Source organism: Podarcis cretensis, assembly GCF_951804945.1.
Source record: "Podarcis cretensis genome assembly, chromosome: 10".
Lineage (NCBI taxonomy): Eukaryota > Metazoa > Chordata > Lepidosauria > Squamata > Lacertidae > Podarcis > Podarcis cretensis.
The window spans coordinates 25266295-25483414 of record NC_137179.1 but is presented as its reverse complement, the minus strand read 5'-3'; the positions used below and the strand labels follow the sequence as shown (position 1 = coordinate 25483414).

The 217120-nt window shown below is 43.3% G+C and overlaps 1 protein-coding gene and 1 long non-coding RNA gene across 8 annotated transcripts; one reads left to right on the top strand and one right to left on the bottom strand.

Annotated features, from left to right (window-relative positions):
- Positions 1-395: 395 nt before the first annotated feature.
- Positions 396-200694, bottom strand: CHST11 (carbohydrate sulfotransferase 11). Of its 7 annotated transcripts, none has more exons than XM_079992955.1 (4): positions 200674-200694; positions 198344-198488; positions 117628-117713; positions 396-1837 (listed from the first exon to the last, which is right to left on the bottom strand). In XM_079992955.1, exons 3-4 carry the CDS (start codon positions 117688-117690, stop codon positions 983-985), a joined length of 918 nt encoding a protein of 305 aa, XP_079849081.1. In that variant the 5' UTR covers positions 117691-117713; positions 198344-198488; positions 200674-200694; the 3' UTR covers positions 396-982. The 7 variants fall into 7 exon arrangements, with proteins under 7 accessions (XP_079849081.1, XP_079849075.1, XP_079849076.1 ...); XM_079992949.1 differs by lacking the exons at positions 198344-198488; positions 200674-200694 and adding exons at positions 144787-144825; positions 190462-190867; XM_079992950.1 differs by lacking the exons at positions 198344-198488; positions 200674-200694 and adding exons at positions 144787-144825; positions 190477-190867.
- LOC307225393 lies at positions 86581-91821 on the top strand. The gene is made up of 2 exons (XR_013842966.1): positions 86581-86774; positions 91669-91821. It is a non-coding gene; the product is annotated as an uncharacterized lncRNA (long non-coding RNA).
- Positions 200695-217120: the final 16426 nt, after the last annotated feature.

Below are 217120 nucleotides of genomic sequence, written 5' to 3'. Positions count from 1 at the left end.
GGGGGTCCCTGCAGAAAGAACAAAATATGAGCACTGTGGGGGTCAAATTAGACATTGTGTTTGCCAATCAGCTGTCATATCATCTCTGAAGGACTTGGTTTCCCCATCCGAAGCATTGCATGCATCACTCATTTCATTGCAGGGAGGTTGGGAGGTGGTTGAAGTGTCTGGCTTAATATTGGACTGGCCCTTTTAAGGGTGGAGAGACTGAGTAAGGCAGTCCACTTCTCCTCCTTCCCCTCACCCCTCATTTTGGAAGTGCACATGTGTGATGTTTTAATACATTCTCGAAGGTGAGAGCCTCACCGACCTTGCGTCCCTGTGGACAAACGTTGGGCCTTCATCTGTGTGTGATCATCGGCAGAAAAGTGTGTCTTACAGATCAGAGAACCATGAGGTTTTGACATATATATTTCAAGGGAGGGTCCCCCTGAGCCCCTTAAACCCATTCCTGTTCCAATGTTTCCAATTATTTGCACACATTCTTCACTAGTGGAACATTCAGTAATGACATTAGGGACAGAGAGACAAACTCCTGCAAGGAATGCACAGGAAACATCTTCTTTGTCCACACAGTGTTGCATCTTGGCTCCTAACAAGGAATCTATTGTGTTCTTAAATAAGCATAAATAACATAAAAGGCTGAGATTTATGAAGAATGCAAAAGGAAAAGAATTCATCAGGACACAAATAATACCCCCCCACGCGCCCCGCACCAAACAGTGTCGCAGTTACTAGTCACATCTAGAGCTACAGCCGCCGCAGTTTTCTTACCCTGCAAACAGAGCTGTCCCTTCTTACCGACAATTTAAATAATAGATTTCCAACTATGCTGCTCGCAGCATCATTCAAAAAAAGAAGAAATTATTAACTTACAAAATAACCCATTCTTCATATGTAATTGTGACAAATAAAAATCTTAAATAAAACAGGTTTCATATTCTTTCCCCCTCTTTTTCTCCCTTTTCTCTGGCTCTCCACCTCATTCCAATTTCAGGTAGCTTGGCATTGAGTAATTGAACATTAAAAAATCAAGTTTGTAGACTTCATACAGCTGTGTTTGGTGCTCTGAACTGATGTTCTGGAAGAACTCTGTAGTCATTTCGTCAGTAGTTCTTGTAGACTTTGCATAGGTGGGGAACTTGAGATAGTTTCCTACTCCTGCAAGTTGAAGAATGTAGTTGGAATCCTCTTCGAGTGTCTCGTATTTCCCTATGAGATCATAATGGATGTGGCAGGGATGGCACAGAGAGTATACAGTCTGCCAGTGTTCATTGAATGGCTCTTCTCTTTGGGTGTGAGGGTCTATGAGATAAGCCACAAACTCCTCAAATTTCACATCATCGCCTTTATGTAGGGCTTCCTGGGTCGCATTTTTCCTTTGGCGCTTGACAATTTTGGTTCCATATCTCTTATGAAAGGAGGTGTTGTACTTCTGGGTGAATTTGTTTCTGTAGGCTGACACCAGTCTCTCGAAAGGCTCGCGGACAAACAGGAACTTCATGTAGTTTTTCAAGCGGTGGTTGATCTCTGGGATGCTGTATTGGTTGAGTGTCTTCAAGTTTGACGAGACATGGGCTTCGTTAGCTGGTATCTCCATCGGGTCACTGTATTTGCCCCTCCCGTTCAAAACCATCATGACTCTCTTCCAATTGGTACAGGCCACTTTGGGGACGTAGCAGTAGATCAACTCATGATCCTCGTCAACCACCAAATGCTTGAGGTCGTTGGGTGTCAGCACACGACGTTTCCTGCTAGACATGCTGTTGGCTCGGCATGTATCCGTGACTTGATCCCTCCGGATCTGATGAAGGATGGCCGTGCTGGATAATTCCAACTGCGTAAAGAAAGAACAAAAGTGGATAACTCAGTACAGTTTGCAAACACTTGCTGCCATCTTGGGCAGAAACCCAAAACCTACTTCTATACACAAATTCCTCTGACGTATTAACAACATAGCAACACACAAGGCTGCAGAGCCTTTGCTGGTCTTTGTTAGTACTGTGGTCTGGCAAGGGACCAACCCTGGGCTAAAACATCCTGCATATAAGAATTGCCTTCCTGGGTAAGATTAAAAGTCAATCCTGTCCAACATTCCAACAGTGACCAGCTGGATGCTCACAAAATAGTAATGAAGAAGGCAGACAACCCCTGATGCCTCAGAATCTGGAGGTCCCATCCCTAGCTATCATAATCTTGGCTATTATCATAGGCGTGATCTGCAGGGACAGTGGTTAGTCACACAGAATCACCAAGGTTGAAGAATTTGGATGCAAGCAGACATACTTTACAAGGTTTCCATTCCGCTCAAGCATTGAAGAACGATACACATATATCCTAATATCAAATGTATTTTCAGTGTACTTGTCTGAAACATCTTAACTCTCGTAGTTATATATAGAAAATGAAGTTCTTTCTGCTCCTGCAGTCAAACTCATTTCTACGGAAGAGCAGAACTCAGGCTGACCTTTGCTGCTGAGACGCAGCAGGAGGCCGAGAGTTTCAAAAAGCCTTCGAAAATGAACACAGTATGTACTCTTGCTGCTGATGTCTGTCTCACTCTAGGATTAATTGTCTTGGCTTCCTCATTGGCTGTGACCTTGGCAAGTGAAATAAAATGTGTGGACACCTCGGCTATTCTCAGAGGAGGACAGGCAGTCAAAAGTGCTTTCTTGAAGCTTTCTTTCTTTCTTTGCTATTGATGCTGGCCTCTTATTGCCAGCCAAATCAATCAGAGGTCAAGGGCAGGCAGACTTTTAACAGGTAGTTTTTGTTGTACAGCACTCAAAAGAATGCTTCCTTGCAGTGACGTCCTTTGTTGTGGCTATACATTTATTAAGGATTCAGGAATGCAAAGAGTCATCCACTTTCAAAGAACGGGGAAGAATTGTAGGAGAATTAAGAGCTGCAGGGCTCAAACCAGGACATAGGAATGTAAGATGAACCTGTTGGATCAGGCAAATGGTCCATCTGGTCCAGTGTCCTGTTCACACAGTGGCCAACCAGATGCCCGTGGGAAGCCCCAAAACAGGACACAAGTGCCCTGCCCACCTGTGATTCCCAGCGACTGGTATTCAGAGGCACAATGCCTCTGACAGTGGAGGTACAACATAGCCATTGTAGCTACTGATAGCCTTGAAGTAACCTTGAGAATCAGGCACCCAATCCTTACGCCCTACCAAGGGCTAGTGAGAGAGGGGAATCACAGCCTACTGCCTGTTTGTACTCATTCCTGCTGTACCTGGCCTGCCTTGGCACTAGTACCTGACTGGGCAGTTGTGATGGGGGGGGCTACTACCCTACCCTACCCTGAAGACCTCTTTTCTCATGGGCCAATGAGCTTCACATGGCTTGGAGCCACCATTTAAACTTTTCACAATGCCCTGGAGCAAGACTAAATCAGGAATGCTCCAGGGCATTGTGGGAAACTACTCAATGGAACATCCTTCCACTGCTCACTAGAGCCTGCAACCCGCCACATGGTAAGTCCACCAAGTCTCATGATCTTCTCGTGAGGCTCCCTCCCCCTCAATCCTAGAGCCATTTGTCCATTGTTAGAAAGCTATGATTAGTGGTGTTCTGAGTATTTTTATTCCTAGACACCTTTGTGGAGGAGAAATTGAAAATGTGAAGCTGCTCTAAGACAAAGACAGATGAGTCATTTGTTTACTCTTCTTATCCTCAGCTCAGGGGCAAGCAGGCTGACAGGGGGAGGGAGGCAGCAAGACATCACAGTATAATTGAAAGTGCTGGTGGGGTAGAGAGAAAGCTTAAAGCAGGGTAGCTAATGTGGTGCTTTCCAGCTGTTGTTGGACTACAAGACCCATCGGCCCTAGCTAGTATGGTCCATTGCCAGGAATGATGGGAGCTGTAGTCCAACAATATCTGGAAGGGACCATGTTGCCTACCTGTCATATAATTTATCCATATTTATCTTCAAGAAGGTCAATATAAGGCATAGTGCAGATTAAGAGAAATATGAAGATGATGATGATGATGATGATGATGATGATGATGATGATTAGTAGTAGTAGTAGTAGTAGTAGTTGTATACTATCCTTCATCCAAAGATCCACTAGCTGGATATAAACACTCTGGACTGGCTACACACTATTCCCTCTGGGTAGGTAATCTCTCTCCCTCTGAACATTCAACAAGCCATCTGAATAATTTTAGGTCAGAAATCGAGCCCATTCTGTATGAGGCCTTTAAACACAGTCATCAAGGGCTGCACCTCAGCCACCAAGGATGCCACACCTTTTTCTTCATGCAGCGTCTAGATCCAAGCCCGTCTCCTGAATTAACCCAAACTGCAATAGAAACTAAGTTTACTCGTATCACTGAACCTTGTGAATGAAAATGCTCTACGCCCCAAGATTGGTTCAGATGCCAAGCCAACTAACAGGTTTACAGGCTGCAACCTTGAATGCCTTAGGCCTCAATCCCCTTAGACCTCAAAAGACAGGGCAGCTACAGTTTCTCCTGCCTTCTCTCTTTCCTGGTCCTCCTTTCATCTGCCTTCCACCCTTCCCCTGCACAAAATGAGCAAACACATAACATTCTGTCACATATTAATTGATTAACTAGTCAATGAGTTTTATTGCCTTAGCTGTAAATGGTCGGCATCTTCAAACACTGCTAAATGGTATCCACCAATAATCTGATGGCTAAAGCAATTTTAGGACACTTTGCAATTATTGGAAGTCCTCAGAGGAAGAAACTTCCATAATGGTGGATTGTCAGGAACACATCTCTGCAAGCTTTTAGCTATTTGAACTTGCAACTCTGTAGTTGAGCCCAGGCTATTAACAGGATTTTACTCAGCTCTCTAGCAGGGTTCCTAACACAGGTTCGCATGAGAGTTTATTCTAGACCAAGTGAAGAAAGGGAAAGATTCTGGCTTAAGGGAAAGTTGCATAGTTCAACTTAATGCAATATGTGAATGTTTTAGGCAGGGATACGAGATGAACAGGATTAATCTGCAAGACGGTTGGAAGGCTATCATAAACACGTGAATATTCCAAAATCTGTATGAATTACCATGAGAGGAAAATACAAAGGACACTTTGTCTATGATAAACTGAAATATCTGGAATGACTAAAGATCATATAATAGAGGAAGCTTTCCTATGCCAGATGTTGATACTGACCACTAAAAATTGCCAGTCATGTGGAAAATATGCCCTGTTATCTCTACCATCTGTAGTGGAACTTGAAACTAATAACATTTCCAATCTCTAAGTCAATAAACTTATAATCACAGAGTTCTCCTCCCAGCCCTAATGACATGCTTTCATTCAGAAGAAAAGAGCAAAACATTAAATTTAATGTAGCTCTTATTTTTAAATTATTGGCTGCATATGTTGAATGCAACTCAGATGCCGCTTTAAGAGAAGCAAAATGTTATTTGCCAGGAGATAACTGAATACAGATATCAGAATATGTAAAAATTGCTCAGCAGTCAATAGGTAAACCGCTTAGAGGTTTTCTACTGAGTGAGTGGTTTACAAATATGAAAAGGAGAATGTGGTTTTTTCCCCCTTAAATCTCTTGATATTCTAAATTCACCGAATGAGTGTTGGAAAGGACCTGGTATGGGGTTATCTAAAATGGGTTCTATTCATGTTACGTTTACAGCACATTTAAATCACATGACTTCCCTCAAATAATCCTAGGCATTGTGGTTTACCACTCACAGAGCAACACTTCCCAGCATCCTTCACAAATGACAGCTCCCAGGATTCTTTGAGGGAAGCTATGTGCTTTAAATCTATCATGTGGGTGTTACCTTAGAGTTGAGAGAAGCGTTGGAGGCCATCTACAGTCTCTTCCCCACCCCCACCCCTTGCAGGATCTACAGCATAGAATGCAGCTACAACATCCCTGATACAGGCAGCTTTGAGTCTCTTCTTAAATAACCTTAAGTGAAGAAATGCCTACCAGCTCCTGAACCTACCTTGTCTATTGCCAAGCAGCTCTTACCATTGAGCTGAAACGTTCAGCTGAAACTCGCTTCCCTGAAATTTCCACCCATTGCTTTTTATCCTGCCATCTGGAGCAACAGGGAACAAGTTGCTCCATCTTCAGTGTGACAGCTCTTCAAATATTTAAAGACAGCTATCATGTCTCACCTTAATATTCACTTCTTGGCAAAACTACCCAGCTCTTTTAACTGCTTCTCATAGGACTTTTTTACCAGACACCCCACAAACCTGGTTGCCCTTCTCTGAATATGCTCCAGTTTGTCAATGTCATTTCTTAAAATAGGTAGCAGTGGGATTCAGACTCATTGACTCAAGAAGCAATAGTGAACAGCAAGCAAGTAAACACATATTCTTGCCAGGGGCCATGCTGTGGGTGACCTAAATCAGAACGTGCCTGTGTCTGGTTTCTACAAGCTAATGTCAATTTGGGAGTGCTGAAATCATCAGCGCTGCCACCATCATGACATTTATTACTCACCCTTTAACAGCAGGTCTCAGGGCACGTTACAACAATTTAGAATTAAAAAGTTAAAACAGATTACAACTCCAGGAATAGGATGGGCCCTGAAAACACCCTGAAATGCATTCTGGGGAGTGGGGAGAAGACATCGCTCTCACATCACCAAGACTTGCTTCAACCCAGCATTGGTATATTTTTCAGTGCATGGCAAGCAGCAACATGGATGTTTGCCGAAAGACACACAAAGGTGGTTTAATAAGCTTGAAGCACCTACAAAGTATACAATAATGCAATTTTTAAAATTGAGAATAAAAACCAAAACTAAACTTAAGCAACAACAGTCCTGAAAGAGCTCTGTGTCTGTGAAGGACTTTGGCCTAGGTGAATCAATCTACTTAAAGAATAAATTTCTCAACTTCTTCAGACAAAAATGGTGAAGTTGGGGCTGAGGAGAAGTGGCACAGAATGTATTCCACTTCAGCTATGAATGTATTATCCTACTCCCTTTTAAAAACATTGCTAGCCTGATGAACAGCCTTTATCCATCAAAATTCCTTAGATGTTTTGTCTGGGGGCTGGGGGACGCCCACCCCCACATTCACTTTGAATTTTTGCCTGGGCAGAATTTTGATAGTGACTCTAAATTCAATCTTTTCATTTCTTCCTATGTAAATGTACACTGGAAGTCCAAAGTTTGCATGCTTGCATTGGTACATGTTGGCTAGCTGCAAAACAACAACAACAACAAAACACCCTATTTTATAATCTCTTCTTTATGAAGATCAACTTAGCAACAATTTCTTCATGTGACTCACAGAAGGCAGGATGCCTAATTAATCACCCAACTCAGCCCCATTTATTAAGTAGATGTATAGGAAGCTGTTGTTTTTTTCAAGTCTCTTGACATTTACAAATGCCTCTCAAAGTTGAAAAATAATATCTAGTTATGTTTCCCACAGTGTTGGAGGACATCATGGACTTTGGGTGTCAATTGCAATATGTAGCCTATTTAACTGTGTTAGCGCACAAAAGACCACACCAAAAGTTATTTGTAGGACTTTTCTTTCTCTCTGTGTGGTTCTCTAACAATATTTTTCATTAAAAATGAGTGTTTTAAACAGTTGGACATGTTTTGTGATGCAAATGTCCAAGAAACCTTTTCACTATTCATCCAGTTTTCCCCACATTTGCAAAGAAATTTAGTTTGCATGCTTGGGAGGTGGTTTTCTGTAGAAACTCTCCATGCTCATGTGGCTCCTTCTCATAGTCTGAAGGGTTTCACCACCTACACCAATTGTCCATGAGGCCATCCAGCACTGGTCTAGGAATTCCCCAAAGGACGGTACAGATGCAGCAGTCAAATCTCTTTAAAAAATCAGAAGCCAGATAAGGGAATGTGACCAGCTTCTCTAGCTCCCATCACCCCAGCTAGCATGAGCAAAGGTCAGGGATGATGGGATCTTCTAGAGTCTAAACAACATCTGGAGGGCCACAGGTTAGTCATCCCAGACTTAGCTTATTTTACTCTAATTGTCTTGCAAACTTACCCGTGGGCTACAATCAGTGAGTTTCCTTTCCAGCTTAATTAGTAATCTTGTTGTATTGTTATGCTGCATTTTGTTGCCTGTATTTTTAATTCGATTTCAAATAGAATCCTGTGCAATTTCCATGCAGCTGCTGGAATCTAATTTATTTACAGCCGCCCTCTGAGAACTTGTTCTTTGCTCCTGCTGAGGTTTCAGTTAACCTTGATCTTGGAAGAGCAAGACTCTTCTATTCCCATTTGTAACTGCCACTCACTAATGTGCATGGGAGGTAATTGACCTAGGATACCCTTTATTCATAGGCTTAATGGCAGAAAATTGGGAGCCATACAGCAACATCTTGCTTTTTGCACCTCCCTACAGATATATCTAGAGACCCTCACTAACACCCCCCACATTAGACACTAGTAGTCACGTTAAAATTTAATTACAATATGGCTTGCCAGCAAATCCTTTTAGGCTAAAACAGTGTTGCAATAAGGCTAATGTATTATGCTATGAATGAGCAGATTGCATCAGTGTGCTCAATAAACATTTTTGTAAGCATCAGAGACCAATCTTCAGAAAACCAGAGCATCTGCAGAAGTTATGGCCCACTGCCACCGCTCAGCACATTTCCAGCAAGCCCCCACAAAGCGACACCAATAACAAGGTCCAGGCAGATGAGATGAACGCGCAGAGGCTTATTGCTTTCGTTTGTTAAAACGACAACCAATGTTATCCTCAAAGTCATCAAAGACTACAGTTCTGAAGTGACTTGCAAGCCCCTAAATCAAGGTGATGCATGAAGCTGAAAACATATGCATGGCTGAGGCATCAGGGACAGTTCACAAGGCTATTTTTATGGGATAGTTATGGGGTAAAGTCATCACTAGGTTACAGTTAAGTTGTGGGGATGGCAACCAGTCCTGGAAATGCTTGTTACCCACCTCCAACAAAGCTCAAGATGGCACAGTAATCATCACCACCAGGCTGAATCTACATTTTGGAGCTTCTTCCACTTGCACCCTCAATACAACTGGAGTATGAGCTACGATCAGTCTCTGTGCTATAAACGTCACTTGCAGTGGCTTCATTACATCACCACCCAAGTTAAAACAATGGTCATGCAAATCATATTTTGTCAGCAAGCCCATAGTTACACAGCTACCAATAGATGATTTGGCTTTCCTGATTTTCTGTGTCACAGTTGAGAAATCTTTGTTACTCTGAAGGCCTAATAGGCAAACTTCTAGGAGCTGCAAGCCAATTGTGGGTTGATTCAGAGCCAAAAGTGGGTGGAGCAATGGGCGTGACTCTTAATGTACAGTAGAGTACACTGAATCCACACATTGTGGTATCTATTCTTCCCCCACCCCTGACGATACACTCAATTCGGCTTCCTCCATCCAGACTAGCAAGTGGCATTAGCAGAGTCCAAGGACACATTACAGATAAGTCAAAACACTCAAGGACAATATGAAGCTAAGCTGGTGAGAGGCATGGCCTGGTAAGGGGTGCAGCCTGAGGCCAGAGTCCTACCAGAACTCTGGACCTGAGAATGAATGCTCAAAACAGGAATGAAATGACACAATGATCTCCTACTTATTGGGAAACCTCCCTGGTTTGCCTAATCTAATTTGAAGGGAGAGCTCTACATCAAAATTTGCTGTAAGGCATTGGTGGGCCTCTTTCTTGAAACTGCAAGAAAGTTCTCTTTCTACCTTCAAGGAGAGTCTCCTTCGAGTGCTGATTTTATTCAACAAGCTTCTTGTTAGCTCCCCTCCCCCTTTTGTATTTGCTCATTAGTCTATTTCCAGTTGCAGACAGTCGCTGTCTGCCTTGCATTACAACCCTTTCATCAGTTCTGAACACTTGCCAGGCCCTAATTGTTTCACTCTCTTGATCTGCTCAAAGATGCCAGTTCTGCTTTCTGTTGCTTCTGCAAACTTGTCAGATCTCCTGTCCCAGCTGGTACACAAAAGATTCCCAACAAGAAAGGGAAAGCCAGGAAGCTTCATGTCTCCAGGTATCTCCAAGTATCTGCTGGCAGGTATCTGCCAACAAGAACACCCATCTTTGGCTGCCCAACATGCGAACCTTGGAGCAGTCTTGGAGCTAGTCTTATGAGATTAAATTGTAGGGCAAATCAGTCAACTCCTTGACATACAGCCCACAGGCCTGATGTTATACCAGCACTAAGGTCTGAGTTATAAGGTCCACAGCCAAAGCAGCATAAGAATCAAGGAGATCAGTAGGGTGTGGGGGAGGTATAAGGGCAATGGGAAGGGAGTAAGAAAAGGCAAGATAGTAAGGACTCTGGGGGCAAGATGCATCACATGAACTAATCTCTTGAATGGCAGGACACTGTGCTGCTGCTTCTTCTGTGGCACAATGGCTCAGTGTGTCTGACTGTTAATCAGAAGGTTGGTGGTTTGAGCCCACCCAGGGATGGCTATGGCAGCATTGCTGCCTTGATTCTCCTCCTCCTCCTCCTCCTCCTCCTCCATCTTCACTGTACATGTGTGTTTGTATGTCATCTGAGAGAGGTGCAAGAACCATCTCTAATTTTATGTCTGTCTTCCCTCAAAGGCTTAGGAGGGAAGGCAGAGGTAACATTTAAAAAAGGTTAACAGAGCAAAGGTTTCATAATGGTTGCTTCCTAGTTTCACAAACAAACTGAAAGATGACCACACTGGCAAAGTGGATTCTGGTTCAAGCTACCATTCTTGTGTACTGCTGCTTCTGCCTGATTCAGACTCTGAGGAAGGTGGATGAAATACTCAGCTTCTGTAGGACTGAGACTCATCCTGTCTCAGGCACCCAGCTAAAGTGTGCTTTGTTAACTTTCCCCAGGTGGAGCAATGAGTGAGGGAGCACTTGTGCAGAGTGGTCCACCGCTGAAAGCTTTAACCAGTGTGCACCATGCTGGGATGCTCACCCGCTAGTTCAGTTGTGAAGCCAGACACACGGTGCAGGAGATGAAAGCACTGCAAATCCTCTTTTTATCCCAAACTGTTTTTTTTTAAAAAAGCACTGGTCTCACAACATTGAGCTCTGTCCTGATTCCAGGTTTTTGCTGCCATACCTTCTTTTCTGAAATGAGGGATGAAAGCTAGGTTGGTCAGTGTTTTATCAATCTCATGGGATCCAGTATCACAGATAACCAAAACTCATTATCACACTCACCCACATACTCAGTCATCTCCCCCTGTCCCCAGCAATTAGGCTTGAAGATTGCTCACTCGCACAAACCATGCAGCAGTTAGGCCAATGAGAGGCTGTTTTCAAGTTGAATTGCCACAGGAGGTGGACAGGACAGGACAAGAAGGATGCATATCCAGTGGGAAGGACCCTGCAGACACCTACTTCTGTCATAGCTTCTGTAGTTTAACCTGGACCCTATGCAGGGAATCTAGAGCTGAAGCATCTCAAGGAGATGGCTGTCAAGCTCTGCTTGAAGTCCTCCAGGGAGCCCACGACCCCTCTAGGCAATTGGCTCTATTGTCAAGCCGCTCTTACCTGTAAGGCATTTCTCCCTAGTTTTCCCTTGAAATGGACCCACCTGCAGCTAAATCCTGACAGATCTATTCCTGTCCTCTGAGGCAGCAGAGAACAAGTCTTTGCCTTCCTTGGTCACATGATGTGGAATGTGTTCTGCTTGGAAAGAGTGGCATCTGCATCTGTTCTTTCCATGCAACTGAAATGATCATCTTGGGGTCAAAACCTCCCCCGTGCTGCTTTTCAATTATTATGACCTCCGAAAGGTACGACTTAGGAGATTCGGCTCACATGTAATTTACACACATCTAGAAGAGGGTTCCATTCTGCATCTCTCTCCTCACCGCCGCCCCCCCCCCCGCTTTCTTCTTTTGACATGGTTTTGTTTTCCACAGGGGAAGGTGCTTATTTTCTCCCTTCAACTAGCAATGATGATAATAGGAAACTGAAATGTAAAATGAAAACCATGTGCATGTAATAGGTAATGTATGAGCCTTCAGCTACCAGGAAGTCATATTTCAAATGACATGAAAGGGAGAAATTGATAGTCGGATGTCTTCTCATTAGAGTCAGTTGCTCATTTTCATCCTCAAGGTTTTCCTATTTTTTTTAAAAAAAATTATAGGCGACACCCTTGTCAGTCCTTTGTCCGTTTAATTAAAATGTTCCTTTTCCCATACACAAAACAAAATCTCAGACTCAAAACCATTATTTTGAACTGAAACTGTTCTGAGGCATCATTTAAATGCCAGTATTTAGCATTTTCTGTAAAACTCATTAGAATTACTTTATACTGAAATGTCCTGCTTTATGTGGTTTTAGTTATGACCACCTAATCTATAGCAGCCTTGCTAAAAGCAGTTTTCCAGGAAAATTAAATCTTTACAACAAAAACAGAGAAATCTAAGAACCAGCGGAGCTGAAATTCAGGAACTGTGGTCTATTCAGACAGCAGGTGTTTGGCTAAAGCTGTAGTGCTAACTCTGGGGCAATTTTCAGATTTCACATATTAATGTGTGTAACAGTACCCCAGCGTTTCACCCTATTTTTTTTTTAAGGCAAAGACAGGGGGAAATTAAGGGGGCATCTAGACTGTTGCTATATTTTGGCGGGATTCAGTCACATACCTGCAAATTGCACCATTGTAATTGGTCTTGCAGAACAAATCCAAATAAAGGCTTAAAAATATTGTTTGGGGGAAGAGCAGAAAGTATAGGGTATGGTAATATTGGAAGGGGGGGGATATGAACAACAGTTACCCAAATCAAATAGGAACCAATGTATTTGAGTATTGCGTGAAGCAGGCTGTGTTGCATTTTGAGACACGCACCCCTGTGAAATATTCATGCTACCCCTAATTATGGCTGTTTCTTCACCAAAGCAATTGGCTTTTGGCCACATCAAAATCCCCGTGTGCTGCTTCTCAAAAAAAAAAAAAAAGTTAGAAAGATCTACATCACAGCAAACTAATTTCAAAGTACGTGATCCATTGTTTTTGTTTTATTTCAAACTCCTTATTTCAGTCCCCCAGGGGAAGCATGAACTCAGTAACATTTGACTTCCATCTGAGCTTTGAGCCGACGAAAAGCAAAAAAAGGAAGCAAACATTTGTATACAGCGGCAAGGCCAGAATGTTAAACACAAATCATAGGAACATGCCCCAGAGCACATATCCTACTTGGAGGATTAAGATAATGTAGCTACTGCAGTCCTGTTTTAAACCTGATGCGGAACATCTGCTCCTGCTTTGCTTTTAATCATTTGTGTTTTTCTTGCCTGAATCTGCCATGGGGAGATGGGCGGAGAGGCATGAGTGGACAGAAATGGCAGGCGAGATTGCCCCATTGCTGGGAGCACAGAATCCCTGCCATGCTCAGCTGAACATTCAGAAAGACAGCCAGCTGACGGCAAGTTCAAGCACGGAAAAAGTAGATGCTTGCTTCCCATTTGGTATTAACCCTTCCTTCGGCTACCACTGCATTTTACGAGCTGCAAGTCACCAGTTTTGTTCCCTGTCGTTTGTTTAGAGTCTCCATCTGGACCAGATGCCCCACAACGCTCAGGGAGAAAAGGGGGGAAGAAGGGAAAGTGCAGGTGCTGTAGCAAGGACAGCTAAATATGAATATTTTGTGGTCGCAATTCCTGCGCGAAACAAGAACAAAATATTATGACACGTTAAAGGCTAACAAACAGGGATGTTGGAGAATTGCATTGGAAATGGAAATGGGAGCGGAATGGGAACCTGCCACAATTCACATGTTTGCCCAAGGTCAGGAATGGAAATCACACAAGCAAATATGGGGTTCTTTTAGTCAGCAAACATTACATAAATCATTACATTATTTTCAGCGCTACTTTTGATGTTTCCCTTTCACTAAAATACATTTAAATTAATTATGTAATAAATTACATGATTGAGTTCGTTTAGGTCACAGCAGATAGCAAGATCAATAACACAGGTTTTAGCTGAAGCTGAACTGTAGTGCAACAGAAACAGCACTGACTGTGGTAGCGTCAGGGTGGGATGGAAACTGTTGCTTCCTTCCATTCGTACTAACAAACATAGCAATGCATTGGCTTTTGTAGAGTCCACTTCTTCCATTGCAGTGCCAGACTAAACATTCACTTAATATGCAGTATATAGCCACACATATTGTTTTTTCTTTAAATGATTACAGGTGCTAGGAAGCCTGATTCCCGCTGAGAAGCCCGTGCTTCTGTGAGGGAGGCTTAGCTCTTCACTCTCCCCATCATGACCAGCAGATCTGTAATTATCTAAAGAAAAACAAGAAATGTAGCAGCATGCTATGTAATTAAGCAAACACAAGCAATTTTCTAGTTGGCAGGTATATATACATGGGAATGCAGAGAGAGAAAAGTCCCAGGTTCAAGCCCCAGCATCTCCAGATGGGCCTGGGAATGTTCAGAAACCTTGGAGAGCCGCTGCCAGTCTGTGTTGGCCATCATGAGTGACATGGACCAATGCTTTGATTCAGTACAAGGCAGCTTTCTATGTCCCAACAGTCTAAATTCAATTAACGCGTAAATGTACGCAAAATAAGCACAGTGACTATTCGTAAGAGCAGTGATGGGTGGTAATCGCCCTAGATGTGCTTAAGCTACTAGTCCTTAGTGTTCCCTCTTGCCAGGAACCAGCAATGAAAGCTAGATTCTGACCCTGAAAATCTGTGGCTCCTTACCGAATGTAAGGGGAGGGCAGAAGCCTCTGTGCCAACCCATTTCTGTTCGCTCATATTGTGACGTTAACATATGAGAGTGCTGGAGGTGAAATAGTTAAAGAGGTTACCCAATCAGAACGCAGGGGGGTGGAGTCAGAGGGACTATAAAACCAGCTCTGGGAGGGGCGAAGGGAGGAGTTCGTTGGGAGGTTGGTTGGAGTGGGAGTGAATGGGGATAGAGTCTGTGGGTAGGTTGAGTTAGTGTAGCAAAATAAGCTGAGTCAGGAACAGTTAGGAGCTAGGAAGATAAGAAAATATCTGAGAGGTGGTTTAGTGAGTGAGAGCCAGTAGCAGAAGTTATAGGTCTGGATAGGCACCCCGTGACTGTAATTGACCAATACCGTTGATGAAACCACATGATTGTTAAACTGCAATAAATAAACAGAAGTTTATGTTCCAATTTAACCCTGACTGGACTCAGTATTGTACCAGGTAGGGCCTGGGTGGTGGCAGCGAGAAATAAAGTGGTGGCACAAGGATCAATAGACGGTGAAACGTCCGGGGACCCTGTGTGATCGCCACACATATCTTGCTCACACACCTTCAAATGCAAAGGGGCCTCTCCACATGATTGGAAACCCTGATAGGCCAGCTTCTAAAGTTCAAATTGATGCAGATGGATCAGGAAGCCAAACCTTCCACCACAATGCCACCCCCGCCAGGTCTTTAGACTGCCTGAACTGACCTCTGTAAAGGGTTATATGATGACACTACTCTACGAACTTTGAAAACATCCTCTAGAGCACCGCTAAGGCAGGTGAAGGGGGAAAGGGTATAGTGACCAAACCTCTCATGTTTCAAACTTCATATTATTTATCAGGAAGAATCCAGTGGCAGCTGGTGCCCTTTGGGATTGGCAGGGCAAAAGGCAGGGAGCTCAGCAGTAGGTGGTGCCAGTCAATTATACGTGGAGTCAGATCCAATGGAAGGCAGAACAGACGAATTCTAGTTTTGTGCCCACCTCCCTCTATGCTCAGCTCTGCAAGGGAACACTGGGGTTAAGGAGGGGGAAGCTTGCAGGCAGTGCCACCCCCAGGACTGGCTATAAGAAGGAAGGCAGGTGGGAAAAGCAGAGGTTGATGGGGCAGCACCCCATTTGCCCTACAGGATTAGGCTCTACTGGTCAAGCAAAAGAAGATAAGAAAACAAGAACAGTCCTGCTGGATCAGATCTAGTCCATTGCCCATCTCACAGTGGCCAACCAGATGCATGTGGGAAACCAGGAAGCAGGACTTGGGCAGAATTGCACTCTTCCGTCCTGTGGTTTTAAGCAACGCATATGTAGAAGCATTACTTTCTCCAGCTGTGGAGACAGAGTCTTTCGTGCTAGCAGCCACTGACAGCCCTCTCCTCTGTGGACTTGTCTGTATGAATCTGAGTGTCTATATCTGCAGCCAGGTCACCGGATCTGCACAAGCCGCTTTTGTTATAAACAAGCAGGTTTATGTTTGATGCATGCCTAGAAGCACGAATCCCTTTTCCAAGCGCCGTGTTTGCTTACTCTGAAACAGCCTCCCCCAATCTAAATGTTCTGGATTGCATCTCCCACGATTGTATCAGCAGGGGCAGATGGGAGCTGCAGTCTAAAACGGCTGGTGGGTACCAAGTTGGGGGAGGCTGCTCCAAAGCGAAGACTGCAAGTTCCCCAATGAAACAGACTTCTAGAGGGATGGTGGGAGAACATCCCAGGCCGAGTTGACCACATGCCAATTTAATGCAAGACTCCCAGGTTGTTTCTCTGGAAAAATACTGCAGAGGAGAGACAAGGAGGGTTCAGTTGCTGTTGGTCAGTAGGACCAAAATGCGGCCAAAGCAGCCAGTTATAATTGCAAAGAAAACTGTGTTTCAGTGGCTGACTGAGGAATGAGTTACTAACCAAATTGGCATGTACAGCTGACCAGTGCAAATACCTGCCCCTTCATCTGAGGACACAACACCTACTATACAGGATCAAACCAACAATCCTACCAGCAGACTTTAGGGGCAGCACATTGTCTTGGCCTGTCTCTGGCATCAAATATCCCCAACCCTCCCCAGTGCTGAGTGCTACAGTTTTACATCCATGCTATACAACAACCACATGGCTTCCCCCAAATAATTCTGCGAAGTGTAGTTTGTTAAGGATTGCTGAGTATTATAACCCTATGAGGTATAAACAAATTCTTAGGGAAATCCACGTTCTTTAGATGTATGGTGTGGATGTTACCACAGAAAGCGGCGGGGTGTGTGTGTGTGTGTGTGTGTGTGAACGACTTCATTAGTTATCAGTGCCCAGTTCCTTGTTATTAAGATTTGATCAGAGTTAGAAAACTACAGAGCTACCTAATCTGAGCATTACCCAGGCAGGTTTAATCAGGACCAAACCAATTAATTACATGCAAAAGTTCAAGGTTCTTGTAGGAATTTACATGGCCCCTATACATTAAGGACCACCTGATTCCTTATACAGTATTCTTGTCCCATCACTGGGATCTTTTGGGGAGCCTCTGTTGGTGGTCCCCCATGATTCAAATGCATGGCTCATATTCACTGTGAGCTGTGCATCCAGCATTGCAGAACTCCCTCCCAGCTGAGATCAGACAGGCCCCCTCCCTGTTGAACTTTTCAATTATTATGACCTCCGAAAGGTACTACTTAGGAGATTCGGCTCACATGTAATTTACACACATCTGGAAGAGGGTTCCATTCTGCATCTCTCTCCTCACCGCCCCTGCCCCCCCCCCCCCCCCGCTTTCTTCTTTTGACATGGTTTTGTTTTACACAGGGGAAGGTGCTTATTTTCTCCCTTCAACTAGCAATGATGATAATAGGAAACTGAAATGTAAAATGAAAACCATGTGCATGTAATAGGTAATGTAACCATGTGTAATGTAATAGGTAACTTCAGGCACCTAATGAAGACCTTTCTACTTCAGTAGGCATTTTAAGTAAGTTTCTGTTTTTATTATTAATTTTAATTGATGTTAACCTGCATGTGTGGTTGGTTTGTTTTTTGTTATCTTAATGTGTATCACTTAGAAACTTTGGTGTCAAGCAGTATATAAACGACTGGAATACATTGAAAATAAAATCCTTGTTACCAATGTTCTCTAGGTAAAGGTAAAGGTAAAGGTACCCCTGCCCGTACGGGCCAGTCTTGACAGACTCTGGGGTTGTGCGCCCATCTCACTTAAGAGGCCAGGGGCCAGCGCTGTCCGGAGACACTTCCGGGTCACGTGGCCAGCGTGACATCGCTGCTCTGGCAAGCCAGAGCCGCACACGGAAACGCCGTTTACCTTCCCGCTGGTAAGCGGTCCCTATTTATCTACTTGCACCCGGAGGTGCTTTCGAACTGCTAGGTTGGCAGGCGCTGGGACCGAGTAGCGGGAGCGCACCCCGCCGCAGGGATTCGAACCGCTGACCTTTCGATCGGCAAGTCCTAGGCGCTGAGGCTTTAACCCACAGCGCCACCTGCGTCCCGTTCTCTAGGTATACCTCTCTTTTATGCAATTGCCAGAATTGCTCCCTCTGATATTGAACCAAAATCTACCCAAAGATTTTTCATGGGGGGAGGGAGGGAGGTGAGAAGGCTGCGGGCTAGATGAGAAGGTGCCACAAGCTACAACTGATCCGCAGGTCAGCGTTTTCCCATTCCTGCAATACATGTTTACTCAGAAGAAAGCCCCACTATGTTCTAATAAGTGTGCTTAGGGTTGCACCTTAAGTCTCTTCATCTATCCTTTGTATTCCTCTCTAGTTTATCTCCAGCCTTCTCAAAATGAAGCAACATGAAATGGACACGTTAGCCAGAGGAGCACAGCAACACGACCACCACACATTTATTCTATGCACTTGTTGTTGTTGTTTAGTCGTTTAGTCGTGTCCGACTCTTCGTGACCCCATGGACCAGAGAACGCCAGGCACTCCTGTCCTCCACTGCCCCCCGCAGCTTGGTCAGACTCATGCTGGTAACCTCGAAAACACTATCCAACCATCTCGTCCTCTGTCGCCCCCTTCTCCTTGTGCCCTCCATCTTTCCCAACATCAGGGTCTTCTCCAGGGAGTCTTCTCTTCTCATGAGGTGGCCAAAGTACTGGAGCCTCAGCTTCACAATCTGTCCTTCCAGTGAGCACTCAGGGCTGATTTCCTTCAGAATGGAGAGGTTTGATCTTCTTGCAGTCCATGGGACTCTCAAGAGTTCTATGCACTACACCTCTGCATATGCAAAATTTGGCAAAAGGTCCAGACAGTTAACAAAGCATATTTATCATGAACTAGGAGGCTGCAATTAATTTGCACATTAATATTGCACATATATGTAAAATAATGTTGCTTGTACACCATTTCAATTAACATAATACAGTTGGGCACATTGCACTTATTAAAACATAAGTTACGCCACATGAGGAAATGCTGAGCCATCTTTATTTTTTTCTGTAACCCCTGCTCCCCTTGATATATAGATGGAGTCATTCTGATAATTGATAAATGTATCATGGAGTTGAACTATTAAAGAAAATTATCTGTGTCTGATCCCTTTGAATTTTTTACCGCCCTGTGTCTAAAACATTTCTCAGAAACCATAACAGCAAAATCCAGTTTTCTATATTGTTTTCCAAGCATTTTTAAAACCAACCAACCAACAAACAAACAAACTCAGAGATCACAGTTGCTAACATTGGTATTAATGCATCTCAAAGTAGCATTTATTTCCCAATTTTATTTTTTGGCCACAGATTGTAATACCAGATTCCTCTCTGTGGTGCTCCAGGCTTAGCCAGTTACTCCCTGAAGTGTTTAAATATGCACTTAACCCAAGGATATAAAAATCTCAGCCAATGACAGAACACTATAGCATGGAACATCTCGTGCACGTTGCACATTAAAAATAGGCAAATGCAGGGCGATAATACTTCAAGCTGCAGATAAATGGTGAAATAATAACAATAAGTTGCCAGAGAGTGAGTTTAATGGCAGTTTATAAAGTGACTTCCACAGCATTCTGATAACATATGTTCATTAAAAAAGAAGAAGATGAAGAATCCATTGATGCACAGAAACAGATTGAAAGGCTTGGCTTAGCTAATAATGAAGCCCCCAGAGTAGTCTCTGAAGCAGCAAGTGCATAAAGTACCTTCAAGGGAAGGCTGGAGCATGATAACATGAAAGGGATGGATCACTAAGAGGCCAACAGATGATATACATAGAAAGCAAGTTAAATATTGAAAGTGAATTCTGGAGTTGAGCAGGCTTTAGCTTTCAAAAGCACACAAGCTTTTGACGGCACTGAGCGACATCTGGTATTAGGTGGTAGGGAGAGGGAGGGAAGTTGAAAATTCTGTGGGGAGCATGAACCACGGAGTGACAGGTCGGGATATTTGGGGGAATTAATATTTGTGACATGCAAAAAACAACAACCACCCTCAAAAGACTTGTTTAAAGTAACAAATGACACAAATATCTCAGAGTGAAAATCGCTTGGGTGAAGGCAGACAGGCAAACCTGCCGCTCAATGTTGTTCTAGCATGGAACTAGTTCTTCTCTGAGGAGTGTCTGTGTCAAAATACAGAATGGAGAAGAGATTGTTCGTACACCTGCTGAAATCAATAGCAAGATTCCCGTGGAGCTCAGTAGGTTAAGAAGCCCTGGGTGAGCTTTCTTCCTCGACATGAAAAGTCAACTATCTTCGGTCCCCGTGAAGCCTGAACTCATATGCACTCTCTCTGCCACTCGTAGACGCATTCTCAGAAACAGCAAAGTGGTAAACCTCTCCTTGGACTATATGACCTTTGACTTCAGGTGAGGGAAAACAGTGACCAAGCACCTTTAGAGCAGGAATGGGGAATCTCAGGCCGGGTGTGTGTGTGTCCATGTGGCCCTCCAGGCCTCTTCAATTGGACTGTACCCTCTAGGCCACACCTCTCACTGGTATATGGCCCTCAAAAGCTTGCCCATGTTTGTGGCCACACCCACCGCTGGTATACAGCCCTTGGAACCTTGCCATTGGTAGCTGCTGGCAAGGATGGCAGTCAAGGAAGGCAGCTCATTAAGACCTGGAGATACCTAGGGCTGTCCTCATACAAGTCAGATGCTCTTCCACCGAGTTATGGTCCTTCTCCCTAATTTGGCCTAGGAGAGACCACCTGTGGGGCCAATGGGGTTGTGAAGAGGAAGGGGAACATAGGAATATGGCTTCAACCAGATCTGGCTATGTCCCCATCTAAGATCATAAGAAGGTCCCTACTGGATAAGGTCAATTTGGGTCCCCATCCTCTTCTCACTGTGGCCAACCAACTGCCTATGGGATGCCTATAGGAAGAACCCAAGTGCAATGACACTCTCCCTTCTTGTACTGTCTACTGTGATTGACAGCAGCTCTTCATGGTCTCAGGCTGCAGACCCACCTTTCCCATCACCTCCTGCCTGACCCTTTTGGTTGTCAGGCATTAGCCCCGAGACCTTCTGGATGCAAAGTTTGTGTTCCACCACAGAGCTATGGTCCTGCCCATGGGGGAAGCAGCACAATGCTCAGGGGAAAGCCTCACTGAGGTGGAAGCATTGGTTCAGTTCACCCAAGAGCACTTTGCGGTCTGTGTTGGGACACAAGTGAGTTCTATGCAGCCGGAAAGAAAAAAGTAATGCAATGCCACTAAAAGAGCAAAATTAGGTGTTAAGCGCGTGAAGGTATGCCATGGAAACACACTGCATTAAAAACCAGAGCAGATTTTCCTTTTATCTCAGACGTGGAATGAATCGTTTCCAGAAGAGAGAAGACAAAAATGAATCTGGCACTTAATGATAAAGTTAATAATTAGTTTGCTAGCAAGTCCACAACCTGAGCTCCTGAGGAGGCACCCCCCACAACCACATTTTTTTTTTTTGAATTATACATTATTCCATATCTTAACCAGCCCAAAGGAGCACTTGGGTTTAAAATGGTTCCTGTTCATTGCCTATTCCATTAATTGGATCCAACTATACACTGAAATCTGTTTCATTGATCACAGTTGCCCGTGACTTGCTCCACAGACAGAAGGCAATTTCAACAGTACTGCCCTGGATTTACCTGAATGGTTTAAACCTGCCAATGCTTCCCTATGCTGCTTAGAGAGGGTGAGTACAGGTAGAGACATAGCTTAAACCAACATAGTCTGGTGGAGGTTGATTTCTTTTTTTCTTTTTTAATGCTTTTTCTTAGTTTTCCTACATTTTACAAATTGTTTCTTACTAACAAATAACAGACACACACCCAAAATTTAAAAAAAGAAACTAATAAAAAGGAAGAATATACATATGTCCATAAATCCATAAGTTATTAAAAGAAAACTTATGCCACCATATTCTTAATTTCCAAATACTTAGCTTTCCTGATAGATACAGTCTGTTCGCTCTTCAGAGCTCTAGGGAGGCAGCCAGCACTCCAAACATCTATTCGCTTACAGCAAGGGTGAGGAACCTTGTACAGCCCAAGGGCCACTTTCCTTTCTACGCAACATTCCAGGGGCCACATGGCAGTGGCAGGAGTGGCAGGAAGTGCAAGTGGGTGAAGCAGTGAATGCTAATTTAGCCTTTGTTTGGGGGGGGGCTTGTTACTACCCACACTCACCCTGGCTCCTTATGGCAAAGGATGGATAAGAAATCTTATAAATGAATGAATGAATGAGGTCCATAGTTGTTCCACCCTTTTAATTTGGGCTACTGAAGGCCTTTCCAGACAATCTTTGCCCAGTACATGTCTTCCATGCTTATGATATGGGAAAGATGACTGTATTCGGACATTTCCTCATGGCAGCTTATGCCAAACTCAACGCTGCTCATGCATGCAAGCCCCCCCCCCCCAAGTCTACATGACACCATCCTCCCCAAAATACCACCCCATTTCTGCCACCGCTGCCACCGTGAGCAGCATCAAGCCCACAAGCCCACTTGGAAGCACCAGTGGAGGGGCTGGTCCATTTTGGAAGATGGGACACTGCCCCCCGCCCAAATTCCGTATCTCTCCGGCTAGCTCCCACCTGCCTGCCTGCCTGCCTTCTTACCAGTCCTAGAGGTGGCAGTCCCCTCAAGTCCCCACCTTAATCTTAGGGCTGCCCTTGTAGAACTCAGCAGGAAGGAGGACAGGAAAGTAGAATTAGGTGGCTCTGACATCTCCTACTGTAGTTCTCCCTGCCTTCCACCCTACCAGTCCCAAGGGGCATCAGCAGCCACTATGGACTTTAGTCTCATGGGCTCCTATTGGAAATTGCCTCTAAATGCAGTGGAAAGTAGGTAAATGTACCCCTGACTGCCTCCCACAGCAACATGGCTACCATCAGGCAGCCATTGGGTCCTCTGAAGCTTCCAACACAAACAATATTACTGCAGATGACTAGCAGAAGCTGGTGCGAAGGGCACTCCCCTCAAGTCTCCACATAAAACCAAGGCATAAACTTCCTCAATACCTCTCCTCTCCCAAATACACAAGGATGTATAAACCTGTTAGAATTCAGATGCATCAATCGTGTTTGAGTTTTATGGAGGCTTTTAAAATCTTGGCAGCTAAGGGCAGACAAGGTGGCTGGATAGAGAATGCAAAGATGTAGAGGCTCAGAAGTAACATCATGTACAAGGATGGTAAGAAACAAAAGGGTTTGTAGCAGCCCCATGAGTTGATACTAGAATAATTCCACAAGCAATTAGCAGTTTTGGCAGCTCAGGAAATGTAGGGTGGTTGAGTGCCATTTTGTGAAAGGGACCTTATTTTCTAAAAAAAACACCCAACTCTTTTGGCAAGTTCTTTCAAACTGACTGGTAAAAGCCATCACTAATACATACAAACATAACACAGAGAGGGACACTGCTTGCATGCCGGGGTTCTCCTTTGAGGGCCAACAAATTACACATGCCACAAAGCTGTTCTGAGCCCTGATACTCCAATATATATGCAAAATCTGAACAACTGTCCTCTACACAATATGATACGCCAACATCAGAAGTCCTCTCCAGGCATTCCAATCCCAGTTAATATGAACGTGTAAGGAAGGAGGATGCTGTTTCTAACCCAATACTGTTCTTATCACCTTCCAGTTTATGGAAGCTGAAAGTCTGAAGTGGGGAGCCTCCTGTACCTGTGAATGCTTCTCAAGCATTTTAGCACTCTGATTTTTTGGTGCATTTATTATTATTATTATTATTATTATTATTATTATTATTAATCAGGAACCACGCTTCCTGAGGAATGTGTGGCTACATGCTGCCCATTAGATGGCCACAGAAGGCTTGGCGGTTGGGCTGGAAGAAAGATAGCCTAGCCAAAGCAGTCAACTGAGAAACAAGGCTATATATGCAAGGGAAGGAGCCAATGCAAGATCACTCACTAAACATCAGCCAAAGGCAGCACTTGACATCTTTGATGGAAGATAACTTGGATCGTAGTCCCATGGCAAATGCAAGTACCTGCATTACCTTGCTAGTGTTGGCCTATTGCAACGTCATCCAAAGAGAAACCAACCCTCCTGGACTCCAAACCTTTTGCCTACCTAAACTCCTAACATGACTCCTGATGAGTTGTGGTTCCGCTGCCACTGAACTGAACCAGTCTTGAAAATAAGAGCTAGGCGGATGTAACCCCAGCTCCATGATGTCTATGTTGCCATAACAATAAGAACCACACCGAGCGATTCACGGTTTTCATTCACTTCACTGAGCACCGGCAAGTGTGCGGCTCGGTAAATATGCTTAGCCCTTGGCGTGGAAAGGATTTTTGCGCATTTATTTTTTCGTTTGCATTTTGAAGCCCTTACCATTTAGTCTTTGAATTTAAATCAAATATCACGGCAGTCAAGTCCCCAACACTCTGAATGCATATTTAGTGAATAAATGTACTGAATAAATAACAGCAATAATAACACTCCCCGGAAAGGAAAACCCAGAAGGTAGGTCACATTACACAGGAAATGTGGTTATTATCCACAGTGCTTACATCGCAAAGGAGTAATTTATCTGGGCTGAAAAGCTTCCTACTCTACCCCTTTTTAAAAACAGGAAATGTCAGTGTTTCTTTTATAACTCCCAGGAGCCAAAAAGCTTCAATGATGATGTAAACTATAAGAGATAATGCCAGGCACTCTTGCTTCGATTTTAATCTCCTGGCCTTTGCACTCTATTCACAGGCATACAGGAAAGATAATTTTGACTATTTCATACCAAATCATTTTAGCGTCCACTTTCTAAAATGCAGGCAGTGTTATCAAATGAACAGGTAGCTACAGTCATTATTATCATATTCCCCGAATAAAGTGAAAGGGAACATAGAAAAGTCTGATCAGAAGCTGTGTGAACCTAATTGGACTTTGCTGACACTGTTCTCAAAAAGTTATTTCAGCCTCTTGCACTGCAAATCACTTGCTTCAGCAATTTCATGGCAATTTCCACGAGACCATTTGATAGAAAATGGCCTGCGCAGTTAGCTTCAGTTACAAAATAAACTACAGTTCCTGGTAGATTTCAAGGTTCAGTCATTAGAAAGATTGAGAGTTTTAGCGTTCAAACCATTTGCTGGCCTGCTTCACACACCACGTTAAACCATAGTTTAAAACAAACTATGTTTTCATATGACCAAGCAGTGCCCCTGCAACTTTTGTACACAGGCGCGCTGCTCATTTGCATTAAGCCATAGTTTGTTTTAAACTATGGTTTAATGTAACCTGAAAATTGGGCCGCTATAAGGATCAATCTAGACATAGCACCAAACGTGACCTGTCTAGTAAGAATGGACAGATTGCACGTATTTTATCTAACTTAAAGAAATGCTACTGTGGTTTAGTGTCTACTGATTGCTTTATTTCTACTTTCATAGAATTATAGAATTGTAGAAGGACCATGAACTTCATCTAGTCCAACTCCCTGCAATGCAGGAATCTTTTGCTTGAACCCATGGCCCTGAGATTAAGATCCTCATCCTCTATCAACTGAGCTATTGCTGTAACCTACCCTGGGGTCCCATGACACAGAAATATAAATTTTATAAATAAACAGCAATGGTGATGCGGAGGTAGACTCACTGAAGGAGGGGAGCGCAGGGAGGGTGTCTCACCCATGAACCCAACAAAACTTGGATCCAGCACTGTTTGGTAGCAGTTGGCAGGGTGGCAGACTGGCATTGCTCACCTGGCATTCCAACTTCAAGCACCACTGTTGGGAGATGGGATGAAGAGCTCAGTGTGGCAGGGGAGCCAATCTAAAGCTCCTGCACCTGAACAGTGCCAAGTTCTGCACCATCTCATCCCTCACACTGTTGGGAAGCCAAGTGAGCAATTTTCTGGAGGATTTTTTTTTAAAAAAAATTGCCAACATATATACAAATGTGATTTGAACCCAGGTCCTCCTGGCCCTAAATCTGACAGTCTCTAGCCAATACACCACTCTGGTTCACTTCTATAAATAAAGGTAAAGGTACCCCTTCTGCAACCTCAAAACCCACTGCAGGCAACCAGTCTGTATGGAAGTGTCTATATCCACAGAGCACATTATATACTTGAAACCTCACAGATAAAAACACTAGAAGAAAACACACAGCCCTATATAACTGGAAGGATGAACCTGTGCCCCACCTGTGCTGCCCCATTGGCTGCTATTGGCACTGCTTAGTCCACAGGTAGATGAGCTCCTCCAGAGTCCTTCTGGCAGGAGGTTCCCAGGAGTTTATTCATTCAGCCCGTATGAGCCACCAGGGAAAGCCTCATCCCTTCACTTCTTTTCTAGGGAAATCAGGACATGACTTTGCGAATCAGGGCTGCTAGAGCCTTCTTGTGGAGTTTGTATTAGCTGTCTCACACGCTTGCGGGGATGTGACACATACTGCCGCAATCTTGTTTCTCAACTGGACAACCTGTCCTTGATAGGCAAGAGGAAAAAACAGCGTTGGACGTCTAAGTGCACAGCCTGAGGCTCTACATGATATAATGATCCACACCTCTCTTCCTCCCTCTTGTGTTGCCCTCAGTCCTTGTTTTAGTTTAAAAGCTGTCAGAAGCCTTTCTAGTGGAACTCTATCAGTCTGTGACAGTGACATAACGCTTGCCGACAGAGTCCTCGCTGCTCAGAAATGTTCCTCTCAGTTTCGTTTTGACATCGTCTTGAATGCCTCACTGCATCCTCCTTGAGCTAGATGGAGGCATCAGCTGCCAAGTTATTCTGCCAGGAGGGACTTTACAGTTTGCTGGTCCAGCGGCTTACATCTTCCACCAAGGCCCTGACAAAAAAAGACCCAAGTTGACAAGAGCCAGTGTGGTATTGTGGTTGGGAGTGTCGGACTAGGACCTGGAAGGCCAGGGTTCAAATCCCTAATCAGTCACATGAAGCTCACTGGGAAACCTTGGGTCAGTGGCTGCCTCTCTGCCTAACCTACCTCACAAGGTTGTCGTGGGGATTAAATGAGGAGCGGGGAGAACCATGTGCATCAGCTTGAGCTCCTTGTAAGGGAGCTGTTTGTCCAGTTTGTAGTTTAATGCAGAACTACCAAATGTGGACTTCTCAAAGCAAAACATAAACTGAAATGCAGCTCCCCTTGGACATTTTCACTCCTGTGGATTTTGCACTCATGCATACAGAAGTTCATAAATTAGTGAAAAGTACACACAAAAACGCATGTACTAGTGAAAATAATGCAGAAAAATGCATTCTGTTGTGGGAAAATTGCTTGTGAAAGTGCTTGCACTAAGAAAAATGGCAGAAAACATGCATGTGTTTTAAAAAAAAAATGCTCACCAAAATTATTACAAATTTTCTGGAGGATTTTTTTTTTTAAAAAATTGCCAACATATATACAAATGTGATTTGAACCCAGGTCCTCCTGGCCCTAAACCTGACAGTCTCTAGCCAATACACCACTCTGGTTCACTTCTATAAATAAACCCCTTTAAATTCTGCAACCTCAAAACCCACTGCAGGCAACCAGTCTGTATGGAAGTGTCTATATCCACAGAGCACATTATATACTTGAAACCACACAAATAAAAACACTATAAGAAAACACACAGCCCTATATAACTGGAAGGATGAACATTGCAGACTTCCAGTTTATTGTTCCAGTTACACAGGTAACAACAAGGATGGCTTTTATTTTAAGAATAAAAGTCAGCTCCCAAGATAGCCACAGCTTTAAAATCTAGTTTGTTGGTGGGTAGTCCTTTACAGTTTTTTAACTGTAACCAAGGAAGTGCTGCAGAATGAAATGTTACATCTTTTAAGGAAAATTACAGTGAAGGGCTTTAGAAAGCAGTTGCTGCCTACACAGTCTTCCTGTGGCTTGGTCTGTGTCTTAAAAGCTACTTTGCCAATCATAAAGAATCCTTCTCCCATTACCTTTTTAGCACTAACACTGCAGCACATTTAAAAAACGTTCTGTGCAAACATATGAAACTGCCTCAGCATACAAAGATGCTCTTTTGCTGCAGGAACTGTATGACGGGCAAAGGTGGCTCCGAAAATATAATTTTACTTAATTTATTTATTTTACCACTGTTACTATTTTTGGTCTGTGCTACTCTGTGTAAGATGCTATGCTTGGAGTTCATGCAAAAGGCCAGGTCTTTAAAATTTTTTACTAGAATGTCAACACCAACAAGCACTCTGGTGTATTCCTGACCCAACAAAAGAATGCACAGACTGATGCTGAATGGAATTTATCATTGATGGAGGCAAATTGCATATGTTTAATGGCTCACTTAGCCCTTAAGTGGGACCAAAATGGTGCATATCCTCAATGCTGAACCACTGGATGATTGTAAATTATTTTAACTTGCAGCAGAAGACAGTGGGATTTAGTTTCCTGAACTCGGTAGTAAGAACAATTAACACCAGCCTTTACCAATCACATATCTTGCAGTCCAACTCCCATCAGCGTCAGCCTGCATGGCCAATGGTCAGGAATGATGGGAGCTGTATTCCAATGACATATGGAGGACACCAGATTGGAGAAGGCAATAATTTAGAGGAAGAAAAAGCAGAGCAGGAAGAGTTAAATTGGTTAGTGTAGGGCTCACTTTTCACAGCCAGCCCTGGCGCTTCCTTTGGAGTTCTACCTGAGAGGCCCATGAGACCTCCTTAAAGCAGCTCAATATTATTTGTCCATATATACCAGGGTTGTGTGCTCCGACAGGCAGTGGCACTTGGAACTTCCTTAGGAACTGCTACCTGGAGAGAACTGCAACCTTCTGAGAGTAACATGGCGGCGATGGGCATAGTTAGATGGAAAATGGGTGGAGCAATGAATGCAAATGCTACTTTTGCATCATGTTCCACCCACCCCTCTATTCCAACAAACCAGTGGCACCTTCAGAGTTCAAGGACACATTCCAGCCAGGCAAAAACCATCAAGGATCAAAGTGCAGTCAGTGAAAGGGGTGGCCTTGGGGGACTTCAAGAGCCAGACAGAGAGGCCTGGAGGGCCGCATTTGCTCCCCAAGCCTGAGAGGAGGGTGATGGTGACAACGGCATTTGTCTCAAAGGGGATGAGGATGGCTCTTATCCAGGTCAAGCTTAATTTGAGGCTACATTGAACGTTTCTGCTCTTCAGACTCCTTAACCTCCATTAACCTCAACATATGAGCATTCCAGATGTTGTGGATGAATTTCTACAATGTGGAATCTGTCTATTATAATTAGACAAGGACAGTGATAAACAGAGGACAATGATGGGGGTGGGGATATCTTCTTTGTCCTCTGCGAGATGCTATTTTAGTTTCTTAAAGCAGCACCTGATCTACTAGAATGTCCACTCTTTAAAAACCCTTTAAAAACAAAGCACTGCTCAGAAATGGCTGAAGCTTTTTTTCTGACTCATCAGTGTGGGTACCCTACAGTTAATGGACCAGAGTTCTGTACCAGACAACCATATTCTTCATTACTGGTGCATGGACTACATTTAGAGGTCACTAGTTATGCATACTTAGATAACTTGGTAACAATATGGGGGCAGTTGTTGTTGTTTTTGTTTTGTGGTTGTTTTTGTGCTTGTTGTTGCATGAGCTTGTAGATGGAAGGAAAGAATAAGTGATGCATGTGTGAAAAGCAATGAAAATGAGAATCCATTAAAAAAAGAAGAGAGAGAATGCATTCAGGGATCTGTGTCAGCACCGAAAGCTATGAAAAGCTGTAGTCAGTGGCTACTTCATTCTGTGCCTGGAGCAGACACCACTGACCTATTCTCAATTTTTGCTCTCTTCAGTGATGAGGGTTAGAAAATTTCCTCCAGCCAAAAAGTAGTACTTTTAATCCTGGTTGATTTTAATATGAGACAGGTATGCATGTGTTTCACTTTCCCATTTAAATAAATGCAACTTAACATGTGCTCAGTTCTGCTTAGATCAGCTCTCTCTCTGGAAGCTGGAATTCTCAGGAAACCAAAATATAACATTCCACAGAGCATGACAAGCACACACATTGTCCTGACTAAGCATGCCTCATACAGAAGCCCTCTTTCAGGCCTTCACAATTAGGCAAATAACTGTGTGTGAATATCACAGCCATGAGACCCCCCCCCCCGTTGTGATAAAGAAATTTAATAAAAATGTATGGGGGGGGAGAGAGACCCCCACACTGAATAGAAGTCTGGGCTCTGACTCTGAGGCAAAAGCTGGCTAGACCCATCAAACCCGTGGCACTGGAAGTAGCATCATATATTTGGGTTTCTTGAGAATCCCAGCAACATGACCAGGACTAGACAGAGCCCACCAGATTGGGGCTCTTCAGTCTGAGGCTCTTGAACTGTGGGACCTCCAGAGTCCACATCCTTAGAGTCTACACCAACTGGGGAACCAACCCCCTCCATGCCAGTGCTTACAGCCCCATGATAACCCATCAGCACCAGCAATAAGCCTGGAAGGAATTGTTCAAGAGAAGGAAAAGGAGTAGTAGGCCCCAAGCCAGAGGCCTGTGCCTTTAAAGCCTTCCTCTCCTCAAGGAAGGGGTGGTACTTGAGAGGCGTGATCTGTTCCTGAAGACATAAAAATATCCAGGTCAGTCCTAAGCTCCATTATCTGGAGCTGTCCATGGTTCTGTAGCTATTGGCCTGCCTCTCTACCTTGTCCTATGGCAGTGGTTTTCAACCAGTGTGCCATGGAACCCTAGGGTGCCTTGAATGATGGTCAGGGGTGCCACGGGCAACATGGTCTCTGTCCTTTCCTTCCTTCCCTCCCTCCTCTGATGCCCTCTTGCATCTCTGCCTCCCAAAGTCTTGCACAGCTGTTGGTTGCAGCACCCCTGGCTGCAAGTTCTCCAGGCAAATGCTACCTCTGGGGATGGTCAGGGAGTAAGCAAGTGAGTGGACAAGGGAGCCCAGCCAGCCAGTCTGCCAGCCCTTGCTGTTGGGAATGGACAGACAAGTCGCTTCTATAGAGACAGTTGTACATCTTGATACTAATGAACTTCCAAGGGGGTCAGTCACAAGAAATACCCTTATACCAGGTCAAACTGTTTTGTCCAGCTAGCATGGTACTGTCTACTCTGACCACCAGGTGGCACCCAGAATTTCTGCCATATACCCAATCCTTTGAAGTGGAGATGTGGAAAATTTGGTGTGCAAAGCTTACACTCCACCACTAGGTATAGTCCCTCACCTATCTGATATTAGATATCCCAATATTCTTTACACGCCAAGGCAGATACTGCAGGGAAATTGCATATTCAGTAACGCATAACATGGTGGAACAGAGGTGCTTTGCGGACCTCCCAGCAGGTGAGTTACTGTTGCTTATTGCCACTACTTGGCATGTTAACCCTGCTGGAGAAGAAACATACAAATAGCTGCATGTTGACTGTATTTTTCTACTCCAAATGGGGCTAACAGGAGCTTTGACAAGGGAGACAAATTTGATCTGGGAAACAGTGTGGGAAGAAAGAGATGAACACCCCTTCTCCTCCCCACTCCCTGAAGCTGCTGTTCCAAACATAGCAGAATTCACACTATTTACTTTTAAGGTTTAAAAAGAAAAAAGAAAAAGAAAAAGCCACAAGATCAGATTCTGGAACTCCTATGTCATGCCTGCTTTGACCACGAGAGACTAAGAATCCAAACATTTCAGGTTGGCCCCTAACTCTAACTTCACACTTGAGGTCTCCAATTGGAAGGCCAGACCTGGCCACCGGCACGAAAGTGGGCTCCAACAGATTGTCCATCACTGCCTTAAATGACTCCTCATATAAAACCCACTGCTGTCTTGAGATGGCTGCATGTCAGAGTCCATCATTCGTACTTCAAGAAACGAAGCCAGGTGACCTGTGCTGAAAACACAGGATCTTCTTAGAAGAGGCAGATACACATAGAAGCAGACTTGTTGCACTTTAAATGGCTCTTGCCCAAAACCAACAGGGAGCGAGTGAAAGACAAGGACTCTATATCCAGTTATAAACTGACCTTAAGTTTGAGGATATGTTTTTTTCCCCTTTCCCCCCCTTCAAACCATATTGCCTAAGCTCTGATTGACAGCCTTTCTGCTTTTTGGAAAAGGATCACAGTGTACAGTATGCCTACTGTAATTGCCAGAACTTACTGGCTCACAGACGGCACCCACAGACTCGCTGTGCTTTAGGGGTGTGCTTAAGATCGTGTTTCCATTCCAGGCTGATAGTATAAAAAGTAGAATGTCCATCACAGCTTCTCTTCCTACAAGGGCTACGGTGAAAGAGAATATCACAATCTTCCTTCAAATCCTGACTTAGCTTAACTGTTCCATGGAAGCTTTGGCATAACCATTTATTTCTAGAACCATTTTTGGGGGTGGGGCAAGGATTGCATCACCCTGGGGAAAAGCTGGTGTGGTCTGCATTCCAGCAGTAGTAGTTGCTAGGGTTGGGTGGCATTGCTTATCTGGCTTCCCAATGTGGCGGTTGCTGCTGATATCCAAGAGGTAACTGCCACTATGCTTGTACCACAGCAACCACCTGTGTGGTTGGGAAGCCAGATGAGCAATGTCACCTCACCCAACCCTTTTGCATTCCAGTACTGGGAGGGGACAGATCCTCACACCACCTCATACTTAACACATACTGTTTCTCATGGAAAGCCACATATTTAATTCTTAATAGCATCACTCATGCTTCACCTTCCATTTTCTCCACAGGCTTGTAGCAAGCCCTCCAATACTTTTTATCTGTCCTGACTCTGCAAAAGGCAGAAAGAATGCCAATGCAGAGCTGAATAGCAAGTCTTGGCTGACACCGGTTAAAAGCTCAACTGTCAAAACGCAATTGCACCCTGAAAGCTGCATGCTTGCATGCGATTGCAAAATACTCAGTCTCTCTCTCTCTCTCTCTCTCTCTGAACACAAAGAATACTATTTGCTGAGACATTTTGCCATTTGCATTGATCTTCTTGCAGCAGATTTTCTTACAGATCAAGGAGCTGCAATTTCACACTTTGCACAACATAAAAAACCCCATTTCATTTCAGCTGCATGAGTTACAGGCCTGAAAATTTGTGCATCTGCAACCCAAGACCACCACAATTACTTGCAAAGTCTGAAAATGGTTTTTGTACCTCTTCTTCAAAACTGGAGAAATAAAAGGTTGTGTTTAGGCATTTGCCTGAGCACACAAATGCTGAAAGTGTGGACGGGGGCAGGGTGTGCATACAAGCCCCACCCCCCAGCATTGTGGCATGCGTGATTCCCCCAACCAATCCCCAACCTTCCCTGTCTTGTGCGGTGAAGATCTGCAGGGGTCTAAATTGATCTATCAATTAGCCATGATGGTTTAACAAAAATCCCATGTACAGGGGGCAGTATACTTTTAAATACCAGGCACTGGGGGCAAACAAGAAGAGATGGTCAATGCATTAATGTTTCTGAGTGTGGAGAGGCATTTAGATTATCACTGTCAAACACAATATTGACTAGATGGATCCTGGTCTGCTTCAACTAGGCAATCCCTATTAATCCCTCTATTTCTGCTGATCTGGCTGTGAGTGTTGTTGCTTATGAGTTCAAAACAGCACCTAGGGAGGTATTAGCAAGCTTGAGGGGGGCGGCAGCAAGATTTGCAGGAATAGAAATAAATATATAATGTAAGAAAGACTCTAAAGAGGGGACCATCCCTTAAAACAGACCAACGTAGACTGAGTGTTTTTTTGGAGGTGGGGATGGGGTGGGTGATGGGAAGTGGAGCAGCTGGAATCCTGAATACTGCATACTGCAAGATTTCTCCCTATGCGCCTACATTCTTTATAATCCCTCTGCAATGCTGGCATAAGATCACATTGCATGGCATTGACTGGCACCTAGAAGCTGTTGCAGCAGCAGGTTATAGGTATTCCGTGCCTGGCGCCAGAAGTCTTAGGAACAGAATTTGTCATAGTGTAACTTCCTTTCTCTCAAGTTAAATAAATATCATCCATCTCTCAAGCCACTTGCCTATTTCCAAAAGCATTAACAATTTTGCTGTTACATTAAAAAAAACCCAACTAAGTTGTGTTCTTAAAAGCATCTGAAACAGATGACAAAGGGCTGGTTCAAAAGGCCATTTTTTTGCTGCTCTCTTCGAGTATGCCTATGGGGGCAGTGTCAAATGTTAGGGGACATTATCCAGTTTTCAGACATCCTTCTTTTAATCCCAAATTATCCCAGTTTTTTTATAGTGGTCAAGTCTTGAACATCTTCTTGAAAAGCTGGCGGAATAGAAAAATGATGCCAGCCTAGTTTTACAAGGGCTAAGGTTGGGGGAGGGGCATCTTGAAGAAAAAAAATATTAGTTAAGATAAATAAAGCAAGATTTATTTCTAAGCACATGAGAACATAGGAAGCTGTTTTGTCCCATTTCAGATTATTGGTCCATCTAACTCAGGATTGACAACACAAGGTATGTTGTAGGACTCGAACTCCTACACCATTGACAGGTAGGCCAATGGTGTAGTCTGGAGGGCCAAAGGTTCTTCACCCCTGGACTACACTAACTGGTATTGACTTTCCAGGATTTCAGAAAAGGGCCTTTCCCAACTTCTTAGTGGATTGGACCTCATGGGTCTGATAACGTTCATTCTGCCATTATTAATGGTACCACCACTTCACCATCTGAGGAGGCACCACTTTGGCTGGCTGTCTATGGCTTTTGCTTCTTCCACCATAGCTAGGAAAGATCAAATTCCAATCTTAAGAGTCCCAACACTTTGCATAAAACAATGGCAGGATGAGGGAAGAAGTACTCTCCTGTTCTGTAGTTTCCAGCAACATGACCACAAGTGCTATAAGCCACTGGTAGTCTTGTCTTCCACACATTTGCCTAATCCTCTTTTCAGGCCATTCAGATTGGCGACTATTACTGCCTCTCTCTCTCTTGAATTCCATAGTTACATACGCACTGTGTGAAGAAGTACCATATTTTTTGCTCTATAAGACTTACTTTTTCCCTCCTAAAAAGTAAGGGGAAATATGTGTGTGTCTTATGGAGCGAATGCAGGCTGTGCAGCTATCCCAGAAGCCAGAACAGCAAGAGGGATTGCTGCTTTCACTGTGCAGCGATCCCTCTTGCTGTTCTGGCTTCCGAGATTCAGAATATTTTTTTTCTTGTTTTCCTCCTCCAAAAACTAGGTGCGTCTTGTGGTCTGGTGCGTCTTATAGAGCAAAAAATACGGTACTTTCTTTTGTCTGCCCTGAATCTTCCAACATTAAGCTTCATTGGATGCCCAAAAGTTACAGCATTATGAGAGGAGGAGAAAAATGTTCCCCCGTCTGCCTTCTCCATACCACCTCCAATCCATTTAAAACAATGACACCCCTGAACTTTCTGATGTCTAAACCTAAAATGGAACTGTTTCGATTTAACCGATGTTTTCTGCCTGAAGATGAATTTGTTTGTGGGAAACATTGATATCCTGTAAGGTCAAAAGAGTTTCTATCTTGCTATTGTGAATCAGCTTCCGGCCAGTCAGGAGTTCACAGATCTCAAGCTTAAACCAGCCTGAGGACTGAAAAAGAACAAGTTTCAGAATGTCTCTTAGAAGTGAGCTAACAGAGAAGAAGTGATCAGTTCACAAGGCAGCCTTGCAACTTCATTTGTCCTCCCTGTGACAAAAAGTGAGTAATGATTCAGGGGACAAGAGTAAAAGGGGAAATGGTGGGGGTGTCACGAAGTTACACAATGCTAAAATGCTACTACAGTGGTACCTCAGGTTAATAACTTAATTCATTCTGGAGGTCTGTTCTTAACCTGAAACTGTTCTTAACCTGAGGTACCACTTTAGCTAATGGGGCCTCCTGCTGCCACCGCCGCGCAATTTCTGTTCTCATCCTGAAGCAAAGTTCTTAACCCGAGGTACTATTTCTGGGTTAGCGGAGTCTGTAACCTGAAGCATCTGTAACCTGAAGTGTCTATAACCCGAGGTAATTGATTTATCCCTGGGATAGCTCAGTTGGTAGCGCATGAGGCTCTTAATCTCAGTGTTGTGGGTTCAAGGCCCATGTTGGGCAAAGGATTCCTGCATTGCAGGGGATTGGATGACCCTCACTGTCCCTTCCAACTCAACCGTTCTATGATCCCACAGAAAACATCTGGACACTACAGAGTACTGAATATCAATGCACATCAGATTTTAACATCACTGTAGCAACACTGTACTAGCACTTTCTCTCTCTTTGGCACTATTGTTACACCATTTTACACTCCCCTCCAGCAATTACCTTCTGCACTGTAAACTACTGAGCTTGCTCCTCTGTCTGTGGGCAAGCTTCATGTGGTGAGATGGGGATGCACGACTGGGAGTGCCGAATTTGCAAAGGCAGTGCTCCTGTCAGTACATCCTTGTGGCCCTGTTCTCAGCACTGTCTCGCTTCTGGATTTATCATTTGCATTTAGTACAAAAGACCACAGGGACCTAGGGAGCTGCCTTACACTGTCAGGCCACTGGCCCATCTAACTCAGCACTCACCCTTTTTCATTTTTAACTGTTTATATGAAACGTAATTTCACTGATATTTTGCAAAGCCCTGGAGGACATGTGGGTGCAGGGTAGCAGGGGGGCAGGAATCTCATTTGCTGAACCAGCAGGGCACCTCTCAGGCCAAGGAAGCTAATGGGCTGATGTTTGCTGTGCTGTGGCTCCTGCCTCTCCAGGTAAGAGCCAGAAAGAAAAATGGTATCTCTTCATCCCAGTTAGATCAGGTGACTTGAAAAAACAATGGGGGCATGGTTAGTAGCATGGGAAGATGCTTTTGGAAGAATTAGATCTTTGGTCCTTGAAATATACGTACTGGGAGTCGAGAGTGGATTTCATGCTCTTTATTCAGCTCATAGTGGTGAGGAGGAATGAAAGTTCCCCCAAAATATCTGCTTTATATACATTATTTACACAATGGGCTGCACATGATTGGCTAATTCCGGGATTCTCCTGTAGGCCAATCAGATTGTGGATTCACTTCCACCTGGAGCTGGATTGGGTGGCTCCTGCAGACCAATCATACTGCTGCATTGTTCTAGGACCAATCAGACTGTTGCATTCTGAATTCTATTGTTCTCGGACCAATCAGACTGCTGCATTTTGGATCCTATTGTTCTAGGACCAGTCAGACTGCTGCATTTGGGATCCTATTCAACTCAGTACATAACAGTCCTGTATTGTTCGCACAGACATGCAGAGGTTCTCCAGGGTTTCAGGCAAGACTCTTTCCTAGCCATACCTGAGACTGAACCTGTGACCTTCTTTGTGCAAAACATGGGTTCTGCCACTGAGCTACAGACCTTCATGTATTCAGAGCTAGTGTACTTTTTTGCTATGTTTTTTTAGGGGGTGTTGAATTAACAAGCAGAGGAAGACATGCTCTGTGCTCTGTTAACCCCACACAGACTTTGCTCAAAAGTATGTGCTGAAGGGACCACACAGTTAATATTCTGGCATAACTCAGCCTGCAAATCATAAAATCCCTGCAACGGAGAGGCTCGCTACGAAACCTTAACCAAGTAGTGAAAAGGTTAAGCATTAACTGCTTGACCAAGTATCAGTCATTCTGCCACGCTCCAAGGAGTGTTACAGGGGGCACTGATCTAAATAAATGCAGAAACAATCTCCTATTCAGGTTACTGAATTATATTATTGTCCACAGCTGTCGCCTGCCTTTGGGCCTGGAGTCACGTCCCTTGTTTTGCTTAAGCTGCCCTCCCGTCATTCTCATATGACTCCCAAAGCCACGTAAAATGCAAGCTTCTGGGGAAAAGAACATGGGTCTTGTGTTGCTCAGAACAGTCGCCTTCCCTCCAGGCATTGGTGCTTTTCTCTGAACTCATAGACTGAGGGTATTCAGAAGGAGCCCTTTACTCATGAGCAGCACGGTGATCTAGGCCTCTCAGGCGGGTGCTCCTTTGCCAGCCAACTAGTGCCAATGCTCCCAAGGACTGGGTGGGTAGGTGCTTCAGCCTCCCCGCTCCAGGTACTGTTGAGAGTGCATTAACTTATGGTCTGTGTGTGTGGTTTGGGAGCTGCACGGTCAGGGGGGGAAACAATGCTGTCCAGGGTTGTAAAGACTGCAGAGAGAATAATTGGGTACACTCTTCCCACCTTGGATCAAATCTATGCTTCCAGGTGTCATAAGAAAGCTGCAGAGATAGTGCAGGATAGTGCACACCCTGGAAATGATCTCTTTCAGCTTCTGCCTTCTGGAAGAAGGTACAGGGTTATAAAGACTAGGACTAGCCGCCTGAGAAACAGTTTCTATCCAAATGAGATTTTGGTTTTAAACGCAGTGTAAGGTAGTCTCTATGGGAGTATATTGTATTTAATTATGGGGTATCAGAGTTTTTAGGGGGTCAACCAGGCTGGGATAGCTGGGATAGCAGGCTTGTTGGTTTTTGAATGTCTGATGTAGATTTTTTTCAATTTCGTTGTTCTGTATGGGACAATGACAATAAAGATTATCGTTTCGTATCAGGCAGGGGCTTCAAAGGTCGTTCCAGAACATCCCCTGGGGGGGGGGCCTGGTGAAGGGTCCCTGGATAGCAGGGCTTTCTACACCAGTGTTGTGGTGGGGGGACTCTCTCAGCTTCCCCAAGTCTCCTGGCTCTGGGAGTTCTTGGTCCTCATAGGTGGATGAGTCATCTAAGGTCAGATTAGAGCTCATTATGACAGCACAACCCAGAAAAGGTAAGAAACAATGGAGTGTGGTGTGGAATAATGGCTAAGAGCCTCATCTGGAAATGTAGTGTAATCTTGTGGCAGTTTAGCATTCATCCCCATGTTAATTGTTTCCAGAAAAAAATATCAATTTGCAACCCTGTTAACTCATGGGAGTTTTGCATTGCAGTGTCCCATGGTTTTCATGATCACTGCTCACACAATGAAATTAGGGGCTGTGTGCACTACATAGTGTCATACAAGTGTGGACTTCTTTCCTGCCATTTACAATTCTGAATGACATGGCGATATATATTGGTCAAAAAGTAATAGTTCCCTAATACAACAGTGTGCTGTAGTGTAAAAGGAACATGAGAAATTGGGGCAGAAGCCCAAGAATTTTAACCAGTAATGGTAATGCAATAAACTCTACATCTGAATGCAGCCCCTTTGTCAACAATCCCCCACCTACATATGGATTGCACTCTTTTCAGTTTTGAATGCCAGTTAAAGAATTGTTTGTTGCAGGCTATGCAAAGCCTGCTTTTATCAAACTGAAGGGATTGATGGCCAATTCCTAGTGGAAACATCACATTACCTACAAAAAGCTGATTAAACAGTGTTGTGCCTTATGCCCTGCCTTTGCTGATAGGTGCAGCAATATATCCTGGATACATACTTCTTTCCCAATAAACAAGCTTAATCCAGGGTGTTTAAAATGAAATACTGTTTGACAGGCCAGCTTCTACCACATACCATTTGCCATTTGTCGCAATCACCTGGTCAACAGAATAGCTCTTTGTTTTAAATGCCCCCCCCCACTTCTCCTCTCTCTTTTTTTAAAAGGCAATTCATTCTATTCTCTGGTTTGCTTTCCTTACCTCTATATTTACTCCCCTGGTTCAAGACACACATCGTTATTAAACACCAACTCTCCTTGAAAACAAAACATCGTTCTTTCCCCATCGCTCCCTTGCTATATTTTAACAAAAATCAGCCCGATTACTGACTGCTGGCAAGTCTGGTGTGTACATGCTTTATTCATAAAAGGAGGCTTGGGGGCTGGAAGGAGAAATCACTGGAGCTACAATTTGTTGCCCAGGAGAGGCTCAGTTATGGAATGGGAGAGATGCCGCAGGGAAAAGCCAGAGGGGCTTTGGTAGAAGGAAATTTGCACAGAGCTTGCCAATACTGCCCCTTGCTCTACACACTGCTACCCAATACCTCCTTTCATGAGTGCTAAGATCTTCTCTGTAAACAAAAGCAAAGGGAGGCTAAATCCTTCCTGCCTGGATGGTGCATTTGTTTATATGCAAAGGCTTTCATTAGAGTTGTGCAGAACTTGTCCCTTTGTTTTCAACAAAGTTGGTCAGCCTCCATGATGTCAGATATCCAAGGAAACTTCACAGAAGCCTCCTGACTGTCCTCAGAATTTCCAGACAACTCTACCAGTAACTGAAAACAGCCCACTGATAAATCCCCATCCTCACACCAAAGGATATCAAATCAGAAAGACTTGGGCATGAAGAAGGACAGTGAAGCTTCATTCTGAGACAGACATAGGATGTTGCTACCTGGCAGTTTATTGTGGACCTGGTGCTGCTCATGTTTTTGTGGCACCCGCACAATGTTGCCATCACCCAAATGCTACCCTGTACTTTTTTCTTCGTTTAATATTGATTTCTCTGTCCTGTGGAAAATCCAGTAAGTAAAACAAACAAACAAACAAAACCGTTACTGCTGGTGTAGGAGCTCCTCAACACATATTTGGTGTTGGGTAAGGATGTAGGGAGGCAGTGATTTCCGTTTTGTCTTGTGTTTGTTGCAACCGGTGCTGTTTCCGTTTTCCTACAGTTCAGCTTCTGCTGAAACCAACACTATTTATCTCTCTATCTGCTATGGCCAAAACTAACATAATTTTCAATACATTTCAATAGAAGAGAAATGCCAAAAATAATGTAATTATTTATGCAACATATGCAAACTAAAAAACCAACAATAGCGACAGCCATTCATTTTTATTTCTATAATTTCTGTTCCTGGCCTCGGACAGGCATCTGAACTGTGATAATTTCCACCCCCAATTCCCTTGAAAATGTGGGGTTTGTTACATGTGTGGTGACATTTCAGTGTGTGGTCTCTAATGTCACATCCCTGTTTCCATTTGCTCCTCTTACAAGCAGCTTTGTGCAAGACCTGTCATATTAAAAATAATGAATGTTTTGGGCTGCTTAATGATCTGAGTTGATGGGGAATGGTATGTGTGTTTTCAACCTTTCTGCGAAATAAGATAATTCCTCTCTCCCAGCCTTTTCCAGCTAATGTTCAGCATAAAGCACCCAGGTATCCAATCATGTTTCTGAGAGGGAAATGAAATCAGCTCTGCGTCTGTTCTCACTTGGGTGTGAATTGTATGTCTGCAAGGGGAAACACCACTTAGGCAAATTTGGATCAGGTAAAGAAAAAGCATAACCCCCCCCCAACTCAATCTCATCTTCCCAAAGCAGTGGGCTTAAACCATGGGTAGGCAAACTAAGGCCTGGGGCCTGGATCTGGCCCAATCGGCTTCTAAATCCGGCCCACGGATGGTCCAGGAATCAGAAGAAGAAGAAGAAGAGTTTGGATTTGATATCCTGCTTTATCACTACCTGAAGGAGTCTCAAAGAGGCTAACATTCTCCTTTCCCTTCCTGGCCCACAACAAACACTCTGTGAGGTGAGTGAGGCTGAGAGACTTCAGAGAAGTGTGACTGGCCCAAGGTCACCCAGCAGCTGCATGTGGAGGAGCGGGGAAGCGAACCCAGTTCACCAGATTACGAGTCCACCGCTCTTAACCACTACAGCACACTACAAACACACAGTGTGTTTTTACATGAGTAGAATGTGTGCTTTTATTTAAAATGCATCTCTGGGTTATTTGTGGGGCACAGGAATTAATTTTTTCCCTCTTTCAAAATATAGTCCGGCCCCCTGCTGAAAAAGTTTGCTGACCCCTGGCTTAATCTAAAGAGAAGGCCCATTGGGAGGCAGTTCCTTGTGTTGGTGTGCGGTATTTAATTTGGGCCTTAGTATTTTGTTATCCTTTGAAATCCAGCCACACTGGTTCTTGGCCCCATAGAGTTCCTTGAGATTCCCAGTCTCCTTCCACCTAACTCCTCCTTGGCCCTGAAGTCTGCATGTGGGTTTGTTTTGTTATGTTAATCAATCGCTGACTGTTGGCTTTAACTCTGGGGAAAGTTGGGCTGTCACAAAGCGCCAACACTGCTTTGCAACTGTGGAGTGGCACAAATTCCCTTGCTCATTACTATACAGATAATGGTAAGTAAGCTCCTGACAACTACAGCTTTAAGGATTTTAATGAAAACAGGCGTCTTGTGACAGATTCTAGAGTTCTTTTCTTTTCTAAAAAAAACAACAACAACCCAGGAATAGCAGGAGAATAAACTTTAAGGATGCTACTGATGATCAAAAGCCAAGAAAGCAGAGAAGTTTGTCAAAACGTTAAGCCCCTTTTAGCGTTCAGCCAAACTGCAGGTATCACTGCTTGCTGCCAACAGCAGCAGTTTAGATACTGCGTTCACCAAAGCATTGACTGAGTGGGATAAATTGTGCATCAGATCCTTTTAGAATTTGACACTGCCTTGCCTGGTATCTCTGGAATGCAAATTTGTGGGGGGAACTTGGGAGTGGAAAAGCAGCTGGGGGAGTTGTGCTTGACTTTCCCCCTGAATGCTACCCACATTTTCACTACTCCAAATAAACCTGCCTTAGCTTTTATTCCTGCAGGAGGTAGAACTAACTAGTGAGGGATATGGAGAGGAGAAGCTGCAGGAGGAGAAAGGATTATGTACTTCGCTGCTGCTGCTGCTTTTCCTCTCCCAAATGCTCCGTTCCCAAATCTGCTTTTACCTAAGAAAAGGGGGGGGGGGGAGGAGGGGTGTTGGGGTACTTGCCCATAAGATACATTTATTGCCTGATGCAACACACACATAAAAATTCAGATAGAAAACTGACAGCATAGGCTGATGGTGACAACTCAAGATCAGGTTATTTCAAAGACTGCCTGCCCCATACAGACCTGTAATATCAGATAATCTGGGGAAATTTCTACTCAGGGTACCAAACCCTATAGAATGCCATAGGATGATGACTTGAAAGCAGGCCTTTGTCGCTACTGCCTTTCTGCTAGGGAATGTCTTTGTGCTTCAAATGTCTTGTAAAGAAATATCTTTTTGCCCAAGCCTTCTCTGACTCATAAAAGAGGGACCAGCTTTAATCTATATGAATTCCCTGTTTTTATTGGGTTTTATATACTTTTATACTACTGGTCTATGTTGTATTGTTGTTTTCAGGATACAGTTTACTGTTTTCTAAGTTGTACACTGCTCAGAGATTGATTTATTTTCTAAATCAAGTGGTTTATAGATGTTTTAAAGAAATAAACTCAAATGAAAATGCATGATTCAAAGTGCAAGAAGGTGTATCATTGTTTCAGGTGGTGTGCTTTAAAACATATTTTCCCTTTCAATATCCTTGTAAAATGGCAAATAACAGTTGAAGCTGTTGCAGGACTCTCTAGCCGGTAAGCAAACTGCTGCCACGTCCCTTGCTGGGGTGACTGCCATATATCTATGCTTTGATCCATGTGTGCAAAACTTACGCTTCAGGAACTGCACTATGAAATATTACATTAAGCAGAACAAATTAAGAGGCAGTAACAAATTATTATTCCAGAATTCCAGAAGGAGAACCCATTCCCAATACCACAAGCTTTGTAAGACAGAGATGAAATATGGAACAGTTCCATCCTTTCATCTTTGCATAGCTACAGATCTACAAAGTCATAAGAAGTTGCTGCAGAATTCAGTTATCAGGACTTTAGCCTCCGGGAACATTCTGCTTTCTACCATTTATTTTCAGTACACTTTTAACTATAAGTGCTTTGCACTCTGCATTGCAGTTTGCCTTCAAAATGAAGGTGCCGTGAGGTAGTCACAGTTATTCCCACTGTACAGACTGGAACCGAGCCCAGCAGGCACTGACTTGGTTAAAGTCACATATTAAGTCCATGGCAGAAATGAAGTTTGTTTTGCAGATCCAAGTCCAGTTCTGTGTCTCCCCACAATGCTCTGTTTGTTGATGGCCAATTTCAATCTGGCACTCGCAAGAAAACCCCGTTTACCACATTGCGGAAAGCATTGGGAGGAGATAGAACAGGGGTCAGCAACCTTTTTCAGCCATGTGGGGAGCCGGACTATATTTTTTGTGGGGGGAAATGAACGAATTCCTATGCCCCACAAATGACCGAGAGATGCATTTTAAATAAAAGCACACATTCTACTCATGTAAAAACACCAGGCAGGCCCCACAAATAACCCAGAGATGCATTTTAAATAAAAGGACACATTCTACTCATGTAAAAACACGCTGATTCCCGGACGGTCTGTGGGCCGGATTGAGAAGGCAATTGGGCCGCACCCGGCCCACAAGCCTTAGGTTACCTACTCCTGAGATAGAATGTGGCAAGCTGCAATCTCAGCTACTCTTGGATTCTTCACAAGACCACCCACAACATCAAAGAAATCACATTTTTTGGAGCCTTAGCAACCTGCCAAACTGGCTGTATGAAATGACGCTATCCTGCCATGCCACCCCTTCCCTTGCAAACACATGGTTGTGATAGGAGAATAAGAGCAAGTGTTACAAAATAGGTATGGTTGTTGTATATCAGCAGTTGGTGACCTGGGAGCGAAAACACGTAAGTTTTGTTTTTACATGTGCTTCCTCTTGGAACATGCGAGTGGGTTTTCCCCTCTTCATTTTGCTAGATAGGTGTTTTGAAGTTGGGTGGAGTTGATGGGAGATGGAGTCCAGCAACATTTAGAGGCTGCAAGTTCCCCATCGCTGATGCAATGCTGGCTTTTACATTGCCTCTATAATGGAACACTTTCCAGTAGATCATGGAAGAACATAACATCCATGTAGCAGTAGCCACTCTTCCCATGACTATCTATGGTTGGCGGAACAAAACCCTGCAGATTTGCAGTGGCAGAACATGCACCTTTTATATCCACAGGGGAGTTGCAAGGTGGAAGCCAGGATGATTGGTATAGTGGTCAGAGCATCAGATTAGGCCCCAGGAGACCAGGGTTCAAATCCCCACTCAGCCATGAGGCTTGCTGGGTGAACTTGGGCCTCTCAGCCAAACCTACCTCACAGGGTTGTTGTGGGAATTAAATGAGGAGTAGAGAAACCATGTATGCTACACCTTGAGCTCCTTGGAGAAAAGCTGGGATATAAATGTGATAAATAAAGATTACAGCTCATGTAGATTTAACCACTGTTGAGCCCAGGGCTTCTTTTTCAGCTGGAACTCGCCAGAACTCAGTTCCAGCACCTCTCAGGTGGGCACCATTGCCATTCTAAGAGAATGAGGGAGGTTCTGATAGTGAGTTCCAGCACCTTTTTATCTCTCTAGAAAAAGAGCACTGGTTGTGTTCAACTGAATATGGAATATACCAAAGATACATAATTCTACACAGTTTCGGAATGCAGTATCTAGGAGTATAATCAATAGGTTATAGACCAACTGCAGGTTTCACAAAGTTTTAAGTTACGCTCTTTTAATGGTTGGACACAACTGCAGGGAGACCAGAAAGAATGGCAGAAACACCTCCCCCCCTTTCCATAGCTCTTCATTACAGGCCCAAAGGGCTGTGAAATCTTAAACCTGTCAAGGGTCCAAGGCCAAACAAATCATGATTAAAAAGGCATTTCACAGAAGAAAGTTTGCTGAAGCACAGCAGGGTAGAGGAAAGGAAGACAAATCCCCCAAATATGTGCTGCCAGATCTGCTAATCCATCTAATTGACCAGTAGCCAATTATGGAAAAATCTGGGGACTGAAGGGAATCACTGTGGATACAACCTGCTACTTTCTTCCAGTGTACAACCTAGCCTTTGAGAAATCGCTTCCTTCATGAAATTGTGCTCCGATTCCAAAAAACGCCTGTTACCATCCTTCTAAATTGCTATGATTCACTTGTGGCCTCCAGAGCAGCACTGAGATTACTGGACCTCAGCAATTATAAAGACTCTCCACCAAACTCTGTAACCCCTGCCTGGGCAGGGCTTAGCAGGAACTCATTTTTCCCCATTTAAAACCCAAGGTTCAGCAATGGAAAGAACTGTCTGCATGTTGTTTGTAACAAACTGTTCCACACACACACACACACACACACACACGAGATGTCAGAGAATTCCAACAAAACCAGAAATGTGAGTGGAAATTGCTGGTGTTTATTTATTTATCCCATTTCCAGAATGGAAATCAATTCAGCGAATACAATCAATACCCACTGTTGCTTTTAGTCCACAAACGACATATAATTGATTGCACTATTTGTATTGCATTATTTCTGTCTCAAGTCATTCTTTTGTTGTAACATCTAATTTCATGTGTAGTCTCTTGAAAATGTACTTTATTTTATGAGGTAATGGCTGTGAACCTTGGTGTTTTCAGCTTTGATCTCTCTTGGTTTTTCATTTATTTTATCACATATTTCTCACTGGAGAGTTATTTTAATTTCTTGATAAAGTCTTGAAACATTTATTTATTTTTTAAATTACTGAAGTACATCACACACAGAATCAGGTGCAGAATGCAGCCTACAGATTGCTAATGGAGAGTTGGCAGTATTAACATAAAATATGTGTTCGAGCACAATTGCATTGACAACCATTACATGCCTGTACCCAGTTCCAAGTGCTAGTCTTAACCTATAAAGCCATGTAGATCCCAGGGTCAAAATGGAACGTCTATGCTGACAGGAACCTAGTGAGCAATAAGATGGTTATCCTGGTCCTTTCTCTGAGTGGTTCCTCAGAGAGAGGTCTGGAGAGTGGTGCCAGTGGAATCAATCTTTTTGGTTGCATGATCTCTCTACCAAGTAGGATTGTGGTGTGGTGATGACCTCAGTTAAGACAACCACTACCCCACACTTCTCTATCGTGCTCCTAATCACCCCACACCCATCCATCCATTCAGAAACACACAAGTCATTCATACACCCAACCTATTACAAACACACACCACATCCCAGGGTGTCAAATTGCAGAACTTACTGCAGTATTGACACCATTTGCTCATTTAATCTATGGCTTTAAAAAAGCATTAGACAAATTCATGGAGGGCAAGGCTGTCACTGGCTACTAGCCATGATGACTATGTTCTGCCTTCACTGTCTCAGGCATTGTGCCTCTGAATACCAGTTGGTTGGAATCACAGGTGGGCAGAGTGCTGCTGCATTCATGTCCAGCTTCCAGGGTTTCCACAGGTATCTGGTCGGCCACTGCGAGAACATGATGCTCAGCTAGATGGGTCCTTGGCCTGATTTGGCAGGCTGCTTTTATGTTCTTATGTCCGTTCAATCTCAGAATCCAGAGGTCATTCCCAATTCTCACATCCCCACATTCTGCAATCTCATTCCACCCCACCCCCCATATCAGCAGTTTCTTAAGATTTCCCCCCCCCATCACCCGTAATACAAAACAGTCATAGAAATGAAGGAGAAAAACCTAAAATTAGAACAAGAAGTGCTAAAGGGGGGGAGAGAGAGGTTGGGAGAACATCATCACTTCGGGTTGAGCAAAACTAATTGGGAAGAAAAGAGGCTTCTAATAATTAAGTCATGTCCTTGTGACAGTCTTGTGCCTCTGTGGGATAACAGAAAATCTAGATTCCATTTTTCAATCAGATAAAATAGGAAGCTAAGGAACAAAGCAGAAGATAAAAGGGCAACATTTCATCCACCTCTGTCCACCCCCCGTTGGCTTGTAGTCATTTTTAAAGTCTTTTTTTTTTAAATCTCAAGTACTGTACATATTTTCAGGGGCAAACTGGCAGAACATGATGGTCACACATGATGGTGGGATGGTGTGTAATCCTAGCATTCCTCATTACTGCCCCCCTTGCCTTCTGCCATATTTTACAGAAGATGGTCTTCTATTTGGATGATGGCCAGAGGCCAGTTCTCTAATTGAAGGCACCCTCTTTTTCAAGGTGGGGAACAGGATGTGACCGACAAATCAGATTCATTTTATTTATTTAAATGATTAATATGCTGCTTAACAGCAATAATCTCTAAGAAATACAATACAGAAAACAAGAAATACAATACAGAAAAGTTAAAAATCGATGACAACGATGAAATAAGATTCCAGGTAAAATGCCTGCTGAATTTTTTTTAAGAAGTATTCAGTAGGTACCAGATGTTTAACAAAGAGAGGGCCTTTCTGAACTCAAACTGAAGCCAGTTCCAAAAAACTGGGGTCATAGTTCTGAACACACAGTTCCTGGTGGATATGAGCCATGGATACAAGACATGGGGGACCACTACCAGTGACTCCCCAAAGACCTCAGTGATTGATTAGGGATATAAGGGATTAGGGAGACCTCAAGGTAACCTGGACCCAAGCTGTTAAAGGCTTTGTAAATTGCAACAATAACCTTGAACCTGGCCCAGCAGTGTACGGGCAGCCAGTGCAAGCTTTTCAGCACCAGAATTATGTACTGCCAATAGTCTGCCCCCAGAAACAGTCTAGCCACAGTGTTCTTCACCAGCCAGAGCCGCCGGACCAGGCCTAAGGATAGCCCCACAGGCAGATCCTCAGCAGTGATGGGGTTTGAAAAGGCTGCCATCCACAGGAACATAGGATGGTGCCTTATTCCAAGTCAAGACCATTGGCTCACCTAGCTCAGGATTGTCTTCACTGATAGGAAGTACCACTCCAGGGTGTCAGATGGGGATCTTTCCCAGCCTCCCCTGGGGATGCCAGAGATTGAAAAGGGAAATTGCATGCAAAGCAGATGAGCTACCACCCTACCCATAAATCCCCTCCCACCAAAACTGGAGTTCAAAAAACCCAAATGGACCAGCGGAATTTCCTCAGTGGCCACTGAATAAAGCCAGCACCATTATGCAGTGCTAGTATACCACTACATAGTACAATGCTAGCATGACACATTTTTGTTGTCACCTGGAATCACCTCGTTCCTTCTTGCCCAATCCTGATGACTGCTATTTTACACAGAGATTACATTTTCATTGTGTTTCAAAAGTCCAGGCTGTTTTATGAAGTCTCTGCTATAACGAGTGTGGGTTGTTCTTGTTTTGTGCTGTTTTTTGCTGTATTCTACTGTGTGTTTTTGTTGTTGATGATTTTTAATTATGATGTATTGTTTTTCTGGGTGGTTGCATTGTTTTCCTCATAAGGGAATATTTATTGATGGGCAGAGATATAAATTTCTAAAATTAATAATAAAAAAGCTGTCCAAAGAAAACCAGGCAGCTTGCCAGCTCCAGAACTCCAGAAGCTGCACTGTGAGCCAATTGTGTTTTACAAACACACACACACACACACACACACACACACACACACACACTGCATGCTCAGAGGGCTTCCAGAACTCCATGACGCTGCTCTCCATCAAAAAATTATAGTCATCATGAATTCTGAACTCATACTGCAAGCAGGAAGAAATGACTTTGAAAACTTCCAGCTGTAAAATTTAGGGCTGAGTGTAAAAAGTAAGAGCAGAGTGCCATGGAAAAAAATTATAGAATATCTCTTTCTGTGTAAGATTTGTAAACAATAGGTAGAAATGATTCAGAGATCTAATCCAAATTATGCCACATGGAAGTGAGCCTCACTGAATCAACAATACTTTCAGGCAATTCAGACCCTATTAATTTACAGCTCATTCGTGGCACATGTAATGTAATAAGGAAGAAAGTGCTCTTGAACATGTACAGAGTATCGGGCCTCCTGAAGGAAGCACAGCCTGTTCCCTGGGATTAGAAGTCAAGGTTTTCAGTACAGATGATGAGATTTACAAGCAGGTTTCAACTGTAGTATCTTTTAAGCGCTTGTGTGAAGTGATTAACAGCAGGGTGTTAGCCAAATGGACCTCTCTACAATGCTAGGAAATTTATTTTGAGACACTCCAAAATAACTCCCTGAAAGACCTGTAGAACTCTCTTCTGAAATTTTCAGAGGAAAAGTAGAAATAAGTGCTTGTACAAAATGAGAAATGGAACAAGGTGGCCAAGCGCCAAGCACAGTGGTAGCAGAAGGGCAGCATGTGGTTTTGGCAACTCATCACAATCCTGAGTTCTTCTGCACATGTTGGGTCACTCCTCTCCAGAGGAGTCCTAGAGCAGAAAACTGCAGACCAAGCCAAATTTACCCATTACAGTGGTGATGCATGCAAAAGCAGTGACAAATCTCAGAACATCTCCCTCATTTTCTCATGAAATGCATGCTGAATGTTTCAGCTGAGCTGCCAGAGGCAAAAGGTTAACTAACCATCCAAGTAGCTGCAATTTTGCATGTCTCTGTTTCGTGCAACCATTTGCTAAAAATCACCACTACTTGTCAGCTGAAACCTAAACTAAAGCTAAGTTCATCACTATGCGGATGATACCCAGCTCTACCTCTCTTTTAATCAGAACCAGTGAGGGCAGTGAAGGTCTTGTGTGAGTGTCTGGAGGTGGTTGGAGGATGGATGGCAGCTAACAGATTGAGGTTGAATCCTGACAAGACAGAAGTACTGTTCTTGGGGGACAGGGGGTGGGCTGCTGTGGAGGACTCCCTGGTCCTGAATGGAGAAACTGTGCCCCTGAAGGAGCAGGTGTGCAGTCTGGGAGTCATTGTGGACTCACAGCTGTCCATGGAGGCGCAGGTCAATTCTGTGTCCAGGGCAGCTGTCTACCAGCTCCATCTGGTACGCAGGCTGAGACCCTATCTGCCCACGGACTGTCTCGCCAGAGTGGTGCATGCTCTGGTTATCTCCCGCTTGGACTACTGTAATGCACTCTACGTGGGGCTACCTTTTGAAGGTGACTTGGAAACTGCAATTAATCCAGAATGCGGCAGCTAGACTAGCGACTGGGAGCAGCTGCCAAGACCCTATAACACCGGTCTTGGAAGACCTACATTGGCTCCCAGTACATTTCCGAAAACAATTCAAAGTGTTGGTGCTGACCTTTAAAGCCCTAAAGGGCCCTGGCCCTGTATACCTGAAGGAGCATCTCCACCTCCACTGTTCAGCCTGGACACTGAGGTCCAGCGCCAAGGGCCTTCTGGCGGTTCCCTCATTGCGAGAAGTGAGGTTACAGGGAACCAGGCAGAGGGCCTTCTCGGTAGTGGCGCCTGCCCTGTGGAACACACTCCCATCAGATGTCAAGGAAATAAGCAATTATCATACTTTTAGAAGACATCTGAAGGCAGCCCTGTTTAGGGAAGTTTTTAATGTTTAATGCTGCATCATGTTTTTAATATTCGGTTGGAAGTCGCCCTGGGTGGCTGGGGAAACCCAGCCAGATGGGCAGGGTATTAATAATAATAATAATAATAATAATAATAATAATTACTAAGTTTCCCTGCATCCTGGTTAACCAATCTAGCTTCAGACTGGAAAGTATAAAACTCACACAACTTCCTATTTTCCTATCCATTTCTGATGTCAAGATCCCTGACTTCAAATCTTGATGAGTTTTCCTTTTCTGATGGTTGTTTCTGACCTGGATAGAAGATCAAGCCAGGAGCATGTGGAGGACACTGCCGTAACAGGCAGAGTACACTTATTGAAAGATGACAGCTTTAGATGCCTTGAGGTCACAGGCTTTGACTGTGATCTTTAAAGTGCTCTTAATGGGCAAATGTCGTAAGGTCCACTTCACAGATAAGAAAACCCAGATTTGCCCAGGTGTGTTCACTGGGAGAGCTGTGCCCAAATCTGGTTCCATGATGTCTGTACTGCACTGTAAATAATGCACATGTTACTGCATTCATACTTTATATTTTAAGTGTATCTGTGAAACACATTTTCACTGGTATTTTGTAAAGCACCAGGGGACTTGAACCAGAGGAAGCTGGATCCAAGGCAGCAGGATGCAGAAGCATTATTTCCTGTTGTTCTCAGGCCAGGAAAAGTTAACTGAGTTGTATTTGCTGTGAAATAGGGACACGGGTGGTGCTGTGGGTTAAACCACTTGCCAATCAGAAGGTCGGAGGTCTCGAATCCCTGCGACGGGGTGAGCTCCCGTTGCTCGGTCCCTGCTCCTGCCAACCTAGCAGTTTGAAAGCACGTCAAAGTGCAAGTAGATAAATAGGTATCGCTCTGGCGGGAAGGTAAATGGCATTTCCGTGGCATTTCCGTGAGCTGCTCTGGTTCGCCAGAAGCGGCTTGGTCATGCTGGCCACATGACCTGGAAGCTGTACGCTGGCTCCCTTGGCCAATAAAGCGAGATGAGCGCCGCAACCCCAGAGTCGGTCATGACTGGACCTAATGGTCAGGGATCCCTTTACCTTTACTAGTGCCACCCATGCAATGGCCATGGTGGGTACTGTGTCTCTTCATTCCAGTTGGAAGAGGTGGCTTGCAGAACCAACAGGGGCCTGGTTTGGAGCATCAGAAGCTGCCTTTGACTGAATCAGACCATTGGGCCATCTAGCTCAGCATTGTCTACAAGGACTGGCAGCAGCTTTCCAGACTTTCAGACAAAAGTCATTCCCAAGCCTAGCAGGAGAAACCTCAGCATGCAAGCAAATGCTCCTTCCCATGCTTGTCACTATATAACTGCTGCTCTGGGCTTGGCTTCTCAGTCTGAGCCTTTTGCCTTTGGGAAAGGCTGCTGAACAGCCTAACTGAACCTAGCTTTGCTTCTTACTTAGCTGTTTTCAGACCATGGTCCATTTTGGACCAGGTCCTTGGACCCTAAGGTCCTTGTTTGTTTGCTCTGACCTCTGACCGCAGTCTGTCCTTGCTGCTTGCCTGTGTCTCACTGGCTCCTGATAGTTTAGCAAGATGTAAATGTGTTTAATGTGTAAAATTAATAACAAGTGGTATCTTTAATTAGTATACAGGTGCAATCTTCACATCTCGCCGTCTGCAGGAATAATTAGTTTCATGGAACAAAGTTGTTACGTTAGAACTTCTCTCAATTCCCCCCCCCCCTTTCTGGATGTTCGCACACAAATCATTTCATGTGAAGAAATTAACCTCCAAATGCCTTTTTCTATTTGCCATTGTTAGTGGGAACTGAATTCAAGAATAAGAAAACTCTTGCAAATAACGCTGACTGTTTTAAAATTATCTCATTAATGTTCAAGGCTGCATACTCATCTTTTTCTAACTGTAAAAACAAGTTCCTGATTGTAGAGTTTTAATATCTGTCTAAAAAAAACAGGAAAAATGTGTCAGCAGCAAAGGAGCAGTGAATGCAGCTGGCCTAATATACAAAGTATATGATTGTGTGTGATTAACAAAATTGTGTCTTCATGACTGGCTAATTTATTTAAGGCTTTCATCTCAGCAAATGCTCAGAGGCTTGAAGATTTTTCTCCAGCCAGAAGAGTCTGAATGTGGGGTTGTCCTGTCATCTTCCACAACCAAATACTGTGGGGTAACTCTTTAACTGCCTATTTCCTGTTAGTTGCTGTCTTCCCTTTATTCCACTTTAATGCTACATGCTCCCTCCAGGAACAGGTAGAAAAGCATGGAGTAGCTGGAAGATGTGCAAAGGAGGGTGGCCAGGATGATAAATGGTCTGAAAACCAAGCCTTATGAGGAACAGTTGAAGAAGTTGGGTATATTCAGCTTGGAGAACAGAAAATTGAGAGGAGATTTGATTGGCAGCCATCTTCAAATAGCTGAAGGACTGTCACATGGAAGATGGAGCAAGCTCATTTTCTGCTGCTCCAGAGGGTAGGATCTGAACCAATGTATTCAAATTACAAGAAAGGAGATTCTGAAGTTTCTGATGGGAAGAGCTGTTCAACAGTGGGGTGGACTACCTCAGAAGGTGGTGGACTCCTCTGTTGGAGGTTTTTTAATGACAAATTGGATGGGCCTCTATCAGGGATGATTTAGCTGGGATTCCTGCATTGTAGGATGTTGGACGGAATGGTTCCTTCCAACTTTACAGTTCTATGATTCTATAAGACTTCTGTCGAAACATGGTACATCATATTATCCTCCCCCCCCCCGCCCCCAAGATGGAACCATGACAGAAGAAAACCAAAAGGAAGGTGCCCATAAAAGTACTTTATAACAAACAAGCTCCCTGAAGCAGAATATTGTCATCATCCTACGCTGCTGAAAACAAAAAATGAACTGGCTGCCAATTAGCTACTGGGCATAGGAACCAACTCCTAGGGGCCATAGGGGTTTCGGCCCCCCACAATAAAATATCTGAGAGGGTCGGGCCCCCACAAAGTTGATGGGCATTCCCATTCAAATGGTGTGTGTGCATGTGCCATGCGATTACGTAGGGCAGGGCTTACCTTGGCTCCCACAATATTTTATTCAAGTTGGCACCCTTGCTACTTGGCTAGGTTTAAGGTAGAATCAGAGAATTGCAAAGTTGGAAGGGACCCATGAGAGTATCTGGTCTCCAGCTCCCTGCTATACAGGAATCTTTTGCTCCACATGAGGCTTGAACCCACGGCCTTGGGATTAAGAGTCTCATGTTCTACTGATTGAGCTACCCAGGTGTTGTTATTGGTGCACAAAACTGTCATACAAAATGCTACACAGCTTGGGACCAGCATGTCTAAAAGGGTGTCTCATCCGCTGCATCCCCAACCAATCACAGTGTTCTGCAAGACAGGGCATCCTGAAGATTCCATCCTATCAAGAGGACCAGCAACTACCCTCTGGAACTGCCTGCCACTTCATAACAGACAGGCACCTTCTCTATTGTGTCTATTGCACCTCCCAATACTCTAACCACTATGCCACACTGGCTCCCCTTATATCTTTTTTTTAATGCCATGCTTCATCATATTTAACGATATTAGACAACAAAACGCATATCTTTATGATTGCTATAGAAACTCAGTCCGTCATTAGCAATTCTTGTGTCATTAAAAAAAAAAAAAAGAAACAAAATAATCCTGATAGAACAGTAGACATTTGTGGCTTGCTGCTGCTACTGCAGCAGCAGCTATATAGTAAGCATCACATTAAATATGCTTAGGGGGTCCTATGCAGCCATTCTGGCACCATTTGTGTTTTGCACAATGCCTCCAGTTTTTCTATTTAACTCAAATCATTTATCAATCATTCCCCAACACCAATAAATCTCCACACCTGGGGACCCTTAAATATAAAAATAAGAAGCTGTTTAAAAAAAAAAAAAATTAGTGCAGCAATTAAAGAGGAAAGGGGCAATAAACCCAACTCGCAGTGTACATTTAGAAAGCTCTCCCGAAATGAAGTAAACATTGAGGAGCAAGAATATGAAAAGGGCTTTCAGAATTTCCAACAGCTACTATCCCGTGCAAAATAATAATAATAATAAAATCATTGTAACCATTTTGTGTGTGTAGACAGTTCTGAGTAAATGGACAATATGAAAATGAAAGCAAAGAGGAAGAAAGAGAGGCTTAAAATTAAATTCAACGCTAACCCCTTTCCATAGTGTTACAATAAATTATTGGTAAATGTTTGCCATTAAAGAAGTGCAAATCTCTAGTGTTTAAGATTAATTTAAACAGAGTGCAATCCAAGCATAATACTCAGTGCATAAAATTCCCCTCTCATGAGTCTTGTCTCTGATGTGTTTATGGTCTCTGGAGCAGCAGTAATTAACGATTTAAAAAAAACACCAAAAACCGCAGGAGCAGAGTTTGGTGCGTTGCAGAATTCCAAAATAAAAGTCACTGGCGCTTCCTGCAAAAACTTGGGACTGGAGTCTAATGTGCAGAGGGCAGGTGGCAGTGCTTTAGGCCAATCCCAAGGCTTCATGCTGTCTGCCAATCACAGGCACTGATGTTGCACATCACTGTCCCCATCTGTGCCTGGAAAAGAAGCCTGAGCACTCACCGAGGACAGCTCCCTAGGCTAAGAATAGGCTCAGCCTTGAAGCCATGGAGTCTCTAACATCAATCAATGTCAACGGAAGGGCATGAACAGAGCATGTACTTGGCAAGCAGAAGGCTCTATATCCCAAACTTGTCATCTCCATGTAAAATAGGTGATGGGAAATACATCTTACATGAGACCCTGAAAAGCTGCTGCCCATCAAAAGAGACAAGGGGAGAAACAGTCCAAGCTGATACAAGGCAGCTCCCTATGTTCCTAATATAGGATTTAACTTCCTTCTGCAGGGCCTGTAAGACAGAGCTATTCCACCTGGCTTTCAATTTGAACTTAGCCTGATCTTTTATTCCCCTTCCTTCCTTCCCTCTCCCTTCCCTTTTTATGAAGATTACCTGCTTTGGGATCCCACAGCTAATTCTCCCCTGGTCTCCTCGCTGGCACAAATAGGACTAATTTAGCCAGCTAGCCCTGGTGATCATCTAATGTTTATTAGATGGATTTCACCCCTAAATTGATTTTTGAATTCTGAATTTATTGTTATTCACGTTTTATACTGTATTTTATGCTGTTTTTTGTTGCATCAATTAAGTGTTTTAAATTTGTTGTTAGCCACCCTGAGCCTGGTTTTCTGAACAGGGAAGGGTGGGGTATAAATAAAATTATTATTATTATTATTATTATTATTATTATTATTATTTCCACAGCAGCACAGATTAAATGAGGTAGGTGGGTGAGGGAATAAAACCATTCATTTAGAGCAGTGGTTCCCAAATAGCTAAGTACTGAAGACCCCCAGTTCTTCATGGACTTCCTACTTTTGAAATTTGGAAATCTCTATTGCAGTTTTTGCTCTGTGAATGGTGCCACAGACCACCTCCACCCCCCAAGTAGATTATGTAGGGTCCACAGACCATGAATTGGGAACCACTGGCTTAAAGTATTGGGAGAAGCAACACACCCATTGTCACCAGTGGCCATAACACATGGTTTAAACCATTTTAAACCAAATTCACATATTTGTCCATCCTTAGACCAGAAGATGATGAATTGTCTGTGACGGAGAAGTGGTGGTGGCAATGAGGTTGGATGTGAATATAGAAGATGTGCACAGGCCTCCAATAGCTTCATGAAAGCTCCATAGAGAGGAGGAAAAACAGGGCTCTGTTATACTCCATGGGTATTTCCTACAGGCAAGGGCACAGCACTCACACAGGGAAGAATTGCACCTAAAGAAAAATGGATAATTGGCTTATTGGGGATGCTACTGCACTGTTGTTAAAGAAAAATCTCCACAAAAAATGGTATTATTTGTAATATTACTATTTAATTATTAAAATGGGTCAGTGGATCCTCTGGAAATTCCCTTCCTATTAATTTTTTGACATGCGAAATGTTAGTAGTTGCGTTCTCACTATGAAGCATTCCAATGGCGCACCTAAAATAGAAGAAAAAACGCACTCCACTGGTTTCTAATGGCAAAGCAGCAAAGCTCTGCTGTCTGAGGCAGGAGGCTCATCAAAGCCCTCCATTCAGCAAAGCATTCGCCTGTGCCAAATGCAGGTAGGGCCAATATTACCAAGAAACAGGGCCAATAAACCTTATGTGTTGTGCACTTTGGAAACAGTAGAGATATGCAGAGGTCTCTTTCTGCAACCCTGTTGCTGTTTATGATCCGCAGAATCACTGAAATCGTAGCAAGACCACATCCCCATGGGAATCACGAACATCTCATGTGAAACGACAGGTTGCACAGACTTTTCTAAGCAGAATTTATAGGATCAGATCTTTTGCCAAACCGAACAAACCATTGCAAACCACCACTAATGGTGTCAGAATGCCACTCACGGAAATTGTGCATTAAGAACCCCCACAAAGCATTATGAGGATATTCTCCTAGGGCACGTTTTATGGCTGATATTCGGAACTAGGATCTGGCCTTGGGTTTCCATCCATATGTAATTCATAAACATGTACCAGAGCGATACTCAAATATTTGAGTGGCCAATCTCACCTTGGGAAAAATCGCAACAGTTGCCACTAAACTTCTACTGTGTAATTCTTTGCAAAATATAAGGCTCAAAAGCAAAACTACACCTGGGCTGGGTTAGGCTCGGCCCAATTTTATATTTGCAAAAATAACATTAAACCGGGGTGAGTAACTAATTCAACACAGGGGGCTATATTGGAATTATTTGCCATGAACATTTCATCTGGAATAAAGCTTGAAAATAAATGAAGAGAACTAATATCCTCAGGATTCAAACAAGGCATTGAAAGCAGTAGTTTTCACTCCAGCACCTGGTGAAGGTGTTTTACCCCAAGGTGGCAAATGCACCTGTTTACACAGGCAGTTCCTTGACCTCCTTATCCATCTATCCCATTTTAATTGTTTTAGTGAATATTTTAATTATGGGTGCTTATACCTGAATGCATTTTATACTTGTAAACCACTTAGAACAACATGGAGACAAATGCTACATCTGAAGCCCCTTAATATTGAGGATGTTGAGACTAGAAACATCGGGGGAAATCTTGTTGAGCAGAAGGCCATTTCTAGTAAAGGAATAGCAAAGGAAAGAGCGGTCTTGCTATGTTCTTCCTCTGCTCCAGTATTGGCTGCCACAGCATGATCACTGCCCATTAAGGATGGAGGAAAATTAGACTCAGTTCACATTTAAAGGTGAATTTACCTAATTTGCACTTTCCAAAACGATATGCAAATCAAAATGCAGCCAACCTCCAAGATTCACACTTCTCTGAATGTTGCAGTGCTGCTCTGAAGCGAGGTAATGTGTACGAAAATGCACCCATGAGGTTAAAGGGTGCCTAGAAATATACTGGTGAATACAACATACAAAAAAAAAAAAAAAAAAAACCAGTTGGCAAAAAAGAAGAAGCCATGTACATTCGGCAAATTTTTAAAAGTTTATAAAAATGCATATAAAAAGGTGTATATTAGGAGCTACAGTTCCAATGGATTTCCACAGTGAATTTTTTATTTTTTACAAAAAAATGCGGAGAACTGAACTTAAGGACGGGCGGTGGACGTGTTGGAGAGAAACGAGAAAGCAAGAGAAACCCAAACTGACATGTTCAGTCATCCCTCCTGCCCACTCCCTTTGCCTATTTTCTTTCAGCCTGTGTTTTATTTATTTATTTATTTATTTATTTATTGAAATGAGGCCTTCAGCCACCCGCTGCAGATTACACAGCTATTTTCTGCTACTGTGGAAAACTACCCAAAAGAGGCCGTCTGGTGTCAAGCAACAGTGTTGACTTTGTTTTCCCGCTCCTGCTCACCCTACTACCTTCCAACTCAGACGCTCGGAAACCCACGGAGGGAAGAATGAATGTTTTTATTCTATTCGGGGCTACTCTTGGATGTTGAACATTCCCTCCCCCCTTCACCTTAAGCCAAAGCAGTCATAGATAGCTTATTGAACAAGCTTCTTGCCCACGTCCTGCACACTCCAGCAGAACCCTCTGAAAACACCCACAGGGAATGAATACCTTTTTTAAAAAAAGAAGAAGAAGAAGAAGTCTAAAACAGCTGTTGAAATATAATAGGCTTACTCAATTACACAGCATTCCGATTAACACTGTGCACTTGAAATTTTATTTAGTCCTCTCCTTTCATGCAACTCAGCGGTTTGGAGACAGTTATCCCCAATTTAACAAGCGGTGCAATTTAATATCTATTGTATCTCATTGTGCCAACAGTATCACATTCTGCCGGGGAGCCTGTTACATGCCAGTAGGACGTCCAATCTCCTTTTAATGCTATGTACAGTAAGTTGTCATCCTTTGAGGCTGCCCAAAGATGCCCCAGTAAGGATTTGATCTGCTCCGTTTCAAAACAGATCTCTTTCATTCTTAAGCATTTGGAAAAAAGCAAACCGCTGGGGAGTGCAGGTGAGTTTGTGAACAGCCCCCCTTCTTTGCTTTGTGTTGCTTGAGCAGTTCTTTTTACGTCACTCTAATCAATCTCATCATTCACACGGGAAGAATTAGCTAAAAGGCTCTTTAACAATGCATGGCTTCTGAAATCACAACACATCCTCTTCCCTTTTTTCAAGGTCCTGAAAAGATTTGCCCGTGCAAATAAATAATTAAAAGCAAATCCAGAAAGGTAAACCAGACAGAAGAGAAGAAGCTCCCCCACATAGCGTCAGAGTGGCTCAGTTTTCACCCCAGGGGGTGGGGAAGAGATGGGAGAGGCAAGTCTGTGCCAAAAGTGGTGAGCTATATAAAGCCCTACATTTATCGATCACATTTGCATCCCACACCAAGAAGCTCAAGGCAGCTTACATTGGTGCTTTTCTTCCCTTCAACCACCCTCTTAATGCAGGCCATTCCTTATGCTCTGCAGATGCTTCGGAGTGCAACTTCCATCAGCCCCAGATGGCACAGCCAGGCTGTCTTAGTGGCACCAGGTTGGGGGAGGCTGGCATAGGCCATAGCCTTGATAGATTAGGCCAAAAGCCGAAGGACATGTGATGCAGGAGACACAGAATGGCAGCTCACAACATTTCTCTGTTTTAAAGTTTTCTATACTCTCTTGTTTCTCCAAAGAGGCTCGAGGCAGCTAATGAACAGTGATAAAAACAGAATCGAACAAACATGATCCTGATAAAACAAAAAGAAAAAAGAAAACACCCAATATACACCTAAAGCAATAAACTAACAATCCAGCCTGTTTAACAACTTCCAGAGCCACAAAGCGTAACACAGAACTGACTCAGAAAATCACTCTGTGAACTCAAGCCCCTATGAAAAAGCTAGGTCTTTACCAGCTGCCTGAAGCAGTATAGTGATGAGGTATAACAGACCTCTCTCAGCGAGGCATTCCGTAGGAAAGGTGCCACCACAGAAAAGGCCCTACCATCTGTTCCAGGGAGGTGGGTACGAGGTGTTGGCTTTGGTGTGTAAGCTTTCCCCCCTGTTGTTTTTCCAGCTGAACTCACCCTCTGAAAGTGTTATTATATTGACACCCATCTTTTCTCTATCTCTCTCCCAACCAAACAAACAATGTGCATATAAATGCATACGTTAGGGGAAAGTGTGCATAAAAATCATGAAAATAAATGTGCATATCAGGCAAAATGGCATTAAAAAATGTGGAGAAATTTGCACTAAAATGCAAGTGAATTTTCATGAGGTCACACACACACACACACACAAAATGATGCTGAAACACAGATAACTGAATTCAAGACTGGGGAAGTGAGAAATAGAGAGAAACCCAAAATGGCATATATTTCCATCTCTAGCTCAGCGTGCAAAACAGTGCAGTGTGTGTATTAGAGTACATGTGCAGTCTTGAGTACCTTGAGGTGATTTTGACCCCAGGCAACTGAGTGATGAAGCAGGTGGCAGTACAGTACTGGGAGAGGATGGATGAAGTTCAGGTCTGCTCTATACAATACATAGCCAAATGCAGAAGCTCTCCTGCTCTGTAAGCAAGAGTCCCACAAATGCCCACTGCACATGCCAGTTGTGGTAACTGAGCCACTGTTTGGCCATTTTGTCCCTGTATCAACCGTGCAAGACTAGGCCAATAATATCAGCCACAACAGCTGGATAGCTCAGTTGGTTAGAGAATAGTGCAGATAATGCCAATCTGGCATAGGCCATCATCTATCAGCAATGCTTTCTACATAGGAAAACAGGTCCGCCTCCATGTAAAATAATACATGGACACAATTCTAACATCAGAATGGCAATATTCAGTAATCAGAAGGAGATTATTTTTAGACTGTATATACAATATACAATTGTATACAATTATACAACTGGATATATTGTAACCAGCTTAAAGGGAAACTCCAGCATTAAATTGTTCAATTGCAATGCAGTATATCAGGCCATTCAATCCTGATACCTGTGGCTTGAATTGAACTCACTGATGTTTACTTGTTTTTGTGATACTACATCTGTTAATTGGCTTAGCGACGCCAGGATACTAAGCTGAAGAACGTAATTATTTTGCTGTTAAATGATCATCACTGTCTGCTCTCTTTTACATTTCATTTGACCTCATTCACATACAGCACACACAGAACGACATTTAAATATGCTTGTCAAGTTATGTTAAACTTTGTGCAACTGATGAAGGGGGCCATGGCCTACAAAAGCTTGTGCCAAAATTAAAAGATTCCTGCTCTGGACAAGATGACCCTCGTGGTCCCTTCCAACTCTACAGTTCTAAGATTCAATGAAATGTGTTGTTTTCTTGGGAGACAGAGTGGGAAAGAAATGTTACTCAACTAAAACAAGACATCAAAAACATCTAATGCTCACCTTACGTGACTCTTTACAAGTGAGTACAAATGAGAAGAGATGCTACGTTGGCTGCTAAACTCATTAATTTCCAGGATATTTTTGGCTATCAAAGTGGTCCAGGTGAATTGTGAGCTGCCTTCAAGCTACAAAAATTCTTTGATTCTATTCCAATAGTTGGGACAAAGCAGGAGCAGGGGGAGGAAGGCAAGCTGTAATTTACTCAAGACTTCCTATATCATATTGGTTTTCGACATCTTCCTAGCAACCCTTGCTCGAGCAAGACTGCAGCATTCAGCAACAAATATTTCCCGCAGTCCCGGATGAGTTTAAAAATATCAGGAGTTTCAGCTGCTTTTTTTTTTTTCATTGCAGCAAATGTATGGCGGAGAGAAACCGATAAATTATTGGCATTAGGAATCACAGAATGATAGAATCTTAGAGTTGCAAAGAACCGCAAGGGTTCATCTCGTCTAAACCCCCCCCCCCCAATGCAGGAATCTCAGCTAAAGCATCCATGACAGATGGCCACCCAACCTCTGCTTAAAAACCTCCAAGGAAGAACAACAACAGAGCAGCACAGATGAGTTGTATGCTTGCTGATTTCATTTTCTTTCCAGTGGGGTTGGGAAGATCCCCGCCAGTTCTGATAACAAGAGACTGAACGGAAAAGCCACACGAGATTTCAGAAGCAGAGCTGCTCTTAAGAGTTAAGACACAAATCACTTTGCAGGTGATTAAATATAAAAAAAAATATCCGCCTGCACGTACTGTTGCTGGGAATGTTTATTTGTCATATCAAATCTGCTCACATTCTGCATTTCACTCAATGAAACAGGCACCCACACTGTGTGCTTCTAACAGCACAATCCAGTTACTCGTAAACGAGTCCTACCAAGTTCAGAAGGGCTTATTTCCAGGCAAGAAACTGGATTCTTTGCTGGCTTTATTACTTGGCTGGGTTTGAGGCTACTCTTCTGCATTAAACAAGCCAAAATGGTGGCAGCATTATGAGGACTTCTTAGACTGAATCCAGGGAAACTCAGGTTGAAATTCTCACTCAATCATTTATCTCCCACTGGGTGACTTTGGGCCATTCAGTCTCTGTGCCCCAGATGGATCAACCTCACAGGGCTGTTGTAAAAAAAAAAAAAGACAGGGGCAAGGAAGAGAAAAATATGAACCACTCTGAACTCCTTGGAGGAAGTGCAGGATAAAAATACAATCAATACATTTTGGATTGTTATTATTAATAATACCTATTTTATTAATCTAATTTTTGATTAATAAGACATCCAGTCTCTATCGTGTGGCAAGTCATTTTGATGTTAAGTACTGTGGGACTATGAGACTGTGAAGGCTTTCACAATTATAAAGTGCTGCTTCACACATTTCTTTTCCCCTCCTAGGTGTACAACTAAGGATGATGATGATGTTGTTGTTGTTGTTGTTGTTGTTGTTGTTGTTTTAAAAAGTGTACTCCCTAAAAATGTAAAGTGAGAACATATCTAGGATGTGACCAAAAAAAGCTTACCAAAACTCATCTAGCCCACTGGCCAGGATCCTTTCCTCCTAAACAAATGATACTGCCAGATACAGTTTTGAATGTTAAGGGCCTTGGGCCACAGGGGAAGTTTCTGTCAATTCTTTATGTGGAAGGATGTGGCCTAGAAAGAGGAGAAAGGAATACTGGAAGTAAATGCTATGCAGATGGCCATCGCACAAGGTGTCAAGCTCACAGGGAGAGCCTACGTGTGCTTGACAAGACATCCCCTCCGTACGCATTCCTCCAAGATGTTGAGTTGCATGGAGACTAATGACTCCAGAAGCTGCTTGCCAAGGAAGGCAGAGAAGCAACACTAGCTTTCCGGCCCCTTAGGTTGCATTCACACAGCAGTGTATTCCACATCCCCAATGTTTCCCTAACTGCTTATTTCTGCATGATATTTGAGTTTTCACATGAAGCAAAAGCCACTTCCAGAAAAGTAATACTGTGTATTCTGAGTGCTCATTTTTGTGTTATTTAATTCTGGAGGTGGGGGGGGGGGATCAATTTGCAGGCCCCTTAACCTGGAAACACACAAAAGTAAAGTGATAAAATTTGGGGGGGCAGTATAACAGAATACAAGCCTTCTCTGATGCTTTTGTGGAGAAATCACGGGAGAAGTGGTGTGAATGAAGTTTAGTGTATTATTCCCCATGTCTGAATGCACCCTTACTGAGAGCAGCGAGGCAGTAGGAAGGTCACTACAGTTCTCGTACACTGATGGGAGCATGGAGGGGCTCCACCTGTGTATCTACAAGGTGTAGATACACCTTGCCACCTCCTCCTTCCCCTCTTCTTTCAAATAAGTGGAAGCAATGCAGCCGCTAGGAAGATAGTCTTGATAGTCAAACACCCCACCCCACACTTCTGAATGACTGAGGTGGGTTTGTGCTCCTGTCACCTCCGTGGGATTTCAGTTCACGTTAACTAGTTGTGGCTGATCAGATTAATCACCAACAGTTTCTCAGATATTCTGAAATGAAAGTGACAGCAACACACACACACACCATCTGCAATATCCAGCCACCCTGTCAAATTGGTATGTTATGCGCTTACATGCTAATGTGAGCACTCAGCTGCAGGAAATCAAATGTCCTTTTAAACTGTGCATATGGGGGGAAATTGACAACAAAGGCTGCAAGTATAAAAATACTAGCTGTAGAGGCTATTATAGCACAATATGGTGTGTAGGTGCTGTAAAGGCTAGTGCCCTGGTTTGGGTATACGATTCAAGCAATAAATAAAACTTTGTCCGCCCATCCCCACCGCCCATAGCTCCTGGCCACCCATATAAGTTCCTAAACCCTCAGCCTCCAGACTTTCCCTTGTGAGCTCATTCTACTCCACTGATACCAACACTATATAGCTCTTCCTGCCTCTGAGTGCTGTGGGACATTTTCTTTCATCCCCATTTCAACATGGACTCCCTCTTTCCTTCAAGGCTGATGCTCTCCTTAAACCCCAACCTATAGTTTTAGGGCTCAGCTCATCATACAAATGTTTTCCTCACCAGAGCTGAATCCCAGAACTAAGTGATGGATCTGTCAATTTCAGCTCTCTCACTTCCTCACTTTTCCCCATCTTCAATCCGCTTGTTCACATTTCTGTGGCCATTTGCAAATTATCTTTTTTTAAAAAAATCATGAAAATTCTTCAGCAACTAAGGGCAGATTTCTCCTCACAAACACATTTTTGTATGCAGTTTTGACTAACTCTAACATTTTTAAAAGCAATTTTCCCTAATACAAGGCATCTCAGTGATATACAGTGGTACCTCGGGTTACATATGCTTCAGGTTACATACGCTTCAGGTTACAGACTCTGCTAACCCAGAAATAGTGCTTCAGGTTAAGAACTTTGCTTCAGGATGAGAACAGAAATCGTGCTCCGGTGGCATGGCAGCAGTGGAGGCCCCATTAGCTAAAGTGGTGCTTCAGGTTAAGAACAGTTTCAGGTTAAGTACGGACCTCCGGAACAAATTAAGTACTTAACCCAAGGTACCACTGTAATGCATTTTGAATGTTAGTTTCGCTAATATATCCAATTTCACACACACTTTCACCTAAGCTATGCATTTTTAGAACATGATTGGTTGGAGAACTACATTGCAACTACAAGTATAAGGGCAACTTCTGATGGCTGTTCTCTGATCTCCTGTGGCTTTGGAAAGTATACTGTACATTTGACGAATTTGAATTTAAATGTGAACTGAATCTGATTTGTTCCCTACCCGGAACCTATCAAGCGAAGTCCCCCTGAGCATGTGGAGACTGCATCTCCTCTCTTTTCCCCCTCCCACACAATTATAATTGAAGACCCAGGCTCACAGGGAATAGGACATGTAGTGGTTCACAATAGCTTGACCCCTGATAAGCGTGGCCCACTCTCCTTTGCTAACATAATGTGTATTCAGAGAGCAGAGTCCATCTCCACAGTAATGTATTTAGCATTAATCAATTCATTAATTTTTCGATAATCCCAGCCACCAATAAGATTTTCTAAGTGCCTTGCAAAAAAAGCAAAACAAAACACATAGCATCATGCCATATTTAAAAATACAAAAAGTAAACCAAATCAATAAAAATAACAATATTAAACATTCCATAGAGGGGGCAGACTAAGCAATTTGCAGCTCATCTTCAAAGAATGTGATCATACATTTTTGTTTCTAAGGTTTTAAGGTACCAAAGGTATCTGTTTTAAGGTATCTGTTCTGAAATATATATTTACTCTGGCTTCCCCTAACCCCAATAATACCTTTTCTGGTCTTTTCTCACTGAAATGCCTGTCCACAGTTTTTATCTCTTACTGTGTGTGCTCTTCATTGTGCCAGGATTTAGTCTGGGAATCTGTTTTTAATTCTTTGAAGGAATGCAGTTTCCCACTACAAAAAAATCCACTCTAGGTTCCCCTTACCTCCTTTCTCCTCCTCCACCACTTGCCTCCCACTCCCACACACCTCTGATTCTTGCACTGTTCTTGCAGATAAGACACAACAAATCTAAGTACATTAATACTGCCATTTGTATATGTGCATTTCCAACTGAATGGCTCGTTCTGACAGCATGGCTGACAATTTCTTACTAACTGTGTCTAACTTGGATGACAAGGTATAAGGCTGCAATTCATTAACAATCAGCAAAGTTGTGTTTTTGTTGAGATAACAGTAATATATTTTTTTAAGGTTGATGTACACAGCAGGAACTGAATGACGCATCCCATCAGAGAACAGGAAACAATGGGTTTACTCGTACTGCATTTACCGTATACTCCACCTTTCCTCCATGAAGCAAAAGGCAACATGTGCTATTCCTTCCCCTTCTATTTCATTAGAACAACAACCCAGTGAGGTAGGATGGGCTGAGAGAAAATGATTAATCCAAGGTCAGCTTCATGGCTGAGTAGGGATTTCAGCCAAGCTCTCCCCACCCATTTTTGTGTCTTGTATCCACCAATATATGTTTTTAAAGCACATTTTATCCTAGCTTATGCATTTTGTACTCGTTACTTGGCTGGAGAACTGCACGGTAAAATTAGAAGTGAGAATTTCAAAGGATGACTGTGTTTCAGTTTATGTATTGTTTTGGAAGGTGTGAATTAGGTAGGTTAACTTTTAACTGCAAACTGAGATTGATTGCATATCCCTACTCATAGTCCAACACAGTCTAATCAAAGTACTAGGGAGATCTGTGTGTGTTCGTTTCAAAGGCAAATATGTACAGTGCATCAGGTCAAAAAGGCACTTCCAATACAGCAAACGCTTTCATCCATTTCAGGAACAGATGGGAGGGAGAACAATCAAAGTGACTTTGTGTCAGCTAAACTGACTCATTTGGTTGCTTCCCAGAATATCGCTTGTGCATGCTGCTACAGCAATATTTATTCATCACCACCACCGCTGCCCCTTTTCGGAGACGCAAGCTTTTAAAACCAGGAGATGATGCTATAATGTTTGAGAGGCAACGTAAGTCAGCACAGCATAATATACTATACATCTGGGTGTCTAACCGATATCCTGCCAAAGCCATTGTCTGCCTTCCTGCTGTTGCTTTGAAATGCAGGTGGATGAAGGGTTTAGGAAAGATGGAGCAGGGCAGGTAAATTATATGTCTTCAAAACGAAGCAAAGAGAGAGAGGCAGAATCCAAGGTGCAAGTTTCCCCAGCACCCTCCAGCTGTAAAAAACATTCCAAACCTTTCAGAACTCACTCTTTGCTCAATTGTCAGCGCTGTGGCAGCCTGAGACAGCGAGAGAGGAAGGAAAGTTATTTCACAGGCCATGTGGGGAATTCAGATTTCCCTCAGAGCGCACTTTAGAATGTAAAGCCAGACTTCTCCCAAGAAAGCCTTGCTCTTAAGGCTCCACAATAGCTGAAGAGAAAAAGGTAGGCTCCCTTCTGCCCTAAACCCCAGGGTTTTCCATTCAGCACCTCAGATGTTTAGCAGTGAAAGGAAATCCCTAGAGTTTTGCCTAATACTGCAGGCCAGAGAAACGAGCACAGCAGAACACTGTTTTCTTAGGCTATATACAGAACAAAGAGACAAGACACCTCACTTTTGTAAGCTTCTACTTGCTGGGTGGAGCATTTTTTCCTACTAAAAATATTAATGCCAATAAGTTCTTAGCAGGAACTTTGACTAGAATTTGGGGTAGGAGAATTTCTCTTAAAACATCCCCCACTTCACCACTGCTGTAAGTTTTACAAAGACAGAGGCACTTCTCTGGACAGCTGTCAGCTGCTATTTTCATTTCTGACAAGTCCTGACAGAATATTCCTATGCCAGCATGTTCCATCGTTCCTTGGAAACTTTTGGGAGAAATACTAGTGACGGCTGCCATTTTCCTCCTGAAGCATCCCAGGAATTAAGCTACATGATAACTCCTGTCTTGTCTTCCCATTATAGTAATTGCGGGAAATAAAAATAGTGGTCACTAGCCAGGCTGAGTGCCACTGCTCCTCCTTTGTCTTCCCTTCTATTACTTAGGAGTTGGTGAGACCAGCCCCATCTACGCAGGGTGGTGGGCAGTGCAAAAATAATCTATCAGCCTATGGTGTGTGTGGCATTTATGTGTGTGACAAAGCAATACTACTGTTGTGAGAAAAAATAAAACACAGAAGAAACTTCCTGTCCTTATTGCACTGCTGCACAAGGCATTCAATTTTTTTAAAAAACCTTTCTCCTCACCTTGTCCTCACTCCAGATGCTTCAAGTACTTTGGTCACGTAAAATGTGGTAGCTTTTAAACTGGCTATTGCAGTAAAGTGTTTTGTTTTTTTCCAGGGCAGGGATGCAAGGTACGCTTCTACCTCTTTTTGAAGTCTCAGAATGAGGTAGAAATTTTGGGGCTAGCCATTTCATGTCAGTACTAATGAATACTGGTATTACGAAGTTTACTGTTACAAGGATTACTGAGGCTACTGCAAGCAGCTCCTGCCTGATAGGTCGGGGAACCTATAGCTGTCTGAAACCCTGGAGAGCCACGGCCAATCAGGGTAGACAATGCTAAGCTAGAAGGGCCAATGATATGACTTGGTGTAAGGTTCAAAATGGAAGACATATTCACCTTTAAGAGTAAACATCAAAAGCTCTATTCAGGTGTTCTGTAACTGTCATTGTGCAAGGGAGAATGGGGGAGCATTGGCAAGCCCCACTCCTCTGAGGCACCACTTCCTCCCTTTTTACAGATCTCCATGAGTTGGAGAGCACAGTTCTGAGCCAGGTGTTAGCAAAGCCACTTAAACAATGCAAATGGGAGTCCAGAAAGAAAAGTCCTGATAACAATTTCCTGAGCAAACAGAACAAAAACAGTGTATAATTTAAGGAGAAAAGAATTGAAGAGGCTTTGTGTTTCTTAGTTCAGACTTTGTATATAGCAGAAAAATACCCGGAGGAAACCTCCCTCCAAGCTACACACCTAAGTCAGAGCACTTGTTACCTCACTGAAGATCGTACCACTCTACCTCATTGCTAAACAACATATCCACCTGTACCCTTCTTGGAACGTTGATGTTATAACATTAACTGGGGGTGGGATTCATTCGTTACATGTGGTTTTTTGTGGTTCTGTAATTTTGAAATTTATAGAGATTTTAAAACCCCACTAACATAATTATAACCCTTGAGTTACGGAAAGATCCCTGCCGTTGCCATTCCAACACTGGGGAGTTTCATTCACTTGCGGGGGTTGCTTCTATGATTTAGAACTTTGTTTATGCCAGTGTGCCCTCACACTCCCTCACACAGTGACAATCCCAAGAGTGAACATAAGGCCCAAATGGGCCTAGAGACATAAAGGAGTTTGTGAGGAAGTCGGAGCACTGACCCTCATCAGTCCCACCTGAAAGACCATTGTTCCTATTTTTTCTGCAAGCCACTTGAGTCCCTGTCAGGGAAAAAGGGCAGACCATAAATAAATATATAATAATAATTGTTTCACTGGTACAAATGCCATATTTAAATTCATTTCACTTTTTACTCTCCTCTTTTTTTGGTAGTACACAAAGAGAAATGTTGTCGTAAAAATATCTGCAAACCTCACAAAGCAGCCACCTGCTGGAATCCATCCATCAGCCACGGTGAAAAAGAAGGGCTTTATTCTATTAGCAGCAGACATTATAGATGATTACATTTTATTACAGTGACGTTAACTACCTTTTTATTTGCCTTCTGGTAGAATATCAGCAAATCTTGCTCCTCTGTGGTGCTATGGCAGGAATACTCTGAAGATAAAACTGTTAAAGGAGACCCAGTAACCTACTAATAAAGTTATTAATGCATGTCAGAAAAACCTTGGTCACCTGTGGTTTTTATTAAATGCCAAATTGAGGCATCATCTGGTAATGGGAGTGCTTTTAATATTATCCTCATCCAGAGCAGGGATAAGCCCTCTTTAGGCATTAGAAATCTAGAAAAGTAGACACATGATGGGAGGCGGAGGGTGACTCCCCCCGTCTGCTTTTTCAGTTGCCTTCCAATCCACGAAAGCTGACTGTCTGAAGTGGGAAATGTATTGTATGCATGGAGGCTCCCCGAACATTTTAGAACCCAGATTATTCCTGAGAACCAGTGGTCCTCCAGTTGTCTTTGGACTCCAGCTCCCATCATCCCCAACCAGCATGGCCAATGATCAAGAATGGTGGGACTTGGAGTCCATGTCCAGATGTTTCCTTTTCTCTTTACTTTCCAAAGGTTGAAAGAAAGAAAGAAAAAAACAGATCTGAAGTGTAATAATGAAGAATAATTTGATTTCAAATTAGGAAGAAATACCCAGCAGTCTTAGGTAGAGGTCAGGCTCTTCAACATCTTCAGTAATAAATTGGATGAATGTGTGGTTTATTGCTAGTATAAACCTGAGGGGATTAGAGAGTAGACTAATTTAAAGTCAAAATTGTCTTAGAGAACCTGAGAGCAGGAGGCACTGCAATAAAATGAAATTTGCAAGGGACGGATGCAAAGATACACATATGAGCAATGTCCCCTAGGAGGTCCTACTTTACATCACATATCTGGAAATGTGGTGACAATGCAAATGCCTTCCTGTGCTGGCTCCCAGCCTAGGATAGTATCTGCATGCATTTGAACCGACCTGTCCTTTTGCTTTGATGGCGCAGTAGTACTTGCCTTGTTCTCCATCTTGCAGTGAATTAAAAATAACAAAATCCTCATTAAAAGGATCCCAAAAGGGCAGCTGTGAACATGCTCTTTACATGAAGGTAAAGGTAAAGGGTAAAGGGACCCCTGACCATTAGGTCCAGTCATGACCGACTCTGGGGTTGGGGAGCTCATCTCGCTTTATTGGCCGAAGGAGCCGGTGTACAGCTTCCGGGTCATGTGGCCAGCATGACTAAGCCGCTTCTGATGAAACCAGAGCAGTGCACAGGAACGCCGTTTACCTTCCCGCTGGAGCAGTACCTATTTATCTACTTGCATTTTGATGTGCTTTCAAACTGCTAGGTTGGCAGGAGCACCGACCTTCTGGTCGGCAAGCCCTAGGCTCTGTGGTTTAACCCACAGCGCCACCCACTCCCTTGCATGAACGTACCAGTCCATAAAATGGCATATCAGGAAAAGATGACCATGTGCAGCATAACCAATGCCACATTAGGATAGAATGAATGAAACACTTTAGTCCTATGGCTTAGAACTCAAAAGGGTGAGTGACTCACAGAGAGCTTGTCCCTCCCCCAAATGATTTCAGATCACTTTTGCACACATCAGAGGTCCAGGTCCAGGGCTGCCTTCACCCAATACACAGTACCTGTTTGGTTTCCCCAACCCTGCCACACCTCCTTGAAAATTCCTATTCTTGCAGCTGTCACCTGTGCATGTGCTGTCATCTACACATGCACAATGTCTCAAATGTACACACCTTAGCTTAACTGCAAAGTGAATGTAGCTTAAGTTTTTCTTCTGGGCTGAAGCTAGTTGGAGGGGAAACACATCCAACAGAGGTATTTCTCAAGAGAGGACAGAATGCCGTGGATAAACTTGTGTGTACACAGATTTGAAAACCAGGGGTGGGAGTGCACTGGAGCCAGAGCAAATGGTAATGTGTACACAGCTTCAGTTTCTATCAACACAGAACCAGCGCCAGAAGTGAAAACAGACTCCATCTCTAACAAAGACAGAAGCCATAAAAGATTAGCCTATGGCAGTGCAGAGCCACCTAACAGCTTAGGCGACTCTGATTATCAAATACCTTCCACTTGTTGGACATGCCATCCAAAATGGCAGATGTGTGGCAATTTCTGTCCTCCATTGCACTAATGTCTAAGGTGTAGGTAGCCAATGCGATGCTCTCCATATGTTGGGGACTGCAACTCCTATCACCCCTGCCCATTGGCTATGGCGTTTGGGGATGATGGGAGGTGTACCCCAAAAATATCTGGAGGACATGACAGATGTAAGACTCCTTTCCACCTGCTGTTGTGTCATCTTGTGAATTTCTCCCCATCCCTAGCAACATGCCATTGGCTGCCAGATCAGCATGGGTAACCAACAGCCCTCCAGGTGTTGTTGGACCACAGATCCTATCATCACTGACCTATGGCCATGCTGGCTGGGGTGGATGGATGTTAGGAGTCCAGCAGCATGAGGAGGGCCACAGGGAATAAAAAAACCTGACCATCTAGATACCCCTTTCAGTGGGCTCTCCATCTCTTCTATAACCAAAACCTGGCAATGATCAGAATAGAATCATAATGCATTTACTGCTGCTCCCCATGTGAGATGTGAGAGAAAACCCAACATTTTATTGGACATAATTCTTCTCGATTATCCCACTTCTTAAAAAAAGAAAGAAGAAAAGACACAAACCCAGCTGAGAATCCTTTTGTTTCTATTTGCATTTTCCCCTTTCATTGTCTGATGCTTTATCATTAATACTTGGCACTCCTGGTTACCTATGTTGATTGCTTTTTGTCTCCCTATTATTGGAAATTTTAATTTCCAGTTTTATTTATGGTTTTTAATTTAGTCCTCCATTGTCTGTTTCTGTGCTTGGTGGCTCATGCATATACATGAATTATGCCACAGATTCTATCTAACTTGCCACATTCAGATTTCTTCAGCATTTTTAGAAGAATTATCTACTCTGCATTGTCCGGACAGCAGCCCTTCTCCCTTGTTCCTCATTTATTTTCCATGAATAGGAGTTTCAGAAAGCTTTTCATGATAATGAATATACAAGCAAGTAATTATGCATATTCTTCATCAAGAACAAAGGATGGCAGATCCTTATAGCTGCTAAAGAGGTTCCTGGAGAGGAGCTGTAATGGTGAACAAAGTTCCTTGAAAGGCAATGCCCTGTCTTGGGACTAGGGAACCTGTGGTCCTCCAGGAGTTGCTGGACTCCAACTCCTACCATTCCTAGCCATTGGCCATGCTGGCTGGGGATGATGGGATAAAAAACATCTGGAGGACCGCAAGTTCACCACCACTGCTCTATAACAGGAGGCCACAGCAGAGTCTTAGGGCAACTCTCGTTTTCTTTGAACCCATCTGCTAATCAACATGCCTACATGGATCATGTTGGAAGATCATGTTATCACCTATCACTATAGTTGTGAAAGATTTCTATGCATATATTGGACATGTTTAAGCTTGACACTGAATTGTCACAGCTGTAAACCCCTTCATGAGTTGAAAGGGATCCTTTCCTTCTCACTGCCTCCTTGTCCTCTGCTTCAAGGTAAAGCTTTTCCCCCCCTGAGTAAAGAGGGAGTGGGATTAAAAGGGTAATGACAGTAACGACAACAGTGGGGTATGAATCAGAGTAAGGACCTGCCTATCTCATATTAAGACTGCTGTATTCAGGCTGGTAGGTAGCTTGCATTTTTTAGCATTCTGCTTTGGAATACTTGTCCCAAATCAAGTGGACAGGTCTACTTTGCAAAACCACCAATGGAGATGATAACTCTTTCCAGAATGAAAAAGAGATCAATCAGAAACAGCTTCCCAGAGGTTCACTCACTGGCTATGGACCATCCTTTCTTTTCCTTTCCTATTGTTTTGTTGATACTCTTCCCTTCCTTTCCCTCTCTCTCTTTTCTACTTTCATTCCTACCTTCCTTTCAAACAGCAGCCATGAGGGTGGGGGGATCACTGCAGCAAGGGGTTAATCCTAGCATTAAAAAAGCACATTTCCAAGCACTCAAAGTGCTTTGTGTACATTATCTCAGTAACATTTACACCATTCCTATAAGCCACACCAGCATTTTCCTATGTTGCAAGCAAACAGGGCTGTCCCAAGATATTTAGCTGCCTGAGGCAAAGGAAGATGGCACCTCTCCAATTCTATGTACAAAGGTCAGTTAGACTGACAGATAAATGCTAGTGACCGGAACGCATCCTATGCTGCACCTGAGTGCAGAATTAGGTGGCTGAGAGCACATTACAGAGAACATATAGATCTTCCTGCAGCTTGTCCTCCCAAAACTTGCCAGAGTTCCTCCTCCTCTAGCATCTGCTGCCTGAGGCAGTTGCTTCACTCTGCCTAATGGTAGGACCAGCCCTAGGGGCAAATGACTGAAGCTGACAGAACCGCAGCAGACCTAAGGCCACCTAGTGAGTTCAAAGCTGAGATTTCAATCAGGAATTTCCTGGCTTAACAGTTTATACACTTAATCCCTGCACTATTTACATAGGCAGACCCTCTACCTAATGCTCAGCCTGAAAATCTATCTCTCAAACACAGTTTTTAAAATGAAGCCACAGGAGCTCTTTACTCAAAGGAGGCTGTTTGTTTACTAACACAAGAAGAAGAAGAGAAGAGTTCGGATTTGATATCCCGCTTTATCACTACCCGAAGGAGTCTCAAAGCGGCTAACGTTCTCCTTTCCCTTCCTCCCCCACAACAAACACTCTGTGAGGTGAGTGGGGCTGAGAGACTTCAAAGAAGTGTGACTAGCCCAAGGTCACCCAGCAGCTGTATGTGGAGGAGCGGAGATGTGAACGCGGTTCACCAGATTACGAGTCTACCTCTCTTAACCACTACACCACACTGGCTCTCACAAGTAAAACCTGATTCAACCCCACCCACCCACTTCAAAAAACAAAAAGCCAGTCAGAATCACATGGTGTATATGATGCCACGACAACACATAACCAATCAAATATTACTATGTGATTATGTCCAAGTCTATTTAGAGAGAGGGCAATGCTTCCAGTATGACACTACCTTCTCTCTGAATGGGTGTTATGGAGAAGGGATAGACACCTTGCCCATGCTTCCTTGCCTGCCTTGTTCCAATTCATGAACCTTTGCTACTATAAGCTAAAGAGCCAGACCTTTATTCCTGTTCCTTTTGTGTGGCCACCACAGAAATCACCCTCACCTATTTTCAAGCCTCACCTCTGGGGGGGAAACGGCCAAAAAGAGTGCAGCTTTTGTGTGGCAGTCTCTCATGCAATCTCAGCCCTAACTGCAATCTTTTTGTCCATGTCCTTTGATTGTGACTCCCTTCCTTTCTTTGATTTTGTTTAGAAATCAGAGTTAAAAACTTCAAACTGCCTGCTATGGAGCAATAGCTTTTTCCGAGCAAGGCTGAGCACGTCCCTGGAACGGTTCCCATGCAACGTGATTTCCTTCCAGAAAACTGAGAAAAACAGTTGCTTGAAGTGGGTGACCACATACGCACCTGCTTCACCTTTTGCCCACATGACTGGAATTTTAAGCACAGCATCTGTTGCCTCCTCCACTTTCCCCAAAGCACCTACTTGTGTATTCCTGGCTGCCTGGTTTTTATTATTATTATTTGTTAGACTAGGAGCGAAATCACACGGTAGTGTTAGCCGAGTCTGAATTTCAATTCTCATTTTCACTCTCCCAATACCTTAAATGCATCAGCTGGTATCCTAGAAGCACTGCATAATTCAGCCTCTCCAGAGTCTCACCTGCTCAGGGGCATCACATTTTGGTCACATCTTACTTGTTTCTTAGGTGTGAACATCTTGACAGACTGAAAGGCCTTGGAAGTCTGTTCAAGCTTGCAAGATAACACCTCTTGCTCAGTCTCTGATACAGCTGTGAATCGGCATCAATGGACCGAGAAACCATGGCTTGCAACAAGTCCACTTGATCACTGTGCTAGTCCTCTGTTCAGGTAGCACTCTTACAGGGTCTAATAGCTGCAATGTTAAGGGGTGTTTTTCGAAATAGTGTACATCCAGGGTACTCAAAATAACTAAGTTAAGAATCTTAGACCAAAAGAATGGTGAGACTTGCACTACCAACATTTCTTCCCACCCCAACAACCAGCGTTTTAGTGTTCTACCTGAAGGTACATTTCACTCAATGGCCATCATGTTCTTTGTTCTAGTATTTCCCTACATTGCGCAACCTAATTACTCCTTCCTTCCTTCCTTCCTTATTTATCCGCACAGAAGTGTAACAGGCTCACCAAGATATGCAGCTATGGCCTATGCCTTCTCCTTCAACATCACTCCTTAGCCCTAGGTCTACACCTTGGTGACAGAATCCTGCAGTTGGATGAGTTCCATTTGGAGATAAATGAGCAGTCCATCACTCACCTTATAAGGGTCCAGCTTTTGCAAGCACTCAGTTCTTTTATGCTGTGGTTCTTTTTGTTAATGTTGGCGGTACAGAAAAAAATGTAAATAGGAAATACATCCCTGGTGCACATTCCTAATGTGTATTTGTATTTTTATCACTGACTTCAAAAAGGCACTTCAAGTACACGTCTTTAAAAAAAACGGGCCAGAGTCCAGAATTACTATAATGTGATAGAAAGGGAACTGTGGACACATATGACAGAAAACCTTGCACATTATTTGTTTTCCCTGAAAACGCCCAGAGGTTTTTGTCATAAGTAGCAGTGTTTATTTGGAGCTCCTTTTGCTAGTAGAACAAAAGCTAAATGACAAAAAAAGGAAAGAACAGAAAGAGTATCACTTTGCTTTCAGGAACTGGGATGACTGACAGGCACATTTAAATTGGTGACTGCATCTACAGTTGCAACTTCTGTTCACTCAGAAGAATTCTAGGACTCCTTAGTGGCACATTTGCCCTGCACCTGTTGCAGAGATGTGTGAAAACGCACACACAGCACAAGTGATCTTTGACCCATGATGCTTCCTGACCACCCCCTGAATATAGACCAATGTGGGCATTTTAGCATGCAAAAAGAGATTTCATGCTATTGGCATGAAAGGAAAAGGGTATTTGTTTTTGCACAAGATGCAGTCTGTGCTCCCACTCTATTCAAGAGGAAGGGCAGAACTTAATTCAATAAATAAGTATGAATAATTCTGCTGGATTCTGTTCCCACATAGACCAACCTGATGCTTATAGGATGCCTGCACAGCAGCCCTCTCCTACTCATGGTAACTACTGTCTAGAGTGCTGCCTCTGATCTTGAAGATAATATATAGCCATCATGAATAGCAACCATTAGTAACTTTATCCATGAATTTGTCTAGTGCTCTTTTAAAGCCATCCACATTGCTGGGGTGTGCATTAGGCTGAACATGCTTTAGTCTAATGCTTCATTTTATTAAAGAAACCTGTGCACAAAGAGACTTATACAAACAGGCAATAAAAACTCTCTGAAAGGACAGTGATTGATATCTTGAAATAAAGGTAGCTGACATTTTCACCACACCTTTTCTGCCGCTCTTTTAAAGAAGCTGGAATAGATTGAGCCGCCAATCCTTTACAGAATGCATCACCTCGCAAATTGACTGTGGTCAATATTCAAGAGTGCAGCACCGTGTCTCAAGGAGTGAGGCGTGGAGAATCTATAATTTGATTAAAGGGAGTGCTAGGTTTGCAGCAGCACAAAGTGTAAATGTGTTGTGTACCATAAGGGCAACACACAAAAGGAAAGAACATGGGGGGAAAGGAAGGACGAAAAGGCAGCAAAAGCACAAAAGCAACAGGGCAAATATTGAGTAAGAACATCAAATAGGCATAATGTGTTAGGGCACAGCACAATAAAGCAAACACATCACAGACTCCTAGTGCAGAAGAATGAGTTAAAATGATTGACTTGCAAATATTGGACTTATGTCCAAATTCTATCACAGCGGGGGGGGGGGGTGTTAATCTACCAGGACCACAACACCATAGAGATGCATGAAGATGTTGTCTGTGGGTACAAATCTGTCAACAAATAGCAATATCTCACTGGTATTCTAACAGTTCTGTGAGGACATCCACTGTTAGTGTAGAAATATAGTCCCAAAGGAATAAATTCTGAAAACCCTACTAGGTCATAAAGCATCACGAAGGATATTTAATTACACGTCAGTAAATAATTCCCTATCATCATATTCAACATGTACTCTAATGAGATGCCAGCCAATCACATTTCAACATATGTTTTAGTATAAGGGGCTAACTACACAGAACATGAAACTGCAAGGAATGGAGCCTTAATCCTACAGTTTTGTTGCTTTGGTTTTTTTAAATAAAGAAAAGCGTCCAGGAGGATTTTATGCAGAGAAATGGTGATGAAGAGAGGTACTTTGTTTTCAGTTTGTCTACTCTAAATCTCTCTCTCTCTCTCTCTCTCTCTCTCACACACACACACACACACACACACACGCTTGGACCTTTGTATTTGTGGCTTGTCTCTCTACAAAAGGGTTCAAAACGTGTGTTTAAAATATGTTCTGACCCTCCAGAGGTGGGTGTCACTTGTGAAGAAGTAGAGATATGGTAAGTGAGGAAAATGTTACATACCCCTCTCCTTAAACCACTTACTGACAGTTGTGGAGAAAGAGGTGTGCGGGGGGGGGGGGGGTGTGCACCGCCCCTGGCAGTACAATCCCAGTGTGGTGCCATCGCGGCTGCATCCTCGCCTGCGCTGGGCGCCACGCCCCCAGGGCACGCACCACACTCCCGTGGGTGGTGTGCCCCGCCCTGGGATGAATGCCAGTCCCAGCTCCGCCTGCTCTCTGCCCCCCGGTGCCAGAACATGAAGCTCTGCCACTGCTCACTGAACCACCCCAAGCGATAATATTAAGTACAGTGGTACCTCAGGTTAAGTACTTATTTCTTTCCGGAGGTCCGTTCTTAACCTGAAACTGTTCTTAACCTGAAGCACCACCTTAGCTAATGGGGCCTCCTGCTGCCACTGCGCAGCCACTGCACAATTTCTGTTCTCATCCTGAAGCAAAGTTCTTACCCCGAGGTACTATTTCTGGGTTAGCAGAGTCTGTAACCTGAAGTGTATGTAACCTGAAGCGTATGTAACCCGAGGTACCACTGTATTAAATATTAAGGATCCATTTCAGTATGTAGGTAGCCTCTTAAGTCTCTTTCACGTGGAGGCACAGCAAGCTGAAAGTCCCTTTCCTGTGGCATATACAGCAGGAGAAAGCATTCACATGAGCAGAACCAATCACAGGGCTTTCCCATATGATTGGTCCAACCCACATGACATGTGTCATTCACATGCAGCATGTAAGGAAGCAGGTCTTATGCAACTTGGGCCTCATTTAGAGCACAATCCCATTCAGGCTCTGAATGTTCTACCATGGGTATTGCATATTGTTTGCCCCAAGTAAAGGTGGAGTACTCTTTATTCTTTCAGAACCTGCCCCCCTCCAAACAAACTTCTTAGAAAACATGGAGCTGTGCTCTCATTGACATATTATGCTCAATAATATATAGGCATATTTCTCAAGTTAAAGAACTCCGAGTTCCAAACCCAAGAGCTGCTTGACACTGGAATGCACTACTTTGAAGTGTGATGGACTCTCGTTCATTGGAAGCTTTTGAACAGAGGTTGGAGGGTCATCTGTGGGGGATTCTTTAGCTGTGATTCCTGTATGGCAGGATGTTGAACTAGATGACCCCGGGTGTCTCTTCCAACTCTACAATGCTATAATTCTATTATTCTGAACCATTCTCAATGAGTGTGGCCTTGATACAGAATCAAGCAACACTCTCTGCCTTTGTTCTTATCTGTAGAATAAGAAGAGTGTGTCCCACGTCTCTGGACCACTGCAGTGATGAATGCAATGGCTTCCAAGCACTTTTCACATAATAGTAGGTAGATGCTACAATATACAGTGGTACCTCAGGTTACATACGCTTCAGGTTACATACGCTTCAGGTTACACACTCCACTAACCCAGAAATAGTGCTTCAGGTTAAGAACTTTGCTTCAGGATAAGAAGAGAAATCAGGCTCTGGCGGCGCGGCGGCAGCAGGAGGCCCCATTGGCTAAAGTGGTGCTTCAGGTTAAGAACAGTTTCAGGTTAAGAATGGACCTCCGGAACGAATTAAGTACTTAACCCGAGGTGCCACTGTACAAAGCTTCTGGCCAACATCTGTCACTTGGAAGGCTAAAAAGAAGCTTGGGCCAAAGTTTCCATTCATCTGTATACCAGATTTTGCATTCCAACCACGCCGTATGCAATGCTCCCTTTTACAGCTACAGGACGCTAAAACTATTAGTGCAAATCGACTCCTTCCTTCGGCTACAAACTGGATTGATTCTTCCCATCTCTAGTTGAGATTTGCAGGGCTGGATTTAAGTTCTCATCCATTTCAAATCCCATCAACCGAATGTTAGCATTGCGCTATATATAAACATTTATCAACAGAAACGCAGGGATTATTAAATAGCTGGAATTGTTTCAGCAGTTTCCTTTTAGTCATAGATTCCTTTGCAAGACAGTCAAGCTGGTCACAGGACTTCATATGGCAGGTGGGCGGGTAGCAGCTACAATGATTAAACCAGGAGTCTAGGATAAATTTAACCGCAAATCTCTCATTCTGCAGCCATGTTACTGATGGCAATTACTTATGGCTACTGAAATGGTTGTGGTGGAAAATTACCATATTTTTCTGTGTATAAGACGCCCCCTATTTTGGGGGTCTCCAAATTAAGAATACACCCCTCAGCACTACCCGTGTATAGTCTTATACTCGGAAAAATACAGTAACTGTGCTCCCTGTGCCAGGTTTTAAGGACACTGGAGTGCCCCCCCCCAGCCTCTTTCAGACCTCTGCCCTTTGTCCTTGTGCTTTACTGCTGTAGTTTTCTTTTATTTCCCCCCCTGTAATATCACCACAGCTTCTTGTGTAACATGCAGAAATTAACTTTCAATTTTGTTCATGTTGAAGGTCTCATGAAGCAGCTAAGAAGGTAAGGAGGGAGAGCCATCAAAATGTGAAAACGTGGAGAAGAGACCTCAAATATCTAAAACAGGAGTGTGCTCTTTTGGGGTGATGCTTGTCCCCTTTTGGAGCACTGTGTGCATGGACATCCTATATATAGGCAGCAAGTCTCTTCTGCTCTTCTGCTCTTGCTCCCAGGATCTGATATCGAGTTACACACAGCCTCTCTGAAACTGGAGGTTGCATACAGAGATGGGCAAATGCTTTCAATCCATATCACTTCTACATGTGAGGAAACACCCCAGAAAGCCTGTGGAGAGCAAATTCTGATCCGGACATTAGTCTGGAATGTGTCAGATGGTATTAGAATTTGCTAATTTTGACATACATGCAGCAAGGATGCTCAGCTAAGCTGAAGTCTGGATGCTGAAAAGAATGATCGTTAGTTGAATGTATGCATGTAGTGCACGAAAAGCTATCATTTTGTAAAGGGATCACAAAATGATGTACCCCATATTTATAGAATATAACACTTTGTATGTAGAAATTACAAAACTGCAATTCACAATAACTCTGCTGTATAGGTGCAGCTAATAATATAGTAGTACATCTCCAGGCCTTCTAATCTGTTAATATGCACCCAGTCTCTTGAAAGAACAGTAATTGCCAGTTGTCTTACAAGCAATCATCTCATCAAGAGAAGGGTCAAAAAAATTTTTTTTATAATGGCCCAGGAAGCTGACTGCAGAACACCACCTGCTGCAAATCTAGTCCAATCTCTATAATATGAAGGAACAAGACAGAAAATTGCTACATTGCATGATCAGAGCTGCCTTGACATTTGGTGGAAAGACATAACTATAAAGCTTATTTACAACACCAGGTGCCACAAGGAACACTTTTCTGCTTCTTTTTTCTGGAGGGATTTTTTTAAAAAAAAATAAATAAAAATAAATGATTATTAATTGCTTTCTAGCCTTGCTCCTAATGGGCAAGAAGTAGCTCATCATGGATAGTTTAGTTCAAAGTGATTTGGGAGAAGCACTTTATTGCAAACTCGTCAACTTTAGGGGTTTAGTATGGCAATCATTGCTTAACAGGAGCAGCTGCCGAGAGCAGGAGAAACAAAAATGGCTATTATCCTCCTGGGACGTGGAAAGCCAACAGCATAACAATCTCAGAAAATTTTTAAAGAACCCAGCTTTTAAAAAAAAAAAAAAAGCACAGCAGCAGCAACTCAGTGACATTGCAATGGGTGCCAAGTCACTTAAAAAAGAATAGAAAAATACTTAACAAGATTAGCTTTTATGACATTCTTTGCAAATACTAAAAATGATGATGATGTTTGCTTCAACTAATTTCTGTATCCTCCAACTCTACACATTTTTTTTAAGGTGAGGGCTAGGTAAAGGTAAAGTGACCCCTGACCATTAGGTCCAGTCATGACCGACTCTGGGATTGTGGCACTCATCTCGATTTATTGGCCGAGGGAGCCGGCGTACAGCTTCCAGGTCATGTGGCCAGCATGACTAAGCCACTTCTGGCGAACCAGAGCAGCGCATGGAAAAGCCGTTTACCTTCCCACCGGAGCGGTACCTATTTATCTACTTGCACTTTGACGTGCTTTTGAACTGCTAGGTTGGCAGGAGCAGGGACTGAGCAACGGGAGCTCACCCCATTGTGGGGATTCGAACCGCTGACCTTCCGATCGGCAAGTCCTAGGCTCAGTGGTTTAGACCACAGCGCCACACGCGTCCCTTCAACTAATTTCTGTATCCTCCAACTCTACACATTTTTTATTTTAAGGTGAGGGCTACTGTTACCTAATGGCAGTAGGGACTGGTCTACTAGTCCAAATGGAGCTCTGCCCCACCAACCTCGTTCTGCCTTCAGCCAGGCTCAACCTACCTGCTTCTGCATTTCTAACCAGCCCAGGTTATAAGTAGCCTGCCCAGTGCTGGATTTATGTATAAGCTAAACAAGTTATTGCTTAGGGTCCCACTCTCTTTAAAAAATAAAAGGGGGAAAAACTGGATGTACATTTCCAAAATATAAGAGAAAAAAACCCAAATAAAATAAAACCTACATACATCAACAGTGTTTTGTGTTGTGTTAGGTCCATAAATTACCATGTAGCATATATTCAACACAAAAAACAGTGACATTGTTGTTGACAAAGGACAGCTGGACATTACCTTCAGTAGCTTAGGACCTCATCAAACCTAAATCCAGCCCTGAGCCTGCCTATCAGCTTTCTCACTGTTGTACGGGTGATGGAATACCAGAATGAGTTGGCTCTGCCTGTCATTGGCTCTGATTCCACCTCTGGATGGTCTCCATGCGTTCTGCTCTCTGAGTCCCAATGGGCACCAGCCAGAACTGGCTAATGGTCAAGAGACACTGAGCTGTAAAGGAAGCACCTGCTTCAAATCAGCCCTAAGCTCACCAAGTGCCCCCTGCCCTCAGCCCAAGCCCTCAGGTGCAATATAGGAACAACAATAATCCCAAAATAATGGAGTTGGAAAGGACCTCGAAGTTCACCTAGCCTAGCTCCTAGTTGATGCAGGAAATCCACAACTATAGCATCCTTGATAGGTTGGCCATCCAAGTCACTTCCTTAAAACCTCTAATGAACCACCACTTTCCAAGGCTGTCAGTACCACTACTGAACAGCTTGTATCATCAGGTCTGTGCCACATTTCATAGAAGCATAAAACTGTAGAGTTGGATGACCTGCAGAGGGTCATCTAGTCCAATCCCCTGCAATGGCAGGAATCTCAGCTAAAGCATTCATGACAGGTGACCATCAGAATTAGGGTGGTGCAGGAAGTTCCCCTGCACAGGGTGCTGAGCCGAAGAGGTGCAAAATGGAAATGGTTCATAATTAAGAAGATCCATTTGGGGACGCCAGATTTTTGCCTTGCATGCAGCGCCATATTTCTAAAGATTACCAAAGTCCATTCCTGATCAGATCATTCTTCTTAATGCTTAGTTGAAATTGTCTTTCTTGCATTTTGAACAGACTGGTTCTGAAGCAACAGAAATGTGCACATCATCTATGTGGCACCCCTTAAAATATTTGAATACAGCTATCATTATGCTAAATCATCTCTTCCCCAGGATAAACATGCCTGTTGTAATGCATACTAAGAGTTTCAACATTTTAAAGCACTATATAAATTGTGACATTAAGAGCCTGTGTGATATAGTGTCTTGGGTTTTGTTTGTTTTTAAGCAAGCAAACTAGGGGACACTGTTTGTTAAAGGGCACTGAATTTAACTTTTATAACTTAACATGCATCTCAAGGGCCTTTAGGGGTAGTCAGATGTTGTTCAGCCCCAGCCAGCATGACTACTGGTCAGGGATGGTGGGCAGTGGCGTAGCGTGGGTTGTCAGCACCCGGGGCAAGGCAAGTAATTTGCGCCCGCTAACCCATGGATTTGCGCCCCCTAACCCTAACCCCCAGATGTTGCGCCCGGTGCGGCCGGCCCCCCCTGCACCCCCCACCCTACGCCACTGATGGTGGGTGCCGTACTTCAACAACATCTAGAGAGCACCACGTTAGCTACTACTGCATTAGATTCAATCCTGCCTCCAATTTCAAAATTCAGTCACAAAGCAAAAAACCCCAAAAACACTCCCAGAAGACCAATGGTGCAGCCTGATTTATATTTTAAAATCACTCTTCACTTTGACAAGGGTGTGTGTGTGTGTGTGTAAAAGTAGCGAGAGAAAAGCAGATGTCCACAAAAGGCATAGAGAAGAGCCCACAGGAGACAAGATTTTAAAAAGCTGAAACAAAATAATATTAGTGTTTGACGCAGTTATATAATTCAACTGAACACACACACACACACACCTCATTACAACTTTCCCCACCCAGTCTGACCCTTCCAAATCTCCTCAGGCTGAGGGAAAGTCCTGCCAAAATCATTCATTGCTAGTACAAGTGAATCACAATTTCCCTATGATGAGGCAGGACCTGGGGACGAAAACAGGTAAATGCTGCAAGCTGTAGAGTTTGATAATACAGGCGTCGAGAAGAGGGGGGTAGATTTGATGGAATTATAGAATTAAAAATAGTACTTCCAAGATCCAGAAATAGCAATAATTGATTGCTTGATAAGTAGCCAGTCTTAAAGGGGTGCAAGTTTTATTTCCAAATTACTGCCAAACTCTCTTACTTTGCAGAGCAGGATTCTCAATCAGCCTGAGGCACTCACGTGGGGACGGGAAAATTAGATAGAGAATAGGGAATATATCTTATTCCAAAAAAAAGAAAAGAAATATGTTGCCAGATAATCAGCATATCATTAAAGCATGTAAGAAAAATGAATATTTATGCAGTCTCGTTGACATACTGTACACCATGCGAATAGAACTCGGGATTCTTTCATTTGGTATGGTGCAGGATTCTCGTACCTTTAATAGCTTCAGAAGGAGGGGAAACTCAACAACTATATCCTCACCTGTGCCATTGATGCACTGATGGGGAATGCTGCATGAGTCAGAACTCACCCCTATAAAAATAACTTAATAGTACAGAAATCCAGGCCTGAGGTCAGCAGGACGCACCATCTTTTGGCTGCTGCCATGGCCGAGCAGGTCCGCCGATGTCGCTTGCTTGGTGTTCTTCATTAAAAGACTGCCTAAGTACAGGCTCTGCCATTTTAATTACCCATAATGCCATTTTATTTTTCCACGATGTCCCAGAGCGAAGCAACATATCAGTGGCATTGTGGGAAATTGAAATGGTTGCTCTTGTATGTCACTTCCAACAGGTAAGCTATAGAACAGGCTTCCTCAACCTCGGCCCTCCAGATGTTTTGAGACTACAATTCCCATCATCCCTGCCCACTGGTCCTGCTGGCTAGGGATCATGGGAGTTGTAGGCCAAAAACATTTGGCGAGCCGAGGTTGAGGAAGCCTGCTGTAGAAGGTTCACTGATGTTGGATGGAGCCCATCGGAGGACACTTTGCCCAAAGCCACATCAGCTTTGGAGCTAAAGCCTTTTCTAACTCTAGATGGACATTAATTATAGCATGATATTAGTTTAAATGCTGCTTATATGACAAAACAGCTTCTGAATGGTCACAGAATGCTGAATGACTCAGGAGTGGGGGCTGGAAATCTGAGGTAAGGGGAAGAAATAGAGCTGGGGTAGCCAACGTGGTGATTCTAGATGCGGTTGGACTCCAACCCCCATCAGCGCCAGTAAGCATGTAGAGTTATCAGAGATGAAGGAAGTTGTAGTCCACTTGTATCTGGAAGGAACCCAGTTGCCTGTCCCTGGGACACAATGCCTTAAAAAAGGCATAGCTCACTGGCTGGAACACTGAACAGGAGCATTCCACTCTATGACATTTAGCCGCAGGTCCCACTCAGAGGATCTTTCCAGCTTCACAGCTCTCTTACTGTGGAGAACTGTGGCTTAAGTATATTTTAATTGCATAGAGGGCTAAACATCTGTCAAAGAAGCCATGTGTCGTAGTCCTGTTGCCAAGCAATAGCGTGCAGAGCTTGGTGGAATGTGAGGACAGACTAACAGAAGATAAGAGTCTCTGAGATACACTTGGTGGAATCAGCATACAAAGTCAAGTCCATTCCGAGGGTCAGGCATATAGCAATCCACGTAGTCGGATAATCCAGAGGTCAGGGAATCCAATGGTCATGAAGCCAAAGGTCCAGATGGAGACCAGGAAGCAACAAGGTAGGACCGGGAACCAGAGGTGTTGTTTCCAGTATCTGACTGCTGCTAAGAGCTTTGTTGAAGAAGGCTGAAGCCACCTGGTTCTCATCAGTGCCTTCTCCCCCATGTCCTCAAAGGCTGATCAGCTGCAGCCTTCAGGCTGTTCAGCAGGCGAAACTAACTCCTGGCCCATGACAACATGTGGGTAGAAGCTTTTACATTGATCCCAACTGGTATGGGAGGAACCTTAGAGGAGGTGGCAATCACACCAAGCAAGGTCTTGAGATAGTACAGTCCTTGCATAAGGGCTATGCTACTTCAAAAAAGACGTGTATGAAGCCGTCCAGAGAAATCAATATCAAGGTGAATGAAAGAGATCCCCTCCCCCTTTCTTTGAGCAACACTTCAAGCATTGGAAGACATTTCCCTACGATTTAACATTATTTTTAGCACCAACTGTTAATACGCTTACGGGTCTTACATTTTTGCTACAGTTACTGCTACAGAGTTCTCGTTACTATAACTGACAGTTTGCTGGCTAAGCCCCATAATTAGGTGGTGAAGTTGTTTTCTTTGCCATCTGGATTTCAACCACTTTCAGAAATGCCATCCTTTGAATAACTACCCTGCATTGCTCTGAAGCAGGGAGGAAAGCCACGGGAAGAATGGAGATATCTTATGAACAGACCATTAGGGTTGCAAACTCTCAATCCACCCAACTGAAATACGAAAAAATAAAACAAACCAGAATTATTATAAAGGTAGCCTTCCTAGAAGAATGCTGCCATGGGGGAACCATGAGAATCTTCCTGATGCTTGGAAGCAGTACATGGAGAAGAATACAAGACCTGCATGGTACTACCATTACAAATGATAATTTGAGTTCCAACAATATGGTAAGCAATTGCACCAAATACATGACTCTCATTCCCATTTTCATATGTATCATGCCAGAATGGGGAACCTGTGCTACCCGTGGGTCAGACTTGGCCTGCCAAGGGTCTAAATTTGGCCCACAGGGCCATTTTGCCCAACAACATAGTTGATGTCTTTTGGTGGGGTGGGCTCTGATGTGGCTTCAAAGGAATGACTGGGAACCTGAAGTGACATCCTGAGAGTTCCTCTGCTTGAGAAAAAGGGGTGCTCATATCTCTTGTCAAGTTTTTCCATTGCTTCTATGTAAACCACATAGAGCTTTTTATTATATCAAGTGGCAATTCTTCCATAAATAAATATACAGCATACAAGTGGAGGCATAGATTGGGCTAGGATTCAAGCCCAGATCCATATCTAATGTGCTACCCATCAGATCTCTTTAGTTCACTGGCTAACTCCAGCTACTTAGATCTTTTGTGTAAAATCTTTGGTATCTAGGTAATGACAAGGATACCACCAGCAAATGTTCTGGTAGCACCTGATGCTATAAAACTGCTGAAGCTGTTGCAGTAGATGTGATCAGTCCTTTAACTGTGAGCCTCCTGGGAGAATGTTCATATATAATAAATGTTTATTTTTAAGTCAGTTATGAAAAATGATGAATGGTTAAAAAAACAAAAACCAAGCAACTCAGTTTTGTTTTTCTTCTTGTAATCTATACCTCAGAAGACAAATGTGTTCATTTCCAGTAATGGTTCTTGTGAATCCCCTGCTATGCTCAGAGCCTGTCAACACACTCAAAGTTAATGAGCAAAGCAAAAACAAACAAACACAGGAGTAGTAATACTACTGGAGCCAAGTTAAAAGGATGAATTAGCACTGGTTTTTTATTCAGTCCTTTATTTTGTGCTCCTGAGTTGTGGAGATAGCTATAGGCTTTTCTGCTCATAGACTCAGGGAAAAGAGCTTCAGTACTAAAAAGCTAGATTTGTACACCATTAGCAACAGACAAGAATATGGCTTCCAGAGGCCTCTTTCTGTTTGCTTATTTCTTCCTTTGATTATCCCACCTCCTTTTCTCCAAGGCTTGCTGTCCAGGCAACTAGGTGAACATTCTAGGCCTCCTGGAAGACATACCTTGTGATGTAGGAAGATCCTTGAGGTGGTGGCATTGTGACATGGAGATGGGAGACCTCCGTATCACCAGCAAATGTGGATTTATCCAGCAGTGACACGTGGGGTGCGGTGGCGCCACCCTCCTGACACCAGCATTGCTGTTGATTTACTGGAGAGGGCTGGACTGTGGAAAGGTCAGGGCAGCTTGGGTGCACCATCAGGAGTGCCAAGTCTGTAGCAGCAGCAGTCCCACTGGGACATTTGTGCAGCCCCAACGTTGTTGCTGCCCCATCACAGTCCATAATATAGCAAGGATGTTGGTGTTGGGATGGTGGAATTGCCAGGGCTTGAACCCAGGATCTTCCACATACAAGACGTGTGCTGTACCACTGAGCTAAGGCTCTCCCCATACTGGTCATGTAAAAGAGCCCCAGTTCCCACTTTGTCAGAAGATGATGAGCTGGTGTCGTAGCCCCGGAGCAGGGTATTCCTGGCACTAAACAGTGAGGCTGTGGAACGCTTGCAGTGGCAAGTGATTAAAATCTGACAAAGTGGAGGAGAAATTCAATTTAGTCCACATTTAAAGCCGAGCCCTTTCCAAAACAATATGCAAACCAAAACACAGCTAGAAGAATCAAAATTTGCACATTTTTGCGATACAGTTCTCCAACCAAGAAAGGTGTACAAAAAATGCATACATTTGTGTGAATAAAAATATCCACAAAAAGATATTCATGAAAATATTATTAAAAAAATGCATATGAAGGGAAATTGCTTGCAAAAATGTGTACATGACTCAAAACTGCATATAAAAATGTGTTTATTAGGAGAAAGTCACACTATAAAATGCTGGTGAATTTTCATAAGGATAAAAAATTGCAAATTGCTGCAAAATGTGGTGAACTGAATTTAAGATTGGAAAAATGAAGAGAATCAAAATTGGCATGTCCTTCTGTAATAAGAAGGGAAAGGAACCTATATTCTCCCAATGCAATGTCTAAGGTGTCATTGCCATTCTTCAGTGTGTTTTGATGTTTGCTCCTCATACACTTGTGGTTACATTATCATACAACCTCAGTGTCCTACAGCCTAAGTGTTTATCTTCTAGCCATATAGAGTGATCCACAGTACAGACAGATCCACTGCAGCTACTAAAACATGGAAAATTCCACCAGGGTTGTGTGCTGTTTCTTGGTTCTCATGTTGACAGGTGCATGAAAAACTAGATTTTAACTGTTGCCACTTGTCTCTGCTCTGTAGGCTCTTCAATGAAGACCCCCCCCAAAAAAAACCCCACGTTTTTACATTTTGTTTAATAGCACATCAGAACACATGATGAGAGCATCCTTAACCCCTTTCAAATAGTACAGCATAAATTAATTAGGAAATTCTGAGAGTCCCATTACATTCACATTAGTGTCATTTTAGTTCATCTCGATTAATGGCCTGGCACTTGGTACTCAATGAATAAATTAATGATGGGCCACTTCAGCTTAAGTAGAGATGGTTGCCCTTTGTTGAAAACTAAATGCTTCTCCAGGTCATAGCTGGATTGCTGGAACTAGCCAACCCGCCAGCCTTAATACTACAAGACTGGTGTGGGGCTGTTTCCGTGACTTCCTTTTTGATAGGGAGGTTGTCTTCTTGTCCACCACAGGAAATGGGCTTCCTTTGACAAAAGGTTCTTGTATTAATTTACAAGGTATTTAATAACTTGGGTCCAGGACACCTCAAGGACCACCTAATCCCTTATATTACTGATTACTGAGCTCTTTGCTGGAGTCACTGTTAGTGGTTAGCTCAGTACTGTGGGCCCAGCTTTATGGAACTTCCTTCCAGTTGAGGTCAGACTTCCTGTTGAACTTCCAGGGTCTACTGAAGCCTATTTATTATTATTATTATTATTATTATTATTATTATTATTCCCAGCAGGCATTTTAACCAAAGTTAGATTTTATCATTTTTATCCATTTTTACTTTTTCAGTATTGTACAGTGGTGCCTCGCAAGACGAAATTAATTCGTTCCGCAAGTTTTTTCTTCTTGCGAGTTTTTCGTCTTGCGAAGCACGGTTTCCCATAGGAATGCATTGAAAATCAATCAATGCGTTCCTATGGAGACCGTCTGGGGACAGAGGGGAAGCGCCGCGCGCCTTCCCCTCTGTCCCCAGACCTGTTTAAAGCAAGGGGCAGCAGGGAGAAGATTGCTTCTCCCCGTTGCCTGCCCCGCAATCTCCGGGGACAGAGGGGGAGGCGTGCGCACCTGTTTTAAAGCAAGGGAAGGGGCGCGCACGCCTTCCCCTCTGTCCCCTCTTTTGAAGCAAGGGGCGGAGGGGAGAAGATCGCTTCTCCCCGTTGCCGCCCCTTGGTTCAAAAGGGGTCCGGGGACAGAGGGGAAGGCGCGTGCGCCTTCCCCTCTGTCCCCGGAGATTGCAGGGCTGGCAACGGGGAGAAGCGATCTTCTCCCCGCCGCCCCTTGCTTCAAAAGAGGTCCGGGGACAGCGGAGCTTGCGGGGCAAGCTTCGTTTTGCGAAGCAAGCCCATAGGGAGATGCGTCTTGCAAAGCGGCTAAGAAAACGAAAAACTCCTTCGTCTAGCGAGTTTTTCGTCTTCCGAGGCGTTCGTCTTGCGGGGCACCACTGTATTTCTTGTTCAGTTCACTATTGCAGTTAAGTGTTACATAAATTGTTTAAATAAAATAATACAAAACTGGATGTTTCAGCATCCCAATTTATTAATCTGATTCTTTAGAATCAGAGCATTCCAACTCAAAACATCTACTATAAGGCCACTTTGAAAGTGTCAGTTCTAGAATGCAATGCTCACCCCGTATGAAGTAGCAGAAGAAAACTATTTCCTGTGTCAAATATTTAAGGGCATATTATTTGTGTGATACTCATACATCATTCTATTCTTCTCCAACAGCTGTGACAGACACAAGTTGCTTCCACTTCAGAAGAAAACGAAAATGCATTCCAGATTGCTGTTAAGTGGCACATACTTATTTTGCACACATTCTGGCTATGGTGTAAAGCAGTATATAAATGCTATGAATTAAATATAAGTAACTAGCTCTAACTGAGATGTTACACATTACAACCATGTGCAAATTAGCATACCCTGCAAATTAGGATTACACTTCATTTTTCTGATGAAGCGCCCTTTCCCAACAGCACTTGTGCTATTATTAGAGAGAATCTGCCAACTTTGGTTTCTCATTTTTCCCATCTTAAGTTCAGTCCTCCACATCAGTTTGCCATTTATTTTTTTTAAAAAAGTTGCAAATTCAACCTTTTGTGCCACAACACTTTATGTTGCTTTTGCTGAACATACCACTGCAGCTACCTCTCTGGAAATTGAACAGGACTTTTCTAAATTATTTTAACTGCCTGGTCATTTGATTCATAGCAGAGATGACAAACATCCCTGAGGAATGTCCAGATTATTCACACACAGACAGATAGTCAGAACCCTGGGTGGAGGTTCCACTCTTTTCCTGTCCCACCCACTTCCTTGGTCATTTCTGTAAGAAAAACAAGCCAGTCCATTGACGTACTTCATCATACTTGGAATGTCACTGGGCAGCAACACATCATCGTTACATATGCAATACAATTTCTGAAGTCTGAAATAAAGTAGGCAGCTATTCGTGGCCTCAGTACATACATACTGCCAATATCAAAGATGTGAGACTAGATAGGATTTTAGAGTGTGAGGAGGCAAAGAACCTTTTCAATATCACTCTAGGCAACAGCACTGGTAGGGAACAGGAAGAATTCAAAGGAGGTGCTTCCAATCACTTTCTTTCTTTCCTTGCTCGTTCACAATCTGTGTAATCCATCTTTCCCTTGCTTTCCTCCCTCAGGTAGTCCATGAATATTGTTTAGCAATCTAAATCAGAGCATGCACCATATTCAGGGCACGAATCCACACATTCCATAGTTTAACAGGCTCAGTATGGGTGGTAGCAGAAGTTGCTCCAACACAGGGATAGGGAGCTCTCCAGATATTGTTGAACTACAACTCCTCTCAACCCCGGCCCCAGGCTGCCTGGGGCTGCCGGTGTCCAGAAACATATGGAGGGCAACAGGATAGCCAGCCCCTACAGAATACAGCACTGTGTCTGAAAGCATCCTAAGATTATCAAGAAATAAAAATATTTTCAGTGGTGGGAAATATAAAAAGGCCCGACAAGCCAATGAAAAAATTGCTCAGACCCACAAGAAACCCAGGAAAGAGTTGAGACCCACTCAAAATTATTTTCTGCTTTTGAAACAGAAGCAGGGAGGACATTATTATGCAATAAAAAAATGACATTTAGTGATAGAAGTTGCAGAAACTTTCTGCTGGAACAGCTGAAGAACTCAGACAGAAAGTATATTATTATCATTATCATTTCCTATTAAATTTTCTAGACTCTTTTTTGCCATGGCAACTCAAGGAGACCTACAATATTTTATGTGATAACAATAACACATTAAAACCAGCAATAAAAATATATATGCGCCAATTCTATTTTAAAAAATCATTAAAACATCCCGCCTATGCAGAAAGGTCATAGATAGTTAAAAGCTAGAGGTCTGATTAATTGGGGTTTTTTGACTCCTGGCATCTAAATATATGCTCTTTCTAAGCACACCAACAGTTCAATGTTTCATAGCATTATAGAGTTTGGAGGGATCCTGAGGATCATCTAGCCCAACCCCAGGAATAGGTAGCTGTCCTTTATGGGAATCGAATCTGCAACCTTGGTGCTATCAGCAAAGATCTATCCAGCAGAGTCAGAAACATTCCCCCTGCTATTTATCACTAAAAAAAAAAAAATACTCTTCATTTCTTGAGGCATTTGATGAGAGGGAGAGTTAAGGCACAGAGGGACTTGATTCAGTTTGCATTTAAAGGTGAACTTACCTAATTTACACTTTTGGGAACAATATACAAACGGAAACGCAGCCATCCTTCAGAATTCACACTTCTCTGAAAATTAATGTGTACAAAAATGCATATACTAGGGTAAAGTGTGCATTAAAGTGCATATATGAGTGAAAATAACATACAGATGTATTATATCTAGGAAAACTGCTTTGCAAGAATTTGAACCTTAGGAAAATTTTCAAAGAGAAAAATGTATATTGGGAGAAATCATCACTTAAATGCTGGTGAATTTTCATGAGGGCTTTTTTAAAAAATGCTAACTAGTGTGGAAATGTGGAGAGCGGAATTTAAGATTGGAAAACAGAGAAACTGAGAAAAATGGCATCCTAATATGTGTACGTGTTGCATCTCAGAGGACACAGAAGTGGCAATGTTGAGAACCTACTATTCAGTACTGACAAAAACAAGAAAACAGTGGTACCTCAGGTTATAAACGCTTCAGGTTACAAATGCTTCAGGTGACAGACTCCGCTAACCTGAAGTAATACCTCAGGTTAAGAACTTTACCTCAGGATGAGAAGAGAAATTGCATGGGGGCAGCGCAACGGCAGCAGGAGGCCCCATTAGCTAAAGTGGTACCTCAGGTTAAGAACAGTTTCAGGTTAAGAACAGACCTCTGGAATGAATAAGGTTCTTAACCAGAGGTACCACTGTGTCAAAGACACCACTGTTTTCAGTGAAACATGACAAAATTGGCATCACTACCAAGTCGGATGTGCCATTCAGAAATCCTTACATCCCAGCATCGAGAAGGCTTATAAGGCACTCTTGAGCTCTCCCAAATGAGGTCACAACCATGCTGTTTCCCTTCAGTTATTTATTTTAAAGGGGGTGGGGGAGATCTCTTTCTCAAAATAGCAGCCATGACGACTAAGGCACAGGCCATGTTCTGGGGATTAAATGACTTCCCAGGGTTAATGGCTTTGAGCAATTTATTCCTCTAAGGCAGTCATTAATCCCTCAGAAATGCCACACACCTTCAGTTGTTTTGCTTGCATACTGACTGGTGTAAATACGGAACCATACGCCATGCCCTGCAGGGACCCAAATGTACACATTAAAGCAACCAGAGCGTATATCGAAACTTGTTCAGAAAAGATACATGGTCCCCACCAATCCAATCCACAAGAGCTGGTTAACTTTCCCTCGGGTTACTTTTAAACTTTCCCTCGGAAGCGTGTAACATTTCAGAATGCCTTATTAATTGGGCAGTACCCGCATCTTATTTTAAAAGAACAGTGCTGGCAAATGGAAATATTTGAGCAGCCGCTATTTAGAAAGAGTCAATATCCCAAGAAGAGATACCTTGGTTCACAGATTTAATTACACTGATAACGGCAGGAAGAGCAAGAATCAATTATTTATTGAAACGGATTAAAGGTTCATTCTTTTGCCCCATGTATTTTCTTTCAAGATCATTTACACTTTGTTTCAAGATCATTACACTCTGCCATGGTTTTTTTCCCAAATGCCTACGATAGACTACAGCCTACCAAAGTAAGCCAAAAACTCTGTGAATTAAGGAAACCCAAAGATTATTATTCACCATAGGGCTGGAAACACACTGCCTAGCCCATGGGTAGGCAAACTAAGGCCCCAGGGACTGGATCCAGCCCAATCGCCTTCTAAATCCAGCCCATGGACGGTCCGGGAATCAGTGTGTTTCAACATGAGTAGAATGTGCCCTTTTATTTTAAATGCATCTCTGGGTTATTTGTGGGGCCTGCCTGGTGCTTTTACATGAGCAGAATGTGTGCTTTTATTTAGAATGAATCTCTGGGTTATTTGTGGGGCATAGGAATTTGTTCTTTTTTTTTTTTTTTTTTACAAAATATAGTCCGCCGCCCCCCCCCCCAAGGTCTGAGGGACAGTGGACCAGCCCCCTGCTGAAAAAGTTTGCTGACACCTGGCCTAGCCAAAGCGAAAAAAGGGGCCATGCTTCAGAGGGTTGGTGGCACAACCCAGGGACTTTGTTGGGCATATGGGTTAAGCTCAGAACAGATGTCAGTTTCAATCTCTGTTTCTCAGTTTCTGACCTGACATTCATTTCCCCACATCCAGTCTGCAATTAAAAACCAGCATTTCAGCATGAATTTCTCCCAATAGACATATTTTTTGCAAAGCAAGCTTTGCTACTATAGTGCGTTCTGTATGTTATTTTCATTGTTAAATGCATTTACATGCACCCTTTCCTCTAGTCTTTGCACTGTTGGGCAGATGACTTGGCTGGAGAGCTGCACTGCAAAATTTGGAGAAGTGCGAATTTTGGAGGCTGGCTGTTTGCGTTCACATATCATTTTGGAAAGTGCAAATTTGGTATGCTCTCCTTTTAACGCTAACTCATACACTCATACACTCCCCCCCCCCCCATCCCTAGTTCAGAGTCCCTGACATCTGCCTCTAGAACTTTGGAGAGCTCTTGCCAGTCAGAGCAAGCAATACTAGATAAGAGGTCAATGCCAGCTTTCTGCTCTCGGTTCAGCAAGATCACTGGAACAGAATTTGTTTTAGTGAAAGAGGTTTCTCATTATTTCCTGTGCATCTTGATCATTTATGTATTTTGGATTTTCCAACATAGTTAAAATGGCCAATTGCAGGGGGGGGGGATATGTAGCTCGCATGGGTGAAATTGACCAGGGCAAAGGATATTTCTTATAACATGGACAGCTCACAGCTATAAAAGGTAAAAGGTAAAGGTACCCCTGCCCGTACGGGCCAGTCTTGACAGACTCTGGGGTTGTGCGCCCATCTCACTTAAGAGGCCGGGGGCCAGCACTGTCCGGAGACACTTCCGGGTCACGTGGCCAGCGTGACATCGCTGCTCTGGCCAGAGCCAGAGCCAGAGCCAGAGCCGCACACGGAAACGCCGTTTACCTTCCCGCTGGTAAGCGGTCCCTATTTATCTACTTGCACCCGGAGGTGCTTTCGAACTGCTAGGTTGGCAAGCGCTGGGACCGAGCAGCGGGAGCGCACCCCGCCGCAGGGATTCAAACCGCCGACCTTTCGATCGGCAAGCCCTAGGCGCTGAGGCTTTAACCCACAGCGCCACCTGCGTCCCTTCTCACAGCTATAGCTTTCTTCTATTTTGTCCTGCAGCATTTAGACTGGTGCTTCAACAATCACAAGATGAGCATTTTGATAGCAAAAGCAGATCTGACCACACTTAATATTAGCTATTTAAGGTCTGTTCCTTTTATCTGGATAACGAGATGGTAGTAGACTATGGTTTTTTTTAAAAAAAGCACCAACTCTTGAGTGTGCATGTTTTCATCATTTCTAATGTTGACAACTACAAAAATAATGTTAGGTGGCACCTAGGAGCTGCTCAGAATGGCACTACTTTAAATATTGCTTTTAAAACATGACACTCGGGTAGTGCAATCTGCAGAAAGCCAAGCAACATTTGTCCTAATGCTAGGACCTTCACCCTGGGGGACCTCCGTTCCATTTACATTTAGAAAGACCATTATGCTCTGGAGATGTTGCTCCAAGGATTTCAGCTTCCAATGGGCCCTTGAGGCAATGTCTCTCTTCTCCAGCTGCTCAGCTAATTGTAAATACCGTATTTTTTGCTGTATAAGACTCACTTTTTCCCTCCTAAAAAGTAAGGGGAAATGTGTGTGCGTCTTATGGAGTGAATGCAGGCTGTGCAGCTATCCCAGAAGCCAGAACAGCAAGAGGGATTGCTGCTTTCACTGCGCAGCGATCCCTCTTTCACTTCTGGCTTCTGAAATTCAGAATATTTTTTTTCTTGTTTTCCTCCTCCAAAAACTTGTGGTCTGGTGCGTCTTATAGAGCGAAAAAATACGGTATTTAATGCATTCAAATGACCTGAAAGCTCCCACTGTGTGTCTCTTCTGGCATCCTAACCTCCACACTGACATCAAGGTTCTGATCCCAAAATATATTGCTATCTAAATAGAAGCCTCTCTGAAGCGATGTTTCATAAGCAAAAGCACATTTGTGGCAAAGGCTAAGGTCAGCTTGGACAGAAGAGACAGAGAAGCTTCTTCATCTCCCCACTATGCATGTCCCTCGGCCCATTCTTCATCTGTCGCTGTCATCTCCCAATGGCAGACTGTACGTTTTGCCCTTCATCCTCTAATTGAATTAATAATTACTTCCTTTTACTAGTCCCCTTATGGCTGATCACAGGAGAATAACACATTTATAGGAAGGATGGGGAAATATTATTACTTTGTTAGCATTTGCATTATTCACAACAGCAGCTTAGCACTTGGATAATACTAGTAGGAGCTGCAACAAAATGTTGCAGCACAGAGTGCTCCCTGTTCAGGATTCCAGTTACTCCATTCCATTTCCTCAGGGTTTTGTGGTGGGGGTGGGTGTAGCACCCAACTGTCAGCTCTCCATGGCCATTCAACCATTCATTATAGTCTCTTCCCCCTCCCATAGACTTTTGGTACACTTGCAATTTCCCCAAAGCCTCCATATTCTTCCCTTTAGTGTGCAAACAGCGCAATCTTGGCTAACATAAGTAATAGCACTGAGAATCCAAGCACCAGAAATAGAAAGAATGATATGTAAAGCCTATAACATATTCCATCTTCATCAGCCTCACAACAACCCTGGAAGGTAGGCAAATCTTGCCTCCATGTTGCAAATGAAGGGAGCAGGGGTGAGGTTAAGGAGCCAGTGCTTGCCAAAGACTATCAAGTGGCCAAGATGACAATTCACATCCTTACAAACTCTGTTAATTCAGAAATAAGTCCCTTGAATTGTTTCCAAGGAAATATGCCTAGGACCAGTCAGGTTGCAGGCCTCTGCCCTACCCCAGTTGAGTCTACTTTTGTATACCAGGTTAGCACTAGGATGCACTTTTGTATACCAGGTTAGCTGCTAGGATGGCTAAGCAATGGCTTTGATAACAGTTTCATTGGAAAAGAAATGTGATTTTCTCGAGAGGGGTGGGTGGGTAAGAAAGGGGGTCTTTAATTTGTGTGTGATGTTTTGCTTCATGTTCCGCAATATACTTTTAGTACTTTGTGGTCTGAACACTGAGCAGATGTGATTTAAGAGTGGAAAATTAGGAACACCCTTCTCTGAGTTTTTCCAGGCTGCAGAAATGCAAAGCTGGCTTTTAGTATATTATAGAAGTGCCAGCTGGTTTGGTGGGAATCCTCAAGGCATGGGACTAGGACAGGGGGGAGAAGAACAATTTATTCTGGCATCAGAATTATATCACCGAGATTCTGCTGGCACAACTGGTTCTCATGAGCTTCCTTGAGGTACAGCAGGCCTGGCACTAGCAACTGGCCAGAAATCAATCTTGCTTAGAGAAATGGTGGGCACCTCAGGCACTTTCCCCACAACTTTACTTACAAAATGAATTTGTCCAATCCTCTTTTAAAGCCACCCAAGCTGGCAGCCATTACTTCCTTGCATCTCAGGGCCAAACCTCACTTTAAAGGCAATTGCACGCCATTAGGATGTTAACAGGGACGCAGGTGGCGCTGTGGGTTAAACCACAGAGCCTAGGACTTGCCAATCAGAAGGTCGGCGGTTCGAATCCCTGTGACGGAGTGAGCTCCCGTTGCTCGGTCCCTGCTCCTGCCAACCTAACAGTTCGAAAGCACCTCAAAGTGCAAGTAGATAAATAGGTACCGCTCCGGCGGGAAGGTAAACGGCGTTTCCGTGCACTGCTCTGGTTCGCCAGAAGCGGCTTAGTCATGCTGGCCACATGACCCGGAAGCTGTACTCTGGCTCCCTCGGCCAATAAAGCGAGATGAGCGCCTCAACCCCAGAGTTGGTCACGACTGGGCCTAATGGTCACCTTTACCTTTAGGATGTTAACCTTTAGTCTACAGCAGGGATGCCCAACAGGTTGATCGCGATCTACTGGTAGATTGTGGGGTGTCCATGGTAGATTGTGATAGATCATCGGTCCTGCCACAAAAAAGCTCAACAACTTTTGTAGATCACTGCCAGTTTTTTTATAGTCAGAGTAGATCTCAGTCTCTTGAAAGTTGGACACACCTGTTCTATTGGTTGTGTCATATTTTAAACAGAGAAATAGTAAGGAGCTGCAAGGTGCTGCAGTCTTGAGAGGGGGGTGGCAGGGCAAGATTAACCTCAAGATATCTGCATCAACTACTTTTACCCTTGCAGCAGGGAGAGAAACAATCTAAGGCTAAGCACTCCCTTCCCATCCATCCCCAAAACTGCAACTCCCGGTAGCTATTTTTTGCTAATACACACACCAAATTATACATGATTGCATTGTAGTGTAGCCCTCAAGGAAATTCTCAGTCAAGACTCCCAAAAGTCTCAACAAACTAAGCTTTCAGTTCAACTGGGAACAGGCGTTTTGTAAAAGCTAATGGGTTGTGATTGCCACACAGCAAGACCCAGAAAACTCAGCAGGCATGGCTAGCAACAACACGGTTTTCTTAGTATCAAATCAATCCTTTCCTCTTCACTAATTTGATCCTTGGAGAAAGATAGAGAGACGAACAACACCAGGGATAGCAATTAATGACCTCAGTCACATTTCCTCAGCAGGGGCATTTTTAAAAGTTTCCAAAGGTTGTGTATTGAACTGCTGTCAATGTCCAAAAAGAAACTCTGCCCAGATCCTTAGCTGCCTCTATTACTCAATGATTAGGGTTGTGCAGAAGATGCCTAGTTGCTTTGTCAGACTTTAAAGGTCAGGACTTGACATTAGAAGTTGCACATTAAACATACCCAGACTGTTAAAAAGGACTGGAAATGCAACATTTTGGATTTTGACTAATGGAACCTAGGGGTGTAGTCATCACTTAACAACCCTTCCTTGACCAAAATAAAAAATTGTGGCAAAGTACCTCTGGTGTTCTGTTTAAAAGAAGCTCTTTGGCTCTCTGTGTGTGAAACATAATATATAGTCAGGTTGTGAGAAACAAAGACATACACAACTGCACACAGAACTCCACACATGACAATCTGAACAAGGGATGGAAGAGAAATTTATTTGGTTCTGACCTAATTCAACACTCCCAGATTTACATGTGAATTGGAACACAACTATCAATCAGATCATTTTGCAATGAAGGGTCACTTCAAAGAAAATGCACATTTGTTAGGTGAAATACACTGAAAAGGTTTACAAAGGGGAGGAATGCATATGATGCATATTAAATGCAATTTAAAGGACAATCTAAATGCAAATCTTTCATGCATTTTATTCAATCTACCAAAAAAAGGGGGGTAGATTGGGCAGTTGCAAAAGTGACAGAGAACAGAACATCTGCCCCTAATCTAAACTGAGACAAGCTCGTGGTACAGCTATCTGTCAGGTGCTTGGAAGTCTTGCTACAGAGAGCAAGAGAGGCTGTGTGTCACCAGAGAAAAAGAGGCCACAGTCTCAGACACTCATCTCATAAATTTGTAGCTGCTGCATGTGGATTATCTACAGTAGCGCTAAAGATAATATCCCATTAGCCCTTGCTCCAGACTGCCAGTTTTCCCACTCAGATACATGATAATCTGAAGTGGCACAGATTTTCCCAGTGGAAGAAAATGTGAAAAATAATTCCAGAGCTTGCTCAAACAACGTACCATTTATTTCACTTAGTTCTACACTCTTCCTGAAGGGGGGATAGAGCACTCAAGAGCAGACTAATTGAGGTTAATAGACATGACTAATTGAGACTCATTAATTTTAGTGGGTCTACTCTGAGTAGAATTTCGCTGGGTATTACCCATTATTTCAACAGATATTAATGAATATTCAAATATACCGGACTTTAAAAAATAAATCACAAACTGATGTTGAAATGTGTAGAACTGAATCTTAGAATGGGAGAGAAAAAGGAAACAGAGAGAAACTCAAAGTGGACAGATTTGTGCACCCACATTCAAAGTTGGGGAAACCCTCATCGCTACCTGGCCCCTAGAATAACTGATCTTTTGCACTGCGACAGTTACAAAATAAACATATTTGACTAATTTGCCTCAGCTCACAATGTGTCCAAGTATGTGATACATGGTCTACAGCTACAGGAAAACAGTTAATTTCCCTAACGTCTAAAATATCCTGTTTCATTTACAAATAATAATTAATGACACTGTAGTGTGACTAAGGTAATAATATATCCTCACAGGGACTGCGGCTTTCTTCTCCAGTCTGCATGCATTACAGACAATAATGCTGAACTGGGGCATCTCCTGAGGGCTTCCCCCCACCTCCTATGACATGAAAAAGTGATTTATTTATTTTTAAAGCACTACATTAGCAGCGGCTGCACTGAAGATGAGGCAGGAGGCTTATTGCATAGGGAGCATAGGAAGTTGCCTTATATCCAGTCACACCATTGGTCCATCCAGCTCAGTACTGTCTACAGTGGTGCCCCGCAAGACGAACGCCTCGCAAGACGGAAAACCCGCTAGACGAAAGGGTTTTCCGTTTTGGAGGCGCTTCGCAAAACGAATTTCCCTATGGGCTTGCTTCGCAAGACGAAAATGTCTTGCGAGTTCCTGCGGGTTTTTTTCCCTTCCCCCCCCCTTTTCCTAAGCTGCTAAGCTGCTTATCAGCTGATCCGCTGATAAGCCGCTTAACAGCTGATCGCTAAAAGCCACTAAACCGCTAATAGCGCTAATCCGCTAAGCTGTCAATGGGCTTGCTTCGCAAGACGAAAAAATCGCTATACGAAGAGCCTCACGGAACGGATTAATTTCGTCTTGCGAGGCACCACTGTACATTGATTGGCAGCAGCTCTGCAGGGTTTCAGATGTGGTGCACTGGAGGTTCCAGGGATTGAATCTGCGGCCTTCTGCATAGGAAGCAGGTGCCCTACCACTGAGGTATGGCTCTTCCCCTGGAGGAGTGGGAAGCCACCCTGGGGTGGGGAGAATTGCTGGTTTGCTCTGGTATAGGATAATCCAAGTTTATGCACCAACTACTGGTGCTGAAGAAACTGAAATTGACCAATTCTATGAAGACTTACAAGACCTTATAGAAGTGACACCAAAGAAGGATGTTCTTCTCATTATAGGGGACTGGAATGCTAAAGTAGGGAATCAAGAGATAAAAGGAACAACTGGCAAGTTTGGCCTTGGAGATCAAAACGAAGCAGGGCAAAGGCTAATAGAGTTCTGACAAGAGAACAAGCTGGTCATCACAAACACTCTTTTCCAACAACACAGGAGATGACGCTACACATGGACATCACCAGATGGGCAGCATCGAAATCAGATTGATTATATTCTCTGCAGCCAAAGATGGAGAAGCTCTATACAGTCAGCAAAAACAAGACCTGGAGCTGACTGTGGCTCAGATCATTAGCTTCTTATAGCAAAATTCAAGCTCAAACTGAAGAAAGTAGGAAAACCCACTGGGCCGGTAAGATACAATCTAAACCAAATCCCTTATGAATACACAGTAGAAGTGAGGAACAGGTTTAAGGATTTAGATTTGCTGGACAGAGTGCCTGAAGAACTATGGATGGAGGCTCGCAACATTATACAGGAGGCAGCAACGAAAACCATTCCAATGAAAAAGAAATGCAAGAAAGCAAAGTGGCTGTCCAATGAGGCCTTACAAATAGCGGGAGAGAGAAGGCAAGCAAAATGCAAGGGAGATAGTGAAAGATACAGGAAATTGAATGCAGACTTCCAAAAAATAGCAAGGAGAGACAAGAAGGCCTTCTTAAACGAGCAATGCAAAGAAATAGAGGAAAACAACAGAATGGGAAGAACCAGAGATCTGTTCAAGAAAATTGGAGATATGAAAGGAACATTTCGTACAAAGATTACCATAATAAAGGACAGAAATGGTAAGGACCTAACAGAAGCAGAAGACATCAAGAAGAGGTGGCAACAATACACAGAGGAATTATACCAGAAAGATATGGATGTCTCGTATACCCCAGGTAGTGTGGTTGCTGACCTTGAGCCAGACATCCTGGAGAGTGAAGTCAAACGGGCCTTAGAAAGCACTGCAAATAACAAGGCCAGTGGAAGTGATGCTATTCCAGCTGAACTATTTAAAATTTTAAAAGATGGTGCTGTTAGGGTGCTACACTCAATATGCCAGCAAGTTTGGAAAACTCAGCAGTGGCCAGAGAATTGGAGAAGATCAGTCTACATACCAATCCCAAAGAAGGGCAGTGCCAAAGAATGCTCCAACTACCGCACAATTGCACTCATTTCACACACTAGCAAGGTTATGCTTAAAATTCTACAAGACAGGCTTAAGCAGTATGTGGACTGAGAACTCCCAGAAGTGCAAGCTGGATTTCGAAAGGGCAGAGGAACCAGAGACCAAATTGCAAACATGCGCTGGATTATGGAGAAAGCTAAAGAGTTCCAGAAAGACATCTACTTCTGCTTCATTGACTATGCAAAAGCCTTTGACTGTGTCGACCACAGCAAACTATGGCAAGTTCTTAAAGAAATGGGAGTGCCTGATCACCTCATCTGTCTCCTGAGAAATCTCTATGTGGGACAAGAAGCTACAGTTAGAACTGGATATGGGACAACTGATTGGTTCAAAATTGGGAAAGGAGTACAACAAGGCTGTATATTGTCTCCCTGCTTATTTAACTTATATGCAGAATTCATCATGCGAAAGGCTGGGCTGGATGAATCCCAAACTGGAATTAAGATTGCCGGAAGAAATATCAACAACCTCAGATATGCAGATGACACAACCTTGATGGCAGAAAGTGAGGAGGAATTAAAGAACCTTTTAATGAGGGTGAAAGAGGAGAGTGCAAAATATGGCCTGAACCTCAACATCAAAAAAACCGAAGATCATGGCCACTGGTCCCATCACCTCCTGGCAAATAGAAGGGGAAGAAATTGAGGCAGTGAGAAATTTTACTTTCTTGGGCTCCATGATCACTGCAGATGGTGACAGCAGCCACGAAATTGAAAGACGCCTGCTTCTTGGGAGGAAGGCGATGGCAAACCTAGACAGCGTCTTAAAAAGCAGAGACATCACCTTGCCAACAAAGGTCCATATAGTAAAAGCTATGGTTTTCCCAGTAGTGATGTATGGAAGTGAAAGCTGGATCATAAAGAAGGCTGATCGCCGAAGAATTGATGCTTTTGAATTATGGTGCTGGAGGAGACTCTTGAGAGTCCCATGGACTGCAAGAAGATCAAACCTCTCCATTCTTAAGGAAATCAGCCCTGAGTGCTCACTGGAAGGACAGATCCTGAAGCTGAGACTCCAATACTTTGGCCACCTCATGAGAAGAGAAGACTCCCTGGAAAAGACCCTGATGTTGGGAAAGATGGAGGGCACAAGGAGAAGGGAACGACAGAGGACAAGATGGTTGGATAATGTTCTCGAAACTACCAGCATGAGTTTGACTAAACTGCGGGAGGCAGTGGAAGACAGAAGTGCCTGGCGTGCTCTGGTTCGTGGGGTCACAAAGAGTCAGACACGACTAAACAACTAAACAACAACAACAGCAGGATGGTGGTGATGATGATAATGCGATTCCATTTTTATTTTGCCCTTCCTCCAAGTCACAGGAGTGAGGGAAGCATGTGTATGAATTCAGCAGGGTTTAGTCCCCGTCCCCGTCCCCCCGGCTGCTATTTTGTTAATGTCACTAATGCTGTTTTATAGATTATGAACAAATTATAGTATCGTGAATCCTATATGACTTCTGTTGTAATTGTGCTGTTTAGCTTATTTTTAGGGGTTTGGGGTTTTTTGGTTTTTTGTTAATAGTATTTGACAGATTGTACAGTCATACCTCGGGTTACAGACGCTTCAGGTTGTGTGATTTCGGGTGGCGCACCGCGCTGAACCCAGAAGTACCGGAGCGGGTTACTTATGGGTTTCAGCGCATGTGCCGAAGCACCGAATCGCAACCCGCGAGTGCGCAGATGCGGCACTGTAGGTTGCAGATGCTGTGGGTTGCAGACGTGCTTCCCGCACGGATCACGTTCGCAACCCGAGTGTCCACTGTAATTGTTTTACTGACAATTTGCAATTGTTTCACTGATGATTTGTTAATTATGCTATATAATTTACGTTGCATTTGTGATGCTCTATTATGTTGTGGTTATTTATTGTTTGCAAGCCGCTTTGCAAATCTTGTGAGTGAAAAGCAGAATAGTAATACAATAAATCAAATCAATCGAATCCTAGGAGCTGAGAGTAGTACACATGGCACATTTCCCCAACAAAACTAGGCATTGTGACTGAGCGGGGATAAAACCTAAGGAGTCCCATTTGAAGTCCAGCACAGTTTACATCACACTGGCTCTGTTACACAGGAGATATATGCTGCACAACTGGAACATAAGGGTGCATCATATGGCTTGGCCAAAGTTCAGCACTCTTAACTCCCATTGATTTCAATGGAACATTTAAGCCTATGATTCACTTTTTCCAAATGAGCTCAACTGAGGCAGGAGGAGTAGTTTATTCAATGATGGAAGGGGAGAGCTTTGTTGGTATTTCCCAAGCTTCATGTAATTTTTGAAATAGAATTAAGGGCTTAGTTCAAAGTTCAGTTGAATATCCTTCTTTCTGCTGGTTCTATATGTTCAAGACTAAACCCAGAAAACCTATGTCTGGCCACATTTGTCCATGCCTTAGTAACCTCCAGAACAGATCATTTTCCTGCACTTTATGTGGGGCTTTCCCTGAAGGCAGTCAAAGAACAATAGCTGAGTGATGACCTCAAAAGCAGCTTTTCCCATGACAGCACCCCAGCAACGCAACTCCCTCCTTTCTGAAGTATGACTGGCATCATCTGCCCATTTTTTGATGCCAAAACATTTTTATTCTGCCAGGACTTTAGTAGAGACCATTAAGAGATATTCTGTTGGACATACCTGCTTCCGTTTTGATAACTTCTGCTGTAATTTTGTTAGAGCATACCTGCATCTTGATAATTGCTGTCACCTCTTGTTTTAGACTGTGTTTGATTGTAAATTGTTCTACTTTTAAAACTTTAGTTTTTAAATTGTTGTTACCCGAGAGAAAGATATAAATTTAAGCTAACAACAATACCAGCAGCAACAACATCGTCAACATAAATACTGCCAGTACCATTCAAACTGTGCAGTGGCAGTATGGAACGCAATTTATTCTTTTGACAGCTGAGGTGCAATTATTTCAGAATAATTCTAGTCCTGACAATTTACTTAATTACCCTACTCTCTCTCTCTCTGTGTGTGTATAAATTCTACAGCTGAACAAACAAATAGGCCTTGGATTTGTGTTGTTGATTCTGTTGTCAGTGGCCATTTCCTACCACCAGGTAGCTCTAGTTTTGAGCCCCATCATTTCCACACCCACCTTTCAAAAAGAAAGAAAAAAGAATCAGTATTCAGCTTGAAGAGGTTCCACAGAGAATGAATGGAAACCATGACACTATAGTATCTTCCTTTAAAAATATATATTTGGATTCCCTTTTATTGCACTTCCTGAATAAGTTTGTACAAAACCAGAGCATCCCAAATTCTAAATCCACTGTTATTTAGGAGGTTGTGTGGGAGAATCCCAGCTACATGTTGTACACAACTTTGATGCTGTATACAGTCGTATATGAAGTTCTTTATGCCAGAAGGCAAGGTCCTTAGGTTCAAACTGAAGTCATTTCTTACAGGTTCACATTTATTTTCTCTAAAAGATGCAGGAATGTTTCCTTGCCAAAATGTATGTCTGTATGTGCTCAGATAAGAGGTCAGCAAACTTTTTCAGCAGGGGGCTGGTCCACTGTCCCTCAGACCTTGTGGGGGGCCAGACTATATTTTTTGGGGGGGAGGGAATGAATGAATTCCTATGCCCCACAAATAACCCAGAGATGCATTTTAAATAAAAGGACACATTCTACTCATGTAAAAACACACTGATTCCCAGACCATCCGCGGACCGGATTTAGAAGGCGATTGGGCCAGATCCAGTCCCCGGGCCTTAGTTTGCCTACCCATGGTTCAGATTATAGACTGCATAAAACCATTAAAAAAAAACAAACTACCCCCTTTTAAAATTAGTTCATAAAGTGGCATAGAAGGAAGAGTCATCACTATGTCACTAGCCAATAGATGTTTGGGACACTCATGAAGCGAGGAACATAGATACATACAACCTGTGGTCCTCCATGTGTTGCCGTATTTCAGCTCCCATCCACCCCAGTCAACTTGGCCAACAGTCAAGGCTGATGGGAGATGTAGTTCAGCAACATTTGAATGGCCACAAGTTCCTAATCACTTGTCTACATTGGTTGGCAGTAGTCCTCCATGGTGTAAAACTGAGCCTTACCTGGAAATGCCAGAGATTTAACCTGGGACTTTATTATGACTTTATCATGTGCTCTTACACTGAGCTACAGCTCTTCTTCCAGCACCCCACCCTCTGCATGCATTTAGGTTGACATCCCATTCTCCCCCTAATAAAGGCACACTGTTTGGTAATGCCGTTTCTCCACAGAAGTCGTACTACACACGGAAAGACATCTGGATCCCCCCACAACTGAACAACTGTGCATTTATTGCACAATAAAAAAACATCGTCTGGAAAATCCCTTAGAGTAATATCAATTAATTCCTCTCCTGTTGGACGCCTGCTGCTCTGACAGGCAGTAATTAGACATACTGCTATAATTTTGCAGGTTGCTTCTGGAAGCAGAATGAAATAACTAGGAGTTGGCATTGTACATCAGGCTGTTTCTATTAACTCTCTGTTCTGTTTCTTTACGCTTGATGAGCTTTTACACATGAGCAATCAGTGCCTTCAACTATACTGATTAAGATTATGAGCTGCTTGTGTTTACTGTTTGTAGTTTCATCAGGCTCCAGAGATGGGCACAGTAGGTAGGCCTCTTTTTATCTGTTTTTATAGAGTCACACACTGCAGTTTCACTCATTAATAATCACATTCTGGATGGAAAAGAGAAAGCATTTAAGGTGGATTATCATAAATATGAACACTGTTCAATATGAGTTAAGTAACTGCATTCTAATATACACACAGAGAGAGAGAATATTCATGCATTACAGCTGTTGTTAAACAGGAGTCATTTGATTACTGCAGTGCAGGGTTCCTCAGCACAGTACATGTGGGCACCAATATGCCTGCTAGCGCTTACTATGGCACCCACAACAAGCTCTCAGTAAATATTCCCTCAAAAATCAACTATGTATGAGAGACTGCTGTTCCTGCTCAGTTCTTGTTTTCACTGTCTCGGATTCTCATACACTTCCCCATGGCAGCCATTTTGCTTTATACCCCCCACACACACACACACACCCTAACAGCAGCCATTTTGCTACTAGCACCCATGGCACCTCTTCAACATTCCAAGTATGCCCATTGGCCCCAAAAGGTTGGTGGTCCCAGCTGTATATCATGGTATTTACATGGCCAGAAGAAAAGGGAAGAGTCATAAGAGAAGGACACCAAATATAAAACCAGTTGCTACTTACATTACTCCATTTCTGGTTTCATATTTTTCTTAGCAAACATAGTAAGCTTCTGATACTCATTCTTTTACTGTGGTGTTCTTCTACAGAGGGTCAGGTAGAGTATAACTCTGCTAATTCAAGTGCATCTAGCCTTTTCAGTGTCATGAACTATCTTTACAATATGAGCAATCTGGGTAGGCAAGAACTACCCAGATCTTGCCACCAACCTATCCTGTCCCGTCCCAATGAACGAAGCCCTACTATAGGGCATGAATTGCTGCTTCGTTTTTAGCTCTTAGCTCAATTCCCAGTCTAATTCTGGTCCTCCATATCCAAATCCCTAGGCTCTGTCACTTTTTGAAGCCCACACAGAAGCAAAAGTGGTGACCATTGATACTGGTATGTGACACTTAATCTTAGGTAAGTCCCACTGGACATTATAGGATTTGCTTCTAAGTAGAATTACACAGAATTGTACTGTAGGTCTTCCATCTTCTGATTACTCAGTACTCTCAGTTGAACAGGTGTACAGTTTCCATCTCACAACTTCCATTTAGAAGTATTATGTATAAGTTTATGTCATTCAGCATGGAAGTCCCATTTGCACTGGCTGACTCTCCCATGCAAACTACAAATGCAATTCTACATTGATTAACGATGAACATGCTTTGTGTAAAACCGTCCAAAGCTCCAAGTCCCTTAGTCAATTTTATCATGGAATTAAAGAGCTATTATTCTTGAAAGCTGGAGCCCTGATTTTTTTTCTATCACAGATCTATGAAGCAGAGCTCTCTGTCTCACTAAGCACTAGGTTTAGCAGCCAGCAGTTGGAGGGTGAACAACTGGGATTTAAGACAGCTGAGGCAAAGCAAGCATGTGTGATTGCTAGTTGTAACTGAATGTGGTTAAACTTTGTTGAAATCAATACATCTCAGCACATCAACCCTGAAATAACAAAGCATCAAACGGCTTCAGTTACGACCCACAATTCTTGGATCTATTTATCAATTCCGTCAGATGGATGGACAGACAATGTCTTTAAGCAAGGCAGCCTCCCAGCAATTTGGCTCCTTAATGAGCAGAAAGACACATTTTGAAAAAGAAGGTTGAAAAAGTGAAATCACAATGAACCAGGAAAAGAATGAGAGTGCAGGCCATTGAGATTAGCAAAGTCACAACACAAAAACATTTAGAGGAGAGGTGAATAATCTTTGGCCCTCCAGATGTCATTGGATTCGAACTCCCACTGGCCCCAACAAACATGGCCCATGGACAAGGATGACAGTTTCTATAGTTCCCATTATCCCTGTCTTTCAGTGAACATGTACAAGTCAAGGACACAACCTGTTCCTGTAATGCTACACCTCTAATGGATGTTCACTGAATGTAAAAAGAACATATGAAAAGTGCTCCTCTCTGAACTGTTATGCCAACTCTCTGTACTAGCACTTGATCCAATGATGCCATTTATGTGAAGACTTTCTCTTTGACTTCAATGCTGGGGATAGTTCAACAGGCACAAAGGGAAGAGTTGCACTGAAGTCGCTGTTGGAGCCATTGTGTGGGTAGAAGCTCCATGCGTATATCAAGTTAACTGTGTGACATGAAGCAGGAAAGCAGGAGAAGATACACTCCCTGGACCAACCTTAGCTATGGCTTAGCTGTGGTTAGCAGAAACCAACCAACTTCAAACCATTGTTTCTTATGAAGCCTGTTTCCACTAAGTATACTTAAGTTAACCAGATTTTAGTAACACTAAACTGTGTTTAATGTAAAATGGAAGTTTTTCTTAGCCTTACCAGATGACCAAGGAGGGAGGACTCTGTTAAGCCTCAAACTCATCCCAGTAACACTAAACCATGGACTTAGGTTATGAATGAACTGGGCCAATAACTCAGCAACAAACCTAAGAGAATCATTTTTTAAAAAAATAAAAAATACAAATACAGTGGTACCTCGGGTTACAGACACTTCAGGTTACAGACTCCGCTAACCCAGAAATAGTACCTCAGATTAAGAACTTTGCTTCAGGATGAGAACAGAAATAGCGCGGCGGCGGCATGGGAGGCCCCATTAGCTAAAGTGGTACCTCAGGTTAAGAACAGTTTCAGGTTAAGAACGGACCTCCAGAACGAATTAAGTTCTTAACCCAAGATAAGTAAAGGTAAAGGTACCCCTGCCCGTACGGGCCAGTCTTGACAGACTCTAGGGTTGTGTGCTCATCTCACTCTAGAGGCCGGGAGCCAGCACTGTCTGCAGACACTTCTGGGTCACGTGGCCAGCGTGACGAAGCTGCTCTGGCGAACCAGCACCAGAGCAGCACACGGAAACGCCGTTTACCTTCCCACTATAAAGCAGTACCTATTTATCTACTTGCACTTAAGGGTGCTTTTGAACTGCTAGGTGGGCAGGAGCTGGGACCGAACGACAGGAGCTCACCCCGCCGTGGGGATTTGAACCGCCGACCATGCAATCGGCAAGTCCTAGGCACTGAGGTTTTACCCACAGCACCACCCGCATCCCCTAAACGCCCAAGGTACCATTGTACATAAAAAGGATGTTTAAATTGGTATGCAAAGGTAGCATCCATACTATCCAATTAGGATCCTTCCTGCATAGGAAAACAGGATCAAGACCCTTCTTGGAGAAGGGTAGTAATTTTCTTTCCTATTACCCTGCCAAATCTTGTCACTAATTGCTTATGATTTGGTTCTGTTTTCAACTGCAATGAAAGGATCAGTGACACCCACAGATGTGCTCAAGCCTCAAATATGTTGTTGGCAAATTTTGAACCTTGGTTGACTTAAGCTCTGTGGGCTGGTTGGTAATTAACTTATTTTTAGCCCACTGCATCCCTACAAGGCCACACAAATTACAAGATGCTGCAGTGTGTTGCTTTTCTAAGAATACACTTTGCAAATACAAGGAGAAGTTTGGTTCTTTCATCCAGTTAATCATGACTTCTGTCTAAAGCTACCAGACATATATTCATTGACCCTTCCTCCTGCCAGCCACAGCTGGGAGGGAGATGGAATACAGTAGCTGTCTCGGTGTTGCATTCTGCTGTGGGTCACTTTCCCCATACACCATGTGAGTGTGTTCAGCCTATAAAAAGATTTTAAATACTTAATTCCATTCATGACAAATCTAACTACTGTTGTCTATGCTCTGGTAACCTCAAGGTTAGATTACTGCAATGCATTATACGTAGGGCTGCCTCTGAAGACGGTTCAGAAACTTCAGGTGGTCAGAACTCAGCGGCCAGGTTGCTCACCAGAACTAGACAGTTTGAGCATATCACACTGACCCTGGTCCAACTGCACTGGCTACCAATTAGTTTCTGGGCCCAAATCAAAGTGCTGGTTTTGACCTGTAAAGCCTTAAACGTCTCAGGACTGCAATACCTTAAGGACCGCCTCTTCCCATATGAACCTACCTGGACCCTGAGATCACCTTCTGAGGCCCTCCTTCGTGTGCCTCCTCCTCGAGAGGTCAGGAGGGTGGCAACACGAGAACGGGTCTTCTCAGCAGTGGCTCCCCGTCTGTGGAATGCTCTCCCCAGGGAAGTTTGCCTGGCGCCTTCATTATACATCTTTAGGCGCCAGGCAAATACATTCCTCTTCAACCAGGCCTTTGCCTGACCTGACATCATACACCCTTTTTAAAATGCTGGCTCTCTTTTTTTTGGGGGGGGGGGCATAATCTGGTTTTTGTTTTGATGGTGGCGCTATGGGTTAAACCACAGAGCCTAGGACTTGCCGATCAGAAGGTCGGCGGTTCGAATCCCCGCAACGGGGTGAGCTCCCGTTGCTCGGTCCCTGCTCCTGTGAACCTAGCAGTTCGAAAGCACGTCAAAGTGCAAGTAGATAAATAGGTACCGCTCCGGCGGGAAGGTAAACGGCATTTCCGTGCGCTGCTCTGGTTCGCCAGAAGCAGCTTAGTCATGCTGGTCACACGACCCGGAAGCTGTACGCCGGCTCCCTCGGCCAATAAAGCGAGATGAGCGCCTCAACCCCAGAGTCGGCCACGACTGGACCTAATGGTCAGGGGTCCTTAAGTGATTTTTAATGTGAACCGCCCTGAGACCTTCGGGTATAGGGTATAGAAATAAAATAAATCATAATAAGGGCATTCAAACCCTATTTGGGCGTTCTGCTCACACATAAAGGGAATGGACATGTTAAGCTCTTCCCCCTGTGTTGCTATCTCCATCTGCTCTTGGAAGGTGATCGAGATAAGATCCTAAGAACAGCTCTGCAGCAGGATCAAGTCAATGCTCCACCTAGTCCAGTACCCTGTTCTCAGAGTGGCCAACCAGATGCCTGTGGAAGTCCACAAGGAAGACTTGAGTGCAACATTGCACCCCCCACTTGCGGTTTCCAGCAACTGGTATTCAGAGGAGCAATGCCTCCGACAGTGGAGGGAGAACAAAGCTATCATAGTGATGCAGGGCCTAAAGCTTCACACCCTTGTCACAACTCGTGGGTAGGATTTACATGTGAGCAGGCATGTCCAAATGGGGTTCAATGTAAATGAAGCGATTTCCCGCCCCCTCCACCCGAGCTTTAAAATGAAGGAAAGCAATAAACTATTTTTACACATTCTTCCCAGGGGCAAAATATTGCCGGGAAAACACAATGCCCTGGCAGACACAACTTTGAGGAATGATTTCTGGATGCCACACAACAAATGATTTGGTGCCCCAAAGAACCCATCTGTTAACATGGAAGAAGTCATACTTTCAATAACCACCAGGGATACTGTAAAGGTTTTCAAGATGCAAGGCACTTTCAGAGTTTTTAAGGCCCCTTTGCAGGACCAACAGAACCAAGGGAGAAAGTCCTGACCCATAAGGCTTCAGACTGCAGGGGCTCAATCCTTGGTAGTTTCCCCCTATGGAAATAACTTCCTGCACATAGAGAAGTGTTCAATAAACACACAAGACATAACCGGCTGTACGTTTGAAAAAATAATATATACTATTCATTGTATTGAATTGTAGATTTCAACAGAAGTAGCTCATAAAGTTCAATGAAAAACGTAGAAGACCCAGTGGATCAGTTCATTCTCTAATCAGTTTATGCATGAGGTCCATATATGTGAAAGTGTCTATTCCACGTGTCTGTTCATAGAGTTCACCCCCTGATGACACACTAATTTTCTACATGCAGGGATTGTGCTTTGTTTTAAATTTTGTGGGACATTATTCAAACAGCTTTACCGTTTGCTCCTGTTAATCATATAAAGAAGACTTTGGGGTGGAGTGGGGGAGATTTTCCAAATGATCTTTCATGCCATAAATTGCATGACTTCACATGCAATTAATGCATAGTTCTTCTTAACAATACCTGATATCTATACAGACAGTTTTTCTTGTTTCCCAAAACTTCATACTCATGAGAGGGGGCAAGGAGTTGTTGCTACTGCTTGCCCTTCTCCAGCTTTTAAAAAATGCATCTTCTTGGCCATGTCAAGGCTAGAAAGAGGAGACATTCTAGATAATTGGAAGGGAAGCAGCTGCAGTTCATTGGTATGCTGATCTGTCCCCAAATCCTACTTCCCATTGCTGAAGCCTCTTTCCTTCCTCTCGCTGTACCCTTGGCTAAAAATAATGGTGAAAGAGGAGAGGCAGAGATAGGGCAAAGGAGTGGATTCAGTTAGGTAGCTGCCCAATGCATTGCAACCACTCTTCCTCTTCCGAGCTCAGCTGCTCATGTGGCAACAGTAAACTGGAAAGTACAGCTCGCATGAGAGGGTCTAGCTGAGCAGGAAGATCTGCATGGTGCTCCCCAGATGATGCCAGACTCAAACATCAACTAAGTTTTTCTGCAAATTGTGGAAGAACTGTATTAAACCGCACAACTAAGGCAACAACAGGGCCATTCAAGACGGCAGCCTATGATCACCTCACTTCACCTCTCTCCTCCACCCAGTAGCTCTCTTGCTATTTTCACTCCTCTGAAGTGATCTGTGAATGTCAACAGGACAGTGTCTGCCAGAATATTGCTCTGCCATGCCCTTCATGCATAGACATATACTGTGCAAACGCTATCCAAAAAGGCGGATGGATGTTAGGCTGAGTCAATCTCTCTTCTTCTTCTTCCTCTCCCCCCGCCCCGCTCCTTCTCCAACTCTCACCCCTTCCTTTAATGCACTATGAACAGAAGATGCCAGTGTACTGATGGAAATTCTTGATGTGTGAAAAACGTCATCTGCTTAGTTCAACAGTGGCTGTGAGAAATTCTGGCCTTATTCAAACATTGACTCTGTGCTTGGCTCCCTCAAAGAGGAAGACGCTGAAGGAATTCTAATGCAGGGGGCTTGGTAAAGATGAGGGATGAGGAATGAATTTGATTCAGTTCACACCTAAGTGTGAACCTACCCAATTTGCACTTTCCGGAACAAGACGTGAACCAAAGCACAGGCATCCTCCTCCAAAATTTTCACTTTTCCGAATTGTGCAATGCAGTTCCTCAGACAAATAGTGAGTGCATAAGTGCATGTACTTAGGGTGTACATTTCATTACGAAAAAATGCTTTGCAAACAATGCATATAATAGGCATAATTGCATACCAAAAAAAAGTGTCTATTGGGAGAAATTAAAACAAAACTGCTGATGAATTTTCACGAGGTCTTTTTTTAAAAATGCAAACTGACGAGGAAACATTAAGAACCAAACTTAAGATTAGAAAAATGAGAAACTGGGAGAAATTGAAATTGACATACAGTAGTCACCTGTCCCTGGTCAAGATATACCTGGAAAGGAGGAAAAGAAGGAAGCCATATAGCAGAGAACTGTGTTCCCTACTTGTAGCAGGCCAGGAAGCCTTTGCATCTACCCAGCTTGCAAAGAGACTGGAATCAAGGCCTTTTTAATGTGTTTGTATGTTCTTATCTTCCTTCATGATCTTTGGCAATGGGAACAGAAAAGTCACAAGCACATATTGAATGTTTCCCAGCAAACCCCAGAGGCGCTAAGTCAGAGCGGTTAAAGCTTACTTTCCTCACCAGTCATTCCCTGAAAGCGTTCTAAGGTTTTATTATTTCCCCTTTTGGCAGGGTTACTTTCTTCCTGTTGAAAGTTTTATGTACACTTTCCAGTTAGCAACACAGAGCCCAACTTGCTCGTGTCAATAAATGCTGTTGCCCTAACTTCCTCAGACTCAGAGTAAAAATGGAAACTAACCTGAGTTCATTTTAGAAGCAGAAAGCAAGGCAAAGGCATATTGAGAACAATTTTGACATTCTCATGTCACAGCCAACACGTATCTCTCAAATGTCACCAGCCCCCTCTAAAAATTCCTGCTTAATCAGTGGGAACCCATTTTGCAAGCCCCACAGTGATTCCTTCCATCACCAAGTAGCATTTGAAATATTTAGTGGCTTGTTAAATCTAATGAGTGAGATTTATTAAGAGTCACTTCCCTTAATAGCTGCCCGCGTTTCACAAAATGTTATTCATTAAGGTATAAATATGAAATAGGCAGCTGTTAAACCTTAATAACTATGTTTAATAGCTGGGCTGGCATTTCCCACCCTCTGCAATGGCAATACTTCCTCTCCACTGCTAGCAGGAAATGCTACTCTCCAAGGTATCATTAACTTATTTAAGATATTTTTACCCCCTGCTTAATCTGAAGATATCAGGGAGGTAACAATAGTTCGATAAAATAACAAAATACATCACTAAATATCAAATCACAGAATGGACCTCTTTCTCAGCAGGGTATGATCAACAATATCAGAAAAACCATGTTTTGTCCCCTAAATCACAACTGATGGCTACATGTCAGCAAACAAAGGCTTCAGACATACTTTAAAAATGGATTCCTGTACTAACATTTCAAAACATACTGGAAACAGGAATCAACCTCGTGTTGAAACAAAGCCAGTCATGGTGTTTTCTGGGTTCCCTCTCCATTTGAACAGAGATCATTATTCATGAGAGCCAGTGTGATGTAATGGCTAGAGGGCTGGATTAAGATCAGAGTTCAAATGCCCATTCAGCCACGAAAGCTCACTGGGTGACCTCGGGCCAGTCACTGCCTCTCAGTCTAACCTACCTTACAAGGGTAGTGGTCAAACATTGCTGGGGTGGGGGGAGCTGTTAAACTGACTTCTGACTCACAAGTAACCCAACCAAAATTAGCCAGCATGGGATGAATGGGTGAAAGGCTGGAGCTGTTAAGAGGCTGCAAATTTCCAGAATAATAATTATTATTATTATTATTATTATTATTATTATTATTATTATTATTATTTTCTTTGGGCCACACTTATCTGCAACATTTTGGCTACCTGCAATTGCTTCCAAACAATATCTGGAAAGGGGAAAAGAAAAGCAACATTAAAAGTCTTAAGGTGTTCCACAGTGTGTGCTCCTATGCGTTATCTCTTCTCTATTTCCCTATCCACAGGAGCTCTCAGATAAGCGAAATAACTTTGCAAGGAAAGTGCGCAGCTTCTCTGCCGCCTTAATGCACTCCACCAGGAAGCCAGACTATTCATCAGGAAAATAACGGAACAGCGTGTGTGGGATGTGTGAAGAACTGAAGCTACTGCACTAGGGTGCTTACCTGGGTTGGATTGTACAGTTCCTGCAGTGGGCTCCTCGACCCCTTCCGGCAGCAGATGTCCATTCCAAATGGATTCCTACGTATTACTGGCAGGAAATAAAGGGAAATTAGTCAGGTTTCCCAAATATTAAATGATTCTTAAAGCATAAATTAAAACAATTAGCATATTTCAGAAATGAGGCTGGATTTCTTTAAAAATAGTGATGAAAGAATTAACCATAAGGGTGGGTCTGATGGAGTGGGTAGGGTTCAGCTAACTAAACATAGCATTATTATGATTTGTTGTTATTGTTGTTGTTGATTAAAACACCTTCTTGTTCCAAAATGGAGCAGGCAGATTACTGGATAGGGTTCCGTTTATAACCCCCCATTTTAAAACAACAGTATTGGTTGCAGTTCCATTCACAGTGCTAAAGTCCTAGACAACTTTGCTCCCCCAAATCTGAAAGATCACCTCTTTTCCTACAGACTGCAGCGGGTGCTAAGATAAGCTTTTGGTAGTCTCACCACTCTCAGAAGATTTGGCACAGGTGGCAAGGAAGAGGGCTTTCTCTGTGGCACCCTAAATTGCGGAACTCCCACCCTACAGAGATGTGCCTGTCATCTTCACTATCCAGCTTTCATCACTGAAGGCCCACCCCCTTACCCTGGCCTTTGACAAGTGAAATACATACTTTTAGAACCCTATACTTGTGATTGTAATTTTTTTTAAGAAACTGTTTTAATGTTGTATTTTAAATGGTAACCCACCTGGGGACCTTGGGGTGAAAAGGAGGTAATAAATCAGAACAAAGTAAAATAATTATAATATATTTAATACACCACCAATAGTTTTTTGTTTTTTAAAGCAGGCTCCGTGTTGATATATACATCTTTCCCAAAGAGAAACAATGAACAACATAATTGCATAGGTATTGGGATCAGCTGACTGTCACATAAGTGATTCTTATAGAATAGATTCAATTTGTAAAACACACTGAATTTTACCTAAGAATCTTCAATCAGTTGAAACGCAAGTTTCAGCTTTTAAATACCGACCATCTTACAAGGAAGTGTTACCAGCGAAACTGCTAGTGTGAAGTAGGAAAACAGTAACCAGCTTCTATTTGATTATTTTTCACATTCTCAGACATTTTTATCTAGGCTAACTTGTCACAAACAACTGGAAACTGCGAACACCTTCTTATCACCTCATTCACTTGCCAGAGCAAGAAGAATCCATCAATCACTCTGGTGCTCTGGAAGATGACATCATCACTCCTACCCTTTAAAAAGTCCCAGAGACACTGCACCGTGAATCAAAACCAAAGGACCTACTCAACACAACAAGAGCTGGTGCATTTCTTTCTTTGTTTTTATAGGGCTTTTAGTGCAGTTTTACCATCTTTAGCTTCTTATATCTTCTAAAGAACACTTGCAAATTGTTCCCACTTGTCACCTAAAAGTAAATATCCCATCAGGCTGCAGCACTGGGAGGGATGAGAAGCAGGGCAACTGTCTCAGCAATATTGCGAAACCAGCTCCACTCCCTCAACTGTTTCCACCTCAGATGGTTATAGTTGGGTCAACTCTGCCGTCACGCCCACCCTGTGATGAGCTCCCTGGGCCTCCCCTCTCAGAAACGGGCAACAACACTCAGTGTTTGGAAGGAGGAGAGCAATGCCACGCCTCCGACTGCTACTGCTTTAAAGCCTTGATGGTGAACATAATAACTGGGCAGGCTCACGTAGCAGGAGAAGACGGTCCTTGAGACATTCAGATCCTGACCTTTAAAGGGCTTTAAAGGTTAGTGCCGGCTGCAGAAGCAATTACTTAAACAAATTGTGTCCTATCTAATGCTTATCATATTAAAATCTGTAAGAAAACTGCAAAACATCTCTGCAGAAGCGAAACAGCACATACATTTTTTTTGTCTTGAAAGAAAAATAAATGTCTCTCTTTCTCTCCTAATCTAAATTGAAACATTAAAAAGGTAATTATCTACTGAAGGGACCTGCTGCTTTCCCCTCAAAGCAATGAGAAACTCCACAGTCTTCGTGGTATCTTGAATAGTTCTAGTAAACAAACACACTAAATGATTTGATTTTCCTTCACCATTTAAAGTACTGGAGATTACCGTGGGCTGCAATTTTAATTAACTTCTGAGGATTTTTAGTCAAACAGCTCAATAGAGCAATTGCTTAAAATATTGAATGTTAAACACATGTAGGATACCAATTGATCTTCTGCATGCACAGATACAGGTATTTGGAAGAAGAAGAAGAAGAAGAAGAAGAAGAAGAAGAAGAAGAAGAAGAAGAAGAAAGTTTTCCTCAAGAAAACATTGCATAACATCTTCAGGCTATGCCAGACTTGAGCTCCTAAACAAGTGTTAATTTGGAGGCTAAGACAGGGCTGAGTTTAAATGTCTTCCCTGATAGCACCACACTTTCTGCCTGGTGCAAAGCTGGATGGGGAATGTTCTGGTGGCAGCAGGACAAACAGAGGAGACAGCAATTATGCTTCCCCTACCAGCAGGCTCCACGGTGAGCGCATGGAGCACTGGGCTTCAGCATAACCCCATGTCATCATTGCCATTAAGCTCATCAGCATGGGGGTCAGTAAGCAATAATCAAGCCAAAGCAAAAGAAAAGGTGAGCCAGGAGGCAGTTTGACAAAAACTTTCATTCCCTTCCCTTGTGCACAGCCATTCCACGCTAGAGTTGGCCAGTACAGATGGAGCAATAAAAATGGTTTCCTATCCTGACTTGCAGAGCAGACACAAACCATACTTCGCCTGCTCCGATGAAGCAGCAAACTATGATATGCCTCCACTCAGGACCAGATGAATGGGACGCATGAGTCTATGGCTTCTCCACTTATTCACAAAACACCAAACCATCGTTTGGTATTATGCCTGAATTGTCTCACATAAACCAAGGCAAGAAATAAGCAGAGCTTGAGCGTCACTCTTGGCAACATCACAAGAATGTAGTAACAGGGAGCTTACACGTTTTGAGGCAGGGCATCAAATAAAGGAATGGATGTTCCCGGGTTTTGTATTAAGTGGGGAAGGGGAATTCTCTCTATCCACTTTCTGCATAACGTGCATAATTCCATGCACTCATATTGCCTCTTACTTGCCTTTACTGTAAACTAGAAAGATAAAAAATGTAATAACCTTTCCTTATAGGGGATTTGCTCTTGTGGGGAACGATGGGGATGGCAACTGGGGAGGGCCAAGCCCATCCTCACTCCCTGCTCATGTGTTAAATCAGCAGGCCTGAATAGAGCTGTTTGCACATTAGGCAAGGACAGATGCTTAGAGATGCCAAGAAATGTGCTTCTTAGCAACAGCAAGTTTTTTATGTAGGGCTAGTTTGTGAATGCTATATAGCACAGTATACTGTTGAACAGTTGTTTATTTGGCTGACAAATGCACCTGCGCCAATGGCAAAGCAGTTTCTAAAAGAGCTTCTTGTCCTTTTCAGCTGCTCAAGATAAGATAACACCCTGTGGTGTTATATTGACACACCAGCTCACTAAAGGCCAAGGCTGATTTGCCCTTGTAGTGCTTGGCAGTCTGATCTACCTGTGGTTTTCTTCAAACGTTTCCAATGAAAACTTTTTAATAAAGTTGAACTATAACTATAGTATAAGTTCCAAGCACACCTTGCATGCAAGAGATCAAGTCTTTGGCAGCTTGGCTAAGTCAAGACTGGAATTTGCTCTCTAGCTTTAAAAATATATAGAAGAGATGAGGGAACCTGTGGCCTATCAGATGTTGCTGAACTGCAGCTCCCACCATTCCTGACTATTGGCTATGCTGGTTGGGGCAGGTGGGAGTTGAAGTCCAACAACCTCTTGAATGCCACAAGGTCCCCATGCTCAGTACATAGGCTCAATTGGTACATTATGGGTAAGGAAGGTTAGCTACAGTGATTGGCCAGCAAACTAGAATTCGAAATTATGGTTTAAAGCAGGTTTGCAAGCCATGGTTTGTGGCATGATTTTGATTTCCAAGCTGACAAAACTGTTTGTTTTGTCCATCACACTGCACCTCAGAGATGGGAGTAAAGTTATTAAGCTGAATACTAAGAGAACAGAAGCAGAAAAGCACATCTAAACACTGTTTAGCCAACTGTACATTTGGAAACTCCAATAGATGTTTGGGTTACAATAATGGACGGCATGTACCGTATTTTTTGCTCTATAAGACACACCTAGTTTTTGGAGGAAGAAAACAAGAAAAAAAAATATTCTGAATCCCAGAAGCAGCCAGAACAGCAAGAGGGATTGCTGTGCAGCGAAAGCAGTGATCCCTCTTGCTGTTCTGGCTTCTGGGATAGCTGCGCAGCCTGCATTCTCTCCATAAGACGCACACACATTTCCCCTTACTTTTTAGGAGGGAAAAGGTGCTTCATATAGAGCGAAAAATACAGTAGTTTGTTGTGAAGTTTTAAATGAGTCATAAAGTCTTGCTCTTTTATTGTACCCCTAAGAAATGATATGAAATTAAACCTAAACCTACAATACATGACCCATTCTGTTAGACAGATTTACTTTCAATGTGATGCTTATGAGGATTTCAGTACATTGATATTCCTTCCTTGAACCTGAAATCTGTGTCCAACCCTCAACTGAGCCAAAAATTGCACAGTCACAATGCCCAGCTGTGTTGTGCGAGCTGAAAGCCTATGCTTTACTTTGCTCACCCTACCCCTCCCCACACCTCTTGCCAGTCACAACTACCTTTCATCTGCCACACTCATAATCCTTCCCCATAACCACTTCCTTCCATTCAATGTGAATGGGAAGTGTGATATCTGGGGCCAACAAGCAACTAAAGGAGAAAGAAACTTAATCTTCATCTTCACCAAACAAAGTCACATTTGAAAACCAAGGGCCTAGAATAGGGATGGGGAACCCGTGGCCCTCCAAATGTTGTTGGACTCTAGTTCCCATACTCTCTGTCCACTGAGAATGCTGGCTGGGACTGATGGGAGTTGGAGTCCAACAGCGCCTGGAAGGCCACAGGTTCCCCATCCCTGACCTAGTGAAATATAGAGCTCTGAAGAACAGCAAAAGGACAAAGCTGCTTTTCATCATGTTAAATTTCAAAGGGATAGGTACATTTAAGTGATGAGTTCCTCAACAGCCTTTCAGCAGACTGGTCAACAGGAGAATACCATGAAAAAAATCCCAGTGTAAATTGTGGTTTTTACCAACATGGGTGCAGAAACAACAGCTTGACCTTTAGAATGCCAGAGTCTCAAACTCCCCATCAGTATTTCCATTGAAGCAGAGCACATGTTCACATTTCCCAAATCTTTATGTGAATAGCAGCATCCGCTAGCTACTGGCTTTTTAATCTCCTCGGTAATGCTTTATTTACATTGTTTATGCTGTCCTAATTACTCCTTGTTTGTATCATAAACATAAACAAATATTGGTAATTTGCTTAAATTAACTGCATCTCATCTTACTTTTCTAAGGATATGTTAATATTTAATTTTTCATTACACAGATGCAAAACAAAGTGACAAAGGATCCTAATACAGTGGTGCCCCGCAAGACGAACGCCTCGGAAGACGAAAAACTCGCTAGACGAAGGAGTTTTTCGTTTTCTTAGCCGCTTCGCAAGACGCATCTCCCTATGGGCTTGCTTCGCAAAACGAAGCTTGCCCCGCAAGCTCCAGGGATAGCGGGGAAGCGCAGCGCTGCTCCCCGTTGCCAGCCCCGCAATATCCTTTTGAACCAAGGGGCGGCAACGGGGAGAAGCGATTCTCCCCGCTGCCCCTTCCCTTGCTTTAAAACAGGTCCGGGGACCGGTCCGCCGCGCACCTTCCCCTCTGTCCCCGGAGACTGCGGGGCAGGCAACGGGGAGAAGCAATCTTCTCCCCGCCGCCCCTTGCTTTAAACAGGTCCGGGGACCGAGGGGAAGGCGTGCGGCGCTTCCCCTCTGTCCCCGGACGGTCTCCATAGGAACGCATTGATTGATTTTCAGTGCATTCCTATGGGAAACCGTGCTTCGCAAGATGAAAAACTCGCAAGAAGAAAAAACTTGCGGAACGAATTAATTTCGTCTTGCAAGGCACCACTATATCTGGTTGCTTAAAACTCATATACATGTCAGTTGCTGATTGTATCTGTGCTGAAGATGCCCATTTACACCTTGTTTGGGAGATGGCATATATCCTGCAGTACAGCATTAAGAACATGGAAAGAATAGGACACAATCAACACAATCAATTGGCGGGACGGGGCTGTAAATGGTAACAAAAAAATTAAGCCATTCAAGTCAATGATGCTCTTAGCAGTGATTTCAATGCAAGTAACACGCAGTAGGTATTGGATCTGAAATCTTGTGACAGTAGTTAAATAGATTTAAGAGAACTGGATATAGTTCCTTTTGCTTACCATTGTGTCCACATGCCATTTCTTTTGCCTCAATGTTCCCTCTGCCGAAACACTTTTCACAGGCTTTTGAAACAATAAAAAACCTGCAAAACCTATTCATCTGAGGCAAATCACTGTAGCCACAAGCAAATCCCTTTTTAAAGCCACATTTGACACTCACCAGCTGTGTGCTGCGGCGCCACCACTGCAGATGGCCAGAGGACAGTACTGCAGCCGCCATTTCAGCAGGGATCATGTGACCCAAGTGGCCAATGGGGTTCTACTTTCTGGCTGCAGCCCAGATCGTCAGTTTGAACGATTCATCTCTCAGACACGGACTGAATTCCCCCTCCCTTTCCTCCCTGCTTGACTGCCTGCTTGCCTCAAAACAAACCACCAGCCCTGACACACAGCTTTCTTCCACAAAGCAACTTCATTTCCCCCTATGATTCATTAAGCTCTATTATTCTGGGACTCGCCAGACTTTGAGGTTTGTTACATGCAGTCTAAGACTTCAGTCTTCCTATTTATCCCCAGTCTGGAAACTAAGCATGCTAGGAATTTATTACTAAATATCTGTCTAGCAGATTGTAGTTTGTTTTCATTTCAAGTCAAGAACAAGATAGGAAGATCGAAATCTGAAGTGTGTTTTCATTACAGTTTTTCTACAGGTGATATCTCTTGCTGGGCTCACATCTACTGTGATAAAGAGCATACAATCTTCTTTGAGATGCCCGTTCAAATTTCTAGCATGTCCTTGTACCTAAAAAATAAATAAATGTGTATGTGCACACTATTTACTCCATTGCCTTAAATGAAAAAAGAAAGGAAGTGGGATTGAATAATTGGTCTCTTCTGGTTCTTAGGAATCAAGAAACAGAAACTGTATCTGCTATGTATGCTAAAGTTACCTTTAAAAATCCATTGCTGGTACTGTATATTGGTTGGTACAATGCACAGAGAGCATTCTCTCTCCCCACCATTCACTTCAGGCTCGTTCCATATTGCTTCTTACCAGTACCAAGTTATTTCTTAGCCAGAGGGAACCACAAAAATATAAGAAAGTACAGAAGTCATAACTTTGAAGGTGGGTTTCTTTCTGAATTATTATCTGGGTATTACAGTACTCAGAAGTGGTGGGGAGGTTTGTATGAAGATTTATTTTATTTTTATTTTACAGGAGTAGCCGTGGGCAAGTCACCACCTCTGAAGCTAAGCTTTCCCTCCAGGGAGCTGTTAGGATATGTGATATGAGGAAGCCTAGAACACGGGAAATGCTTGAGGAGATATTTAAGTGGAGGCTGAATGGGCAGCTGTCCAGGATGCTGTCACTGAAGATTCCTGTATGGAGCGGGAGCCTTGAAAGGACCCTAAGGTCCCTTCCATCTCTTAATATTCTATGATTCTATGGATGGTGCACTAAAACTAAGCGTGAGATTTCTCTTTGCTGCGTGTGCTGATCAGAAAGCTCCAGGTTATTTTTGTAATGCATTTTATCACACCAAGAGCTGGTTATCCCTACCTCTCCCAATTTTATCCTAACAACAGCCTTGGGAGGAAGATCAGGCAGAGAGAGAGAGAGAGAGAGAGAGAGAGAGAGGATGACTGACCTAAGCTTCTCCCCCTCATTTAATCCCCACAACAAGCCTGTGAGGTAGGTTAGGCTGAAAGGCATCATGACCAAGTAAGGATTATGAACCCTGGTCTCCCAGGTCCTAGCCCAGGGGTAGCCAAACTAAGGCCCATGGGCCAGATGTGGCCCAATTGCCTTCTCAATCCAGCCCATGGACGGTCCGGGAATCAGTGTGCTTTTACATGAGTAGAATGTGTCCTTTTATTTAAAATGCATCTCTGGGAACCTGCACAAGCGACACTGACACAAAACCCCACATATATTAAGTATAATAGAAACATCGCCACCCCACCCATCTTCCCACCCCCTTTCCCCTTCTTCTTCCTAATTTCTCAACAAATGAAACTGATCTGTAAAAAATGTTACTGGGGGGGGGGGGAGAGAGAGACATTGCACATACTTCTGTAAACTAAGAAAATCTTTAATAAAAATACATTTTTAAAAATGCATCTCTGGGTTATTTGTAGGGCCTGCCTAGTGTTTTTACATGAGTAGAATGTGTGTTTTTATTTAAAATGCATCTCTGGGTTATTTGTGGGGCATAGGAATTCGTTCATCCCCCCCCCCAAAAAAGATATATAGTCCAGCCCACCACATGGTCTGAGAGATGGTGGACCAGCCCTTGGCTGAAAAAAGGTTGCTGACCCCTGTCCTAGCCCAACACTCAAACCTCCACACCACACTAGTTATACTGGAGAATTGTGTAGATAGTGTTTTAATATACCTTATTTTTCGCCCGATAGGACGCACTTTTTCCCCTCCAGAAATGAAGGGAAAATGTGTGTGCGTCCTATGGGTCGAATGCAGGCTTTCGCTGAAGCCTGGAGAGCGAGAGGGGTCGGTGCGCACGACCCCTCTCGTTCTCCAGGCTTTGCGCAGCTCTCCGCAAGCATGGGAGCCCGGCGCCGGGCTCCCACGGCTTGCGGAGAGATGTCTGCATGCCGAAGCCTGGGGCGCACTGAGCTCAGCGCGCCACAGGCTTCGAGCTTCCCGCAGCTCTCCACAAGCGGTGGGAGTCCAGCACTGGGCTCCTACGGCTTGTGGAGAGCTGCCTGTTCTGGGGGCTGGGGTCGGGGGAAGCTTGGGCTTCCCCCACCCCAGCCCCACGCCTGGGGGGGAAATAATTTTTTTCCCTTTATTTCCCCCCCAAAAAACTAGGTGCGCCTTATGGGCCGGTGTGTCCTATGGGGCGAAAAATACAGTAAGTCCTTGGTGACCATTTGCTTTTTAAGGATCCCATCTCAGCCTCTGAAATTTGGTGGAAAACCAGGTCTTTGCTGTAATCATCCTTAACAAAATAAATAAATCAGTTTGTCTGCTCTGGCATGGAGCTTGCTCAAAAAGAGAAGAGAAGGAGGGCTTTAAAGAGAATAGCTGCTTTGGTGACCTATAATTTTAAAGGCATCAATCCTGAAGTGTGGTTAGAATGTGAAAAGGTCACTTGCTGCTGCAGCAGCTGCATCCTGGATCACAACATTTCAGGATCCCAAACACATACGCAGCCTGAATCAAACTGCAAGTCACTCCTGACAGTTTTACTAGAACAAAATTAAAGCAGCACAGTGTCAGGCATTCTCAGGAATTAAAAACTGGAATTGGCAAGGCAGGGCCGGCCCACCTATTAGGTGTGGCAAAGCAGCCATCTCAGGCAGCAGAAGCCCCATAGCTGCCCCCGCCCCCAGAGACAATGTCAGAGAAACAGTGTAGGCACCATCACAGATTTCCAGCAAGATCTTATCAAAATCTTGTGAGATACTGCCAAAAACCGGCACCAATGCCAGCACTGATTCTCTGCCAGTAGGTGTTGTGGCGCTAGTTCTGGCAGAGGCAGAGGTGATGGGATGGGCAGCATGGCAGAGCAGAGTGGCACTTCCTGTTTGGCTTGGGAAAGGGCATAGCTCAGGGATAGAAAGCACATCCTTTGCATGCAAAAGGACTATATGGTCACTTCAAACTACTCTCAGCCTTCAGAGGAAGCATTAGCAGCCAAGCACTCACACGAGGCAAGGAAAGCTGCATTCAGGATCCTCTTTTCAGAATGAATAAATTCAGCTTTGCATTTGTCAACAGCCTGTGAACAGACTCGGATTGTTACTTGCATGCAAAGGGGATGCATCTGAGCTCCCCGCCTCCAGCACAAACAGGTACAGGCTCTGCTCTCCCTACCACTTGTAATCAGGGACTGGTGCATCATACCATGCTCTAGAGATTACCTGCTCAGTGTAGCTATTTCACTGCCTGCTGTACTTGAGAACTAATCTCGATTTTGCTACTATGTGACCTGAGTTTAGAAATGCTTTACATATATAAAAAACACACTAGTGGTTTGGGAGATGCAATTCAATAGCAATGAAACTGTACAACCCTTTGACACGTAATCATGTATCAATGATTTGGGGGGTGGTTGTGGGGAAATGAATATTCCAAAGTTAGTATTTCATAGGTTCTTTGACAGGGCACACCATTGGAATTGGAAGCAGCTTGCTTCCCTTCGTGGAGTGTTATTTGCCATTTTACCACTAGACTGCAAGCAACAGGTATTTGCTGTTTCTTTGTGTGTGTGTTTTAAGGTTGTCTTCACAATGAAAACTTGTGAAAACACAAAAGCTGCCTGTTATGGTCTGGGATTGCCAGACATCCAGGAGGCTTTTGTTTTCAGCTCAGACTCCAGTGTGTTGTTGTTGTTGTTGTTTAGTCGTGTCCGACTCTTCGTGACCCCATGGACCACAGCACACCAGGCACTTCCACTGCCTCCCGCAGTTTGGTCAAACTCAGCTTCATAGCTTCGCGAACACTGTCCAACTATCTTGTCCTCTGTCGTCCCCTTCTCCTTCTGCCCTCAATCTTTCTCAACATCAGGGTCTTTTCCAGGGAGGGTTCTCTTCTCATGAGGTGGCCAAAGTATTGGAGCCTCAGCTTCAGGATCTGTCCTTTCAAATGACCATTTCCCCATGTGAAAAAAGCACTCAGTGATCCCCTTTACCATGTCAATCATGAACAGGTCTATAGATGTGTGTGTACGTGTATGTGTTGTCAAATTTAAAGAGAGGAGGCAGAGATAGACAGACAGACAGACAGACAGACAGACAGACAGACAGATAGATTGTTTTTTAAAGAAAATAAAGAACCTCCTTTCCAAAAAAATTAACTTTAGTAGGATATTTCTGAATAAAAGTAAATCCCTAACTCCTAATTACCATGGAAGAAGATTCACACTGAAACATTCTGGGCTTTTGGATCAAATTTCATACTGTCCCATACAGAACTATTTCAGATTTATTTTGTTTATGTGGGGTGCCCTATTGTTTCCCACCCCATTATGAGAGACCTTGTTACAACACTATATAAAATAAACAACATTTTTTATTGATTTATCATAAACATGTGGACAAGCTAACACATAACCATACAAACAATAACATGGAACATATTCAGAATAAAAAACAAATTACAGAGATGCAGTTCTATATAGTCATGATTTTAAGATGAGTCTGTATTGCCCACCACAACAAGTAGTGAACCTTCAAACTTAGACCCTGTTAAAAACAAATCAAGCACCAATTAATATTATGTGCTCATCAATTAATCAACCACAAGCTGACTTGACTAGCCTGATTAAATATAATAAAGCTCAGAGCCTACAGGCTCACAGAGGGTAATTTTAAAATGACCCTGTAATGAAAATAGGCTGCTTTATGTGTGAAATTAGTTGCTTAAAAAGGAAAAGAATGCATTCAATTCAACTGCCTCCAAAAAAAATTTAATAGCCTATACAATTACAGTAAAAGCAGTGGATACTAAAATATATAAAAAAGAAGCTTATCTAGATTAGCAAATTTATTGGAGTATGGTTTTAATATGAATCTTAGCAGAAAGAAGCATGGGAAGACTGATGAAGAATTCAACTAAATCTAAATGGATTTTTAAAATGAAACTTAGCTATCAAAGACCAGCGATTATTCTTACTTGCTCCATTTTCGTTAAATGACTGGAGCTGAAAAATCACAGGCAAAAGTAGATGAGACAAACCTAATGTATCTTTGCCTTTAAATGCAAGGTTTTACCACGGTTCTATTTTTTTAAAAAACAAAAATTGCCAGTGTGAGATAAAAGCAAAAGAAGCCAAGGACGTGGGGGAGATTTACCCTTCCAGCACCACTGTGCTTCTGATCAAGATTGGAACCAAACGCCTGCAATCCTCATTGGGTGGTGGGGGGGGCACACACATGCTCACATTCAATAGGAGTTCTCCCCATTCAAAGCAAATTTCAGGCACAGGGCCCTTCTAATGTGGATCAGGACCAGAACAGCTGAAAAATATTTAACCCCACTGCACAGGCTAGGAAGCAGATCTAGATTGCCCCTCCCCTTAAAAAACACACAGGGGGGGGGGTGCAAAGGTATGTAGCTACCATATTATCTTGCCTAATGTTCAAACTTAAGCATCAGAGAGGTGCATGTAGAAAATACATAGACTATTCCCATCACCCTAATGGTAATTACAGGTGGCACATTGCTTGCATTTTTACTGTACGGTGGTACCTCGGGTTAAGTACTTAATTCGTTCCAGAGGTCCATTCTTAACCTGAAGCACCACTTTAGCTAATGGGGCCTCCTGCTGCTGCTGCGCTGCCGGAGCACGATTTCTGTTCTCATCCTGAAGCAAAGTTCTTAACCTGAAGCACTATTTCTGGGTTAGCGGAGTCTGTAACCTGAAGCGTATGTAAGCCGAGGTACCGCTGTATATCAAAGGCCTACGAAAGCTATGTCTAGGCTCTGCTCAAAATACCTCAAAATACATGAAACCTTAAAATACATGAAAATGAATTGGGTCTGGGCTACATTCACAAAGCCATCTACATGCAGCAGACAGCAAAAATATGGAAGTGGGCCATAGCTCTGAGGCAGCAGAGCACATGCTCTGCAACACAGAGGAAGTGGTCTCATTAGGGCAGGACTTCGCGGCAGGTGTCCAGAGCCCCATCCATGGAATGGGGAGGGGGCACAAGCACAGCGAGAGTGACATCACATTTTCAAGTAGTAGTAGTGAGTTTTCTTATCTGCCCTTCACCCTAAGGCCCAAGGGTGGGTTACGCCAGTGTGGTGTAGTGGTTAAGAGCGGTAGACTCGTAATCTGGTGAACTGGGTTCGTATCTCCGCTCCTCCACATGCAGCTGCTGGGTGACCTTGGGCCAGTCACACTTCTCTGAAGTCTCTCAGCCCCACTCACCTCACAGAGTGTTTGTTGTGGGGGAGGAAGGGAAAGGAGAATGTTAGCCGCTTTGAGACTCCTTAGGGTAGTGATAAAGTGGGATATCAAATCCAAACTCTTCTTACGATGACTTAAAATTCAATATTAAAAACAGATTAAAACAACTTGCTATGCCATCCTGGTTCTCTATAGAAAACAGGAACTATTCACAAATCTGGTGCTTACACCCACAATCTCAAGTCTCCCTGGCGACATACTTTACCCCCTTTGAGATCTAGAAGGAGGGGTGGGGGGGTCCTGTGGTCCTCCAGGTGTCATTGGACTGCACCTCCCATCAGCCCCACCTAGCATGACCAAGGTAAGAGGTGATGGAAGTTGGCATTCCCACCCCAATTCTGGAGTGAAAGCATAGCTCTGTGTCTCCAGAGCACCTGTGATTCAATGGCACCTTCACTTCCAATACAAGCAAAAGCAAACATACTCTACCCGTAATAGCTGCATTTGTTAGGGCAAAAGCTGCCAGTGTAATGTAGCTGTTAGAGTGCCGGACTAGGACCTGGGAGACCAGGGTGCAATTCCTCAGTCAACCATAAAGCTAACTGGTTGACCTTGGGCCAGTCACTGCCTCTCAGCCTAACCTAACAGTGTTGAAGGGGATTAAATGAGGAAGGGGGAGAACCATGTACACCACATGGAGCTCCTTGGAGAAACAATGAGATATGAATGTGATAGATAAATAGGATCAGGGGTTAAAGAGTAAACCACAACCTTCTAACAAACTCTTGTGGTCATCTGGCTGGCTCTGCAATGGCAGCACAAGTCACCACAAGTGTCTGGGAAGCCTTTACTTTCATTTTTATTATCATTCTTCTTTTTAAAGAGAGTTTGCAGCAGGCTTTCTTGGCTCAGCCTCACAAAAGGTAGAGAATTGCAAGCTTAATTTGGTTTTAGGCAAGGTTAGATGCCTGAAAAACGGGAGCTTCAAAATCACTGCCCCCACCCCCTTGCTTGGGCAGCCATCCAAGGCAAAATTTTGCACAGTCAGGACAGGATGGAGCCAAAAGCCTTCACGCAACTGCTCTCACTATTCTCTTTAGAGAGCATTGAGAAGATCACTAAGCACAGACACCTTGCCAGGGCTGTGCTGAGACAAGCAGTTGGGAAGATTGAAAGAACGTTGGCTGCTAGAAAATGATCTGCTGCAGAGGATTAATGGTTCTTCTGTGAGTCCGAGAGACTCGGGGACAGAAATGGACAAAGGGCAGAGAAGCATCTCTAGGTAAGTGGCAAAGATGGGAACACAAACATTTCAACTTCCAGCTTGTGGATGGTGCAACAAGCAGAGGCTGCCCCATCAGGCAGTAGCCATTTTGTGGCACGTGCTTTTTAAAGGAAGTACATGAGAAAATACCCCAGCGGGGTCAACCTGATTTGGGCTACAGTCTGAAAATTTTGGAAGTCCCAAATAGGCAACTACACAACTCTTTGAGCCAGTGTTCCCACATCACAGAAACATAGGAAGTGGCCTTGTAAGACTATTTGCCCATCCAGCTCAATACAATCCTACTTACTGTGGCTAGGAAAACCTCTCCAAGGTCTCTGGTAGAGATCTTTCCCCTGAGCTGCCAAGTGGTCCTTTTTGCTGAAGATGTCAGGCTGAACCTAAGACCTTCTGCTTGCAAAGCATGGACTCCACGACTCTGTAGCTCAGGGATAGGGCAATCTATCAATCTACACACACAATGGATGTGCAAATGTGTCCATTTCAGTTTCTCACTGTTCCATTCTTGCATTCAGTGCTCCACATTCCCATATCAGTTTGTGATTTTTATTTATTTTTAAAGAAGCCCTCATGAAAATTCATCAGCACATTAGTGTAGATTTCTCATAACTTACATATTTTTCTATGCAATTCTGCCTATCGTACACATTTTTGCATGCAAATTATGCAAAAAAACTATGTTATTTTCACCAACATATGGGACATTACCCTAATGCGTGCATTTTCATATAGATTACGTACTCAACTGAAGAACCACAAAATTCGGAGAAATGCAAATGTTCAAAGGATGGCTGTTTTTTCAGTTTACATATTGTTTTGGAAAGTGTGAATTAGGCAGGTTTGCCATTAAATATGAACTGAATCCAATTTGTCCCCAATCTCTAACACAAGCACACTTTTCCGCCTTGCAAAGTTCTTAAATGCTGGTCCACTGAAGGTCATAGCCTAGGAGTCTCAAGTAAGATGCAAACTGTTTCATAGTTTGCTCTCTTATCATATTTGCTTAAACAGATGTCTTTCCAGCACTACTGATTAGCATTCTGAACAGCAGGATCACTCTCCTTCTATCTACCTTATAGTATATGAAAGGGAATCTCATTAGCAAAACATCAGCAGGTTTACAAACAGCATTAACAATTCCTTCTGCTCATCTAACACCTTCCTTTAAGAATTTCAAGGCACTCTGATGACAAGTAATTAAGTTATGGCATACCCCCAGTGAAAGGGAGAACTCTGATTTTTTACCCATTTATATTACCATTCTGATTAAGAAAAACAAAACAAAACACTGAGCACCATATGTCCGGACCATACTTTCCATTCACCTGCCTTGCAGCAGCAGCAGCAGCTCTCACATCCTGATTAGTACTAGAATACATATTAATCCCATGCAGGTACTGTATGAGCATGTTGCACTTACTTATTATATCCTTTGCTCACAGCAAAAAAAAAAAAAAAAAAACAGCAAGAGAAACCCACAAGTCCCCTTTTGTACAGCAGAGCTAAAGAGCAAGAAGAAGAAGAAGAAGAGTTTGGATTTGATATCCCGCCTTTCACTCCCTTTCAGGAGTCTCAAAGCGGCTAACATTCTCCTTTCCCTTCCTCCCCCACGACAAACACTCTGTGAGGTGAGTGGGGCTGAGAGACTTCAAAGAAGTGTGACTGGCCCAAAGTCACCCAGCAGCTGCATGTGGAGGAGCGGAGACGCGAACCCGGTTCCCCAGATTACGAGACTACCGCTCTTAACCACTCCTAGAATGCCACCCTGAGAAGTTTCTGTACCCAGATTGCATTATCTACTTTGGGGGTTCCGCCATTGAGTTTAAAGATGCAATCCCATTCACAATTACTTGCTTATTCATAATTTGGTTGTACTGTAGGACAGTCCACAAACTTGCCTAACATTAATGGATTTTCCCCTGTGAAGTCTTTTTATTTTAAAAAATCTACTCCAGATTCAGAGACCAAATAACCTCCCCTTCTTCTCTCCATTTTCCCTTTAAAAAAAGGAGAGATGATTTAATTAAACTTTAATCCTGTAAATTTGTGGACTATGTAAAGACATCTTATTCAGTAACTGGTGCCAGGATGGAACAAAGATGTAACATGTACCATGAGTCCTTTTGAGTTTATTTCCCCACCATTCTGCCAAGGAGCTCAAGATGGTATTGTAAAGTTCTTCCCCACCCACTTTTATCATCACAATGACACTGCCTGGTAGGTTAGACTTAGACACAGCAATTGGTCCAAGATCATACCACAGACTTCATGGCCATGTGGGGATTAGAACCCAAGTCATCCCAGTCCCAGTCTAATACTCTGAACACTGCAACAACAAAAAACCTGGTGGTACTTTACAGACTTAACACACATGGGCTTTTGTGGAAGGACCTTCCTCCTCAGAGGAAGGAGGAGGAGTGCCAGTGCTTCTGCTGCATTAGCTGTGGCTGTCATGACCCTGGAGCCATATCCCTCATTTTTGAGGAGTGAGGGGAAGGACATGCAGGTCCAGTCCCACAAATGCTTTCAGAATAACCTGTGAGGCCCACTCAGCAGTCTGAAGATGCAGCACCACAATCTCTGATTCAGAGGACTTGACAGCTAAAAGCCCAGGAAGACCTGAGGCTCCTCCTCAGTAGGAGATGACTGAAGGAGGCTGGGTCCTTTAAGTAGAGCAGTCTTTTGCTGCTCAGGCGGTGCTAACTATTTGGCTGCACAAGCCCCTGCTGCTGTAGAAAGACTCCGCTCCAGCTTATTTCTTCCTGGAGTAATGACATAAGAAGAGCCCGGTGGAAGAGGCTCGTCTTGTCCAGCATCCTGTTCTCTCAGTGACCAACCGGATGCCTGTCGGAAACCCGCAAACAGGACTCTCCTCTCCTGTGTTTTCCAGAAACTGGTGTTCAGAAGCATTACTGCCTCCCAATTGTTTCTCAGACCACGACAATGGCAGAGCGCTGCGTTTCCCAGAGTACAGCATGAGCCTTGCCTCTTTCCTGAACCTTGCCCCTCTTTGCCTCATGAACCTTGCTAGGCCTCACTTGCCACCACAGAGCCCAACTGTGGCAAAACTGCAGGTGAGGGTGGGGAGGCAAGGAAGCAGCAGCCCTGCTTGCATATGAGGATACAAGCAACATTAGTGCTGACCTAGTAGGGTAGAGAGACAGAGTTCCCTTGGGTGGGGGGATATCAAAAAAAGGAAGCACCACTACACTTTGTTTTGATGTATGGCGAGCAGCAATTTTTCCTGGTCTCCATGCCCTTTGAAGAAAGCATATAATAGGATCTTGTAAGGAAAGGAGAGTCCTAAAATATATATCTTTTCCCCTGTATAACTCTCCATCACAAATATAGTTTATCTGTGAGGGAAAGCCAGTGACTGCATAATTTCATGGTTGACTCATGTTTTAAGTGGTTTCCAAATTAGAGGGAGTTACACAGAAGCATGGAGGTGAAGGTAAAGAAGAAGCTAAAGTGCTCTTAATTATAAGACAAGCAAACAATGAATACAAAGCAAAGACTTTATTTATATGCTCTTCCATGCATGGGGTCAATACCACACGCCTCAGATGCATTTGCTGAATTCTGCCCATACTACAGGAAAATCATCAGGCTCTATCATTTCCAACTCCAGTGCATGATGATCATGTTTCCTGCTCACATTTGGATATTTCCACCTTAGAAAAAACAGCACATCCTTTAAAACAGGTTTGGGGAGCCTTCAATCTGCAGCCAGATTAGGCCCACCAATACTATATCCCCACACCAAATGCCATATATATTTATTTAAACAATTTATATACTGAATAACTACAATAGCCTCTAAGTGGTTTATAAGGATACAACACAAAAAGTAAACAATCAGTTAAGCTACGAAATCAAACATCAATTAAAAATCCTGCTGTAAAAAAATATTCAGTAGGTGCTGGAAGTTCAACAGGGAGAGGGCCTGTTTGACCTCAGCTGGAAAGGAGCTCCACAAAATTGGGCCCACAATACTGAGGGATAGGAGTCATGCATTCAAGCCATGAGGGAACACTAACAGTGACTCTACAAAGATATTCAGGATCATGCAGAGATATAAGGAATGAGGCAGCCCTTAAGGCAATGTTTTTTCAAACTTGGGTCTCTAGCTTTACTACAGCTCCCATCATCCCTAGCTAACAGGACCAGTGGTCAGGGATGATGGGAGTTGTACTCCTACAACAGCTGGAGACCCAAGTTTGAGAAACACTGCCTTAAGGAATCGTGGAGCAAAGTTGTTAAGCAAAGCTGCAAAATAGTGCAGTAACCTTGAGCTTGGCCCTGGTGTGGGGGAAGGCATTGAAAACTTTTGAGCACCCGAGTTATGTACTGATGAGAGCCTGTCTCCGTCAACAGTCTAGCTGCAGCATTTTGCTCCAACTAGAGCCTCCAGACCAGGTCCAAGGGCAACCCCACACAGAGTGTGTTAAGGTAACCTCAAGTCTTGAGGTTATCAATGCATAGGTCACAAGAGCCAGACTATCCCTGACCAAAATTGCTGTACCATGTCACAAGTGGAACAGGTAAAGTTGGGGTTGCACAGGTTCCCTGGCAAGCTGGGGTTGCATTCAGTGCCTTTTAAATGTTATGCCAAATGCAAGCCCTGGTGGTATTTGTTCCACTATTTCTGGTTCATGAATAGGACTCAAGAGGCAGCTCTTATGTAAAACACTTGGGTTTATAATTGGTTCAGCAGCAGACCTCCAAATGGCAAAACACAAATAAGTACAGCATAACTAAAAGAAACAAAGCTTAAATGTGTTACGTCCATGGAACTATTCAAGCATGTGAATTTTCAAATTAGCATATAAGGATTTGCAGGACCTACTTTTGATAACTACGCCTTCTAATCCTGCAGAATAACTTAACACATTTTTGTGTTTCAGAGAAATAAAAAGGTGGAATAAGATCTACAAAACTTTGAATGTTCCTGGGATTATGAAAATAAAAGCATTGTTAATACACTTGAAGTGTTTTCTCGCCATAGTCAAATTAATAACTGTACTTTCCTTTGACTACTTTAACAAAAGAGAAGGGGAAATAGTCAGATACACTTTTTGGCAGCAAGTTCATGGCCAAAGCAATGCTCCCAAGCCCACACAACAATTTAACAACCTACTGTGAAAGCAAATAAGGAGTTCTAAAATGGAAACAGCTAAGCACCAGATTCCCACGGCCCTGGAATCTCTCTCTTCCCTCTACTAGACTATTTTAAAAAGAATCAGTGTCATCCCTAGAAGGACCAGAACATGGTAGAAACGCAGACATACAATAGTTTTTTGAATTACCATCCAATATACGGATTTCGCTCTTGGGGAGCCAATAGGGTCCTGGCTGGCCTTACCTAATGGATGCTTCAAGCTTGCTCCTCCATTGTGCGCAATATATTGTAAAGAGAAGCCATGCAAACACAGGTAATGTGATTTCTAGGACCCAACCACCCAACTGACCTTGGCTACATTGCTGCCTCTGGCCTCTCAAATCATCATTTGCTAATGTAGCTCTTGACTTCAGCCTGACCTGGGCTACATAATCACAACTGTCAAGAGACTGAATTCCCCATTCAGTTTAATAAAACAAGTACTTAATATATATAAAGTATATTTCTGAACAGGAACACCACAGGATTCTCTCCAAGACAGCACTGTAAAGATGCAACAAAATGAGTTAGCCACTCAACTTGTTTGTTTTTAAAAACCCAAGACTTCCTTCCTTCAGACTATCTTGAGGTAAACTAACCTTGTTTTTGCTTTAGTGTGATCCTTTTAAAAAATGGTTACTACTTGCCCCTTTAGCACAGTGATAGGGAACCTGTTGCCCTTCGGATGTTGTTGGGTTCCAACTCACAGAATGGCCAGCCAGAATGGCAAAGGGTCAGGGATGATGGGAACTGTAGTTCAGCACCTTTACGCTGTTCTTCTACTGGCAAATGCACCACCACCCATCCTCCTCTGCCTGCTGTGTAAAAAAAGTGGTCTAATGGGTAGGGAATGAAACAGAGTGCAGTAGGTATGCCTTGGAGTTGTTAAAGGAGGATACAATATCCAACGTGGTAGCCCCATTTATAAATTGCTATCCTCTACTGCTACCATAGGGACGCGGGTGGCGCTGTAGGTTAAACCACAGAGCCTAGGACTTGCCAATCAGAAGGTCGGCGGTTCGAATCCCCACAACGGGGTGAGCTCCCATTGCTCGATCCCTGCTCCTGCCAACCTAGCAGTTCGAAAGCACGACAAAGTGCAAGTAGATAAATACCGTATTTTTCGCTCTATAACACGCACCTGACCATAACACGCACGTAGTTTTTAGAGGAGGAAAATCCGTAGGCATGCCACCCGTAGGCATTTCCTCCATAACACGCACAGACATTTCCCCTTACTTTCTAGGAGGAAAAAAGTGAGTGTTATGGTGCAAAAAATACGGTAGGTACCGCTGCGGCAGGAAGGTAAACGACGCTTCTGTGCGCTGCTCTGGTTCGCCAGAAGCAGCTTAATCATGCTGGCCACATGACCCGGAAGCTGTACGCCAGCTCCCCTGGCCAATAAAGTGAGATGAGCGCCGCAACCCCAGAGTCGGTCACGACTGGACCTAATGGTCAGGGGTCCCTTTACTGTTACCATAATTAAAGCTCTAACCATGTTCTCAACACTCCCCACCTCCTAGCAGCCACACAAAATGTCTCGCTGAAAACGAGTGACTACACATATGCAATAAAATGAGATTACAGTCAAATCTCGGTTCTCGAACAGCTCTGTTCCCGATTGTTTCAGCTCCCAAACGCTGAAAACCCCGAAGTAAATGCTCCAGTTTTCTAACGTTTTTCGAAACCCAAACATCCAATGCAGCTTCCACTTGAGTGCAAGAAGGTCTTCAACCAATTAGAAGCCACCCCTCGGTTGTCGAATATTTCGGAAGTCGAACGGTCTTCCGGAACAACCGAGGTTTGACTGTATTTAATTGCTTTGTATGCAAACCTGGCTTCCGAATAAACATTGTGGATGAAAGAACCAAAATGGTGCTAGTGAGGGTTTTTTTGGTTTTTTAAGTAGCGTCTGACAAATGCTCAGCTGTAGGATATGATGGTTTTATGAAGCAAGGAGAAATTCCCTGTCCATAAATCACCCTTTTTCATTTTTTCATTTAGTTTTTTTTAATGTTGCTTCAGCCTTGGTAGAAATAAATTTTTAATACCTGAGCTCCTGTAACCCGACAAAGCATTTGTTAGATGCACTGTGCTCAGTCAGCCTTATTTCGCTCCCTCCTGAATGAAGGTATGAGAAAATGGATGTGTACTGGCTGGGATCAGACAAGCCATTTGATTCCAGCCAAAGGGCTTTGGTGAGCTACCTGTCAAGCAGTAAATCATCTGCCTGCGGAGGGAGGGGAGCACACTCCTCCGCTCGAAGGTGACTCTTGAGAACAGCGGTCAGCTATGAATCAAATCCCCATTACATCACCAACTTCTGCGTTTTAGGGATTTTCTTCCTTTCCTGTCGCTGCGTCTGTCTGCGTTGCAGCTTTTCGCGGTGAAGCAATTACGAGTTCGTTGGAAGGGTGCCAGGAATTTCCCCAAAGAGGCGTGCTGCCTACATCCCTAATCATTCTCTCCTATTCTGCATATATGGCATTAGCCATGAATCTCAAACATCCCTTGCACCACGGACCCAAAAGGTCATAGGCACTCTCTATAAAAGGAAAGTGTGAAGGATCTTCTGCTGTCCTAATACCTACACCATATGTTGGATTCACCATATACAGTGAGTTTCAACACATTTACACGTTGGTTTCTTTTCATTTACTTGACAAGATTTATATGCTGTTTAATTGACAGAAACCTCTGATTGGTTTACAAGAGGCGACGTAAGATCTTCATTAGAAAAATAGCAACCAAATTGAAAGCTAAAAATACAATTGACATAAAATGTAGCAAAATATTAAAAAGGCCAGGAGTTTCAAAGCAAATATGCATAATAAACTGCATGTTAAAATTACTTGTGTGGATAGACTTGGGGAGGGGGGATCAGTTAGCAGGTGCCAAAAACAATAAAACAGAGATATATGAATGGGCAAAAGAGGCAGGTTCCAGGGAGTAGGTGCTACCACAACAGAGGATCAACTCCTTGCAGATGCAGAACTGCCAGTTCCTTGTACTCAGTGATATTTTTCTAGAAAAAATATGTGTCGGAACTCACCATGAACACCTCCCTCGTTCCCTTAGAATGGCAATAACACCCACCTGAGAGGTGCTGGAACTGAGCTCTGGTGAGTTCTGGCTGAAAAAAAGCCCTGCTTATACTCTAAATTAATTTCGAGTGTGTGTGCATGCATTATGGTATGTTGTCTACCTGTGGAGATAAATTTAGCTGTTTGCCAAAGAACCCTGGAAATCGTGATTTGGTGATAGCAAAATTAGGCGTTCAGCAGCAGATCCAAGTATGGTCCAACAGGTACAGAGGGGCATGAAGAGGATTTAATCTCAAGCTAAGGGGGAAGAAGCACATAAACCCTTCTGCCTGTGGTTTTTCCTCACAATTCTTCCCCTAGCTTCTTCCTGCCCCCTGCTACAAGGAGTTCTGGGTATGTTTTCCAACATTGTGACGAGTAATGACTCCAGGAAGGGAGTGGCAAGGGACAGGCAGTGGGTGCACAGAGGCAAAGTACAGTCTCTCCCACCCTAAATTCCTGCATCTTGCCTCTATTTTGTAGCTATTCAGTGGCAACCAGGATTCCCAGACCTGGCACTGAATGTCTAATTCCAGCCATCCTGCTGCCTGCTTAAATATATTGCAGACTCTGAGTTCCCATGAGACCCAATAACCATTCTTTTTTGTGATTTGCTTTAAGGAGAAGGTTGAGGGTTGTATTTGGAACCTGTCATAAATTTCTTACGCAGAGGAAGGTTAAATGTGGCAGGTTAAATGTGTGACTAGGATACCCTTAAGGTTTATGACCGTTTCAAAACATTATGGCAAAGCTTATGAAGCTTACATATTAGATTCAAGTCAGTCACCAACTGTCAGGCAAATTTAGTGAGGACCGGCCATTTTTCATCTGCTGCTAAATGGGTAAGTATGTTAAGAATATCTATCCATCCATTTTTAAAACAATGTATTCTACTAATCAAAATAAAATGACAACAAAAAAAGCAGTGTAGAGTTTTGTCCCTTTCCTTTTTTTCTGTAATCAATCACTGCAGTTTAAGGTAAAGACAAACATTTATTCAAAGTGAAGAAGTGGTTAGGCTGAACATATGCTCACTTCATGCCAAAGTGAGCATTTCTTTTCAGGGCAAAGGAAATGTGCTCAGACCAGGTCCACCGTACTACATCAACATATATTTTTTTTAAATCAAAGTGTCCAATATATACTAGGCACTGCATCACAAGTAGTAAAAGGTTCACCGGCTCACCCCTCTTAAGACTACCTTCTACACAAAGTGATCTAGTACAACAGTGCTAGCAAACATGGTGCCCTCCATGTTCATTAACTTCAATGGGTCTACTCTCGAGCAAAACATTGCTGCATACTATCCAGTATGAGACCTGCATCTGATTTACATCTGATTTGCCAAAGTTAAATCCATAACTGAGCCTATTTCTCCACTCCACGCACATGCTATATGGCCTTGTAAACAAAACACTCATTACTGAAGCCTTCCCCTGTGCCTGTACGTACCTTGCTTATCTTATCTCACACCTAGAGACCCTTGGAGCAACTTGAACAGAAAAGTTGAAAGACGGGGGACTTGAAAATGCATTACGTAATCATATTGCTAGAAACTGCTTTCCCTATTCTATTAATATGTTGGTGGTTCTGGTAGTGTTTTTGTTATCCAAAAATGACGGGTGTCAAGCAAAGAAGTGAAGAGGACTGAGGGTAATAAAACTTATTTACGGAAGGGCAGAGCAAAATGATAAATGAAGTAGTCAAGTCCATTCATATGACCTTCTTAGGGCATGCACAGCTGTGTTTTCAACCCACGGTGACTGTTAGACATTCTGCATGGCCCAGACTGCATGCAGCAGGTTTTTAATCCATTGCAGCTGGTGTTTTCTTAGTGGTTCTGGTTGTGCTAAAACACAACCCACCCAAGGTCAGCAGTCACACATGGACCTCAACCTACAACAATATAGCTAACTCAGTATGGGCCTACGAAGGCCAGAGCTGATACACCTGTGTGTAAGGTAAAGGTAAAGGGACCCCTAACCATTAGGTCCAGTCGTGACTGACTCTGGGGTTGCGACGCTCATCTCGCTTTATTGGCCGAGGGAGCCGGCATACAGCTTCCGGGTCATGTGGCCAGCATGACTAAGCCGCTTCTAGCGAACCAGAGCAGCGCATGGAAACGCCGTTTACCTTCCCGCCAGAGCGGTACCTATTTATCTACTTGCACCTTTACGTGCTTTCGAACTGCTAGGGTGGCAGGAGCAGGGACCGAGCAACGGGAGCTCACTCCGTCACGGGGATTCAAACTGCCGACCTTCTGATTGGCAAGTCCTAGGCTCTGTGGTTTAACCCACAGCACCACCCATGTCCCTGCACCTGTGTGTACGTTCCTTTAAATAAGACTTTTGATTGGTCTTATTACTGCTGCTTAGGCTACTGAGCAAGTAAGTGAAGAATTGTTAGCAAACAATCAAGTTTCCCAACAAACCTGGTAGCTGCCTCTCAGGTTCTGTGGAAGAAGATTAGCTTGGATCCTAAAATAAGAACCTTTTTCCTACAACTACCTGCCCCACAAAAAAGCCTCTATGAAAAATCAAGGTCCTCTCTGAAGCAATGTGGGATGGAGCATTAAGAGAGGAAGAAGTGGACTCTGACAGCAGTTCCCTCCTGAGGAGCAAACTTCTCTGCTTCCCCTTCGCTCATTTGGCAGGGAAGCCAAGGGAAATCCTTCCCTTGCCACGGGCTCTGTTTCTTATCCTGAACTGAACCGCCTCTCCTCCCACTTTCATCCATAAAGGAACTCAGAGCACAGAGGTTTCCTTTTTTGTGCTCGTGTTCATTCGCTCCATTTAAAGCAGATGTTATTCCTAAAGACAGCTGCTAAATTATACCAAGATCAACTGCTAACCGGCTACTGCCATAGATAGTCATGACTAAGGCTACTGTTTGTGCCACATTTTTCTTATATGGAACAAACTGAGTTGGCACCAGTGGACACTCTGAGAAAAGACTATGCTGCATATGCTGTATGCATTTCCTGAAGTTGCCCAAGATGTCAAAAGTTAGTATAACCATAATCTGCTGTGCAAACTTGAGAAATGAGAGAAATCTGTAATCACTGTAAAGAGAAGAGCAAGTAAATACAACACAGCCAATTCTACTTTTCTTACATTTACATCCCACTTTTCTGCTATCATAGACCCCCAAGGCAGTGTAAACATAGTTTCCAAGTGGCCATACATCCAAGCACTGACCAGACTCTGATCTGCTGTCAGGGACTGGCTGGTCAAAGAGGAATGAGAGACACCAGCTGGGGAATCCCCAAGCAAAACCCCAGAGGTGTAAGGCTCAGAGCCAGGGGATTGATTGTGGGACACAGAGGAGCTGTCAGAGGGAGAAGATTGGTGGGAGGTGGTGTCGGAAGCTGAAAGAGCAACAGGGTTTAGTGAGCAGGCAGAGCCTGTGACAGGGAACAGTTCAGACTCTGAGGCTGAAGCAGAGATGGAGCATCATGCTGAAGAATCCAGGGAGTCTCTCCCTCCTGCTGTGACAAGCTCCCCTTCCCGCTGGTCTCCAAGAACATGCAGAGTAATGAGAAAAGCAGAGCAGAGGTCAGAGGTGGACAGACACAGTTTGAGACTGCTTGGGGAACATCCTGAAGGTTTTAAGGGTGGTAGAAGGCCTTCAATCCTGGGAACTGCTCCATAGGGGCAAGACCTATTGGAAAGGGTTGCTGAGACCACCAGGCTGAGTTGTATTTTGTTTCCTTAAATAAAGACTTAACTTCACCAGCATCATATTTCTTCCTTTCTTGCTGACCTGGGTCTGACCCCTGCTTAGCTTCAACAAGGGCCTTATATGCCTTCAGCCTATATGCTGGGGCCTTGTTTGGCCAGTTTCTTTGGTTTTGAATTATCTTTACCTCCTCTGGGAATACAATATATTATTGCACTGCGCTGCAATTACCTAAATATTCCACACTCAACATCTGCATAAAGCAGACAGGTTTTGTTCATGCCAGCCACATGGATGCCAGGGGTCTCTGCCCCTACTCACCACAATTCTTCATCCAGGCAAGCACGGGACCTCCACACAGTTCAAGTCCTTAAGTGCTTTTGCCTAGCTAGAATCAGGAAAGCAAAGAGAAGAGGTCTGGCTTAGGTGAGAGGTCTGGTTTAAGGAGAGGTATGTAGCTTGGATGGGGTACTGAGGGTCATATATTGAAACCTGGAGGGCCACACTTGGCCCTCAGTCCTGAGGTCCTCCTTACTTCAGGCATTTAGCCAAAACCTGATTGTTTTGGAAGGCCTTCAGCCGAAGAAAACTGAAGGTTGTTTTCTTCTGTAACTTCACTTTAGGGTTTTTTTAGAGTTTTATGAGTTCCCCATTTTTGCTGATTTTCCTTTTTTAAGCAGATTCCATTTTTTTATGGTTGCTTAATACATTTTGTGAAGTTGATTTTCTTACATGTCTGTTTGATTGTTGTAAGACGCTTCAATTTTCTTTCTGGGGAGAAAGCAGGATATAAGTTTTATAAATAAGTAAAAGAACTGCAAGTATTTTGTATGATTCACTTTGCTAATATGTGTATAATTACAGCACAGAAAAAAATATGAATGGGGGAATTCTAACTCAGATAACAGATTAAGCTAGGGGCAGCCAACAGAAGTTGGCTAACTCTGGCTCCCATCGACCTAAGCCAGCATGGTCAATGGGTGTGGGATGATGGGAGTTGTAGTCCAACAAAAGCTAGAAGACAGGAAGTTCTCAATCTGTGGGTTAAGCTCTAGTGCAAGCAACATGCAACACATTTCAAACTAGCTGAAAAGAGATACATTGCTTTTCTTAGAGCCTAAACATCTATCTAGCCCTTCCAGATACATTTCTGTATTTGGGGCTGCCACAGAAAGTAATAATAATGCAGAATATGCCCTCAGATTGACACTGGGCCTATAAAATGCCATGGAAAAACAGCAGATTACTATCCAGAGAGCTGCAACTGTTGCTGTACCTCGAGCACACTTACATGGTGCATAGGCTATATAAATCATGCCTTTTTATTAGAACTAGCCAGAGAGTTCATACAAAGCAGGAATCTCAAATACCAAAAACAAATGTCTTACTCTCAGGCTTTATGCAAAGCTTTCTATTAAAATCACCAGGGCTGCACATGCATAATAGAGGGAGACATAAAAACACCACTTCAAATGATCAATAGTAGAATAAAAAGCAGGTCTCACTTCTGAGAAGTGAACTATGATATGAGTTGAAAGGAATGGGATGCTGGAAATGATCCCGAGCCAATGGGATGTGGAGGGGCAAGAGTGCTAGACTATGATAAAGGGAGGAAGGCCTGGGTTCAGGTCTCCACTCAGCCGTAAATCTCACTTGGGTGGCTTTGAGCCAATTGCTCCTGCTAAAGCCCAACCTGTCTCACAGATGAAACTTGCAGGGTCGGCAAAGCCATGTGGTTCCCCTAACCTCCTTGGAAGTTGGGCAGGATGAAAAAACACACACACTATATATGTACAGTATATACAGTATATGCAGGTTACACCAAGAGTTTTCTCCCTCTGGTCCCAGAGGGGTCCCTGTACTTCAACGTCCTTGCTGAAGGATGTCAACACGCAAGTTCTAAGTTATAGAATCATAGAATTGTAGAGTTTGAAAGGACACCAAGGCAGTTCCAAGCCCCTGCAATGCAGGAAAGTCAACATGCACAGAGTCCTGCAGCAGCTTAGAGTTCTCGGAGTGTAAAGATAAGGCAATTCTCCAAGTCTTCTTCTCAGATGAGCTCTTTTCAAGGTGTTCCAGTAACTCCACCATTGCACAACTATCCACTCTTTTCTAATAAGAAACAATGACCCACAACCCACGCTGTAATTTGAGTTACGTGCCTAATCTGTCCAGTAGCACTGATAAGGAAGTCACCAGATTCGGGCCAGGTGCATTTTAGGAATGAGCCAGCTCTTTCCTCACTAATGGAATTAACACATTATTCCTTAACAACTTCTGTGTCATAACTGTAGAAAAACTGGGTCTATAGCACATTTGCTGTAAAAGTGCTATTACATGTTCATTCTTTGTCACAACAATCCTGTGAGAATTTACACAGAAAAGGATGATACTGGAGCCCACCTTAGGTATGACTGAACTCCCTGGGGACTCAAAGGCGTGTCACTATTTTGTGACAATTAGGTTGGTCTTAATAAAGGTATTTTCCAACTGTGAATTGGATGAAGGGAAGGTTCTACTTGACATACCTTTGCTTTTTTTGTTTATTAAATTCATGTTAAACTGTATCAAACACACATTTAATTCACTGATTGAATCCTTACGAGGCTTATTACTAAAAACAGTCTTGAGACAATATGAAAGTACAATGTTATCTTCTACACTGCACTTGCGATATTTAATTACATATCTCAACACAAAATATCTAATTTAAATGTGTATTTTATCTGAATATGCACATTTCTAAACACATCTTACTCTAAAATATGCATTTTAAACAACGTTTTGGCACCTTTTTGTAGCTGAGAGCTATGTTGCAAAATTCAGGTAAGTGTGAAATCTAAAGAATAATTAGTTTCCAACCTGAGTATTAGTTCAGGGGTTGCAGATCAGGTCAGTCTGCATCAGAATTCACAGAAACTGAATTCCTTAAGCATCTCTAGCTGTGACACAATGGAAAAATCAGCAGGGAAAGGAACTGTTGAAAGCACAAGAGTCCTTCCCAAAACACTTGTCAGCTGCAGAACTTACAACCGCTCTCTTAGGACAGAATGCAAGGGAAATCCACAACAACGAGGCAACAGGAGATCAAGGACACAGGAAATAAAGAGATAAAAGATGAAGAGGCTAATCTTATAAAACACACACTGGCCTACAGAACACGAACAAGAATTTATTCAGGTGGGTGAAGCAAGTTAAGTAGCAAAGAGAATAAATATCAGGTGAAATTGTATTTTTTTTTTTTTCAGAAGTGCGAGCTCTGACCAGCAAACAGAGATTAAAACAGGGGTCCAAATGCTTTCAAGGCAGTCTGAATCATACAGGAACAAAGATAACAATCCACAGAGGAACAGAGACCATGGGAATAGGGCTGCTTTCATTATTCTGGAATTTCACATCATGATGCCGTAGCATTCTGAAGGCCACAGAAACTCAGCATACTGACATAAAGTGTATTGGCTGGCAGCAGACAGGTTTTTTTTTTAAAAAAAAAAGGAAAAGGAAAACGAAAAAGCACTATGTCACACAGTTCAAAGCCCCAAAGGTCTAAGAGAAGCTGATATCATGAGAAATTGTGCACAACATATAGAATCACAGACTTGTAGAGGTTCAACAAGTCCTACATGCTGCATGCAGGAATCCTGCACACAGCTGTCCCTGGGTGGGCTCAAACCACCAACCTTCTTGGCAATATAGATAACTTTATGTTGCAGAAGAAAAATGCAACCCACCAGAGGACTAAGGAGGAATCTAAACAGGTCGTGATCTTCCCAATGGCAGCTTCTGAGGGAGAAAACCAGGCACAGATTCAAAAAGAACTGGGAGACCAAACACAGCTCAATAAATCACCTATTAGAAGTTCTCAGCTGCCTTGTGTTCTACAGTGGCTAATGCTCAGAGACATAACTGAAGGGAGCAACCACTCCTCAATCAGTTACCAAGCCAGCTGTGCATTGTTGAATGCAAGAGACAGAAACACTGTCTCTTATGAATTATTAAAATAGACAAATGTAGCAAGATTGGTATTAAGATGTCAACATTTACATCTTATATGGAAAAAGTAAGAAAGATTCAACCAGGATTCTTATATGTGCAAGTCTATGCAAGATCCAAAGCAGATGTATTTCAAAGCCACCATTTATAATGTTAAAGCCACTGGTATCTAATGAATGGAGCCACCACTGTTTTTTCTTTATTTCCTTTTTTATTGAAATGGATTTTGCTCAATTTGAACAAAGTGTGCTAGTTTGGGCACTTTCCGAATACTGCACAGTTTGAACCTATTCTGTAATTGATAAGATCGGTGCAACCCTTTAAATGTTACTCAGGCAACTTTTCAGTGTGTAGCTCCTGTGGAGGGAAGCTGTTCAAAATGACTCAACCACATGAGTGGGACTCAATTGTGCAGGATCTGAATAGGACCACAGAACTGTCACCTTGCTTGAAAAAATGGGGGTCATTCTATGTTGCATATGGCTGGGTCATTTTAAAAGGTGTCCAAACTTTGCAAGAGAAGCTCACAACAAAATGGAAAAGTGACTCCCACACAGCTAAAAACTGACATTTAAAAGGGGGTCTGGAAGGATTTAGTTTTGAAGCATTTATCTTTGTGGATGACATGGTTTCAATAAATTGGTAGCAGTTTTACTAAGTTTTACTCAGAACAGACCCACTGAAATTGATGGACATGACTAAGGCCCTATCTGCAGTATGCACCTAAACTAGTATCATAACACTCTAAACAGCCATGGCTTCCCCCAAAGGATGCTGGGAGCTGTAGTTTGTTAAGGGTGCCGAGTGTTGTTTGGAGGTCCATATTCCCTTCACAGAGCTACCATTCTCAAAATTATCTGTGAAGAGGAATAGGTTGTTAAACCACTCTGAGAATTTCAGCCCTGTGAGGGGAGCACATGTCTCCTATCAACTCTCAACACTCTTAACACACTACATTTCCCAGGATTCTTTGGGGGAAACCATGACTGTTTAAAGTCATGTTCATCAATTTCAATAGGTCTGTTCTGAGTAAAACTTACCTGGCTACCATCCAATTTGTTCTTAGGTGATCTCTGATTTTACCACAGATTGAAATGTTGGGTAAGGTTTTGAGAATGTAATTCCATAGAGTAGCACAATCAAAAATCTTGATCGTGACTCTTGTTCTGTCGTCTTGCTAAGAGTTCTTGCAAAGTTCTTGCAAAGTGAAATAAAACCACACTATTTATCTTCTGAGAAGGAGAAAGCATGAGCTATTCTTATTACATGTTTTCAGAGACTACTTACACCCTTGGGAAGCGGAAAGAAGCAACCGAGTAGGATTTAATTTCTCAAAGAGATTTTCTTCCAGCTTTATGCATGCTTCTGCAAATCAGCCCCAACCATCTGGCTCAAGCAGATTTCATTGCCTTTGTATTTACAGTTGGGAGATTTGGGGGGGGGGGAATACAAAACCGGAGATCCTTGGACTGCGAGTGCCAGGAATACGTCATCAATACATGCAGATACGTACATAGGAAAGAGTCTTGCAGCACCTTAAATGTTAGCAAATGTCTTTATTGCACAAATCAGCCTTTCCCAACCTGTTCCCATCCAGATGTTTTGGACTCCAACTCCCTGGCTGGCTGGGAATGATGTGGTTCAAAACATCTGGAGGGCACGGGGTGGGGAAGGCTGGCATAAGCTTTTGTGCGTTGCATGACGCACAAAGCGTTGTCCTGAGAATACAGTATAACCACAATTCAGAATCACCGTCCTTAAGGCGTCACAAGACTCCTTTGTTGTTTTGGCTGCCAACATGGCTATTCCTCTGGATGTTATTTAAACGATCAACACTCATTCAAGGATCGAAACAACTTTTTAAAATGGGAAGCTTCACATGGGCATACAAAATTATAAACAGCTTGTGCGGGAAAGCATGCAAATGTTGCTTCTCTCATTAGAAAGAATACAGTGCAACTATAATTTTGTCTTTTAATAGTATTTTGGAATAGTAAATGCATTACTTTCTCTATACAAAGCAATGTCATGTTTTCACTGAAGACGTCAGAAGCTTTCTGCACCTGGGATACTTATTCCACCATAACAAGATGTAAGTGCATCATTTCACCTTTTAGATGGTTTGCTTGAGACGAGCTCAAAGGTCTCACAGGGGAAGCCTTCACACTTGCCTTTCACAAGGCATGCCCCTCAGCTTTGCCTTCCTTCTCTGTTTTACTGAACACAGGGCTTTCTGACTTACAGTAGCTCTAACCACTAATATCTACGAGGCCTGTAAATATTATGTGGTGTCTTTAAAGTTAACACCCACTCCTAAAAAGCTCTGAGTTCCCTTAAAAGGAGGAAAAGCAAGAAGGGATGCTTGGAATTTAACATTGTGGCTTTCCTCAAATCAGAAACTTAATTCCTGACTGAATCTAAAACGCATCTCCTCTCCCTCAAATTCATCATGCAGCTGTAACAATGACAAATGTCCTCTCCTCCTCCTAGAAAATTGAATGTGTGCACACTCTTGCATCTATCTGCCTTCACTATAAACAGCAGGGCTGCTAAGCATGCTGGGCCCCTGTCAGAGTGATGACTTTGGTATGCAGTGCCTCAAACTGCTTTCTACAGAAGCACAGAATCCTTGTTCCCCTCCAATCATGGAATCACAGAACTGAAGAGCTGGGCGGGACCCCGATGGTCATCTAGGCCAACCCGCTGCAATGCAGGCGTCTCAACATGCGGTCCCTCATGCATTTGAAACCATATTGGACCCTGCTCAGCTTTCCGAAGGTGCTAGCAGGAGAAGCGAAAATCCGCTCGGACCCATGCTTTCTAGGCATGGGACAAGTGGAAGTGTGGAGGAGCCCAAATGCAGGGACAGCACTTCACCCACTCTGTTCCCTCTCATCACCATAAATAAATGAAGCAAATGCAGGAAGCCTCTGCAGAAGGCATGGAGGACCTGTGGCACTCCAGATATGGTTGGGAGCCCAGCTACCATCAGCCTCAGCAGGGATGATGGGGGTTGAAGTCCAGGAATACTGGTGGAGGACCACAGGTGTTCTCTGCCCCTGCTCTACAGGAAGGTAGGTAGATAGCATGACTGCACTCCCATCGGATAAACCTGGTGGGGGAATAGAAACTTGAATCAACAGACAAAATGATGGTCACACCATCTTTTCTCATAGCACGTGGATCCACTGCATAGTGTTTCATAGTGGTCCATAATTATGCTTGGCAGAAGAAGGAGCCCACCAGTTCAGTGTTGGAGAATAAGTTATTTGTCTATTTTTGGATCCTGCACAACACATCAAAAAGAACATATCCATCCTGAATTTGTCTGCTCAGGAATGGCAATGTGAAAATTCCCTTGGGGGGGCGGGTCATGCACAAACTCAAGAAAGAGTTACTAATTAAACTTAAGCACTGAAACTACTTTTGGCAAGAACTCCAAACCAAGTCGAAGTACACCTTTGATCCTATGGTCCTTCGGAAAAGACAGCCTGCACTTGAGTAAGAGGAAATTTACTGACAATATGGCTGCTAAAAATGCATTTTCTTTTTCTTTAGGGAGAGGAAGTCCAAAGAACAGATAGCAGATGAATCAAATGGTTTCATCATTAACAGTGTAAGGATTAATGATAAGCTTCACTGTGGAAATTGGCTGTGCACTGGAAAATTTGCAACACAACTCCTTTAGAAATTGCTTTGTGAACAAAAACAGAGCAACCTTCAACCCATGCATGACAGATAGAAATTTCCACAAAATATGATTGTAGGTCCTCTTGGGGTGGGGGGGGCTGGACTAGGAAGCCTCACCCTGATGATCAGGCACACAGAGGGTGGACTTCAACATAAAACTAAGGAGATTGTTCCATCAGTACAAGTGGGAGTCCTGCTGGCTTTACTAATAGAACCAAGTAGCTGAATCCAGTCCAAAGTGTTTGAATTATATTAAACGTATTATAGCACACTGTTTTTACAACATACAGTTTTTACAGTGGTTCAAATAGCTGATAACATTTGATAGATAGCAGTTTCCCCTGATGCACATGGAAGAAGCCAAACACCCTTGCAACTAATTAAGGGATGTTTTCAACTGGATTTTAAGCCACAGTCAATTAATAAATTAATCTGTTGATTAATGCTTTCAGGTCTAGTAATTTCATTAATTCCACAGCAACAGCAACTGACGTATGTCAGGCCTTAAGTTATGCTAGCTTGGAATCAGATGGTAATCGCTGAAAGCTTGGAACAGAACTTAGTTACTCATTATGGGCTTATGCCTCTCTTGCATTTTATATCAGCCACCCCCAGAAATACTTTACTTGAAAACATCCTCCAACTGGTTTCAAATGCCGCCAGCTTTGTAATGAAGAAAAGCCTCAAAATAACCAAATCCCAGCTGGTTTCCACCAAGCAACTTTAGCCAGTTACCCAAGGGCAGGTATATATAAAGTCACTGACCAAGCTTTGCAAATGTGCAAATACATAAACACTTTTCACGCATTACACTGGACATGTGGAGGGAAGGAAGCAGTTTGCATGTGCTGTTACATTCATTGTAAAACACTCATCTCTTTTAATGCCAGCAGGAAAGTGAGGGTTCCTGATTGTAGGGACAAAGTTGTGACCACATAAGAGTTATAGAAACGTAAGAGTTACAGAATGATAGAATTGTAGAGTTGGAAGGGACCCCAAGGGTCATCTAGCCCAACCCCCTGCAATGCAGGAATCTCAACCAAAGCATCCATGTCAGATGGCCACCCAGCCACTGCTTAAAAACCTCCAGTGAAGGACAGTCCACCATCTTCTAAGGGAGTCCATTCCAGTGTCGAACAACTCTTATTGTCAGAAATTTCTTCCTGATGCTTAGTCGAAATCTCATTTCTTGAAACTTGAATCTATTGGTTCGAGTCCTACTCACTGGAGCAGGAGAAAACAAGCTTGCTCCATCTTCCATGTCATAGCCCTATCATATCTCCTCTCAGTCTCCTCTTATCCAGGTTAAACATACCCAACTCCATCAGTTCCTCAATTCCAACTCCCTCAATTCCAAAGGCTTGGTTTCCAGGCCCTTGGCTGCCCACCTCTGCACACGTTCCAGCTTGTCAATATCCTTCTTAAACTGTGGTGCCCAGAACTGGACACAGTACTCCAGGTGTGGTCTGACCAAGGCAGAAGAGTGGAACTATTACTTCCCTTGATCTGAACACTATAGTGGTACGTCTAGTTACGAACTTAATATGTTTCGGAGGTCCATTCTTAACCTGAAACTGTTCATAACTAGAGGCGTGCTTTTGCTAATGGGGCCTCTTGCTGCTGCTGTGCCACCGGCACATGATTTTTGTTCTCATCCTGGGGCAAAGTTCTCAACTCAAGGCAACTCTTCCAGGTTAGTGAAGTTTGTAACCTGAGGCGTTTGTAACTCAAGGTACCACTGTATACTTCTATTGATGCAGTCTAGAATAGCATTAGCTTTTTTGTTGTTGTTGCATCACACTGTTGACTCATGTTAAGCTTGTGGTCCATAAGACCCCTAGATCCTTTTCACACGTACTACTAGTAAGCTAAGTGTCCCCCCATCTTATACTGGTGCCTAAGTGTAGAATCTGACATATGCCCTTACTGAAATTCCTTTTATTAGTTTTGGCCCAGTTCTCCAATCTGAATTCAGGTTTTGTCTTCTGATACATTAACTACCTCTCTGAGTTTGAGGTCATCTGCAAATTTGACGAGTATCCCCTCAAATTCCTTCATCCAAATCATGTATAAAGATGCTAAACAACAACACGGCACCAAGGACGGTGAGGAACCATTAGCAAGCACTCTTCGGGTTTGTTCCATCAACCAGCTACATTAAGTTGAGATTGGGAGCAGGGACAATGGGCAGCTCCATTCACCACCACCCCATGAGTTAAATATACGGACTGTGTTCAGAAATCCAACCATGGGTTGGGAAGCTTAGGAATGGTAAAATGAGATTGAATTTCTCAAAGAGATTTTCTTCTAGCTTGATGGTTGCTTCTGCCAAGTCAAAGAACACTTTTGCTTCCTCACAAAACCAGAACCACCAGATCATTCATTGCTTGCTCAAGCCATCCACCATATTTTTCAGTGTATAAGACTAGGTTTTGTCCCTAAAATAATGTCAAAGATTAGGGGGCATCTTATACTCTGGGCTATCTCCCCCCATTTTCTTAAATCTGAGTTCCCCCAAAACTCATACACGGGGGCATCTTATAGATGGGAAATGTGGTATGTTTTTTTCTTATTAAACTTACTTTGAGGTCTCAAAGAGGTGCTGGGAAAGACTGCTGAGATTTTAGGAAGTCCTCCTGTCAAGTGTAGTCAGTTCCTTAGTACACAACTTAGTACACTTTGTGTAACAACAGTCTGTTAGCCAAATTATCATTATTCTTCTGTAGAATGACTGACACTTAGCAAAAACATAATCCCTGATCAAAACTTGGATAGGGCTCCTGGTTCTCTAATCTAAGCCATGTCTCACAAAAACACTTTACCAACTAAAATGGAAGTATGACCATTGACCAAAACCATGGCCAGGCTGCAGCTTTCCTGATCCATGGAGGCCCCTACTGAGCAGTGAAATTTTCGCAGTAAAAAGACATTTATTCTTAATTAGAGGTTTTGCAGTTCCAAGCAAACAGCAACTATAGGATCACCACATGTGCCACCCAGACACAGGTTTAACTCCTCATCTGCAATTTGTCAGAACTAAGCCTCTATCATGGTTATTACAAAGAATAATCTTCCCCTATCTCTTACCCATTTAATTTTTAAGAAAAGGTATTGATTCTAAAGAACAAACAAAACAGGTTTCTAGCTGATTTCCATAACCTTCCATTCCCCCAAATGTGTTGTTTAATTTCCACAATTCAATTCATGGGCAGAAGAAAGGAAAAACATTGAGCTTTGTTTGTTTCCAAATATGTGCTCCTATAGGGAGATAATGGCATATTTCAGCTATAGTACCTATATTCAATCAGACAGGGACAATTAATTTTTCACTCAGGAGAGAATTTATGATGCATTATGAGAAGACACGAAACATTTCTCTTTTCCCACAGTGACAGTTACCCATTCATTACCTCAGGACACAAACTCATTATCTCAGGATGGAAGTCTCGCTGTCCTTATTTATACAGCACCATAAAACAGCATATTACTTTACAGACATAAAGACAGTGCCTGTGTTTTGAAAACAGGCCTAATTTTACAGCGTTCCCTCATATTAAATACTTAAATAGCATTTCCTCACATAATTATCTACCCTGAAGGAAAAAGAATTACCATCAGGTGTTAACCGAATGCAAGAAAAAGCTGAGGAATGTCAGGGAATGTGTCACTTTGTGGTGACTTTCCAATAATAAGAATAAGAATAAGAATTATATTTAGTCATCACAGAAGAATGCCCCAAAGTGACTTACAGCATAAAATATATTAAAGACATTAAAATATAAAACTATCATAAAAACACAATACCTGAACATGATCATCCAAGAATATTTATAAAAGGAAAAATCCTACTAAAAAAATAAGTACTAGTAGACCTTCCAAAGAGAGCTAGTTTCCTTCAACATTTTACCTCTTCTTTCCTCATCTGGAGACTAAAATACATTCTATATCAACACATATATGTTTATGTTAAGATATATATATATTAAAATAGGCTGTTGCTTAGCCCTTGCCCAGTATGTCCTTTCGAAAGCTCAAATGAAGAAGTATTCCACTCTCAAAATGTAGGGTGTAAACTAAGAAAATATTTAATAAAAATACATTTTTTAAAAAAAAAAGTATGATGAGTTCACAGATGCAGAATTTTGTTCCCAGCACTGTATACTTAAATCTCAGGAGCTTCTACAAAGAGAAAGTGTCTCAAGGGAACCAATTCTGAATGTCCCAGAAGAAAGTCAGAGAAACTGGAGGGAGGGAGGGAGGGAGGGAGGGAGAGAGAGAGAGAGAGAGAGAGAGAGAGAGAATGAACACAGGGCTAAAGTCATGTAAAAATGTTCATTTATCAAGTCTCAAGGCTGGGAAAAATTAGATATAGGAAGAACAGGAAGGGCATCAAACTGCAATTTCCATTTTGCATGTAGGAAATAACTTTTTCCTGGGGTGTTCTGGGAGCACTTGATTGACACCCTCTGTTCTGCAAACAGACAATGCATGAGAGAGACGTAGTTCAAAGTGAACTTCTTTTTTAAAAAAAGAAGAAAACCCTTTGCCATTCCTTATCTGTTCTCCCAAACCCTCGATAAATCAGACTGCATGAGGAACTAGTGAGAAGAGAGCAGAAAATGTAATACTGTGCAGATTTTTCCTTTCCCTTCTCCTGGCCTTATATTCTACAGGATGACTCTGTTAATCTATTAATTTCTTCCTTGCCCCAATGCCCCCATTATATGGATTTTAAATTCCAGAAGATTAGGCTTCTTCTCTAGCAGCCCTTTGAAGATGAAAAGCAGACAGCTCAAGTCTTCAACTAATATTTGAGTCAAGGCCACCTGAATGCCGTCATTAGCTGCTCTCTTCAGCAAAACAAAGAAAAGAAACTAAGTGCAATTCTGCATTTTTGTTACCATTTTAGTAAAATGTGCTTTGCTGAATCAGACCAAAGATCCATCATCAAGAACAACAACTGACTATATTTAGATGTAACAAACAATGGGGTTCTCTCCCTCTCCTTTCACATACAAGGGGAGGATATTTAAACTTCAGTTGAGGACTTGGAAAAGCAAACCACAGTTTCCCATTCCATTAGGTATGGGAAACTGACTTTTACAAGCCATTTTTTATATATTTATTTAAAACACTTATATACGTGCTTCATCCAGTAGATTCCAGGAGGTGAATTATTCATATCCTTAAAAGTGCACTTCCAATAAGGGAGGCTCTTGGAGGAGAGCTTCAGAAGAAAATTTCAAAACATGGGTAGGCTGGTACAGTATTTGGGGACTTCAAAATAAATACACCATCTTAAATGGGGTTTGAAAACTAAGCTAGTGACATTGTAATAAGACTGGCATAACATGAACAAAACCTGGCTGTAACAGTTAAAATTCTGCATCAGTTGAAGTTTCAAAGGTAGTCCAAGAGCCTCATGCATAACAGATTGCAGTAATCCAACTTGGAGGTTACCGAAACATGGATCACCATGGCCAGACTATGCCGTCCAGGAATGGCCACAATTGGCAAGCCAGGCAAAGCTGGAAAAATGGTGAACTGTGCAACTAAGGACGTCTGAGCCTCTGGTGATAAAGCGGGACAAAGCACATCTTAGTTACAAACCTGCTCCTTCAGGGGGAGCCCAATGCCATAGAGAACAGGTTGTATATCAGTTGTCTGGTCCCAGGAAGCATCTACCTACAGTGCCTCATCTTGTCAGAATTCAGCTTCAATTTATTAGCCCTCATCCAGCTCATTACCACATTCAGACACTGGTTCAGCACCTGCACAGCTAACACGATTCAGATATCAAAGAGAAACGGAGCAGACGACACTTCAGTGACAAACCCTGGTATGACCCCAACTCCCAGTGCTCTCATATAGGTGCTGAAAATCATGGAGAAATAAAATGAGGTCCTACATGATCTCATAGAATGATTATCAAGACGTCAAGCAGAAACCCCTCAGTGCCTCTTTCTGATCCCTTCGTCTGGAGGCTAAACCACCATATCCTCAAAAAACCCTACAACCATCCCAAAGAGTCAGTTTGTTAATCAACCACAGTTTCTAGCAAACCACATTTTCCCAGTTTGTCTCAATATGGGAAACAGTGGTTTGCTCAAACTACACAATAAATTCAATTTTCCTCCCTTTATCCATGAGGATGTAGGGTGAGGAGAAGTGTGCAAGCTCAAGGCTTTCCACGGTGCAATTTTTTAAACTGAATGCAGCCGTTCTGTTTGGATTGATCTTCAATTTAAGGAAAGAACAATGAGTCCATATGTGATCCAAAATATTGCCTATTGCAAGGTTGTCCCTTGCCTTAGAGAATAATCACAATCTCCATGCCACAGGTAATGGCTTATCTCCATGAGTTATAATCAACACTGAGAGTAAATACGCAGAGTGCCATACGCAGAATGGAGCCCCACAACTGGAGGCCCCCTTGGCTGCCACCCCTGTTTTAATTTACAGAGTGTATAATTTGAAAGGAGGGTGGGGGGAACTTGCACCAAAGAGGATAACATTATTTATGATGCAACTAGGTTGTAAGGTACCAGAAACTTACAATTTCATAGCACTGCCCTTAAAAATCACAAAGTAGAAATCCACTCTATGGAAGACATCCTTTCACAAATAAGATTGTGAGATCAAATAACCCCAAGAGTCATTGTTTTCTAGGCATCTGTGAGGAAAGAAAAATCCTATGAAATAAAGATCATGTGATGAGGTGAGTTTTGAGAAGCATATTCACTTATGTACATTGACAAGTTCACTAATATTTTTTAAAAAAATATGATGGAACAGCTGATATGGTTTGTTGTTCATGACTAGGAATTTTATTTCAAAACAAAAGTCAGGTGTACCTACCTTCTTAAAAGAGGGGCCTTTCACAGGTTTCAAACTAAGTTCATGATATTTTGGTATGTTTGAGTAGGAGTTGAAGGATGAACAGCAGCAATTTTGAAACTCAGAGCATGTATTTAAGCATCTAAATGTAGACTCAGAAATGCAATGACTTCTGTTTTTAGCCTCTAGATTTGTAGATTGCACAGAAGGTGGTCATAGAGCCAGGGAAGCCGTGGTGACAGGCTAGCCCAGATGTGGGGCTCTCCAAAGGCTGTTGGGTCCCTACTCCCTTCATCCTTAACTATTGGCCATGTTAGTCAGGGCTGATAAAAGTTTGACAACATCTGGAGGGTACCTCGTTGAAAGGCACCACCCAGGACTAGTTGCTGAGGCCACACAAACACATCCCTTAGTTCAGACATCATATGAACCATGATAAAGGAGACTTCACTACTACTTGAGATGAGTCTGAAACCATAGTTCAAAGTGCTTTAGAAACAATCGTTTATGGCATGGTTTGGCACAAAGTTCAAAATGACAAACCCTACAAATACTGTTACTCCATTCCCGGAAGCCACCATACCAAAAGACAAAAATGCTGCGCACAGATCTTTCCTGGTCAATGGGCTATGCTGGTGAGGAGGGAAGAAGAAGAAGAAGAAGAAGAAGAAGAAGAAGAAGAAGAGGAGGAGGAGGAGGAGGAGGAGGAGGAGGAAGAAGAGGAGGAGTTTGGATTTGATATCCCGCTTTATCACTACCCTAAGGAGTCTCAAAGCAGCTAACAATCTCCTTTCCCTTCCTCCCCCACAACAAACACTCTGTGAGGTGAAAACAAAATAAAAAAAATCCTTCCAGTAGCACCTTAAAGACCAACTAAGTTAGTACTTGGTATGAGCTTTCGTGTGCATGCACATTTCTTCAGATACACTCAGTGTGCATGCACACGAAAGCTCATACCAAGTACTAACTTAGTTGGTCTTTAAGGTGCTACTGGAAGGAATTTTTTTATTTTGTTTTGACTATGGCAGACCAACACGGCTACCTATCTGTATCTGTGAGGTGAGTGAGGCTGAGAGACTTCAGAGAAGTGTGACTGGCCCAAGGTCACCCAGCAGCTGCATGTGGAGGAGCGGAGATGCGAACCCGGTTCCCCAGATTACGAGTCCACCGCTCTTAACCACTACACCACACTGGCTCTCACTGGGAAAAGTGCTCCTGTGTTCAAGTACTGCTTGCCAGTTTCCCACAGGCATCTAATTGGCTGCTGTGACAACAGGATGCTGGACTAGATAGCCCTTTGGTCTGATCCAGAATAACTCTTCTTATGCTCCTCCAAGGGAAAGCTTTGTCACCTACCCTTGCATTAAACAACTAGCCATTGCTTTGCTGACTCTCTTCCCACCATCCTGCCAGTTCTCTCTTTAGCCATCCCTTATCTTGCATGGCTCACCATCACCACCAGATTTCAGCACTGGCTTTTAGGTAGTTGGCAGGCAGGCGGTTTTTCTCTCCCTCCGAAACAGGGAGACATGTTCCCACCCCTGGGCATGCTGGGGATTCACTATGAGTGATACCTAATACTTAAGCCACTTCACTCCCTTCGCCACCAACACCACCCCACCCACAATGCAATTTGGGAAGCCAACATCTTGGCTGTGAGAAGACAACCTACTGATTAGCTTTCTTCCCAGTTAGCATCATGGAGATGGAGAAGCCCTTTTCCTTTGGGGAAGGGTCATAGCTCAGAGGTAGAACATCTGCTTTGCAGGCAGAAGGCCCCAAGCTTGATCCCCAGCATATCCAGGGGGAAAGAACCCAATCTGAAACCCTGGCAACATAGACAATACTAAGGAACCAATAGTCTCTGGCCCAGGATAAGCCTAGGTTCCTAAGCAGTTTATGTCCTTCATTTGGCCACATAGAGCCCATAATTGTACACAGGCATATAAACTTCTGCAGAGCCCTAATTAGGAGTGTTTACTGCTGAAGCCGATGCCAGCACTGACTAAAGCCATGCAAGCAGAAACTCTCTCCTGATGTGTTTCATCCTTTGCACGGCTTTGCTAATGTATACATTGGCAATGTATATGTGACATTTACACAGTAACAAAGTTATAATTGAAATGGATTTGAAGCTGCAAGAGCCAGTGATCAGGGCCCATCCTGCCAACACAAGGCTCCATAAATATTAATTAATGTTCCAAACTATAAAAACTACTTAATCTGCCACAGGGAATCATAATCGCCACGTTTTCAAAGTGTGGTTTTCTATGCCCCTGAAATTTCCATGACTATCACCTTTTCCCCGTCAATGAGAGGAAATTGGAACACGTTTTAGAGAGTATCCAAAAAGGCAAAGAGAGAGAGGCAAAGATACAGGAACCCTTCGTGTGAGATTTAAAACATTCAGTGTCAGCCTGAGACAGTTTCTAGAAGTTATCATGGAACCTTTTAGTTGTCCAGTCGAAAAGAGGCACTTCCAGATGTTGGGACACCAATTCCCATCTGCTCTGATCGTATGCTAGATAGCATTCCTAAAAGTATTTTTGCACAACTAATATAAAGATATATTATCATCAGCCAGATAATCAGAAGGGGGGAACCTGATGGCCTCCAGATTATCATCATCGCTGACCATTGGTCATGCTGGCTAGGAATGATGGGAGTTGCTAGTCTCACAATAGCTGGAGCACTACAGGTTCCCTCTCCCCTTTGTAAATGCATCTTTGGAATCAAGTTGTTGCTCATCACTTGCTAGCAAAAGAACTTCAGACACTTTCTCTTTGAGCTACTGGGAAGAAGAGAGGGGAGGTAACTGGGGCCACTGGGGCATTATGACAACTCATTGCCCACTCTCCTGTCTTTGGGAAATGCCAGTAGCTTCAGGGGAAGCATAAAAGTGCAGCCAGGCCATTAAGAGTGATCCATCCTCTGATGAACTCTATGCGCATAGAAAACACACAAACACAACTTCTTAATTTTTATTTATTGTATCCCACCCTTCCATGGGAAAACCAACGCACAAGGTAGCTCGTAGCACATGAAAAATAACCACACAGGCATATGAGTGTTGTGTGATGTATATTCCATGCCCTTTGATCCCATAGAATGAGGAACAGCAGCAGCAAGCATACAGAGCTGATCAGATGGCCATATACAAGGACTGGAACAAATGTTCGCACCAGAAGCCAGCACCGGAGAACCCCGATAGGCTGATCCCATGATGCCACAGCGTATGTCATTTCCCAATGTGATGTCACTTCCCAGAAAAAAAGTTTTTTTCTTCTTCAAAGTTAGTTTTTAAAAACAAATAGAAACGGCACATTCATATGGCAATTAAAAGGTTAATAGTCAGGAGGGTGGAGAATAGAATCAGAATTCTATTTGCTACCTAGTATGTTTGTAAAATAAGCTGGAAAGTAGGGTCAAGCTTCTAACAGGGGGAAAGAAAAGCAAGCCCCATTCTTTAAGCGTGTCTGCATGCAGCCTTGTAGTTTCATTGTTCACACTAATGGTGTCGCATAACACAGCCAGTGGGAGGCATTCATGAAACAGTTTTTGTACTTCCTGTGTAGAAATCCTTGCACTGATGGGACAAGGGAGTTGGACTGCAGCCACATACTATTTCCTAAACATTTCAGGACTTCTTATTTTCACAGGCTTGAGAAGAGATGCAAACCTTCTGATCCTGTTGAATTCAAAGCAGAGATAAAATCTGGGAAATTGAGCCACAGCAAGCAATACTGCTCGACTTCAAAAAGCAGTAAGAACCGAAGGTGTGACACACCCATATAGCGTATACATGTTAATCAAACGCAGAAGCTACCTTTAGAAGTATTCAGCAGCTTCATATACAATAGTCTTCATTTCCATTTCTACATTCTTTGGCATCTCATTTTCAGCTGATCAAATGTTTCTGTGGACACCCCTAAAATATTAATTCATTGAGGGCCAAAGACAATGAACGCTGCTCGACTTGCCCAAAAAAACAGGAGGACTCTGGAGAAGAGGATTGTATCACTGCTCTCCTCTTCCCAGGTAAACGGCAGCCAGGGATGATGGGAGAAATCTGATTCAGTTTGCATTTAAAGATTAAGCTATAACAATTTGCACTTTCCAAAACAATATGAGAACCACAATTTTGAGGTGCAGTTCTTCAACCAAGCGATGTTCACAAAAATGCATGTATTAGGGGAAAGTGCACATTAAAAAAACCCTGAAAATTACATACGAAGGTGCATTTTGTTAGGGGAAGCTTTTTGCAAAAAATGTGTACATTGGTCAAAACTGCATACAAAAATGTGTTTATTAGGGAGAAATTGCAATAATTTGCTGGTGAATTTTCACAAGGCTTTTGATAAAAAGAAATCAAATTGCTGCAGAATTTAGGACTGGAAAAGTTTAGAGACTGAAGAGAACTGAAATTGACAGCTCCTTCATTGCAAGTCTCATAAAGGCACAATCAAATATGCATAATGTTCTTAAATCCTTGTTCCTCAGACTACAACCCAAGCATTTATTCAGGCAACCTTGAGAGTGTTCTTCAGATGGATGAATGAAGCCATGAATGGAAAAGCAGCTCTCTCTTACAAAAAGAAAAGAAAAGAAAGAAACTAGCCATGTTCTCATCACTACTGCTACCTGCTGGGGATACAAAAGCAAACTCATAGCACTCTCTCTCTCTCTCTCTTTCATATACAGAAGCTTTGCTGCCAGATCGCTTCCCTCCTTGTAAAAGAGGGTGGAGCACTGAAGCTTAGCTGCAGAAGGATGAAGAGTAGCGGCAGCAGCAACAACTCAAAGCAGCAGCATCCCTGGCCCATCCTAGACAAAGGCCACGTCTGCACCATACATTTAACAGTCATGGTTTCCCCCAAGGAAGACACCAGGTTGGCAGAAGCTGTCCTAGAAGAACTAATTTACAGGATATAAGTCGTCTGCTAATGCCCCCTTGAAACCAGGCAATGGCATGTTGAGTGAGGCTGAACACCTCATCCCCATGCCTGTTCTCCACTTTGGATCTTCCTGGTCTCTACTGCTTTACAAAGCAAAACCTGGGGCCTCAGTGTTACGTTATTGGAGAATGTGATATAATGTGTACTTAGATATTAGTGTGACAGTTTTTGCAGGTGAGAAATCTGCAAATGCCCATTTTTTTTCCCTTTGTTGAAGGCCTTCACCATAAAAAGATATAAACTTTTATTATCGCTTTCCCCTTGCCAGGTGGAGATCATGTAATATTTGGCCACCTGGGTCCTAGACTAAGTGATAACTGCAACTCATTACAAGAAAGGTTTGGAATTACAAGCATTTCTTTGTTATCAGGGAGGGTTCTGAGTCACAATTCAGTGGCACTTCTTAAAGCAAAATGGCACCTGCTAACTGAGTAGTTTTGCAGGCAGTGAACATTTGGCCTGTTCTTTGGCAGCTTTTCCTGGCTGGTAAAGGATCAGAACAACATATGCAGATTTCCTTAACTTCACACTGATTTGGGGGTATATGAAAACAGGTGCCCACCCCAGCCTGCTCTGTATTCAACTCCCCTACCCTCCATTACTCAGAGTGTAGAACCTAAAGAGCAGCTTAATTAACATATAAATTAACAAAATTTATTCAAGTTTATTAGAGCTACAGCTATTTGTATATGAGTGCTCTTCTTGGATAGAGATTCCCCACCTTCGCCACTCCCCCAGAGAGCAGATTCTACACTCATTACACTAGTGTGACAGAGAATCAGCAGAACCTACTTAACCCTTTCCCAATAGGATCATCACTCATTGGCCTTATGAATATTAGCTTCTGGAAAATTTGCCTAATTCTTATTTACTGGGTCAATCAAGCATTAAATAGAACATCAAAGTAGCACAGTGCCTTCCATCTTCATTAGATGACAAAACAGGGCTTGGAATGGGTGGGAAGGCGAGACTTATAGTAGTGTTGAAGTCCTGTGCCCTGGTGGTGGTGTCCCCTGTGCTCTTAACAGGAGCCTGTCATCACAGCACAACAATGACCAGGGAAATACTGAGCCTGATCCCAATAGCCAGGGACCTCCACAGAGCCTGGCTCTATGACGCGTTTGGCATTCTCACACACTGCAAGGAGTTCAGTGTTGGCAAGTCAGCTGGCTTGCCACAGGTGCTGCTGAAAGCATGAGATCTTGGAGGAGTGACAGATGGCCAGTCTCCAGGCCACAGGGCTGTCCCTTTAAGGCTCTGCACCCTTCCGCAAGGAGGTGGGGCCTGAGAGATAGTCAGGGTCAAGGGGCATAAAAGGGCTCAGCTAACACTGAACTTGTGCCCACGCAGTTGTCTGTTCCTGGGGCTCTGTCCGAGGTCCTGAAAGGCCTGCCTCTCTTCTTTAGAACTGTTCCTTGCTGAGTCCTTCCTGTCCGCTCCCTCCAGCCCAGACTGTTCACTTGATCTGCAACCTCCAGGCTCTGCATGGTTTCCTTTGCCAGGACTGTGCATTCGTACATAAAAGCTACATCAGAACAAATGGACATCTAATTCACATCCTGTTCTCACAGTGGCCAAAGTCATTCCTATGGAAAGCTGGCAAACAAGACACTGAGGATGCATTTACTAGTGCAAACATTAGTGAATTCCCTTCCCTTGGAACAGCTACAGCCCGGCAAAGTGGGGGGGTGGGACCTGCCTCAGCTACCATGACCAACGGTCAGGGATGATGTTGCTCAATAATATCAGGAGGGGTGTACCCATGCTACAAAGCTCTCAAGACACATCTCTTCCTAGATGAAATCAGAAGCATTTTTGGGGAGACCAGTTAAAACCTTTTGATTAGGACAAGTTTATCTGTTTCCAACACCAACATCTGTCATCTCTTGACTTGGAAGCACATGTGTACACCCCCATATGCATGCTATTACTTTGTTGGGAAAGAATCAAAAAGTAATTCCAGCACAGACAGCGCAAGCTAAAAAGCATTGTTTTGGTTTTAAATCCCCTTCTGTCCCCAGAGTAGACCATGCCTAATGGAAAAGATACAGTGAGCCAGTATGTATCGTGCCTCTTTGCTGTCTTCCATTACAAAATGATCTTCTATGCCTCCAGCACTCAAAGCCAAGATTCTACATGGCAGCCGTGCACTTCAGCGTCCCACTGGGTAAAGAGGCAATTTAAAAGGGGATAAATGTGCAAAGGGCAGATTTACCGCTCCATACAATTTCCATCCCCAGCTTTAATTTTTGAAACACAGCTCAGAAATAACTGCTGCAAGGTATTGCTTCTCACAAACACACATTCAGAATGTGTAGCACATCTCAAAAGCACCGCCATGTTTATTTTTATTATTTGTTTGTCTACTGCTTTACATATATTTTCAGAGTTTTTGGGGGGGTGGGAGGGATCTCAAATCTAAGGAGAAAAGAAATCTTAAAGAATCAACTAAAGCACAACAAAGTACCAAAATTAAACATAGCAGGTGAAGGTCAAAAGCAAAGCAGACATCTAAAGCCACATAATTAACAGGAAAACAATAATGTTCTTTTCAACATAAAATAAAAATCAATGACTTAGGACGAGTGATAAGACTGCTTGTCACACTGAGCGTGACATTTAAAAACGTTTAGTCCAATCCACAAGCTGGAATGCATGGATTCAAATCAATTTTGCCCAACGAATATAAGTAGATTTTGTGGGTGGTCAAGCAGCTCAGATCAATATGCCCAAGGTCCTGCTCACCCTGTTCATCACTTGACAACTGCTAATAGCTATATTCTCTGTGAAGGACAAAAGGCACCCTGTAAACATTCACACAAACAGGATAGGAACAATGCTACCCTTTTAAAAGGGAGTCTATATTTCTTTTCCTCTTCAGCGCCCCGCCCCCACTGGCCCTGCTTTCCCTCTTTACTCTTCTTTCAGTACAAAGAAGTACATGAATTCAATCCATTCTTGGCCTTAAAGTGTGTTTGTTAAACATTCTTACAGCCCAAATTGGTTCATGGATTGGCCAACATTCATGGATTAAGGACATTGGTTCATGGATGAGCTGGAACAAATGGAATCAGTGGATAGGAAAGAGAGCAAATTTGGTTCTTGTCTTTAATTACGTACCCTAATTAGTTAAATAAATTTGGCGTGGAGACACTTGGAAAAGTGAACACAAGTGACACTTGAGCCCACAACTTCATCAGAGTTCAGGTTCAACTCATAACGGGCCTCACTGCCAGCTAGTCCTCCCAACTGTTCACTGGCAATAACAGAGGGATTTAGGTCTCCTCAAGGCCTGGACTCACTCTCTCTGTGTGTGTATGTTCAGGAGCATCCATTGCTGCTAGGATGGACAGAATTTACAATTCTCATACACCACAGTGGCAATGGAAGTTTCTGAGCATGGTCAGAAGTGTCCAGGCCTTAAGGTGGAGGCCTAAATATTGTTGGCATGGGGACCACATGACTCCCTTGTTGCAACAGCTCCAATGGCTACCAGTCTGTTTCTGGGCACAATTCAAAGTGGTATATGGGAGAGGGCCTTCTTGGTGGCTGCTCCCGGACTTTGCAACTCCCTCCCCTAGAGAAGCTAGTCTGGCTTTCTCCTTGTTGTCCTTCCACCAGCAGGTGAAGGCTTTCTTGTTCCAACAGGCTTTTGGAAACTGACTGCTTTTAATGAAAGGGCTGGTGCCATGCTGTTTTGATTGTAATTGTATGATTTTAATAGGGGTGTGGGGTGTGTGTGTGAAAGAGAGAGAGAGAGAGACAGAGAGAGGGGGGGACACACATACATATATCATTTTGATTCTATTGATGCTTAATGATTTTTTTTTCTGTGCTTTTAGCTGTATTTCTATCTGTAAGCCACTTTGAGTGCATTTCAGGGAGAAAGGCAGTCAGTGAATGAATGAATGAATGAATGAATGAATGAATGAATGAATATTTGTGCTCACTAGTCCATTCTCCCTGCCACTGGCCCTCCTGCTCTTCAATCAAAGAAGTTTGTTTGAGAAGCAGGGGCTGGTGGCAAAGAGCTTCCCAGATGTGCCCAAGACTCTGATTTTTCTTACGGAACATTCTGAGCTCAGGGCTGGGGAAAACAAGCTTTTCCCAATAGTCCTTTAATGAAGTTCAGAAGAACCCAGCTAATTATGAGTCAAACTGGAGGCGGGCAAAGGGATTCAACCATCACTGCTAGTGATCCATACAGAAAACTGTGGTGGACAATTATTTGAATTTTTTTAAGGGTGCCATTTGATTACGTTAAGTATTGCTTGTTGCAAGGATAACAAGCACCTCCTCATTAAATTAACTGGATAATGGAAATAGTAAAAATTATTTGACATGGAAATGAGTCTGCTGTTGATATTTTGGTTTGATTATTTCACTGATCTGGCCTCACGTATTTTATTTTATTTTTAAGCTAAGCACAAAACATTACAAAAAAAGAACCTGAGCTATTTGTGACCTGTACTTATTTTTGTTTTCAGTTTCTTCAGCTTATGGTGTTTGAATGTTTTGTCGGTTGAGAGGGAGACATGGCAACACTGAAGAGAGATAAGAAACATCAAGGAAGTGCACTATTAGGGAGAAAAATTCAGCCTAGCCAGATATGACTAAAATTGCACTGTAATTCAGCTTCATGGCTAAGTGGAGATTTGGACCATGTCTGACACTCCAATTAAGGGGCAGCAAAAATGGTACCCAATGGAGATTGTTGGGCTACAATTCCAATTCAGCATGACTGCTGGCCATGCTGGTGAGGCTGATGGGAACTGGAGTGCAACTGCAACTTGAAATCACTGCACTGGCTATTCTGCACCCTAACCACTATACCTAATTGGCTCAAAAACAGCCAGGCTCCAGGTAGTCAAGGATTAGAAGCTGGGGAAGTAGCTGCCTGTCAACCCACTTGAACCAGAAGCAGGTGTGGGTCTCCAAACTAGCACAGGTTGCATTCTATAACAACAACAACAACAACAACAACAACAACAACAACAACAACAACAACAACTGCAAGGCTAGTCGTTCATTGCATTGCAATACATCAGAACCAGCACATTAAAAAAACCAGGAAATAATGGCTTACTGTGGAGGCAATACATCTTATAAACATTCAGACACCGAAAATAATTCCCTCAGATAAAATATTTCAGTGTCTTTCTATTGTCAAAGGTGGGTGAGGGGGGAAATGCAGTAAGGATCAGGTCATGGCTAGCAAATGAACTAGAATTCAAACAGTTAAAAATGAAGGAGGCATAGAGAAATTTGAAAGACCTCACCAGACACGTAATAGGCAAGGAGTTATACAACTACCAAAAAGTCAATACTGCATGGCAAGCCTTAAATAAATCAGGTATTGATTATAAACAGAATTCTGCCTGGATGAAGTGAACAAGAAAATTACTGCAAGTAAGGACTATCTGTCTTTATTTCGCAGAAAGCTATCCTTTAGGAAGGGAGGCTTCTCTATTAGAAAAGAAGAAGTTAACGATCTAGAAAATGGGTTGAGGCACTCAATTCAGAGGTTCGGAGCACGGCAGGGTGGCAGGAAGAACTGAATCTACCATAGCTAAAATGTGATCTTTACTGAAACAAGAAATAGCCATGGTTCAGAGCCTGCTTTTCTTTGGTATTTGATGAAAGGAACATAAAAGCACTCTTCACAAGGAGAATTGAACACAGCTGTAGCTCCAAGAGGGCATAGCCAACAGAGGGAGCTGAATCTGAATTCACAGGAATCAGGAGGGGCCAGCAAAGGATGTTCCCATCCTCATGTTACTCTGGGAGGTGTAGTTCAGGTCCATCCATACTGGAACTTGCAGAAAGCAAACTCCTCAGGCATCCCTACTTCAGCTCATACACGCCCACGCCCCCACCCAAAAAAGAAAACCAGCAATTTTTTAGAAAGAAAAAAACCAACGTTACCAATAATAGTACTGCAGTGCTGACATGATCCTACATTTCATAAAGCAGTTGCTTTGAAAAAGAGGACACACAAAGTAAGTCCATGCGCCTCAATGACATATTGCATCTGTTTATAATGAGATCTCTTCTGTACCATTACGGTAACATCTCAGCTGCCAGAGACATAAAATGCAACCAGCAGCAATACAGATATGGGGTTTTCTGCTCAGGGAGGTCGCAAAACTGTAGCCAGTGCCAGATAAAAATATTATGGATGGAATTCAATGTTGCACTATTATGAACACTCCATCTGCACAAGCATTCCAGCTTCCTGGATGGAACAATCCCTGCTCTCCTTCTGCCATCCCATGCTCTGAGAGTTATCCTGACATACATACCCCATGTCATTTTGGGGGGATGCAGGGGGTGAGAGGAAGAAAACCTCATTGCGCAAGCTGAAGTCCTTAGATGAATCCTGCCCCATAGCAGGATGCTACTTCCATCCTTGGTCTACAATTTCAAAATTCACTAGAATTATATCTGAGTGTACCAAAAGTGAAAAGTCTGAGTAATTCTGAACCCATTTCCTCAGCACTTGAGTGTGCCAGGGAAACATGATTCATACACAGCTGCTGCTTCTCCTTGAAAATTTGTAAACAAAATTTAGTCGCTCACTAAATAGTCAACATGTACCATGTGTGACTGATGTTCTGCATAAAAATAAAAATAAGTTGCCAGGGGAATACAAAGAGTTTGGCAGTTGTGGGGATTTTCACATTCACAACACAGCCCCTGCACTGACCCTGAATTTGTATGGTCTGGGACTAGTTCAGTACCAAGAGCATTCACTTACCACCTAAGAAAATCCTATTGCAGTAGTAACAAATGGATAGATAGATTGTGTGTGCACATGTGCAGGGGGGCCGTGCTTCCTAGACTAAATGGTCACACCTACATATTATCCCACCTTTCCACCATAGCAGCACATGTCGGAATCCCAGGTGGTCTTGCATCTAAACGTTGACAAGATCCTCACCTGTTTAGCTTCAGCAGTTTTGCTGCATGCTTTCATATTATGCCCTGGATTGTGAGAGCCCCTGCAAAAGTCAACGGACAGATTCGTATTTACATACAAACACACACACTCCTGTAGTCTGATATGATGCAGTCTATTCTACCACCTTCTACCATTTTGTTGAATTACTCAAATGACTTGGTTTTTTGCGACGTGTGTGGATCCCAGTCTAAATACCAGTTTTGAAAACTGCAGGACATTCCTGCAGTAGTGACTCTTGTAGTAGTAGTTGTGGTGGCAGGGGACCACAGAGCCACCCTCTGGGGATCATCATCCACTGTAGCTCACCTGAACAGCAGTGGGATGGGATAGGGCAGGCACACCAGACTGCCTCCACAGGTTGCTTCCAGATTGCCTCCAAAGGTGCTTATGCAGGTAAGCTGCAGCAACACCCATATCAGGAGCGCAACAACCACATAAGCTGTGACTACACCCTTATGAACTCTCAAAATAGTATTTTTGACACCAAAAGCCCCCTTACACACTCTCTTCTAAAAAGGAAGGGATGGGGGGGGGGGAATTCTTAGCAATAGTGCTGCTACAGGGAAATTTAAAAATACACACAGTTGCTGTCACGAGGTAGAAACAACATTGTTTCAGCAATTTGTGTAATGCTCTCCAAGGCTTCCTCTCCAAAACTGATTTCAATTGCAGCAAGTGACAGTCATAAGACCACAACAAGTAACCTTCACTGAGCTTTTGCTGTATATGTGCAATTACATGTTGCACTTGCAGCTCTACCCTGACAGTACAACCCTATGCATGTCTTGCTTTGCTTATTTGTTTGTTGCATTTATAGCCCAGCTTGTCTCCAAGGTCCTAGCTAGAAGCTCTAACCACTATACTTCACTACACAGAACTGTGTCTTAATGAGTTCACTGAAAATTACTTCCAGGTAAATTTGTGGGTAGAATTGTAGCCCGAGTTGCAGTAAAATCAATGGGTCTTCCCAGAGAACATAGTCAGGAGAACAGGGCTGTTAAACTTGTCAGAAAACAGACTCAAGCTATACAATACATAAACCACATTTGCAAAATCTTTATGATGCATGCGTACAGTTCCAAAATCCTTGGACTGTATATGGCAGCCCCTTTTTATGTACTTGGCTGTGAATTGGTAGTAATCTATCAAGAAAGGGAAGCTTTCTTCTGTATGCTTGTGGCATAGCGAAGCCCTGCTCCATTGGCTTTCTCCTATTTAAGCTTTTTGGCAAGACTTGATGCACAAAGTTAGCCAGACACTGGATGGACCCAGTATTTTCATTACTCTTTGTGAAAGGAGGACACTGAAGAGGCAGTGTTTGCTGGTACATTGCTTTGCAAGTGATCCAGTTCCTAGTCAATGAAATACTTCTGTTGATACCCATCCTTGCTGATCTTGGTGTTAGTGGCCAATAGATATCCTTCAAAATAATGAAACAGAGAAGGTGCAAATGTATTCAACATGGTGGACTGATTTAAAACTATGTTTTAAAATCAGCAAGACCAAACAGTCCCGTTTTTAAGTAAATAATCACTCAGTTAAAACAAGTTTCCTATATGCAGAAGAGTAGCCATGCTAGTTTCCTACTGAGACACTTTAAAAACCAGCAAATATATTATGGCATCAGTTTATGTGGACCAAGGATAAATGACAGCTCCTGGGATTCTTTAAAAAGCCATGCTTTTCAAATGTGCTTTAAATGTGTGGCTGTGACCCTAGAAAGTCCTACTTCCCCCACCCTGTAATTATTGTAGTTCATTTGGATGTGAGCACTTTACTGCTGTAGTTAAGACAATGGTTTTATGAGTGCACCTACTTTAGAAAATAATGTGTCTTACATCAAAATGGGGTGACCCAGTCCTGCTTAGTTTGCAATTAATAATAAAGTTATTGTGATGATTATACTTCCCCTGCTCATTCTGCTGATTGAGGCAGTGGGTTTATCCCCCACCAAGCCTTGCCCTGATGGCACTAAGATAACATCAGCACATTTATGATGAAACTCAGGGGGTTTTTTTGGGGGGGTGCTGTTTTTGTGTTTACTTTCAAGTGCCCATTCCTTCCTCTCCCTCCTGCCAATCCCTGACAAGAGCTTCAAATATTGGAAGCAGTGTCTGTCGGCCACCATCCCTGGAAATAGCTTCAAGGTGGGTCATGGCCCAATTACACAGCACACACAAGAGGCCTCAGGTTTAATCCATCACATCTCCAGTTTTAAAGATATTGGCTAGCAGGGCTGGAAGAGCCTTCTGCCCGAGAGCGTCTGCCATTCAGAGTGGGCAAAGCCAGGCTAGATGGATCAATGGCCTGGCTCAGGAGAAGGCAATTCTAAACATTCATATATTCCACACTGGCAGATAAGACTGTGAATCTGTCAAAACTTAAGCCATAAATATTGTCAGAGGCTGTAAAACTTGACTCTCCGAGGCTGAAAACCCAATTAACATTTCTGACATGAGAGTGAGCTTCACTGCAAGGGAAAGGGTAGGGGCCTGCATCTGCCTGTAAGTCACAAAGCTTGGTTTATGGACATACAGTGGTACCTCTGGTTGGGAATGGGATCCATTCCGGAGGCCCATTCGCAACATGAAAAGAACGCAACCCGCAGTGGCGCGTCTGCGCATGCACGGGTTGCAATTCCACGCTTCTGCACATGCACATGGTGTCATTTTGCGTTTCTGCACATGGATGAGCGGAGAAACCCAAAAGTAACCCTTTCCGGTAGAGTGGTACCTCTGGTTAAGAACTTAATTCATTCCAGAGGTCTGTTCTTAACCTGAAACTGTTCTTAACCTGAGGTACCACTTTAGCTAATAGGGCCTCCTGCTGCCACTGCGCTGCCAGCACGCAATTTCTGTTCTCATCCTGAGGTAAAGTTCTTAACCCAAGGTACTACTTCCGGGTTAGCGGAGTCTGTAACCTGAAGCGTCTGTAACCCGAGGTACCACTGTACTTCCGGGTCGCCGCGGGACGTAACCTGAAAGAACGTAACATGAAGCAAACATAACATGAGGTATGACTGTAGTGTGCACCTCCAGCATGCTGGTGCACACCACTGGAGCCTTCCCACTTCGTTCCTTCCTTCATGCAGGTGGGCATGAAGGGATAAAGCTTAGGGTTATGTCTGAAACCAGGATCACAGGTCTGTTTTCACCCTAGCAAAGACCAGTAGTCAGCCTGGCTACTGACCGTAGTTTGTCAGGGTGTAACACACCATCATACTGGGTCTGGTCATAATATTAGGCTAGCCCCCTCTGTGGTTTGTTTACCTGCTTGCGGCAAAAGGAACAACAAAGCAGACAGCACTCAGGCTGCCTATCAGCATGCAGCTCATGCACAGTATGGCTTAATAAACGAAGCTTTGTGGCTTAGCATTACATGAGGGTGAGGCCAAAAGCGGAGAAAGTGAATATGCCAGCTACAGTTTTGTACTATCAAATAGATGGGGGGGGGGGGTCACATTAATAGGAACTTGGACATGACTTGATTAAAAGATGTTTCTTGATTTGGCAGCTTTGATTTATCGTCATGCCATTTTTCTTTTCATGCTTTCAGGTCACAACTGCAAATGAATTTCCATTTTTCCAGGCCTCCTTAAAATCAAATATAGTTGCTACGCTTGTGTACATAGTACCTTCAGTCATCAGCTGTGATCTTTATTTTAAAAAGTAGAACTGAGATTTCCCCACCAACACTATGGAAGCCTGTTCAGTATATTCTGCAGTTCTCCAGGAAAGGTGTAAGAGGAAACATGAAGAAAGTTCCAAATATATAGATGGGCAGTAATCTTTAGAACTTTCATCTGAGCTACTGAACTTCATATACTGCTCTTCTATCTAGCAGTATCTTTCCCTGTGGCCAAGATCCTTCTATAATGAGTCAGTTGAGGTGAGGCTCATTCAGCAAAGCCCCACCAACCACCGCCTTTATAACTTTAAATCCTTCCTCTTAACAGGTTCAGCCAGGTTATTACTTCCTGTTCAGTGGTGGCTGTGATACACTGACCCTTAAAAGGTCAGTTTAGGGAGGGTGGAATTAATTACAAATTTCCAAGCACTACCATTTTTCTATTATAGTGAAATAGTGCTAGCAAGTAAACCAATAGCTAAAGTAAATGAAGCAAATATTTTAGTGCTAAGCGCTCTTGAGAATGCCATTTTATACCAAATGCTCACACTCAACATTTTTTAAAAAAACATATATGCACTGTATCAGCCATTATTCCTTGCACTAACATGGTACACAACTCTGAGAAATGCTGCCACCCCACAAAATATGCTCACAGAGTCATTAGACATTCCATCTCAAGGTACTGTTTGCATTTTCCAATTAGCCCAGTACTTATAGCTAAATTTTGCCATTCAGCTGTGAAACTACATCATTACAGAATCATGGCAGAAAACCAAAGGATGTAAATTCATCCTTCATCATTTCTAGCTTGGCTACAAGTGAATGAAACATTAGGGAAACACTGCTGACTCTAATGGACTTTGGAATCCTTCCTTTTCATCCCTCCTTAAGAGTTATTTTCCTTTTTACTTCCCTTCCTGCTGATGATCGTTTTAAGATATGTGGTTGGTACACAATTTTTAAAAGAGCATTTCAGAGCTTGCAACCAGATATCGCAAACAGGGAGAACGATTGCTGGAGGAGACTGAAGAGAGTGAGCTTGTGTCTTTTGGAGCCTGAGGGTGTGTGTGGCTGATTGCTCTGTAGGAACACAGTATCTGAGGGGGAGGAGTTACAGCTGAGAGGAAGCCAGGCTGAGGGAGGAGTTAGCAACCAGCAGCAGTCAAACTTAGCTCAGTGCAGATCCTGGGAGCTCGCAACCAGAGCTCCCATTTAGAGGGGGAGTTTAAGGGGGAGGCGCAGAGTTCTGTGTCTTGGTGTGCACAGGACCAGAGACATGGAGGGTGAGGGAGCTGATGCAGTGACCTGTAACACCAGTGCCATGTTTGTCATTCTGCCAGAGAACAAGCAACAATACACTTGTAGCAAGTGCAAACTGGTTGTCTTGTCCCTTCCAATTCTAAGATTCTATGATTCTATGATCACCAGAGAGGATAAGAACTCTTTCAGATAGGCATGATCACAAGATCGTAAATGACAATCATAAAGGTAAATATACATGATTTTAACTATGCTATTAACACCCATTATAAGCAGAGGGACTTACTTCAAAAGAAACATGCATAGGATTACACTGCATTGTTTACAAGGAATTTGCAGTAAACAGTGCTTTGGTGCAACACGAATCAGGGAATCCCTTAATCCTTGCCTTGAATCCCCTGGAATTTGGTGCTCAATGCCTCAAAATGCCAACCAAACAAAAAATCCCATATCTACATAGATGCCACAATCCAATATCCAGAATGATGCAAGAAAGGTCCTGAAAGCCCAACCTATATTTGCATGAGAACAGTATTACTCCCACAGTCACTGAATGGGCACTTGTTCAGATCTATAGACTACTTGATGGACATACTGCCTGCCTAGTCCAAGGAGCTGTGTTTTGAAAATTGAGCCAAATGAAAAATTTGATTTCTTCTCTCTGTGTCTCATTCTCTCCTTTTTTCTTTTTAAGCACTACTTGGGACCCCATATTTCCATGAACGCAAAATGATCTCTGCACACATTCTGACTTGCAGTCTGTTTTGTTTTTTTAATAATAGCCTCCGGTAATCCAGTGCAGCAGCTCTGCCTAAAATCTGTAGAACTGGTGCCTTTGTATCCTGTGAAGAAATTACTCATTTTAGCAAGAACTAGAACTGTTTACAAACCACTGTAGTGATGTAGGAAGCTTTGTTTTGGCTGCTAGCAAAGGAGACACTGTTTGCACAGAAAATAAGGGGAGTACAAATGTTAATCTGACTAAAGAATTGAATCTTGGACGCATTTGTTCATTAAGCCTAAAACACTCAAGTGCCAAGACAAACAGGGAGGCAAATATTATAATCGCATAAATAAACTGACCAAATTAAAAGAGAGGGAGCAAGCAAAGGGACTAGCGATCTCTAAGCTAATGCTTAGAAAAGTTTACCAAAGGACCCTTGGAACATTTTCAGACCACACGCCACTGGCTACACCCTGAACAACAGCAAGAACAACAAATTAAAGTATTGTCAGGCTTCCATCATTTTGAAAACCTGCCATGGGAGAGCACACAACAAAGACAAAACCAGCCAGGTCCGCAACCAGATATTTTGTGATGAGAGGACAGAAAATCAGTGCAGAATTCCATACATAAAGTTAGTCTTAAACATCTGAAGTGATGTAATTGTGCACTCAGCTTGCAACTGGGTAGGAAGTCGCCTGCACCTTTTTCTTACATCTCCATCAGATATAAAGATAAAATTTCAAAGTGAGAGACATTCCTGGGCCAGAAAAGGCACTCACAGGCCATTGCAACAACAGCTCTGAATTTAGCCTTCCTCCACAACCCTCTGTGCCACAACTGGTGTCTATTTGTCTTTGGCAAACACCATAAAGAACTGCTTAGGGGTGCTACTGTTGGTTGGTTTATTGAAGGGGAATAATGGAGAGAAACCTCCCCACAAGCTTCAACATTATGTTCTTTGGCATATGTATTTATTTAGCACCATCTACGTGCATTTCATTTTATTCATCTGTCACTTTTTTGCAATAAAAAGTCTCAAAGCGACTTGGTGAAAATAATGCAACACATTAAAACAATTTAAACCTAGGGAAGGGAAAAATAAATCACAGACAAAACCAACTACGTAAGATACTCATCTAGCAGCATACAGTGGTACCTCAGGTTAAGTACTTAATTCGTTCTGGAAGTCCGTTCTTAACCTGAAACTGTTCTTAACCTGAAGCACCACTTTAGCTAATGGGTCCTCCTGCTGCTGCTGCACCACCGGAGCCCAATTTCTGTTCTTATCCTGAAGCAAAGTTCTTAACCTGAAGCACTATTTCTGGGTTAGTGGAGTCTGTAACCTGAAGCGAATGCAACCTGAGGTACTTCTGTATACTAATACTGCCCACCCTCTAATAGGTGAAAAACCCCATAGGAGGCAGCATAGTGCTTTCCAAAGAACAGGCACGACCGGCCCCTAGCCCAAGAGTCTTACAATCTGAAAATAAAGAGGAAGGGGGAAAACTGAGATATGGGTGGGCTGGGAAAGGCTAATATGTGATTATTTCAACTATACATACTTAGGCTTACTTAACACAATGGCTGGTTTGTTAAAATTTTGAGAGCATTTTTGTGGTTACTTACTAGACATCATAATAACCAAAGAGGTAGGAGCTTCAGAGGAACAATCTCATGGACTGTGAAGTACTTTTGGGAGGGGGGTTGACTATTCCCCCTTCATGTTGCCCACATGAAATTTCCTATCCTGCTGAGGGTCTTCAATGCCTTTTCGGATTCATTTAGTGCCAAGTTCACTGATCTTTGCCTCTAACAAGGCAGAAAAAGAACTGTTGTAGCATTCACTTTTTAATGTCTTTTAAAGAGGATAAATTGCTGTAGCTCCACTGAAAACAGAGAAGATAGTGGTGATATTCCAACTCTGGCAGGTGACTGTGAAGGATTCAGAAATTGGTTTTAAGCTCAGAAGTAACCCCATTGATGTAACAGGATCATGTAAGGACCTCAATATCTGGCCTTAACGCTTTACAGCAGGAGTTGTCAGCCTTTCTGAGCTAGAGGGCATGTTGCAAATGTTGAGAAAATTTTGCAGATGCCCATCACAAAATGGCTGCCCCAGGGATGGGGTGGGAAGGCACAAAATAGTTGCCATGGGTGTGGCATAACACAAAATGGCTGCCACATCTAAAAGACCAGAAAAAGAGATAGGGCCATAAAAGGTGCAGGCATGTCCCTCATCAAAGGGGAAAAAACCAGCCACCACTATGCACTGTGGATGCAAAGTTGGAGACTACAAAAATTACTAACAGCAGCCTCATGGACATTGGAAGTGGGTTAGACTAGATAAACACTAGGGTCCCTTCCAAAGTTACAATTCTATGATTCTATGGTAGAAAAGAATGGCATAGTGACATACTATCTGAGAGCAGAAGAAAAAATAGACAAATACAAAATATTTTTAGCACATCAAAAATCATTAATTGCAGGGACAATTCTTTCCTTCCTCAATCAAAAGCCACCTTTGCAATGTTATAACATTGCAAGATTGCCATTTTGTGTGTTACAAACCAATTTGGGGGTTATAATGTTGCAAGATTGCCATTCCGTGTATTGCAAACCAATTTTGGGTGGGTGGGTATGTTTTAAGAAATAAAAACAATCTTTTTATCTTTTGTGTATTTTGTATTTTGAATCTTTGAAATAACAGCAAACAACACGTACCACATTACCAAAGCCGCAAGAACCTCAATCCCTTAAAATAAATAAATTGTCTTGATTCACTTAAGCCCCATCAATTTCAATAGGATTTGGCCACAACACAACAGCTAACCTTACCTGGATCACAGCCAATCTTTTTAGTTTCCCTTTTTGATTGCAAAACTCTAAATGCTGGCTTTTCACCCATAGCCATGATAGGAAAACACATTGCCCCAGGTTTGGAATTTCCTATGATACAGGAAATCCAATTAGTAAGTGGCCTAAATTAAAAAACAACATTTGCTGTTACACAAAAGGCCTTAAGCAAGCACCTCCTAAAAAGAAGAAAAAGAGGAGAACTAGCCCCCTATTTCAACTGTTTTGCATTATTATCAAACACTATCCCTCAACACAGATACAAGTTACCTTCAAGTTGATAAATAATACATCCGATTTAGACCCCAATGCTTTGGAGGAGAAACGGTGGTTGTATTATTATGACATGTGCACAATAATATTTTTTTTTGGGGGGGGGGAGAGAATAAACCAGCCTCACAGCAGAGAGAGCTCTGATAGAGCATATTGGTGTATAAACTCTAAACACCGCTGAGCAACCTTTGGCGTGGGGGGGGGGGGGTACATAAGAAGGATGCAATTTCTACCACTGCTCTGAACTGCTTCTAACATTTCAATGCATCATGCAAGTACGTAAACCATTCTGTCTCCCTGGTAAGCAAATCAAGGAAACAATTTAAGCGTTCAGAAACTCTGCTTACCCCCCCCCCCAAAGAGACATGAAATGATCAGCAAGCCAGTTACACTTGATCAAGGCCAGGGCTTTTTTATGATTATTATTCAAAGGGAATCCACAGCCTAACTTATTCCTATGAATAAAAAAAGTGGAAATGTTCCAAGCTATAGGAAATGGTGTGTCTTGGAAAAAATGAGGCTTAAGCCAAATCGTGACAAGTTTTAATGTACGGCGTTAATATTACGAAAGCCAGCACAAAACTCCCTTGCTATTTATAAGGTGTTTAGCAAATATCTGTACTAACATTTTTGACCAATTAAAGAATGAAAAAGAACCTATATATTTTGCCCGATGGAAATTGCCATTACAGAGTAATGGGTGTTCCTACAACTTGAAAATTAGTGGAAAATTACCTTGGGTGGTACTGACATTTCCAAAAATACCACAGGAGTACATTGGGGTTTCTTGGGACTTCCCCCCCCCCTCCAGTGAATTAAACAGCAAGTGGCCATTACTGAAAATGAAGGGGGGGGGGGAATTATATATGGCTGCCAAGTATATTCCTGTCCAAAAGCTGGCATGTGCATTAAGAACAGACCAAAGACCCATCTGGTTCACCATTCTGCTTTCTACAGTAGCCAATCAGAAGCCGACAAGCAGAACACAAGCACAATAGACCTCTCCTGCTGTTATTCCCCAGTGACTTGTGTTCAGAGGCATGAGGTTCTGGATATTGAAGGTAGTATATAGTCAGCATGACTAGCAGCCATAATCCCTTTAAAACAGGCATGGGGAAACTCAGGCTTGGGAGATCAAGCACATAGCCCTCCACACACCTCTCCTCCCTCTGGCCTTCATCCCAGACCCATCCATTGGAGCTGGCATACTGAACAGGCCTTCTTTCTTATAGCAGAGGACCTCAATCTATCAGCAGATCTGCATGGACAGGCATCACACTTTCAGTCACGCCAATTTGAAAGCAATTAGAAGCTGAACATTAAGCTGGACCAATAAACCAAGGGCATGAGGGCTCATCCACACTTCCGATTGTGCCGTGCCCAGAAAGCACAGGTCCAAGCGGTTTCCCCCTTTCCCCACTCCTTTCCAAGGGAAAACCCGCTCTTTAGTGGTAGACCAAAACAAACGACAATCTGCAGGAAACCCAAGTTGCTGTTTGCGCTAAAGAGCAGTTTTCCCCAGGGGGAAAGTAACAGGGTCAGATGAAGTGTAGGTAAGCCCAGAGTTAAAAACTGCCACAGTTAAAACAAAAGCTTCAGTTGCTTCGTCAATAACATTTTTGTCTTCCATTCAGTAAGTGCAATTTTTAAAGTTATTAACTTCCACTGGACAATGCTCTCTTTTATCGGTTGGTGTTCCCAAGTTCAACCAGACTAAGATGAAGACAGCATGGAAAGGCATATAGCTCATTGGAAGGGCTGTAACCCAGCGTGAGAAGATGTGCTTTGCCTGCAAAAAATAAAAGGTCAAATCTCTGGCATCTCCAGAAATGCATCCTGTCTGAATCCCTGGAGAGATGCTGCCAGTCAGTGTAAATACAGAGCCAGCTGGGTCATTACAAATGCAAGTCTAATTGGCTCTACATAGGGCAGCTCCCTGGTGCTGGAGGAGACTCTTGAGAGTCCCATGGACTGCAAGAAGATCAAACCTCTCCATTCTTAAGGAAATCAGCCCTGAGTGCTCACTGGAAGGACAGATCGTGAAGCCGAGGCTCCAATACTTTGGCCACCTCAAGAGAAGAGAAGACTCCCTGGAAAAGACCCTGATGTTGGGAAAGATGGAGGGCACAAGGAGAAGGGGACGACAGAGGACGAGATGGTTGGACAGTGTTCTCGAAGCTACCAGCATGAGTTTGACTAAACTGCGGGAGGCAGTGGAAGACAGAAGTGCCTGGCGTGCTCTGGTCCATGGGGTCACGAAGAGTCGGACACAACTAAACAACTAAGCAACAACAAAGACGGCTCCCTATGTTCCTAGCATGCACACACACACAGGCCTCCTTCAAACGTTCCACAGTGGCACCTGTAAATATGAGGCATAGTGTGGGGATAGCTGCATCTTACTGCTGTCATTTTACTCACATTAAATGTTATGGAAGGTGAGAGCAGCAGGGACCCTTTCATATTCATAGAACCTCCCTGCACCTTTTTGAAGCCTGGTTTTGAGGGTTCTAGAACACACAAGGAGCCTCCACGGACACAAAGGGATTCCTGCTTCAATCACCTTGCATGAGCTGGAAGGCAAAAAAAAAATGGCAAAAAAAAGTTCAGAGAAGAAATGGAAAATTCATCCTCACTGTCACTCCCTTCATGTGCTTAAGGTTGTCACTTTGGGATACCCAAAGATTGCTAAGATCAATGGTGAAAGCAAGGATCAGCATACATACAAGTGAAGCAGTTTGCAGTATCTCAGCAACACATTTCACCAAGGTTCACCACTGGGGGCTAACAGTACCAGAAAAAAGCCCCATAATCTAGCCTGACTGTTGCATTAGAGTTTTGATGCACCAAATTTATATTGAAAGGCATTCTGCAGAGCTCTCTAAATGACTTTTAAAAAAAAAAAAAAGGATTTAGGAGTAATTGGTTTTGAAGCAAATTTCAAGTGTGCTAAACTAAGAATTACAATATACTCTTTTGCATTTATATAGAAGCCTTCCTACAATCTAGAAGGATATCACAGCATTTCATAAGTCTGGCAACAGGGCTGTCAAACAGTTATCCTGACTGGCTCACATGCGTAAATCCTCCTAGAATTGGTTGACATATATTGTGTATATGGCATTAGGTATAAATGCAGGATTCGTTTTTCCCAGGCTTATGCTAATATATAAGACTGAATTGCAATGAAATGTAATGGGTCTGGAGAGCAAAAAGACAGCTGGCAGTTTGGTATCTGGAAGCTAGATAGACAGGCATCGTTCCCTTTAAGAGTGTGGTGGATACTTAACTGCCTCACAGAACAGAGGGGAGGGGAGACCTGCTCTGCTACGTGGAACAATTCACATAATCTGTAGGAAATTCCACAGGGTTCTCCTCAGTTTCCAATCAGGAAGCCATGAGTTTCTAAATGAGAAGTTGGGCTAGAAATCCACTCCTCAAGGGCCCAAATTCCACAACCTCTCATGAGGCTAAGCCAAAAGACTGCTTTGCAGGTTGGCATAATTTTCTGTCTTTTTCAGCCAGCCCTTCTCCACCCAAGTACACTCTTTAACCTCTGTCTGCAGCTGCCCTCAAAAGCAACATAGAAAAAGAGTTCAGCCCTATGTTAGCATTTGTGTGTGTTAAAAAACTCAGGCTGCATTAGTTTATTTACAAATCCAGCACTGGGGGGGGGGTTCCCCACCAAAAACAAAAGCAAAAAAGAGTGCAAAAGGATTTGCCCATGATAATTTGTAAATCCACTTTTTCAGTAAAAAATATTGCAATTTAAATACAAATACAATATTTATTTATTTATTTATTTATTCGTTCACTCATTAATTGTTCCAATAGGGGCCCATCATATCACCACCATCTTTACACATATTCTTTGACAAAGCAGGACTGGCCAACCCAATCAGATGGGGCACATATTGCCCATAATTGGTCTAGATCAGACCTTCCTAACCTGCTGTCCCTCAGGTGCTTTTGGACTACGGCCACAGCAGGCCCAACCATTAGGCAGTGTGACACAGCTGCCTCAGGCGGCAGATTAGGGGTGTCATGAAAGGGTAGCAAATTGTTAGTTATTTAATTATTGTTGCAAAAATACAACAGTCCTGCATGACTTTTTCCTCAGGTGTCAAAATGACTTGATCAGCCTTTGGTACCATGACTGGGGATAAAGGAATGGCATCATTTCCCGCACTGCCTCAGATAACAAAATATTTGGGAGGCTGTTTATGACAACAAGTCCCATTAGTCCTAGTCAGTATGGCTATAGTTACAATAGCTGTAGCCCAGCAACATCTGGAGGGCCCCATGTTTAAGAAGAAGTCTAGTCTAGGTTATCCATGGTGAACAAAGCCACAGTTATGCATATGCCCATTCAATCTATACAACCAATAAATTACAAACAAGCGAGAAGTTATTTAAATGCCGCCCAAACAAGCAGAACAATTTTGTGAATCAGCTCAGCTTTAATTAGTATACTGCGGAATGAGCAAAGTTGGAACAGTATTAATTCAGCAGCCTACTTTCTTTGATGCATTTGATAAAGTAGAGTTGCCTATGAATGCTTGTATCACAGCAGTCTAGCCTTTACCAACCTGGCAGCCTCCTGATATTTTGGACTACAGCTTCCATCAGCCTTGGCTATGCTGGCTGGGGCCCTAGGACTGATGGGAGTTGTAGTACAGGAGGGCACCAGATTGACAAGTCTGGTCTTGATGGCTATGACCCAGAGTAGCTTCTCTCCTGTAATCTAAGCATCCAGTGCCTTATGCTGAAATTATCAGGATTGCTGTAGAGTGAATAATCTGATACAGCCTTACAATCTAGGGATGATTGTGGGTGGCCTTCCTCTCTAGGGCAAGTGTGGGGAAGCTGTGGCCCTCCAGATGTTGTTGGACCTCAGTTGCCATCAGTCCCAGCCAGCATAGACAATGGTCAGAGATTATGGAAACTGTCATCCAACAAGACCTGGAAGACTGAAAATTCCCCATCCCTGGTCCAGAACCTGAGGCTCCAGACCCAAGCTTCTTAGCATTCGAACTTAATAGAAAAATATGACAAATGCAAGCAAATAGAGAAGGAAAATATACAAGCATATATGCTTGGTCCAGGAGGGTTAAGAGAGCATGACACCATCACTAGAGGACATAAGGAACACAAAATATATTTCCAATCCAACCATATAAGGCATACTCCACTAGTGAGGGTTTGCTTGATTAGAGTTACAACTGGGCTTTATGCAGAACGACACAGCCATGTTTCTCACTGCAACAGATGCAATTAGTCATTTCAGTGGCTCAATTGTGCAAAATTGCCAGCATAGATATCACAGGCAGAGCCTTCTTATCACACAAAAAACACTGGACCCAAGCTGGGAAAGCTTAAGCTTAATCACCTGATAACTATCACTTCATACAATTTGGCTTTTTAATGCTAGCCATGTCTCTTTTTATGCAGTCATGCAGATTGGAGCCAGATAACCATTACGACTTCACAGAACCGAACCAATCTATATCCTGCACTTTCCCCCCAAAGCAAGCCTCTGCCTTAATTTGGAGGACCGAGAGCACACTACTGATTGCATCAGCACCAACCTCAAAAGCAACTCTATTTCTCCCAATGAAGCTACCAAATAAAGACAAGATTTAATCCAATGAGAATCAATGCAAAGGCTACGGTCTAGTTTCTTTTTCCTGTTATGTTCTGTCAGGCCCCACTGGACTATCCTGACATCTCAGTTTATAATAAAACTCTATTTTGGATAGGAGCAATGTGAAAGAAAGAGGTATGGGTTTTAGAAAGAGGCTTCTTCAGAGTGAGTCAAGAGACAACACATCTCATACTGGCTAAGAGTGCAAGATGCTTCCTGCTGAATGTGATCAGTTTTCATTCAGAACCATAATCCAGCTATGGAGATAAATTTGCACACACCTTTTAAAGATGGGCACCAAAACAGTTTTTGCAGAAGTGCCCACACCCAGCCTGCTATACTTGGGTTGTCTGAATGCAGCAGATTTTCACAAAAGCTGTTTAGCCCAGAAATTATTTGCTTCCTCTCTGAAACACTGGGGAAGTTGCTTCATATCTTCAGTCTGGTTGCCTTCCCCAAGGTCAAACTACGCTAGCCAGGACAAATGGATGCTCCTACAATTAATTTCCTGCTTGGTCTTCCTAGCAATCAGCAGAGCTGCTGCATGGTCTACTACCATGTGCACCGTTTGTGTGTGTTGAACAGTAGTCTTAGAAGGTTCTCCTACTCCAATACAAAGCCTTAAACAACCTGGGACCTGACTGCTCCCTTATAGGGCAGCCTGTGAGATAAGATCAGTCAAGGAAGCTTTCATGGTCACACTACCTTTCTCTGTGGTTCAATCAGTGGCAAAAACATGGGAGAGCCGTATTAGAGATGGTGGAGCCCCAGTTCTGGAACTTCCTTCCCACAAAGATACAAATGGCACTAATGTTGTTAAATTTCCAAAGCCAGCTGTTCACTTAGGCTTTTACTAGGAGTTTAATGTCAGACTAATGGGTTACACGTTTAGATGTGTTTGTACAAGTTGTGCATAAAAACAATAGCATGTTAAAAGCAGGTGTTTGGTGGCCCTTTCAAGTGCATTTTAATTGTGATCATTTCCGAAGCTGGTCTGCAATGTGGAATAGTAAAAAAAAAGGGTGATTTTAAATAAATATAAAAATAGAGCCATTTCCCTATAACTTGAACAATTGGACGCTGCCTAGATTCTGCACTTTCCAGGTGGTGCTTTTCCTGGCCAAAATTCTGGGATCCCATTAAATTAAAACATTTCAATAAATCAATGGTAGAGAACCCTCCCACTTGGCCTTCTGATATGTTTCAGCCAAGCCACACTCACCTGCCATCATATATGAATAAATGTTAAAACCCCACCCCACAAAACAGTAAGTTATGACCTTCAGAGTTTCAGCGGGAGGTACCAAGAAAACTGAAATGCCACTCATTAAAAACAAGAATAATTAAATGCTGCGCTAACTGTGCTGCCAGGATTTGTGGGCCTGAGATATGTACCATGTACCAATAGCATTTTCCAATCTAGTACAAGTGCAAAAAGTTACAGAACCGCTGCACCTGCCATTAATTTGAATAATATTCCCTTGCATGCAGTGTGCACTCTGAATAAATAACTGCAGAACACATCCATTGGCTTATTTCACGTTAATATGTACATGGAGTGGAAGGGGATGTCTGACCTAGACCACCACAGCTTCAGAAAGGTTTCTATATCATATGCCTTCAGACCATGCCCAAGGGTCTGTAGATACTACATGTAAAAACTATGTGACTTAAGATTTCCAGGTTTCCAGGTTTTGCTGCATTATAGAAATTTAAATAGGCTTTGAAATCAAAGGGCCCTTCCTACATAATCTATCAAATCAAGCACTCTTGACTCCTGTTGATTTGAGGAGGGTGGTGCTTTTTCTTACTAAGTTCCAGCCATTTACGGACTTAATAGGTAAGCCATTCTGGGGCACTGTTTCAGTAGAAAGATGGGCTAGAAATCAAATAAATAAATAAGGTAAGTGTAGCAAGTGAATTGTCATCATCGGTTATCAGTATAACTGGATTCAGTTATTTAAAAATACTATGCCTAGAAGTACCTTCCTCCAAAAAAAAACGAAAAGATGTCCTCAGGGATATTGTTCCCTCACAATTAAAAGAGGGAGTCTCTGCTCTGGTTTGGTTCACAATCTCTAGTATTCACTACACTTTATATAAAAAGGGCAGTTGCATTGATTCACTGTGCCTGCTCTGTTGGAGAAGTGCCTGAAGGTACGTATATGCAAACAGCTCAAGCAAGAGTATTCTGGGGTGTTAAACATCCAAAAGTGTTTGCAATTGCCAGTAAAATTATTTCACATGCATTCTAGCACAGGCCACTAAGCTAGCTGGTGAAACATTCCACTACAGTGTGTTCAGGACCTGCATTTCTAAATTGCTGGGGGGGGGACCTGACTCCCTCTAGAAGCAGAACATGTCCACAGAGCTGACCAGTGCAATTCTGCAAAAATTCCCAACCAGTTACGATATCCATGCACACAGCAACAGGCAGGCGAGTCTTGTAAAAATACTTTATATATATAAAAAAAAACTGTTGCTGTAGGAACAATTGGCAAGACTTTCTTATCAGCTGTGTTAAACTGACAGTTGGCAAGTGGCAAAAAATCTCTCTATTACATCCTCTGTAGTGCATCGTGGGAGAAACAGCAAGGCAGAAGACAGCAGGCAGTAAGTGAAAAGCGAGTTCTTTTTCAAGCAATCCTCCCCTGTCCTTGTTGCTGTAGGAAAGCCAATCGTAGGTTCACAGCCAAGGAAGGACACATGCAGAAAAGCATTTATAATGAGTTATGGATAGAAGAGAAGATTGCCTCTGTCTGTGGATACTGTTTTTTCTGGAATCTTACCATTTCTGATAGCAATTACAAATGCATACTACTGAACCATGGCAAACATTTCAGAAATGTAGGAAGAACAGAAAGTGTGCACATAAACTCAACATAGGATTCCTTTCAGTGAGCGGTGAGGCTTACTTGAGAGTAAACGGGAATAAGGTTCTGCAGAGGCAAAAGTTAAGCATCTTTAAAGGTCTCCGCTTTCCTTGGGAAACAACTGAGCATCTACTTAACCCCCTCCTTGAAAGCAACAGTACTTAAATATGCAATCCTCCCTCTTTAGGTCTACTCAGAAACCAGCCCCACTGAGTTCAATTCTCCTAGGTAAGTGTGTACACAGAATTTCAGCCATAAACATGCTGAACCCTGGTTGGAAAGCACCCTACGGAGTTTATGAAGCTTAAGCAACAGCCTAAAAATATTTAGTCTGATGCATGACTCTCGCCACTCCAGCTGTCATGTCTGACTACCGAAACTTGGCAAATTTTGCAAGCTAGCTTCTCCACTAGTCCCCAGCACAATTCTACCTCCTGGCAGTAATACAGCAAGCTACCTGCCGCACAGAGTTTAGCCCCAAGCTAGCACCTTCTAAATGTTTTGTGCTACAAATCCCATCATCTCTGACCATTGGGCATGCTGCCAAGGACCAATGGGAGTTGTCGTCCAAAACGTATGGAGGGCACCAAGCTTAAGAAAGGCTTCTTTCTAACCTGCTATACCACAAGTGAAAAAAAGCCACTGCCATAAAGGTGGCTTCTGAAAACCCTCACTCTACAATCTGGCCACAGCAGTGACACCGTCCTAGGCAAACCCTTCCCCTCTCCACACACATCCAAAAAAGTGCAAGAAGACAGCCAGCCACATCTGCTCATTTCCACCCATTTCTCGATGAATCCACCAAGCGTTGCCAGCAAGCCTCTCCCTGATCCAGCCATGAGAATTCCGATCCCTAACCCCATATATGTAACAGCAGGCAAGTTGATCTTTCTCCTCCTTCTCTGCTGCTGCAGTGATCCAGCTTCTCTAGGCAATGGTGCTATGCAAACCCGACTTGCTGGAGACAGCGGGTGGAAAGGCAGGATATAAATATTTTACATGCAACTAAACAAAGATTTTAAAGCTCCTCACAACACGCTTCCTTCTGGGCGGGAGACTGAAGGTTTGCCCACCCTGCTGGAGATGCACTTTGCAGGAAACAACACAAGCTTGTGCTTCTTTGCTCTTTCCTACCACCACATTAATCCACAACAGTTCTCCCCCCCCCATCTCCCCCTCCCCATTCAATTCAGCCAGATAAATAACTGTGGGCTAGAATTTTTTACTTCAGCTATACAGAGTCGGTGGTACAGCCTGACTCTGTTTACCACCTTGCCAAGAGAGGATGCTTTAAGGCGGCTGCATATATTTGGTCCATCTAGCTCAATACTGTCTACACTGACTGGCAGCGGCTCTCAGGGATTTTGGGGCGGGGGGGGAATCCTTCCTAAATGAGACTCAATCGTTGAACTTGGGACATTCTACCTGCCAAGCAGATGCTCCCCTGCTGGGCTAAGGTCCTTCACTTAAATGGATGTGTTAATGGATTTTATTTACAGAGCTTTTCCGTTTGTCTCCTCCAAGTTGGGCTATGGGTAGCAGTCCCTGTGGGCTAGAGTAAAAAGCAAGAAAAACACTAGAAGCAAGTGGTAGTGGGGAGGCAAAGGGAGCCAAGGATATCTGGGGTTGGGAAAGTTTCCGCAGCTTTCTGCTTAGAGCAACGGGCTTTGACTGGGGACACCCAGGTTGAGATTTCCACTGGGCTGTGAAGCTCACTGGGTGACCTTGGGCTCCTCTCTCTCTCTCTCTCTCATCATGATCTACCTTGCAGGGTTGTTGCGACTATCAAAACAGGGAAGGACCATGTAGAATGCCTTGACCTCTTTGGAGGAAAGGCAGGGCAAAACTGCCAATCAATCAATCAATCAGTCCCACTTCTGAAACTCCACATTTCTGTATTTTAATGCTCCCACCGTGAAGCAAGTCCCGTGGAGTTAACTTGACAGCAGGGGGCTTAGCGTTGCAACCTTGCCATCGTTCCCAGTTTGATCACTGCAGGAAAGTGCCTTTCCTCCAAGTAAGGAGAGACAGACAGAAGGGCAAAATAATGGGCAGAGTCGAAGAAGAAGAAGAAGAAGAAGAAGAAGAAGAAGAAGAAGAAGAAGAAAAGGAGGAGGAGGAGGAGGAGGAGACGGTACATGAAAAGTCCAGGGCTGCGGCGGGGTTTGGAGTCTCCTCCGGGCCCTTTCCGATGCTGATGCTGATGTTGCTGCAGCGGCGGCGGCGCAGCCGGGATCTCCTCCAACGTCTGCGCGCACATGGCCAGCAGCTGGAAGCCGGCGAGAGGAACGAGGCGAGCCCGTCACCAGCAGCAGGCGCCCCTTCTCCCCCGAGCCCCGGCACAGCAGCACGATCTTGCCGGCGGGATTCCTCCCCCCTCCCAAAAAAGGGAGCTCCCGGTCCCTCGCCTCCTTCCCCGGACCCCCCACCCCTGCCTTCACCCCGATCCCCACCTCTCTGAGCCCCCCCCCCGCCCTCGGAAGTTGGCCGTCCCCTCGCCAGCGACCCCCTGGCGACCCGGCTCTACCCCCCCTCCCCCCCCCGTGGCCTCGGAGGAGGTGCTCCCTCGCCGGACTTTCCTCTCGCCTCCCGCCAGCCGCGTTAGCTCCGGCCCCGGAGCCCCAGGCGCCGGCGCGCCAAGTCCCCGCGAAGGGCGCGCGAGAGGTGGAGGAGGAGGAGGAGGAGAAGCCAAGGAGCAGCAGCCGCCCTACCTGGGTGCAACATACTTTGGAAATAGAAGATGACGAGCGCGAAGGAGCCCAGGCAAGTGACCAGCACCATCCGGCAGACGCGGTTCATCCTCATCACTTCCAGCAGCGCCGCCTTCATGGCTTTGTCCCGGCGTGTGAGGCGAGAGGAGGAGAGCCAACGCGAAAGGAACCGGCCGGGCTCCCTCGCCCAGAGTTGGGAGGCGGAGGAGCCTCAGGAAGAGCCTGCGAGGAGCGGCGGCAGCGACGCCGAGACCGGCCGGCTCGCTCAGCTGGCGGCGTTGGCGTTGGCGCCGGCGGAGGAAGCAGCAGCAGCTGCTGGTCTCTCCTCCTCGGCGGCTGCTGCTGCTCTGGAGGCTACCTTGGGCAGCGGCGGCAGCAGCTTGCCAGCGCTCCTTCATTTGGCCGCGAGATAGTCCTTGGCTGGAAGATACCACTCGCGCCCGCGGTTCGGGGGCGGAGGCGCGGGCCGAAAGAGGACCTCGCGCGGAGGGAGCGGCGCGCCTCCCCCTCTCCGAGAAGGTGGTCGCGCCCAGCTGTTTCCCCTGCGCGTCTTGCGGCTTTCCTCGCGGTCCTAAAGCGGCTCTGTTTCGCGCCGGGGGCTACGCAGAGCGCAGAATGAGATGGGGGTCGGGAAAGAAATCCCCTTCTTTCCTATCTCCTAACGGGCTAAAAAAAAAAAGTTCAAGGAAATAAAGTAGGAGAACGGAAAGAAAGGAGGAGTTAATGAGTCCTACTACCGGAACTCATCTTTCACGGTCAGGACAGTAGCTCAGAGATAGAGCATCCCTGTTCGGCGTGCAAAACATCCCATGTTCAGCCCCTGACAGCTCCAGGCGGGGCTGAGAGAGACCCTCAAAGCACATTTATTCTGAACTATTATTCTTTTATTAACGATAATGATTGGATTTCTTACCCACCCTTCCCCAGAGGTCCCAGGGCAGGATGCACCAATATAAGAAGTGCAGTATTAAAATCAGTTTAAACAATTTGCAAGTAGTGCATTAAATGGGATTTTTTTCCAAATGAATCAGCCTCAGATTGCAGCCATGAAGGAGGAGGACTGTCGGGTAAAGTCAAGGCCATTTAAATAAATGGGATTAAGCACACCTAGTTCTTCACACTAGGTGTGACATTTGCAGTTTTGATCCATGTTAGTCTTGGGTTTTGAGTTAATTTAATATATAATATTTCAGAAATTCTGCTATTAGGACCACCAAAATAGTAGGGATTGTGGATTCTTCTTTCTTTCTTATGGAACAACGCAGCTACTTTTATTTTTTAATAGACCATGATTTGGAGCACAATTTTCACATGGCCTAGGGGTGAAGCAGCTGTTGAAGCAAAACTTCGGCAGCAAGGGGGCACATTTCCACTTCCAAAGGCAGACCAAATTGATGGTGTATGTACAGAAGGGATGAGGAACCTATGACCCTCCAGATGTTGTTGGACTCCAACTCCTGTCACCCACAGCCAGGTTGGCCAATGGTCAAGGACGGTGGAAACTGTAGAACAAAAACAACAAGTTCTCCATCCCTCATGTATACTGAAGACTGTACACTACATACACACACACACACACACACACACACACACACACACTGAGAGTGTGGAGTAGTGCTTAGAGTCTTGGACTAGGATGGGATGTTTGCGGTGCCAGACCTTGGCGTCTCAAATTTCAGTGGCACCCTGTGCAACACCAAAATTCAGCATGCGCCCCTGCCTCTTGCCCTCTGTTGGACTTCATAGTTGTAGCACCTGCTGTGGCACTCCAGAAGCTTCGCACCCAGTGCAACTGAACCTGTCACACTCCCCCTGCCTTTGGTAATGGAAGTAAACCCACAATGCCTACAATATACAGTGGTACCTCGGGTTAAGAACTTAATTCATTCCAGACAGTGGTGTAGCGTGGGTTGTCAGCACCCGGGGCAAGGCAAGTAATTTGCACCCCCTAACCCATGGATTTTAGTAGGGGCAGGGAGCTGCTAGTGCGAGTGAGCGCCCCCAGATGTTGCGCCCGGTGCGGCTGGCCCCCCCTGCACCCCCCACGCTACGCCACTGATTCCAGAGGTCCGTGCTTAACCTGAAACTGTTCTTAACCTAATGGGGCCTCCTGCTGCTGCTGCGCTGCTGGAGCATGATTTCTGTTCTCATCCTGAAGCAAAGTTCTTAACCCGAGATACTATTTCTGGGTTAGCGGAGTCTGTAACCTGAAGAGTATGTAACCTGAAGCGTATGTAACCTGAGGTACCACTGTATTACCTGGATCAGTGTGGGGTGATACACAGAGAAGCTACCTCTTATTCATCACTGATTCCTCTCTTTTAATGACTACTGGTTGGTAAAGTAGATCTCTTCCTTTGAGGTTTTACTTCCTTTCTGCGCCTCCTAGTCCTGCACACCCACTGCAATATATTATCCAAATGCAGAAAATGAGGAGACCTTGTTTTAAATCCCCATTCAGCTATACGGCTGAGAGCTTGGGCCAGTGATGATCTCTTAGCCAAATCTACCGCACAGGATTGTTCTGAGGACAAAATGGAGGGGGGGCAGGAGAGGGAGAGAACCATATATGCCAGCTTGACCTCCTGGGAAGAAAAGTGGGGTATAAGTACACTTAGAGGAAGTAAACAAAAAGTGCTTGCTAATAGGCACCTAGGCTAATGTTTGGTTATCAGAGCAGACTATACACATTACATCACCAGGCAGAGACTTGGATTTTTTACATCAGCAGGCAAAGGCATTTAATATATGGAGGGATCAAGTGAAACAAAAAGAGTTATATCTTACCCCCATGCTTTGTTTTGCTTTAAAGACAAACCGTTATTGAGATTGATGCACGTGGTTTCTTGAGCCATTGCTAGCCAGGTTCTCACAGTTAGCTGGATAATCTTGGAAGCTAAACCTCAGTACACAAATTGATCACAGGCAAATATGCTTCTTAAACATGTTTTCTTAGTGTGTGTATGGGGGGGGGGGACAGAATGAGATCAAAAGCATTCTGGGGCCAAAATCCAGTTTAAGCCCCATTGAACTGTTGATACTTTAGAAACTTGGATTAGTTAGTGGAAAGTTTAGCAGTTATTTAGCTAAATGTGAATATTTTTGGTGATTGTTCTATTAATCAAACAGTTTAGGGGGGAAATAATTTTGATGTTTTTGTTAGCTAGCTGGTGTGGATATAAATGTTAACTGATGAAATTTGTCAAATGGATTTTGTACATGTATTACTTCTACTGTATCTATCTATCAATATATAGCTCTGTATTGTTTACTGTTTCTGTGTGCTGCTCTGAGCATCTATAGGAAAGTGACTGGAAGATAAGCATGTTGTTGTTGTTGTTGTTTACTCGTTTAGTCGTGTCCGACTCTTCGTGACCCCATGGACCAGAGCACGCCAGGCACTTCTGTCTTCCACTGCCTCCCACAGTTTGGTCAAACTCATGCTGGTAGCTTTGAGAACACTGTCCAACCATCTCGTCCTCTGTCGCCCCCTTCTCCTTGTGCCCTCCATCTTTCCCAACATCAGGGTCTTTTCCAGGGAGTCTTCTCTTCTCATGAGGTGGCCAAAGTATTGGAGCCTCAGCTTCACGATCTGTCCTTCCAGTGAGCACTCAGGGCTGATTTTCTTAAGAATGGATAGGTTTGTTCTTCTTGCAGTCCATACCACTACTAATAATGTTTAAAACATAGTAAGGTAAAAGGTAAAAAGGTAAAGGACCCCTGGACAGTTAAGTCCAGTCAAATGCGACTTTTGGAGTTGCTAATTTTGCTTTTCAGGCTGAGGGAGCCGGCGTTTGTCCACAGACAGCTTTCTGAGTCATGGCCAGCATGACTAAACCACTTCTGGAACAACGGGACACCATGACGAATGCCAGAGCACACAGAAACGCCATTTAAAATATAGCAACTCCCTGGGACTTTCTTCTGTGTGGACATGCATAGGGTTTCACTGTGATTTGAACTTCCTCATTAGGGTTCCTGTCTGCTTAGGTTCAGATTATTGAGAAATTCTCTACTCACTCGCTGATGTCAAGTATTCTTAGAAATAAATCCTATCTGTGAAGACTCTTAGAAATTTGTCTTCTCTGTCAACAGAATACTTTGAGCTGGCTTTGCTGATACAGGACCTAACATGTTTATGGTTTGACATGAAGGAATGTAGAAAAATCATAACTTCCTCAAGCTACGTTATCATGACAGATTATTGGGAGTGGGGGGATCCAGAGAGCTTGATGAACAAAACCAGCGATATATGCATCCTATCCACACAAAAAACATTGCAGCAGATCGAATGAACAAACAAGATTGGAGCAGAAGACTGAGTTGAAAAGACAAGTGGGGAAGTTTCTCCATTGCACCCATTTCAACAGAGGCTCATTTATTAGTTGTTACATTTGGAAAGCACACCAGGATATCAAATCTAATTTGAGCCCAGACTAGTCAAAATACACACGTGCGCGCACACACACACACAGAGAGAGAGAGAGAGAGAGAGAGAGAGAGAGAGAGAGGCACCAGGGTACAGACTAAACTGTTTGCCAAACTCTGACATAGTTTGCTGCTCTTTCTTGATTCACAAAGTGCTCTTTTGCCATTTTTTCCATTGCAATTTGCCAGTCCAGGACAACTTTTGCAGTTTGAAGTTGTTGGAATAAGGCTAATTGAAATATGGTTTCGCAGAGGAGCCAAGACAGCTGCTCCGAATGCCACTCCAACTATGCCAGCTCTAACCTGCTTGCAATTAATTTGAGTTCACTCTTACCCAATAAATGGGCAAATTCCTTCTTGAAGCTAGGAAACTGTTCCAATATTGGGGACCTAACTTTCACACAAAACGTTTCTTATACTTCACCAGCCAGGGGTTGCTATTCTCATGTCACAGTGTAACATGGGCAGAACTAGACATGATGCAAAACTGATCTTTGGAGTTGCAAAACCACAATAAAAAAACTGTAGCACTGTGACTCAAACTCTCTTCCATCTTTGCCTACTTGACAGGAATGCTGTCACTGCATTTTCCTGAAAACAGCTGTCAATGAAGTGCCTTAGTGTATGGACATACTCTAAGGCGGGGTATTCCAGAGATTGTGAAACTACAACTCTCATCATCCCTGGCCTTGCTGGACCTGCAAATTTGTTGGCATGGCATTTTGTGTGTCTATAATAGACACCAGCTAGTATATGTCTCCATAGGAGGCCTTTCAGCAATGAAAGCGAGAGGTGGTCTCACAATATGGCCCCTTACTTCCCAGGCTCTTTTCCACTGCGTTTTTATAAATGACTCTAGAAGAATGAAGACTGCAGCAGCTCACTTGATGAAGGCAGAAATCCTGCACATGATTACCTGGAAGTAAGGACACACACACACACACACACACACACACACACACACACTTTGGGAGGAAACATGGAGTTATAAATTTAATCAGTCAATAAATACATTGATGTATGTGAATTAGGACGAAGAAAACCTTGCAGTCCAGTTCCATCACATGATGCTGCCTGTATCACTAGATGCTACAGGAGAAGGTGAAAGAAGAAGATCAGACATGGGGCTGCCATTTTAGGAGGCAGCCATGTCTTGTTCTGGCCCTAGAATGCAAGATCTGCAGTGAGTTAATTGCTACGTTTAAGAAAACCCTGCTATTTATTATTCGTCAAGCGACTCCATTAGCAAACTGCTTTACAATCTTTCTTATGTTCTTCCTTCCAAGGATGTGTTGGAAACACTGTGCCCACCCCACACTCCAAAAGGTCATATTTCCATGAAACAGAACTCTAAAAATGCAAATAATTGAGTCATTTCCTGCTTCTACTAACATGAAACTTCTTCCCCTCCTATCTGCTGAATAAAATGTACAGGTAGGTAATACTAGGTGAACTTTCAAGCCAAGGAAGAGTAAGGATGAATCACAGTAAGATCTCATGAAATAATATAAACCCACATTTCTGTAATGAGTTCCGGCATCACTTCACACATTACGTCCAGCCAGTAGCATTGCAAAGCATGATGCATTAAAGTGGGTAAGTTATATAACCACCAAGGTGGCTCCGGAAATCCTTGTTTTGAAGTGTCCTTAGGACTGGGATTATCACATCCTTTTTTTATGAGTACTGAAGGTCTTAGCTGTCTTAGCAGTGAGATCGTCCCCATCCTAGGTATGCCCAATGGAAGGGCTGATTACACCTTTTGGGGTAGACGTTTGATACCCAAGATAGAACATGCACTATGCATTTTGGAGAGGGGGAGTCAGGACCATACAAGTATGAAAGGAGGGGAGGCAGCACAGGGTTGAGGAATAGAAGAATACATCCAATCTCTGGGAAGCCAGAATTAATCATAAATATTCCCTATTCCCTATTATTACTGGCTGGTTATATGTCAAATGCATGGATCGTGAAGGGAAGACAGCTGTAATAATAATAATAATAATAATAATAATAATAATAATAATAATAATAATAATTTATTTATACCCCACCCATCTGGCTGGGCCTCCCCAGCCACTCTGGCGGCTTCCATAGAAACCAAAAATACAGTAAAATCACACGTTAAAAACTTCCCTGAAACTGTAAAGTTCCAAGAGGCAACATAGAGTTCTTCTTCTGTGTAATTTTTAATTTATTTCTCTAAATGAAAAACATATTTATATTGCCCTTTCAAGGTGCTTCACAACAACATGCTTGTGGCCTGTAAAATAAAGGAATGAATCCTCATGTCTTGTGGAGAAGGTAGCATGCTCATATTTGGATAAATGACATAAAATGTAGGTTTCTAGGAAGCCATCTTATACAGAGTCCATCTAGCTCAGGATTGTCAGTCAGCAAATTGTCCTGGGCCTACTTTGCCTCTTCATCTAAAACCTCAGGAAGCCATTGTCATTCAGAACAAACCAGGAAAGGGGAACATTTGGCCTTCTAGATATTTGCTGGACTACAACTCCCATCATCCTTTACCATTGGCCATGCTGGCTGGGGCAAGTTGGAATTAACAGTATCAAGAGGGGCGAAGATTCCTCATCCCTGGAGTAGACAGCAATGTACTAGATGGACTAGTGGTTTAAACTGACATAATGCAGCTTCCCAGATCAAAAGTATACTGTATCTGCAAAACGTGACAAGTCATTGTTACAAAATGGAAATGCCAGGCCTGTTATCTTGATAAACCATGTTAACAGGCTGTCGATCATGCTTCTGACAGGGCAGAGACTTTGAGATGCCACAATTTACAAGCAAAGTGTAAACACTGAGCTGTGAAAATTGTAACAGCAGGTGCTACATGCATTTCTATATCAATAAATATCAAGTAGCTCCCACTTGGAAGGAAGAGAGAGAGAGAATGAAAGGTAGACAGGAGACCAGCCCTCATCTCAGAGGAAAATCATTGGAGATTGCACACAGCTCTGCCTGTTTTGATACACACTTGGGGATGTCAAAGAAATCCAACAGAAACAGGCTCTAGAGAAGAAATTGCTTATGTTCACTTATTTGTCCCATGTTTGGAATGGAAATCAATCCAGCGAATACAATAAGGATTTGCTGCTATTGCAGCTTTCATTCTGCAGATGATATGTATTTGATTGCACCCCCCTCTTTCCTTTACATTGAAATGAATGGGATGGAATTACATAATGACCATGCAAATTTCCTTTTTTAATCTTTATGTAACCTGTTTTAAACTGTTTTTAATTTTGTATGGCTCCTGACATGTTGTGACCCACTCTAAGACCTTGGAATGAAAGGTGGATAAAATAAATAAATACACAGCTCAACAAGATAGGAGGCTGGAACAGGACGGGGGAGATTCAAGCTCAAAATTCATCTCTAATTTGAAGCTCACTGAGTGAAATTAGGCAAGTCATTATTTCCGAGCCTAACCTACCTCACAGGGTTGTTGTGATGATGAAAGCATAGAGAAGAATGTGTACTACTCTGAATTTCTTGGTAGAAGAACAGGATGCAGATGTGCCATAATAGTTTCAACCACCAGCTGCCAGGAAATGAAACGAGGAAGATACTTGCTCCTGCTGGAATGTAAATTAAAATATTTACATGTTACACTTTGTTCTAAAACTAGACCCTCAAGACAGCTAGCAACATAATAGAAACAGGAATTAATAAGCAATATAATTCTTACAACCTAAGCTGCAGCAGAAAAAACGAACAAGTAGTGCAAGTACGACCCCCCTCCCAGGCCATCTTGTGCATTGTTAATTGGGGGGGGGGTTATGTTTATTATTAAAATTATAATGGGTCAGTGCATCTGGCTGTTAACCAGAAGGTTGGTGGGTAGAAGCCACCCAGGGACAGCTGTTGGACAGAATCCCTACATTGCCAGTGTTATGTAGTGAAGTTTCACCCTGGGCCACCAGGGGGATACTGTATATAGTTTTCACTCAGGTCTGTAGATAGTTTTCACTCAGGTCCACGTCAGTTATTTTAGGCGGGAAACGCTGGGCTGTTGTTGCTACAATGTTGACAGCCGGCTGCCTATAAAAGCAGGCCGGCTGAGCTGTTTGCAGCAGTTCTATTCCAGCTTACAAAATAAAGAGCTACTTGGAGAAATCGCTGTGTCGTCTGCTATGTCAACTCACAACTTAACAGCCAGGGCTTGGGCTAGATGATCTTCCTGGTCCCTTTGAATCAGAGTTGCCAGGTCAGGGTCCAATCCTGAGGCTTTAGGGACTGCCCTTGGTGCATCACAGGGTCCAAACCTGAGGCTTTAGGGACTGCCCTTGGTGATATCACAGATGCATTCCTTTGCAATGTCATAGGGCAGAACCTGGAGATGGAGGTTAATTGGAAGAAGGTAGAGCAGAGCTACCCCCGCCCTGAGTGCCTATGCTGCAATTTGCTGCCAACTCCTGCCAGGTTGAAACTTTGCAAGCTGCATGCACAGTCTTCTTATTATTAGTAGTATTTATTATTATTAGCACTCTGGGCCACCTGGAAATTCAAGCCCTCCATTTGCCACACAAACTTAGTGAATTCAGGCCAGACCTGGAGGTCTGGCAACCTTAGTAGGCTTTCATTATTTAAGAGGAAGAGAGCAGTCTTCTGTCAGTTATAGCATTTTATAGAAGTGTTTTTTTCATGAAATGATAGAACATAGCTGGGGAGGGAGAGGCGGAGACTTGCAGCACCATGGCTCTTTGGAAGTAATTCCCACTGTGCTCATTTGGCCTTACAGTTCTCTTGTGGATGTTTCGTTTATGTCTTCCTGCTCAGAACAAGACCTTCCAAAAAGGCAAAATCACTCTCTTTCTGCTCAAGTTGTGTACTGTTTGGTTCACTTTGTTCTGTAAACATTGACCAGGATTTTCTCTCTGCTTTATTCAAGTGTCGGTGCTAACAGGGCCACCATTTTTCCCTGCCTCCCTTCCCCCCCCCTCCTTGCCTAGCAGGCTGCTGGGAAAGGAACAGAACATTCTCACTGGAAGTCTGAGCTTGCAGAGGGCTTCTGAAATCAGGCCAAAGCCTCTGTAGAATTAGGCTGAGGGCGGCAGGAAGCCCTCAGGTTGCCCACCTTTGCTTCAAGCCGTGTCAGTTACATCCTTTAACCAGGGACACCTTATGAGCAGATAGATGATAGATAGATAGATAGATAGATAGATAGATAGATAGATGATAGATAGATAGATAGATAGATATAGATAGAGATGATAGATAGATAGATGATAGATGATAGATGATAGATAGATGATAGATAGATAGATAGATAGATAGATAGATAGATAGATAGATGATAGATAGATAGATGATAGATAGATAGATGATAGATAGATAGATGATAGATGATAGATAGATAGTTAACCAGGTTTTTTAAAAAAAAAACCGCTAAGAAGAAATGCAGACAGTAATACCGTTTTAGAAGAGGCAATCTCCTTGCATTCCCTCACAGAGGAAGGAATGCCTCTTCTAAGATATGGAATATGCAAGCACCATCTAAAAACAATCTTATTTTTTTAATTGGTTTTCTTTAATTAATTGAAAACCCCAATAGGAATTACAGCTAAATTAGAGAAATAACACTTGTTTCCACTTCACCCCAACTAAATAACATCATAACTGTTGACAAATATTATTATTGACAAATAATAATTGGTTATTATTATTTATTAGATTTATGTCCTGCCCTTCATTCAAAGATCTCAGGGTGATCTTTACAACATCAAAACAAAACAAAACAAAACGGAATATTATTTTGATTACTGGTAAATAAGAAGTCAATGTAAGGAATAGCAGGGAACAACCCTCGTCCATCTGCTGAAATTGTATTGATGCTTTCCTGTCATACAAAGGAAGCCTTTGTCTTTCTTCACCTGCTGTGGAGCGGAGGTTTCGCAGCAGAAGCCGGGATGAAAATCAAACAGGAGAAGCTGTGGACAGTGAGGGGAGAGAAATAAGGATGGAGAGGGGAGAAGAGTGTAGTTTTCAGGCTAAGGTGTCATCACCCTTCTTGGCTGTGATGCTCTCTTCAAACTCACACAGCAAATAATTAAGTTCTGGCGTCTGAAAATGTGGTGCTATGCTTAATTTATATTTTGCTCAGCTTGTGGTTATCCTTCTGGCAGAGACTAGCAGGTGACAATACACGACATACACGCTACACTTCCTGGGGAAATAAGAAAATAGACCCCTCAGGTGGCCATAAGTGACATTTGCTGTAGTAGTGAGAGAAATGTAGATCATTTTTTTGTGGCATTCTCTGCATCCTACACCCTTACAGCGAAAAGGTCACCTAAAGATAGCTTTTGTTTAGTGCAAAGGCTACATACCTATTCAGACAATGGAGTTCCTTGGGTATTTTGAACCATTCCCCCTTCCATTTGACAGGTCATTTGATATACCACTCGGTGTGGGTGAATCTGTCCATTTTGGTTTCTCTTGGTTCTTTATTTTTGCAGATTCCTCATTTTTCTCCCAAGGAGCTCAAGGTGGCATATATGGTTCTGCTTCCCATTTTATCCTCACAACAACCCAGTGAAGTAGGTTAGGCTGAGAGACAATGACAGGCCCAAGGTCACCCAGCGAGCTTCATAGCTGAGCCCTGGTGATTCAAACCCTGGTCTCCCAGGTCATAGTCCAACACACCAACACTGTCACTCTTTGTAAAATTCACGGATGTGTGAATTTGGGAAGATATCTGTGTTTCAGTTTGTGTATTGTTTCAGAACATGCAAGTTGGGTAGGGTCAGGTCAGCTTTAAATGTGAAGTGAATTGAATGTCTCCCCCATCTCCATCTTTGAGTAAGCCTATTGGATACAGCACAGCTTGCTTCTGGGTAGGCTTTCATAGGCCATAACAAAGGGTAGGGGCATAGCTTAGGAGTAGAGCATCTAGGTTGCAAGTTCAATCCCTGACATTTCAAAGCAGAGCTAGGAGAGACCTTGACTGAAAGATTACTGTGTTTCAGTTTGTGTACAGTGGTACCTCGGGTTACGTACTTAATTCGTTCCGGAGGTCTGTACTTAACCTGAAACTGTTCTTAACCTGAAGCACCACTTTAACTAATGGGGCCTCCTGCTGCCGCCACGTCGCCGGAGCATGATTTCTGTTCTTATCCTGAAGCAAAGTTCTTAACCTGAAGCACTATTTCTGGGTTAGCGGAGTCTGTAACCTGAAGCGTCTGTAACCTGAAGCGTATGTAACCTGAGGTACAACTGTACTGTTTTAGAAAGTGCAAATTAGGTAAAAGCACCTTTATATGTGAAGTGGATCGAATTTCTCCTCTATCCATACACAATACCCCACTTTTCTCAATTTCTTTACTTTTATACTCCAAGGCATATTCTTCACAGAATGTATTTGTACAAATAAGGTGTAATTAGCTTTACCCATCAGATAATGGTTGACCTTCTGTTGCTTCTGTGCAGATTCAATGTGTTAATACTACACTCAGCGTGGTTCAAGGTTGAGTGAAATTGTGAGCAGAGACACACAAATAGAGAAACACCTCCCTAAACAACATAAAGACAAAAGGTCCCCATCGAGGTAACTAGCTCCTTCAGCTCTGACTTTGCTGTGTTAAACCGAGCATTTGTGGAGAATAAGCAGGCCGACTTGTGGCAAACCTGATTTATTCCAGAGGAAGGAAGGAAGGAAGGAAGGAAGGAAGGAAGGAAGGAAGGAAAACACGAAATCTGTTAGTTTGGGTTTTTCAATTTCAAATCTTCGGCTTGTCATATTTCAAAAAGTGGAAGTCTGGACACAAAACTTGTTGAGCTTTTTTAGCAAAATAACAAATAACATTTTAAAACTGTTTTTGAGGGAAATGGCCAATATGGCTGGATTTCCCCAAACGATTTCTGCCTGGACACAGCTTCTGACTACAGTTTTCTGGGTATGTCAGGGAAATTCTGGACGTATGGCAACCCTACTAATCTTCAATTTAGTTCTCCACATTGCCATAGCCATTTGCATTTTTTTACAAAAAATAAAATTCACAGGAAAATTTGTCAACATTTTAGTTGGAATTTCTCCTAATAATCAATCAATCATTTTTTGGTGTGCTGCATTTCCAAAGTTAATGCCATGCTCAAGGCAGCTTACAACGTATAAAAAAATTTCCGAGGCGGCTCCCTGTTTGAGTTTTCCATACATTTCGAGGCTTACTGTCAGAGCTGCCTCCAGGTCCCAGCTCACAGAGGACCAACGCTAGGCTGTAGTTATGTACAAAAGTCTTTATTGAGGTTCAGTTTCCATTTTAAAGCCGCAGCGCGCAGCTCTATGTCTCGACCTTAGACCGGCGAAGTCCCGTCTGAGTCTCCGCCCCTTCCACACCAGTTTAAGACTCTCGCTTTGCTCCACCTCTTCCTAAGTTCCTTTCTCCTCTGGGCCCTCCTGCCCGCTAGGGTTTCCTCCTTCCTGGACTCCTCTGACGCTGACCCTGATGATTCTTCCCCCTCCTTCCGGCGGGCTTTAGGACCTGGTTCCCTATCCGGGCTACCTTCTGTGCCGCTCGCCTGTACATTTGAACTTGGCGCGCGTGCCCAGCCTGCAACTTTCCTCTTGACCGTTCCCTCGCTCTCCGATGGAGGCGTGGCCAACCCTGACTCATCTTCTCTCGCTGGTGGTGCATATGTGGGCTCTGATACCTGGGACTCCTCCCCCCCACTACGCTCTGGTGGGGAAGCTGGTCCTGATTTCCAACTGCTGCTCTGGGAGTCCCCGCTGGCCCCTTGCTTCTGGGGTGTCCCCCTTGGGTCCCCCCTTGCCCTGCCCATCGGCGCCCCCTTCTGTGAATCTTCCGATTCGCTGGAGAGGCTCATGGAATCTATCGGGCTGCTGTCATCTTCTCCTACGCTGCCCTCGGATTGCTCCCCCTCGCTCTCCATCTCCTCTCCTCCCTGCGCTCCCGCTGAGTCCCTGACACTTGCGTATTGAGTTTTCGGTTTTTGAACGTTTCGGAAGTCGAAATGAAATGTTTCGGAAGTCGAAATGAAAAGTGGAAGTCCGGAATGAATTACGTTTGAAAACAAAGGTACCACTGTATATGCATTTTCATGCACACTTTCCCACAATATATGCATTTTTGTACATGTTCATGGTTGGGGAAGCACCATCTCAAAATCTGAAAACATGAATTTCAAAGGATAGCTGTGCTTCAGTTTGCTGTTTGTTCCAGACGTGCGTAATGGGTAGTTAACAGGCAAACAAAAGTGAATTCATCCCTCATCCCTAGTTAATAACAGGCACAATCTGATGATGTGAAAAGCCTCAAGCGCCACACAGGGCAAGCAGCTCAAAGTAACTGTTGTGGGGAAGGCCCTGTGGAGCCTATAACAAGGGCTAGGATGCTTTACAGCCTGAGGTAAAGACTAGACACTGGATCATTCAGAAGCTACCAAGAATGCCTACTGACACTAGGGTTGAGCCAAGATTTCTCTGAATTTATTTTTCCAGTGGTTTCTTTTCTTTTCTTTTTCTTTCCTCCCACCCCTAGAAAACAACCCACTTTTGCAGAGTTTTCTCACCCAAAATTCTGAGCATTTATTTGTAGTGACTGAGCTTTGCTCCCCCCACCCACAAAAAACCCACCCCTGGGCGATGCTATGACTGTGCAGCATTCAAAATGGCAGCCAGACTTCCAATGCAGTAGTTGTTGCTGCTGGAGGAGGAGGGTGGGACTTACGGAAAAGGAAAGAAGCTTTCCTTTTCCCCCTGCTAACGATGAGCTCCACCACTCCTGAGAAACATTTCCCCTAATTCATGATGATTATAAGGTATCATACAGTGCAGATGTGTATGTCCTTGCAAGACATAACTGATCATTTATAGCCCCACTGTGACTTTGTGGGTACAGCCAACAGAGATTCACTTGTCCACTGATATATTTTCTGTCCTTAGGTACCTTAAAAGCTACTCAGTTCTGTTATGTACCGCTTAACATATATTTGGAGCACCACCTAATGGAGGCATGTGGAATGAACAATTAGATATCTTAGATATGAACAATTAGAGAAAATGAAATAGTTATTCTTTTTGCCTCTCTCTCTCTCTCTCTCTCCCACACACACACACACACACACACATCACATTCATATAATAGTAACAACCATTCCCACAGAATGTGATGTTAAGCTCCTAACCTCCAATATTTCACAAATGAAAATACGTTGCTACACTACAACTGCAATCATCCCTGACCATTGACCATGTTGGCTGGAGCTGGTGGAAAAAATGAACATCAGACATAGACTGTTCTTTATATTACAGTTACATAAATATTAAATGCGCAAACACCTTAGGTTGTATCCAGCACTGCTGTTCCACTAATGCAGCAGACTTTGGCTTGAAAAGCACAACTTTCCCCTTCTCCCCTTTGGAAGCCCCCTCCCCTGGGCACCCTCAAAATCTGCTCCAGAAGTTGGAGGGCACATTTTGAGAGAGGGGAGGAAGGAGAAGTCCTGTGGTGCAAGTAGAACTCTGCACATGCAGCACTGGATATATATAACCTGTCACTATTAAATCATTAACAGGCCAATTCTAATATGCTTTATTACAATGTTTGCAATATTTCAAAGACCATAAACTCAAAGGAACCCCCAGTCTTTGACTTCTTGTATATAACCACTTCGAGGAGGGTAATAAAATGCTCCAAATCTTTATCTGGATCCTGAACAAACTAATATTCAATAATAACCAATTAAACTCTTCTGCTCACATCCCTTTTCTGGCCCCAGGTCAAAAATCTGACTCACTCTTCAATCTACCATTTAATTATTTTTCCATGTGTAACTAACAATGTAAACTTCCCCTGGTCAATTAGTATATCAAATTATTTATGTCAAGTTCTCCAGTGAGTATGCATACAAATTCTTTATTAGCTCAGGTATTCGTGATATTCCTTTCCTAGATAACAATTTTTCCTTTACCAGTGTTCATTTTCTTTCGTTACAAATTGCTGAAGGCACTTTGCCTGCTTCTCCCAGTATTCGTGACCCTGCAACAGCCTATCTGACAATGGCTTCTGAAGCAAGGGATGTTAGGTGTGATTGTAAGAGTTTCATTAAAATAAAATAAAAAATGTAACATTCCACCTTGCTGTGGATCTCATTATGCTTCTTACAGAATAGCTGCAACGAAAATGTATTTTACATTTTACTATCTGGATGGGTTATAGGGGAGGGGAGAGAAAGGAAGCTTGAGCACATGGCTTCAGCGTTCCAAAATGCACTCCCAAATTCTCCCAAAAGGCAAGAAAAAGGGGCAGAGACTGATGCAGTACAAGTACTAAGAAATTGGCTATGTTTCTGGTAAGCTGAAGCTTCTGTAAATTGGGCTTATCCATTGTGTGACTCTAGCAGGAGTTAAACACCCATAATTTTTAAGAGGAGGGGGATCATAATAATTATGACCTATAGTGTTTAACACAGGGGTGTGGGTGGTGCTGTGGGTTAAACCAAAGAGCCTAGGACTTGCCGATCAGAAGGTCGGCGGTTCGAATCCCCACGACGGGATGAGCTCCCGTTGCTCGGTCCCAGCTCCTGCCAACCTAGCAGTTCGAAAGCACGCCAAAGTGCAAGTAGATAAATAGGTACCACTCTGGCGGGAAGGTAAACGGCGTTTCCGTGCGCTGCTCTGGTTCACCAGAAGCGGCTTAGTCATGCTGGCCACATGACCCAGAAGCTGTACACCGGCTCCCTCAGCCAATAAAGCGAGATGAGCGCCACAACCCCAGAGTCAGTCACAACTGGACCTAATGGTCAAGGGTCCCTTTACCTTTACTATAATGTTTAACTCCAACTAGACTGAGCAAAATTTAGCCAAGGAATAGTGAAGCGATCTATGTAGGAGATGTAAGGCACCTAACACAAATTTACTTCATGTGTCGAAAGAATGTTCTGCAATCTGGACTTTCTGGGAATCTGCTCTGATAGAAATAGAAAAGTGCCCTAGGTTACCATCTTCCAATGGACCCAGTTGTAATACTGTTTGAGGATCTCAAGAGCACCATACCACAGGAGGGTACCGAAATGGCATCTCACTTATCAACAGCAGCTAAAATGGCAATTTCTCAAAACTGGGGGGGGGGGGGGGACACCACATCATTATTGTTTGATTCTTGGTTGTCTAAAGTTTAGGAGATAGTTAATATAGAAAAAATAGCAAATTTGATAAGAGAAGGCATTCAAAAGAACAATAAATGGAGTCTGTTTATCTAGAATGATATACTGCAAGATTTAATTAATCTGTGCTCATTATTAGAGGATATATATTCATATATATTCATGTATTCATATGGAGCTGAGGCCCCAATACTTTGGCCACCTCATGAGAAGAGAAGACTCCCTGGAAAAGACCCTGATGTTGGGAAAGATGGAGGGCGCAAGGAGAAGGGGACGACAGAGGACGAGATGGTTGGACAGTGTTCTCGAAGCTACAAACATGAGTCTGACCAAACTGCGGGAGGCAGCGGAAGACAGAAGTGCCTGGCGTGCTCTGGTCCATGGGGTCACGAAGAGTCGGACACGACTAAATGACTAAACAACAACAACAACAACAACAACAACAACAACAACAATTCATATTTGTCTACAGCTTAATATTGTGATGATTATTACAATACCGTTTTCTCTTTGTAATAATCTTTTCTATTTTCAAGAAGGTAGCACATGGGAATCCAAGCGTGGCAGGGAGTATTTCAGGGCAAAGTCTGTTTATTCATACAAGGAGCTCAGTAAATATCCTCTCTGTTAGGCACTAGGTGCCATAGCAAATGAATGAACTGTCTGTCCCAGATATTTATCCAAAGCCACAGTTCAGGTGGAACCTCAAGCAGATGTTCTGTGGGTCATGCCTAGGGTACTTTGCCAGTAGCAGAGAGGACCTTCTTCATTGCCTACCAAGGTACTATTGGACCCATGAAAGGGTGTGACCAGCATCCTCACTGGGTGGAGAAAACATCCTATTCAGTTTTGTTTCCTTGGGGTTGGAACATAAGAAAAAGTAGCTTTGGAAGCAGGAAAAGGCAGTAAGTCAACAACGGGTGCGGTTGGGGAGGGAATGTTTTAAAAGCCCTCTGTTAACTTCAGGCTGTTTACAGTAATCCAGCAGTACAGCAGTTAACTTTTCCAAGCTTGACATGCTTCTATTTGTAAAAACTAAATTTAATCATTTCTTCCGCACTGCAGTCGTTCAAGAGCAAGGAGTGTGGAAATTTGGAGAGCATCAAGCCAACATAAATTGCCCACCAGACCTGTGATCCTCTTTATACTGTGCAACAGTTTGGAAAACTTATCCAGACCCTTTCCCACTCCTATGTAATTAAAAATCTACAAATAGAACAAAGTTTCAGACACTACTTCTGAATTATTATTTTTTTGTACTGTAGCCCATATTTGTTGATGCTCTGTTGGTTTGGTGGTTAGGGTATTGCACAAGGAGGGGAATCTGAGGTCCAAATCCTCACTTAGCAATTGGGGGGGGGGGCGGCTTTGGGTCAGTTGCCATCTCTTAGAAATGATTAAATTTAGTTTTTGCAAATAGAAGCACATCGCAAGGTTGTTGTAAGGCTAAACTAGGAGGGCAAAGACCATGCTGAGCTGTATCGAGCTCCTGCAGCCAATTAATATAACTTTAATCTTATCTAGAACACTATAGGATCCTAACTAGTGAGTTCAGCTCAGAACATCATTAGTAAAAAGCATATTTGACCCACTTCTTATGCCCACCAGACCTGTGATCCTCTTCTCATGTCCGAGGAGCAATTGAGCACACCCACACAATACAAAGAAAAGGCAGGAACCGAAATGCAGCCATCCTTCAAAAAATTGTACTTCTCCGAATTTTGCAACGCAGTCCTCTAGCCAAGTAACGTGTTCAAAAATGAACATACTAGTGTAAAGTGCGCATAAAAGCGCACTCGTTAGTGAAAATAACATGCAAAAATGCACTATCTTGGGAAAATAGCTTTTTTAAAATGTGTATAGTAGGCAAAATTGCATACAAAAGGTGTATATGTGCAGTGTGCATAAATTCACACTCAAATGCTGATGAATTCTCATGAAGACTTTAGAAATAATAATAATTGCAAATTAGTATGGAAATGTAGAGAACTGAACAGAAGACGGAGTGGGTGAGTGACAAACAGAAATGCACAGATTTGCCCTTCTTGACACCCTGTCTTGACACCCTGGGGCCCTGGGTGACCAAGCACCCACAAAATTCCCCATGAAGGGGCCAGGCACCCACAAATTTTGGTGCCAGGGCCATGCACACTGCATGGCACCCACAGCCCTGTGCACCCACAGTTGCAGGGCCAAGCTGGCACTCCTGCTCACAGGTGACAATTACAAGCCACATTGTAGAAGCATGGGCTGCCTGGAGCTTAGGAAGGGGAACTGGAGACACAGGTTCCCCACTGCTTTTGTTTGATACTGCAGTGAAGTAGTGTCAGCCTTGATACCATTAATCATGAGAACCAACAATACAGGGAGCTGCACAGCCTGCATTAATGATATTTGTTTTAGCTTTCTCATGTGCCTTAAGACAGCATATTCATATGTGGAACAGTGAGTGGGCAATGTAAACCAGTTGTAAACAAGCCATAGGCATTAGATTGTCTCTGCCACATGAGAGGCAAAGCAATTGCCTAAATACGTATTTTCCCCTCCTAATTCCTCCACCAGGGAGTCTTCTAAATAAGTATCTTTGAAGCTATATTGCATTGCACAGGGATGCAGGGAATATCATGTTGGCATCCGTAATGTATGCAATAAACAATAAACAGTGGAATAAAATGAATGAATTCATCTTCCTGGGACCTGCCTCTATTCATATTCCAGCTGACTGCAGACTGATGAAGCCACTTGAGGAGACAATAAAGTCAAACGCATTGGTGTCGTAGCCTTCACAGATTAGAAGGTACAAATGAGTCTTGCTTGGGAATTGCTTTATGCACCTTCTTCTAAATTAGCAATGCTTTTTTAGAAGAAAAAAAAATATCCAAATGGCTTTTGTCTGAAAAAAATGGTCTCCAAACCATTTTTAATCAGAAAAACTGGAAACAAAGTTTGAGCTAATTTGTATCCCCTCTTTCCCCATTACCTATTTTTCCAGCAGGGGTGAAAAAAGACATCCCAGTATGGGTGGGAGCTACAGCTCAGTCTGTTCTGCATACAGGCTCAGTCCTTGCCATCTAAGGTGGCTGCTTATGCATCATAAGAAAAGGGAAGGAACTGCAATACCCACAAAAAAGTGATCAAAGGGGGACACTGATTTTCAAAGAATTTTCATATTCTAATTTATAGTGTGAACACAGATATAGAAATAAATCACTATCGTTTAAATAGAAATGCAGTACATCACCCAGTAGTGGGGAAACTGGCATTGGTTCTCATAAAACGAGTACAGTGGTACCTCGGGTTACATACACTTCAGGTTACAGACTCCGCTATCCCAGAAATATTACCTCAGGTTAAGAACCTTGCTTCAGGATGAGAACAGAAATCATGCAGCAGTGGTGCAGCAGCATCAGGAGGCCCCATTAGCCAAAGTGGTGCTTCAGGTTAAGAACTGTTTCAGGTTAAGAATGGACCTCCGGAACGAATTAAGTACATAACCAGAGGTACCACTGTAGTTGTATCATGCATAGTCTCAAAAACTATCAAATCTAGACTCTAATCATTATCTATTCTTTGTTGGGGTATGCTAATCTTGTCACAATTGTGACTTTGTTGGCACAAGAGGTAGTGATGACCACTTTAATTTGGTGTGATGGGGGATCCTCCAGATGTTGATAGAGTCCAACCCCCATCGCCTCAGCCAGCATGGCCAAAGGACAGCAATGAGGAGAGATCTAGTCCATCAACATTTGGAGACCACAGTTTCCTCATCTCCAAATCAGACAAATGAATGGAGAATAGGTTTGGCAGTGCTTACTAGCCATGACGGCTATATGGCAGCATGTCTCTGAACACCACTTGCTGGGGAGCAAAAACAAACAAGGCTATTGCCCTTATGCCCCACTTGTGAGATTCCCAAATGCATTTGGCTGCTGTGAGAAGCAGGATGCTGAAATTTGGTCTGATCCAGCAAGAATTATTATAAACACACACACACCCCGCCACCGCCAACTGTGCAGAAGTTCCCATACTTACTGACTCTGCCATCCCAAAATGAACAAATACCAACAGTGCTTGCACAGAGTGAAAAAGAAAAGGTGTGTCAGTGTGTGTGTGTGTGTGTGTGTGTGTGTGTGTGTGTGTAGGCAGCATGCCAAGAACAGTGTCTGCCTCCAGGTACGGTATGTCCCATGTGCCCGTTATAATGTTTAATTAATCCCTGTCTTTTTAAATCCAGGAATGAAATAATTTATGGAATGAGGTTTGGATCACAGTGTTCTTGAGCAGTGTCCTTGACTCATAATATTGCTTTATAACCTGTCTTTCCCATTCTCCAGGGCAAGCAAGCATTCAGCATTCTGAATTTCCTGTCCTTTTCATCATTTCTAGTCTCTCTCACAAGGTTTTAATTTTTTTTTAAGTTAATAAATAAACAAACCAGAATAGAGAACATAGCTTACTGGCTGCATTTGCAAAGCTATTTTTTCCCTGCTTGCATGGAAAATGCATGATCATAGCCTAGAACATAACCACAGAGCAATAAAATCAGACTGATGACACATCCTGACACACCCTGGATTTTTGCAGATGAAATAAAAACACAAAGGGCAGCCTAGCTTTAGTACTTTTGGAATAATTAGCATACCAGAACACCAATTCTTGATATGCAACTGTCAACAGATCAGCCTAGGAATAGCATTTTTCACTATGAATAATAATGCATTCTGTTTACATTTTGAATACTAATGGGGAGGGTTATTTCCTGAAAGTGCTGCACAGTATGCTACTTTAAATGTATGTTTAAATATTTCTATATCTAAAACTGTTCGTAATATCCATTAAAATTTCTGTTAGGCCAGTGGTGGGCCAGCTGTAGCTGTGGTGGACTGTAGCTGCGATGTCTTGGATACTGTGTTGGGGGCATTGTGGGAAATTAAAATGTGACTCAGGCTCAGCTGCCCTTTGTGGGGTTGCAGGGGCATAGTTTCTTGATTCATTTAAACTGGGAAGCTACGATTACCAGTTTTGGAGTATGACAGGATCAAACAACTTCATATCATGGTTTAACATTATGGTTTGTTCCAAAGCTAGTAACCATAGTTTCCCAGTTCAGATGAAACAGGAAACTATGGTTAATTGAAGGCTTCCTGGTGTATTTGCTTGTGTCATCAAGGAGTGAAGAGGTGTTGCGGGAAGGGAAAAGGGCTCATTCATATCTTTTTAAATTGAGATATGCTTGCTTGAGTGCAGCTCTTTTGTTTTGTTTCTCTACCATATCTTTCACCAGTGCCCAAGTGGGAGAACAGGGACTAGGTGGTTTGGAAGGGATGATTTCAAAATGAAATTAAAAAGGAAATGGGATGGTTAGGCAAGACTGAATTATGTCTGCCTGAAAAGAACTGGGATAGTACCTCAGATTTAAATTCCACTGAGTTCCACTGGGATTACTCCCAGGTGAGTAGCATTGCAGGGTTGCAGCTACAGCCTCACCTTACCAATGGCGTTGTTAAAGAGGGAGAAATATTTGAATCAAACTTCTGTAGAGCTGGGGGAGGCTTGGAGGGGCACAGAGAGATGAAAGGGGAAACCCCATTGTGCAAGAAGGAACCCTTGTTCTGGCTTCTGCTAGCACACTGAGTTCGTTGAATCCAACCCTATACATTTAGGATCTATCTCTTGGCTGTAATCTATTTTAACTGATTTTAATATTCTATTGTTGTAGTTGACCCTGGGACCTCTGGCGAAGGGCATTAAGAAATATTACTATGACTGCTATTAATACAAAATCCATGTCATATGTGCTTGTGTGTTAAATAAGAAGCAGGTGCAGTTACTTTGTGCAAAAACCTATAAAAAGGTGTTTGCCTCAATGGAAAGATTTGCTATTAAAAATAATCAAATACAGGCTGCATGCTGTTCCTTTGCTCAGTTTGCAACAGACTCTGCATTCCAGGTGGGATAGTTTTGGAGGAAGTAGCTGATGTCCTAAATGCAGACGTTCCGTGCTGTGCTGACCCAGCAGATCCACCCAATAATTATAGAGGCAGAAGGAACCAAGAGACATCTAATGCTCAGTGCTGAGATGAGGCCATCCAGTCTTCCTCTCTTGATCATACTGTACAAGGGAAACCACTGATCACTCTGGGGCCAAATCTGGTTTCTTGAGTTGCACCTTGTACTATCCCTCTCCCCAAATTACACTTATGAGGCTGTGGCATACAGAGCCACGCCACTGCACTATCTAGCCCAGAATGGCATATACCAGGGGTCAGCAAACATACCACGCCTCGGGCCGGTGTCTCCAGCGCCAATCGTGCGGTGGGCCAGAGGGCGGGGGACTGCGTGCCCATACGTGTGCACAAAAGCTATTTCCGGCACACTTCCGAGTTGGAGGAGCACCAGAAATAGCTTGTGCGCATGTGCACGGGCCTCCTCTGACCCGCATGTGTACCAAAAATAATGCTTGCACATGCGCACAAGCTATTTCTGGTGCTCCTCTGACCCGGAAGTGGGCGGCTGCACAGCGCAGCGCAGTGCCAGTAACAGCAGGCGGCAGGGGCTGCCGCAAGCCGGATAAACAAGTCCCGCAGGCCTTATCTGGCCCGCAGGCCTTAGTTTGGGGACCCCTGGCATATACTGAGTGGCTGAAACTTCCCCAGATCTCAGATAGCGAAGTCTTGCCTGAGATTCTCCTAACTATGCCAGGGATTGAACCAGGGGATTTCTGCATGTGAAACACCTGCTCTACTGTAAAAGGCAGAATAGGAAAACGGATGGGCACATACCCTCCAACATTCCTCAAGATGCAAATGGGGACATTTCCCTCAAAACTAACCCTCCTTGGCTCTCCATTTTTGTACCCTCACTCACAGAGCATTTCCTGTCAGAAGAAGGGAGAGTCCTACCACCACGGGACACAACACACATGCTTTCCACCACCCTGAGAAAACCCTTTAAACCTGATTTTTTATTTTATTCATTGGTAGATTTACAAAAATACGTACACCAATAAATGTTAGAAAGGGGCAAGATTAGACATGGACGAAGCACTGAAGAAGTTGAACCTGGGCGGTGGTCATAAACAAGCACCAGTTAGTTCAATGGAGATTACCTCAGGAAACCATGCATAGGATTCCAGTCATGATAAACCTAATAAATGGGGTATTATGCCAATTATGTCAGCACAGCTGCCTGAAGTTTTTATTATCTTTGGGGCATGGCTATGGGGCTGTCATGATGAGCTCCTGCTCTTCAAAATATGGCACTACATCAGATTTTGCTTGTATGATCACAGCTAGTTCTCATGGCAAGTTTTAGACTGGACAGTGGAAAGCCACTGAATATTTCAATCAGACAGAAGAATGAGAAAGACATGCATTTATAATAGCTACTAGGAGCAGATCACATTTCACATACAGGCGGCAGACTGACCAAAGAGGTCACGCTCACAACTGCTAATGATGAGTGGCTTAGAATTAATCTTGGCCAGATAGCAACAAAGACTCCTAATTGACTTGCAGAGCTTGCTAAAATTGCTGAATTGCCATAAATGTGACATGAAATATCTTCAGAAAAATCTGACTTGCATTCATTGGGGAAATTTTTTAAACATGTTAATATCTAATAAAATCAAGAGCAGGGCAGGGGCAGAATACAAATGCCATTTAATTTATTACATCTGGCGCCTCTCATTTGATTTGCTATCAAGTCTCTCTTTTGGCCGGCAAGAAAATTGTTCGAAGTGACGGATAGTGCTGTGGCTTCACTCACAAAATGCACAGCAAATTTTTAAATCCCTTTTAGAAATAGTAATATTTGGAATGCTCCAAATATGATACTTCTGTTATATTTAAATTCAGTTAATTCAGTATGAAAGTGCAAGTGGTTTAAATTTTCCAGTGCATTAAAGAGGCATCTATGTATTTAACCCATATAGAACATAAATAAAAGGTATGTTGAATATGCACCATCATAACCCCCAAGCACTTGTCTCTACCATATGGAAAAGAGAGGTAAAGGAGAGAACAGCTCATGTATGCTAAATAGGTGGGGGAGAGGGGAAATTTCAGCTGGGGCAGCCTTACATGTAGCATTGAGAATCACAGAATCGTAGAGTCAAAAGGGACCCCAAGAGTCATCTAAGTCCAAACCCCCACAATGCAGGAATCTCAACTAAAGCACCCATGACAGATGGCCACCCAACCTCTGCTTAAAAACTTCCAAGGAAGGAGAGTCCACAACCTCCTGAGGGAATCCATTCCACTGTCAAACAGTTCTTGGCACCAGAAAGTTCTTCTGATGTTTAGCCAGAACCTCCTTTGCTTGTAATTCCTGAAATTCCCTCTTGTACACCTGCGGACCTAAGAGCAGAGCTTCTGGATCAAGCAAAAGGCCTGTCTGGAACAGCATCTTCTTTCTCAAAAGCAGGCTGAGAGCAAAAGCGTTTCCCCATGGCTGCTCCCCAACAACTAGTCTTCAAATCCCAGCAGAAGACTATAGACATCATGGAGCTACCGCTGGTCCAATTTCTCCTCCACAGATTTCTCTATGCTTTTCACCCTAACCTACCTCACAGGTGTGTTGTGAGGATTAACCGTATGCCACCTTGAGCAACTTGGAAGAAAAAGGTGGGATTTGATGCAGTAAATAAATAGCAAGTATCTGTGGATATGATAACTAAACTTATCACGGCCTGAGCCTATTAGGTCATATAATTACACAATCCTCATTACAGAGTAATTGTGGGCAAGCAGTGCTTTGTCGGTTAAGGCTTTTATTATTTCGTTTAGCAACATTTATATGCCACTTAATTTTTTTTTAAAAAAAGAAGTCTAAACAGCTCACAAAAATACTTGTAGATTTCCCGAAACTTGTATCTAAGGGCTCATCTACAAAGCTCCCGTTTTGAGCTCAGCCCTGTGCATACACAATCTGAGTCCAATAGAACTCAATGGACTCACACCCAGCTCAATTATACATAGGATTGTGAACAAAAACATTGTCCTGGAGCTCCAGCAGACCCAATGTGGACAATGAAGGCTTAAAAGATTTTGTTTGTTTGTGTAAAGAACTATGTCAGTCAATCTATAAGATATTTGTTGAATTCCGTATTTATTACTAGGCCTACAAAATCTGCAGCTCAGCCAAATCGATTGATTACCGGAAAAGCTGTTAAAGAGATAGTCTCAGAATGGAACTGCTTGTAAGCTGCAGCTGCCAAATGGGTTAGGATCTGTAGCTAATCCACGATTTACACGACCTGCCCTTGTGGCAGAGGCTGTTGCTAGAGGCTCTTGCAAGAGGAAACAAGGTCTGGCTTGCTTAGAGCCGGCGGGGGGGGGGGGGAATCCAGATCACTGAGCAGGCAAGCTGTACCTTGTTAGATCAATACCTAGCCTGATAATGTGCTTTTTGCATTGTTTTGGATACAGCAGTGAGTGAGTGAGTATCCATCCCTGGTCAACCACTGACAACACCAATTTGTGCTATTGCCAGGTTTCTGACTAGGTCTTTGTGGGTGCAGGTCTAGAAGTGGGATTGGACTGGTCCAGTGAGCAACTTTTTACATGCATGGTTCTTCACCCAGCTAAGAAAGGTTTGTGCACAAGTAATTGGCCCGCAATTGGATTAGGGTACATGGCTAATAGCCATAGCCCTCAAATACAGGACAGTTCCCAACCCCTTTCATTTAACATCAGTAAACTTCAGTATGAAGATGTAACGACAGCTGCCCGTGGGAGATGGGCTTTGCTCCACTCTTCTCTCCAGGAGCACGGCATTATGGCAGGACCTATACAGTAGTCTTATAAACTTCTCTTGCTGCTCAACCTGTCTGGAGGATAAGGGGATCAGTGGCTACGAATCACGATGGCTACGTTCTAGCTCCACTGTTGGAAGCAGCATGCCTCTGTATTCCCGTTGCTGGAAATCTCATGTGGGAAGAGTGTTGTTGCCCTTGGGTTGTGCTTGTAGGCTTCCCACAAGCATCTGGCTGCTCTCTGCGAGAACAGGATGCTGAACTAGGTGGGTGTCTGGGCTGAGGCAGCAGAGCTCTGCTTATGTCCTTATAAGCAGACTACCTAGAGACTGC

Coding starts and splice junctions, on each gene's coding strand:
- CHST11 (XM_079992949.1), bottom strand. CDS start 190,579: ATGAAGGCGGCGCTGCTGGAAGTGATGAGGATGAACCGCGTCTGCCGG. Junction 117,714..144,786: donor TACAACAATCAAACAGACAT/GTAAGAAAATCA, acceptor ATTTCCTGCCAG/TAATACGTAGGAATCCATTT. Junction 1,838..117,627: donor AACTGTACAATCCAACCCAG/GTAAGCACCCTA, acceptor TTCTTTACGCAG/TTGGAATTATCCAGCACGGC.